Consider the following 245,273-nt stretch of genomic DNA (forward strand, 5'->3'; position numbering starts at 1 on the left):
GACAGTTTGTAAGGTGACTCTCATTTTCATTTGTACTACGGGTCTGTTCAGGATAAGCCAGGAAATGCTCCATTCACGTACAAGCTAGTCATCGTGCGTACAAAACAGCCAAGTTGCTTTTCCTTTCTTTTATTTCTGTGTATACATACTTGCTTGTTAATCTTTCTCTCCATATAAGAAATTTTGCTGATGCAGTACAATCCGTGTAACTGCTTTTTTGGAAGTGTGCTTTAAGCATAACGACGACATTTGGTTCAGTGGTTAACGTATGAACTTTAAACCACCGCGTTTGGTTCGATTCCTGGTAATAACAAAATAATAGCATAACAGGACACAAAGCTCTCTCATCATCTTGTAGGTAAAGAAAATCGACCAATGAAACAAATGTACAATACATCTGACACATCCCCCACCAAGGGAACATAATATACAGTCTTTATGAAGGGAATAAGCTACTTTTGGTCATAAAACGAATCTTGAAGACACAATAGAGTTTAAGTATATAGGAAGAAAACGGCGATGGAAAGTAAATTTTATAAAATGAAAAAGAAATAAAATGATAGTCGTGTATAATGTACATATTATATAGTTGATAGTGTAGTATACAGCTAAGCTAGTGCTTCGGCCTTCGCCATATACCAAACTACATGTAATCTATTCATGTAATAAAATACCATTCATCTTATTTTGCGTGTAAGAGTTACAAATATCAAGACTTTCGTACAAACTTTCAAGCTTGTACAGAATGTAATGCTAGTAAGATACGATAGGAAATATGATATAAAAATATCTGTAACAAACATTGAGATATACATATGGAGACGACACCGCCTACATCACTTATGTTCCGCTCAACATACGCCATATGGCGTAACTGCATGCTCATTTTTTATTTGTTTTAAAGTGAAACGCATCAAATATGCCTTAATGCCACAAATAATACGGAAAAGTGCAAAGGAATAACTTTCATCGGTAAGTACCTAACTAGATAATAATTTTTAAAACTAAGAGCAAAAAAATGGCGCACAGATTTTGTTCGTGGTGTCTCCTCCATACGTAGTAATATTATCTCAATGGTAACAAATATACATTTATCCTCAGGTTAGATAAATGCTATAGTGATATTTGGAGATTTAGCTGACGGATTTCTTATTGTGAATTTGTAGGTGAAAATACAAGGAATTGCTTAGCTTGTCAGAATTACAAGAAGACGGAGTATACGGGAGATAAAAGGCTCCCGAGAGAACACACATGATTGCCTTTACATCTACGTTAGGTGCTTATACCTATGCAAGACACTTCATAAATAAATAATAACTTTTTTATTATAATAGTATAACAATACATAAAACAACATATATCGAGTGGATGAAAAACCGAGGATATAAATTATTTGTATACCAGGCTGTTTCCTAGAGATTTAATAAAAAAAATCCTGTTTAACTAGTGGTTCAGTTTCAGCGAAAACAAAATTACTTTGAATTTAAATAAATCATCGTTTAATAATATAAATAGGTATGCTTTTATAAATAATGATAATTCTGAAATTTCAAACTGCTAGAGATAGATCGTGTACATTTTATATGAAGATTTCTTTCTCGCGAGCTTTACCCTTTACGATTCAAATCCTAACTACAATCCATCTGTTCTATAAAATAATTTTGTCCCTAGTGCCTGTAAAAATTGAACTTTTCCAGTTTTTGTCATGTTTGTTGGTACTTAGTTGCATGACGTTATTATCGAATTATTTTGTTACTTCAAAAGACAAGGAAAATAATATAAAAGCTTTAGTTTTTGTTAGAAAAATATTATATATAAAACTGGAGAACGGTCAAAATTACAACAATTTCAGCAAATAACACGACAAGCACGTTTCCAAGACACTGCGATGTGGTTTGTAGTTACTAGTTACACGTAGCCGAGTGCTCGTTTGCATTGACAAGCGCCAAGATTCGATACACGTCTGTAAAATATTGGTATTATATTGTAGAATATTCTAGAACATTTCTTTGTTGTAACTATGATATTCTATGCTTTACATTCCCTACATGATACAAATACAACTATTTTTATGGCTCTTTCTCAGTATTTAATGGTAATTCTATAGTCTTAAATATTGGTAAGTATGATGATTGGTAGAAATTTCTGGAACATTTGCATCACAGAACTCGAAGCTATTCAATAACTCTATACATTTCTCTCAAGTATTTTATGGCATTCTCTTGCAGAGCAATGAAGTGTAAATCGTATACGAGTTAAATGGCCTAAGGCACTGTAAGAATTGATCGGTAAATCACTTAGGGGTATATCAATGAACCCCTATGTCTCGGAAGCAATAGATTGGTTAGACGTGGAAGAGAAATCTAACCAAATACGTTCGAGCTTTTAAAACTATGTCTTCTCTAACTTAATACTGAACGATAGAATCAACAAGTTTTAAAGATTTGAATTCAGCTCACACAAATAACTAATATATTATTTTCGTATCTTAAAGAAGGCATTAAACTCAGCTTTGTTGTCATGATATAATCTAAGCTAAAACTTAAATTTAGTGACATTTCTAAATCCGTAATAAATTATAGTTGTAACTTTTGTTCAGATTAAAAATTTTATTTATTGCTCGCACACGATTCCTAACTACCTTCTCCGTTTTATTTATTCTATACTTGCTTATGACATTATGTGCTTGTGATGGATTCTATAGGTACCTACAGTCTTTTACAACAATAGCCTTTTCTTTGTATGAGAAGTCGTGAAGTTTTCTGTTTGAAATTCGTCCTATATTGAGCAAAAATTTCGATACTATTTATAAGATTAACACTTGTGCTACATTAAAGCGCGTCACACACGGTGAAGATACTATAATATTTTATCTTAACAAATGACCTGAAATTTTGTGGGTCATTTGTAACAGGATGGTGGTTCTACAGGGGTCTTAGTACGCAATGACAAAAAGAAAAATGATGGTCAGAACGCTGATACCGGATACCTTAAGATACTGTAATATAAAATATTACAGTATCTTAAGATAAAATATTATAGTATCTTCACCGTGTGTGACGCGCTTGTGTTTATGTGTCACTACATAACATCTATAGACATATCCCACCTGCCCCTTTTCTTGCTCTACCATAAAAGCGCTGTAAACATTTTTTAACTATTTTTTCCTCATTTATTATCCATAGAGTTATAATCATAGAAAACTTAATTATTATTTAGATTTCTATGGTTATAATGCATCACAATAAAACGTGGTAAAACGTATTCAGGCTAGCTATTAGCAAATATAAGGTTCGCAAGTTGATGGATGAGATGGCCACGTCGCATTAAGATGATCTATAGTATAAATATTTTTTTCAAATTCAAAAATTAATTTAAACATGTACATGGTAAACATAATTCTACATTTTTGTTTTATAATTTCGATAATTTGGGTTTCAAATATAGCAAATCTCTATACATTGTCATTTGTACGTATATTTTTATTGATAAAAAATATTTTAGAGATGCCAATAACAATTTGTTTAACGTTGAGTGCTCTATGTTTTTATAATCGCAAGATTACTCGTGTTTTTGCCAAAACATTTCTTCGATCGAGCTGGTTTGTTTACGTTTTATGCAGTTTATTTATCTACAGACTAAATGTATTTGTGTGGCTTAAATTTATTTAAAAAAAACATAAACTCAATGCCATTGACGACTGGATTGAGTGATTTTACTACCAGCACTGTTATTGTACCAACCCATAATTTTCCTTTCGTTTTGGATTTATTCGCAATAAAGTTTACTTTTCATTCAATCCGTCATAGAAACACTGGATTTTCTCATTGTATTTATCCAACGAATGTGACACGTGGAAACTTGAGCCTTTATTAAGGAATAACAAGGATTATATTTTACTTTAATTCTCATAGACATTGAAAAGCTATGTGATGAAATATTATTACGTATGTTATGATGTGAAAAACGAATTTAATAATAATTAATTATGGTTAGGGAGCCAGGTGCAAATTTGGTTAACTATTTCCTCTCAAGAGATAATTCGTCAGACGCATGAGAGTATAGTATTATAAAGCCTCGTGAACGTCAGCTGGCGCTCGGTTGGGGGGGTGAGCGGTTGTAGCCTCCCACGCACATAGGAAAAAAAATACATTCATTCATTCATTTCCTCTCAGCTAAAAATTTGTCAAATTGTATCTAACCCAATATCTCAACGAAAAAAAATAGTCAGCTGGTTACAACATGGTGTATTATACGTCAGCTGGTGTCTCGAACATGAAAGTTAAATTTAAAGAAAAATTTATTTTCCGTTATTTCCTCTCAAACAAAAATTTACCTGATGATAGCTTATATGTAACTGTGGATAAATATATATGTCAGCTGGCTGTATCTTGGTGGAAAAACCGTCAGCTGATACGGGAGGCTACAACCGCTCTTCCCCCCAACCGAGCTCCAGCTGACGTTCACGAGGCTTCATAATACTATACTTTGATGCATTTTACTAATTACCGCTTGAGAGGAACTTGGTCATAAAATCTGCTGCTGGCTCCCGGACCATTAACATTTTATATTCGACAAAATTCAAAAGAGCATGTATGCCCAGCACACGTGTCAGAAGTGAAACTTCTTTGGCAAAATTCAAAGATAAAATCGTCGCATTACTCTATGACGTGACGGTATTGCCATGACGCGACATTGAAATTTGACTCTCAACGCAAGAATTTTCACTTCAAAAATAGACATTATACCTTCTAACTAAATATATTTTTATATAAAGGGTAAAAGTAATTGCATTGAAATAAGTTTCTTAGCAACGATTTGAAAGGTTCAAATAGATTTCTTTTATTATTTATAGTTTTCCTTATCGCTACTAGATATGGCTTTTTCGTGTTCTCTTGAAATCCCCTACTTGCGTAATGTTATAGGTGGTTGAGCTGTAACAATAAATAGTGTGTGGAGTAGAGTGGAGTAGAGATAAATCTCTAAAGAGATTTAGAGGATTTTCTTAAAAGCGTATAATTTTCTAATATTGCGAAAAGCTTGATGTGCTTATTATAAAAATTAAAAACTGAACGATTATTGAAAAAAAAATGCATTTTATATGATTAAAGATGTAAGGTAGATAGATAGAGCCATACTTTAATATAAAATGGCTGATGGGTAATGGGAACTGGAATGGGTAATATATACATACAATAAATAATAAAACATACATCGTTTGAAACAGAGCTAAAAACACACGTTAAGACAGACTACAAGATTGATTCCGTTTATTTTAAAAGAGTCGGTTACATACTTAAACATTTAGGTAGAGCTACTATACCTAAGCGTGTTAAAAAATACATAGCGAGTAATCTATACTAATATTATAAAGCTGAAGAGTTTGTTTGTTTGTTTGTTTGAACGCGCTAATCTCGGGAACTACTGGTCCGATTTAAAAAATTCTTTCGGTTTTAGATAGCTCATTTATCGAGGAAGGCTATAGGCTATATATCATCACGCTACGACCAACAGGAGAGGAGCCACGGGGGTGAAACCGCGCGGAGCGGCTAGTAACTAATAACCACGATACCACATCCAAAACTTACCTAGCACTCATAACATTATACAATATCGGGTTGACCGTCGCGGACACGTAGTACAATGCGCCAGCTACGTTGAATAGATGTTCATTGATCACGTGGAACTGTGGCAGGCTGTACCCGTAGATGTAGAACAGGCGTTGGACGTGGAACGGTGTCCAGCACACGAAGAACGCTATTACCACGGCCACTGGTGAAATAAGGAATTATTAACAACGCTTTGCTAATGAAATATTTAAAATACATGGTTAAAAAAACAGTAACACACACACACGCACACACATAGATGGATATGGATTATTCAGTAGAATTAATAAAATGTTCCTTTATTAAATCATAAATCAAAATACGGTACTAAGAGGTCATTTTGTAAAAAATTGGATACATTTAGAGCGTGGGTCACGCTCACTGCAAACTTTGCGAAACGTCGGTATAAATAGTGCATAAATCGTTTTTAAAATCCGTTAAAATATGGATTTAACTTTTTTATATAATATTCGGGTAAAACCAAACATAAGAAAATACTATATTCAATATAAATAATATGTTAGCTTAATTATAATATAATGTCAATGATATTTTTTACTAGCGGTCCGCCCCGGCTTCGCCCGTGGTACATATTTACGTTTTCTCTACATAAAAACCATCCTCGTACTTCAAGGAATATAATAAAAAAAGAATTATCGAAATCGGTTCATCCGTTCTCGAGTTATGCGCTTACCAACACATTTTGCGATTCATTTTTATATATAAGATTATACTTACGTTTATATAATTATACAGAAAACGTGTACGAAATTTTGATATATAAGTTAAGTCTCTCGATCTTACATTATTTATGTACCTACATACTTGAGATAAAATAATTATAAGTTTCAAAGTCAGAGTTAGGTTTAAAGTACGAGCTGTGAAGATCAATTATATCTATGTATACTTATTTTAATCTCGAATTATGATTAACTTACAATACAAGAGAACATAGTGAAAATGATTTCAACACGAAAAATAATCTTCTAAATATACTGAAAGTTACATATAATAAAAAAACTTGCGTGGATTAACACAAATTTCACACAAATAAACAGCGGTTAAAGATATTTTAAAAGAGAAAATACATTTTTTAGAGTTTTCATATAAAGTTTAGTACATTTATCAAAATTAAACACTAAACTAAACCATTAATCTAAATAGTGATTAGGTCCATTGAATCTTTTGTACACGCTAGGAAAATTAATAAGGTTTTCACAATATTTGGCAATAAGTGGACATATACCTGCATAGGCAGTAGGCTAGAAGCTGTAGTCTCTATTTGTATCTGAAACTAGCGGTCCGCCCCAGCTTCGCCCGTGGTACATGTTTACGTTTTCTCTACATAAGAACCATCATCGTACTTTAAGGAATATAATAAAAAAAGAATTATCGAAATCGGTTCAGCCGTTCTCGAGTTATGCGCTTACCAACACATTTTGCGATTCATTTTTATATCAAAAAATCAAAATCAAAAATCAAAAATATTTATTCTGTAACAAATAGTATTACAATTTAACAGTCATTGCGACATCCTTTTAAGCAATTAAATGCTATAATATATAATATATAAGAAGATATGCAATTTATTTACTTGAACATTATTTATTCATTTGTGTAATGCTTATATCTGAATGTTCATCGTTCATATATGTGCGCAATCCAGAACAAAGCAATTTTCAGACCACTAACATCGTGTTTCGATTGAAACATCTAATAAATTGAATTTATATGAGCCTTAAGAGCGGTATTATGTAAATAAGAATCTAAAGATTTAGGAAATTTATTCATAGTGTTATTTAAAGCGACCCATCGATCACTTACTTGAGAGTAATCACGGACAGGTAAAAGCTATACATAAATAAGGCAAAGATCTTGCCCTTAATTTTATAAAACCTATTTTCTATATTAATTTTCAGATTGAGCACAACAAGTACAACTTCTGTCTTTATTATCAAAGCCTATAATATTGATTTAAAATACTGTAGTTCAAACGTACCAAATAAATTAATATCCGTGAGAAGACTGACTTGAAATTATAAAACAAATTGAAAAACAATAAAAATAATTCATATCTACTTATTCATTTACTTACACATCATTCATATATAGTAGGTTAGATTAGGTTAGGTCTTACCTATAAATTTGAAATAAGTCGACTGAAACTTTTTGATTAAGCCCCGACATTGATAAGAATTTTCTATTTCACCAAGTTCATTAATTTAACCTTCATTTCGAATTCCTTAATGAAAATTTGCCAAGAACTAAGGCAAAGGTATGTTGTCAACTTTCTCCTTGATTTATTTGACAAAGTTAATACATAATATGGAACCCAGTGCTTGAATTTTCAACAGGTTTTCTACTTCGTTGAGTAAAGCAAATTCTTTATTAATTAACCAAAGTAATTTCAAGAAAGCTCCAAATTGAGATTGATTGTTTAGGTATTTAATAGATATTAACTGTGCTATTAATGAAACCATTACGTTGATTGAATATTGGATATTAAACTTTATGAGACTATATTTTTACTTCTTTCCTATTTTGCTTTATAATGATTTCAAGATTATTACAATTGCAAACATTACAATTCTAAGTCACTAAAACATTATTTTTTTATACTACTATAACATCTACATTCATTTATTTTACATTAGAATAACAGTAAAAACCAACCTAGATTTTATACAAGCCCTACATGACTTAGGCAAATCACATTATTAGGGTCCTAATTTAAAGACCGGCCGCATGATGTAAGAGGGATCTGACCCTAACGAGACATGAAAGTAAAGCTAATCGAGGTCTTCACATTGTTGTAGTAGGTTAGGGACAGGAAAATGGGAAAGTTACTACTTACTAATGATGAACGAACTTCTGTTTATGGTATGAGACAGCCTAATGGTTTCAAAGCTTGTGTTTATCTTTTGGCTGTGTGGTTCTGTTCTTTGATGGTTTTCTGCCATCGACCATACTATAGAAGTATAGGCTAAGACCCCTGTTACGGGCATACTTTGATAATATATAAATATGATATTTTAATTGATCATCTTTTCTTCATGATTACGTTAGCTACGTAAGTTTATAGTATGAGTGATATAAGCTTTCTTGCCTTGACAGACTGAGAATTATAATAATATTGTTAAGAGATTGTTGTTTGACCTGGGACGGAACGAAGATCTGTCGTTTCACGGATAAATTTTTACCTATATACCAAAGGGGCGGTTATGCAGATAAAATACGAGCGTTGAAAGTCGTAAAAATGTGTGCTATTTCGAGATAATATTTGCATACCTAAGTTCAGGTGAATTCTTCGTAAAGTTTTGCGTGATAAAAATACAAAGAAGTTCATATTCAAACTTTTAGATTTATGTCTAGAAATAAATACAAGAAACGGGATGGAATCATCACTACATAGTATAAAACAAAGTCGCTTTCCCTGTCCCTATGTCCCTATGTCCCTTTGTACGCTTAAATCTTTGAAACTACGCAACTGATTTTGATGCGGTTTTTTTTAATAGATAGAGTGATTCAAGAGGAAGGTTTATATGTATAGTAACATCCATTAAATTGTGGAGTAGTACTGTTATTTTTGAGGTTTCTAATGTGATGTCGTAAAAAATTCCATTTTTTCCGCTTATATTGCAAACGCAGGCTGAACCCTACGAGTTTTATCAAAATAATGTACTAAGTATTATACACATTGAAAAGGCCTACAGAAAAGTCCGCGATGGTATATGTCTATCTCTTATGGATAACCCACAATAACTTTTTTTTGTCATTTACTTTTTACGACAAATAATAGCTAATTTTCGATGCGATTTTAACCAATACAGCATTAATCCTTAACCAATTAAATAACTTGAATACATTGTTCATTTAATATAGATCTATATGGCCCTTTACACCGTATGATTTAAGTGAATATTTTCGAAGATATTACAGATTTAAAAATTGCGGGACGTAGCGTTTGCGGCGGTACCGGCGCGGGTCAAACACAAGCGGCGCGGGCGCGGGCGTGCCATAAGCGCACCTCTTGAATCTGTTTTGCACCACGTCCTTCTTATACATTTTGTATGAAAGAATTTTGGAAAGGCGTCGAGACGGCACGCCACGGTTGTGCCGCGCCTTATACCCGTGCGAAGCCGGAGCGGGCCGCTATGTTTTTATATACAACGTTTACAGTTTTTCTGTAGTGTATTTAGTATCCGCATTGCACCCGTGCGAAGCCGGGGCGGGTCGCTAGTTATTTATATTTATAATAGATTTTGTAGGTATATATGACGTATGTAGGTATTAATTAAAGTCATCTATATCTAAGTAGTATTGATATAACAAAATAAATGCGTCGCGCAAGAACAGTTTCAATGGGTGTGTTTTCATAAATTTATAGTTTATAGTAATTACTTTGAAAGCTATTTAATAATTATACCTAACAAAATCAAAAAGAACGTTTAGTACCATCTAAAACTACTTTTATTTTCACTTATCGTTTAAAACGTCAACGTTAAAAGAAATCATTTTAAGGTGATGAATTAATTTTTCTAACATTTACGGCCCTTTTCAAACCATCGTAATTTTTATATTATTAAAGTTGTCGTGATGAAAATTCTTGACAAGAAAGTTCAATAGTAACACAATGCGTCTACCGTTTTAGAAACATAATTCCATGATATTTTCTCGATAGAAAAAAAATACAAAGTTCTCATTGTTATTTTTTTATAATCTCTGGCATCTTCAAAATAACAAACGTAAAGTTACGACTTTTTGGATATTAACTATAAAATATACAACCTATACGTCTACCGATTTAGAATTTTGAAATATGCGATGGTTTTGAAATAAACAAGAAATACTTGAAATTAGCGCGCGACCAGCCAATATAGCGAGAGCCGCCCTGTACCTTCCTACCCCGATCGCTGCACGAGTCATTCCCGCTACGGCCGTCACACGGGGAACTTGTGTCGCTCGCGCAATCGTAAAAAAGGGTGACAACACGATAAGACAAAATGAGACAAATGGGGACAACAAAGAAAATAAGAAGAAGAAACATAAAGGTTGGAGAAAAAAGAATGCTTACAATTGGAACAAATTAATGAAGAAGTTGGTTTTATTTTAAATTTGATGATAATTGTATTATAGACGATGTTTGATATGTACCCCTGTTTTAAGTACATAACGAATGTGTAAGATTTTTTTCATTTATAGCATAGATAATCTTTTCAGAAATCCGGAATCCAGAAGGAAAATAAACCCACTGATTGTTCACAATGTGAACCCACTCCTTCGTAAGTACCTTTATTCAGTCAAAAATGTATGTTATCAACGTTCTACTGGTTTTATCGCATGATTCCATTTTTAGCAAAAAGCAACAAAGTGCAAAGAAATAAAAAATCATGGTGAACTTAGTGGAAGTATGGCGGACGTGATATGGAACAGGAGCTCATTGGAGTAGTATCATATTTAAAAAAAATACGAAAAAATTTCAAGAATTACATTTCTTGGTAGGTGGTAGATAAGTATGTTGTATAAAGAATTTGATGTTGATATTTATTTCATTTATACTTACTACACCTGTGCGGGAAATTGCTTAGTACTAAAACAGGTTTATATTCATATTTACATAGTAATGTGAGTTTTAATTTCGAAAAATTTTGTGTAAGTATATTAAATTGAGTTCCTGGGTGATCTGGAAACACAATTGGGCCCGGAAGATGGCGCTGCAGTCACTCCTCCTAATCACATGAACCGATTTGGATGAATATTTGTGTGCACATTTCATTGTTGTGGGATGATTGGTTGATTCGTTTTCACATTAGCTAATATTATGTATTTTTGTTGTAAACTTAATTTAATGTTTATAAAACATTATTATTGGTATAAATAAGCCAGTGTTCGTCTCACATTGCTGTACCTGCCTACCTACCCTACCAGGGCCTAACTTTGTTCTGGCTATTTTATTTTGATTATTTGTAATGAATAATTACAATTATAATAGAGTGCAAAAAATAAATACATGCGTCAATATATTTTGTGTTTTTTTTTAAACAATTTTTCTATTTAAAAAAATATCATTCCGACCGCGGCTTTGCCCGCTTGGAATTAGGTTATATCGTGAATCCTGTTTTATCCCACAGAAGTGTTCAGTTCGGATAAAGAGTATCCTATGTGTAAATCCAGGCAATTAGCTATATTTTATCAAAATTGGTAATGTAGTCTTGACGTGATTAAGTAACAACTAACAAAAAAATATACAAATTAACATCCAAAGTTTCGCATCAGTTTTACTGTATTAGTGATATCTTCCACTCTTGACTTTGACTGAGAAGAATTAGGGTTTATAACTTCTTTCAGAAATAGTACCTTTCATTTCTGGGCATGATGTAATATCTACGTCAGCATCAAATTCTATCTAAATCAATTCAGTAGTCCGCGTTATTGATTACCATTTCATTTTTTCAGAGTAACAATATTTTTTGTTATTTTAAAGATTATTTATAACCTGTATTATTTTGTAATAAAGTAAACATTACGAAATAATAATAATTATTAATAATGTCTAAGTAGTTGTTGGAAAGAAGATTATTTGTTTATAAGCAAGAAAATAAAACCAATAAATCAACAATTGAATAAATATTATAACTGTATGACGACTCCATACATGTTTGTCCCGAGTCGGCCAGCGGCAGCGCGGCGAGTTTGCAAGAATGACTTCGCGCACACCCGCGTTCGCGATAGCGAGCTATTAGACTCCGCCCGCCAAGCAGTGGATTTTTTTTTGTGTATCGTCTTAATATATAAAACTCAAAGGTGACTGATAATATAGTGATCTATCAACGCACAGCCAAAAGCACTGGACGTATCGTGCTGTTTGGCATGCAGGTAGATGTCATAACGTACGAAAGGATTTTAGAAAATTCATCCCCCAAGGGGATCAAATAGGGGATGAAAGTTTGTACCTTGAACATTTATCTTTTCCACGCAGGCGAAGCTGCGGGCAACAGCTAGTATTTAATATGTTTCATAATAATACCGTACGTAATTTAAACTAATGTTCTGAATACCTCTTTCCCCGGAAATCCGAAACCTCCGTAACCCTCCGTAATTGTAGCCAGGGCATTATAGTCCTAAACACAAAACCTATCCTTTACCCATTGCCTTGCCCTTAAAGTGTTTCAGAAACTTGTTCAATGTATTACATATATTAGTGTTGTGGTTGTTTTTTGGGCAACGTTTTTGATGAATAAGCATCATAATATAAACTTTGGAATAACTGAGTCATAATTTGAATTGTGTGACAGTAAACAATTAGGCAGAAAACATTCATATAATATCTTGATCTATGGATAATGTAAATGCGTTGAAAATTCAATCTAGATTCCCTTAGTGTCTAAACTCTAAAGAATAGAAGTAATAAATATATCAATTACTACTAACTCCAGCCTTCAGTGTCACACGCATATTACCCTGCTAAAAAGAAGGATATGCTTATCCAGATTTATGTTAATCTTATCCCGATCTCATTGAGATCCGATAATATGTTATTTTTGCGTGAAAACCAAATACGCAAATATCCCTCCATCCATCCTCATAAGCTTTAGAGCTCATACATCAGGATATTTATATTATATACAATAAATGCTAGTATTATTTAACCCAAAACATGCTGACATATTATTTGAATATACAAAACATTATATTTTCGGGTCATTCCACTTGGTGCGTAATGCGTTGTCAACAAAATTTAAATCTTGCAAAAAATGCTACATACATAATATCCTGTTGTTTATTATTACATGGTACCAAATAATGTATTTTTGTCCGTTTTAATAAAGTCAGGGTTCGGTTCAATATGGAATATATTTTTCGCCAGAAAGCATGAATCTTTAGCAATACAATTTTACTATGTATATAGTAGTTATCTCCCTTTAGTAATGAGCAAAGAGAAAAAGTATGTACTATTCAGTAGGTATATGAAATTTATTCAATCAAAAAATTTTATATATGTGGTTAGAAATAAGTGGAATACTAGAAAAAAAAAACAGACTGTATCGCAAAACAATGATGTCTAGACATCTGCCTCATTAAGGAAGTCTGTAGGTATATTACCGAAGCTACTGGCTTCGGTAATATATACTTACAAAACTCTTGACTTGTAGCAAAGTATGGGTACCGGATATATAGTCAGAACAATGTCTGAACATAAAAGTACAGTTGCTATTTATTTTGTGCTACCTACATATATTTATAGGATAAACATGTTATCGATTTGATTTTTTATAGTGTGTAGAGACGTACTCCATAACATTTAGACAAAGTGCCAAATATGAATATTCTTAACTAAACCATACATTTTAATTAACAAATATAATAGTAGGTATACTTATCGGTACCTACCTATAACATAATATACCTAATCAACATAAAATATATTCGTGTAAACTTTTACAAGATTTTTTTTAAACTACCACCCGACTACATCGATTCTAAGCAATAATATAATTTGCAATCGAAAAGATAGGTAGGTTTAAGCAATCATATTTTTACATAGTTGAAAAGTTCTTGATACAAATCTGCAAAAACAAAACCACAACCTTGAATATTATAATTTCAGTGTATCAAAAAGTTTCTTTTGATATAAGCCACTATAAACAATGTTATTTGTGGATCAGTTTCGTTTAAACATGTAAAAGTTTACATTCGCTCTGTTATGAGAATTACATAACATTTTCATTTACCTTGATGTAATACTTATTCATTGAAATGTGAATTATTTATACTCTTACCTACTCAATTACATTTTAAAGCAAATGTAGTAGGTACATATGAATAAATCGTCTGAAAAGTAAAATATAGATAGATACAAAACATTTTCTCGTAATCATTTAAAGATAAAGTTCCAAAGGAACTCACACAAATGCATGTGCATTAATGTGGTCATGCATTTGTGTGTTTGAGTTCAAATGTCTATTATCTGATACCGCTATCTTTTGAACTCCATTCCGTTAATATAGCTAAACACTAATTTATTATATCAGCTATATAAATTTCACTTTTATTCGAAAAGCAAGGAATAAATACACCTCTAAGAACAAAAAGCTAAGAAACAAATACATACCTAACATTCTGATAATGGCTTTCCTGGATTTCGCCTGCCGCGTCTCTCCGTGGATCTGACCGTTCAGTAGACCCTTGCTCTTTCTATTCACCCGTGTTGACCTATTACATCAGAAAATTAAATATTAAATAAAAAGGGAAATAAAATTGTGGACTACTATTATGTAATTTTATTGATAACATTATAAATAGTACCTAAGTAAGTTAATTAAACAATGGATTAGTATTATTATAAATTACGTACTCCAAGGACATTGAAAAACTGTTTACCACCGTATGTAATAGATTCAGTTTAGATTAACACATTTTATATACACTATTAGATACAGACTAGGTTTTCATATTTAATAGCAATAATTATGTAACACACACAATATTTCTAGATGTCCAAAGATCCCAAATAACAGTACCTCATCTGTTATCTATTTAATATTTATCTCAACGAAGATAGCTCATTTTCGCAGCCACTGTGTACCAACCTTCAGACAAAGTACACATGCGACCCTAACTCTCTTTAACTTGCTAAATGTCAATAACAAACTGCCGAGCTCCACAGGGCAGGCCTTTATTTACCTCGGAATGAGTTTTATCGGAGAGTTGGTACATTAAAAAGCTAACTAACTATGCTTTTACCTGATGTGGTGACCAGAAATTAATTAAAGCAAGTTGCTTAGTTAAAAACGTATAATAAATAATTATGTTCCGCCTGTTACTATAAATGTGAAAGTAGCATTGTCTTTTTGGCGATGTCTCTGTCTGTCTCTTCTATACGCCTAAACCACTGAACCGATTGAGTAAATTTGATACAAATATAGCTTGAAACTTGAGAAAGTACATAAGACTAATACAGTAAATAAGGTACATATCCCGGGAACGGAAACTAAACGAGTTTTTCTGTGAATACGTGGGCGGAAAGATCTATTTAGTGCCGTAGGTAAGAACTGTAACAAAATATTCGTATTTAAAATTAGGAATTTTTCATCGAGAGACGGGTAATTTGACTACAAAAGGAGCATTGTTTGCTGCATCGCAGTCTGCAGTGTCACAATTATACAATAATAATACTTCGACAATAAAACATCCAAAAAATACTTAAATCGAGAGACGAGAAAATCTCTTGTCAGTTTAATTGGGTAATAAAAAAATATTCATTATGCTGATTGGTTTTAACGTCAATTCGATTCGGCAATTGAGTCGTTAATTAACCAATCAATCTAATTCACTTGTCTTAAATGAATCGTCTCAAAATGTTTTAGCGCTAATGTGTAATGGCAATGAGGGTTCAATTGAATTGTAATTAAGGTTACATTGAAGGATAATTGATGAGTGTCGTTGCTACCTGGGGTCGTGAACAAACGTATGAAATTAATAAACATTTTGTCATCATGAAAATGTATTTAATTTTACATCAAATAAATGGTATATTCTTTATCGATTAAACGGTACAAAAATTTTTTGAAAACATGTTCATAAGATTTCAAAACATGTTCATAAGTTTAAAAAGCTACCAAAACTTGGGGACTTTTAATTTCAAAACCATCTTTTAGAATTAATTACTACGACAATTGCCATACTTATTACATATTGTGAGGTATTTTACGCCTCTTTTATAGTGCAAATTAACTTCCTAAATTTCCATTAGAGCGTGAGCGTATCGCAATTTGATTTTACAGCCGATAATACTTCTACGTACATAATGGTATTTAAACTTTAATTCAGTTACTGAGCAAGCAAATTGCTTCAATCTATCTAATGTGTTATGACATAATAAGTATTCAAACGCGCGATGAACGCAATTTCATGAAAATATAATAAAACTAAAGGTCCGCCCCAGCTTCGCCTGTGGTACATATTTCGCAATAAAAGGTAGCCTATGTCCTTTCTCGGGTATCAAAATATCTCCATACCAAATTTCATGCAAATTGGTTCAGTAGTTTAGGCGTGATTGAGTAACAGACAGACAGACAGAGTTACTTTCGCATTTATAATATTAGTATGGATTTATGTTCCTTGCATTAGATATATTATCTACAATAAAAAGAACAAATCATTCGTTTCCTATTTGCATATTAATTTGTTTCTACTTAATGGATGTTGAAAAAATGACATGATATTTACCAATAAACTACGTATACAATATTCCCATCGCCTAGAGCATTCTACAACTCATTTCACTCCAGAAATATCTTTCCAAACTCTTGATATTCTATCGATTTCAAGAAAGTATTTATGTGAGTGAACAATTACAAGTAAATAAAGAATTACCTTATATGACATCCCATTGTAACATACAAGCATAGGATGAGAATGGCTGGCACGAAAAAGAAGAATATACTGCTTAATTCTAGAAGGGGTGATGACGCCATCAGCGCGCAGAACGCTGAATCCAGAGATATGTTGCCGGAATCTATAGAAGGTAAAATATTATTATTTGTAACTAACATATATACTTATATTTTTTCATTACAAGCAAAGAAGACGTTGGTTCCTTCTTTGTTCTAAACATATCAATTAAAAAAAGTCATTAAAGATTTGCAAGAATTAAATGTATACCTACGGTGTAAATCTATATATGAATAACAACTATCACAGTTATGAAAACATAAAATGCGCTGTAACAATTAGATAAAAACATAATTTTCCTTAAAATAATATAAGTAGATTTCTATTCTCTACTCTGAAGGTTCTACCGATCTGATATTATTTATGGATTAAGGATAAATCCTGCCTGAAATAAGATAAGGTACATAATGTATGGAATGATAGTAATATACATCATATTCAATCTTCGGACTAAAATATTAATTATCTGTCTTGCATTATTCATATTTCAGGCTTGTACTTATTCACAAACCACACGAAAAACACTTATATATTATGTTAATAAAATTAGACGAAATGGCACAAATCGATTTCAATATTGCAAAAGCTAACATCAAGCGCTCTATATAAATTAGTTAAATATTGAATTAATATTATGTTTGCGAACGTTAATGTTCAGCTTATGTTGATTTTGCTCACGACGTTGTATTGAGCTGGTTTCTATTTCATATCAATTTAGTTATTATGGTAATATAATTTTCATTATCTTTATATTATTAGTTGCTTAGTTTTTACAATCAATAGATAATGCTGGACCATATTTATTAGTTTTAATGTTTTACTACCTAACTATCTCTTCCGCATTGCTCCTAATAGTCTTAGTGTGATGATATATAGCTTAAATAGCCTTCCTCGATAAATGGACTATCTAACAGTGAAATAATTTTTGAAATCGGACACGTGGTTCCTGAGATTAGCGCGTTCAAGTAAACAAACAAAGCATTAAATTATTTTTATCAATAATAATTATTTTAAGCATTAAAATATTTTTATCAATAATAATTATTAATTAAATTCCAATTTAATGGCATTCATATGAAAATAACAGGATAACTGGACCATAGTTAGGGTTTTTATCTGTTTTAATTGTTTTTAAAAACGTGCTTAGTCCAGCATCCACAGGTATTAAGTCGTATATTCTCAAAACCCGTGAAAGCTCTGGCAAAAAATAGAGATTTATTTCATTTAATTTCGTTATTGTTGAAACATTTAGAAAAATTGAAAGCTTATTTCAGATTAAAGTAAATCATACATATTTAATTGGGATATTTTCATCTGCTTACTGTCGTTACTAGTAGCAACATGTATAGGTACATATATTATTAAAAGAAGACCGTATTTTTAAACGTGAGATATTGTTAATTTTACATTTCTAAAAGCCTTGATTACAAAAACTGAAGTAATAAATGTGGAACCTTCTAATTTCGGCGTTTTTACTGATTTTTGTGCAAATGTTATTGAATTAAGGTAAAAAAATCACGTGAATTTATCGGCTTGCAGGTTAACGTTAAATGAATCCATGATTGATGAGTAAAAGGGAAATTAATTCCGATAAAATTGATTTAGCGCCGTTTGCTGTGTGGTGTGTCAACTTTATGATATTTTAAATAAGCTTTTGTTTATGACATTGGTAAACGCTGGTAAACGTTTCATATACCGTTAGGTAGCCAATTTTCCAGATTTGTTTTTACAGCCGTCGCATGGTTACTTTGAAAAATCCTCAGTTTAATAAATAAAGATAAAAAAAAAATAAAAGCACTTTATTTTATCAATTGTCATTTAGACCATGTCATTCAGATATAAGATTAAATGTACATTATTATTATAGAAGGTGGCGAACAAATCAAAATCAGAATACTTTATTTACATGCCCTATTTACAACATCATGTAGCTGAAAAACAAAAAAGAAATAGGTACCTACCTACATAATTTAATAAAAGTTTCTCGTACTGTCTGTTATAGTTAATTTACATACATCAAACAAGCACAACTATCTCCTGAACTTAGTTTTCAACTAACCTACGTCATAAATGTGTGGGAACTGGAAACACACAGAATATCTATAAGTACTAATATTATAAAGCTGAAGAGATTGCTTGTTTGTTTGAACGCGCTAATCTCAGAAACTACTGGTTCAATTTGAAAAAATATTTCAGTGTTAGATAGCCCATTTATCGAGGAAGGCTATAGGGTTATCATTACGCTAAGCCCAACAGGAGCGGAGCCACGCGGTTGAAACCGCGAAGAGCAACTGCTCTTCACTAACTAGTCACTGTATAAAACAAAGTCACTTTCCGCGTCTATTTGTCTGCTTAGGTCTTTAAAACTACGTAAGGGATTTTGATGACTTTTTTTTATAGAGGAGATTTTAGGAAGGTTATTAGTATATATTTTTTTGACGTGACAACGTCTTAAAATTCGATAGAGCCAGCTGCACGCACGAAAAAACATGACTCATGCGGCATTACCTCGCTCTGAGGCGTTCCATGTAGGCTTGAAGTGCGAGCGAGAGCGCGGAACGAGCGACAAAGAAACACAATCGGACGTTGTCACGTTCAACTATCGTCAGTAAACCGACTTTACAGACAACCAATTTTTTTCTACAAAACGGGCGAAGCTGCGTGCGGAAAGTTAGTAACAACATAATGTTTGATTCACATCTTACTTGGCGGATAGTCCCTGTAACTAATATCGGAGTAAACAGCAAACGGTGACGCACAGACAAACGCAACCACCCATAGCACTAGGATGATCCTTGAAGCCCTTGTCAGTCCTGCCATGGCGTACAGGTGCAAGGGATGACATATAGCGAGATAGCGCTCCAGTGTGAACGCAGATATCGTCAGAACGGACACGTAGGTTGCTCTGAAAAGGAAACGCATATAGAGTCGGAATCAAGACAAAATGGAAAACAATTCAAAAGCCTAGAAAGTTTAAAATACTAAGAGTGCCTGATAGATTCTTGTATCACAAAACAATCTAATATGCACCTTTTTTAACAACAGTCATTTCTTTTTATTATACGATCTAGGAAAGCCACTTAATTGATATTAATTCATTTATTCAATATCTATGTCTGCGTCAATTAAACAGGCTAACTTGCAAAACTGAAACCTTGGCCATATATTATGTTGTGAAGGCCTATGTATGCATAACGCTTTAGCAGTGATATCTTAACCTTATGAGAAGGAATCTAATGTATCTATTGTAGAAATCAGTAATCGTGCTCAAGCATAATTAACTGAGAAATTCATGGAATGACGCAGCGTCTTATTATTCCTGCTCTCTCAGACTGAACAAATGTTCAAAACGAAAATGCAATTATCCCTAATTTAGTTAAAATGCACCCGCTATTTCGACTTTGTGCGACTTATCTGCTATTCAAATTACAAACTTGAAGTTGGCGAATTCAAATAAGATTTTAATAGAACTTTGGCCACTTGAACTTTCAAAAAATTGGCTATTTATAAAAAAATTTAAAGTATTCATGAATGAATAAGTTTTGAGTATGAATCCGTATCACAAATTATGATAAAGAGATTGATCATTTCATAAAATTGTTATACCTATGTCATAAAATCTAAATGGACAAAGTTGATCGTGATGTATTGGCAGTTAGTAAACCTAGTACTTATAAAAAATGGAGCCACACATATCGAAAAGGGCTCGTTAAAACATTCAAGGTTAGGATCCTAAATTAAACAATTGGGATCCCTACGATAAGCTAATAAATTCGCATATATATGAGGATCTAACTGTATGACTAGTTATTAAGTCTAAGTATTTAAAACGATTCATGAAATTCAGAGATAAACGTCCTATTCAAGCAAAGTCGATTTTCAATTTCTCTTTCGCTTCCTAGTGGTCAAATCATGGTTTTAATCTTCTTTTCTTCGTGAAGTAACTAATACAAATCGCTACCCTTTATGAAGGTAACAGAAGTACTAGTAATTGTACAAGGTTCTGTAAAGCAAAACGCAATTCACAAACACTATTATTTTAAAATCAATATTATAATTTTGATTGTATCTTGTATTTGTGGCCTGTGATTATCATGTTCGACTATACCTACTGGATAACATAGTAGCAAGTAATTATGCCAATAATTATAATAAATTTATCGATAATTGTCACAAATTATATGAAAATAGAATTCTATTCGGTACACCCACTGAAATTACACCTACGCAGCTTGTAAATTGTCATCAAATTCAATTAACACATTCAATTAGGTATACCACAACTGACGATACACAAAAAAAAAATCCACTGCTTGGCGGGCGGAGTCTAATAGCTCGCTATCGCGAACGCGGGTGTGCGCGAAGTCATTCTTGCAAACTCGCCGCGCTGCCGCTGGCCGACTCGGGACAAACATGTATGGAGTCGTCATACAGTTATAATATTGTCATACATTTATTTAATTGTTGATTTATTGGTTTTATTTTCTTGCTTATAAACAAATAATCTTCTTTTTAACAACTACTTAGACATTATTAATAATTATTATCATTTCGTAATGTTTACTTTATTACAAAATAATACAGGTTATAAATAATCTTTAAAATAACAAAAAATATTGTTACTCTGAAAAAATGAAATGGTACTCAATAACGCGGACTACTGAATTGATTTAGATAGATTTTGATGCTGACGTAGATATTACATCATGCCCAGAAATGAAAGGTACTATTTCTGAAAGAAGTTATAAACCCTAATTCTTCTCAGTCAAAGTCAAGAGTGGAAGATATCACTAATACAGTAAAACTGATGCGAAACTTTGGATGTAAATTTGTATATTTTTTTGTTAGTTGTTACTTAATCACGTCAAGACTACATTACCAATTTTGATAAAATATAGCTAATTGCCTGGATTTACACATAGGATACTTTTTATCCGAACTGAACACTTCTGTGGGAAAAAACAGGATTCACGATATAACCTAATTCCACGCGGGCAAAGCCGCGGTCGGAATGATATTTTTTAAAATAAAAAAATTGTTTAAAAAAAAACACAAAATATATTGACGCATGTATTTATTTTTTGCACTCTATTATAATTGTAATTATTCATTACAAATAATTAAAATAAAATAGCCAGAACAAAGTTAGGCCCTGGTAGGGTAGGTAGGCAGGTACAGCAATGTGAGACGAACACTGGCTTATTTATACCAATAATAATGTATTATAAACATTAAATTAAGTTTACAACAAAAATACATAATATTAGCTAATGTGAAAACGAATCAACCAATCATCCCACAACAATGAAATGTGCACACAAATATTCATCCAAATCGGTTCATGTGATTAGGAGGAGTGACTGCAGCGCCATCTTCCGGGCCCAATTGTGTTTCCAGATCACCCAGGAACTCAATTTAATATACCTACTTACACAAAATTTTTCGAAATGAAAACTCACATTACTATGTAAATATGAATATAAACCTGTTTTAGTACTAAGCAATTTCCCGCACAGGTGTAGTAAGTATAAATGAAATAAATATCAACATCAAATTCTTTATACAACATACTTATCTACCACCTACTAAGAAATGTAATTCTTGAATTTTTTCGTATTTTTTTAAATATAATACTACTCCAATGAGCTCCTGTTCCATATTACGGCCACCATACTTCCACTAAGTTCACCATGATTTTTTATTTCTTTGCACTTTGTTGCTTTTTGCTAAAAATGGAATCATGCGATAAAACCAGTAGAGCGTTGATAACATACATTTTTGACTGAATAAAGGTACTTACGAAGGAGTGGGTTCACATTGTGAACAATCAGTGGGTTTATTTTCCTTCTGGATTCCGGATTTCTGAAAAGATTATCTATGTTATAAATGAAAAAAATCTTACACATTCGTTATGTACTTAAAACAGGGGTACATATCAAACATCGTCTATAATACAATTATCATCAAATTTTGAAATAAAACCAACTTACTTCATTAATTTGTTCCAATTGAAAGCATTCTTTTTCCTCCAACCTTTATGTTTCTTCTTCTTATTTTCTTTATTGTCCCCATTTGTCTCATTTTGTCTAATTGAGTTGTCACCCTTTTTTACGATGGCGCGAGCGACACAAGTTCCCCGTGTGACGGCCGTAGCGGGAATGACTCGTGCAGCGATCGGGGTAGGAAGGTACAGGGCGGCTCTCGCTATATTGGCTGGTCGCGCGCTAATTTCAAGTATTTCTTGTTTATTTCAAAACCATCGCATATTTCAAAATTCTAAATCGGTAGACGTATAGGTTGTATGTTTTATAGTTAATATCCAAAAAGTCGTAACTTTACGTTTGTTATTTTGAAGATGCCAGAGATTAAAAAAAAATAACAATGAGAACTTTGTATTTTTTTTCTATCGAGAAAATATCATGGAATCATGTTTCTAAAACGGTAGACGTATTGTGTTACTATTGAACTTTCTTGTCAAGAATTTTCATCACGACAACTTTAATAATATAAAAATTACGAAGGTTTAAAAAGGGCCGTAAATGTTAGAAAAATTAATTCATCACCTTAAGCATTCCTTTAATAATGCCGGCGTTAAAAATGTCAGAAGTTGAAATAATTATCTATTTAGTCATTATAGAGGTGGTACCTGATGTTAAGGGGATATAAATCAGTAAATTATGGATTTATTTTTCTAAAATGATGATGAATCTAAAAATTATAGACCTGCAAGGCTGACTCTTAGAAAGTTATAGGATCATTAGTCATTTTAATAGTTTATCTTGATGATCGTAACAAATAAGAATATTTTCTTTAAGCTTTCTCTAGAAAGATAATAATGTACCTACATATAACAATATCATGACTCAGCAGTTAGTGTCCCTAATTATTGAGCCAGGTGTGCTCGATCCCAACTGTTTCATAAATATAATGTACTAGCGGTCCGCCCCGGCTTCGCCCGTGGTACATATTTACGTTTTCTCTAAATCATCCTCGTTCTTCAAGGAATATAATAAAAAAAGAATTATCGAAATCGGTTCAGCCGTTCTCGAGTTATGCGCTTACCAACACATTTTGCGATTCATTTTTTTTATATATAAGAAGATTGAATATTGTGTTTTTTCTTGCGGTGTTCATATAACAAGCATAATATTATACAGTAGAGTAAATAGACAGTTATTTGCAATTGTATACAAAGCTTTGCTTTGAAAATCGCTTTTTTGCGTTGTGTGCAATTTTAAATAATATATTTATCCCTAAAACATTTATTACGATATCATTTATTATAACAGAGCCAGAAAGCTAAAAATATCTAAAAAACAGTAAAATTAGAAACCGTTTATACATAGGTTTTGCTAGGCCCACAAATACCGAAAAATCTGATTTCTTCTTTATTATGTATTTGTATGAATATCGAAATTATAACACATTTATTTATTCTGAATTTTACGAACTTTTTGCTTTATTTGAGACCCAAAACGATTTGCAGGAATGCTATTTTGTTTTCTTACTTCAATACAATTGGGAATTGGTAACGCCAATATAATTAAAATAGTAAATGTAGAAATTAAACGTTTATTGTTTGTGGTGTGTTCCTTCATCCTTCCCTACATACGAGCACAACCAATCATCGCGTGGTCTCTAACCACGTGACACGTCCAATAAGACGTGAACGCGACGTTCGTGTCGCTGAAGTCAGTCGGGTTCGCTCCGTGCCTTCGCGAGGTTCGGGACTCGGCCACCGCCGGAGAGCTTCCACGAGGCTCTCTAGATCATCAGGCATTGTGCCCTTGTAACATCACCGGGGTATCCTGTGCCCCGGCCCTTGGTCGCGCTCACCGCCGCGTGTGTGTTTGTGTGGAGTGTGGGACTGGACGCCGTTCTTGCCCGCCGCGAGCTGGAGGATCCTGACCGCGTGGCGGCGCGTGTGTTCTGGACGCTACTCCCTCCGACGAGGTACGTGCCGTGTGTATCCTGTCTATCCCTCTTTGCTAACACCACGTAGATCTGAATACAGTCCACTTTCATATCGAAGAATATATTTACGTATATTTTATATTGGCGCGACCATTGAGTGGTCCTTCGAGCCGGATAGTAACCATTGTTTGGTCATTCCGTATAAATACCTGATGATTCCACCGCCCTTGTTAGGATACTCATTGTGTAGGACCTAATAAGCGATTAGTAGTATCTTCAATGCGAAATACTATTTAATATACCGCATATAATAGAACGACAATGCGTCTTCTACTATTCATATAAAATATATTTTAAACCCGCCCTTATTAGGATACTCATTGTAGGCCCTAATAAGCGATTTAATAGTACATTCATTGTGAAATAACTATAATATACCGCATAGATCGACATTGCGTCATCTATTATTTTTTGCTTAAAATATATTTTATTCCGCCCGTAACATTAAGTTACGCGTATATTATTATTAAAATAGTTAATTAAAACTATATTCATATCGTTTATCCGCAGTTATAACGCTAAAATCATTATAAATCGAACATATTTCATCATATTTATTTATCCGCTACCCGCGCTCGAAATTTATAACGTTATCTAGGTCATTCCGCGTCCCGCGATCCGCTGTTATAATCCGACCATATTGAAAATTCAAACTCGGTTCATATTACGCTTGCGTCGCTGACCTACTTTATTTAGTCGTATTACTTGTTATTGTAACTTGTATTGTAACATTCTCTGTTCGAATATATACTTTTGTTATTAAAAATGCCGCCTAAGAAAATGACTAAGTTACCTGATAGTGACGCTTCGGATGTTAATGATTCGGAAGATATAAATGATTCGCAGTTATCCATGTTATTAGCTAAACGCGAAATTATATTCGAAATGGTGCAACAAATGTATGATTTGTCTTTAAACGTTCATAACAACGCCTCGCTAATGGAAAGTTTCCTTGACGAGTCCGCGCAGATAGAATCATTACGTGAAAGATTTGAAAAGTGTTTAGACGAATACAATACTCGCTTATTATTATTAACACCTACCGCGAAACCTGATTATAAAAGCCTCGTTGCATTCGAGTCTTTATATAGCAGAGTTATAAGAATTAAATCGCAATATTCGCAACCAAGTCCGTCACACGGAGATATTAATAATTTGCATGAAAATAGGCCTAAATTACCGCCTATCGAATTAGTACCATTTTCGGGTGATATTCGCTTATTTCCGCTGTTTCTTTCGAATTTTGAATCAATTGTTCACAACAATCCCGGCCTTACAGATGCCGAGCGTTTATATTATTTACTAGGTAAATTAACGGGGAAGGCCACAACTGTTATAGCTGGTATAACCCCCTCCGCTGAAAATTATAATTTAATTTTACAAACTTTAAAAAATAAATATGATGATAAACGTATGTTAGTTTCCGCGTATTTAAATCAAATGTTTGATTTTAAACCTTTGCTTTCTCCGTCCGCAACAAACTTTGATTTATTTACTGATAACTTTATTAGCGCAGTGCGCGCCTTACAGAATATAAAGTTAGATAATATTACAGATTTAATGATTGTTCATATCGCGTTGAAGAAGTTAGACTCAGATACTGTTCGCGCTTTCGAGACTAAGTTTGGTAGTGAAATGCCTACTTTTGATAATTTAGTTCAATTTATTCAAACTCGTGCGAAGGTATTAGAACGCATTCATCCTTCCACAAATTCGGGAATAAATAAACCGCCTCGAAAGAATAATTATAACCGCAGTTTAAATAATACTTCTTCCGCACCGCCTAAGACGTATCAGTCTTACGTAACAACCGCTGATTCCGCATATAGTTGTCTTTGTACAAATATTACACATCAACATTTATTTAAATGTTCGAGTTTTCATAAAATGAGTCCGCAGGAACGTCTGAAATACGTAAAGGATAGAAACGCGTGTATAAATTGTCTCAGTATTAAACACCGAGTTTCTAGTTGTTCGTCTAATTCTAATTGCCGCATTTGTAAATTAAAACATCATACGATGTTACATTTGAAACGCGAATCGTCCATTCCCGCGCCTGCGTCTCACCCCCCGCCGCGCAGCACACCGCCGTTGCCTGCGCCGTCCGCGTCGGGCGAGTGCGTCCGCTCCGACATTGCGCTATGTACCGCTAGCTATACAGCTGATACTGATAACGCATTTCAATGCAACGCGCCCGCGAATAAACAATGTACTATTTTATTATCAACCGCTGAAGTCGTAGCTTATAATTGTAAAGGCGAACGGCTTGTTATTCGCGCGCTTTTAGATTCCGCTTCGCAAAGTCACTTCATTACGAATGAATGTTGTGAACGTTTAGGTATTAAACCGCAGAAAACCGAACGTACTATTATTAAGGGGTTCGGTGGTTCAGAAAAAATTATAAATAGTAATTCCGTAAATATAAAATTTTATTCGCGTCTTGACAACAACATATCTTTTAATATTTCACCGCTAGTTGTTGATCATGTTACGGATTTATTACCTACCGCTGTTATAGACACTTCTGTCTTATCGCATATTTCGCATTTACCGCTCGCAGATGAGAGTTTTGGTACGCCAAATAAAATCGATTTATTAATCGGTGCTTCTCTGTTCCCTCATCTGCTTCTCCCCGACGTAGTTCATGCATCTCGTGACTCGTCGGCGCCCGCTGCATTGCGCACGGTGTTAGGCTATGTAATAATGGGTTCAGTACCCACCATACCTAACATACATAAACCGCCCTTGACGTGTTGTCACGTTCAAGAGACCGCCGCTATTGACTCATTAGTCAGGCGTTTCTGGGAGCTCGAGGAGCTTCCTACCGCACCGCCCGTTCAACATCCCGATGATGTTGAATGTGAAGAATATTATAAATTAACTACAACCCGCGATCCCGTGAGTGGTAGATATATTGTTTCGCTTCCATTTAAGGATGATTTCTACACTCTCGGTGACTCATTTAATATTGCCCGCAAGCGTTTCATGTGCCTCGAAAGAAAGCTACAGGCTTCACCTAAATTAAGGTTGGCATATGATGACGTCATAAAAGATTATCTAACGAAAAATTATATTTCACCCGCGCCTCCGTATGATCCGCGTGACCCTACACCTATTTATATTATACCGCATCACGCTGTTCTGCGCGAGGATAAATCGTCGACTAAGCTGCGCATGGTTTTAGATGCTAGCATGCCAACTTCTGGAAGCCAGCGTTCGTTGAATGACCTTCTGCATGTTGGGCCGAATTTACAAGGCAATTTGTTTACAATAATTTTAGGTTTTCGTCTCCACGCGATTGCCATGACCGCCGATTGCCGCCAACAGTTTCTGCAGATATTCGTGCGTGAGTTTGATCGTCGTTTTCAATGTTTTTTATATCGTTTCAGCCCGCAGGATCCGCTGCTTCTTTATCAATTTAATCGAGTTTGCTTCGGCATCAAGTCTAGTCCTTATCATGCACTGCGCACGGTAAGACAGCTCGTAGAAGATGACGGCGCGAGATATCCGCTCGCGAGTGGCATTGCGTCTTCCTCGTTGTATATGGATGATATCGCCTTCTCTATTCCCACGGAATGTGAAGCAGTTTCCGCGTCGCAGCAGCTCATCGATTTGTTTAGGGGAGCTCAGTGGGATCTTATTAAGTGGAACAGTAATAGTAAAAATGTGTTAGATAATCTTCCCGCTTCGCACAAACTTTTACCCTCCGCGGTGGAGTTTGATAAGACCGTGCAACATAAATTACTTGGTCTGCATTGGTCTACCGTTGTTGATTGTTTTTATTTTAAAATTACCGCTCCCGCCGATGTGATGTGCAATAAGCACTCCATTTTGTCAATTGCCGCCCGTCTGTGGGACATGATGGGCTTCGTTGCTCCCACAGTCGTGTATAACATCCCATCAAATAATTTCTACCATGTTTCTGGTATTGAAAATCCCGCTGACGTTCTTTCGCGTGGCATTGCGCCACAAAATCTCGTACCGCACCCTCTGTGGTTCCACGGACCCCAGTGGGCTCGTTCGGACCCATCTGAATGGCCTCTTAGGAGTCTCGATGGTGAATCTATTGCAGACATTCCCGAACGAAAATTATTAGCGCACGCTGTGTGCCCGCCTATAAAGCATTGCGCTTTATACGATACCGCCCTTCGCGTCTCGGCGCGTCGTGTATTTTATATTTATAGGTTCCTTATATTATTAACCCGTCGCGGTGCTATGATGACCGTAGAGGAACCTAATTTCGCTGAGAATAAAATTATTCCCGCCCTGCAAAATAAATATTTTGCAGAGGAGTATTATAATATACTCTTTTATAAATTTTATTCGCAGGCTCTCAACCGCTTGAGGCCTTTTATTCGCAACAGACTTATCCTCATCGGACGTCTAAGCGATTCCGCCCTGGAATATGCACATAAGCATCCAGTGATATTACCGCGCAATGATCACATGATTGTTATGATCGTTGACTATTATCATATTAAATATATGAATATTATAACGCATTTGTTTGTAGTTATTTTAATAACCGCGCTTTTATTAGCTTTACCCGCACCTCAAGTCAAATCTGATCACGTCAGTTTGCTTGATAGGTTCTCGCTACTGGACAAGTTAGTTCAGTCGTTTTGGAAACGTTGGAGATTGGAATACTTACACGGTTTGCAGGTTAGGCAGAAATGGAATACGCCTTCGACACCTATTACTCCTGGAACGGTCGTGGTTGTAATAAATGATAATGCACCGCCCCTAACCTGGTCTTTAGCCGTCGTAGAGAAGGTACATCCTTCAAAGGACGACGTCGCGCGCGTTTGTACAGTTAGAACCGCCAAGGGAACTTACCTTCGCCCGGTCGTTCGTTTATGTCCGCTTCCAAGACAATAGTTATACCGCATTAGTATATTACCGCAGTTAGTTAAGTTTAATTTTAAGTTTTGCACCGCTTTCGTTTATAATTTCTTAGTTATAATACCGCCGTGACTTTAGGAATTTTTTATACCCCGCTCGCTTTACGCGATCCTAGAGTCATAGAATTTGTTAGTTGTAATACCGCCGTGACTTTAGGAATTTATATATCCCGCTCGCATTACGCGATCCTAGAGTCATAGAATTTGTTAGTTATATTTCCGCCGTGACTTTTAGGATTTTTTATTATCCCGCTCGCATTTTGCGCTCCTAGAGCCATAGAACTTGTTATAAAATTTATATTACCGCCGTGGCTCTTAGGACTTTATTAACCCGCGCGCATTATGCGATCCTAGAGTCATAGTTTTTCGCTGTATCTTATGATTGGTTTTAAATGGTGACCCATTTAGGGCGGGTGGATATGGTAACGCCAATATAATTAAAATAGTAAATGTAGAAATTAAACGTTTATTGTTTGTGGTGTGTTCCTTCATCCTTCCCTACATACGAGCACAACCAATCATCGCGTGGTCTCTAACCACGTGACACGTCCAATAAGACGTGAACGCGACGTTCGTGTCGCTGAAGTCAGTCGGGTTCGCTCCGTGCCTTCGCGAGGTTCGGGACTCGGCCACCGCCGGAGAGCTTCCACGAGGCTCTCTAGATCATCAGGCATTGTGCCCTTGTAACATCACCGGGGTATCCTGTGCCCCGGCCCTTGGTCGCGCTCACCGCCGCGTGTGTGTTTGTGTGGAGTGTGGGACTGGACGCCGTTCTTGCCCGCCGCGAGCTGGAGGATCCTGACCGCGTGGCGGCGCGTGTGTTCTGGACGCTACTCCCTCCGACGAGGTACGTGCCGTGTGTATCCTGTCTATCCCTCTTTGCTAACACCACGTAGATCTGAATACAGTCCACTTTCATATCGAAGAATATATTTACGTATATTTTATATTGGCGCGACCAGGAATTAATGGGATGATGAGTTTCGACATGATCTTGAATTGAAGAAGATAAAAATATTCAGAACTTTATTTTATATTTTTCTATTCTCACTTGCAAATTTTCAAATTTTGTACGTAAGTATACCTAACTATAAAGTATGTACTTAGTTATGTATTTTTAAATTTATCATAAAGATCTAAAAAGCCGGAATGTTAAAGATCATTAAAAACAGAATTCACCAACTTGTGATCTTTGGACGGTTTCTTTGCTCAAAATATAAGAATTAGGGCGAAGAAATCGCCAACTGCCATAATGCTAAATTACTGTATTATTTAAATTAAATAACGACCTCCATTTAATACCACTGATGATAATAGACCTCCCAAGTTACGAGACGTTTAGATAATATAAAAAAAATTCTCTACATTTTTTAAACATCTTTTTTTACCAATCTAAAAACAACATACAAGGAAAAGTGATTATTTAAGCAAAGTGTACTTAACAGTGACGATATTAGTAAAATAAAAGGAGTATTCTCTGTAGCTTTGACTAATAAATTTGTACAAAATAAACGCTTAAACAAAAACTTACGCTTCTGATATTAAAGCTCGGAGCTTGCAGAAAACCAGGCCCAAACTGTATGGGTATTGGTGCCAGTAGACTGTTAAATCGTTGGGTAAACCTTAAACAAAAGAGAACATAATATTATTTATTAATAATTTAAAAAAATCTTTATCAGAGATGGAATTTCGAGAAAATTTTACTTTCAGGAGTAGAAGAGAACTGTTATTAGCACAAATAACTGCGCTATAATATGCCTATTGTCTTGTTTTGTCTTAACAATAATTCATCGTTTAATTCTTTAAATTTAATTATCACAGATTCATTTATTTTTGTATATTCTATATTAATCTCTTACTAAACAATAATATTGTAACTAAACGATTATTTAAATTACCGAAAAAGGGAATAGAAAATCCAGAACTGAATAGGTACACGAAATTAGCAATAGTACCTAAATTTGTAAAATTGTAAACAAACATGATGCACATAGTCGTGTCATCGTCTGAATTTATATGTATAAACATCCGCTGCTATTGATGCGTGGTTAAAAGCTGTAACAAGGTAGGTATAACAAATACCTACGCTTTTTGATTTATGAATTTCGAAAATAATATCGGCAGTTCCTGTATTCTATTGTCATTATCGTTACCTATAATACTATATTACTTGCTCTGTGGTTACCAAAAATAACACGAGTAAAAAAGTCCAACCTAACCTAACTATATCCAGACATACCAATCATATCATAAAATCGCTACGTTGCGACGTAAAATAAAGACAAATAAACACACTTTCCAATTTTGTAATACTACTAATATTCACCATCATCGTAAGTATCATTTTAGCTTTGTTCAGGAGTTTGAATTTAGATTTAATACTGAGCGTTGAAAAGAAACAATCAAATAATAAAAATTGCGTGTTTATTTGGTACGAAATATTGTTTCTATGTAGATTCATTAACACAAGCTTCGACAGCTGTTGTTTTCCACAGTCCAAATCACGCGGCGCCAATTTTTTCACCTTTTTTTTTCGTTTTTTCACACAGATATGTATAAATAATGTGGTTCAATGTTATTGACGAAAATAGAACCCGTTTCTTATGTTCCAGTTATTATACGAACTTATTTTTTATACTCTTTTGTACACACTACAAAATGGAAAAAATAATTTTATTAACAAAATAGCATGTAGACTAGTTCTATAAAAACAGACATACAATAATAGCCATAAGCCATTTATTTCTAAAAAGGTATTGGATTATTTGTAAATCGTTCACGATTTCTCGCAAATCGTAGAATAGATGAAACTATTTGTTTCTACGACATTGGTAACTTTATAGGATTTAGGATATAGGTTTAGCTTTCTGCCGAACTGTGGCTGAACTGACTAAATTCACCTTCAGAAAATTCATGAAAATATCCTTTAATATTTCTTCTCATGAAAATCAAACTAATTCTCTTTGTAAAATTAAAACCTATCCACACAAATTTCATCAAATAAAAATTATCATAAAAATGCAGTTAAAACAAATCCATATTATAAAATCCATCCAACCACTACTTTGTTCATTGCTCTTAAAAAACAATAGTACAAATATTCCGTAGTCATTCATAAGATGGAACAAGTGGGCTTAAATAGTTTTCCAAGCCTCTCACCCTTCACACTATAAATATCCTTTATCTTTACAAAGCTAAAGGCGCAAAAGAGAACTTTCCGACCTATCTGTCGCCAAACGCATATAAATAGTCCCTAAAGTTTGAACTTTGTCCAACAACGTCTCAAAGGATCGCTTAAAGCGAGATAAGATTACACTTCCGGCTATTTGTACTACATTAATAGTTTCCTCATGAATAGATACGTCTTTAAATGTCAGCCCATACTTCAAATAGCTGCAATTGTTAGTATTTTCCTAAAGAAAGGTCAGCAGAAATCTCTATAAAGAAAACTAGAATAGACGGTTTCTTTACGAGGCCTAGCCTAAGGCATTGACGTCAAATAAAATGCAAATGTTGCTGTGTAGGCGTATAAAGAAAACTTCTTATTGGAATGTAACACATACCGTTCTGAACTTTTAGCACATTATCGTAGTTTCGTACAAGATTATGTTAAAAAAAACCGTAAAAATCAAACCCAATTATTTGTAAGGAAAACGATCTTGTGTAAATCTTATACTCTCTGTACACAAAGTATACAGAACGTTGACGTGACGAGAAACATAAATTTGTTTTGTTTTAGCTGAAATTTGCTCTGCTAAGTGGAATTTCGCAATGATTAATTTAAAACTGATATAAAATTTAATGGAGTTACAGTACAATAATAACGAAAAGCTCAGTTAAAACTGAATTAACCGGAAACAAAAGTGAGCCTTTTAAGTCCATTGGCTACTAACGAATCAGAATAAAAATATTGGTATAAGTAGGAATTAAAAAAAATGTTATGAAATACATATACTAAAAAAACCTAAATTCATAGATTAGTTAACAGCTTCTCAAATTAAAATCTTTTTTATTTCTTGTGTGTTATAAATATACAGTCAAAAATCTTACAACTGTATAAACGATTAAACTATAATAATAAATCAGTCAACTTTTGAAATTCATGTTTCTCGAGGTTGTCGACTTTTGCAAGATGGAGCTTTGAAATTCATTTTCGTTGTATTTAGAAATAGTAAAATAATTAAAATGTTTTCTCGATATTTTAAATATGAAGCTTCAAAGAATTCCTGCGATAATAAAGTTAAACGACGTTTTTAGTCAATTAATCAAATCAAATTAAAATCGAGAAAATTAAACAGCTATTTATTATTTTTATTAAAGATTTCTTTAATGGACATGTTATTTCTATAAAACCACATAACTTCTTTGATTCTTTACCTTGATGTTCCCTTAGGATTGGTGAAAATTTCTCAAGTGAAGGTAGACCGCTAATAGGTCAGCAAATATTTCCTCCGAGAACGACCTTCCTTGTGGAATGCTTTTATGGCTAAAAGTTCTGTAACAATACTTATGCAGTATACCACAGATAATATAATATACTTACATATACATACAGTAGGTACCTACTTTTATTTGTTCACCAATAATACAATATGCTTATTATTACTTGAGAATTTCGCTTTTCGATTCATAAATACTAAACTTTATAATATTATAACCCTATTTGCTCATTCATTCAACGATATCATCCAAAATATGCAAGCCGCCATAGATTATTAGATTTATGGATAAATGTTACTACGACGAGGAAGCAGAACAGATAGGTACCTATATATTATAATCTAATAGTATACGTAGCAGGCTATTATCGAAGAAACTTAACTTAAAAATGTTGGAACCGGTTCAAAAATTTATATGGAAAACGTATTACGGGGGATAATGTGAAATATACCCAAGGGACGCTGGCGTAAAGTTAGCGAGATGAGATTCCAAACCGTGCCTTCCGCCTTGCCGACCGTCGTCCAAAACTGGCCTCACTAACCCACCTCTGAATTTAATCATGACAGTCGAATTTGTTCTGTTTCTGTAATCTGTTGTGGTGTTTAGAGACACTCACAAAGTATATTACATAGGTAGGTAGACAGAGTAACACAGAGAACTTATTATTATTAAAAGTACCTTATTATGTTTGGGAACGGGCAAATTACCTATGTATCGGTTTTAACATTTAATTTTTCTCAAGTAAGTACTCAATAAATTACGAACTTACTTCATATTAGAAGTCCCTTTTGTTTTACAAACATAACCTACGTTTCTATATTATAATATGCGACAGAATAATGAACTTTCATAGAACAGAATGGAATGATAGATGCAGGATTACGAAAACTAGTGGTCTATTTAGAACGCTATCTTCCCGGACAGATGCTATTATATTTAGATTGCATAAATATTTACCGTAACCCTAGTTAGTGTGTGTATCAGTACGTAGCCCTTGCCCAGACGTATAAGTTGGCATCAACCAGTAAATAAATTTGTTCTTGGTAACACAGCGAAAATGTTTGATATTAGTTGTTGCTACAGGGATTGCGTTATGGGTAGATATTATATATTACACTATAATTAGTACTCATACTTACTCAGTAATATTTGTAGGATTTATATACTTAAAAAAAATACGAAAAATGAAGGGATAATATTATAATGCGATGTTTGTTCGTCTTTCTTTCACATCCCAAGGCGATTTGATGGTATGATAATCGTGAAGATAGCAAGAAGCAGATGTGAAAATAACCTTACAGCTTGCTTTGCTCTAGCTACAATAATTTTACGAATAAATAACTAGTCCTTAGCTTTTATAAAATTCAGCCAGTGAGTTTACTATAGTGTTCTTAAATCTTTTTAGGGGAGTGTATTGTATACTTTTACCATTTATACTTAATACCTTTATTTATACTCTCACTTTATCAAAAACTTTTTTATTGCAAAACTTCCAACACGAAAACAATCCGTGGTTTAATTTTATAGGTTTTTCGATCCTTGTAAGTGCTTTTTGGTAGTTTGACACGCAATGTCTTCGCATTTATTTATTTTTTTATATTATTTTTCCAATTAACTCCCCGTATATTGAAACTTAAGTATTTTAGCATTTACGATGTACATCCAATTTGTGGCGCAAATCTTTTTTCGTATAGTCGGTACAATGAGGTATAATTTCATAAACATTTTTTTTAAATCTATTTTGATTGGATGAAATAAAATCGTGTAAAGTATAGAAAGAAAAAATTCAATTCCAACGTATAGTGCATTAGAGCATTACCAAAATATCAGTCTAGTTTTACAAGTATATACGTACTTTAGGTACCTACTACGTAGATCATGAAATCTGATGAGGCTTAAAACTCAACTTATTCAATAAAACTACCCATTCAAATATATTGCACCATAAAAATAGAATAATAAAGTATGAATGCCAGCCACGATTCGAATTGGGGTAAAGTGGTCGCCACTCGTCGTTACACATTATGATCTTTCTCTTGAAGTTTTCCATTAGGAAGAACGATATCATGTTTTATTATTATTTTATTCAGTTAATCCTCTCCTCCTAATGAAAATCCATGGTTGGATGGCTGATTTACAGATATTATTAACGTCTGGATTAGTGCATGAGTTGATTTAATACCATTCCATCATCATAATGTAATACCATTTGAGGCGTACTTATTCTCTTACAGTACCTATACTTTCTTATAAGTTACAGTTACAAGTAGATACAGCTATATTTATTATTTTTTAAGAGAAGCTACGTTAAAGCGCGTCACACACGGTGAAGATACTATAATATTTTATCTTAAGATACTGTTATATTTTATATTACAGTATCTTAACGCATCCGGTATCAGCGTTCGGACCATCATTTTTCTTTTTGTCATTGCGTACTAAGACTCCTGTAGAACCGCCGTCCTGTTACAAATGACCCACAAAATTTCGCGTCATTTGTAACAGGATGGCGGTTCTACAGGAGGATATTATAGTATCTTCACCGTGTGTGACGCGCTTTATAATAAAAAACAAAACAGATCAATTGTAATGCGTACTGTACCCTCCAAGGTTGTAGGTATTATTTAAAATAATTACGAACAAAAAATAAATCAGTTGTTGGAAGTTAAGGGTTTCAGGTTATTGGCAGGTACCTACATGTATGCCTTTCGTGGTAATAAAAGCTAGGTAATACGGTATAGATTTTTCGATGTAAACGCGTCAGGTCATTCGGAAAGTGACTAATGGATGCCATTTATCAATCTCCTTACTTGGAAGAATTAGAAACTAATGACGGCAGATTTGTTAGACCTCTAGCGCAGAAATTATATTTTGCTCTAATATAATAAGAAAAATATAAGAATAAGCGCTCATATCTTGTAGAGGATTTAAAATGACCGCTGAAAAATTGCCTGAGTCTACTTTACCAATCCACAAGTGTGCGAAGTCTGCTTGAGTAATAAAAATAATAAATAATTTGGAAAATCCAAAAGTGCACGCTTCATAATTTTTTTTTAATAAATATTTATTAATTATTATTTTTGTTTATTTAATAACAATTAAACCACATCGAATCAGACCCTGAAAAATGAAAGGGTTCTATTCCTGAGCATACTCAAGCGTAAGAGAAAAAAAAGACTCGATTAGTAAAGTATTTCGGTCGCTATCGTGTTAACAAGAAAAAGGATCCGCACATACAGACACACGGACGTCCAAGACAGAACTTTTTTAAACTGTTTTTTAACTAGTTTAAATAACAAAAATGACATCAAAAATATCATGAACGTTAAAAATAGTGTTTTTTCTTAATATGTGTGTGTATGTATTATCTTACAAGTGCAATGTATGATACATAAAGACATTTTAAGTTTGAAAAATCAGATGTTTTGCGCGAAGTGACAGTAGTACCCACCTCAACGCTTCGCTTATGAGGCGTGCAATAGTGTTTTAAATTTGTAGGTATCACGTTATTTCAAAAAAAGTTTCTTATTGTATCATACTGAATTATTATTAAGATGTTAAAAGATTAAAAGATTTAACGGACTCAGAAAAAGGAGAAAAACATTTTTATCAATTTAGAATTCATCTTATGAATGTTAACTTTGATGTTCGTCAAGATAAACAGATCAAAATAAAACACAACACGTACAAGACATTCACCTTTTATGTTTAGCATATTATGTAAAAATTCTTTAGAATTCCTTTAATATATCCGTATTAATATAAATGGATAACAAGGACAAAGAACGATTTCCTTCAGAGCATTACAATAGGAATTCTTCATTCTTGGACTAATCCTAAACAGAAAAATGTGATAAAATGGAGAAAGAAATTCTCGTTTTTCACGTAATTCCGAAGATCCGTGCTATGTTGTCTAAATAAGAAAATAAATTGACGTATTTTGAGATGTAGGCGTTCAAAAGTGGAATTTGACAGGGAGCTAATAAAACAATATAAATCAAGGGAACCACTACGTGACTTAATTTTTCATAATTTTATTTTTATATCTAAAGTCTAAACTAGCGGTCCGCCCCGGCTTCGCCCGTGGTACATATGAAAAATAGATGTTGGCCGATTCTCAGACTTACCCGATATGTACAGAAAATTTCATGAGAATCGGTCCACCCGTTTCGGAGGAGTAGGTATGCAGACTAACATTGTGACACGAGAATTTTATATATAAAGATATAGCTTGATATTATACACTGTTCCATAATTTTAATGCATAAACATTGTCCTTAAAATACCTACGTAAATAAGTCATTTATCTCCTTAACTAGGAGACAATGTCGCATTATCTATAAGCTTATATCAAATAGCGTTATCGTTATTGAAACGACAACGATACCCAATTTATAGCTAACTCCATACTTCAAATAACGAGAAGTTTCCGAAACAAAACGCAAATCGAGCAAAATAATAACGATGTTTCGATGGTTTTCAAAGAGAAATTATGTAGGAAGTCAGAAGTGGCATGTAAGAGGATCATACATTATTATAATGTATTCTTAGCAATAATTTGGGTAACAACATGCCTTATTAGATAAACAATTTCGTTCTTTTGTATATAGAGATAAATATTTCATACGTTTCCATTGTTAAAATGCGTAAAAAATATACTCAAATGAACAAATAATATTGTATTAAAACATTGAAGAAATGATTCCCTCTTCTTAATTAAATTTGATGTTTATACCAAGTAAAAATATTAGAATTAGAGACAAGAAGACCGGTAAACATTTTGAAACTTACATGTTAATTTCGCCAAGCACTATAAAAGAGTTATAAAATTAAATAAACTCTTCCATTTCCAGCGAGACACAATTTCTTGGCAACTATTGGAACTCGTGGAAAGATGTACCCCACGTACCCTGTATAGCATACATAATACCGTAAAGAAATTAAAGACTTTTAAGGGATTTTAAACGCGATTTATTCATTATACACTATTATCTGTATATCACACATACTATTATCTCAGTTTACTAGTTAATATAAAAAATAAAATTAACAGTTCTAGTTCATGTAAACATACTTGTTTATCAATTAATTTCATAGTTCTCTACAAGAACAATGACCACGACAATACATGCGTACAAAATATTGTATCTATAAGTAAATATTATTCAAATTCTATACTTTATTAAAACCAGGACAGAGATTTATGTAAATTTCTACAAAAAAACATGCTTGTTCTGTTGTAAAAGGCCTATTGACTATTTATCTTGCATAAATAGAAAAATCAATGCGACCCCTCGTTTAAATATATTTTTACGAATGTCTCATGAATGAAATATTCTTAAGGAAATGTTTTAGAATGTTATTTCAGGCAGCAACTTCAGTCCTGCGACATCCGCTTCAAAGATACTTGAGTCAATTAAACCTCCAAGGGAATAAAATAAGGGATGAAAGTTTGTGCCATGAAGATTTATTTTGATTACGCGGACAGAGCTGCAGGCAACAGCATGTCTATGATAAAAATGAAATATTTCTCATAACGAAATGATTTTTCTTTATCTTTTTCTCGTTGGAAATGCAGTCGCCTTACAAAGATAGGTTTCAGGAATAAAATGGAATAAATTAAGAGGAAAGAAAGAATTTAATTATATTACAAACTAGCTAACGTCCTCATCTTTATCCGCGTTAAATAAGACATTTTGCTGGCTCTTTTACTTTCTTTTAAATAAATTCACTAACTATGCTTGTTCGTGTATACATATATTTAAATGCATAGTCCGAATTTAATAAAGAAAACTTGTTCTCGTTCATTTACAAACAAATAAAGACGAGATATAATACTATTGCTACACTATGAATTTAAATATTGGAAGTTTGAACCCAATTTGAACCTCTCCTTTCAACAAATAACTATAAAAAATTCTAAAGCAAGAACATTACCTAGTTTCATCTACATTCATACTATGAAGAGCAAAGGTTTTTTGCGTATTGTATAGAGATAAATCATAAACTATAATACTTAAACTATTTTGAATAATTGATTACAGATAACCCCCTTTTCAGGTTATTGCACTTTTGCCTATTGTACCTATAGAAAAATATGTTGCCATGTGAAATATATTGGTAAAAACGCTACGGTATCTTTTTAGCATTTGATACATTATATATTTGGCGATAACAAAGGACACAAAACTTATCTCTGGCCACTCCAAACTCATTAAGGGATTTTAGATAATATGGGATCGCTGCCATTGTTCCAAAATTTAACAGCTAATTATGTGCTCCGTATTTAATCGCCCTTATTATATTGGTATAACAGTATCTTCTAACATTACGTCATTGTTTATTTGTAGACATTATTTTAGTAATCAAATTATACTAAAATATTTGTGATACTTTTGTAAGGGCCGATTTTTCAATCCTTATTCATATTCGAATATCGTATTAAACGACAATTTCAAAAATCTGGCATGGATGGATGGCATCTGTATATTATTGTGTAAATAATGTTGGACGGATAAGATTATCCAAAAATTGAAAAATCGGCCCTAAATGTAATTGATAGTAACTTAGTTATGTATTTTAAGAATTAAAAAACACAAGCCTCAATAAAGCATTGATCAGTCTAAAAATTCAAATGAAAATCACAAACAAGAAAAAGAGTCCACGCCAATGAAAGTTCCACCACACACTATCTAACTAACACATTGTTACAAGTTACGTGCTTTTTACAACTTTTGGCGCCAATTAATAAATTTGCGTCGTAAAGCACTCCCGGAGTTGCCAATTTTAAATTACACCGAGTGCTTTAATTATGAAACTGTCAAAATTTAAGTCGACGTATTTGACAAGGGTTTTGGTTGTTTTTGGCAGTCAATAAATATTTGGATAGCCCTTTGAGTGATAACATCTTTGACCTTTATCTTACGAAAGACATTCTACATACTATTATGTTATCTGTGAATGTAAAATTATTACTAAAAATTATTTTTGAAATTGGTCTGAAATGGCGACCTGTGACAGGGTCCAAGGTCCAGACACGCCGCAGAGCGTTTTATAAATAGATGAGAAATATATAAATGTCCTCGATTGAAAGCAAACCTATCTGTTAGATCCTAGATAAATTGACATACGGGTTAGGATGATACCTATAAAAGAAACCGTTGGAACGCAATCCAGGGAAATGAACGTTCGGTTATGGTTATTCTTGTATGGTCATCCCAAATAATGTTTTCTATTTGGACTAGATTTGTGACGAAAATGTGTTTGGTTTGGGGAACATTTATATGATTTGGTAAATTAATTTATGTGCAAAGCAATGAAAGGAATATGTTTTGATAATATAACCATTATATTTGGAATTAAAGATTTTTCCAATATCTGACGGTTTACCACGAATGAATTTCCACACAGATTGTCCATTTTTTGCGAAACTGTGCGAAATGCAAATGTTATGGCAACACATAAAGGCTAGATTGGTAAATTTTGTGTATCTAGAGCTGTTGCTGTGAATATTTTTCATCTGTATTTTTTAACAAGGACCGAATAACTTTACGTGTATGTATGTATATTTATATTTATATTTATCTGTAATTAAAATAAATGATAACAAATATGTTGTTTATTTTATTAATTGCCCAATTTGCTTGTTCAGCGATTCAGAATAGCTAAGTTCAATAAGAATAGCTAATTTTGTAGACGTAGTAACACTTAACTTTGATTTGTTTGAAAATAATATATTTTTCACAAATCTTAAATCAACTTAATTAGACACTTTGATATACATTCTCAATGTAGTACAAACAATTCAACTGAAATATATGAAATATATTATAATTTATAATTAGTTTTTATTATAAATTATTAAAAGAAATATGACTAGGTAGGTGCTAAACACCAGTCTGGTTGGTTATTAATCTCAAAAACCAATCACTAAACTGAAATAATCATGTTATATTGACCTGACATGTTATATTACAGTGCCTATTATGTAATTTAATGTAATTTAAACTATCCTTTGCATATAAAATATTATTTAATAAACAATTAATTTCCATTATAAGCAATTTATTGCACTATAAAGCATAAAGTTGTACATTCAATTTAATTACCAGATAGCAAAATTCTGAACGTCTAATAACGATGTCTAAGTTCAAGACTCAAGTACCGATAAATCACAAAGTGGCACTCTAAAAACAACAAAGTTTTCATTTCGTCAGCAGTTTTAATACTACAAAATTAAATTCAGAGAGTTTAAGGAAACATATACATTAATTAAAAGCTTTTACAGAATCCGCTTTTACATTAAAAAGTTTATAAAAACAATCAGAAATTCAGAACATCTTTAAACTTGGCTGGCTTTATGCAAGTGTAGCCGTGGTAAAAGCTAATATTGCAAAATAAAACAATATTTTCTTTCAGTTTTATCGTATGAAAATAAGTTTTACAAAATAAATTACCACAAATTAAGTAACAAGGTACCTATTTGCATTTCTGTAAAGTTAAAATTAACACAGGCCGATTACGTAGGTACTCTGTATTCACGAAACAATGATAGTATGTAAGCTAAGATCTTCATTAATTTGACATATATAAGTAAATTAAAAATTATTATTTCCCAAAAAATTAAAACAAATTCAAGTCTATAATATAAAAATGAATCGCAAAATGTGTTGGTAAGCGCATAACTCGAGAACGGCTAACCCGACTTCGTTAATTATTTTTTTTTTTAATATTCCTTGAATTACGAGGATGGTTCTAAGAGGAGAGTAAACGTAAGCAAGTACCACAGGGGAAGCTGGAAAAACGTTAGTTGTAAAATAGATTCACCTAATCGAAAGTTGGATAACAAACAACCACAAAAAATATGATCGAATTGAGAACCTCCCTTTTAATCAGTTAAAAAGCTTTCTACGAACATTAATTGTTCAAGTATGTATACTGTTTAGAAGAACCTTCCACTTAACGATTATGTCTTAATTCTGAACTTATTATTATAACAACAGCACTTCGAAAACTTCTAATGTAGTCACAGCCGTCGTAACGAAGGAAATTTTAATTAAAAGTCGGTTCTCTAACCGCCCTATTATCTAAATGGTTATTTTTTAAATTGATCTAATTATTAAATTTTATACAACCGGTACATAAGACAAAACCTAACACTCCTCCTATACCAAATATCCTACAGATGTACGCATAATACATCTGCCCCTTACCCCATATGGGAACACGGGACTTCACTTTTACTTTTTTTATACCTATCTACTACATAATTAATAATATATCGTTTATGAAATACGCTTCCACAAAGTTCACAAAATTTATTTAATGTTATGTTGTTTTATTGTGATTTATATTTTGATTAGGTTTGATTTGGGTAAAGTTAAAAAATGTTGAGTTTAGTTTGTTTTATATTTCATAGGTAGGTATATACCTTATTATTTCGTAGCAAAAGCCGTACAGATATTATATAGGTATGTGAATTCTTTTCTTTTTTTTTTGTTTCCTAAAAATATTTAAACGGTTAAAACTTAAAATAAAATAAGTTAAGGCGTAGGTTGATATTTAGGTACGTAACATTTGTAGTGGTCATATACATACCTATATTATTTTCAAGTATGTGTTTTCATGATTACAAAAGGGAATATGGAACATGCTATTTACAAACATAACGAGAGTAATTTGAGTATCAAAATTTGTATATTGGCTCATATTAATACGAAATTCACACAACTGACAGTCCCGAAAAGTTACATGATGTTTGATTACAAAAGAAAATTTACATGTAGGTACCTAAGTATGTCACGAGTTTTAATGGAACACGAAATTACATGATGTTACATTAGCTTGCGGAAGTTCTAATAAGGTGTATACCTACCTTTTTGGTTTTGTGGTTATATCGATGACTTTAACGAGGTTTGCAGTTCGATTATATTTTTAACACGTTCACTGCGGCATGTCCAGTATCGGGCCATCAGCGACTACACCACAGTGCGGCGCCCAAAATCGCAGTTTTCACCGTGGTGCGGCGAGGTTTTTTATATGTTAATCAATGACTAGAAAAGAGACAAATATATTTTTGTGATCACAGTTTGAAGTAGGACTCAATTTCGTTTAAAAATCGTATGGCAAAATATTGGACACACGCATAGAAAAGAAACCGTTTCTTTTGTGTGCGGCATGTCAAATATTTTGCCATGGACAAGCACCTCATGCCGCACTGTACTGCGAGCGCGCCGCGTGTCAATCTCGCATAGTGATGTACCAGGACCGCACGCGTCGTTATCAAATTTTTAAATGACAATGATACCTTAGAGGCTTTAGTTTTTTTACTTTCTTTTATTTCGTAGCATAAATGCAAAAATGTGATGACAGTTGTGAAAATAATATAAAACATTAAAACAAAAGTTACTGAACAATTTCCCGATAGTACTCTATCAAGTACCTTGTTTTATATGTGTTTTTTTTTTGTATCGACGATCTCGTTATCTGTTAACAAACAGACTGAAATATACAAAATTGATTTATATCGATATCGATGTTTTATTTTACAGTGTTTCCCATCGCTATTACTGTAAACATGCCGTATCAACGCAGTGCGGGATGGCAAATAATTTTTTATTTTTCACAAAATCAGGGGTTTACATTTTCCCTCATATCTTTTAAACTATTGAGTCAAACTAAAAGCTATTTATGCGGTATATACAAGACTATATATACTATTATCCGAAAAAAAAATTTTGAAATATCTTGAAATTTCATGAAATTATTAACCTTCAAAGTCAGTAGGTGCGATGTGATAAAAATGGCTCATGACGCACAGTGGTGAACTTGCCGATGTGAAGTATTGAAGACATGCCGCAACAACGATAAGTTTGGCATTTTAGGTGCCGCAGTGAACGTGTTAATGATTATATTTCTGTCCTCTACATTTGTGTAAGTGTTGGTGTGTATATATCAGTATACTTAGAACCATATAATTCCATAAACATACAACTACAAAGTAGTTCTCTTGAAATGTACCTATGTTCAATTAAATATGTGGGCAGACTTGTCCATGATCAAGTTACGGGTTATGTGTAGGTATTTTGCTTTGAAAATCACTCACCAGTCACCTGTAAAATTAGATGTAGTTCATCTATACCCGTCCAATAGTTACGCGACAGAGTAACAAATACCTATATACATCTTAAAAAAACTTTCGCGTTTATAAAATGATAAGGATTACATGACAATATTGGCAAAGCAATAAATTGGAATACTTTTAATAAAGCCCGTGCGAACGACGGATGAAATATGTAGGATATTGGAAAAACGATACATCGATCCTGCTTCGAAAAACTCTTTGATTTTCGTAATTTCAAATGGTACGCCCGCTTTGGCCTAAAATTCGGCCTCGCTATGTTCTGCGCGGACGTTACGAAAAATACCCCTATTTATTTCTAGGCCCATAACGTAGGTATACATAGACAAACTTTTCATAAATTGCGTGGACTATCCTTAGAGAGACTTTAAACAGAATGAGTAAAATAAATTGGACTTTCGTGGCGAGTGAATGGCCAGTAAGTGGCTGGAGTTACTGGCCAATCCAAGGCGTCTCTCAACGCTCTAAGCTTGCCAAACAATATTTTTCTATTGTTTCACTTTTTTATACATACTACAAAATATATTAGTGTTGTCACTGAATGATACCGAAGTACAATAAGTTTACCTACCTATATTTATGCATGCAGGTAGGTTAGATTTATGTGTACAATTTGTTACTTTTTGAAGATAGGAATACAATTTAAGTAGGTAGTCTAGGCAGTTGAAGCATAAAAATATTCATCGGAAAAGTCATGTAGGGTGATAGCAAAGTATCATTTACTTTGCTATCACCCTACTACTACTAGAACAAAACTCACTCAGAAAAAAAATTCTAACGAAAATTCATGAGTCGCTAGTCGAGTCGCATTTAAAAAATTGAGCAGATGTGAGCTTTTTTGCAGTTTGCGTGGAATCAATTCATTTTAACGGAAACTTCCTTAGTACAGATACTAGTATAGTATTATTTTGTCTGAGGTACTGGTAGTATAATACTGTAGTAGGTACGTGGCTTCACTTGCGTTTAATCCAAAAAAAGAATACAAACCCGAAAGATAATCTATTTCTATCAAATTTCAAACAGATCCGATTTATTTTGTATTTTAAAAGAGTACCTAAGTATGTATGTTACATTTATCTAGGAGTAAAAAAGTTCAACAGAGTAATAGATACAAAATAAATCTTCCTCACAAACTACAAAGGAAATGGAAACTTCAGAAATGACACTTCAGGGAGCACAAAACTATTAATCTTCAACCAGATTGTGTTATTAACGAGAATATAATTGCATTTTAAGTAGTTTTATTGTGATAAATAACTGGTAAAATGAAAGCTATCTTGTAGATATTATATAGTAGATATATAGATGTAGATCTTGCCATATTCATACAATTTTTTTTATAATTAAACTTATTGGAATATAAATAGTATAGAAAATAGGGTCTAATAAAGAGAAATTGCATACCTATTCTGGACAATGACACCTAGGTTGTTAATTCATAATGATTATTAATATTTATAATTTATATGTATATTTACTTAGGTATAAATAAATAACTATTAATTTAATATATTGCACTCACATACCTAGAAATACTTTTATTTTAAAAATGAGACTGAGTCAGTAGCAAGACTGAGTGATATCAACCACAAATTTGTTATTCCGAATTTCTTAAAACTCTGAAATGGCGCATAAAATTTGGAATGTTTGTAAAGCATAAAAAAAATGTTCGTGATTCATGCAAAATACTTACCGAACAACAACAAAAGAAGATCGCTTACAGCCAAACTAAACAGATAATAATTTGTAGCCGTGTGCAAGCCGGGGTTCCGTATAATCACTACGCACACACACACATTACCAATAACTCCAGTTAAAAAAATAACCACTAACACGAAACTAATAGGGATTATTTCTTTTAATGGCAGCCGACGTGACCCCATTATCCACCATAACATTTCTTCCTCGCTACAATCAAAGTTCGACAAATTATTGCAACGATTATAAAAGTCTTCGTACGTTTCATTTTGGCGGAGGAAAACTTGCGAATCCATTTTTAAATAAGTTTACATTTGTTTTTAATTACGAATGGTCACGAGTTTTTGAAATTCGAATCTCATTTCAACTTTTTTTGCGTTTGGAAATTGCCAGAAATACAACTGAAAAATATATTTTTATTATTAAATTGTTTTTATTTATTTAATAACATTGAATTCACTACGATAGTAAGAATATAATGTGTTGGTATACAGACGTCCTCACCGCACAGATTAACCGCGTACACTGCTATTGAAAGCTGAAAATTTCATTGAGAAACGCAGCAGCGGTGTAAAAGCGTAGAAAACTTTTATACTCAAATACAATAGGTACATTGTTCTCATAGTACTGTACATCTCTATTAGGTAGAGCTGAGCGAAACGTATAAATATAGCACAGAAATATAGAGTATATTTAAAGTTTCAAATTTCAATAATATTTCAAAACTGAATAATCTGGTAATTTTCTTTATTATTTTCAATTTGGACGTATTTACCATTGATGACGATGATGAATACCTGATTAAATTTTAACGAGAAACCTACATTGTAAAGAGTTTATAAGTATTTTTGTACGATGATAAAAACTGCTTAGAATTTCAAGATGAAATTTTGTTAAAAATAAACATAACTTTATAACCCAGCTTCTTCAGGCTTAATCTATCACAATAATACATATTTCATGATTTAGGAAGAACTATAATAAAAATTCATTGTAACAGGAAGAATCCGCTCACAACGCGTACACAACAAGTTGAAAGTTCAGAAGCCTGTCCCTATTTGACTACAGTGCTACAATTATGCTAATATGACCTTTATTGTCCCGAATTCAAACACCTGGTTTACATAATCACTGTTTTTGTTAGTTCAGCTCTTTTGTAGATAATCGCTATAAACTCTTATCAGCTATAGCTGTATGTTTAAAAAACAATGGTACAAATGACAACAAGCTGTTAAATAAAGAAAATGATGTTTTGAGATGTTTGGTTTTTGAAACTGAAATTTATAAATTAGATTTTTCTAAAAGGATTTAGTCAAACTAATTTATATTTATTATTAAATTTAAAAATCTCAAAACAGTGTTTTAAAGATAGTAAACAAATTCAATTTTCACTTGACTAAAGACTTAACTACAACTTTAAGGTTAAAGTTAAAAAAGTTACCTAAGTAGATAGGTAATTACTATGAGTTTCCACAGGAATACAAATATCTCTCTCAATACCACCTTATAGCGATAATAATTTATTTTATTTTATAAAATTATGCAAAAATAAATTGGAATGAAGTATTGATAGGTATGCAATGGCGTCCCTAGTAGGTACCTAATTTTGGATAATAGTCATGGGTAATAACTAATAATGTTGAATTTAACCATTATTCTTTATATTCCTTTCTATATAATAAAACTATCTCAAACGTTATTTTTATTAGGAATCCATTGTCATTCAGTGGATTTTTCCTTTTTCTTCTTTTATCCCTTCATTCCATTAACATTGTATTGGATGAAAAATATTCACTAACGAATTCTTGTATAAGTAAAATAAAAATATGTATTTATGAGGAATAAAAATAGTTTGGCACAAAATGCTACTAGGATTTGGCAAGTTTCTAGTTCAGAGACCCCGCGGGTAGACGTGGATAAACCGCGTTAGACAAACTTTACTCATTTGAAAGTATATTAAACAATTTTGATACTAGACCAAAAGTTCAAGAATATAATATTATTGCCGTGTTTGATTAGCTTATCCATCATCTATACTTATCTTTAATTAATATTATAAAGCTGAAGAATTTGTTTTTTTTGTTTGTTTGAACGCGCTAATCTCAGGAAGTACTGGTCCGATTTGAAAAATTCTTTCGGTGTTAGATAGCCCATTTATCGTGGAAGGCTATAGGCTATAATATACCATTACGCTAAGACAAACCGCGAAGCGCAGCTAGTCACTGATATATTTGAATGTTGTTAAACACTGGTGTTTCTCAAATCAAAAATATTGCGAATTTCATGCAGCTTATTATTTTAAACTGGAAAAATATTCCATTCTTTTATTAGAGAATAAACCTTAAATAAATTGGCTGGCGTTTTAACTTTTAATAAAGAAGGTAACAACCAAGAGTTGAAAATTCACAAGCTCAAATAAAATGGTGAAAATATCTCACGGCATCTGAAATAAGTATGAACTGTGTGCGTTCCCTATAATCCTCAATATGGCGATATTCACTACAAATGGGATATAAAATATAATAAAAAAGAGCATTAGTACGTAAACGTATGTTAGTACCTAATTATTTAATACCTCCGTACTCCGTATATTCGAAAGAAATAGTAAAGAAATATCCTAGATAACTAAATGGTTTCATTTCTGTAGCCGTAAATTCTTTATAAAATATAATAAAAAAGAGCATTAGTACGTAAACTTATGTTAGTACCTTACCTCCGTACTCCGTATATTCGAAAGAAGATTATCCTAGATAAGCAAATGGTTTCATTTCTGTAGCCGTAGATTCTTTATAAAAGATATGATAACGTTGAGAGATTCCAATTCAATATCGAGGAATTTCCACTAATAAGATTATTAAAGAAATAAATTTGATCCTCTCCATAACTTGATCCGTATCTAATTTCAACAAGTCAACGACACAGGTCTTCATTGGTTCCTGTCATAACAGATATTTTCCCAAGCTTTGAACAGCTTCAAGTTTAAGTAATTACTTACCCAATTTACTTACTTTCAAGAACGAAAGACGAAGTAAAGATTTGTAAGATTTTTACCTTATTAGTTACTTACCCGTCTTTATATTAAACCAATATTTATTTTCATAATTTAACTCAATGTTAATGTTGAATAAACTTATGGAAGTTTAGCTTTTGTTGGTTTTCTTTTATTAAACGTAAAATACTTAAATTTAGAAGAAGCTATTAAGCAGAGCAGGATTATTATCTTAATATAGCTGCTTATAAAATGCCAATACCAATAGATAAAATATTGAAAAATCGGTGAGTTATAGAAAAATCTATTTTCGTCCATTCATCGATATTATATTTGAAATCATAACCTCCAGCAGCGTATTTCCACCTCCCACATACAAATCTATTCCGCTGAAATAAAATATCATAGTTACACCCAGCTTTATACAAACTAATCTTATTAAGAATTCATAATAACTTGGCTTTAAAGTTGAAGAAAGTATACATTGTAAGTTTAATTAATTTGGAGCTTCGATATACCTTTTTAAACTAATAATTAATATCTGCTTAAAATTATATTCAATAATAAGTTTGTTTTAAGACGATACACAAAAAAAAATCCACTGCTTGGCGGGCGGAGTCTAATAGCTCGCTATCGCGAACGCGGGTGTGCCGTGTGCGCGAAGTCATTCTTGCAAACTCGCCGCGCTGCCGCTGGCCGACTCGGGACAAACATGTATGGAGTCGTTATACAGTTATAATATTGTTATACATATATTTAATTGTTGATTTATTGGTTTTATTTTCTTGCTTATAAACAAATAATCTTCTTTTCAACAACTACTTAGACATTATTAATAATTATTATTATTTCGTAATGTTTACTTTATTACAAAATAATACAGGTTATAAATAATCTTTAAAATAACAAAAAATATTGTTACTCTGAAAAAATGAAATGGTACTCAATAACGCGGACTACTGAATGGATTTAGATAGAATTTGATGCTGATGTAGATTACATCATGCCCAGAAATGAAAGGTAATATTTCTGAAAGAAGTAATAAACCCTAATTCTTTCAGTCAAAGTCAAGAGTGGAAGATATCACTAATACAGTAAAACTGATGCGAAACTTTGTATGTTAATTTGTATATTTTTTTGTTAGTTGTTACTTAATCACGTCAAGACTACATTACCAATTTTGATAAAATATAGCTAATTGCCTGGATTTACACATAGGATACTTTTTATCCGAACTGAACACTTCTGTAGGATAAGACAGGATTCACGATATAATCTAATTCCACGCGGGCAAAGCCGCGGCCGGAATGATATTTTTTTAAATAAAACAATTGTTTAAAAAAAACACAAAATATATTGACGCATGTATTTATTTTTTGCACTCTATTATAATTGTAATTATTCATTACAAATAATCAAAATAAAATAGCCAGAACAAAGTTAGGCCCTGGTAGGGTAGGTAGGCAGGTACAGCAATGTGAGACGAACACTGGCTTATTTATACCAATAATAATATATTATAAACATTAAATTAAGTTTACTTTCTAACAACAAAAATACATAATATTAGCTAATGTGAAAGCGAATCAACCAATCATCCCACAAAAATGAAATGTGCACACAAATATTCATCCAAATCGGTTCATGTCATTAGGAGGAGTGACTGCAGCGCCATCTTCCGGGCCCAATTGTGTTTCCAGATCACCCAGGAACTCAATTTAATATACTTACACAAATTTTTTCGAAATGAAAACTCACATTACTATGTAAATATGAATATAAACCTGTTTTATTACTAAGCAATTTCCCGCACAGGTGTAGTAAGTATAAATGAAATAAATATCAACATCAAATTCTTTATACAACATACTTATCTACCACCTTCTAAGAAATGTAATTCTTGAAATTATTTCGTATTTTTTTTAAATATAATACTACTCCAATGAGCTCCTGTTCCATATTAGGTCCACCATACTTCCACTAAGTTCACCATGATTTTTTATTTCTTTGCACTTTGTTGCTTTTTGCTAAAAATGGAATCATGCGATAAAACCCAGTAGAGCTTTGATAACATACATTTTTGACTGAATAAAGGTACTTACGAAGGAGTGGGTTCACATTGTGAACAATCAGTGGGTTTATTTTCCTTCTGGATTCCGGATTTCTGAACAGATTATTTATGCTATAAATGAAAAAATCTTACACATTCGTTATGTACTTAAAACAGGGGTACATATCAAACATCGTCTATAATACAATTATCATCAAATTTAAAATTAAACCAACTTACTTCATTAATTTGTTCCAATTGTAAGCATTCTTTTTCCTCCAACCTTTATGTTTCTTCTTCTTATTTTCTTTATTGTCACCATTTGTCTCATTTTGTCTTATCGTGTTGTCACCCTATGATACGATTGCGCGAGCGACACAAGTTCCCCGTGTGACGGCCGTAGCGGGAATGACTCGTGCAGCGATCGGGGTAGGAAGGTACAGGGCGGCTCTCGCTATATTGGCTGGTCGCGCGCTAATTTCAAGTATTTCTTGTTTATTTCAAAACCATCGCATATTTCAAAATTCTAACACGGTAGACGTATAGGTTGTATATTTTATAGTTAATATCCAAAAAGTCGTAACTTTACGTTTGTTATTTTGAAGATGCCAGAGATTAAAAAAAAATAACAATGATAACTTTGTATTTTTTTTCTATCGAGAAAATATCATGGAATCATGTTTCTAAAACGGTAGACGTATTGTGTTACTATTGAACTTTCTTGTCAAGAATTTTCATCACGACAACTTTAATAATATAAAAATTACGAAGGTTTGAAAAGGGCCGTAAATGTTAGAAAAATTAATTCATCACCTTAAGCGTCACCTTAACCCAACAGTAGTCGCGTATATAAAGTGACGTGTGAGGTTACGGTCGTGGTCTTCAAGGGTATACCATTTTTAAAACATGAAAAATTATACACAAATAAATTAAAATGTCTGTTTATTTACTTATAAATCATCATTACTATGTATTTTCTATTTAAAATAATCAACAAAACATAAAACCATATCTTTTATGATTAGAAATACAACTACAACAAAAAATACCTCTTTTTCGGTCGTAATATCACAGAATTCACATTATACAGGGTGTAATCGTTAAGTGTGCACAGGCGATTTTTCCGTAAGTATTACAGATAACAAAAAACTTTAAACTGATATCGAAAGTACTTAACCTAATGAGTAAAATGGCCGTAATAAATTTTTATAAATAAATCGAGAAATATCAAAAAAAATATCTTTAAACCCTCCCATACATTAAAATGAAATATGAATATTCCATATACATTTAATATGTGTGTTCCGGATTTTAGCTTTCTTTTTCTTTTTTTAGTTTTCTGCTTTAATTACTTCGCAAATTTGAAGTGACGTTTTCCACGTTTTTCCGCACATTTTCACGCATTTTACGGATATTTTCCGGACATTTTCCGGACATTTCCCAGGGATTTTCCAGGCATTTGCACGCATTTTCCGGACATTTTCACGCATTTTCCGGGTATTTTCCAGATATTTTCCAGGCACTTTCTGGACATTTCCCTGGCATAGCCTGTAAATGTCTGGAAAATGTCCGGAAATTCCCCGGGAAATGCTAGGAAAATCCCCGGAAAATGCCTGGGAAATTTCCGGATAATAACCGGAAAATGTCTTGAAAATATCCGGAAAATGCGTGGAAATTTCCGGAAAATCCCTGGAAAATATCCGGAAAATGCGTGAAAATGTCCGGGAAAAACCGGAAAATGCGTGAAAATCCCCGGACAATGCCTGGGAAATTCCCGGAAAATGCCTGGGAAATGCTCGGAAAAGTCTGGAAAATATCCGGAAAATGCGTGGTAATTTCCGGAAAAACCCTGGAAAATGTCTGGAAAATATCCGGAAAATGCGTGAAAATGTCCGGAAAATATCCGGAAAATGCGTGAAAATGTCCGGAAAATGCGTGAAAATGTCCGGGAGGAGCGTGGAAAATGCCTGGAAAATCCCCTAAAAATGCCAGGGAAATGTCCGGAAATGTCTTGAAAACATCCGGAAAATCCCCGGGAAATGCTCGGAAAAGTCTGGAAATATCCGGAAAATGCGTGGAATTTTCCAATGGCTCCCTATCCGCTTCCGTCGGTACGCTCACATGCTGCATTTATTGTACGGTGTTTTATTTGATCCTAAGACTCCCTCCTATCTTAAAGAAAATTTTAAATATCTGAACGAACATAGTATCACTCTCCGTTCCTCTAATCTTCTAACTTTAAGCATTCCTCCTCACCGGTCTAACTTCTTCCACTCCTCCTTTACTATCACTGCCATTAATCTCTGGAATTCGTTACCCGAAGAGATAAGACGTGCTGAATCGATTTTCATTTTCAAAAATAAAGTTAAAAAACATTATTTAACACTGTCTCAAGCTCGCTGTTAATTTTGCTACTTACGTGCTCATATGTATACGTATGTATGTACATTGTATTTATGTGTGTATTTATTATATGTATGTATATATTATTATGTATTTATTTTATTTATCCACGATATCTGTTTACATATATGAATTTATTAGTATATATATAAATGTTTATTAATATATGTATAAGCCACGAGGAAAAAATATTTGTAGTACATATTATTACAATAAAATCTTTAATTTTTAATTTATTATGCTGTATGCACCACTGTCCACCATACTCAGCATTTGTCCTAGTCAATTGGGTTGCCTGGCAGAGATCGCTGTCAGCGATAAGGCCGCCCTCTTTACATTGATATAAGTTATTATGTGTTTTAAATTGTCCTATATGGTGTACAATAAATTATTTTTCATTCATTCATTCATTCATTCATTAATGAAATCTAGTTTGAAATTACTTTGTACTTTTAATTCAAAGCACTCTATAGTTTTCTTTAAATAAGTTGCTTAGGGCTTATTTTATCTTTAGGCTATGGCATAAATTAGAGATATATGGATTCTGCTATTGTTAATATCTCTCAAGGTCTAATACTTATTAAAAAATGGAAAGAAATAAAACACAAATTATTTTATCACATATATTAGGTATAGCTTTATAATAATCAATTATAATATATTATGTTAAACAAAAGCTTTCTTTAGTAAATAAACATTGTTTTAACCTTAAATTGAAAACAAGAAACAAAACAAAAAAACAAGATATATCCTCCTAATTAATTTACAATTACAACTTACTTATTAGAAGCATTTTGGGTCTTATTTGAAATCGATTTAAAAATGATGCCATACGGTTAAATAAAACACTAGTCACTACAAAAAAAATAATAAAAAACGCAACTATCTGGCAAACTACATATATACTTTAATTAAAAAAACCGTATTAATATACCTTATATGTCTATAATAATAAGTTTATAGAGTGATAACAATAATTATTATATAAACAATCGTATTAAATTTAGTGTTTTTACTTATTAGTAAAAGTAAAACTAATGCGCTATTTACATCAAGCGTTTGGTTTAGTCATTAGTGAATCCATGTTACTTCATAAAAAAATGATATAATGGTACAATGTAAGTAAATTTAATGCTATCCTTATTGACTATTTGAGGTGGATTGCCATAGGTTGTAGTAGTAATTTAATGGAATATTTTACTGTATTTATCATTTTGTTGTTTAATTTTACATAACATAAAACATGTTAACAATTAGTTTCATCACATCAACGTAATAATCGATCATCAGCCTATAGACGTTCCCACTGCTGTTACACAGGCCTCTTAGGAGGGTATGGGCCATTATCCACCATGCTGGCCAAGGCTGGGCAAGGTTGACAGATGTCAGTCAAGTCATTGAACGTTTGATTCTTCGACATATCGTCAGTGAAGTTCTAACAGTGCGTAAGTCAGTTTTTGCCCGGTAAAACATTTTGATGTCATTGGATGAAGAAGCGCCGCGCGCATTTTTTCAACCAATGAGAAAGGAGATAGCTAGCCAATAGCGCTTCATATTTCGTTAAAACTGACACCACGTAAGTAAACCTGAATGGCCAACACGGCGTAAGTCAGTCAGTCGCATACAAATTCATAACCTGCAAAGTGCTGTGTGATATTTATTCCTACAAAAGGTAATTATTTGCATTATTTAGAGGATTAATTGCTATAACCTTGTTTTCTATTTACTCTTTAAGCTATGTATCATAAAATTATTTTAATTGGTTTGTTATTATTCAATGAAAAGTCGCTTAATTGAGAATTGTTTGACTTACGCAGTGTTTCGATATGAGTTACGTAGTGTTGTTATAACTTTTATTTTGTTTTAGCTCTGAAAAAATATGGATTCTACGAGTGATAGTGAAAATGAAGAAGTTTTGGAGTTATGTAAACAGTTAAAGATTAAAGTTCCTTTGAAAAAACAGAAGCTAAGAAATGTATCATTATCGGAGTTGGAAAATATAGATTTAAATAACTTGCCTGTTCAAATCCTACCTGAATTTGCATCTGTTTGTAACGCTTCGGTATTATTAAATCAAGAATTATCGCAAGAACCAGTGACACTTGCAGCTGACACAGAAGACGTTGTTCAACATTATGTTGAAGCATTGTCACAAGACACAGTTCCACCTTCATGTGAAGAACTGCCACAAAATATAGTGCTACAAGACCCAGCTACACATTTGGATGTACCACTGTCTCTGGAGACAACTCCATATTCAGTTGAGGAGCAGCCATCTGTGTCAACGGCTACTACAAATCCTTCTTTTATGTTAGAGAAGCAACCATCGGATGATGAATATGGAGATTTAAATTCTAATAGAAAAAGAAGCATTAAGGGGTTTGGAGACTCTAAGAAATGGGACAAATCTAGAACAAAATTGAAACGTATGAAAGGAGAAGAATATGTAGGATATCGTAGAGATAAGAAGGTTGTCGGAAATGAGAAATTTAAAGTACTTCATGATGTACCTCGTCCTGCACGTGAAATGGGTCCTAGGTGCACCTCTAAATTTTGTACAAAGTCTAAGGTCCGCGGTTGTTCAAACTTGACTGACGATGAAAGGCAAAATATATTTTCCAAGTTCTGGAAAGATATGACATGGGAGCAAAGGAAACAGTATGTTGTATCTAACGTCTTGATTTGCGAGAAAAAACAAATTAAAAATACAATAAGTTCTAGGAGGACTGATAGTAAACAATACTTTCTGAATACATCAATTGGGCGAATTCAAGTTTGTATGCAGACATTTTTAAAAACTTTAGGCTTGAAGGAGTCTACTGTAAGATGCTGGGTGGCTTCTTCGGAGCATGGAATAGCAAAAACATCTAATAATGACGTTAATGAAGAAGACCGTATTATCAAGAAAGATGACATGGCTTTTCTTAAACAGTTTTTTGCTTTGTTGCCTAAAATGCCATCGCATTATTGCAGAGCGAATACATCAAAGCAATATTTAGAGCCGATAATTGAAGATAAAACCACGCTATACAAATTATACGCCATGGAGTGTCAAAAAGTTGAAAGAGCCGCTCTGAGTCGTTGGACACTTTGCAGAGTTTTTGATGAGCTAAACCTGAGCCTGTTTACACCCAAAAAAGATCAATGCGACACTTGTTGTTCACACAAAGTGGGAAATATAACTGACGATATATATAACGCCCATATACGTTCAAAAGACTTGGCCAGAGATCAAAAAGAAAAGGATAAAGATAGAGCTAAGAAATTTGGGGATGTACACGTTTTCACGCATGACCTACAAGCTGTCAAGTTGTGTCCTCAATTACAAGCTAGTGCTCTTTATTATAAAACCAAACTCTGTGTACATAATTTCACGATGTACAATCTAGCAACCAAAGATGTCTACTGCTATTGGTTCGACGAAACTAACGCTGGTCTAACTGCTTCCGTATTTATTTCATGTATCATACACATACTGAGAAGAACTTTAGAGGATAAATGTGTTCCTATCATTCTTTATTCTGATGGCTGTACGGCACAAAATAGGAATGTATTTCTTGCTAATGCACTTTTGCAACTAGCTATAGAAAAAAATGTAGTGATCGAACAAAAGATCCTCGAAAAGGGCCATACACAGATGGAGTGTGACGCAGTGCATAGTTCAATCGAGCAGAAAACTAAAAATAAGGAGATCTTCCTGCCCTCTCAGTATGCAGCACTCTCCAAGGAGGCTAGACCTAAGCAGCCTTACATAGTTGAGTATCTGAGCTACGAGTTTTTCGATGACTACACTCAAAAAACTACTTTTATTTACGACTCTATTCGTCCAGGTCGAACGACCAATGACCCTACAGTTACAGATTTGAAAGTTCTGCAGTATAACCCTGACGGAATAATTAAGTACAAATTAAGCTTTGATGCAGAGTATCAAGAGTTGCCTCGCGGTAGAACTCGACGAAGAATGTTAATGTTTCCTGAAAACCTACCTAGCAAACCAAAGCTTTATCAAAGTGCAATAAAAATTGCTGAAAGCAAATGGCGTCATTTACAAGAATTGAAAGCCGTTATTCCTTTCGACTGCCACAGTTATTACGACTCTCTACCTCATTAATAATTACTTGGATCTCTTTTATTTTAATTGTTAACAAAGCCTGAATACTTTGATTTATTTGTTAAGGTAGGTATAAGCAAAAATAGTACTCTATTTATCTACTACCTCGAACTTTTGATTTGACTGATTTAAAGATACTAAAATGTGTAGGTATTACTTTGTTTAAAAAATATAAGTTTTTAATAATTACATACTAATTTTTTTAAAGAAAAACTGGTGATTAAAAGTTACTTACTAAGTATATGGTTTTGTTATGTTACTTGTGAAATTTATATGATTGATGTTTGTTCCATTAAAATAAAAAAATAAAAATCGATGGCAGTTTTTATAAATAACCTACTCTGCTTTAGAAACATAACGTATGTCCAAGCAATTTTTAATCAACACCGCAGAAGTCACGTTAAAATCTTAATAATATTATTTTATTCATATAAAACTTGTTTTATATCATTAATAAACTAATTTTAAATACTTTTCCGAATTATGTATACCTTAAATGTAGCTAACTTAAATTTTACGTAGTTATTTTGCTCTCCTGTAAAACAGTCATTTTTGACTTTCGCACTGTTAGAACTTCACTGACGATATCAGTTTCCTCACGATGTTTTCCTTCACCGTTTAATAGTTATATCATGGAGTTTTATGTTATAAATTTATTCGCCTGATATTATATTACTTACATCGTTCGTACAAGATTAAATATCAAATAATTAAGGAATAATTTTTTCATCTGTCCAACTGTAAAACAAACCAAAATGGTAAATACAATAAAATATATAGATAAATAAAATTAAGTATCAAAGGAAACTTGTTTTAACTATTCCAAAGCGTCTTAGTGAATATGAAAGTAAGAGATAGAGGTTAGATGTTTAAAGTATAAGCTTTCCAAGATTTTTCGTCTTTTAAGTCACAAGTCAGTTGTATAAAATAAAATTAAAAAAATACAGCCTTCCGTGTTATGGATAACTATTCTACAACAAGAAATAAATTCTACATACTTAAAATAACGAAGAAGTAAAAGCATTATTTTTTAGTTACTTTAGGTAGACATGTCTTATTTTTTACTCTGTGTGCAAACATTTACTCTGAGTCGATATTACGATATACATCCAAGTAATTTTTTGTCTGATTAGGACTATGCATTTCAATCACGCAAAATTTAATTGATCTTTAACTGCTTTTGACTTAAAATCTCGACATCCTAACAGCTATAACCTTATATCTACATAAACTACAAAAAAAAAACACAAAATATAAACACATCTATACATTTCGATAGACCATCAAGGCGGATTGCCGACAAAAACCGTTGTTTAACAAATTACTCTAAAGACTATTGTCCACAAAAAATAACTTGTGGGTGCAAATAAAATAGAATTATATTAGATATTCTAAATTTTTAAACACATATAGGTACATCAAATACAATGTATAAAAAAACTGTATAGGTAGTTGTTACTTGATATTATCTTTATAGAAACAAAAAAAAATCCAACAAACCAAAAATAATTAAAATCCGTTCATCCATCATTGTTTTGTGTAATTTCTGAAGCAATTCGTCAAACTATTTTTAGTGAAACATTGATAGTTTGCAAAAAACATAAAAATGGAAACAAAAAATGCTATTTTATTTACACCCATTTTTGTTAAAAATCAACTTAAAAACTAATAATTGAACGCAGGAAGTACGAAATCTCATAAAAATAAACTTCAACTAAATATAATTGCAACAAATAGGTAAAAAATACACTATTCCACACATATTAATATGCTTACAATAGAAACATACTATACTATATTTACCGAATATACGAAATTCCGTCAGGCGGAATCCGAACCGGCGCCCTTCGTCTAAGTTATTATCTAAAAGCAATATTCAGAGACCTCTATATTTACAGAATCTCTTACTTTTTATTTTGAATAAACTACGAAATTGTGATCATCCCTCATTTTTTTTAATCCTTAAATACTAAAACATCAACTACAAAATTGTCTGTGTATAGTTGTATAATAAAAAAAAACAAAGATTTTGAACCCATTGCAACAAAAAATAAACTCTATTAGCAAAAACCAACACCGAAATGGATAATCTATTAATTAAAAGTATAATAAAAAATAAATTCGAATATTCAACAAAGGGCGACCTACCTCATAAAACGTGTTTATAGTATCTCTACAACTGTTTACTTTCGCTCTCAAATTATATTTAACATGAGAACGAACGATACAAAACATTTCAGTTATAATAAAAACACGTTTATTGGTTGGTAAATGAAAAATAAGGGCTAAAATAATATAAAGAGAATCCTAACGTTAAATTTTTAATACTATTTTAAGCTTATATGAATCATATAATGATTTCATAGATAATATTGATTGGAATATTGTTTTTTCTAAACTATGATACAAAAAGACCTATCCAAATACAAGCGGAGATAAATCCAGCAAACCAAAAGTCGTTAAAATCTGTTCTTGAGTGGCGTAACTTAAAATATAATAATAAAAAAGTAGTTCAAAAAATCATCTTCAAATCTAAAAAATATTCGAGAACTTAATGAAGTATTTAGATTTGGATGATACTACTATCCATTAAAAGTTAATTTTTAAAAGTTTATTCCATTTTCATGTTGAAGATTACTTATGAACGACCCTTTTTTATATACTTAATTATTTAATATAGTGTAATTCTTGATTACATACTTAAACCTAATTGGCGGTACTTGGCGTGGAGCAGCGAATATTTGATTCGCAATAATATATGTACAAAAAAAATTTAATTGTTAAAAAAATATCTACACACTACTACCATAACTACTACCATAGTATAAAGAGAACAAGTAGGCCGACTCCCGGCATATAGGAGCGCACGGTACCTAAATTCGCGAGGCGTAGGGTTGTCACTTGTCACATTGATATTGATATTTTAAATAATTGTATAAACAAACACCGACCGCACACAGCCAGAGGCGGCTCGTGACAAAATTTTATGGGTGTTCACTTGAAATAAAACACTGAAAATACATGGTGTAAAGCAGTACAATTTATTAAAAAAATTACTTATAAAGGAAATGCATACGTCGTTCTTTTTGGTGTGCAAAAATATCTATAACTTTTTTGTGAAAATCAGATATCTGATTAATCAGTCGTTTTTCTATTGATATCATGCACAATGCTTTTAAACGGTGCTGTGAGTCACAGCAATGGCGCGCCCCTCACGAGACCGGTCCATGGGAAGAAACCCAGCGGCGTTGTGTGCGTGCGTCAAGCTTGCGTACAAACGGCGCGATGTACCTTTGTTCGAAGATAACCTACTTGTTCTCTTTATACTATGTTACTACTTCTACTACTACTATTTTTGTTCTTAAAACTAATGTTCAAGGCCGAATCACCTCTAAATACAATCGCTTGTTTAAAAAACTACCATTGTATCACTTACTTGACGAGTAGCTATGTCATTTTTAATGACGTACTATATCCTATTTCTACGTTTTTTTTATATCATACAAAACCTTCACTAAAAGGTAAAAATACTATAATATTAATAAACAACTTATTAAATATCGAGCCGAAAGCTCTTAAAATAACTAAATCTATTACCATGTTTAGAGTCGCCATATTCAATATATGTACAATCCTTAACACCTTATAGCTAGATTATAATAATAATTAATAATACATATACCTACCAATTATTAAATTTAACATTTCAAAAATATATGGTAATATAATATGTAATAACAAACTCTGATATAAATACAATGGGAAGATATATTAAGACGAATATGAAATTAAACAAAAAAAATTACAATTCGAAAAACATTTGATACAAAATTTTCAACACAAACAAAGGTATAATGTAAAGAAAATAGTAATTGTCAGCAAAAAAAACAAAACTATAATTTTAATACAAAAAAAAACAAAAAACTAAAAAGAGTAATCAATCCATTAGTAAGGTAAAAGGTTTCATTTATTCTTGCTTCAAAACACCAATTTCTTGAAGCAATGCTTCTATACCTTCAGGCATGCGCCCTTGGTCCAACTCTAAGTTCCATTTGTAATACTGAAAATATAAAAAAATACTGTGAATTAAAAAATAAAATATGTTTTATTTTTAACTTCCACTTTGTAACGTTTTGAAATTATATTTTCATATTTTTTGTTATTACATGCTTTGTACGATTGCGATAAAGATAACATTGCAGTAGACAACGGAAGCGCACCTGGCGACTATGTCATTTGGTGACGTCATATTACACTTAACGTGTAACTATGACGTCACACCATTATGTCTGATCGTTGCCAACATCGACATAACCTCGTGGGTAGTTGACAAGAACAATTGTGCGAAATTATCACTTTCACAATGCCATAGAAAAATGAAATGTCTGATTTCAAGAATCAATATCTAGTTACTCTTAATTGAAATATAACGCAATAGCAGTTAATTGAACGCAAATGTGGTCTGATCGAAATGATTAATTAGTCATAAGTCATTAGAACAAGCCGCAAGTTCACCACAGGACTGTAACGGCAAAACAGTAAACACAATAACGTATCATATTCATCATTAATCAAGGAATGCAGTCAAAATTAAACTCTATTAACGAGACTAAGAAGAGACTCGATGAAAACTTTCTTATTCCGAAAGATGTTGATTATTGAACGCGCTTATCTCGGGAACTACTGTTCCGATTTCAAAAATTCTTTCGGTGTTAGATAGCCCATTCATGAAGGAAGGCTATAGGCTTCATCACGCTAAGATCAACAGGAGCGGAGTACTGCGGGTGAAATCCCGTAGCACAGCTATTTATTTAATAATTTAAATAAGAAATACCTTATCCAACTCCTTCCTCAGTGCGAGCACAGATCTCTCGCGGTCGGCGACAAGCTCCTCCAGATATTGGTAGCGGAGCTTCTTGCGCGCACGGCATTCGCGCGCCGACTGACGGCTGCGTTCTGGAATCGTGTGTAACGTCATGTCAAACTACCCACTTTTTTAATATTTTATGTTTATGCTATTTATTACTTATTAGTCAGTAAGTGTAAATAATTTGAAAATAAGATTTCATTATAAGATAATTTAATATTCCTAAACTTCATATCCTTAAAGCTTTTTTATGCAAATCTAAATCCAACTCAAATCTTACAACAAATCTGTACACTATTCATTCTACTTAATATAATGCAGTTGTAACTGAGATTTCTTCATAATAAATTATTTATTAGTTCCTTTAAATATCTAGTAACAGAGCGCCTCTATTGTATGCGTTGTAGCCGAGATAATATCATGAGTTAGATCTCAGATAAACACATAAAAAGCAGAACTGATTTGCATTGTACAAAGCACAGAACTTTACCTTGAAGCATCGACAATGATCTTTACATTATCATACATTAACCTTTTTTTTATAAGGCATCGCTAACGACGATCTCGCCTGATGAAAACAAGGTTACAGGAGCTGTAACCTTAGAACTGATCGCGCTTTCCTAAGACGTACATACTACATTCAATCGAACGTACGATCGATTCAACATACGTACGGTATGTTCGTTCAATCATCTCTTGAATCCACCCAGAATTTACTCGTCGGGGAACATAAAAGCATGTTCCAGTGCCTCGCTATTAAAAAAAAACAAAAGTCTTCCCATACTAACCCAATTTCGCCTTCATGTCCTGCTTGTCGAGTTGCGACTTCCTGCCGGGCCTGCGGCCGCGCTTGCCCCCCTCTCGCCTCTCGCCCCCGTCAGCGCCGGACGCGCCCGTCGACACGTACGCACCGCCCAGCGATTCCTGCACGACTGACTTGTTTAGTACTTGTTGGTGTGACTAGATGGCGCTGATGCATATCGTCATACATTGCTAAATTATAATATTTGAGCGTTTTCAAAAAAAAGTGTACCATGGCTGAATTTATGGATAAATTTTAAATGTTGCATTTTTAATAAAATTTTGATTTAGAAATTTTAAATATACATCATAGTAAGTGAAATTATATTTAATTGCTTGCAGATTAATTTGTTTTACGAGAAATCATCAAAATAAATTGGGACTGTGAAAAAAAGTCTCAGTTTTGCGACAGTCATCAATGCTCATATAACTATTAACTACGAAGAAAGACGCAAAATATTTTGATTGTGTTACGAAGATTATAACATACATTATTTAAAAAATAGAAAATTGAAGTCGACAAATAATTATAATTCCTATTAAACTAGCTTTAAGTTCTGTTTTGCCACAGCTGATGCCAAAGTAGCCGTTACTTTTACGATACTTAATACATTTCGATTAAAATCGGCAAAGTGATTATTTTATTTCGGAACAGTTAAACCATTTTCAATATTGAAATCAAATTATTTGTGTCCCTTATAATAAAAAAATGTAAAAACTAAAATTTTTCTTGTCGCAAAACGGGGGACTGTCGCAAAACCGATAGACCATTTTTTATAAGGCTAGGTTTATATTGAATCCAATTAACATGGTTAAAATAAAACCGAGAATACGTTTACAAAAATTTTATTTTAGTCTCATAAAAAAAATACACCAACACACAGTTTGACACAGTATCAATTTTAGGGTAAAACTCAGAGTTACACTACCTACACCTTTTAACTTTCCATACATGTATCACATATTATGTATTCAGGGTATACCTGCTGACCAACGCATTCATTGCAATACCATTTTTTGCAAATTATACGTATGTCCTTTTTGGTCCCGAGATTAGTGAAACCTAAAAATATGAAAAAATTATAAAAATTATGAAGAATATTACAATGACAATCTAGACTTGGCTTTATGCTGCAGTTTTGCGACTTTTCTTGTCAGCCTATAGGTCACGAAGCAAAATGTTGCAAAACTGACGTGACGTTTTCTTTTCAGTTTTTAGTCAAAATTATATTCTGACGAAAAAATGTGCCTACACTGATTATCAAATGTAAATAACGGTTAATGAATATATTGCTCATCTTCTGAAAGTATTTAAACGATGTTTACTTACCTGTATCAAGTAATAATATGTCTCAAACCAGACAGTAGAAATTGCAACGGCCGTTGCACTCACAAAACACGTCTGTTTTACTCGAACTGTATTTGAAAATAAGCTTTTTTAAATTGGCGGACGGTGAAAGTAAACGATAATTTTGCCATTTATAAAATTCAAATAGTAATCTAAAATTTGTAAGTGGCATTATTAGCCGTGATAAACCCGACATGTCCGGTCGGTACCACTTTTTAAGATATTTTTGGAAATCAAATTGCTTTTAAACGATTATAAGGCCTTAATTATGAACTACATGCGACGATTCGCAAATAAATGTACTTTTAGACGACACTAAAACTTATGGTACCTTGGTATAAAACTTTTTAGAATCGCTTCTCTAACATCGAAGAACTTGGATGGGGACACGCCAAAAACTGACACTTTAGTTTTAAAAATGATTATTTAAAAAATAGTACGCAATTTTTCCGTGAATTAATTGTTTGCATTTATCAAATTATGATGTATTTAATACTTTTCAAGCATTAAAATAATTAGCCATCATATAAATTTTACTTGTTATTCGACTTGAAACACAGGGGACAGGCCGAAAGTGAGGGGTACACTTTCTTTTGAAAACGCTCATTTAACGTTGTAAATATATATACCTAATAGATTCAAATCGTATACGAATAAACGCGAATGTTTGAAATATTATGTATATGTATTGGTAAAATGTCCAATATGCATTAATGGGATTATAGTAATTGTCATATGTTACCTAATTAATAACTGACCGCACCCACGAAAACAAATTACCTTATAATACAGTTAAGTAATTCAGTTATTATCATTTAAATGAATACAATAGGCATCTAATTTCACGAACATTAGATTAACATTTATGATAATGTTAATATTAACATATTAAGTATTAACTATTAAGTAACTAAGTTGGATAGATTTTTTTATTATTTTTTTTTATTGTAGATTTATTTTTATTTATTACTGATGTCTTTCTTTTTTTATTACATTATTGCAGTAACAATAAGTCATTAAATATCAAATTATCAATAAATAATAAAAAGGTATGCCGATTGTAATGTTATGTTGTTAAAAACAAAGATAAAAAGTTACTGAAACTTAAACTCATCTAAAACCTACTTATTTCTAAGTATCCATGTACTTTTACGGAAGTTTATAATTGACTAGATAGGTAGGTAATTGTTTTCAACATCCTTAATTGTATACAAAATGTACTGATTCGCCTCAATTAATTCCTATACTTATCAGAAAATAGCTTGAGCTACATTTCTTTCATAACTACAAACTACAATATATTATAATAATTTTAGAATAACAATTCTCTAAACATATGACCTTAATGGTATCCCAACCTCAATCACGTTTAAAAAATCTATTATCTACCTACTGAGAAACTGCGCAATTTCTAGATATTTGCGCACACGCAGTTTTTATGTGGATCACAATAGAGTGTTATAAAAACTCGACCTAAAGGCAGTCCTTATCATTTCCATTGAGTACACTCAATGTTTACTTGCATGATAATGGTCTTACAGGAAAATTTCTGAGCGCACAACATAACAACAGGAATATTGATATACATATGGATTACTATAGTTTCTCAAATTTAAGTAACTATACGTATAAATAGTATAATAAATTATTCCCACATAACGTTGATGAATCGAATCATTGTATTCCTTGGGTAATTCATTTTATTAATTGCATTATGATCATTAAATTGAACATTGAAATCTTTTCTTTGATTTCAATTGCCATTATAGGTAATTACTGTTGGCGGAACGTAATTTTAAATAAGAAAATTTAGTTTCAATTATAATACCTAAATATGAATTAGGTATTACCTACATATTGTAATAAAATTTGAACATAATATAATAATTACTTCAATTCCCAATGGAGTAATGGCGTTACAGACGCACATTGACTAATCCTTCTCGAAATCTCCATTTTCACAAATACCACGATCTACATTCAACGCAGCGCTGACAAAAGCATTGACACACGTAAACAATGTTGTATATTATGAACTCATATGGAAGTCGTAAAATCGTCAATATCATCATAATGGGCAGCGCTGTGCGAATAGAGGCAATCACGATAGTGTAGAGGGCCTAAATGTTTCTGATCGTAGATCTTTATTCATAATCGCTGTTGTGGAGGCAAACATCGACGATTAATTGTTGGGCCAACGCTGCCCATTGTGAAGAGGGCACATAATATCTATCGAGACGAGAGAATCCTTGCTAAGGCATTGTTCCTATCAACGGAACAATGAACTTCGTTGCTCGCTAATCGCAAGTACGTCGCAATAACTTTGCAACGCAATTTATACTTAATTCGATAAAATCGAGTATGCTACTTAATTGAATTGCAATAATTACTTATGCCGTCTCAGGAGTGGTTAAATTTGAAAATATATCGATATTATACTTAAAATATATTATGAACAAGTCTATCTGCGGATGCTTAAAATATAATATGTAAATTATCGACGACGCGGTTGGCGCAGTGGTAAAGTAACTGCCTACTGAGCCGACGGTCCCGGGTTCGATCCCCGGTCAGGGCAAATATTTGTGTGATGAACTCAATTATTTGTTCTTGGGTCTGGGTGTTACTATCTATATATGTATTTATTAAATATTATATTTATCGTCGCCTAGTACCCACAACACAAGCCTTAATTGAGCTTATTGTGGGACTAGGTCGATTTGTGTAATAATGTCCTATAATATTTATTTATTTATTTATAAGTCATGAATCGGATATCCAAATCTGTACAGATGATTTTAAGTAGGTAGGTCTTGTTATTTTAAAATACTTGTGTAATACTTGTAGTACTATCTAAATCTATTAGCATTGGCAAAATGACACAGCCAAGATGAAATCCTATACTCAGTCCTTCATGGTGTTTGAATTTCGTTATCTATTACTGTTATACGTTACATAGAGAAAAGAGAAAACTAAGAATACCTACCTAACTATATAATATGTCAGCTTTTTCCCATTCTCTTAAATTGTCCCCTATTTTTTATTGCAATAACTAACAGAAAGCCACTTGACTAGGGGGGCAGTTCTAAATACATAACTGCACTTTTAGGCGGATGAGCAATGTGTGTTTTAGTAACCTTTTAGTGCCTACATACAAAAACTGGTATTTTCTCATTCTAATTATTGTTAAAGCGCATTAGTTACACTGTACACAATATGTCCTCCATTGTGAAAAATAGCGTGACGTCATCATTTAAAAAGAGAAGTCACTGCGTAGGCAGTTCTGTTGCAGCGTAAATTCTCATTATATTATGTACTGTATCAAAGTAGTTTTGCCTTATAGACTAAGGTATACATACCTATGTTATTAATGCATTTTTGTGTAGTTCACTACAATAAATGCGTTTTAACAATACTTGCATAAATTGCATCCGTTCAGAAAATGAGCCCTATCAATATTAATTTCACCTGTCTGAAAATAGAGGCGCGCGCAGTCCCCCCGATGATACCTAGATTTCCTTGGTATAGAATATACCTAGTATTCATATTATGCGTTGGAACAAATCAATATGCATCCTGATTCCTGGACGCACGCAGGCCCGATAAATGCACGATACCTACAAATAGAATTTTATTTTTGTGCCCGAAAATATAGAAGTAGATTCTTTGCATTGGTCTTTCGAAGATTAAAAATGTAGTAGTAGATAAATAAACGTAAAGGATGCTTTGTATATATTTTTTTTTATCTCATTCGCGTTGAATGCAAAAACAAATTAATTCAAAAGCCTATTTATAAAGCATATAACTAAATGAATAAGTTAATAAATTGTCCGTATCGGACCTACCTCAAGTTCGAATTATTATCAGTGACTTGCATACTGCGCATAAAGTTCTCAAAGCGCCTTGCGATGATTTTACGCAATAATATTTTAAAGTATAAAAAAGGAAAAAAAATTATACGTTTAAATTATTAGCGTATACAAACAAATGATACATGCACCAATGAAATAATCGAATAACAAATACGCAATTCTCGTGTAACTCAGTTAGCAACAAAAGACCGGCAACCAAACTGCGTCGTTCGCGTCGACCTATCATTTTGTACGGCGTAGTAACTGTCGATGGCATACCTTAAATGCATCGTACTTGACATGATTTACGTCGCTAAGAACGATTCTTTAATTGCTAACTTGTTTACCATTAGATTTAATGAGGTACTTCTCACAAGAATCTTGTTAGAAATAAATAAATAAAACTTACGGTGTCTATCAGAACCGCGCCGCGACCGACTGAGAGACTGCCTCGACACACACTGACAGCCGACAGCGACGCGCTGGCCGTTGCGCAAAGCGAACGACCGCTACGTTTTATTTTTCGAAAAAAAAAAAGACTTCGAAACAGCCACCGCTTATGGGAAAACGAAACTTAGTTACATTAAGCATAAAGTAAGAATAAAACTGAATGCAAAGTAGTACGCTGCCAACGTAGTGTCGCAATGTATTGTACTCTCCCCACTTTGAATCAGACTGACCTTATCGTCTGGTTGCACTCGGTAACAACTGCATACATAGCTGCGAACAACTAAGTTATGTCGCAGTTACATTGCAAAATTTTGGGCGTATTTTGTGTGGACAATGTTTGAGAACCACATTACTTTCATTTCTCCATTGAATGCATAGCAACATTGCACTTATTTACATAACTGTTAAACTACAATGTAATAATTGATTGGAATTGTTATTTTGTGTGCATTTATCATTGAATGTTTGTTTTTTTTTTTGTAATAAATGATTCATTGTTTTTTAAACATACGTTATCAGTTTTAAGCACGCGTATATCAGCCATATCATAGTGGATTTAGGCATTTATCTTAACAATTTTGTGTGGAACGTCAACAATTACATAGATACTTAATATATTTTGTAAACATGTTCGTTTTAAAATCCGGTGGTCAAAACAATGCGAATACGCATACAAAACAGTTTTTAGGTGAAATAATATGATAATATACATAATATTAAATAGTTTTTACCTTAAAGCACTGGTTATAAGATAGGTATTCACATGGGCGTAGCTAGCCATGGGCACAGGGTGGGGCAAAAAAAAAACCGGCCAAGTGCGAGTCGGAGTCGCGCACCGAGGGCTCCGAATAAACCTACTTTTTATTATGTTGTAACTCTAAAATGTATGTCTTAGCAATTTTTCCTTTATCTGTGCTATAAGACATTGCTTTTAACCAAATTTCAAGACTCTGTGTTCACGGGAAGTAGGTACAATGTAGGTTTTGATTCCCTTGCGAATGTCGAAATTTGCGATAATTTGCAGCATAATTTTATCTTTTGATTGCGTTGGCTTATAAGTTTGATTTTTTCACAGCTTTAAGAGACCGTAGACTTGAGTATTCGATATAAATTTCAGTTTTATAACTCTACGCGTTCCTGAGAAAAAGTGTGTTGACAGACAAACCGACAGGCAGACTTTGTTGTGCGTCTGTCTGTCTAAAAATACCTTTTTTTCAAGAACACGTGGCGGTATCAAGCTGCAATAATAATGAATAAATCAAAACAAACAAAAGATACCTACAGCCGTTTATGTTGCAAATTTCATCCCTATATTATATAGTTTATCTGTCTAATACAATAATATGATTCCTTGTTACCATAAAATATAGGTCTATGTAAATAGAAAAATAAACAATTTTAAATAACTCAGTAAATAAAGCAAAACCTTGCACTTCCGATTTCATGTTTGTTTTAGGTTAATGCGGTCACTTATTGACCATAAAAACACAAAATGCAGACAGATGACAGATCCAGGTGGAGCTTTGCTCGCAATCTTATAGTTTTTGACCGATATCTCGAAAACTATCCACTTTAGGGCAAAAGTTGCTTAGACTTTTTTGTAGAAAGTAAAATTTCGCATATTTTATACCATGTCAATTTTTTTGTAAAACTTACAATTTACGGTTTATGGCCTATTTGATGAACCGGTCGATCGTTAATATATTGGATTAATGAATAAAATGCATGTATGTACATAGTTTTTAGGTCACTTAACACTTTATTCTCTACAAGTTTTGTTTGAAATTTTTTTCTAGTGCCCATATCTTTTGAGTTGTTCCACGTATAATGTAGAAATGCTGAGGCTCGGCGGGTGACGTGGCAGGCCAAAAGCTTTTTTACGGATGTAATAAAAACGAAGAAGAAATTTCCAATGCAAGTAGATTTTCACTTTTTCCGAAACGGCAAAATTTTTTATTTTTTTTTTTACTTATACAAAATTTTTAATACATTTTTTTAAATATTTTCCTTTATTCTTGCATCCGAATATAAAATAACTACTCAATATTATTTAGAATATATACGAAATATATACTTACGAAACATACATAGGTACCTTGAAATTTACTATTTATTGCCAAACGTTAAATAACTCAAAAAGGATTAGAAAAAAAAGTTTCAAATAAAGTAATCTTAATAAATAGATAATGCATATGTATAATATATTAATGCCTTTGCATTTCATTGATAAATCCAATATTTAAAGAGTTACTTGCCAAAGATGATTAACCGGCTCATTAAATAGGCCATAAATCGTAAACGGAAAGTTTTACATAAAGTTTACAAAGTATAAAAGGTGTAAAATTTTACTACCTACAAAAAATTCCCAATATTTAATGGATAGTTTCCGAGATATCGGCCAAAAACTTTTATGTAAGATTGCGAACGTAGCTCCACCTGGATCTGTCAGCATTTTGTGCTTTTATGGTCAGTAACTTATCCTAAAACAAAAGTGAAATTGGATGGGAAATTTAGTGCGAATTTGGCTAAATTAAAACAGCTTTGAATGGGGTAACAGTACTACACTACTTTTTCTGGCACCAAAAGTGGTTTAAATCATGTAACATAGAAGCGCAAACTTTTTGTTTAGATAGCATTTTTTTTTGTGTCGACTGACAACTTTCGAGTGAGAATTTTTTAACGGATATTAAGTTTTGTAGTCAGTACCTAGATAATTACGTTTCTTTAGATTTGGTTAGATACCTTCCAGATCAGAGCCAGGGTGGGGCAGGTGCCCCACCCTGCCCCACCGTGGCTACGCCCATGGGTATTCATCGTTTAGAATTGTTTATTTATTCGGTAGATCAAGAAATATGTATTGTGAACTTTTGAAACAGAAATTTTAAACTTATAAAATTAATTTCGTACGCACGTAACGTGATATTATAATTAGGTAAATAATAAAATAAAATATATTAATAATAATATTACTGCCCAGCCATCCGTTGTTCTACCTTACTCTTATCACTTAAGGGTATGAAATAGATGTTGTCCGGTTCTCAGACCTACACGATATTATGCACACAAAATTTCATGAGCATCGGTCAAGTCGTTTCGGAGGAACGAACACCGTGACACGAGAATTTTTATCCCGATATTTTGGCGAGCGGGGTCACAGCTCACGATGTTACAAGTCTTGAAGGTAATACATACAAAAAATGGTGTGTGAACTACCGCACTACTTACATATCCATCAAATGACATTATGTCCAAGTGCCCTGAGTAACGCACACAAATGACAAAAGTCTATAAATGTAATATTTCCATTCATCATCATCATCAGCCCATTATGTTCCCACTGCTGGGACAAGGACCTCCCGTAAGGAATCAGGCCATAATCTACCACGTTGACCAAGTGCACCCGCACTGGCGGATGTTTCAATTACAGATTATTAAATAGTTTGATTTCAAAAGACTAATAACACAAATATGCACCAATCATTGAAAATTGAGGCAATGTCGCGGTTTTTTAACCGTTCCTAGTGTTATAGTGTGTGCGTTTTGCGGTTTAGCGGTTCACCAATTGGGGAAAAACAAAAAGGTAGGGGTTTTACTAGTTTCATTATTAAGTTTGTGTATAGATGGCGCTGTTACCACTATTTTTAATGGTTTTTTTATTTATTTTTTTGGTCATATTTATTGTGACGGTGGTAAAATCTTGCTTCTAGCATATTAAGTAATGTATGAAACTAGACATTACAATCCAATACAAATTTAAATATTATAACAATATAATAACTTTAGCAATGTTTACAAGCAGAACTTCATATGCTTTTTTAATACCATTCCGATGCCATTCTAAATTGAATGACTTGCTGAATCCCAAATAAAGTTTACCAAAAAGGCATTTTCTTACTAGACTAATTGAATATGAACAATGAACTTATAGAATCTGAAGTTAATTAGTATATTAATATAATGCCATCTAGTGATCAAGTCTAAAACTATCAACATTGCAATTACTAAATATAGCGTCAGATCTATCTACTAGTCTGCAGTCATGGGCGTAGCCACGGTGGGGCAGGGTGGGGCACTTGCCCCACCCTGGCTCTGACCTGGAAGGTACCTAACCAAATCTAAAAAACGTAATTATCTTGGTACTGACTACAAAACTTAATATCCGTTAAAAAATTCTCACTCGAAAGTTGTCAGTCGACACAAAAAAAATGCGATCTAAACAAAAAGCTTGCGCTTCTATGTTACATGATTTAAACCACTTTTGGTGCCAGAAAAAGTAGTGTAGTACTGTTACCCCATTCAAAGCTGTTTTTATTTAGCCAAATTCGCACTAAATTTCTCATCCAATTTCACTTTTGTTTTAGGATAAGTTACTGACCATAAAAGCACAAAATGCTGACAGATCCAGGTGGAGCTACGCTCGCAATCTTACATAAAAGTTTTTGGCCGATATCTCGGAAACTATCCATTTTAAGGCAAAAAATATTGGGAATTTTTTGTAGGTAGTAAAATTTTACATCTTTTATACCTTGTAAACTTTTTGTAAAACTTTCCGTTTACGATTTATTGCCTATTTAATGAACTGGTTAATCATCTTTGGCAAGTAACTCTTTAAAATATATTGGATTAATCAATGAAATTCATAGGCATTAATCTTCTTATATATAAAAATGAATCGCAAAATGTGTTGGTAAGCGCATAACTCGAGAACGGCTGAACCGATTTGGATAATTCTTTTTTTATTATATTCCTTAAAGTACGAGGATGGTTTTTATGTAGAGAAAACGAAAATATGTACCACGGGCGAAGCCGGGGCGGACCGCTAGTATATTATACATATGCATTATCCATTTATTAAGATTACTTTATTTGAAATTCTTTTTCCAATGCTTTTTGAGTTATTTAACGTTTTGCGATAAATAGTAAATTTCAAGGTACCTATGTATGTTTCGTAAATATTTCATACAACTAAATAATATTGAGTAGTTATTTTATATTCGGATGCAAGAATAAAATAAAGGAAAATATTTTAAAAAATGTATTAAAAATTTTCTATAAGTAAAAAAAAAATCAAAAATTTTGCCGTTTCGGAAACGGTGAAAATCCACTTGCATTGGAAATTTCTTCTTCGTTTTTATTACATCCGTAAAAAAACTTTTGGCCTGCCACGTCACCCGCCGAGCGGCGGCATTTCTACATTATACGTAGAACAACTCAAAAAATATGGGCACTAGAAAAAAAATTTCAAACAAAACTTGTAGAGAATAAAGTGACCTAAAAACTATATACATACATGCATTTTATTCATTAATCCAATATTTTAACGATCAACCGGTTCATCAAATAGGCCATAAACCGTAAATAGTAAGTTTTACACAAAAATTTACATGGTATAAAATATGCGAAATTTTACTTTCTACAAAAAAGTCTAAGCAACTTTTGCCCTAAAGTGGATAGTTTTCGAGATATCGGTCAAAAACTATACGATTGCGAGCAAAGCTCCACCTGGATCTGTCTGCTTTTTCTGTATTTATGGTCAATAAGTGACCATTAACCTAAAACAAACATGAAATCGGAAGTGCAAGGTTTTGCTTTATTTACTGAGTTATTTAAAATGGTTTATTTTTCTATTTACTTATGGTAAAAAGGAATCATATTACTGTATTAGACAGATAAAAAAAAAATAATATAGGGATGAAATTTGCAACATTAACGGCTGTAGGTATCTTTTGTTTGTTTTGATTTATTCATTATTATTTCAGCTTGATACCGCCACGTGTTCTTGAAAAAAAAGGTATTTTTAGACAGACAGACGAGACGCACAACAAAGTCTGCCTGTCGGTTTGTCTGTCAACACACTTTTTCTCAGGAACGCGTAGAGTTATCAAGCTGAAATTTATATCGAATACTCAAGTCTACGGTCTCTTAAAGCTGTGAAAAAATCAAACTTATAATCCAACGCAATCAAAAGATACAGCCATTTTATGCTGCAAATTATCGCAAATTTCGACATTCGCAAGGGAATCAAAACCTACATTGTACTTCCCGTGAACACAGAGTCTTGAAATTTGGTTAAAAGCAATGTCTTATAGCACAGATAAAGGAAAAATTGCTAAAACATACATTTTAGAGTTACAACATAATAAAAAGTAGGTTTGTTCGGAGCCCTCGGTGCGCGACTCCGACTCGCACTTGGCCGGTTTTTTTTTTGCCCCACCCTGTGCCCATGGCTAGCTACGCCCATGTCTGCAGTTTACATTAATTACTAACAATAACTGAAACAAGTTATGTATTTCGGATAGGACAATATTATATGCCTAACTGGTGACCCACTGCTTAATAGGAGTTGAATTTTTAAGCTATTGCATAGCTTTTTAATTCACAGACTTTGATCGCGGCGGCCGAATGTAAAAATTCCGAAACGAAAAAATCAGAAAACCTAACACCTTCCACTCCAACCGGCACAGTAATGCGATGCTATGCAATAGCATTACCGCGGCAGTCCTCGAGTGCCATACATACAGGGTGTCCCAAAAAGTAGTGATGAACGGAAGCTGGGAGGTAGAGGACCAAGAGGGCTATCCGAATCACCCCCATGTGTGTTATGCGATTTTTCGTATTTTCGGAGTTATTACATTTTTTTCAATTTTTCATCTATCGCCCAGTACGATGAGATTTTTATTTATGGTGACGTGAATTATTGCGCTAGATGCTTGATTTTTTTTGTGTGCTAAGCTGAAAGATAGGCCAATTCAGTATGGTAACATTTACTATCGTTAGATCTTTGAATGGAATAAAAAAAACAATTAAATGCCAAGAAAGATAAAATTACCCAGTATGTTCATAACTTCAAGGGCCCATAAAAAAATAAAATCACATAAAAAAGGTTTTCCATTTTGCTTTTAAAAACTTGCTCTATCGATCAGGTAGCTACCCTAAAAATTTCATTTTATTATTCTGAAGGCTTCAATCAAAAAATTGAAATCTTAATGTGGTAAGTGCAAAATTTTTATTAACATGATGATCATTAAAACCAATAAATAGGTGTTTAATTACCAGAATTTTTTTAAAATAGCCCCGCTGTTGCTCAATGCAAGTGCGACATCACCGTAAAAAGTTGTCTTTTTAATGTCTGAATGTTCTTTTATCATTTTTAATGGTTTCTTCTGCTACTATGAATTTCCGGGTTATTTCGTCCAAATTGGGGCATTCTCTCAAGTAGCCGAGGTCTTTTTAGTATCCCCATTGAAACAATTCAATGGGGTTTAGGTCGAGGGACCGTGGAGGCCAGGCTTTAAGGTAGGCGTCACCGGCGCATGCGCAGGCTGCTACGACCAATCCATCTTTCAGGGTATTTTTGCCCTTTAGCCTGGCCTCCATGGTCTCCGGACATAAACCCTATTGAATTTTTTCTGTGGGGATACTACAAAGACGAGAGACTGCCACAATTTGGACGAAATAACCCGGAAATTCATAATAGCAGAAGAAACCATTAAAAATGATTAAAGAACATTCAGACATTAAAAAGACAACTTTTTACGGTGATGTCGCACTTGCATTGAGCAACAGCGGGGCTATTTTAAAAAAAATCTGGTAATTAAACACCTATTTATTGGTTTTAATGATCATCATGTTAATAAAAATTTTGCACTTACCACATTAAGATTTCAATTTTTCGATTGAAGCCTTCAGAATAATAAAATGAAATTTTTAGGGTAGCTACCTGATCGATAGAGCAAGTTTTTAAAAGCCAAATGGAAAACCTTTTTTATGTGATTTTATTTTTTTATGGGCCCTTGAAGTTATGAACATACTGGGTAATTTTATCTTTCTTGGCATTTAATTGTTTTTTTTATTCCATTCAAAGATCTAACGATAGTAAATGTTACCATACTGAATTGGCCTATCTTTCAGCTTAGCACACAAAAAAAATCAAGCATCTAGCGCAATAATTCACGTCACCATAAATAAAAATCTCATCGTACTCGGCGATAGATGAAAAATTGAAAAAAATTTAATAACTCCGAAAATACGAAAAATCGCATAACACACATGGGGGTGATTCGGATAGCCCTCTAAGTCCTCTACCTCCCAGCTTCAGTATATCACTACTTTTTGGGACACCCTGTATATATTTTCAACAAGATTTGCCATAAGTTTGTCTAAATTAAATTAAATGAAGTTCAAATATACATAATATATTGTTGGTAAAGGTTTTAGACACTCAACTAGTGGAGAAATTATTATATCACAAAATTTATAACAATATAATGATTATTCTATAAGTACATATCTAGGGCATGCACCCGGGTTTACCCGGTTCCGAAAAACCCGGGTAAACCCGGGTTTTTTGATGATCTTGAGAACCGGGTCTGAATAGTATGAAACCCGGTTCTCCCGGTTCCGACCAAAATATTAAAATATGAAGTATTATTTATATTTTGCTGCATTATTTTAACAAATTTATTGTATCTGGCAACGTCAGACTCACGTGCATCGCGAATTTTCGTGCCACGCCTCAAGCGTGGCTCTGATTAGTTGTCTAACCTTAGATGCTATAAGTTTCCTACGGTTGTATTAACTACCAAAAAAAAATAGGCTTCGAAAATGACAAAAATTAGGCTACAGAAATATTTTTATTAGATTTGTCGTGAATTTGAAAAGCTGTTGATTTTACTGTTTCATATAATGATCCAGTCATGTTTTTTTTGGTATCAAGCTGAAATTTATATCGAATACTCAAGTCTTCGGTCCCTTTTATGTGAAAAAGTCAAACAAAAACACAAGCCAACGCATGAAAAGATACAGCCGTAAATGCTGAAAATTTTCGCAAATTTCGACATCCGCATGGGACTCAAAACCTACAGCTGTGTACTTTTCATGAACACAGAGCCTTTAAATTTGGTAAAAGTAATGTCTTATAACACAGATAAAGGAAAAATTGCTAGAAACATAAATTTTAAAGTTTCAACATTATAAAAAATAGGTTTGTTTGGAGCCCTCGGAGCACGAGTCCGACTCGCACTTGGCCGGTTTTTTGCTTTACAGTTTGCAGTTAATGAATAAGGTTTAAGTTTATTTTATGTGCTATTATGATAACAAGGTACTTTACAAGACTGATAAATAAAGAGAAGTATTGAAATTTTGTTTCTTTATTAATTTAATAAAATAAGACACAAGCCGCGTAAAATAAAAGGCCCATCAGGTACTTTTACAGTTACTTTTGTTTAATTTCATATTTTTTTCCGAAGTATTATAAAAGAACCGGGTAACCCGGTTCTACCCGGTTCTCAGCTCGATTTGGAACCGGGTTTCAGAAACTTGGAACCGGACTCGGTTCTGCATGCCCTATACATATCTCAAGGGCATATTATAGAAAAATGTAATAAAATTTTCTTTTTAGCATACTTAATTTAAATGCTGTTAATAGTAAAATAAACCTACAAATTTTAAGTTTGTAGTAGTAACTTGTATTCTCAAGGTTGTAACTCTGTTTCCTACTCTAACAAGGACATTATTATCATTAACAAAAATGTGAATTAATAATAATTATTGTATGCTATTTAGTAATAGTAAAACATGTACCATAATTTTGATCTTAATATCTTTTTATGTACCATGTTTTTATGCAATAAATGAATAATTAATATTTAAAATCAAAATTATCCTTTTTACTTATAAGTATCTATAAAATCTTTAGGACTTTAGAGGAGTTAGGTAAATTTGTTATCAAAAACCAGATAAAGAAATTAGAACAGTTGCAATATAATGGCATTCACTTAGCACAAAGTTATTATCATATTATTAGCTTTATTTCCTAATAATCGGATCTATTTATCTTTAAACTACATATTATAGCTAATAATAAAAAATATAGAAGTATTAAATGACATAAAACACTTCTGTTACGAAATTCTTTTTAATCAAATGTATTTGAATGCATCTTTACTCTTTAGCATAAGCATGGTAGAATCTATGTTATACGATACGATACAAATTACAATAATAAATTTGGTCATAACTGCGTATGACGAAACTATTGTGCAATAGAAATTGTACAAAATTATTTATCAATAACAATGTTACATTCCACACCAGGAAGTTATTGATACGAACATATGGACGACTTTTTTTCTATGACTTACATAAAAATATTTACATCCTCTATTGGCCTACGTCTTACCAAACCGACAATAATAGTAACGCAAACAAAAATATCGACAAAGAAAATGGGTGACTTACATTTTGGGATTCCTCTTCCAGTACAGCCATCGTCTCAAAATCAATATTCATTTTGAATGAAATATTTCTCAATTGGTATAAGAAAAACAAATCACCAAATTGTTCAATTGGTATATTAAAATGAATTTATTAATAATTTCGTACGTATTGTTTACAAACTCGCAAGGTCACTTGACATATTGATATTATTTTACTAACGTCACTTGACGTCACAGACTATGTATTGATCCCATCTAGATAATTTTATTACCCTTGTTTTGTTCTATTATCTATGAATTTAAATATATATTATGTGATTAGATTTTAAATTGTAATATTTTAATTATTCTCTACAATTCCCTAAAATTTCTGTAGTAGATTGCGAAAGCAACGGATTAAAATACGTAGCACGAGTTTTTAATAAATTATTTATTATCTACGTATTTCAAACTCAGGCTTAATTATATTATCTGTGATCGTTGAGTTTGACGTTTACAAAAGTTGCCATATAAAATATGTTTACGTCAAATTTATTCGACCTCATAATTTTTTCTGTGATAAAGGCTGGCTGTACCTAGTTTTTTATAACTGTACGTGTGATGTGGTCTTAGAAAAATTGATAAACCTAATTAAAAAACACTGCATGTTAGAATGTTGATTGTGTGTATGGTTCAAAGAGTGGTGAAAATTTATTTTGAACATTTTAGACAGTAAGTTCAGTGTCATTGAAAGATCACGATGCGTATCGGTTTTGTGTTATATTGGTGCGTATTTGCTCTTCATCTGTGTAAAGCGGATGATGGGGAGCGGACAGAATCGAAGGATACAGGCCGAAGGATGCATTGGGGCCCTGTATCGAGAAGTAGTTCATTTATGAGCGACTCCGCGGCTGCAGCGTCAAACGAACTCAGTGAGTATTCTGTTACATAGTGCAATCATTAACACCTGTTAGCGTCCTTCACGCCGGGCAATAGATTTATTGTAGTGTTTAATTTAGTCATTAGAATTAAATCCGTATTGACGTTATATTATAGCTCGATTTGTAAACCATCAAACGTTGACATTAGAAACATCTGTTTACCTTATCTAGTTCTACCAGAATGTTCTCAGTATACCATGGAGGTCTTTTTTGTTGTTTACTAATTGTTAAAAATTATTTTAATTCTTTACAATTAGTAAACATATAACTATTTCTTAAATCCCATTTCAAATGATGGATATAACTAGTAGGCATACTTTATTTAATGTGCAATAGGGAATTAAATAATAAAGAAAACAACAAAACATTAAAATTTACAATAGGGATATAAAAACTTCGAATAAATAGTGTTTGGAACTTTTCATTTATTTATTATGTTGAATAAAACATTTTTCTCAAGTATAAATTTAATTTTAAGAATTATTTGTTAATTTATGTTCCACCCTTGCTCATGTAATTAATCTCAGAAATTTTAAATAAAAAAACTCTTTAACAAATAGGTACATACAGTACAAGTTATAATAATACACTACTTTACTTGTAATATTTACATCAAAAAATGTCATGTTTCCTTTGTGTGTTGATAATTATTACAAAATTCTTGCCAAATTTAACAAAAACGCTAGAGATTATAATAAGATTCATATGGGCAGATATGTATAAATTTTTGTAGAATATTGTGTAGAAACACTTAAAATGTTGTTTTTTTACTTCACTCAATATTTGACATAAAATTTATGTTATTACAGTAGAGTGTTTCTATTTTAAACAGTTGATCAAACTCTGTTGTTTTTTATCCGTATTTAGAACAAAAGATACTTGGTAACTTTGCTCATTAAAGTCCAAAAATAATAAAAGACTTTTGTTCACTTTTAATGAGAGTTAAATAACTCGACTTCCTATAAAATAAAACTCTGCCCTAAATCACTAATAACAAGGTTCATTTTACGAAAAAAAACCTTTAGTTAACTAGGCCAAATCTCTTAAACTTGTTGTCAGCGACATGTAAAAAACCCTGAGAGAAACAATGAAATTATGTATTCTAAATGTTAATGGTGGAAAATCATGAGTCAGGGTCAAAGAGACAATAATGTTACACAGCATCCCAATTATTCTAATGATTCACAAAAACCATTGTTTCAATGAACATGAAATAAGTTTATTTTTATCTCATACTCAACACTTTTATTTTGTAGAGTATTAAATAAGTGCCTGTGAATAGTTATTTTTTTAAACACTATCAGAATGTTAATGTTAGATTTATTTTATTGAAGTGTGAGTAAATTCTGACCGCCTCCTTGGTACAGTGGTTGACGTGTGAGCGTAATATCGAGGGGTCCTGGGTTCGATTCCCGGTGGAGAAGAAGAAAAAAAATGTCTCGGTCTGGTAGGACACAGAAGGCTGCTAATGCATCTGCCCCTTGCCCCACTAGGGGAGGTAGGACTTCACTTATGAGTAGATTCTATTTAACTTATTCTGGCTAATTATAGATATATAATAACAGAGCATGACCATGATCTTAGGTACATATGCTTATAAATCACTTGCCCTTGAAGAAAATATTTATAAAAACGACAGGGAAATCATTTGCTCAATATTCTTCAATGAACAGTTGTATATCAATAGAAACATGTGACTAGAGAAATCTGTTAAAAGTCCCCTGTAAATTTTTGCCCTATAAAATTCATACTAATATTAAAAAGAAAATGATAAGCTTGATCACTGAACTTCAAAGTATGTTGAGAAATATGGATAGGCACCATTTATAAACAGTGGTATTTATAGGTGCTAAATGCCGGTTCCATAAACAGCCATTTGAACTGTTATAAATATAAACTAGACTACATACTGTAACAATAATAATTATTAAAGAATAGAATCACCCTACATTTGATTATTGACAATTTAATTAGCGGCTGAAGTCGGTCGTCGTAGCCTATTACTAGATAATCGGGCACCCGATGGGCTCGAGACGGTGTTTTAATTACCTGAAGGAATTTTCATTGCCACAAACGATAGGCACCGTGATTTGCATCAGGAACTAAAATACGCGGCGACAACGCGTGACAAAATCGCTTTTCAGCATATCACGTGTTACAATTCGATCGTCTGGATTCGGTGACGGAAATAGTTGCGATCAGACCGCGTCTAACAGATCGCTGTACGAAATGATTGCGGACTTGATTCATGCTTCTTGAATGGGATGTTCTGATTGAAGAAGTCTCTCTAGTTGAAGAGACGGAGGACAGTTCACGTGGCTCAAAAATTGCTGAATGCCTTAAGGAGACTCACCGTTTATTGTTTTAAACATTTTTAAGTAACCGAAAAGGATGAAACTGTGTCATCAAGCTATAGCTTACGATAAAATATTTCGCAATTCAAAATAAGGACTCAGGAACAAAATCATATATGTATGTTTCCACTGTCTGATAATGTAAAGATTTGACACCTATATTATCATTGAATCCACCTGAAAAACTGATTATCTAATCTAAATTATCTATATTCTATCCTAATTTAAAGTCACATTGACGTTTGGAAATTTACCATTTAAAAATTTAAGCCACTATGAAACGCCGCTCGTGCATTTAAAAGCAGGTAATGAATTACGAAAAGTTAATGTTTTCAGTTTTCACGCCAATACTTATTATACTGCAATATAGCATATAGCTATCTGTCTATTACTTATCTATAACTCACATACATCGTGACTCATAACAACGTCTAGCGATACGTGAAGTGGACCTTGTGATTTTGGCGGTTTATCGTCGATATACATTACTTTGTGCTCTTGTGAGGTTAACGCCAAGGAGGTTGTGACCGGTTTTCATACGAGAACTCAGATAAAATTACTCTAAAGTACACAAGTTCATATTGAAAAGATCAATGTGAATTGTGTATTCAGAGAACTGACTGAAGTCTGCTTCGATGATGGACAAAAACTGAATTGTTTTTTGTTGTAGTTCAAAATCTAGATTGCTAAGGAAAATATCAAATGTTGTTGATAAATAGATTTTTACAAGTACAGGATCATAAAGATGCCAAGCTTTGTGAGATTGAAGATAAATGCCACTTAAATTCGAGTGTTTTGTGTTTATGTTCTTACAACTTGGCTTTCAATCGTATAACTATCTAAGGGATTATCATTCTAATCACGTAACACACAGAGGACAAATTGCCTTGAAGAAGAACACTATTATCGAAATCGCAAAAAACATCGTGCATCCAATTTGGCCTCCGGTTTTCCCTCGTTCGGAGCCAAACTTCCAAAGACAAATGTGCATAGAATGAAATATGTTTTCCTTATCACAAGTTAAATGCTAACATAATATTGACGTATTAAAGCTTCATGTGGATTGTGGAATCTGGATTACGCGCAAACAAATGTGTTATCGGTAAAGCATGTCAATATTTGCAAAGCGCGTGCATCACTAGATAATTTTTCGAGGAATCGATTCCGTAAGCGTTCTTAATTTTTTACGAAGATCCGGCATCGCAATAATGACTTTAAGACGATACACAAAAAAAAATCCACTGCTTGGCGGGCGCAGTCTAATAGCTCGCTATCGCGAACGCGGGTGTGCGCGAAGTCATTCTTGCAAACTCGCCGCGCTGCCGCTGGCCGACTCGGGACAAACATGTATGGAGTCGTCATACAGTTATAATATTGTTATACATTTATTTAATTGTTGATTCATTGGTTTTATTTTCTTGCTTATAAACAAATAATCTTCTTTTTAACAACTACTTAGACATTATTAATAATTATTAATTATTATTATTTCGTAATGTTTACTTTATTACAAAAACTTTGGAAAACTTTGGATGTTAATTTGTATATTTTTTTGTTAGTTGTTACTTAATCACGTCAAGACTACATTACCAATTTTGATAAAATATAGCTAATTGCCTGGATTTACACATAGGATACTTTTTATCCGAACTGAACACTTCTGTGGGATAAAACAGGATTCACGATATAACCTAATTCCACGCGGGCAAAGCCGCGGTTGGAATGATATTTTTTTAAATAAAAAAATTGTTTAAAAAAAACACAAAATATATTGACGCATGTATTTATTTTTTGCACTCTATTATAATTGTAATTATTCATTACAAATAATCAAAATAAAATAGCCAGAACAAAGTTAGGCCCTGGTAGGGTAGGTAGGCAGGTACAGCAATGTGAGACAAACACTGGCTTATTTATACCAATAATAATGTTTACTTTCTAACAACAAAAATACATAATATTAGCTAATGTGAAAACGAATCAACCAATCATCCCACAACAATGAAATGTGCACACAAATATTCATCCAAATCGGTTCATGTGATTAGGAGGAGTGACTGCAGCGCCATCTTCCGGGCCCAATTGTGTTTCCAGATCACCCAGGAACTCAATTTAATATACTTACACAAAATTTTTCGAAATGAAAACTCACATTACTATGTAAATATGAATATAAACCTGTTTTATTACTAAGCAATTTCCCGCACAGGTGTAGTAAGTATAAATGAAATAAATATCAACATCAAATTCTTTATACAACATACTTATCTATCACCTACTAAGAAATGTAATTCTTGAAATTTTTTCGTATTTTTTTAAATATAATACTACTCCAATGAGCTCCTGTTCCATATTACATCCACCATACTTCCACTAAGTTCACCATGATTTTTTTATTTCTTTGCACTTTGTTGCTTTTTGCTAAAAATGGAATCATGCGATAAAACCAGTAGAGCGTTGATAACATACATTTTTGACTGAATAAAGGTACTTACGAAGGAGTGGGTTCACATTGTGAACAATCAGTGGGTTTATTTTCCTTCTGGATTCCGGATTTCTGAAAAGATTATCTATGCTATAAATGAAAAAACCTTACACATTCGTTATGTACTTAAAACAGGGGTACATATCAAACATCGTCTATAATACAATTATCATCAAATTTAAAATAAAACCAACTTACTTCATTAATTTGTTCCAATTGTAAGCATTCTTTTTCCTCCAACCTTTATGTTTCTTCTTCTTATTTTCTTTATTGTCCCCATTTGTCTCATTTTGTCTTATCGTGTTGTCACCCTTTTTTACGATTGCGCGAGCGACACAAGTTCCCCGTGTGACGGCCGTAGCGGGAATGACTCGTGCAGCGATCGGGGTAGGAAGGTACAGGGCGGCTCTCGATATACTGGCTGGTCGCGCGCTAATTTCAAGTATTTGTTGTTTATTTCAAAACCATCGCATATTTCAAAATTCTAAATCGGTAGACGTATAGGTTGTATATTTTATAGTTAATATCCAAAAAGTCGTAACTTTACGTTTGTTATTTTGAAGATGCCAGAGATTAAAAAAAAATAACAATGAGAACTTTGTATTTTTTTTCTATCGAGAAAATATCATGGAATCATGTTTCTAAAACGGTAGACGTATTGTGTTACTATTGAACTTTCTTGTCAAGAATTTTCATCACAACAATTTTAATAATATAAAAATTACGAAGGTTTAAAAAGGGCCGTAAATGTTAGAAAAATTAATTCATCACCTTAACAGCAAAGTTCAGCGACACGCGCGGCGTCAGACTTCTAGTTGGTGTATAAAATCGGCCCCAGTAGATTATATTTTATTCAACTTATTAATTATTGAGCTCTGTAATTCATATGTTAAAGTGGATTCAAATAAAATATGTATTGAGAAAGAATTCAGCGAAAATAATTTAATGTTATTGTACCTATCTGTTTCATACAATTTTTATATTGTAACGTGAGTATCAAGGTGCAGTATAAAAAACCCAGTTATAAATTATTTAAGTTAATTTACTCTGAACATTATACTGAACAATAATGAAGGCAATATGTGGCTTGTGAGCCTTGATCTACATTTTATTGTAGTTCTCGATAAGTCGTCCCTTTATTGCTTCCTCTGTTCTTTTATTCTATACTTTATTTTGTACACAACTAGTCAACTTTTAAACCAGAATGATATTTAAGATCATCAGACACTAACTCAGCGTATGCGCTGTTTCATAACGACCTCCAATAGTCAAATCAAAAACAGAACAATAACAAATAAACATCGATAACAATTACATCGCATCCAATATAGGGAAGTATAAATTAAAAACGTAGACGATTCGCGACACACGTAAACAGGCAGGCAGAGACGTTTGGCACGCAACGCGCGCCGAAATATTGTTCCCATGCCTAAATTAGTACCATTTAGTACTTTACAATGCACCTGAATTAACACGCTCCTACAGATTAGTCACGGATAATGCGGAATATTTAGATAATAAGATATTAAGATATTGCCATTCCTATGTCATTAGTGCAGGAGTCGGAAATTTTCTCGCAATGATAGAAGGTTGGGCTGATCATATTAAGCTCGTTGGCTTCACTACTTCTTTAAATGAACCGGAGTAGGTATATTATGTGCTGTAGACTGTAGAGTATGTATATGGTAAAGTGAAGCTTTATTCTAGGAAATATATACATAATTTTATTCTCAAACATGATCGTAACATCAAGTAGGTATCTAAAACAAGTATACCCTGATACAGAGCTCAAATTTTCTGAACTCTAAACAAACAAGGCATTTAATTTTAATAATCATCGTTTATAGACTTTCCCATCTCAATTAATGATGTGATGTGAAGGTTAAGGAAACACTGTAATTACATTAAATAGCACATAACGCTCCGTAATATGTAACATGCAGTTTCATTGCTATGCCACCACATGTTGCGCGAACTGGTTTATAAGGTCGCAACGATCTGATAAATTTTAAACGCTTACCAATATACTTCCATGTCTATTTTTAGAATCGTTTGTATGTTCTTTTCATGGCATTGTATCTATTTTTATTGTAACAAGTTCGATTTATAAATAGGCAGGATTCAGTGAAGTAAAAAATTGAATGAAATAGTGACCGAAATTTAGTGAGAATGTTAAATTTATCATAGCACAACTTCTAAATTAAAAGTGGCCCTGTTTAATGGTATAATTCCGCTGAAAGAAGAAGTTAATAAATGAAGTTGTTCTTAAATACAATAGGACTAATCTATACGTCCTTGCCGCACCGATAACACGCAATATATTGTTATCCTTGTGTGTGTATGGGTATAATGTGCGATTGTTAGCTCTATATCTTGGTAAGGCTGTGTATGCATTGTCAATGTTTGCGAATGCCATGGCCCCATGAATGAAGCCTAGGTTTTTATGTCCCATAAAACTACGCTAGAGTAACCGGATTGGAGGCGTTCAATGATAAAAACGGCCTTTCCTTAGCATTCGTTATAATCTTATTTGCACGTTTGCCGTTTTTTTTAGTGCATTGTCCATTTTGATGTGTTTTAAATTGCAGTCTAGAGAATGAAGTATGAAAAGGAGGGCTCAGCGAAATCCTTGAATCAGGGGAATAATAATTGATTGTGTACATAATATGTGACCATCTCGTCCATCTAATACTTTTTCATGGTTTCTTAATACGACCTATTAATTTTTCCACCGGTTATTACAAAAAGATACATGGGTGCTGGAGCTTGGAAAATTCATAAAATTAAATAGATTACCACATCATCATCACCAAGAACACAATGTAAATGGGTAACACCACAGTAACACGCATTAATGACACATGAGCCAACATCAATTCTACACAGCAATTCGTATTCCATCTTTCAGTTACAAGTTCCAAACATTAATTGATCCCAATAATGCAGAGTTAAGTGGCCGGGTATGGTATGGCGTTATTGCGCTATTGCCATACTTTTGTTTTCTACTTTGATTAATTGCTCAATTGTTGTATTGCCTGTAGTGAAATAGTTACGTTGCATGTTTCATTTAATGTCCTTTTTAGTAGGTGTCAATTGAAATGAATGGTGTCGATAATTTTGGAATTCTTCTCCTAATTAAGAATTGATGAAAACATCTAATTCGTCTGCTAATTAAGAACTGAAGAAAATATCCAATGAGTTGTGGTCTATGTTCAATTTCTTTGCCTTCGTAGCATATTCTCGTATGTGACTTCGTAGCATATGCTCTAAAATACATACTGGGTTATCAAAGTATTTAAGATTTCATGAAAACCCCTTCATCAATCTATGAGTCTCCCACTTTTAATTAAAACCATCCCAATTCAATTAAAACCATCGCTTTACAGAACAGTGGAACACGGACTGCAAAATTGCTCTGTTGTGATTGTTTTTGAGTCCATTTTGTTTATTGATACAAGTTTGAAGTGTTCATCATCATCATCATTTTACGTAAATTATTTAACTTGTGATTTGATACCACGTACATAACTAATTGGTGATAAATATTTGCAAACAAAATTTATACGTTGAATGATGAATCAGAATAAATTCAGTTGTTAACTTACAGAATATTATTGTGGAATGAATAATACTCTGAATTTTACAGGAATTATGGCGCTTTTCCTTATTCCTATCAGTCGTATATAACCAGTGTTGTGAAGCAGTTTAAAGTGATTGAATTTTAAATCCGAATGTTTTAAAATTTAAGATTTTAGTGATAATATGCGGTTTAAAGAATATCAATCTGAAACTAATTTTAAACGTGTGATTTACTTAATTTCTATAGTTATTGGTTTAACAATTTGTAAGTATGTACCTACATAAAAACCTTTGTTGCTACCCAGATAATTTTTTTCATTAGTTACGGGAAGTTATTTTTGTATGTAAGGAATATACTCCAAAAATGCTCTATTGTTGTAAAAAAAAAAATACTTGACCAATTGGAAATTTACCTCTTTACTAAGGCAATTTTTAATCTCTGATCAATCCCCGGGCAAGCAGCAAGTACCTATATTTTAAATGATATCTGTAAATGTTTTCCATACTATTAGCATTGCAGAATTATATGCTAATAATATTTGCACTAAGTATAGAATGAATATCAAACTGATTTGAAAACTTCTTTGTAGCAGTGACTACGGATCGATAGAATGTTCTAGAAGTGATTGGAAAAGTGTAACAAATCGGCTGGAAACACTTGATTGGAAACAATTAGTAACTATGCGTTTAAGAGTACGTGGAAAATGGAAATGTATAAAACAATGAGATCCGTGAACACGTGCGCGGCGATTGTCTGATTTGATATGCTAACGTGAATAATATTGGATGTTTTCAAATGGAACTAGAAATGTGATGTCGTATAAGCTTTTGTAGTGATAGAATTAATAGCAGAATCAGGATCGTTTGTAGAATTGCAGGTATATAGGTTTATTATGTAGTCAGTTTAAACATGGTCATCGTCATGATTTAAAAGGTTTTGAAATTGAATATGAGTTAGCTGTTAAGTTGAAGGTCGGTGGTTAAACCAAATTGGGAGTAGTCAACTATGAAAGTGTTTGTTTTGTTGCTTCCTCGTTCTCTGTTTTATGAATCGCAATTTCAGTAATGATAGAATGAAGCGATATGATTGGTGCTTTACAAACATTCCTCGCTACACATCCTCGCATATGATTGGTGGCAACTTAAATGTTTGTCTTTTCTATTTTTGGTAATTCAAAAGCCGGATAATTTACATATGATAGCGAGCGAGTAATATTTCAGTTTATTTTATTTTGAATGGCTAACAGCTAAGGACTTTTCAGGTTAAGGTGTCGGATTGGTTTGAATTACAATTCCGTATAGACCTATTAGGCTGGGGTAGAAGCCTTTAAAAATAATGAAAAGATAAAAAAAATCGCAGTCGGATGAAACCCATTAGAAAAGGAGGGGAATATGATAAAAATGTAAGGAAAAATAAATTACGGTCAATCCGAGTTCGGGAAGTGGGAGGGGGGAGCTTTTAAGAGAAAAAAATGGTCTCTCTCGATTTCCGACAAAACTACAAGTCCTACGGAAAAAAGTTCAATGGCAAAGTTGTAGGTAATAAAAGGATCTACAACTTTTGTATTCACAATTTTTTCACATAACCTCAAAATTTAGGTGAAAAATTCAAAAAACCCAGTTTTTGGTTTTTTATTTTTATCTACTTCAAAATTTATTGCTTTTCTACGAAATTTGGTGAAAACTTACTTTATTATGTCCCAAATACACTGTAATTTATTTGATTGAAAATATTTATTTTTTCGCCTTATTTTGAATTAATACCAAAAAAACAACCTAATTTTCAATCGAAAAGTCACCCGTCAAAATATCAGCTTTTTTCAAAAACTTGGGGTGCCTTTTATTCATTAAAATCTCTACTTTCATATCGTGTAAAAAAAATAAACACCACCATAGTAAATGTTCTCAGGAAATGCATACAAACAGTGTGATAATGAGCTTTTACTAAATCAGGCACACTTCTCGAACTCTATATCTTCTCTTGTATCGGCTTTTCGGTAATATTTCAAAAGAAAAATAATTATCTGTTCTAAGTTTAATATTTTACAGCATATTCAAAAGCAAAATGATGTCGATATAAACATTTCAGGTAGTTCGAGAAGTGTGCCTGATTTAGTAAAAGCTAATTTTCACACTGTTTGTATGCATTTCCTGAGAACATTTACTATGGTGGTGTTTATTTTTTTTACACCATATGAAAGTAGAGATTTCAATGAATAAAAGGCACCCCAAGTTTTTGAAAAAAGCTGATATTTTGACGGGTGACTTTTCGATTGAAAATTAGGTTGTTTTTTTGGTATTAATTCAAAATAAGGCGAAAAAATAAATATTTTCAATCAAATAAATTACAGTGTATTTGGGACATAATAAAGTAAGTTTTCACCAAATTTCGTAGAAAAGCAATAAATTTTGAAGTAGATAAAAATAAAAAACCAAAAACTGGGTTTTTTGAATTTTTCACCTAAATTTTGAGGTTATGTGAAAAAATTGTGAATACAAAAGTTGTAGATCCTTTTATTACCTACAACTTTGCCATTGAACTTTTTTCCGTAGGACTTGTAGTTTTGTCGGAAATCGAGAGAAACCATTTTTTTCTCTTAAAAGCTCCCCCCTCCCTCTTCCCGAACTCGGATTGACCGTAATTTATTTTTCCTTACATTTTTATCATATTCCCCTCCTTTTCTAATGGGTTTCATCCGACTGCGATTTTTTTTATCTTTTCATTATTTTTAAAGGCTTCTACCCCAGCCTAATAGGTCTATATATATAGGTCTAGTCTATATATAGGGCAACATTTTATATTGTACATATTTACATGTGTTAATGAAACGACAAATGCACAAACGTTGACATGTAAGTATTTTACTTGGTATAATGTTAAAAGAGAATTGCTAATCTGCACTTTGTGCGCTATTTAGTATGTAATTCTAATTCTAATTTTCATAATATGTTTACATATTATTCGACACAACATTGCAGAATAAGAATTTATATGTGCCTGTACAAGTTATTGTTCTGTTATAAAAATATTGGGGTACCGGTCAAATGTGGCTACTTGACCACATTTTTTTACTTTTTCTTAGCTAACTTATTTATATTAAACTTTTATTAACATTTTATGATTTGTTCATGTCATGAATGATTTCATCATTCACTTTTACTAGGTATTTCTTTAAAATATATTGAATCTGACATTATTTACAAATAAACGTAATACAGGTCAAGTTGACACTGATGTGGTATCTTGACCTTGCACATCAGTTTTCATAGGTAGATGCTTAACATTCTTGTTTTAGGCTAAGTTGCTATTACTTTTTAATTCTTCGACTTTTTAAATATTGCAGCCCGAAGCTTTACAATAAACTGTTAGGCTCTGGCTACCTGGTCAAGTTGCCACGGGATTTGTAATGATTTCATACAAAGCATTACATGTCGGATAGGGTTGTCACAAACAAGACACAAATTTTAATGAACTATTTATTTATTAAACTAAATTTAATACATATGTATATGTATATTACTTAATACTTATAGGTATTTATTAATAGATAAGGAAACATTTATTTTTCATTAGAAATATGCTAAATCGTTGTCATCAAAGAGAGTATAAGTATCTAGATTGTCCGAAATTTGCAGCAAATTTATTGATTTTACTATGCAAAACTCGAAACAGATAAAAAAAGGAAAAAATGCAGTCACGTTATTTTTTGTGTCAACCCTAGGCGTCGGTCAAGTTGCCACGCAGCGGTCAATGGCAACTTGACCTAACCTGAGGCATCAATGCCCAAGCAAATATTTCGACAGATGAGCCTAAAATTGGATAGTTCCCACTGTAAAACCAATCTCTAGGGTTTATTACACAACATATCAAAACTGTACTCACCTGAGATGTGCAGTTTAAGCTCTACAAACATAATAATACTGACACCGGCAAAAGATCCTTAGTTACAGTCACACTTCGATACGTTATATTGCGAGAACCAACAGCGTTACCGCTTTAAAATTAAAATATGTTGCCTATTAATATTTTAAGAACCTACCAACATCGATACGTTAGGTCAATTTGCTTTCAATTCTACAAAATTTGATATTTTGTTGTTAAACGGAAGGTGTGGTCAAGTTGCCAAGTAAAGGTCAAGTAGCCACATTTGACGGTAATTAGATACCTACCTACACTTGGGGAAAAAAGCAGTGCTGGTTCAGTAGACAGTATAAACCAGGCGGGGTGTGCAGGAAAGAAATTTGTTTTTCAATTCATCTGCGCATGTTGATAACATCACAACTGCTCGAACGGTGAATGAAAACAAAGTGAGGCAACCGACATGTCGAAGAATCAAAATGAAGATGATGATGACACTTGGGAAAAAATATTTCGTAAAAGAAAAGATAAAACATAAAGTTTTAGCTCTTGTTTTGAAATTAAATCCTATTTGCAAAGATTAAAGCTAAGGAAATTTTCATTATCAAAGTTTACTTGACCCAAATTAGTGCCAAAACTTTAAAATAATGTGATGAATGAGACATACAATCTCATTCCATCCTTCCCACAACAAGAGACAATTTCTAGTATTGAGTCACAACAATGTTATAATTATTATTGTGTGTAATTTTAGAAAAGGGTGGTATTTATAAATATAGATATGATCTGATCATGATGAAATTATTTGTACTATGAATACTATTCCTTATTACAAATAGCATAGAATGCGTTGTCCTGATTTTGGTCATTTTGTCCATTATCTCTGATAAAAGTTCAAGAAACATCCGTATCTCTAGTATCATATCATTCATATCCCACAGTGTAGGCAATAGGCATCCGCTTTGTCGGCACACAGCGGATGCTAAGAGCACTAATTGATGCCGAGATGTGATTTATCCTCCGCCCGCGCTGAGTGAACGCAAACGGTGCGTAAATTACTTTTATCGGTTAACTTGCTGAAATACAGAATAAATACGACGTTTTTGACGCAAACGAAATAGAGTGCCGCTCAAATATTCCATTAAATAATTCATTATTGCGCCATTTGCGTGGTGATTTCGTAGTTTAAGGATACCTAAATGTGTCTAAGTAACCCGTAAAATATGTTAATGGAATGAAGAAATCTTTGTCATGTAATGATGGAATATTTCGTAAGAGATAAGTCCATATGATATATTGTGTACTTAAATATGTTTTTGAAGGTATGACGAGTAGTTTTTCCTGTCGGTGACTAGTATTGTAATAAAAATTTTAGAGTATGTACCTACTTACTTACAGTTTTTTCTAGTTATTTACTTATTTACCAAATGGGATTATCTGATTCTTAAAATAGACACTATTCAAACATGCTATACTAGATACATAATTTATCATTACTTATTCATAAATTCTATTTAGATTAGCTTCCTTCCTGTTGACGTCTCATCCAATGCATACAAGCATACTATAAACTATTTAATAAAGTACTATTAAATGTAAAACTAAAGAAGTATTAAATCAATGTGTGAATGAAAAATTTAAAACACCATACCAAAACTTTAAAACACCGTAGACGGTAGTTATCACTACATAGTATAAAACAAAGTCGCTTTCTCTGTCCCTATGTATGCTTAAATCTTTAAAACTACGCAACGGATTTTGATGCGGTTTTTTTAATAGATAGAGTGATTCAAGAGTAAGGTTTGTGTATATAACCTAATAATTTATTAGGTTTTAGACAAAGCGGGCGAAGCCGCGGGCGATAAGCTAGTAGGATATATTTTAAAAACTTAATGAAAAGAAGGTAAGAAGGAAGAAGGTAGAAGGCAAAAATAAAATTCCATTTTCATTCAGGTCCCTATCATATGGGTTTTATAATATTTAACATACCAACAATTATTGTTTTTGCCCTTACCTTTACCTAAAATCATAGGGCATAATTTAAATATTTGTGGGTAGATACGTACCAACAACATAATATTGTCAAAAGCAATTAAACTGCAATAACGGCTCTCCTTTTCATAATTTAGGTTAATTTATAAAACCGATAGCTTAAAACATTTTCCGTGTTTTAAAATTAGTATAGCAAAGCATAGATAAAACCGTAAACAACCGTTTGACCGATAACGCTATCAGTAGTGTGTGCAATTTATCATAATGCAATGCTCTGTTCTTTTTATTTCCCTGTATTATATACCAGTGTTTGTAATTTGAATACGAAATAATTATTTCGGTGAAATGGCGATAGTGCCTGATAAGTGATAAGCATTATTTATGATTTCTATTTTGAAACTTTGCAATAGTTATAAATTATAATGCAATTATTTTAAAACGTTCGTCACATAAGGATCAAACGTTTTAAGGATAACACAATGATTGAAACGGTTAGTTGTTTTTAAAATATGTAATAGATTAATAGTTTGATAAGATGTTATTTATCCCAAAGTATCTCAATACTTCAATAGGACATCAAATCAAACAATGTTTTTTATTTATAAATCGATCTTAATACATGAAACATGCATTTATGCCCTTATCATTCTGCGACAACATACGTATTGAAATTTATACAGAAAAATCATGGCATCGTTGTTGTTTATTAACTTAAACCTAAAAGTTTTTCAAATCTAAAACTTCAAACATTATATTCATCAATTGTATGGCTAAAAGATTCAATGAAACTCGAGCTGCTTTAATAATATTAATTAAATAGAACCTGGCCTTAAATGGTTACTAGGTAACTAGGTTAAGCCTATTTGAGACAAGTGAAGCCTTAATGTTGTAGTCATCGTTTTGATAAGAGATAAAAGTTATCAGCAAAGTGGGGATCGTGATTGCCGTGATAGTATGCGGATAATATCATGAAAGACAAGTGTCTGTTTCGGATAAATAAAAAAATAACGTTTGTACATGCCCGCGTGAAGTGAGGATGATTGGAAATTGTTAATCTTATTATCACGCGGTAAAGTATGTCCCGCAGTTCCGTCCAAAGCAACGCGATGGAACACATAGTGGGGTTTTAGTCACTAGGATACTCTCATAACCCTACGGCTCCTTCCCCGGAAGGCGTCGGTATTTATGCAAGATTTTGCTCATTAAAAACAATAGTCTTGATAACTAGTATGGGATTTTATTTTTATTTGCATAATAAATCACAAATTGCTTCATTACAACGGACAATAAAGTATAAACATCATTTGATTAACTACTACATTCAGCTCTAATAGGCTTATTATTGTGAACGATAAACAAGAAATTTCACAATGTAAGTTACTTGTTTATATTCAAAAGATAAACCACGTCTCTAATATAATATGTTTGTACGTGTCTTTAGCGGGAATCCACGGTATTTAAATACAAAGAGCAATGACACTGCATCATAATTGTTACACGTCATGATAAATATAGAACACTGAATTAAAAGAGATAATGAAGCGACGAATGAAAAATAAACATTTTTCAGATTTCGGCTCTCATTTGTAGAAATAACTTTTATTATTATTTATTATATTAAAAAAAATAAAGCATATAAATTATAGATAATTTTGATACAATTCTATTGAAAATACCTATGTAGGTACCTACCAACGTATCTACCTATTTAAATACATACATAGTTTACGTATTTTGACAATCAAACTCATTCGACTATCTACACTTTCAGTATTGCTGGAGGCGTGCCACAACGAGCCCTCCTGCCTCCAGGACCACGCGGGGTTGGAGGCGATCACGCAGCTCCACCGGCAGCTCGACGACGATGCGAACGGCAACGTCGATCTTAGTGAGAGTGATGATGTGAGTTTATGATTTTGTTGTGTGGTTACTCTCTAGCAAGAATATAGCTATAGCATCCTTGCGGAAGAATAGCATCGGTGCTTGTCCACCAATAATGCGCGAGGATGTGTAGCGAGGAATGTAAAGGACCAATCATATCGTTTCATTTAGTTTTAAGCGTTTGAAGCGATACTATTGGTTATTTACAAACATATTCCACGCTACACATCCTCGCACATTATTGGTAGAAAAGAACCCTTATACGATAAGTTGTAACTTCTACTATTCTCGATCTTACACAGTGTAAATTCTATAGCCGCTTTATATAAGACAAAAATTAAAATTTTCTTATTCACCGATTATTGACGATGGAAACGTCAATGACTGTCTCTCTCCTCCTCAATGACTCTTAGTTTATTTAAAAAAATACAAGAATATCAAATGATTTCTTACTTGCTGATCTTGTATGGTAATTTAGATGCTTTTTTGAGTTTTTCAAATGACTCAACTAAACCCCTCGAATACTCGTTACTCATAGCTTTTTATTTTCGGTGAATGCGTATTATACTTAATAACAATCACACTTTGGGCGAGCCGTTTCGAACTTTACATATTATCATGTTTTATTTCCAACATTGTACTGACCTACTAGTTAAAATATCACTGGAAACACGCATTGTTCATCAATAAAATGGCACGATTTCAAAGAAAGCATTGGTTTTATAAAACAAACAGTGTAGGTACGTGTTATTGTCGAGATTCCGGCGAAATAGTATGAATACGCCAAAATGGGTTCACTATCTTTACGATTTGTGGAAACAGTTAAACGTGTGCTGAGTTTTTGTGTGGGACTGTCGATAAATAAATTAAATGATATGCGCAATAGCAATAGTGCAAAATTACGTAGGTGTGCGCGGCTGTGTTCTATGGAAATAATATGGTGTCTTTATACTTTCGTTTTATTGGTATGTCATACTGTACAACTTTTTAAAACTCCTCTCACCTAAATATGTTTTGTTGGCTCTGGCATGCTACATCGAAAGAACAAATTATCGTGGTCTTGGACTGAAAATATACAAGTATATATATATACGTGATAATGTGAGAGTAACCTATATTTCTTTTTATTTGAGTTTGTAATAATTATCAGATTTTTTTAAACAAATAGTGCTAAGTATATCTTACCTTTTTGCAGCACCCAAACTCTTTATTCTAGTAAGGGGGCTTAATAATTATTATTTTTATACATGGCTTACTTATTTATTACGGTATTGTTCCATTATTGTATACATAATTATAGTGTCATATAAATTTATGGCTCTAGATTATTATTATCATGACGATGCATTACATAATTTCCTATACGATTATTTAACAATAGCCTATAAATATTGTCCTTCCAATATCTCAGAAATAATCCTTAATTTTTTACAGTTTCTTTTAAGTAATAATTCTCAATTGTTTGCAGTTTCTCCGTGAAGAGTTGCAATACGACAGTGGCTATGAGAAGCGGCAGCGGGCCTTCCACCACAACGATGATATGCACATATCCGTCAAAGAACTGTGGGAGGCGTGGCTGCGATCTGAGGTGAGGATATACCATCCTTAGAATCATAATGCCCTGGTACTTTTTGAAACTGTTGCAATACGACTGTGGCTACGAGAATCGGTAGTGGGCCTTCCACCACAACGGCACATTTGTGGGAGGCGTAGCCGCGATCTGAGGTGAGGATATACCATCCTTAGAGTCATATTGCCCTGGTACTTTTTTATACAAGTTGGCAATTAACGAAAAACTAGCTAATGATGAGAGATAATGTATTTTGCGAATATGTGCACAGCGCACCAACATAGAGTATTTACCAACTATTTCTTGACGTTAAAATTAGTGCTGGACCCTATTCGTGTAGGGATCTCTTGATATTTATTAAATATGCCAAGCACTTAGCTAATAGGGCAGTCGATATTTGCAAACAGTTACTGTTTAAGTAGTGGCTTATCTTAACAACTAACACATATGTATTTGATTACTGAAACGTAATATTTTTCAAATCTATTGACTAGTCACAAGTTTTAAGGTATATTATCCATTGAGGCTAGATTTCTCTCTTACACAAAGTATATAAATTATAAATAGCAAATTTAGTACATTGATCAAACTTTAGCTTAGCTCAAAGGCTTGGTCAATACATGATGCAGCATTTCTAAACTATACATACTGTAATCATAATATAGTTTAGAAATAAAGGTTTTTATTAAATATTATTATTTTCAACAGGTGCATAACTGGACGGTAGAGCAAACAGTCGAATGGCTGTCGGAATCAGTAGATCTGCCACAGTATAAGGCTCTTTTCCTGCAGCATCGCGTCACTGGTGCAACATTGCCAAGGTAAAATCACCCTTAATGTATAGTAATAAAGTTCAAATTCAATTTAAAATCTAATCTATTAGGTTTTTATAGTCGTTTGTACATAATATAACTTTATTATCATCGTTAAAGTTTGTTTCATGTTTATAGTTCGCACAATGTAACTTTAAAATTTGAACAATGTAATAAACACCTAATACTGCCAAAAAGGTTAATAATACGCCATCTATCGAACTTTTACTAAATAAATTGCTGGTTACATTGTAATTAAACAACGTAATCTAGATGGCGCTTTAACAACGTAATCTAGATGGCGCTTTAACTACTTATATAATATTTATTATGAGTATGCGGCTTTAATATTGCTTCTTTCTTAGGTTCGATAGAGAATAATCAATCAATTAATAGGTTTATAAAGCGCTGAGTATATTGTTTTCCTAAATAGAATGCTAAAATAGACAAGTTAGAGCATTATGCTCAGTGGCTTTGGTATTTAGGTGGAAATTTAAACTATAATTTTTAAATGCTATAAAACTACAAATTAAAAATATTGATTTTGAATTCTTTATCCATTTATATTGCAGCAAAATTTAATATTTCTTTTTGATAAATTTTTAAGAGTAAAAAAAATTCAATCACGAAGCGGCATTCGACACTGCGTCTTTCGCCATATGCGATCGTCTTTTTTTCTATTATTTAAAAAAATATATTTATGAAGCAATTGAATGCTAAAAAAACTATAATTTCACTATAATTCAACAGACTAGCGGTGAACAATATGCAGTACCTGAGCAACGTGCTGGGAATAAAGGACCCCATACACAAGCAGAAGCTCGCTCTAAAGGCGATGGACGTCGTGCTCTTCGGACCCCCTAAAGGTAGGGACAGTTTATACTGGGGTACCGATAAGTAGGTTTTATATACACCTTCTGGGTCTAAGGTTCGATTCCCGGTGGAGACGAGGAAAAAATGTGTCTCGGTTTGGCAGGACACAGAAAGCTGATCACCTATTTGTCCCTAAAGAAAATCTATCAGTGAAACGGATGTATGCATAATGCACGTGTAATATTGAAAATAACCGCTTTTTACTAAATGCATATGGATCATATGGATGCATATTGTATAATGGTTCATAATTACCAAAATAATAAATTTTTTGGCTGTCTGTCTGTTTGTTCCGGCTAATCTTTGGAACTTCTGGACCGATATTGACGGGACTTTCTCGAACAGATAGCCGGTGTAATAAGGAGTAACTCCTCCTTTTATTAACCGACTTCAAAAAAAAGGAGGAGGTTATCAATTCGGCCGGTATGTTTTTTTTTTTTTTATGTATGTACACCGATTACTCCGTGGTTTCTGGACCGATTTACGTGATTCTTTTTTTGTTCGATGCGGGATGGTGTCGAATTGGTCCCATAAAAATTTTATTCGGATAGGCCCAGTAGTTTTTATTTTATGAGCATTTTTGTCTGTATTTGTAAATGTTGCAAGTGAAAGTTTGAAGTCGGTTGTTTTTAACGCAGTTATTGACTTGTTGTTTTATACACATTTAATGCTGGAATTAAATTACATTTGTGGAAAGAAATTTAAGTATATGGATAATCTCTTACGGAGTTATTTATTTTTGTATTTTAACAAATGAAAAAATAAGTATTCAGAGTTTAGTATTTATAATCCAAACAATGCACACAATTTGAAGATAACTTCAATGACAGAGAGAAAACCTTTTTCTTTTAATTGATAGAGAATTAATAATATTTTAAACACTATTAGTATCTAGCTGTACGCTCCGGCTTCGATCGTAATTTTTCCAACTACCCAAAAATCTTATCTAAAGTTACATCATTAGATATATAAAAAAGTTTAAACGAAATATATTTAGCAAAACATCATTCGTTCACATTTTTATTCGGATCAGTGTAGCGTGCAATTGTATTTACAATTGCGCTATTATTGTCCAAAGTACATACAGTTTAGATTATTTTTTTATAGTTCGACCTTTTTATGATGGGTATTTCATATTGAACAAACAACATTTTTTATTTAAATAACAGTACGTATCTGCGTAGGCGAGAAATCGTCGGATACGTGATGTCTTAATAGTAAATGTCTGTGAAAAAAGTGACAATTGAAAATTAATACACAAATTAAACTAAACAATATTGTTAAACAATATAGTATAGTAAGAACTATACTCTCCTGTAATTCTAGCCGTCCTCAATTCTGTAACGCTTAGCTTCCATAAATCCTATAGAAAAATTAAAATCCTCAGACAAAAGTTGTTCTGACTGCAAAAAATTCGTCATTTACAAGCACACTAACGTATTTTGCATATAGGTAATAATTAAATATTCCAAAACAATGCTAAGCTAATGTTAGTGTTTTTAAACGCGTGTAGGTTTTCCATAACTCGCCATTTCTTTAGGAATTCATTTGTTTCATCAAAATTGATCCACTATAATTGCGTATTGTAAGTGCTAAACTACTAACGAAAACTCATTGTCATATGCTAACATGTCATTGTTAAGTATTATTATGTCATATTTATAGTAGGTTCACCATGCGTTCATGATTTTGTGGTACTTATTTTTTTATATTCACAAATAAATTATGAGTAACGATTTAAAATAGAAACAAGAGGAGTAGTCTTTTTTATAATTTTTAAATATTTATAACAATATTCAAACATTTAAAACAATATTTTTAGTTTTGCAGTAATATTAGATTTTTTGTTATGTGATCCAGAGTCATTCGTACTTCCATATTAATTTCATTCTCATAACATAAACTTTTTCATAACGTAAATTAATTTGGTTGAGAGCTGATTTATACCCTTTCTCATATTATGGTACCCTTAAATCGACATACGCTTATATTTCTAACATAACTTGAAGGACTCAATAAGAGATTGATCTAACAACATTCTATGAACAACGCGTTCATAGAATGTTGTTATAGACCGGGAGATACTGACACAAAATTTCGAGTCATTTGTAACAGGATGGCGGTTCTACAGGGGTCTTAGTACGCAATGACAAAAAGAAAAATGATGGTGTGAACGCTGGTACCGGTGGGTTAGTCGCGTGGGCGTTAGTCGAACTCGTCGGAAAAATAGCGAAAGTCAAACGATTTGTAACACAAAAATTTAAGAATTTACCGATAGCCCATAAAAAAGAAGTAGGCGGTAGTGTCATGCCATACTTTTCCGGTATGACTTACAGCCCGCCATACCGACGCGAATGTGTTGATTTAAAAAAAACAATTATTCAACCATTTGTACCAAGCTAACTTTTGCACAGGTAACCATCGTCGTGCAGCCATTTACGAAAATCGCCATGCCATACTTTTCGGACGATTCCAAATGGTCGCCATACCGCCGAAAATCTGCAAAATTTTTTTATTTCGCCTATCTTTTTGTACCAGTATTGCATTTGGCTTTTTGGAGAGTATTTGATAAAATGTGACCATTATTATATTTGCCATACTTCTAGTAGGGGGAAAAAGTGCTGTCATACTTGAAAAATAAATTTATTATTAATTTATATAAGTGAAGATTTCCAACACCTAGATCTTTGAAATTTTGTATTTATATTCGTTGATCCTCAAACTTACAGGAAAAATAAGTGCCATACTGTTACAAATCGTTTGACTTTCGCTATTTTCCGATGAGTTCGACTAACGCCCACGCAACTAAGCCACCGGTACCAGCGTTCACACCATCATTTTTCTTTTTGTCATTGCGTACTAAGAACCCTGTAGAACCGCCATCCTGTTACAAATGACTCGAAATTTTGTGTCAGTATCTCCCGGTCTATTACTTCATTCTTCAATCAGATAAAACTAGTATGCAGAAAAAAACAAGTCCGCAAACAATCATGGCTCCACTAATCATTACACAACACAAACGGTTCACTCGATCGCAAAGCGCCGCCGCTAACAGCCCATACAGTGCGGCACGACCTTGTGCGCGGTTAACTGTCGACGCGTGGCAAAGAATATGTCATAAATAATTATATAGAACCGACACTGAAATCAAAATCGAGCAGCTGAAACCGGTGTTTGTTTATAAGTGCGAATAGATCACGCACACATATACATGCGAGTTACATCTGTTTGTGTTTGTGTAAAACAATATTTGACAGCTTTTTGTGCGCGTTGCAGTTTTGTTTTGAGTGCGAATAGTTCACGCACACAGTTACATCTGTGAAGAGTCTATGTGAATCACGAAATTTAACATAAATGTATGGAATTTTTTAAGTGTTGTGTGCGTTTTTGGGTTGGTTTCGGCAATACGTGACGGCACTGGTGATAATGTTATGTTTGACACGCTGTGCCGCCTGAGTTTGCTCGCAGTTGATCATTTGGTGCAAGCGCGGTTTTATCTAGAAGGTAATTTGTTTTTAGCGGCCTATTTAGTGTTGCTAGCTTGAATGTATGCAGGTTCTATATTATGTTGAAACTTGGCAAATCGGTATGTAAAATTTAACCCAAATATCTTTAGTCTATCTGTTTTATATTATATGAGAAACATTTGAACATTTGCGATATTGAATCGAACATTTGAACGTTTGCGTTTGCTGCACGAAGTGATTTGAAGATTTTTATATTTTTTTATGTCAGAAAAGTGAATATAAACTAAATTTCCAAATACGTGTTAGCAATATAAAAACAACGCATTGTTGTAAGTATTTTTACATTTTCTAAGTTATCGTAATTAAATACATATAATTGAACGTAGGTAAGAACAATAATGTAAGTACATATAATTGTACAGGGTAATCCCCTTAAACGTTATCTTGTGTATTTACTCACAATCCTTCAAATATAATTGATAATATTGCAAACAAATAATACTAAGGTACAATAACTTCAATAAAAATCTACAGAGGCAATACGTGTTAGATAGACTTTTTATAGACGGATTTCAATTTAAAATTGAAATAATGAATAGGATAACCAGGTCAGATAGTCGAAGCATTAGATAAAGATTTTTCACATATTTTATCATAATTACAATTACGGTTAACCATGGTCGTTATAGTCAGTCATTTCATAATGACTGAATTAATTAAACCTTTGCAAAGGAATTAATGTATAAGGTTTCACAGTTGTAAAAAGTGTGTGATAATAAAATATATAATATGCTCTTAATTTAATATTATTGAAACTCTATATATATCTAAAAATATATAGTTTCAATAAACTGGATCAGGTGTAAGATGTGGTAACATCGAAAAAATAATAAAATACGTTAGTTTAAGATACATGGATACTTAGGTAATGCATTTGTTCTTTCAATATAATAATCTGATTGCTATTATTGATAGCAACAATTTTTTATTGTCAACGTTATGTTTCTTCATTGCTACTGTTTAGATTTTAAGGATTGTTCTAACAGTTTTATCGAACTAAATTAAAACCAATGAAATAAATTCTTTACAAATTTGAACTCTAGTTTATTCGTGCTACCTTTGAACACCTACACAACTTATTATTATTAGCGACAGGTCGTTAATGTTACAATGGTCGAGTCACGGCATTCAGTGTTTGAGTTTTCCGTGTTTAGTTTATTAGAACAAAAGTTTGTCATCTGCTTTTTATATAATATTGAAAATTACGTGATAGATATAATACAAGTACGAGAAAAAAAAATTTATAAAGATTCTGCCATCTTTGCAATTAAGTTAAATGTAATTTGTTTTGTAATTTAATTAAAATTGTAATTTAATTTATAACAGTTTAAACGAAATGAATGGTAACAGTATGACTAAAGCTTTGTTGAAGAACCTTCGAAACCATGGTATTTCTGTGTCTCCTCTGATATTAACTTGCTAATTTGCAAGTAGGTAAGATAAATGTAAAAACCGTAATCAACTCATTACGAATGAGATACGATCATTGCCTTGCAATAAAGTTTAAGTTTATATTATTTTTCTGGTCATTTTAGATACTACGAAATAATGTGATCATTAAGTTATTCTTACACCTCTTGAAATCATGCCTCTTCATCATTTTTAACATTAAGTATTTTATATAATGTCAAATTATATATACTGCCAAATCACGTTTATGTCCATGACAAATATACACTTTATAGCGATATAATTGTATTCTGCACTAAAAAACTAAGTTTTGAAAAGACATCTATTTTTAGACGTCTAATTGACTGAGTATGGACTGGACTTACCTGCATAGCTGAAACTTGCATGTTATGTAATTCCTCTTCCGTTCGGACAACGTTCGCGAGTAGACGTGTGTATAAGCAGTTTCTGTATTTCGTAAAAATCAAATTTCAAAGTTAATTATTTAAACACAAATAATAGGATAGCATACGAGCAAGAAGTTCAACGGTGATTGTGAAGTTGTTAAGGTGAAAACCTCTCGCTACTTATGTGCTCGTAGTACGACGGAACTACGTTTACGTGCATATTCTTGATTTGCTAAATGAATGAGATCGCCTGCTGATGGTTCTCTTGCTGCCGAAGATAATTAATGAAAAGGTATGAATGAACGATTAAAACCATAATAATTAATTTTTATAATCACATGTTTGCGGCATTCAACCTCCTACGGACTTATGATATCCTGGTACCTGAACCGACGACGCCTTACAGATATTATTAGCAAATGTGTGAGAAATCATAAGTGTGTTTTATTTTTGTTAAAACACACACATGAAATTATTATAAGAATAAAAAAAATAAAAATTTTACATCAGTTAACCTCCTGATTGTTCATGTCATCTTGGTAGTGAGATCCAACTATATGGCTGGAAAGGAAAAAAACTAGTGTGCTGAATGAAACAATCATACTGGGTAAATTTCCACTTTTTTATAACGCCTATTGACTTGTGTTACCCTAGTACTACAATTTGATACATTCACAAAAAAATGCCACTAAAACGTAGCCCACCAACTAAAAAAGCATTAACTGCATCTCCTAGCTTAGACAAATCTGCCTCGGATTCTCGCATCAATGAGTTGGCTGATAACAGCTCACAGTCAAGTTTTATTACTCAAAGATTGAAACGTGGAAGGGAGGATGACTTAAGCACCGAATTAAATAAATTAAAAGAGGAATTTATGGCTATGTTTTCTTCATTTATGGCTTCACAACAGTCGGAGCTTCAATCCATCAATGCGACTATTAAAGAGATACAGCAATCAAATAATAACATCGATAGCTCCATAGCTATTCTTACTAGTCAGAACGAGGAGTATAAACGAAAAATACAAGAAATGGAGATTCAAGCCAAAAGGGATAAAGAATACATTACTTTGCTTGAAGAAAAAGTCGAAGATTTACAGAGGGATAATCTGAAACGAAATATTGAATTTAAAAATGTACCCGCGTTAACTAATGAAACAAAGGAAGATTTAATTAACATGACTTTACAACTCTCTAAAAACATCGACTGTAAAATCGAAAAATCCGATATTAAGGACATTTACAGAGTACGATCTAATAATCGCAATAACGATTCTAATAAAAATTCTCGTATAATTATCGAACTAACTTCCACCATGTTGAAACGGGATGTTTTGAGGATGACAAAATCGTTCAATATTAGAAATAAAAGCAAACTTCAAGCAAAGCACTTGGGCTTTACGTCAAATGAAGATACTCCTATTTTTGTTACCGAACATTTAACCCCTAAAGGTGCCCGGCTTTTCTTTTTGGCAAGGGATCTCACTAAATCTAAGAACTTCAAATTTTGTTGGACATCGTTTGGTCGGGTCTTTGTGAGGAAGGACGAAACTTCTCCAATTATTGTTATAAAAAATGAGTCTCAAGTCCACCACCTCCTGCAGCAAGTGTCCCAAGCATGACTAGTTGGCAGGATTCTCTTTTATTTACTTATGTTTCTATCTTTTGTTTCTTGTATTAATTATTATAATATATTAAGCGAACAAGTCTATGATGTGCTAGTTGTATTCTATATAACTATTGTAACTTTTTCCACTAGCTCATCAGTAAATTCTATTTTGTATACTTTAATGTTAGAATATTACACACAACTCACTACTCATACTCTAAATCTAAACCTCATACCACTCACACATAAACACACTTACATATTAAATACAGATATACACCTCTATTACACTCTAGAACGCCTCTATCTATATATTGTTTTCTTGATTGCTATTAATTTGCTTTCATTCAAATCAATGATTGCTCATAGTAAATTACGTTGTCATACTTACGTTGATCTCGATATAAACCTACTCATAGTACTAATTAATGTTAAACTGTATTATCTATTGATAACCTCGCCACTGAACATTCTATTACATTTGATTTTTAAAAACCTAAGTCGTTATGTAAATTCTAAAAAAAGAAATTTATTATGCAATATTGATACCTTTACTTTGCACAATTACTTTTATAATGGATAAAGTTGATTCATTAAATACAATTACAGAATTGGATCAGACTGAATTTTTTACGCAAGTAAGTTGTGATATTCAGGATTTGGAAAAAAACATACGCATTAAAAAAAATGACCTGACTATAATATGTCAAAACATAAGAAGCATTTATCGTAATATAAATGATTTCCTAGTAACAATGTCGCTTCTGAATTTTGACTGTGATGTATTAGTCCTGACGGAATGTAGACTGGACAAAGATAAACCTATACCTCAAATACCTAATTATGTTGCTTTGGAATCAACCAAATATTTTAACCAAAATGATGGTGTTGTAATTTACGCTAAATCTCATCTTAAACCAGAATTAAAAGAAGTTAAACTTCAACATGCCTCATGCATACAATTAATGATTACTGATTTTACCTTATTGGGAATTTATCGGTCTCCATCGATTCAAAATGCGTCGGCTTTCATTGAGTCCCTAAATGATTACTTGGAAACTATAAAATCATCTAACATAATTATCACCGGAGACATTAATATTAATCTTATCCAGAGTGCTAACGAACAAACATATGACCGGAATAATAAAAATTTTTATTTAAATATGCTAGCTACTCATGGCCTAGTAGCTGGCCATAAGCTACCCACAGGGAATCCAGCTGCTTAGACCACATCATATTGAAAGTAAACAAGGAAGTGTTTCTTGCTAATATTGCCGTATTGAATACTACCGTAACTGATCATTTATCTGTATTTTTGAGTGTCTCAAAAATTATTATAATTCAAGAATAAATAAAAAAAATGTTGAATATATTGACTACGACGACGCTTATAATAGACTTCTTAATAAAAATTTAAAATCATTGCTTTTTTGTGATGATCCTAATATAGTAACAGAACGTCTAATAAAGTACCTTACAGAATCATTAGAAGAAAGTAAAATTACTAAACATCTTCCAAGGAACCAACGTACTGTCAAGCCTTGGATAACAAAGGGCATTCTTAGATGTATCCGAAACAGAAACAAAATGCAGCTTCAACTTCGATCTGATCCACACAATGAAATTTTGAAACTTACCTTTAGACGATATAGAAATCACTGTAACAACTTGATAAAAAAATTAAAACGTAAATATGATAGACAATTACTTGCAAAATCCGCTAAGAATTCGAAGAAATTATGGAAATCTATTAAAGAAATAACTCACTTTAAGACAAATAAATCGCATTGTAAAGACCTACTTAACTTAGAACAAACGTCTACTGATTCTCTTAACTCTGTGAATTACTTTTTTGCGAATATTGGTAAAACTCTGGCAGATGATCTTTTGAATAATCCTCCATCCGTCTCTCCAGATAATAACAGTTTTAGCTTGCCTGCTCAGCCTAGCTCATCCTTTGTACTTTTAGAAACAGACCCTGGCGAAGTTATAAGTGTAGTTATGTCTCTTAAATCTGACAGTGCCCCTGGCTGGGACAACATACCAACAAAATTTTTGAAATTATGTATAACTGCTATTGCCCCTCATATTAGCCATCTTGCAAACTTGTGTTTCAGGCAGGGCGTCTTTCCACTATTCTTAAAAAAATCAATTGTTACCCCCGTGCACAAGGGTGGGGATAGGGACGATATCAATAATTATCGGCCAATCTCAGTTTTACCTGCTTTATCTAAAGTTATTGAGAGACTCTTAAATAATAGATTGTTAAACTTCTTTGAAAAAAACTGTATACTCTCGAATTCACAGTACGGATTTAGACATGGGTTATCCACTGAAGATGCAGTTTTGGCTCTCACATCTTCAATCATAGACCAACTTGACCTAGGAAATAAGTGTTTAACTGTCTTTATGGACCTAAAAAAGGCCTTCGATACCGTCTCTTTTCCCACTCTTGTTCACAATTTAGAGCGTGTAGGAATTCGGGGAACACCTCTTAAATTGTTAACGGATTATTTATTAAACCGCACCCAAAGAGTTAAAATTGATAATCAAGTGAGTCGGGATATGGACATTACTTTTGGTGTACCCCAGGGTAGTGTCCTTGGCCCGACTCTGTTTCTAATTTACATTAACGATCTTACTAACCTTCCTATTGATGGTGGTAAAATCATTTCGTACGCAGATGACACCGCTATAGTGTTTTCTGGGCGCTCATGGAATATGGTGTACTCAATTGCTCAACTGGGTCTCTCAAAGATTTATGATTGGCTTAAATTGAATCTACTTACATTAAACATTAAAAAAACGAATTATATTTGTTTCTCAATTAACAATAGAACTCAACCTAATAATAACTTTTCTTTAAAACTTCATGAATGTAATAATATAAATAACTTGAATTGTAATTGTAATTTAATTGAAAAAGTTTCCTTTACTAAATATTTAGGCATAATCTTAGATTATCGCCTCTCTTGGTATTGCCATCTAGACTATATTAATGAAAGAACCCGAAAATTTATATGGATTTTTAAAATGTTAAGACATATAACCACTCCTGAACTCATTAACCAAATTTATAAATCTCTTGTGCAATCTGTAATTAACTATTGTATCCCTATATGGGGTGGAGCAAATAAAACTAAACTCTTGGATGTGGAACGTGGCCATCGTTGTCTACTTAAAGTGATGTACTTTAAACCGCGAAGGTTTTCAACCTCGGAACTATATAAAATCTGCGATGTTCTAACAGTTAGACAGTTGTACATTCTTTTGGTTACTACTAAAATTCGTAAAATGGCTCCTTTTGACAAATCAACTGAAAATAGAAGGAGAAAGAAAGACGTTTTTAACACTATATGTACTAAAACAGTTTTTGCTAAACACCAATTTAAAGCAAGGTCCATCTACCTCTATAATCGTCTTAATAATATTTTGGATATTCATAGACTTAATCATCGTGATTTTAAAAAAACAGTTATTCATTATTTAAAAACACTTTCCTATGAGGATACTGAGGCGCTTTTACACTACATTATATAATATTCTGTAATAGCTTAAACATACCCAAACACACACACACACACACACACACACTCACACACACGAACGCACGCACACACACACACGCACACACACACACACACACACACACACACTCACTCACTCACTTATACACATACATCTGCACACGTATTATATTTGTAAACTTTAGTTAAGGAAGAGCGGGTCCTCCTGACACAGGTTTTTGTAAACTTACTAGGAGGACTCATCCACTTTCTGTTTTTGAAAATTGTGTGTATGAAATAAATATATTTTTCATTTTTCATTTTTCATTTTCATGTAATTATACTCTATATTCTGCTTTGTATTTTTGTAATGAATTCATTGCATTTCAAAATTTTTTTTGCTGCAGTCAGGAGAAATGTATTTCCTCGCCTAGTATACTCCTTACCTTACTTTAGATGAGACGATGAGATAGACAATCTATACTATGTATAACATTTTAAAGCTGAAGAGTTTGTTTGAACGCGCTAATCTTGGGAACTGCTGGTCCGATTTGAAAAATTCTTTCAATGTTAGATAGCCCATTTATCGAGGAAGGCTATAGGCTATATGATAAATATATCATCACGCTTAGATCAACAGGAGCGGAGAAATACGGGTTAAACCGCGGAGCACTGCTAGTTAGGGTTATGGCTGGTTCACACTTTGATTAGTGCGAGTGCAGGTGATGAGTAGTACTACGTGTGGACAGCGACTGTTTAGTGCGAGTGTTTAGTAGGCTGTGTAGTAAAGTGAATAGAAGCGTGTTCTATTTTTTTGCGAGTGGACTGCGAGTAGCCACGTCCCGCGCGCCCTCCCTTCCCCCTCACTCGCAGCGTGCCTGCACTCGCACTAATCACCTGCACTCGCAGTCAATTGGACACTACTCGCACTACACACCTGCACTCGCACTAATCACCTGCACTCGCAGTCAATTGGACACTACTCGCACTACACACCTGCACTCGCACTAATCACCTGCACTCACACTAATCAAAGTGTGAACCAGCCATTAGGGATAAGAGGAAGATTTTAGGATTTTAACGATTCTTTTAGTTCATTTTTAGTTCTAAAGTAAACTTTGATATATATGCGTATAGATAAATATCACAAAGGTTTGGTTTAACAAAAGCTGCACTAATCGTATCTAGTATCGTTTTGTTACAATTGTCGTGAGAAATAAAATATGATGCGTGACTAATTAAAAGTAATCTAAGGCATGTGATTCGTTTATTAGCGGCAGGGACTAGGGAGTGATTCAGGCGGTAATATAAGAATTTATCGTCATAAAAATTAATATTATATTTATTGAATACGTAAAACTATAATTCTTTGCAGACAACACAGAAAATCCCTGCGTCAGTATATCAAAATAGGCGAATAGAAAACGCATGAAATAATAATAATGTTTCAATAATTTTGGTATTATAGTTTTGAATTTCATATTTTGCTTAAACGGTTCGCAGTGATGGAAATTAAAAAAAGGTATTGTTTAGTTGGAAGATATACCTCCAACATAAGCTTTCATTAAATGAAAGACAGCAGGAATAACTAACTTATCAATTTATCATCTGTTTAAATTTAAATAGAAATTAATTATTTCGTTATAAACTTGATTAACCAGTTGCAGTGTGCTGAATATTACGTGGTTCCGTTTTGATGACTTTACTGACGCTTATTAGTTGACAGAGTAGACAGATGACTGTTTTGACGCTTATTAGTTTTGCTGCATACAATAGGTGGTTTTCCAAGTAATTTATACATTTAATGAATTTTATAAAGCTTTTCTGTATACGTTTTCATATTTGATGCTGATACTGATTTGATTGTATAATATAATTATCACGAAAGCACATAGCCAACGCACCGCATGCGAAATAACGAATATTATCGACAACATTATGATATCGAAAGGTTTAATTGGACCAATTTATTTATTATTATTTATTTTTTTGATAGTAGTACTATACGTGATATCTTATATGTACTATCATAGTACATATAAGATATCATGTATATTACTGTAATAACATAAATAAATTGAGTTAAATTGTAACATACAAACGAAATATTAATTATTTCCTCTTATAATATGTATTACTTATTACTCATTCATTCATTCATTCATTCATTCATTCATTCATTCATTCATTCATTCATACTTAAAATTACCTGTGTAAACGCTACAGAAACTTGTGTAAAGCAATCTCGACCATTATCGAAATTTTTACGAAGTGCATTAGTTGCTAAGTTCACAATTTGAGCATGGTGATAGGCAGGCCTTTGCTAAGGGTATAAGAATTTCACAGTTGTAAATAGTGTGTGATAACAAAATATATAATATGCTCTTAATTTAATAGGTATTATTGAAACCTTAGATTACAAAATAGAAGACAGATGGAGCGTTGCCGAACTAAACCGAATAATTTATCGTCATTTCCATAAAGCTATGTGTGCTGTCATTTCGCCGTTGCACTGTACGTACACGGTGCTTCTGTGTGCGTGTTATGTTACCAGATAATGAAAAATTTCCCAAATTTTTGCCCGACTACGGAAGAAAGAGGGTTATGTTTTTCGAGTGTAGGTATGTATGTATAATATTTCTTTGACACGCCCTGCAGTATAAACTGTTGGATCGATTTTGAGTTGTGACTTGTGAGGTGTCATTGCAATCATCTGAATTATGAAGGTAGCTGTGGTGGTAGTGACGTAGGCTACATAAATTATTAGCAGTCATGTTTTAATTTTTATTTTAATATAAATTCGGGTTTTTGATATTATTTTATAATATTGTAAAAATTATTTTATCACCTATCTAGGTATCTACTAAAGTTATACATGGACAAAATAATTTTATTCAATTTTTATTAAATAAATTACATTAATTACATTAAAAAAAGTTTTTATTTTTCAAAACATATGAATGCGAATAGCAGTAGTTTTTAGTCGAGAATGCGGGACATTTTATTTTCATCATATCCATCATGTGTTCACATGAATTAAATCGCAAGCGAAAACGACGTTTTTTATAAAAGTAACAAAAAAATGTATAATGCTTTTTAAAATAATCTAATAATGACCATGAACTTTTATTGCACTATACAAATAATCACATTCACGATTGAAAAATCCAACAGCACTACCCCGAATATCTTTTAACCATTTTACCCCTAAAAATGGCAAATTCATTTTCAAAATACTGGCAGCATACGTTGAAGTTTTGAATTCCTTCGTATTTGTAAAATTATTATTTGTATACAAAATTAAATAAGCCAAATAATCTACAGAAAATCTGTAAAACGATGTTTTATCTTTTTGTTTGTTTTCGGGAACAAGTTTTACAGCGTTTTAATATCACAAGACAGCATTTTTTTACTAAAATATCAAACCCCTTTTGACGTATTGCATGACACTAGAATCGCTATAGCACTAGCGGAGGAACGTATTCGTTTTTGATTTCGTATTTTCTTTGACAAGGACGATGAATGATTGACATGCTCCATCTGTATTTTATTTTGTAATCTAAGATTGAAACTATATATCTAAAAATATATAGTTTCAATAAACTAGGCCAGGTTTAAGATGTCGTCACAGAATACATAATAGTAGCTAAACGCTATAGAACGGACACTCTCCACCTTCCGCCAAAATTTAACATAAATAAATAAATAAATGGTGTATAAGATTATATGTGCACTAAATGCGTCAAGCCCACTACATTTACAGTGACGTACATTGAAATACCCCGTGACTTTCAGAAGGCAGTCGATGGAAGGACTGGCTCCTCGCGTCGCTGCTGCTGTGTGCGGTGGTGGGCGGCTGGGCGGCGCTGCGTGCGGGCCGCGCGAGCCGCGACCAGGTGCAGCGTATGCTGCGGGACATGGAGCAGCTAAGGAAGGCGGAAATGGCGCTCGATGATATGCAGAAGGAGCTTGAGAAGGCGAGGCTGGAACAGGTCAGTCGGTTAGAGGAGATGAGCACTATTCTGGTGTATGGTGGAGCAGCTGTCAGTCGCTTGTTAGGGGTAATAGCGCATGCTGCGGGACATGGAGCAGCTGCGGAAGGCGGAGATGGCGCTCGATGATATGCAGAAGGAGCTTGAGAAGGCGAGGCTGGAACAGGTCAGTCGGTTAGAGGAGATGAGCACTGTATGTTCTGGTGTGTGGTGGTACAGCTGTCAGTCGCTTGTTAGGGGTGATATTCTGTTGTCTGTTATACAGCTCGGCTATTTTAACGTAATTCGTCGTTTTAAAGTGACATGTTTATTATATCATCTTCAAAATTTTTCGTCTGTGTGTTGCACATATAGTTTTCAATAATGTGAAAAAACAATACTTTTTATGTTAACATACCTATAAGTATTTTTTTCTTGTAGGAAAATGCTACAAAGGAAAAGCAGCATTTGGAAAAGACACTAAGAGAAGCGGGAGATACACCTCTATTGAACTCCACCTCGTCGGATCTCGAAGTATCGCAGCTGAAAGGTGAAATTGAAGTAAGTTCATCGTCATCTATTATAATAGAATTTCAGAAAGTTATGATGTATCAGTCTTGTATTTTATTGGAACGAATTAAATGTCTAATTCGTTCACGAGCTTCATTCGGTTCGTTTCTATGATATTTAGTGGCATGGCGACAGACGCGGGTTGGAATCCCGCTTTGTGATCGATGATTTTTTCTATTCTTTAAAAATTTCTCACATGGAAATATAGCAAAATGTTTTGCCGCGCAGATGTTACGCGCGGAGCTGCGGCGTGCAGAAGGTGAACTGGAGGACCGGTGCTGGGCGCCGCCCGCCGGCCTGCAGCAGTGGCTGCAGCTCACACACGAGGTGGAGAACCGCTCCTACCTGCGCAAGAAGCAGCAGGCCGACGTGCAGCTGCAGCAGGCGCGCGACGCGGTGAGTGTGTCCCTGCAGCAGTGCAGCAGCTCACACACGAGGTGGAGAACCGCTCCTACCTGCGCAAGAAGCAGCAGGCCGACGTGCAGCTGCAGCAGGCGCGCGACGCGGTGAGTGTGTCCCTGCAGCAGTGCAGCAGCTCACACACGAGGTGGAGAACCGCTCCTACCTGCGCAAGAAGCAGCAGGCCGACGTGCAGCTGCAGCAGGCGCGCGACGCGGTGAGTGTGTCCCTGCAGCAGTGCAGCAGCTCACACACGAGGTGGAGAACCGCTCCTACCTGCGCAAGAAGCAGCAGGCCGACGTGCAGCTGCAGCAGGCGCGCGACGCGGTGAGTGTGTCCCTGCAGCAGTGCAGCAGCTCACACACGAGGTGGAGAACCGCTCCTACCTGCGCAAGAAGCAGCAGGCCGACGTGCAGCTGCAGCAGGCGCGCGACGCGGTGAGTGTGTCCCTGCAGCAGTGGCTGCAGCTCACACACGAGGTGGAGAACCGCTCCTACCTGCGCAAGAAGCAGCAGGCCGACGTGCAGCTGCAGCAGGCGCGCGACGCGGTGAGTGTGTCCCTGCAGCAGTGCAGCAGCTCACACACGAGGTGGAGAACCGCTCCTACCTGCGCAAGAAGCAGCAGGCCGACGTGCAGCTGCAGCAGGCGCGCGACGCGGTGAGTGTGTCCCTGCAGCAGTGCAGCAGCTCACACACGAGGTGGAGAACCGCTCCTACCTGCGCAAGAAGCAGCAGGCCGACGTGCAGCTGCAGCAGGCGCGCGACGCGGTGAGTGTGTCCCTGCAGCAGTGGCTGCAGCTCACACACGAGGTGGAGAACCGCTCCTACCTGCGCAAGAAGCAGCAGGCCGACGTGCAGCTGCAGCAGGCGCGCGACGCGGTGAGTGTGTCCCTGCAGCAGTGCAGCAGCTCACACACGAGGTGGAGAACCGCTCCTACCTGCGCAAGAAGCAGCAGGCCGACGTGCAGCTGCAGCAGGCGCGCGACGCGGTGAGTGTGTCCCTGCAGCAGTGCAGCAGCTCACACACGAGGTGGAGAACCGCTCCTACCTGCGCAAGAAGCAGCAGGCCGACGTGCAGCTGCAGCAGGCGCGCGACGCGGTGAGTGTGTCCCTGCAGCAGTGGCTGCAGCTCACACACGAGGTGGAGAACCGCTCCTACCTGCGCAAGAAGCAGCAGGCCGACGTGCAGCTGCAGCAGGCGCGCGACGCGGTGAGTGTGTCCCTGCAGCAGTGCAGCAGCTCACACACGAGGTGGAGAACCGCTCCTACCTGCGCAAGAAGCAGCAGGCCGACGTGCAGCTGCAGCAGGCGCGCGACGCGGTGAGTGTGTCCCTGCAGCAGTGCAGCAGCTCACACACGAGGTGGAGAACCGCTCCTACCTGCGCAAGAAGCAGCAGGCCGACGTGCAGCTGCAGCAGGCGCGCGACGCGGTGAGTGTGTCCCTGCAGCAGTGCAGCAGCTCACACACGAGGTGGAGAACCGCTCCTACCTGCGCAAGAAGCAGCAGGCCGACGTGCAGCTGCAGCAGGCGCGCGACGCGGTGAGTGTGTCCCTGCAGCAGTGCAGCAGCTCACACACGAGGTGGAGAACCGCTCCTACCTGCGCAAGAAGCAGCAGGCCGACGTGCAGCTGCAGCAGGCGCGCGACGCGGTGAGTGTGTCCCTGCAGCAGTGCAGCAGCTCACACACGAGGTGGAGAACCGCTCCTACCTGCGCAAGAAGCAGCAGGCCGACGTGCAGCTGCAGCAGGCGCGCGACGCGGTGAGTGTGTCCCTGCAGCAGTGCAGCAGCTCACGTATTTTTTAGCTGTTGATTAACTGGAAGGGCTACTACATCTTTACGCGGACGCGTAGGTGAACGATGTTCATCCTGGTAGTGACATGCGCAGGCGTCCCTCCTTGATGGGGATCGCGGACGCAGCTCGCGATGCAGCCGGTTGATAATGTGGAATAGGGGTTGAAACGTGTAGCCGCCAGTTAGTGTGACTTTCAGCCGCCCCTGGGTGGTGGTTACGGGTGGGTTGCATTCAAACAGCTTGTCGTGTTTTGCTATCGCAAAATTCATAATGTTAGTTGGTAATTTAGACGTAAAGCAGAAAAAGAAATTGATTGGTCTTGCAGTTTGACATTAGGTTTTTTTTATTAATTAATAAAGTTTTTCTGATCTAGTTTTTGCAACACTGCCAATATTGACAACAACAGGATCACTTTTTTAATTAGTGACTCAAAAGTGCACAGTTTTCACTTTCTATGTGTTATTAATAATTGATACATAGTAACCTTACCTAACGACCACATTTTTGATACCACAACAACCATTTTATCGTATATATTTCATTATTCCAGTGTGACAAACTCCGCAAGAAGCGGTCGAGTCTGGTGGGCGCGTTTGTGTCCACGCACGGCAAGTCCATCGACGACGTGGACCGGTCCATCGTGGAGGCCAGGACCGCGCTCAACGAAGTCACGCAGGAGTTGCAGGTAAATAAATATATATAAAAACTTAATTATAGCTAAAGTCCGGACGCGAACTAGGAAGAATTTCGTACATCAACCTGTTATTACCTGTCACTGTCTCTCCCGCGTAAATATAATGCTCGCTTAGATGCAATGACCGCCGTCCTCAGGGATTGTACACCTTTAACCTGAGAGCGTAAGGTTTGTTCTTGATTGCATGTGGTTTCTTTATTGACCTTGAATCACGACAAAACGTATCGTATAATATATCGTGGTTATTGAAAAAAATTTAATGTAACTGTATTGTAAATGAATAAAGGACATTTATTTAATAAGTTAGTAAAAAACATTTTGTCCTCTAAATATTTCATATAAACTGCACTTCATTCAAAAATGTTTGTGACCACTGTCAATAGGTAAAGAGGTACGAAATTCTTCCTGCTCCGCGACTGAACTTTATATGTTAACAACCATATGTGGCAGTGAGTAACTTGACAAGCCAATTCAGTGTAACGTGATAAGGTATTGTTACTACTTTTATACCGCCGAGGATTGTCGTTTGTCTATACAAATATTATAAAGAGGAAAGGTTTGATTTTTTGTTTGTTTGTTTGTATGAATTGAATAGGCTCCGAAACTACTTGGCAGATTTGAAAAATTCTTTCACTGTTGGAAAGCTACATCATTTCTGAGTGACATAGGCTAGGTTTTATCCCGGAAATCCCACGGGAACGGGAACTATGCGGGTTTTTTTTTTGAAAACGCGGGCGAAGCCGCAGGCGGAATGCTAGTATCCAATAAACACGCTGCCATATAACATTTATTTCATCGTCGATTTGTTTAAAATAGCCCTATTACAAATTGTAATATAGCACCATATACAGTCTTTTACTATTCCCCCATCGTGCCAAAGTTTTATCGAAAGCTGGATGAAGATTTAGTATCAGAGGCAGCTGCGTTATATATTGAAACACAAAGTAATCCTAATCCTTAATCGTGCAATTAAGGACTATCCCAACAGATATACATTAAAAAAGCAAAAAAAGTCTCTGGATCCAGAGGTGGCGCGAACACCCTGTGATAAAGGGTGCCTTTAAAAAAAACAGATATACATTTAGAAATAACATAAATTCATTCAAATCTTATACATATAAGGGCCGATTTTTCAATGCTTGGATAAAACTTATCCGTCCAATAAAGTATTACACGATAATATTAAGATGTCACGTAACACGGTAGTTTTATACATTAGTCGACGAATAAGTTTTATCCAAACATTGCATAATCGGTCCTAAATCTAATTTGAAATGATTTTCAGGAACGAATGCATCGCTGGAAGCAAATCGAGAGACTCTGCGGATTCAATATAATCAACAACAACGGCCTACAATTCCTCGAAAGCACCCTATACCGTACCGCTAACGGCCGACAGCCAAACAGAGGTAAATATTTTTTATTTATTATTAATAATATATTATTTATTTTTTTGTTGACAGCAAGATTTAGATGGTTTAAAAGTTCTCATTTCCTTTGAAACGCACACTATGAGGCGGCGGTGACAGCTTTGGAAACCGAGGTAACCATAGTAACGTGTTTTGGTTCTTCACATTCGAATTGTTGTTGTTGTTACCACCTTACCACCTTATTACCACCACTTACACTACCAGAATCACTTTCTTTCTTATAAAAAAAAAAAAACTATAAATAATTCTAAAAACTGTACTAAATAATCTTTGTCTATTAATAAATTTGATCATTACTATAATTAGATTTATGTAAAAAAAAAACTGTAATCAGCTTATTTACTGGCTGATCCGACAGACGTTGTCCTGTTTCGCGCAAATTGTCAAATCAGTGAAATTTATATCGCCGTTATGTTTTTGCATTTTATTAACTTTTGGCGTAAATTTCTTGAGTTTTTGTATTAAAAGAACCTTTTCCTGACAATAAACACACACATCAAAATGAGAATTACCGAACGCTGTGACAAAGTGAAATAGGGATTCATTTATATATATAGAGATTTATCATTATTACAAATGAAAATATGTACCAATTTGCAGGCCGTATAAGCAGTTCGCAAGATGACCTGAGCGTCGGAGACGACGCGTCGATCTGCGGCTCCGGTAAGTTGGACGAAGTGTTTCTGTACCACGAACACAGCGACTGAATACACAACCAGACCCAATAATAATTATAAGTAAAAACGTATAAAATCAATTCGAAGGGGATATAACTCCTCCCCCAAATCATATTCGGCAAATAGAAAAGGTCATAAAAATAAAAATGTTCGCTTATAAAGCAGACTGCTTCCATTTGTTGTATAATCAGCGAAATAAAATTGTGTATTATGGCAATAAAGTCTAATTTACGTCCAGATATTTGTGACGCAGACTGCGATCACGCCCGCATGTTAAATGTGGCTAATTGGCCATATTTCACTTAAGCTGTCTCTTTGTCACTCACGATAGTTGAAACATATCTTTGAAGTCTAATCGCGTGTGCGTTAGTGTGCCTTTTTTGAACATCGAATGTAGTGTTTCAAACTTTTTTACTTATAATATCATTGATATGGCCAGAGTTACTTGAATTCGGCTGTCGAATTTGGGAAAATACCAAATATATGAGAAATATAGTCATTAAATTGTGCCTTCCAACGTTCGAACGTTGGGTTCAAGGGATTTTTCTTAGTGTACCCTTAATTTGAAGAAAAAAAATCGTATCAAATTTTGATTGGAATGTTATGTACGTTTTAAAGGTGTTGTGAACTTTGAAAGGGGTAATGTTATGCCGGGTCCAGACTGGTGAAACGTAACATGCAATGTAACATGCAATGAAAGAATTCACCGTCCACATTGCTGCAATGTATCATGAAAGGTAACACACATTGTAACAATTTCTCATAGTTTGGACGTCTTGCGCGCGCGAATTGTGCATTACACGCGCATGCTACGAGCATTACAAGCCGCGCGCGGAGCGATCCGAAATTTGTCGGTTTTTCGACGAACACAAAGGGGCGCGTTGTGTGCGCGGAGCAGCCAATGTGGACGGTCGTTTGAGAACGCAACGAACATGGAGGACGAGACTGCGTGGAATGAGCAAAAGAAAGGGTCTTCGGCGTGTTTTCATGAGTTGATGTATTATTAATAATGAAGTACTGATAATCGTCATAGCAAGAACGTGGTCTTCGGACTCCATGCTTCGTGTGATCTACCGGTTTGACGCGCACGAAAAAAACGTGTATCGAAGGGCCGCGCCGTGCTCGCGGCAGAATGGCGGAAACAGACGAACGCGGGATGTTCGTAGTGAATGCGCGTTATGAGCGCGCTATGCGTCCACACCAGCAGCGAACATGCAATGAAAGGCAGAATGTTACATTGCATGTTACGTTTCACCAGTCTGGACCCGGCATTATGCGTTTAAAAAATAAATTTTTCGATCGCTTGTTTATTTCCATATTTTTACAAGCTATTAATTTATTAGTGTACTACTACTACTTTGACTCTTCGTAAAATGAAATTTATTTTTAATTGACATGTATTGGGTATTTTCCTTTCCGCAAATTTATGTACAAATTAAATTTTAAAATTATATTTCAACCGACCTGCTTATAGTTTTTCTGACTGATAGCACATATGTAACATCAAAAAAAAATTATTTAGAAATTGGTGTACTTTTTAGCAAAGGAGCCTCTAAATCCTGAGATCTTGTGACAATATTAAATTATTATTTTTTTGGTAGTAAATTAATATATTGGTTATGTTCAGTATTTAGGTATTCAAAATATTTGTTTTTTAAATTATATGACAATGTAACATACATTTAATATAGGAAAAGTACGTAACCTATTAATCGTTGTTTATTTTTTTAAATTAATTTTAAATTTAACACTATTTTTCGACTCTTTGATTCAAAAGAGAGGCTCAAACTCGGTTGTAAGAAATCAAAAAGACAATGTTTGTATCGTAACTCTTATAATTTTTAACAATACAAATAATTTAAAATAAAACTACTAGTTTTCTAACAATAGTTCTCGAATAATTTTAACGTGACTAAGCTTTTTCTATTAAAAGTTCCTCGTAAGATCTGAAAGATATAATTTATGTGATAAAATACAATGATCATTTTTTTATCATTATCTATACAAAATGGGCTTCCCAAAAAACGGATTGTTCAATGTTAAATGAAAAAAAAATATCAAAAAAAGTGAAAAAAATACTTATTTTTTATAGAAAAAAATTAATACCTATATTTAAAATTGTTATCACTAATTAGGGGTATTTATAAATAAATTTTAATTAAGTTTATACGAATAGACAGCTTGAAGCTTACATTAAAAGATATTTAAATTTAATGCTATGCCCTATTTATTTAATTAGTTTAAGTCACTTATGTATATGTGTATATTTTTTTCTTTGTTTTGAATAAATATTTTTTATGGATTTGTATATATCACAATCGGTAGGAAGCTTTCAGGCTTATGTTTTTAAAAGCATGTATGAGATAATAGATTAATTTTAGTATTTAGTAGTATAGAGGTTTATTTCTTTGGGTGTGGGTTTTAATTGCATGTGTGTACTCTATATTAATTTTAATATACCTAATTTAATTGTAATATAATATAACCTATTAACCAATTAAATAATATTAGACGGACTTCTGCAATATATTTTCTATCGGTATATTCCAGAGAATTGTCGACTTTATGCCATTAAGCTTAAGAACAATTTTTCATATCGAGAATAATTTAATCATCCCAACAATTATTTCAAAAACTATAGATATGTTGCGTTCATATCAATTTACAATCTGTTCCGAGAAATCTAGAACTTTTATGACAAGACAAGACACGCATCCTTATCGCTCTCGTGTCAAAACTATATCGCTATCTCTTTTTATCATATTGAGTATAGACGTATTTGAGTTTTCACAACGCACACGCTTTTAACGTATCTATTCCTTGTTTTATATAAGATTATTGCGACCCACCAAACATTAATTGAACATTGATTATATGGGAATTGAGATTTTTCCGATTGCGTAAAATTTAAATTTTTCGTTTTTAAATTGGGTGGCAAAACATAATTGTTATGCATGTAATCGTATCATTCAAATAATGTCTGTTGTCTAAATTGTTACATCTGAAAACTTACCGATAATCCTATTTATATTAAAGCTTTCACATATTCGGCTGCTTTTCCACCAATCATATGCGAGGATGTATAGCGAGGAATTTGTTTGTAAATAACCAATCATATCGCTTCATTTAGTTTGAAGTATGAAGCGATGCTATTGATCATTTACAAACACATACCTCGCTACACATCATCGCACATTATTGGTGGAAAAACATCCTCAAAATGTGTCTCAGAGTACTTAACAGTACTTAATATAATTGTGATTATTTGTCTTCTTAATATGACATCTAATTGAACAATCGAGACTTTAAAGAAAATAAACTAATTTCCAAAATTTAACACATAACATTGCATTGTTTATAATGTAACAAATAAACGCTATCTGCTTACAAAATATAGGTAACTAACAATACTTAACTAGGTATGCTTGCTTTCAAAGGATATATTTAGAACTTGATAGAAGTTGGGCTGAAAATTTTCTCCCAAAGAATGTCTTCCAAATTTCGGTATCCCTTTGCACGTTTGAAAGCTTTTGACGATTGTGATGTTTGTTTTATTTCGCAAATACCTAGTTACCCTTAGTGTTGCAAGACTTTTCCCCTTTTAGTTGCTTTGCTATGGCAACACTGCTGTATAAAGGTAAGATTTTTTATGCATTGATTATTTATTTCTGTTTGCTTTTACTGGGGCTTTAATATTTCATACATGCTTTTAAAATATCGTTACGTTGTTCATTATTTTTTTTATTGTCACTGAAATTATTGTATTATTGATACATTATTAATATATGTAACAGTCAAGGTGTCAACAAAATTATATTTATATATTTATAGAAATTATAATATATTTTTAAAGTTGAAATCACAATCAAGACGAGTTAAAAAAAAGGTTTTAAGGTAATTTACAAGAATTCACAAACTAATCATTTAATTTGATTCAACGAAAAGGAACATTGTAAAAATCATCCCTTAAAACTAACATTGCCGTACCATCAATAGAATTATTATTTATATAAAAAGTTGAATAAAAAATGCTTTATTTAAATATGTTTAAATTTATAGTAACGGATAACTTCGGGTGGAAGGAAGACTCTTCAGGTAGCGAGGCGGACGCACCACACTATCCCTTGGACCTAAGACTTGCGGAAGCAAGGTATAATAGCATTCACTCTTTGCACTCTTTGCATGATTTGAGGATAATTTGTAATTAATTAAGATAATTCGTTGGTAAAGTAGGTATTGGGTTGTGATTTATTGTGTATATGTTTGTTTGGATGGCATACGCAAACAAAAAGCGATCTCTTTTCTGGTGATTTCGGTGGGTTATAGCTTCGGGGGTGTTAAGCTTAATTTTAATGTTACTTTTTGAATTGATAAGATCGTAAAAGCTAATTTGTTTATGGGATGGGATTCTATCAAAAGGAAAATACAAAATAGACATAGCCTTTAATTATAGTTTTATGACAGGTGTGAATGCATAAACATATATGACTATTTTGAAACACATATAAAGCAGCCTATCATGCCAATCTCTATTGCAAATCATTGACATACATCCATCATTCTTTATTATACTTAATAAGTGTTTTCTCAAACTATTATATTCTTTAATAATCGCAGGCTACAATTAGAAGAGCGTCTAGCGCAAGAAGCGCGCGAGAGACGCATGGACGAAAGAAGAGAAGACAGAAAAGAAGATAGGAGAATAGCGGAAGAGTGTAAGAGAGGGTCTTACAGTGACGTCAGGAAGAGTCCCACGGAGGACCGGAGGAAGGAGCCTGTACACTTTATATTGGGAGGAGATAAGTTAGTAGAACTTACGTACTGTGGATTTGCTACTAACGAACTAATGTACTAACCTTTTATTTGTAGAATCGAACCACTAATTGTGATAAAGGCAAAGAAAAGGAATTGGCCTGATTGTAAAATTTTAATGGTTTTACCTAATAAATAGTTCAATGTTTTGTATTTTATTTTTCTTGTCACATTTGTTGATGTTACATAAAAAATATTATACCTTCTATTCTTTGTATTTTATGAACAGTATACTTGTGACTAACAAATGTTGTTTTTTTTTAGATATTAAGATGCGTCTTTAAATATCTAAATAAAGTCTAAAATTTATTTAACAAGACATAACTAATTAGAAAATACATCGTTTATACAAGTGTTAACAAATTACTATACGATAATCTTTTGTTCAGTTTATTATTAAATAAAGACGATACACATATTATGTACATAGAACTCGTATGTTTCTATTCCATTCCATGAAGTAGATAGAATAAATAGCACTATTTAATTATTTTCACACACCACACACGTAATCTCTATGTTTAAAAATAAATCCCTATTTCCTTCGGTCATGACATCACGCGTGATCGCCTGAGACTATTTAGAAAAATGTTTAAGAAATTTGTGCCAAAATTTATAAAACTTAACAAGTTCTTGCAATATTCGACGGTTTGTGTGAAGATAAACGTCTGTCGATGCAGCTAGTAATATAAATAAATAATTTATTTCACTTAAAACATTCCTAAGATAGTAAGAACTGTTTTTCAGGAGCCTGTGTCTTCCAATTACAGTTGCACGACACGAAAAAAAAATCAGAGACAATTTAAATAAAATCAATATGTATTTTTCAGCGTGAACTGGACGGGCGAGGACCTAACACGTGCGGCGCACTCGCAGTCTCAGCCGCAACTGCGCGCCGCGGCCCGCACCGCCCCCCTCCCCCCGCCGCGCCGGCCCCTCTCCGCCATCGCGCGCTCCCGCAGCACGGACATCGTCCCCCACACCCTCAACCCCGCGAACCCCGTCAACCCCGCCAACCTCGACGACCCCCGCGCGCCCCGCCCGTTCACGCGACAAAAACCCGTGCCTGAACACGCGGAACACTCAAACACGCCGGAGGAGGAGTCTACAGACTCGTCGCTGATGGAGGACGAAGCGGTCGCCAAGCCAAGGAAGCGTCGCATCAACCTGCCGTTCGGTAAGAAGGCGAAGACGCCCGCGTGACGCAGTCCCGCTTGGACCCGGCTCTTTCCTCCCGGTAGGTAGGCATCGGTAGTCGATTTTCCGAGTCTTCCGCGATGATTGTAATAAAACGTCGTTGTAAATTTGAATGTTTCGCCTTAATTTTTGAGAATTTTTAGACTACCGATCCGGGCTCACGATTTCGACTGAGTGCGCCTGAACCCGCTTAATCCGCGAGACTGTCGAATGTCGAATTGTATAATATCGTTTATTGTATGATGTGTCTCGTCGACGCAGATGTGTAGCGCGTTTTTAGATAATTGATATTATTTTAGTGTACTTATTGTGGTATCGATCGCTCCCGTTGATTTTTCGCGCCGTATCGCCCCTGGACTTTAAATGGCGTGATTTTTCATTGTAGAAGCGCGTCAATCCACGTTTTAAATGAAATCAATATATTTTCCTACTTAGAGTATAATTTTAATGAATTTATCTTTCTTGTTTATGAAAACTTTTGTAAATTTTGATCCATTTTGTGTGTAATCGTTTTAAGTTGGAATGTTTGTTTCGATTTCCATGTTTATTTATTTATTAAATAAAATAGAAAATATTTCAAAAAAATTCTAAATTATTTTGAGTATTGCCAAGTTTTAAAATGTTCGGTTTTTCTTTTTTATTCTCGTTTTTTCTTCTTCAGGGTTTTAAATATTTTGACGGTAAAGCTTTTGTTGACTTATCATAATTAATTTTGACAATAACTTATTGACTTTTAAAACTTTTTTGCAAAATGTAGAAATCTTTGCAATGCATTGAGGTAGTCATTATTTTTTTTATATAAATATACTTGAGGAGGTATATTATTATTATTACATTAAAATTTGATGCAATGGCAATACTTATTTATTTAACAATCCTTATTCCTTATTTATTAAATATTATGAGTATAAGTGGAAGAAGACTAGATAATTAAATGTAATCATGTTTATCTTGTGAGAACCATTCCTTGCGTCTGAAAAAAAAAATAACAATTATAATAGATTTGTGCCCTTTTATTTTTGTATTAAATATTTAGTTTTTAATAATGACTTAACTTGCCTTTGAGTGTTTTTGAAAGGAAAGGTTCTTAAAAGACGGATATGTGTCAGTGTGATGTAATGATGGTTGTGTGTAGGGTTGCCAGTCTGAGTTTTCCCCACATTTGTGTAGTACGACTAATGTATTAAACGGATTATTATGATCTGTAAGTTGATTTAATTAGTTTGTAAACTTTGATTTCGATGTATTTCACCGGCAACCCTACTTTCAAAGCCTTTAATGTAGAAAATTTCACACCTTTACATATTTTACCCAAAAACTATCAATTCACGGTATTGCAATAATTTAAATATGTATAATGAAATATTCAGTGCAATATTTATTTCGACCATCGCGTATATTCTCAACAAAAGGTCGTGAAATTTAGTCTAATTTTAATAACAGTTCAATATCGCATCATTCCCTTGTTTTTGTAGTATGATAGCGATATCGCCCGGTAGCTGAGTAGATTAATTTTAAGAAATTTGGTGCTAAACAAACATTAGTAGACTGAAAACCGCGAATGGCTCAAGTCGCTCTTATTGTTGATGTTCCTGACGCCGTGACGCCAACTGAAAAGTATTCAGTATTTTGATGATTTTTGTATTGGAAGTAAATATAATGCTTGTTATATGGCCACATTGTGAAGTCCTGTACTTAATTTTGTATATTTTATTCAATAGTACAATCAAAAGCCATACTTATACGTCGTTTTCAGTTTCTGTTTCTTTATTGGAACTCCGCCATCGAGCAATGTCACAAAGTGCGCAATTACCAGCATAGCAATAATTTATATACAAATGAAATTAATCAATGAAATTGTTAATTTATAGACTCAGATCTGATGTAATAAAAAGACAAATCGTGATAAGTTGTTACTTCTTTTAAAGAGTTAATAAATTGGTACTAAAATGAAGTTTGTTTTTCTTTTTTACCTATACCTTTACCCAATTTAATGAATGAAAAGCAAATAGCTTACTTGAGAAAATAAAATTAGCTATACGAATAACAGACAATAGATTCCATAATATAAAATTATTTTAAAATAGTATTTTTTTATATAATAAAATCCACACATTTAGGCCCTGCGCAGACGGCACACTTTTTGTGCGATCGGTCGCGGATTTTTCACAGACTCAACGCACACGACGCACATCTTCGATCATTTTGTCGGCAGAGCTGTAGGGACGTAGACGCTATGGAAATCGTGTAAAGTGTGCGCCGTCTGCGTTAGCGCGCGTTGAAGCAAACGTTCAATTCTTTTCACACACTTTTGTGCGGAGCGGCGCGGTGCGGTCTGCCCGAATTACACGGATTTTTTGTGCGCCGGACTTTTTGCGCGTCGTGTGCGTTACTGCATATAATTTCATAGGTTCTATTTTCACAGACTAAAAAGTGCGTCACGGATAGTCTGTCGTCTGCGCATGGCCTTACAGTAATAATTTATCTTATGAATGGGTCCGGATTAATAGTAGAGGAGCAAGAAGGGATTTTGGTATTTACTCGAGCGCGACAAATATAAGAGACTGTTTCTTACCTATTGATGATTACTTCCAGACAGAATGAGCAGTTAATATTTGCGGGTGCGCTCAGGGCACTAGAAAATTTGAAAAATCCATCATTTCTTCCACTTGTATAGTAATTAACTGCCCCATATCTTAATTTCACGCGCTCGATGTATATTATTTTCATTTTTCACTTTCTTTAGTCATTAAATTACCACTTAAATCATCAGATCAATGTAATAATTATCGTGGTATTTAATGGGTATTTATTATCATTAGGCATCGTGGGCTCCGTTCTAATTGCAATAATATCATATTTTTCGAAAATCTTTCAGGAAGTTTTATTTATTTTTAAGAATAAAGGAATGTTTCCATTCGGCAAAATTGTCTATCTCCAGTTAGTACTTTTGCAATACCCGTACAGAATTTCTAGCTAGCTTTCTTACCGCAAGTTGGCGGTTTAACCTAACTAATATAGGTGTTCACACGCTACATGCTACATGATGCCCCAAATGCATACGCAACTTACTGGCGTGTTTTATGACTTTCTTTTCGCCAGAAATAAAACCTAGGTTTAATTTAAGAGGATTATATGAGAAAGCAACAACAAAAACAATCAGGGTCAAACCGTAAGCACAGATTAGAGAATAGTTATACTTCGTAAGTAAGCGAGCCGAGATAATGAGTTTGCTATTGCGTTTTTCGCAGGCGTTATAATTAAAATAAATCTTGACTGGAAATATTATCACAGTATTAAGGTGCACTCACACACATCAGTCACCGTCAAGTCACCGATGACTGATCGGTGACGGTTTGTGTACGTATCCACAAACACCAGTCACCGTCATGTTGTCCGTCAGTCACGTCGCCGGTTTGACTGAATCATTGAACACATACATCAGGTTAGTCAGTGATTAGACGTGTGTCACGCTAGAGAACATGTAGCAATTGACGGTAGCACGACGCTGGCTGAACTGAGACGTGACGGCACCGGGTGAGTGGGGATAAAAGTATGATACATGTATGGAAAGATTATTTGACGTGCCTGACCGGTGACGTCACTGATAGATTTCGTGCCGGCGACTGTCGTGTGGGAACAGAGTCATACTAGAACTATTGATACATATTTTTTTTTAATCCTGTCCGGTGACGTGCCGTGACGGTGACTGATGTGTGTGAGTGCACCCTTACAATTAGGAAATAATATTGTAATACTGTGATATTATGTATCATAATGTTCTTTTTTATTTATGTAGACAAAATAAAGTTTATTGGGTGATTATTATTACTTTACTTAGGTATTGAATGGTTTTACTCTGTAGTTTTACTATCACTACATAGTAAAAATCGATTTCCCTGTCCCTATGTCCCTATGTCCTTATGTCCCTATGTCCCTTTGTACGCTTAAATCTTTGAAACTACGCAACGGATTTTGATGCGGTTTTTTTTAATAGATAGAGTGATTCAAGAGGAAGGTTTATAAGTATAATAACATCCATTAAATAGTGGAGAAGTACTGTTATTTTTGAGGTTTCTAAAGTGATGTCGTAAAAAATTACATTTTTTCCGCTTAACATTGCAAACGCAGGCTGAACCCTACGAGTTTTATCAAAATAATGTACTAAGTATTATACACATTGAAAAGGTCTATAGAAAAGTCCGCTATGGTATATGTCTATCTCTTATGGATAACCCACAATAACATTTTTTTGTCATTTACTTTTTACGAAAAATAATGGCTAATTTTCGATGCGATTTTAACCAATACAGCATTAATCCTTAACCAATTAAATACCTTGAATACATTGTTCGTTTAATATAGATCTATATGGCCCTTTACACCGTATGATTTAAGTGAATATTTTCGAAGATATTACAGATTTAAAAATTGCGGGACGTAGCGTTTGCGGCGGTACCGGCCGGCCGCCAGGCTATCTATACGAAGTCGGAGCGGGCCGCTATGTTTTTATATACAACGTTCACAGTTTTTCTGTAGTGTATTTAGTATCAGCATTGCACCCGTGCGAAGCCGGGGCGGGTCGCTAGTTAAGTAATAAAAACCGAATCGAGTTAAAAACTAAAAATATAAAAGATTGCTATTGCTTTCAGGCATTACTTTAAAATATGATATGGAAATACGTATGTAATTTAAAATATGGAAATACGTTTATTTTATTGATAAAATGGGAATAAGGGTCGCATCTTATCGAATAACAAGTGATCAGTCTGCAATATTAGGACTTTGCAGACTGATCAACTGTTTCCAAAACGAGAAACAACAACAAAATATTTTTGTCGTTGCTCACCGCGGAGATCGAAATTGCAACTGCCCTTATACTTGTTAAATATTATGTAAAAGATTCCTTATAATACGACCAGTAATTATTTTGATCTAATAAACAAAACTAATAATTTTTTACTTATTTTATTAATATTAACTAGCTTTCCTTCCATCGGTTGTTTTTCCCATGGGAATAAGATATTTTTAATGAGATTTTTTATTTTTGGAAAATATAAATTCAATGATAAAAAGTAATAGCAATCTTATATTTAGGTTCTCTACAAATTACCTTTTCTGGCGAAAAGAAAATAAAAATTGTGCCAGCAATGTATGGCCAAAGTTGCATTGACATTCAAGGTCTCGCTCTCGCGGCACTGGACTCAGTCTATTGTAATCATAGAGGATCTATCACTCAGTAAAAAAATCAAATTGATGGTTGAAATAAAACACTAAAGTTGTTAAAATTTAATTTATTTAAAAATGTTGTGTACAAATACCCTAATAGCTGACCGGTGTATGCAGTACATATGCAACTTGCACACACGTACTAGGCCTTGGCTCGTCTCAAAAACTAACCGCCTTTGTTAAGGCAAGCGTACAATTGATCACAATTATACAACTAGTACAGTCTTAAAGACAGTTAAAAGTATCGAACAGCTGTTCACAACAAAATACAGCCGATTTTAACTACTATCACATAATAAAAGATGGTCTCGCTTGTTGTTATGAGCATATAAAAATAACTAAGGGCATACTTAAGCATGTTAATTTACCGTTTACGGAATCTGCGTTTTACACGCGTCTATCTATGGAATATTATATAGATTCGCATAAAACAATATTTCAACAAACATGTGCAGTATTTAAAAAAAATGTTGACGTATCCATGTCTAAAAGCACCTCTCAATTTTTAACCAAACAGACATTCAATGAAAGGCGGATAATTATAGACTAGTATATACAGTACGGATAGGAATGTCTACAAAGACTTTACATATAATGATGGCTATATTTAGGGACTACACAACATTAGGCAGTGGTTCGACCGAATATCACACCAACCAGAATACTGCAAATATAAACAATTTTAAAAATAACGTATCAATTTATTTAACTAGTTCGCCTTAAATGTAAGTTATTTAACGTTATTAGTTATTACATAGAATGTGTAATAACACAACTCAAACGCAAGCCGTGCTTTTCTCCTATCATAATATGAAGGTAATACGTACATAATTTTTATGCATAATTAAATTTTATCCTGACAATAAAACAGTGTCAGATCTAAGGATAATATTTACATCGTTAGACACGTTATCGAAACGGCACTCATTACGAGCGCAATTAATTTGAAACCCTTTACAAATTACAAGTGTTATTTCGACTTTTATTTACAAAATAACACAGAATCACATCAGTGTCCGAGCCTAAACGTGATACGAAATTTCTTTGGATGCGGGGCTTGTTATAGAGGGTGAGGTTTCGCCTGGCGGGTTGTGCAGGGCGCGGGGCCCCGAGGGGCAGGGTCCCGGGGACCCGAGTGGGCAGGGTCCCGGGTCCCCGAAGGGGCAGGGTCCGGGGGCCCGGCTACTGCTGCTTGCAGCCGGCAACGTCCGCGTTCGGGTCCGCTTCCCCATCCTCATCTTCGTCGTCCTCCTCATCCTCCTCCTCCTCCTAGTTGCCAAGCGGAAATGCACGACTTTTATAATCATGTCGCTGAGATTTTAGTTTTCTCAAATAACCAGTTTATTCAAATTGCTCCTACTGGTACCACATGAGTAAATAAAATTTAGAGACAAAGATAGATTCGACGATCACGCGAATCGGTTGCATTACTACAAGCACACGGCACGTGTGTACCATCGGGTAAATGTCATTACTTTTCGTGCATCTCTGTACATTTTATCTACTCATGCTCTGGTAATCCAGTGTATGAAAATTGATATGACTATTAAATTTTGTATTGTATGAATAAGCTCATATGAATGAGGACAAACAGAATTTGAAGTCAATCTTAATGCAGCTTAACAGTTAACATCAGACAAGTGCTTTTCATATTATGTTGTGGAACATACAGTAAAAAAAATATGATCATGTAAAAAACCAACAAAATTGCTGCTTTTAAATAAAAAAGAAACCTAAAAAAAAAATATTATTCTACAACCATCTGTTTGCCGTTTAACTATAGCATGCAAAATAAGGATCAAAATAAATAAAACACACTTTAAAAAGCTTATAATTTTAATGTCATCAGTACGTCATCATGCTAGAACATAAAAGCCATAACCGATACAACTAGCTGCTGAAATATTCGTAGTAGAATATATATTTATACGCTAACATCTTCGTTACATAAATAAAAACATAACTATTCTAAATACATCTCCAAGAGACAGATCACAGACGAACGTTACAGATGTAAAATGCTTTTGGCACAGAGATTCGTTAACATCGACATATTTTAAACTCGAACTTGGAATGACGGAAACTTTAAATTTCATCGCACAACATAAATAGCCTTAGAGAATAATAATAATAACACAAGAAATTTAAAAGTACATAAGCGATACGTTAATTTCTTAAACAAAATACACTCCATTACAATAATCATTCATGTATAATAATAATAAATAAAAACGAGAATTGTATAACTAACTAGAAATGCAATATAGGTATCGTAACAGACTAACTAGTGACATGCATATAAGGCACCGCACCGGACGTGTAAACCTATCTAAAACATATTTATCTGTGGGCTGATAAACCACGCATAGACGAGTCGCTCGGTACCACGCGAGCGAACTTTACACGATCCGTCGAACATTGCGAGCATGTGCTCGGAGCGCTCCGAACACGCGAGTAAATAAATGGTACAGAGACAAAGCATCTAACAACGTGCAAAATTCGTACCTATTTTTGTAAAGTTGTTACAAATTTACTATTAATTTCTAATTATTGCTTTCGAGGCTTGAATGGATACCTTATTTTTAAAGTATTATTAATACACACAGTGCAATAAACGATTTAGAAAAGACCGCTTTTCCATATTATATAAAAAATCTTGACAACAACCGTGACATCGTCACCTGGCCACCGTCAGAGCCTAAACATAAGTGTTTGTATCGCGAAATTTGACTTTCAAATTGCGTCATCTAGCGAGCACGCACACGTGTCACGCGCCCGCAGTAAATTCGCGCGCTAGTAAGCTTTGTCTCCGCTCGTATTTGGTACAATTTAGTGATATGAAAGGCACGAGAGCGAGGGGGGGGGGCTATATAAAGGGGCTATATAAAGTTCTGGCGGCAGTCGTCGTCGGAGCCGTCCTCCGCGTCGGAGACCTCCTCCTCACCGGAGCTCTCCTCAGAGTCCGTTTCCTCCTGAAAGCAAACACACCGCTGTTGGTCCGCGGCCCGGCGCTTCAACACGGTTATGCTATGCCGTGTGTTCGATACGACCGACGCTAATGTAGTCGTAGCTTTACTATAAGCTTTCGCTAATACGATACTGTTAAAAAAAATGTATGCGTGTACTAGAGTACACACGTAAGAAGTGAAACTTCTTTATGACCTTAAAAATGTCACGAGTATGGCGTAACGCAAAAATGCCACGCGTACGGCGTAACGCAATAATAATAGTTTAAAAAACTAAAAAACACGCTTTTTATAGAAAACCGAACTAAAAAATAGAAAATTTTTATCAAATTAGTGTATTGTCATCGGTCCTCAATAAATCTACAAAGTTTGAACGAAATCTGGCCGTTTAAAGTGGGTCAAAATCGCGCCCAAAGAAGTCGGTTACAAACATACAGGTGAAGCTAATATAAAGCGTGTAAAAATGTCACGCGTACGGCGTAACGCAAAAATGTTACACAAAATTTTTGTTCAACCCCGATAAAGAAGTTTCACTTCAAAAAGCGACAATGGAACGATAGGATACATTTAAAAAATGTATAATACGTATCTGAGAACGATAAAAATATATATTGACGGACAATACACATATCGACATGCAAATCTAAATAAAATAGATGTAAATATCGAATTACCGCATAGCATAACCGACAACGGCAGGCCTATAGCTCCATCTGGTGGGGAAAGCCTAGCTAAACTGAAAATATCATCTACCGTGCAAGCTAAATCGAAGCCAACAGATGGCTGTAGAAGTTCACATACAATTACTATGGAAAATAAAAGCAGCATTTTTGTGTTGTGTTTATATGTGTATATTTGCTTTGAATAATTAATATGTGTAAATTAAAAATGAGAAAAATTATTGATAAAGAATGTTCATATTTAATTTTCAATTCTATATACATATTATGTATTATAAAATCGTAGGAAAGTCAAAAATGCAGACTAATAATACTTTTTAAATAATACTTGGGTTGTAAACTTGTAATCTTCAATAGATACTGTAACCAAATATGAATTTTTAGAATTTTTGTCTAGATGTCTGTATGCATGTCTGGGCTAAACTACACGCTCAAACTCTTGTGCTTGACTGTCCCCAAGTATCAATGTGTATCTGCCTATGTGTGTGTGTATGACGTGTGTATGTGTGTGTATGACGTGTGTATGTGTGCGTATGACGTGTGGTGTGTGTGTGTATGACGTGTGGTGTGTGTATGTGTGCACGCACGAACCTCCTCCTCGAAGTCGTCGTCGTCCTCGAGCCCCTCGCCGGTGTAGAGCAGCACGGCGCGCGACACCACGCGCTCGCGGATGTAGTGCCCCGTTTGGAAGTCGAGCGCCAAAAGCGTCTGGAATTGGGACATTATTATTATTTATTATTATTAATAGAATATATTATATGATTTTTTTACTATTTTGAACACACGAAAATCAAACTGCACTAAGTCCATAGTATGTATTATAAGTGTGTGTTAGATGACTGCAAGAGATATGCTGGAAAACAACTTTTTGTGACATTGTATTCTGAAATGATGTTTTTTTTAAGAAATTTTTCCTTTACCATATTTTTATGAGTTTAAGTGTAGTATGGGGTACCATTTTTTTTAAGGGGCAGATGCATTATGCATACATTTGTTTCACGATCTATGGACAAGTAGGTGATCAGCCTTCTGTATCCTGCCAGACAGAGAAATTTTTTTTCTTTAACTCCACTGGGGATCGAACCAAGACCCGTTGGTTCTACGCTCACGCATCAACCACTGTACCAAGGGGGTGATCAGTAGAATTATATTTTATTTTTTGGATTTATATGCAACGAGGCAATCTGTGTTTAAAACAATTGGCCCCTATATTGTTTGAGAAACTTCTCAGAAGAAAATGTTTAGATCAAATTATGTAACTATCAATTACCTCTGTATTTGCATCGACCGTGGAGTCAGGGTCCTCAGACTTGGTAGCGAAGAAATTGAAAAACGAGTCGGTGGGCACAGTCTTCTTGACCGTGCGAACAGAGCCGCGCGACTTGTGCTTCTGTTTCTTCTTTATCGTCTTGATCGTTACGTTCTTGCCCGCTTTCCAGTCTATTTCACAACCCTGAACAATTCTTTTTTTATTAAAATAATAATAGAAAATAAAAAATGTGTACGTGTACTAGTGTACACACGTAAGTGAAACTTCTTTATGACCTTATTTTTCAAAAAATAATTTACTATATGCAACTTTACAGAAATACGTCGAATCACGCGTGGTAGGGATAAGAAAAAGATGGCGCGTAACGGAAAAATGTTAAACTAAATTTTTTTCCAACCTCGATAAAGAAGTTTCACTTCAATAAGTTTAAAATGTTAGAACCAACTAAGAGTACATTTTTAAGTGTACCAAATAATAAGGTAGTCATGAATTTATTATATTGTCCTTGATAATATTACAAAATTTGAATTACATCTGACCATTAAAGTAGGTCATATTATTTGAGTTCAAGAGTTTGTTACGGGTTACATACAAAGCAAAGGGAAGCTAATATAAGCATGTTAAAAATCATCACAATCTTGTATCCCTGTAAAATATTAACATATTTCTTACCTTGCAGGCATAGATCTCGGGACCCTCGAACTTCAGGGGGTCGTCTTCGTCAGGGATCAATTTCATGGAGTACTGCTTTGTGAGGATTGTGTTTGTGAAGTATTCATTGGGCGCAAAGTGGAACTCCAATGTGAAACCCAATGTGTCGTCATGCATTTGCACTGTACATAACATTAAAAAAATTAAATAAATACAATAAAAGAAACATTCCAACAAGTTGTTATGATCAGGTTTTCGATCCAAAATTAGAGTGAAATTTATTTAGTATACCTATTCATTTTTAGTTTTACATAATATTATAATGAAAAATAATAAGTTTGAAAAATAAAAATTTGCATATATATATTTTGATTTCATTTTACTCAATAATATTCACTCTCCTTACCCTTAATATCTTGTAGACATCTAAGTATTGGTTCATCATGCTCCTGCACCATGTCACCCAGCATGATCACATTCTTGAATATAGTAAGGTAGAAATCTGGGATGCCCTTAACATTAGCGTCCATGTCCTCAGCAGGTCTGAAAATGGGGGACATATGTTACATATTGTCGGTAAATAAATTATTTATTTTGTTGCAATCAATATAGCCTCAGTTGGTGATGCATGTTAGTGATCTATCACGGCATTCAGATCTTGGTGTGTATAAGTCATCATGTCAAAAAATAATATTAAATTTTACATTCAATATTGTATTAACCCATTGAGCCCCGAACGGCCAGATCCGGCCATGACACAATAGATTTTCTATTGTGTCTGTGATTACGGGGCCTGATGGATTAAGCACTTTTAATCTTTGTTGAGCAGATATCTATTAGCTCAAATATTACAGCATTATTATAAACATGGCATTATTTTGCTTTTTAAACTTTTAATAAGTATCAACATACTCTTTAGCTTTGATCTCCGGTGTTTCCTTGTCAGTGAGCGCCGTACTCTGGACAGCTTCAGCGAGGTTCTCCTCCAAATCATCATGCCAGGGTATATGACACTCTTCATCAGTAGGCTCGTATGTACCGTTCACTACTTGCGCTCGCTGCAAGTTACAACTTGTTATAGAAATGTGTAGTGATGGAATAACAGGGAATGGTAGATAATAAAAGCCTCAGTTGGTGATGCATGTTTGTGATCTATCATGGCATTCAGATCTTGGTGTGTAATAGTCATCATGTTAATTTCAATATCAATTTTATTTTCAAAAAATTTTAGTATCTAATATACTTTAATTATAAGTTTGAAAACTTTTGCTTAATATTTATAAATGGTCATACAGCAAAACATTTTGTTTATCAGTTCATTAAAAAATTCAGTTCTATATAAATAGATAGAAGTAAAAATTACCTTTTCAAATAGTGGCTCATACAATTTTGCGTATTTACATTCGAGCTCATGCACCTCAGCGTAGAACTTTGACTCTATCTCAATGAACTCCTTTTGAAGGACCCTCAACGCGTTGATACGCCGGCGCACTTTGGGCGAAAGTGCGACCATGTTTTTAAAAGCCATACTAAGACAAATAAAGAATTTATTTAAAAACAGAAAAAAGAACATAACATAAAAAAATTACAAGCTAATATACTAAATATTATTAGGAGATTGCAACTAATAAGAGGTTACAATGTTACATCTTTAAAAAAATAAAATCAAACAAAATCATCATGAAAATTTTTATAAATTCTTTTATTCAATGTAAAAACTACATTAACTCTTTTCCTAAACTACAAACTAGGCCAATGTTTTAAATACAGCAGGCCTAATTATAACTGATGTTAACAGTTTTATGACTTTACTCTGGAAATTTATTACTGTACCAACATCACATGTCTAAGATTTTTAAATTCCATTCTACAGTGTCTATTGCAGATTGGTATAAATTAAACATTGATAGACTGTTGTTCTTTAAAAGGATTAACATTTTCACAAAATGTCTTTGTAATAACATTGTACATAGGTATATATGTTGTGATAAGTAGAAAGATGTACAATGTCTGAAGGACACTTGAGTAATCTACTTTTTAAAGAAAACTGGTGCTTTGGTGGAAAATTTGTGATATGATGCATGACCAATACCTCCTTAAGAGATCTAGGTAGCATTTAATTTTTTGATGTTTCTGATCCAGCTAATTGCTTGAATCAGTTGTTCTAATAATAGCATAGCTCCTTCATTAAAAGGTGGCCTTAATACCTTACTTTTTGCCTAGCCAATAAACTCAAAATTAGATCATCGATATAGCAATATTAGGAATAAATGAATAAAAAAGTTCCACCTAACCACTTTTAATGTTAAAAAACTCAGACCAACAAAAAATAATTTCAATACAGTATAAGAAATCATTGAACAGATTATAACAAGCAAATAACATGATGTAAATGGAGCATAAAATGAGTCACAAGTTCATTGAACTGTAATCAAAAGATCCTTGTTCTATAAAAACTGAAACACCTCATGTAAAAGAAGTTTTTAGGAAACACATTTAACATACAAAATTATTAAACAATGTATTAGTACATGCGTGTACTTAACCTTATCAAAAACAGCTTATCAATGTTGCCTCATGTTCCTACACTACACGTGCAACATTTGACACAATTTGGCGAGAAATCGTGAAAAAAATTAAGCTGAATTTATTTAAGTAATGCTCCTCTTTAGAAGTAAATAACAAAAACAACATGTATTTCTTTAAATTGAGTACCTACCTTGTGAACATGTTGGTTAAATTTTGAAAAGCCTTGTCGTCTCCTAAAATAGCGTCTTCTTGTCCAGATTCGTTTTCGGATGAAGACGTCCGACCACTTCGTGTTTTTTTACTTTGTTTCACGGAACCCATATTTTATCTAAAAAACACAAAAGAACATAGTATGAAATAACTTCGCGCCACGTTTATTTCCAATTACCGGCTTCGAGTAAAATAACTGCTAAAAATTAAATTTATTCACAAATAGTCCTTGCTCTAAAACACATTTGAAAGCGGTACCTGAAAGGGGTCTGAAAACGGAAACAAATTACTTTTTTCACTCAAACTTAATGCGCAGTTACATTATAAACCGCTTTGGTAGTCGACCACATGGTCTACCTGTCTCTCGATATTAATTGAGGATCAAGTAACACAGCTATTTAATATTTTATAATGCCTTTATTATTCTATTTATTAAATTTTAAGTTTGATTGGGTAAGCCAACAATGAACTGACGGTTAAGATAAAATTTACTAAATTTTAAACTTACCTTTCTGCCGATCAGACTTGTATGAAAAGAAAGATGGCGGCGCAATGCCGAAACGAGTATGAATGCAATTTATTGAAAGGCATTTTATGGCAACACAATCGTTTCCGGTTATTATCTATGGATTCAAAAGCGTAATGAGTTCGTAGGTACTTCTTAAATTATATTTTGTTTTTTAGAAATCATGATAGGTACAATTATTATCCATATAATCTTAAAGAAAAATATAATCTTTATATTATTACAAGCACATGATGTGAAATGTTGTATGACCACTTTATGACTCCTTTATAAAGCTATGTCTACATGTATGAAATATTTTTCAATAAATATACACTATTAACTATACAATTACTAGGTACTTTAAATACTTCAAAATCATACTCTAATGCAATATATACTCTAAGGTCCTACTATAATACCTCTTTCTAATATGATTATTTGCGCGACGTGAGCCTTCCACCTTCGAAGTTCGGGGTACCGTAGTTTGTTTAAGACAAATTAGAAACATGCAACAAATATTATATTTGCTAATAATAAAATAATCATAAGGCAACAAGTAAATAAACGAAAATAAGAGCACGGAAAGACAGTTTTTTCGCTTTGAACGATCTCTACCACGACCGTGAATACTGAATACATAATTTATATACCTAGTCTTGTCCCTATTAAAAAATCTACACCAGATACCTAGCTTAATTCAAATAAAAAAATCTGGACTGAAGTCTGAATCAAAGCATCGACCCTGGACCGTTGAGCCAAACATTTGTTCGACCCAATATCAATTACTCACAGGCCACAGCACAGCTTACTAACTTAATAATTGGAAATGTAAATGGTTTCTTTTGTCCTTCTTACACCTTTCTAAATTTAGTGGTCACTTAAGGAATTTATGTTTGAAATACATTACAGTAGCAATGATCTAAGGTAGCAATAAATAAATTTACGTGTCGTGGCGTGTCGTTACGCGCCAGGAGTACATCGATTTTAAAAATTTTATACATTATCTGTAGTATTATTTATGCTATGTCAATCATTCGTTCACGATTCGTTCGTTTTTTTTTTTTTTTTTTTTCTGTTATGGCAAGAAGCTAAAACTATTTGCCAGTGTCAAGTAAAAGGTAGGGAATCCATACACGGGAAAATATGATAGTACGATATTTTTCAAGGTGATCAGAAGAGTTAGGCCAAAATTAATACAAGTTACATTATAATATTACATATTATTTACATAAACTAAATAGATTAAATAGAAACTAAAAAACATTACAATTTGACGTTATTCTTAAATATAAAAGTAGATATATTATTATAATATTTTTTAGGATACATAAATAGATATATGACATACGAGTAGGAAGAGGAACATTTGAAGAAATTAATGAATTATAAAAGGAAGAATGATCGTATAAAGAGCAAGAGAAAAATATGTTGTCTATATTTCCCTCATCCTCTCCACACTCGCAAACTTCACTATATAATACGCCTATTCTGATTTCTGGCTAAATGACTAGGAATACACATATGTCCTATTCTCATGCGACTTATTGTAGATATAACTAATTTATTTGCTTCAACACCAACAAACCAAGGTTTTATGGGGATTACCGGTTGAATTCTATAGTAATTCCTTCCCTTATGCTGTATCTGTCCACCGTAGACCATATTCCACGCTTCAAAGCACGGACATATATCAAGATAGACTAAGCGAGTGTATGTACTTCCCGTGTCCAAACTACGATTATGAAACTTACTTGACGCTGGCCTACACTCAGTCCGCGCTTGCAGTTCGCCAAGGAAAGACGTGAAGCTGAATAAAGTAAAATGCCGAATTACGCCGTTATAAACTGTAGAAACTCCACAGCTGTGAGTGGCCGAGTTAGCAGAGATGTTTCCTTCCACCGGTAAGTAATTTTCTAATCAGAATATGCACTATTTATTTTAAAATCAAATAAAGAATATCTGTGGAAAACGATCGTGACAAACACGGATACCAAATCATACGAAATGATTCGGAATACATTGCGGCTTTTACTTGGCACGGTAAAGATCGCGTCGTATGATAACAAGCAATGAATAGCGTCTTCTCATTTTTCTGTTCTCATTTTTCTGTCCAATTTTGTGGTTAGTGATGTTCATTTGATGCAACAGTTCTCGATTCTAATCGATTTTATAATCGAACAGAAAAATGATAATTTGAAGGAGCAATTTTTCAGAAAAAAAGGCATAGATTTTTTTTTGTCATTTAATACGACTTGACCTAGAACTTTTAAGTATTTTAATACAAAGGTACTAAAAATAAATATTATGACATGGACGCCATTAGTTAAAGTGTCATCTTGGGAGTTTTTTAAGAAAACTCCTTATTGCTAAGACTATGTTTGTTTTTTCAGTTTTCCAAGTAACCCGAACATAAAAGGAAAATGGATCGATGCAACGGGACATAAAGATTGATTGATTGACAGTTTCATTACTTTCTTTCGATGGCCTCTCTAGTACGTAGTACATGGTAACTCAATGGGCATATGTAAGAAAAAGCTAAAACACATTAGTTTACTTGTTAGAATATTAAAAGGTTTATAACTTTATTTTATCATCCCTCTGTCTATGGTAATTATCATTTTTCTGTCTTGAATCGATTTAGTAATCGATTACGATTCATTTATTTGACTACCTCTTAGACATAGATCTAGTTTGATCTGATTTCTTTCGATTTACTTCGATGGGATAGGACGATACTAGAATCGCCGCGCGAGTGGCGGCCTAATCGATTTAGCGTAAAATGAAACTAACATCACTAAAAAGCGCTCGTGACGTCATAACGCGTCAAGGTCAGTACAAAAAATATGACACGCTTGGTTTTCATACAGATCGCGGTACTTGCGTTGTCTACTTATATATACATGTCTGTGCTTCAAAGAGAAATCGTTTCGGTAATGTTAAGAGATCATGAGAGTAGTTAATGTATGGATACATATTACATATCTCTACACTGCACTGCATCCTTGGCCAAGCTATCAGCCCTATCATTTCCGTGGATATATAAATTGAAATGATTGAAATATTTTTAAAACTAATGCCAACACTATTTACATATTTATTATTGTGCGCTGGTAATATTAGACGCATGGACGTATAAAAAAAGACGGACGGTATATCGCCTAAACATTGAGTGAAGCCTAGTAATGGCGGCGAAACATCCATGTGTGTGTGCCATGTTGCCATGGCAACAGCTGTGTTGATGACAATGGCGGCTGTATTTTTTTCTATAAATTTTGCCGTAATTATTTTGTCATTAAAACATAAAAAAAATAACTTGCTTCCCTGTGGAATGTAATCCCTTGTGTTTTGTTATTTAAAATTGTACTGTTGCGACACCATTTAACCACGCAAGATGGCATTTTAAATATTTTTTGTGAAACAGTGACGCAGTTAATCAGTCGGTAGTTCACGACGTAATGGCGGCCGACTAGCTTACTATGGTGAGAGTGTGTGCGTGTTTATTGTCTTTACACGATCGCTAGCTTACTATGGTAGCTTCACGTTGTTTGTCCGTAATATGGCGTCCGTCTTTTTTTATACGTCCATGATTAGACGTTTAAATTGTCATCACGAATACAAACATAAATCATAATATCACAGAGTACATTGCATAATATCCTGGAATTCGGATGAAGAGATTTGGTTATAACCAAGTCCATAGAGTAATATAATATATACGGCCAAATCTCATTTAGAGCAATAAAAAAGGATTGTGCTTATGTGAATTAGATATGACTTTTTAGGTATCACGCTTCTGCAGTTCCACTGTATTATTTTGGAATCCATGATTACTAAATAAACTATCAATTACTTTATGTTAATTACCCGACTTATGTTAAATGTTGGTATTTTTGCACTTAGCTTATTTAATTCTAAATTTTTATTTTTAATAAAATCATTAGCATCCTTTGGCGTTGAAAATGCTACAATACAACGATTTCTCCCTATTTTTTTAACACTACCAGATACTATATTTTTAATATTGTTATTTTTTAAAAATCGACCAAAAGTAATGGGATGCAATGTTGTTCCATCGCCAGGTGTTGACTCTATACGCTGAACATGAACAATATAAGGGAAGGAGTCAGTAGATAGGTATTCTGAACGTAAATTTGGTAAAGCCGATTGTTCATTCATATTATTATTATCATTCTTATAGGACTCATCAAAAGTAACATCAGAATTGGACTTTTTATTAGGCTCAGTGCTATCACTGTCCTGTTTCCTTAGCCTGCGTTTTTTAGGAGTGCTTTCCACCCAACAATTTTTTAATGCAAAATCGTTTTCACATTCTATACTTGGAACCGTAATGTAACTAGCTACTTCAGGACCAAGTTGGAAACTTGGTCCTGAAGCTATAGGGTCGGGAGGATCGTTCATCGATCAGCCCGCCAAAATTTAAGTGCAAAAATTTTTTTACATACTATAAATCAGAATAAAATAGACTTACCAATAAAAAAACTACTAACTACACTAATTTACAAGTTCATATATAAGAAACAAAAGATATATACAAAGCCAAACTCAATTGAACATTAATTTAAATTTTTTTCAAATTAAATTTCAAAAATTACACCCGGCTCGTTCGAAGATTCCCGCGCTTTTTCCGATTCGTTCGTTGTCAAATCACTGAAACTGTTTCTGACTTCTGTTTGTACTTGTCTGGTCGATGGTGACTTTGTAGAGTATATTTGTTCTGTGCTTTGTAGCGTTGTGTTTTTAAAATGTTATATAGAATGACAAAATGAAATATTCTTCTATTTTATGATACTACTAGAACTGTTACTAGATTAAGATTTTTAAGATGCCACCAACGGTTCAAACTAATGAGCCTGAAAGGGAAAAGCGACCTCAGCGCACAGGTGAAAGAAGGTTAGTTCATTCTATGTTTATTTCATTCTATGTTTATTTCTAAAATGTTTACAATTATTGTTGCAATAACTAATAGATGATTATTATTATAGGTCGGAACTCGTAACTCGCATAAAGTATTGTAATACGCTTCCCGATATCCCTTTCGATCTAAAATTTATTACGTATCCATTTCCTTCGACACGATTTATTCAATACAATCCTACGTCATTAGAGAAGAATTATCGTTATGAAGTACTGACGGAGCACGATTTGGGTGTCCACATTGACTTGATTAATCGCGATATATATCAAGGGGATGGAAATGCGATACTAGACCCGGCGGACGAGAAGCTTCTGGAAGACGATGTGCTTACACCACAGGATTCTAAACGGTCTCGGCATCATGCTAAGAATGTGTCGTGGCTGCGACGTTCTGAGTATATCTCTACAGAACAGACAAGATTTCAGCCTCAATCTATGGAAAAGGTAATGAATATGCTAATATAGTTACAAACTTTTATTCACATCAATAGGATTGTTTTTTTAGCCAATTACCCATAACATTTATTATATTTGGTGTTTTGAAAGTTTGAAAATTATTGTGTGTGAGGACTTGGGTTGTTGAGGAAGTGATTATGAGGAAGAGGAGGAGGAAGAGGAATTTTCACACACAAATTTAGGGGATGCGGATGAGGAAGAGGATATTTTTTTGAGGAAGAGGATGCGGATGAGGAAGCGGAAGAGGAAGCGGATGAGGATGAGGATGATAGGAAATTATAATCAAAATTAAAAAACAAAAACTTTTAAAATTAAAACAAAAGCCATTCTCCTGTCTGTACATATTGATGTTTTAGGGTTAGGGTGACAAATCAACATCGAGCTATGCTGCGCTGTACTGCGCTGTGCTGTGCTGTGTTTCTTAAGCTACGTTTTTTTAACAATTAAACGATGCTGCGCTGTACTGCGCTGTGCTGTGCTGTGTTTCTTAAGCTACGTTTTTTAACCTTCCTATACTCGCGCGTTGGTCTGTGAGACCGACGAAACACATTTTCGTAATTATTTTTATGCAGGTAAATCCTGTGAAGTCGAGTTCCTTGCTAGTTTCCGGATTTGGGGCTAACTTCATTTTAGTGCAGGTCGCGGCGTAGTCGGCAGAAGTTCACGTGTCATAGCATTTGGCGCCAATCGGTCCATGAGACCGACGCGAGTATAGGTGCAAGTTTTTGTGTAAGTATTAATATTATATATTTTGTACATTTATATATTTTTTAAGACTTTGAATACTTTATGAAGTATGTATAGTAAAATATATGTATGAATGTTGCTCTAAATTACATTTTGACCAATTTTTTAGGCCATACTTCATGTCAAAATGAACGATGATCAAATCAGATTGTTGCTGGAAGAATCAAGTTCTGTTTCTGCTATGAAGACGAAAATGACAGTGAGGTGGAAGACAACGTGGAGATACAAGAAGAGACATACGAAACCGAGCAAGACGATGACAATGAAGAGATATCTGAAGTTCCCGTGATTTTTACTTGGGAAAAGATGGACAGACAAGGCTCAAAACTAAGCCAAACATAGATAAATATGTGCTTTGATATGTTTATTATTATTACTTAGAAGTTTATTTTGTTTTGAAAAAGAAGTTCTGTTTTTAAAGTGAAACTTTTATTACATCGTCTCAAACTTTTTGGTCTGTGCAGCGCATGTCGCGTATTATTATTTTTTAAATTATTAAAAAAAATATATTATGTGATGTAACTAAAAATTTACGGTTTTCGTAATTTTTCCTTTATCTATGCTATAAGACGTTGCTTCGCACCCTGTAGGTTTTGATTCCCTTGCAAGTGTCGAAAATTTGCGGCATAAACGGCTGTATCTTTTGATTGCGTTGGCTTAGAAGTTTGATTTTTTCACAGCTTCAAGGGACAGTAGACCTGAGTAATTGATATAAATTTCAGCTTCAAACCTCCACGCGTTCCTGAGAAAAAGGCTCTTGACAGACGGACGGACGGACAGACGGACAACAAAGTGATCCTATAAGGGTTCCGTTTTTTCCTTTTGAGGTACGGAACCCTAAAAAAAAACTGCATCAAATCCGTTGCGTAGTTTCAAAGATTTAAGCGTACAAAGGGACATAGGGACAGAGAAAGCGACTTTGTTTTATACTATGTAGTGATAAGCTCGACACAGCGCAGCGTGGCACAGCTCCATAAAAACATAGCACAGTTCGACACAGCGCGGCTCAGCATGGCGGGTAGCGCGCCTCGCTCGAGACTGCTGCGTTTTTAAACAGAGCGTAGCCTCACACAGCGCAGCACAGCATGGTTTGTTTGTATCCTCATTAAAATATAAGACGAGCGAGTTGACCAAACACAGCACAGCGCAGCATAGCTCGATGTTGATTTGTCACCCCTAAACGATGCTGCGCTGTACTGCGCTGTGATGTGCTGTGTTTCTTAAGCTATGTTTTTTAACAATCTAGCTCAGTATAAAGTAATCAGCAGCTCGTGTAGTCGTTTATCTCGTCAAATATGACCCTATTTTCAAAAAAACGTAAACATTACGACATAGTTGACTCCGATGAAGATGAAAGTGAAGAAGAAGCGGATATGGATATTTTATGTGTTATTTTGTCGTTAAAAGAGTCCAGTCTAATGTCCAGTCCAGAATAATGTCCTATAATATTTATTTATTATTATTTATTTATTGCCACTGAAGACGATTTTTTTTTAATATTTGCGAATGACTAAAAATCATTTTAATTATTATTAACTAGCGACCCGCCCCGGCTTCGCACGAGTGCAATGCTGATACTAAATACACTACAGAAAAACTGTGAACGTTGTACAATATAAAAACATAGCGGCCCGCTCCGGCTTCGCACGGGTATAAAATATATAGCCGGGCGGCCGGCCGGTACCGCCGCAAACGCTACGTCCCGCAATTTTTAAATCTGTTATATGGTCTTCGAAAATATTCACTTAAATCATACGGTGTAAAGGGCCATATAGATCTATATTAAATGAACAATGTATTCAAGGTATTTAATTGGTTAAGGATTAATGCTGTATTGGTTAAAATCGCTTCGAAAATTAGCCATTATTTGTCGTAAAAAGTAAATGACAAAATTAAGTTATTGTGGGTTATCCATAAGAGATAGACATATACCATCGCGGACTTTTCTGTAGACCTTTTCAATGTGTATAAATACTTAGTACATTATTTTGATAAAACTCGTAGGGTTCAGCCTGCGTTTGCAATGTAAGCGGAATAAATGTAATTTTTTACGACATCACATTAGAAACCTCAAAAATAACAGTACTTCTCCACTATTTAATGGATGTTATTATACCTTATTATACATATAAACCTTCCTCTTGAATCACTCTATCTATTAAAAAAAAACTGCATCAAAATCCGTTGCGTAGTTTCAAAGATTTAAGCGTGCAAAGGGACATAGGGACAGAGAAAGCGACTTTGTTTTATACTATGTAGTGATAAGCTCGACACAGCGCAGCATGGCAGAGCTCCATAAAAACATAGCACAGTTCGGCACAGCGCGGCTCAGCATGGCGGGTAGCGCGCCTCGCTCGAGACTGCTGCGTTTTTAAACAGAGCGTAGCCTCACACAGCGCAGCACAGCATGGTTTGTTTGTATCCTCATTAAAATATTAGACGAGCGAGTTGACCAAACACAGCACAGCGCAGTACAGCGCAGCACAGCTCGATGTTGATTTGTCACCCTTAGGGGGAGGTTAGCTCGCCCGATCGCGAATTTACAAAGCCTCTAAGTACTATACTATTTGAGTCACGAGCCGGACTCAGATGAGCTTTTGTTTATGCATATTACTCGAAAAAACCTATCTCATCTCAGTGCCAGAAGCGACATTAGGCGATTTCCACAAAAAAATACTAACTGGTAGATATATATTATGTAAGCTTAAACAACTTGTTTTTTTTTTAATTTAAAATGACTTGACATTCGATTCATCATTTTGATATCTTTGGTAAAATATGTTTCTTCTGAGTATGAGAGAAAATGTTATATTATTATGTTTAGAGATAAGTGTTAGGCGCAGATATAAATATGGCGGTAAGACTCTACTCTTGTTCGTTAGTAGAGTCCGACTCGTAACTCAAATACCTAGTGCACACTAAAAGTTTTGCGTTGCGGGCCACCCATAAATGTTTGAATTTTGAATGTTATATTTTTTTAACATATGAAGTCTCATTAGTTGTAGAAAAAAAAATTGGGCGGGAAGCACTTGTCAATTGTTTTTTATCTCAAGTTGAAGTTCGTTATCCGTAGCAAAAATGGAACTAGCACGAAAGAATTTTAGGGCGGTGATTTTTTACGATTTTAAAAGTTCGCTTTCTCCGAAAGCTTGCACTGCTCGCCTTTAAAATACTTTCTGGAGGGAAGCACCTTAGTTGAGGACTGTAAGGCATTGATATGCTGAATTTCATCGCGGCCATGTTTCTCTCCATGATGACATTCGTGAAGGTCAACCCTGAACTGCGATCACGGAGGAAAATATGGCTACCGTCAGACGACTAATTTAAGAAATTTGTCATATCACTTATTAGGAGATTCGGGGACATTTGGGGATTGGTATGAGCCAAATTCAGAAAATTTTACATGAACATTTCAAAATTAGGAAGCTTGGTTGCCAGTGGATTGCTCACAAACTCACTCCAGAACAAAAACGACATCGAGTAGATTGGTGTAAAGAAATGCTATTAAAATACAATCACGGACATTCTAATGCTGTGGATAATATCGTAACAGGATATGAAACATGAATATATTGTTATATTCCAGAAAGAAATCACCAATATTCTTTGGGGGTGTTTGAAAGTGACAGGAAACCAACAAAATTAAGGCAGGCGAGAAGGGTCGACAAACAAATGATTGCGTTTTTTTTCTCCAAGACGGGTTCTGTCTGCACTATACCACTTGAGCTACAAAATACTGTTAATGCTGAGTCGTACACCACTATTTGTTTGCCCAATGTCTTAGAAAAAATGAGGGAAAAGCGACCTAGAGGTCGCATCCTGTTGCACCATGACAGTGCTCCGGCGCACACCGCGACCAAAACAAAGTCATTTTTCGCTAATGAAAACATAGAGCACGTGACCCATGCCGCACGCAGTCCTGACCTAGCATCGTACAATTTCTTCGGTTTCCCAAAAATCTAAGATTCAATGAGTGGTTCGACATTTACGTGGCCAGAAGAGGCCGTGATTGCTTTCAAACAGCACGCAGAAAACATACCCTCGGACCAATGGTCCTCATGTCTCCAGAAATTGTTTGAACGTATGAAAAAGTGTTTTAAATGTAACGGGGAATACTTTAAAAAGTAGTAAATATAATATTACTCAAATAAATTGTTTTATTTATGAGTTACGCAAAACTTTCAGTGTGGCCCACGTACATACATATATTAGTTTAAATAGGCTTTGTAAATTCGCCGCCCGATCGGATCAGCATCCTCATAAATTTCCTCTAAATTTTGAGGAAGCGATAGCGGAAGAGGATTTTTTTATTTTCATTTTTGAGGATGCGGTAACGGTAGAGGAACCCAAAATATTGCGGAACTTCCGCATTATGAGGAAGCGGAAGAGGAATCCTCAACAACCCTAGTGAGGACCAATAATATTAACATTATCATTATTATTTCCAGGTGGAGGCCAAGGTCGGTTACAATGTTAAGAAAATATTCAGCGAAGAAACACTATACATGGACAGAGAGAGTCAAATCAAAGCCATTGAAAAGACGTTTGAGGACAACAAGAAACCTATAGAGAAGCACTACAGCAAACCTGGTGTTACTCCAGTGGAGGTGATGTCTATATTCCCCGACTTTGACATGTGGAAGTATCCTTGTGCGCAGGTCATATTCGATTCAGACCCAGCGCCGGCTGATAAGAATATTGCTGGACAGATTGAAGCTATGTCGCAGGCTATGATTCGGTGAGATTTTTTTTATTTATTTTGTAATTTGGATAACACTTTTATTAAAAGGAAAAGAAAATAACAAATGTTGTTGTTGGTTTTGTTCTTTACTAATAATTGTGATTGGAAAGAGGTTGAATAGCCATTTTTTTTCCCATTAGGATGTACAGATTTATAGTCTTTAAGATCTCAATTCCTATTAAGCCTAAATATGAGAAAAAAATATTATTAGTGCATGGAAAATGTGTTTTAAAAAGATATTTAGCAAGTTTACGGTACTCCTACTTTTATTAAATTTTCTGCTAGGTAAATTTAACCTATTAATTGATTGCTGCTGTGGTTACCTGCTCAGAAATGTTCCACTTTCGGCTTAACCAATAATAATTAAATTCCAGAGGTGTGATGGACGAAAGTGGAGAGCAGTTTGTGGCATATTGTCTTCCCACCGAGGACACGATACAGAAACGGCGACGCGATATCACTGAAGGCATACCGTACATGGACGGTGATACATATGAATATAAGATGGCTAGGGAATACAATTGGAACGTTAAAAGTAAAGCCTCTAAGGGTTATGAGGAGAATTACTTCCTGGTGAGAATTAATTTGATTTTCCTATTTTAGTGTTTTAAATTGAAACACATTTCTTATACATATTTTCATAACAATTGATTTTTGTTAGTCAAACCTATGCCAATAAGTTAACATAACATTAATCTTATATTCTATACATTTAATTTTTATAAACTTTTCCTAAATACTAAAAATATGTTGAGAACTTAAACTGTGTGTTCAAATTATTTTAGTCATTGAATTCGTTAATTATTTTTGAAGTGAAAACTTCTTTAGCGGCGTTGAGCACTTTTTCTGTAATGGGTATAAAATCTTAAACTCGATCGCGTCAGGACACGTGACCTGATCGAAAAAGCGTAAGACGGATACCATTCCAAAATACCAAACATGCTCAACGTTAATAATCAAGTTTTCACTTCTGCCGGCACTCCCGGAGTGCAACCAGTCTTTTTTTTATAATATAATATTCCTTGAACTATCATGGAGAGAAAACTTAATCAATAAACAGGTGGTCCGCAATCACTGCATATACTACAACGAGTTGGAGACACGTGTGCGTCTGTCCAAACGTCGCGCTAGGGCCGGGGCGGCTGCGCAGGCGCTCACGAGACTAGTTGTCACTCACCGACCGCTTAGCGCAGCGGAGCATCGCATGCTCAGGCTTAGGGAGAAACAGTTGGAGCCCGCACAGGTGATATATTATGAAGTTGTTGACGTGACAACGTCTTATAATTCGATAGAGCCGGCTGCACGCACGAAAAAACATGACTCATGCGGCGTTACCTCGCTCTGAGGCGTTCTTAAGGCTTGAAGTGCAAGCGAGAGCGCGGAACGAGCGAACGAAGCACAATCGGACGTTGTCACGTTCAACTATCGTCAGTAAACCGACTTAACAGACGACCAATTTTTTTGCCTAAAATAATGAACCTAACAAGGGTACCATTATTGAAAATTACGATCTAGCCTTATACTATATGCTAATAGTACGGGAGCTAGCAACGTTTGAAATATGTACAAGAATTATAGTATAGTTGGTTTTATGATATACTGTCCCTCTTGCTCTTTAGGATAGAGGCCGGTAAATGTAACTTAATTTGCTAGTTGTAGTATATCTAAGAAGTAAGAACGTGTCCATTCACTTTCCTTAATGTCTCTATTAAGGCGAAGACACTTCGTTCATGTGTTCTTTATGTAAGAGAGTATTTTGAAGTGAAACTCTTTCAGCACGAAAATTTTAAAATTTGAGTCATGGCAATACCGTCACGTCATGGAGCAAGGCGTTGATTTTGGTATCTTTGAATATTACCAAATTTATTACCTATCTTTGGATCTTGCTAAAGAAGTTTCACTTCTGACACGTGTGCTTGGCTCGTTTTATTATTTATAATTTTTCTCACTTGCAGGAGGAAGACGAAGAAGAAGAAGAGGAGGATGAGGATGAAGAAGAGGAGAAACAAGAACAGAATGGGGAAAAAGAGAGGTAATATACAAAAAAATGTTGTGTGGTTTTATGAAACCACCAAGTGAAACTGTTCGAACGGTTCCGAACACTGCTTTGTGTAGCGCATGTCGCGTGACGATCGGCTGCGATACACACGACATGCGCTACACAGACCAGTTTGAGATGATGTAATAAAAGTTTCACTTTAAAATTGATTGCTGCACAATTGACTGTTAATTCATGAATTTGCATATTTGTCATAACAGAACTTTATGATCTCACCTCATAATGTTTAATTCAATAAAATTGTTATAAATAATGATTTTCAAATCAATTATTTTTTTTTAATGGCAATGTTGCTTTGTATATAATTATGTTACCATAATGTTTACATATTTTCAGATCACGCTCTCGATCTAAATCCGGTTCCAAATCACCGCAAGGATCGGAGAAATCGAATAGATCGCGGTCAGGGTCTCGCGAGAGGTCCAAGTCTAGGTCCAGGTCCAAGTCGAGGTCCAGGTCCAAGTCTAGGTCCAGGTCCAAGTCAAAGTCCAAATCTAGAAGTCGGTCGAGGTCCGCGTCTGGCTCGCGTAAATCCAGATCTGGCTCTGCACAGTCTGGATCTGCGAGGTATGTTATTTTTTTATATTAATTAGGTTATAGAGAGATATAAGTAGGATGAAGTATTTTTTTATTTATGTTTGGATTGTACATTAGTAAGTTCTATTCAAGTTTAATACCAGGGTGCACCTTTCATCCACGCGTTCGCGATAAAATGTAGCAGCCCTTCTGGCAAACATCAAGACACCACACAAAAAAAATGCATGATTTGGAAATTCTGTATGAGTATATATTAATTTTATTTGTGGATTGTATTTTCTTCGTCATCATCAGCAAAACAAAAATACGTCACGTAATTTATGGACGCCCACTAATGATAAGAATTTATTAGTGCTATAATATTGTAATAACAACACCTATATTTATTCATTCTGGCAAATAAATATAATTTGAATTTGAATTATAGGTCGGCGGCATCCCGGTCCCGCTCCGGTTCGCGTTCGTCCCGCGCGTCTTCGCGTTCGTCCCGCAGCGGGAAGGGGTCTAGGGCCAGCTCTAAGGCTAGTGATAAGGTAATGTAATCGTACATTTATGTACATTTAAATTTTAAAATAACATGAATTTGTTGAATGATTTTTAGTTTAAAAGATATATATAAGTTGAAGTCATTCAAATATAACTATTTCAACTTTCAACTGTTAATTATGAAAAATACAAATACAAATGAAATTTCTTTAGGTAGGTTGAGAGTAAAATTTCAAGGTCGCGTTATGGCAATACCGTCAACTCATGGAGTAAGGCGACGATTTTGGTATGTTTGAATCAGGAAGTTTTACTTATGACACGTGTGCTCGGCACACACGCTCTTTATTTTATTTGATCAAAGCAGGAAGGAAATTAACGATATATTTTTATTTCATCTTATAGATTGGCACATGTTTCACAGCTAATTTATGATTTTACGGGTGTCATCGTTATTTAAGTTTAACTTTTTTACATTGCAGGGTTCAAAAGCGTCATCGAAAGCAAGTTCCCGCGCGTCATCACGCGCGTCTTCCAAAGGAAGTTCGAAACGCTCCTCACGTGCGAGCTCAAGGAAACGTTCGAGCGCTTCGGAACGTTCTAGAAGCCGATCGGCGAGTGCTTCTAGACATGTGAGTTTTTGTATGCGGACGCGGTTCTACCGAATACCCGCGGCCCCGTCAATAAAGCGGCACGGCGGAACACAGTGGAGTTTAGTCGGTAGGACCACTCAGCAGGGTGAGTCCGACATAACCCAGGGCTCTTTCTCCGAGTGCCCTGGGTATGCCTAAATGCATTCTCCACTATAAAAAAAATGTGAGTTTTTGTTGATGTACCACATTTAGGGTGCTTCACCAGGGATGTACTATGCTATTCTACGATAATGTAATAGCCATGCTATGAAACTATGTGACAACATTTTTTGCTCTAACTAAGTTTTAAAAATTATTATCTAGTTAGGTACTTACCGATGAAAAGTTATGTTAGTCACTTTTCCGTATTATTTGTGCAATATCGTAACACACACGAAGGCATATTTGATGCGTTTCACTTTAAAAATAAATAAAAAATGAGCGTGCAGTTAAGCCATATGGCTTATGTTGAGCGGAACATAAGTGATGTAGGCGGTGTCGTCTCCATATGTATATCTCAATGATGCTACGCTATATATACGCGAGTAAGATGCACATCTCGAGCTATGCGATGTATCGATATGCACATTGCACAAAGCAGGCATCCATAGCGCACACCCTTCAGTATAAAAAACATACCTTACCTGAGACTATCATAATTCTTGTTTTCTATTAGAGAGACAGAGAAACGCGCACGCAATACGGCTTACAACTATAGCAAAAAATGTCATTAAAACTTGGTCTTAATTCCGTCTAACCTCATTTCAATTATTAAAATGTATTTTAATTCATTTTCAGGGATCTCGAAGTGGTTCAGCATCGAGTGCCTCATCACGACACAGTGGCTCGGATTGAATTTCATAATTATTTATATATATTTTACCTAGTAATAAACATATTGGCGACATCAATTATGTTTTATTTTTAAATCCCTTTAATCTATGAGAAAGCACATTAATTAAAGTGCGTGATAGGACTTTCAACATAAATTATTTCGCACATGAGACTTACGATGAACGTCTTCTAGATAAACCATTAAATTAAAACTATATAATATGGTGTTTCTCTTATAAATATAACATCATCACATCGGACACATGGGATAAATAAAAACCAAAATTATGATAGCGATATTTTATTAGTGCATTTCATTTATCAGTGTTATATTTTAGCTAAAATAATACATTAAATCCTTGATCCCAACGATTGCAAGGTTTTGTTAAAAATACGTTACGTAATTTTGATTATAAAAAAAGAGTATAAACATTGTGCCTCCAGTTTTGATCATTATCACTTCGGCTATTGTAATAAACAAACTTGTAAATAGCTTTTATTTATTATGTTTAGCTTAATATGAATATTAGATTAATAATTTATATAATGTAAAAAGAGTCAACTCATAGAACGGATTTAGTTGATTAGATCATTAGAAAATAATAATGGGACATGCAGTCCCTAATAAATGCGGATAACAATAATATATTATTTTCTGAAATCCAGAAAGAATACCAAATGTAAATAGGCAATTTATTAAAAAAAAACTGTCACCAATTAATTAATATTCCAATTATTTTAAGCCAATACAATTTGTATGGAATGCATAAACAGTGACTTGATTCACTGTTGAAATATAGTCTTCATACAACTTTAAAAAAAAGTTAAAGTAGGACTTATGTAAAAAAAAGATTTTTCGTTATGAAAATCAACAACAGTAAAGAATACATTCATTCGTGTTTGTGTGTGTTTTTTTTAATAATTTCTTTAGGTATTGTATCTATAATGAAATTAAATGTTCATGAACAGGTTCTAGAATTAACATTTTCTAGTTATAAGTAGATATTTTCTAGGCGGCTATATTTCCAATTATCTATTTGATTGTTAACGTTAATATCTTATTATTAGGTGTATAAAATGTATAAAAAATTTCAGGGCTATAAAAATGATTCTTTTTGCTAAAATTTGTCGTAATATTTTACGTTTCGTTTCCTAAACTTCTGAGTTCTTTATTTAATTTCATTTTTGAATCACATTATATATTGCTAGTTATAAACTAAATACTATGATTGTAAATATTTGAATCTATTGGAGCGCTATAACATTGCATGTAGAAATTCAAAGCACAGTATTACCATTATTTCCTACAGTAGTGCGACGAATGTACTTGTGCAGAGAAACGGAGGGGAACTGGCGGGGGTCGGGCGACGCGGGCCGCGTAAAGCAAACACGCTTAGTTTGCTTTACCTAGCGCGAAAGGATGACGCAGTCGTATTTTTTGTGTAATAATTTTATTATACATAGGTACTTACATATTCTATTATGGCGCGCACAAACTGTTCGGTTTACGGATGTAAATCTACATTGAAATCCCAGAAGGAAACAATATTTCAGAAAGATTGTATTAATTGTATCTGTTGAATTAAAATCAAATCTATGTATATAATATGTTGTACTCATTATTTTCTAATCAGATTGTACATCCCAATGCGAATGCATTACTTAGTTAAATGTTATAATATACAATTAAGAACATCCAAAAATAAAGTGTCCACGTAAATAATATTTAGCAGTGCAATATCTGTAATTATATATTTATGAACAAATAATTACATCAGATTTAATAATCGCAATTATTTTGAATGTACATATGAATAAAGATTTCATCATAATATTAATAATCACAATTGTTTTATTTCCCATTTGTTGCAACCCTAGCGTATTTTCGTGTGGCAGCGTCATTACCTACGCTGGCGGCGGCATCGCGCGACATCAAAGGCGATTCCTTACTGTAGGAAATAATGGTAATACTGTGTTCAAAGTCTATTAAATTCTTTACTAAAAAGTAAAAACATGTGTAGTTGTTAGTTGTTACAACAGTAACCAAATATTTAAATAGGTAATACATTCAAAATACATTGCTAGTTAATAAAAAGGGCCTTTTCAACGCAGGCATATTTGCTTAATTCTTACACAGTTCTGCAGCGATAATTTCCAAATAATGATTAGTGAACACGGCTTTATTATGCATTACATATCGTAGCAAAGTCCCGGAGACATTTGTCAGTTCTTTAGTGAATGCAGAGAGACCGACTGGAATCTGTCTAGACCCACCCGCACAGACTAGAATTACTTTTAGGAACTCTAGAACCCGTTGACCTGAAAAGAAATTAATATATTATTAGAAATTAAAGACTGAGGGATTTTAAACGCTATTTATTCATACATTATTAAGCCTTCCGTTTTCCCATGACTATCTATATTAATATTATAAAGCTGAATTGTTTGTTTGAACGCGCAAATCTCAGGAACTACTGGTCCGATTTGAAAAATTCTACTGGTGTTAGATAGCCCATTTATCGAGGAAGGTTATAGGCTATATACCATTACACTAAGACCAACAGGAACGGAGCCACGCGGGTGAAATCGCGAAGCGCAGCTAGTAATAATAAACCGCGTTTAAAATCCATTAAAGTCTTAATTTCTAAACATGTAAATTGTAATAATCGTGTAAAATCAAACACAAGTAAAAACTAAATATATTATCAGTCAATGGTATGTAATAACATATATTGTAATAACATGCATATGCATAGAAATTAATAATGAATATACTATATAGTTGCAAAATCTAAGTTACGTAAATGTCCTTCGATTCTCAAAGCACTGAGTGGATATATCCATTTTGTACTGTTTATCTGTTAATTTTAATCATTTTATTGTTCTAAAAATCTGTATTTATATGTTAACGGTACAAATAAATGGTTTTTTCTTTTATTCTTTCAAAATAAATCAATACTCACGAACAATCTGCCTAACTCTATGCTCCGGATCTCCCAGAGATATAATTTGAGTGCGAATCAACTCTTTAGTCTCTGACGTGAGAGGATCTTGGCCCATAGTGTCCAATAGTTGCTCCGTCATTAGTATAACTTCTTCCGCGACTGATGGCAACACTGCTTTTAGCTCGCTGCAATAACAAATTTGTTAATAAAAGAATTATCTAAGGTTTTAAATTGTTCTATTTTATGAAATCAAATTTGTATGCAATACTCAATATCTAATAATATTATATTATTATTTTTATTTAATATCATATGAATATGTGAAATAAATCTGTGAAAATTTTTCTAGAAAACTAGTATCGAAAGTGAATCTAAAAACATGCTTATAAAATTATTGTATCGTCACTTGACAAATGCACAAACTTTGAATTATATCTGTTCATTTAAAGTGGGTCAAAATCGAGTCTATTAAGCTAAAAAAAAATTGGTTGTCTGTAAAGTCGGTTTACTGACGATAGTTGAACGTGACAACGGCCGATTTTGCTTCTTTGTCGCTCGTTCCGCGCTCTTGCTTGCACTTCAAGCATTACGGAACGCCTCAGAGCGAGGTAACGCCGCATGAGTCATGTTTTTTCGTGCGTGCAGCCGGCTCTATCGAATTATAAGACGTTGTCACGTCAAAAACTCACACATCATTAGACGCATTATCCATGATGATATCTATCTTGTCTTTGAGCTGTTGTTTGTATTGCGCGTTCGGATCGTTGCCGCACGACGGGCTGACCAATAGCAGTGAGGCGACGCAAATGAGACGGTATACTTGCAAGCCCAGTTCTACGAATCGTGGCTTGTCTAGCGAGAGGGTCTGAAATTTAAATATACTATGAGATTAATTTTTCCATATACTATGAGATTAATTTTTCTATATTTAGTTTTATAGCTACTAAATGAAAATCCATACTAATTACTAATATTATAAATTGCGAAAGTAACTCTGCCTGTCTGTCTGTTACTCAATCACGCCATAACTACTTTGGTATAGAAATTTGGTATAGAGATATTTTGATACCCGAGAAAGGACATAGGCTACTTTTTACCCCGGGAAATAGGATAGGTTTTATCCCGGAAATCCCACGGGAACGGGAACTATGCGGGTTTTTTTTGACTGCGCGGGCGAAGCTGCGGGTGGAAAGCTTTATAAATGAGAAATTTATCAATATAAATCACGAGTTTGGTCGCTCCGGCTAATGACGCGGGTTCGAATACGGTTTCGTGATCGAAATTTCTATTCATTGTAATTTTTTTTATAACCATTCTAGAATCGGAAGTAAATTTAATTGTTTGGTTTTGGATTTCTTTTCAGTAATTTCAATTCAATTTTCGCAAGATTCTTTCATAAATCAAATTTAATAAGGTTTTTTTGCTTGCTTTTAAATTAGTACTAAAATTTTCTCCTGTAACCACACTACCCATCGAATGAAAATCGAGACAGAAGCGGCGACGGAATATTTTAAATATGCGTAGGCATAATTACCGATTAAAACTACGTATAATATGTCATAGTCAAAAATAATGAACAAAGTCGATAAAAAACTGGTTATTATATTAATTTTTGATACATTCAACAACATTCAAAGTGCAAAATATATCTATAACTTATTTAAGAATGTCGCAATAATACCTCAGGATAATCCTTAGACTCGTCCCACTCAAGTAGTTCCAAATACGCCTTAGCCAAGGTTTGGGCTGTAACATTTCTGATGATGTTCTGATCACTGACAGGTAAGCTAAGCCCAGTCTTATCAATGTGCCGTTGTATCCATTCTTTCGTGTGCTGTAGACCATCTGGAATTGTAAATATTTATACTTTTTGCATTTTTTTTGACGTGACAACGTCTTATAATTCGATACAGCCGGCTGCACGCACGAAAAAACATGACTCAAAACATGACGGCGTTACCTCGCGCACTGATGCGTTCCGTAAGGCTTGAAGTGCAAGCGAGAGCGCGGAACGAGCGACAAAGAAGCGCAATCGGACGTTGTCACGTTCAACTATCGTCAGTAAACCGACTTTACAGACAACCAATTTTTTTTATTCTTTAGGGGCTGTATCTTATTAAAAATAATCTGTGAATGTAATAATATGTTTACATTTTTCATAACAATGAAAAGATGTCAATAAAAAAGTCTATATATTTTTTTTATTTGTATTTATTCCATAGATATTAACCTGTAACACAGTTTTTAACTAACAGGCATTAGTTTCTCGAATTATAATATTATTGATATCATTTTAAATTTTTGAATATATATTTTTTTATTTATTCGAATATTTATATTAAAAAAAAATTACTTACCCTCCGAAACTTTAAGCATTTCGTCAAACTTATTCCTTTCATATTGTACACTCTCCTTTTGTACATGAGGTCGAATCATCGCTATAAGTGTGTTGGCTAAGTCTAGCTTCAGTACTTCTAAAGTTTCTAATATTGCACGGAAGATATCAACCTGAAATCACATACTTTTATTATAAGAAAGCTGTTTAAGTCTAAGAAAGAACGTGTGCCGAGCACATGTGTCAGAAGTGAAACTTAATTGGCAAGATTTAAAGATACCAAAATCGTCGCCTTAATCCATGACGTGACGGCATTGCCATGGCGCGACCTTGAAATTATACTCTCAATAAAAATGTATACAAAATCGTTGTGTGCTATTTATAATAAATATTTTACAATAAGTAGGATTGAACAAAGAACTTTGATTTAATAATAATTATCAGCTACATTTTAATCAAATGCTTTTTAAAACAATCGTAATACTATTATAAAGGCGAAAGTTTGTATGGATGTGTGGATGTGTGGATGTATGGATGTATGGATGTATGGATGTTTGTTACTCTTTCACGTGAAAACTACTGAACCGATTACAATGAAATTTAGCACACATATAGAGGGTAACTTGGATTAACACATAGGATAGGTTTTATCCCGGAAATCCCACGGGAACGGGAACTATGCGGGTTTTCCTTTGAAAATGCGGGCGAAGCCGCGGGCGGAAATCTAGTATGTCATAAATTAAGAAAATCAATTTTTGATAATTTTTATACGAATAGAAATAAAATAATTTGATCCTGAGGCGGGATTCGAACACGCGTCTATCTACCATTCAGTTTTAATCCCGCCTCATGATAGAATTTTTTCCGTTCCATAAAAAATATCATTTATAACGCATTTGTATGCTTTAAAACTAAACATAAAATCTTTTTCCCAACTATTCTTTAATAACTATTCCATATAAATATAAATATTTCTTACTGTATCAGTCAACTGTGTTATATTCTGTATCATCTCATCCCTCGCTGGTGCCGCGAGTTTGGCCATCAGATCTATCACGAAAGTCGCATACTTCTGGAAGTCGAGGCTGTTATTCTCCGCTTGCTGCTTGATGAAGTCACCGTCTAACACTTCTTCAATCATTTCCTTGATGCGCGTGTGTCTTGGCAACAGTATTGCGAATAGACCCTGAAAATAAATGAAATTAAGTGATTCTTTATCCTACTGATCTTATAAATGTGAAAGTTTGAGCTTGACCAATCATTTTGCACTCAATAGGCTTGATAAAGTATTGTAAAAAGGTGGCTTGCAAACTATACTTAATAATAGAAAGCTGAAGAGTATGTTTGTTTAAACAGACTAATCTCAGGATCTACTGGACCGATTTAAAATCTTTTACCACTAGATATGTACACAAATGCTATTTATGGGTAAAGCTTGGGTGGACCTCTTGTATATATTTTTTTATTATTATTCTAGTGCTGCGATTGCATTATGTTAAATGGCTTTAAAATCTAAAATAAAACAAATTGTTTAGTTAATTTATTGAATTCGGAGTAAAATAGAGGTTATAAGAGTCAACGACATTCCATTTAAGGAGAGGAACCTTTTTTTGTCATAATCATAAAATCGTAAGTGGTGACTTTGAGTATGTAAATATTCCTTTGTTAAAAATTATCAGTGTAAAACAATATGCAGCCTTCCTTCAGATAGATAAAGACATTATTTTTTTTTCCCTGTCACCTGTAAGAACTAAGAATGTAGTAAAATTTAAATTTTATTAAATGTTAACATTCTTTGTTTAGTAACAAAGGAGTGAACAAATAAATACCTGTTTAACATCTTCAAGCAGTATAAGAGCTTGCTTGTATTCTGGTGGATCTGCGTTAAGCTGCTCTCGGAGTATATCAAAATATGCTCTGTGCATTGTTTCCTTCACCAACTTCTGATAGCTATATTTGACAAAATAAAGTTTCTGTAATTTCTATTAATCATGTCTGTTGAAATCAAGGAATATTATACACTTTGGTAAATAGTTAGTTTAAATATTTGATTAGTTTAATTTTTTATATTATACTACTTATTACAAATATTAACTAGAATGACTTGTCTAGAATACCGTGTGTTAACTATTTACACTATAGAGAAGCTAATGCAGTATTAATTGTGAAGCTCACTAAAACAAATTTATACTATAGTAGAACTATTTCAGACAACTTTTCTAAAGTTAGCTAGGTACATAAAATATATCAATTTAACTACCTATTATCCGGAGGTTCAAAAGGTTCCAGCTTGAAGTCTTGGTCCACAGCAATCTCATGAGCGAGTGCCATGTTTTGCATGCCGTGGGCAGCTTTCATAATGTCCTCCAAAGTGACGAACTTAGGAGGAGAAGCACCAGTTATTGTTGAGCCTCGGACTCGAAATTGGAGGGGTTCACTTGCAAAGTAGCTGTAAATAAATTTATACTTTTGTACAATTTTGTAAAATTATAGTTTTTATCCAGGAAATTATTCCTCTTTTATTTTTCTGGAAAATTATTGTGTTTGGTGATTGAAGGTTTTGAGTTTGATGAAATTTAAATAGGGATACCATAATTCATATTTCTAATTTGATCCTTTCAAGGAGAAAAAATTTATAATAAATTTTATAAAATATCTATGAACAGGCATTATAAGATAATAAACGATACCCAATTAAATAAATATTGAACTGTAATAATAAAAGGGAAAATGATTATTACTTGGTTAACTAATCTTATTGTGTGATTAGATTCAACACAAGTCTTTGTTACATAGATTATTATGAACAAAGAAAAACCGTTGCATTTATTAATAATAATTACTAAAGTATGACATTACCTTGGTCCTGTGGGTATAGGCCGTGAAGGAATTCGCATATTTTGGTCATTTTTCTCTCCGTCTTGGGAACTCGAACCACTAGCTTTCTCTCGATCGCTCATCTTGGAATCTTTGTCTTAACTGACCGTAAGTTGAACCAGGAACAAAATATAAACCCTTTCAACCCATATAAGGTACGTTACATGAACTCACGACTTCAAAATCTCATATCATCTTGCAACTTAATCACCTTGAGTCATAAGAATACATAACCTAATACACGATTGGTATTGTGATAAAAAAATATTTTAAGTCGCTACACTATCGCTGTAGAGACAATAAAAAGTATTTCAAGGCTTTACTTGTATTTTTATTTACGATTTTTCTAGTTTTTCTCGTTGTTTTCGTTTACTTGTCAATTTTATGCATCTGTCAAAAGTCATAACAGCTGTCTATTGTCTAAAAATGAACGCAAAAAACTAAAAAGTCATAGATGAAAATGTGTCATCTATTTTAAGCAATGAAGAATAGATGTAGATTGTAGGCACACTATTATGCACCTTTAATCTGGATTTACCTGTTCAATTAGGTAATAATTCTCTACGCCGAATATCTGCGTAGTCCCTCTATTGGGTGGAGACGTTAACAAAGAGAAAAAGAAGAGAGGGTAGTAAATAGTAAAGTAGTAGTAATAGGAATTTCGCAAACCTTGGCAAGACCTTAAGATATTAGTTCTGGAATTAATTTCATAATTTTTAATTTTATCTATAGTGGTATTTTATAGGAAGATAAATAGCGGTACCTACAAATTCAAATGACAAGCATAATCTGAACATTTTTAACTACCCTAGTGCGGTCGTGCCCTACATAACCGAAAATATATTTCTCCGCCATGAAGACGGAAACAGATTTTTATGATCAAGTTCTTTCCTCATTAAAATCACCGTAGAAACGTTAACGTTACGTTAGTTTAACAATTTGCATAATTCAAATGATAAAAAAAAAACAATAAATTTCACAAAGACAATAGGTATATTTTTATTTCTCATAGGTACCTACAAAGAATTTATCATAACTCCCGTTTCAAAGAATCGTTTTAAAGAAATTGGCTAGCCGGAGTCAAGAAGAAGGCAATCTAACTTTTTCACAGACAGAACTAGCAACTAATTTACGTACGTAAACTGAGTGCCGTCGGAGTGGATTACTTGGTACGTATTCCATTTTGAACTGAAAATATTTACAGTCGCCTCCTTTGCAGAGATAATTTATTTTCTCACTGCCGTTCTGGATTGGGGTGAACTACTACGTAAGTTTTATCGTTTTATATTTGAATTCTGTGATCGTATTGGTATTTTTTTTATCGGTAATCTTGATAAATAAAGGATTGAATATAATGTGGTATCGCTTAAAATGCGAATTCCTTATAAATTACTGTTCCTATTCAGGGAGCTGCGCTGGGTAGACCATATTATCTACTAAATTTTGTTTTTTAAAAAATTTACCCTTAAATATTATGACATTTTATAACATAATATTAATTAAGACCAAATTACATACATGAACCTTCAGTGGTTCTCAGAAGTCGTAGCTAATGAGGCTCCGGTTGTAGCCATAAAATTATACAGATATTGATAATATGGAAATTGGATGTCTTAGTCTGTTCGTGAGTATTGTTTTTGTTACATCCCGTACGTATTTGCATTTCAAGTGCTTGATAAAGCTAATTAATTGATGCTGCTTGCCATCCGATCTTACTAGAATTGTAATTTTAGCAATTTTATCGTCCTTCACCGATCTGATAACCAGATGAGACGTATTTTTTATTAAATATTTTTTATAAACAAATATGCTTGCCTATCGAAAAGTGGTCATGGCTATTTTTGATTAAATTAACTTTTATCGATTTTCATCACCTTCATACTTTTGATAACCAAATGAAATTTATTTGACTGATAGTTTTTGATACACAGAATATGCCTAGCACAGATGCCTAGGTATGCTTTTTTTTCACCTATTATAGTAGTAATATATTATTATGTCGATACATTTTTTTTTATAAAATTGAACTTTTTTATATCACAGTGTCGAAATATAATCTATGTTTGATTATCTAATGCATTTTCGTACGGGCACGCATCGGCACCGTGGCTTAGTTGGTTAAAGCGCCTGTCTAGTAAACAGGAGATCGTGAGTTCGAATCTCGCCGGCGCCTATACTTTTATATTGAATTTTGTTTTTATATTTTTTTCATTTGCTTTATTACATTTTCTTTTTAGTTGGGTAAGTATAAAATTTTCATAATGAATAATTATAACAAGGTTTTTCCTGTATAAGATTTTTGTGTATAATGTAGTAAAAAATATGAAACCTACCTATGCATTTTTTCGTCGATTTCGCTATTAGCATAGTTTTGTGGGACGAAACACATCAATTTCCAAGACATTGGGCACAAAATTATTCATGACCTTGAAATCATTCAAGTTCTTTACCTACTTCTTAATTATTATTCTTAATATACTATTATAAAGGCGAAAGTTTGTATGGATGTATGGATGTTTGTTACTCTTTCACGTAAAAACTACTGAATGGATTTGAATGAAACTTTACCACAATATAGCTTATACATCAGAATAACACATAGGATAGGTTTTATCCCGGAAATCCCACGGGAACGGGAACTATGCGAGTTTTTCTTTGAAAACGCGGGCGAAGCCGCGGGTGGAAAGCTAGTTATATCATAATAATATTTAAAAATAACATAATAGGTAGGGTACTCTAAAAATGAATGAAATCGACATGAAATTAAATATTTATTGCAATTCAACAAAACCATCTGCAACGTAAAAACAAAGAAATATAAACCAATTCGAAATTCAAATTGCTTCAAAAACACGACCAAGCAACTTAAATTAACTCGCAATGGTAACATTATGAAATAATTCTTTCAAAGTTTAGAAAACTGTTAATATTCCCCGCGAATCGCGCAGGGTAATTTTCTGTCTCAACTCTTAACTTTACGAAACTGCGTCTTAGGTAAACAGCCGCCCCCATTAAACATTTTCCCAAGAACCAACCGCGCTTCATAGTTTTAAATTAACATTCTACCGTTTGAAAACATTTTCGTATTTGGAATTCGAAAATGTTATAACTGAAATTTCCTTAGCATTTTATTAAAAAAAAACATTTTGTTTAAAGAATATGGGAAAATAAGTTTTAGGCGGACTTTTCAGTTCTTTGGCAGTACCTTTTGAGCTAACAATACAGAAACAAAGTAGCAAAAGTTTAAGGTAAAAATGTAAAGCGTATATTATATTCCATACAATTTCATCGTTTAAATATCATATAAGAACTTAAATCGAATAGAATAAATAAAGTAGTACCTAGGTTAACAACTTAAATCGAATGGACTATAAAGTATTTTACTTCACCAGGGATACGTTATTTCGAGAGATCGTGAGTCGTGACAGAGGCAATTACCACAGATTACTAATACAGAGTTCTATTCTGGAATCCAATAAAAAAGAAAAATGTTGAGTTCTGAGTACTCTTTGTTAAAATAGAAAGTTAGAAACGTACGAACAGCGTTTATTTAGAAATACCTAATACCTATTGGTTTTTTTTTCATAATTTCAGATTTTATTTTTTATTAATAAAACTAACTAAAAAATATACCCAACATAGTATTGGTTATGTATGTAGGAAAGGCATGTATTTATAATTTTTTATACTAATATGAAAAGGTCTCTCCAGATCACGTGCGAAGTCCATGTCGTGACAGACTTATAATTTATAAATTTATCTATTTAATAAGAAAGAAATTAATATATGTAGATATATGTATAAATAATAATAAGGTATATATAAAAAAGATCGTTACCTAGTTTAAAATTTACTGCTTTTATAACCTCTCTTCATCTATCAAGAGTAAAACTTAATAGTTCGTTGCAAGTACATCCGTTAGTACAATTTAAAAGCCTCTCAACTCTGAGGGATTATTAAAAATGGAGTGGGATTACGATTGCGAACAGTTTCAACGGCTTTCCGATAGTTGAACCGACTTCGACTTACTGACTTACCGACTTACCGCTAAATAGTTAAGTGTATCGACGCCTTTAGTTCTCAACTTTTGTAAGCTTGATATTTCCGAACTGTGGATGCTACGATTATCACAATTATATTAGGTATGTTGTAGGTTTTATTTTCCGTAAAATACGAGTGGTACCTACCAACTTCTCAATATATTATATATACTTAATAAAAGATAATGTTCTAACCAAACTCCAAAGATCATGAATGTCTTGTTTTAAGCGTAGAAAAATAGTAACGCTTTCAATAAATTACTATCCTCATCAATATTTACTAATATACATTGATAGAAATAAAAAGTTTTAGCCGGCTTGCATTAAAATACATAATAATGAAGAAGTAGAACTTAGGTAATTAATCAATTCTGGAACCTCGAAATACTTTCTTCCTAGTAGATTTATTTAATACATGTGAGCGTAATAATTACATAAAACAGGATTTAAAGTTAAATTAACACGGGTCCCGGGGTGTCGACGATATCCAATGAATGCGATGTTTTATCATACATTTTAATCTGTTAAAATAATTTAAAGTTTTAATCCATGTTTGTGGAATGGATGTGATCCGGCCGCTTGTTCACTCGCTTAATTTATTCTTTTTGTTTTGCTTTTTATACGATAATTGTAATAATATAGTTGACTGCAACTGTTTTTTATAGCTTATGTGAATCAATTTAATGTATATAAATCTTAAATGCATGCATTTAATTGAAAATGTAGAGATTTTAATGCAAACAGTCTTGTAAAGGAACATAATGGTTATTTTCATTAAAATAAGTACATAATTATGAAATCATAATAAATAAGGACGAAGACAGAAAAAAATAAGGGCAAAGTTTATTTTTAGGGTAATTAAAAAAAACTATTAAGTGTTAAATAAGTAGTATAAATTTAACATGCAGGCGTATTTATTTATAACGTTTGAATAGAACACAGGTTCTAAATTTAACCACATACATTTCTGTTTAACCGTACGATTTTATTTTAGTTATGTATTATGTTATTTTAACTATGATTCGTACTATTTTAGATTTAAAAAGATACTTACTTGAAGTAAATCAATTAATGTTATTTTGTTTACATTTTTACATCACGATTTTTACATATAGTTTTACCTAGATACTGTATACTAATAACTTATTTCGTCTACAAACTGTTTGATAAACTACAAAACCAATTTGTTAGAAACCGCACAATGCGCTTGATATTTCGGATTCCACCATTTTCTGAAGCTGCTATACGAATACTGCTGGATCAACCGTGCTGGGTTGTTCATCAGCTCACAAAGAGCACACCCATCCAACCCTGAGGATTTGCTGATGATGTAGTGGTTCTTCCACCTGAAGAAGTCGTAGTATAGCTCCCTATTTCTTATTACGTTGTACATGGCTTCCGCAATTTGAGAGGAAGTTTTTTTGTAGGTATCGATGTAGGAGCCGGGTGGTAGGTATCTAGAAATATATTTAATTGATAAAATTAAAGGAAAACAGATGAGTTTATGGAACTAACATTTATGGGAAAATTATTATTTAATACCTGACATAATTAGCTCCACCATACACAATCGGCACAGCGTTATTATTATACGCATAAAGAACTATATCCGTGATATAATCCGGCGATAAAGAATCCTCAAGAGCTAGATAGAAATAGTACGTCTTCTTGACTCTCCAGAAGCATCCGTGCATAGTTTTTCTCTTACATTGTTTGACACTACACGCTCCAAACACGTCAACTGTTAAATTAAATCTGCTTAATTCCTTCTGCAGTTCTTTCACTAATATTTCCCGTTTGCTCCTACTGTGGCACTCGTCAAGGAATATGACAGCGGCTTTAGATTTTGTCTGTAATTGGGATTTTAGTTTCGCATCGATGGGTTTCATGTTGGTGTTCCAGTGAAAATGGCTGCCCAGTTCTTCGTATTGCAAATTGTGAACTGTTATGAATTTGTACGGTATCGTTGAGTCGTATCTGGAAATATATTTTTGTTCCAACAATTTTGTATCTTTATAGCTCTATATTTTATACTAGCTGTGCCCCGCGGTTTCACCCGCATCGCTCAGCTCCTGTTGGTTTTAGGGTGATGATATTGTAAGAAATAAGAAAGCGAGAGAGGGTTAAATATTAGTTTGAATGTAATAAGAATGTACTGCGATTCTACACAGCTACCTAATTGATGTAGGTAGTTGATAACAAAACGCAGCTAGTCAACGACTATTAGTAAAGTGAGGGTAGTTGGGTCGAACGTCGTATAAACAGCGTTCGAGCCCCTAGGCACGATTCGTACGAATGCGCCACGAGTCAAAGGAAAGCGGCAATTTATAGTATTCGACAGCTAAGCATGTTCGGACAGGAAACAGTGACAACTATATTGACAACTATTTATCCACAAAAATATTAAATCAAAAGTCACGTCTAACAATATATATTCTACAACCTTCCTCGATAAATGGGCTATCTAACACCGAAATAATTTTTCAAATCGGACCAGTAGTTCCTGAGATTAGCGCGGCCTGAGATATTAAACAAACAAACTCTTCAGCTTTATAATATTTGTATAGATAATTAGCGGTCCGCCCCGGCTTCGCCCGTGGTACATATTTACGTTTTCTCTACATAAAAACCATCCTCGTACTTCAAGGAATATAATAAAAAAAGAATTATCGAAATCGGTTCAGCCGTTCTCAAGTTATGCTCTTACCACCACATTTTGCGATTCATTTTTATATATAAGATTATAGATAGCATACATTGCACTATATAAGATGTAAAGCTATATGGATACGTATTACGCAACTGTGCACTTTATGTTATACTGTACTGACTGTATAATATTTTGATTCGATCGCTACGCGTAGCTGACATGAATATTGTGTATTATGGTATATAAATTTATCATTTATTTTATAGAATTTAAGAATAGGTACCTGATATGTTCTTAAACCTACATGCGTGGTAGTGGTATGAAAATGGAGTGATTAAATGCTAAATTAATAAACGAACTCAGTCTACTCTTCTTAAAAACTGAATTAGCAGCTACTCTGAAACATCTATTCTAATATTAATAAAAAATAATATAAAACTCACTTATATGTCCACGTCCAGTTAAAAAAGTTATCATAGATCGAATCACAAACAGGGTAATTATGAGCGGAACTATTTGCCACAAAAACATATTTTTGATTATTACTTCTGATATATGGCAACACTTGTGTGTCTTGGCTCACATCTTGCAAATTAAAAAGTATTAAATCAAAATATCTCAAATCACCAAAGAGGCTTTTGTTTTTCGTTAAAAAGCAGTTGAAGTAATTGCATTTTCGTTTGATAAAATATGATTGTCCATTGCTTTCCAAATCTTGAATATCAGTCCAAATTAATATGTGTTTCATATCGGGTACAAAACGAGTTATTTCATTAATTTTTGGTAATTTGCGTGATGTTTGTTTTGTTATTATGTATGCGAAGGCCGTGAGTAGAATTAGATGCGAAATGATTTTAAAATACCTTTGATTTCTAAGTAAATTCATCTTCAAATTTTATCTTATTTATTAGTTTCAAATTAGAATGAGTCTGATTTAATACGGTCGTAATTCGGAACGAGCACGATACACTTATAATTAGTCTGATAGGATAATGGCGGTAAGACTGCAAGCTACAGGTAAGCTTATATTTACAAACATGTATATTGTTACAGATTCTCGAAGAAACACAATAAGAGTTACTACGTCAAATCTTTTGTCCTTATTTCTGCTATAATTATTTATATAATATCTTGGTCAACTGTATCATGACGACAGGAAACCCACACGTGTATTCTCCGTACGATAAATATATTTATCGGTCATTGATTTATCATTTGAATGTATATTTTTTGTTAAAATCGATAATTTAGGTTCAGCGTATTTTTTTAAAATTATAGACTGGATTGAATTAGTAAGCATTCACTTACATGAATTCGTTGTTACAAACATAGGTACTATTCGTTCTCATAAACATACATTTTGTTTATTTTATATTAACGTTGTTAATGTTTTAAATTACTGTAAGGAATTGAATCGTTTGGTATTTTACACATAAGTTAACTTTTTATTAACCATACTAAAGTACCTAATAAATGGCGCGAGAAAATTTGATTTCATTTGTCACGGGAAACTGACATTTTTTTCAAAATGGCGTCGCACATGGCATTGTGCACATGATGTGGGTCCCGGACGGACGGTCCCGTACAAAATTGTACAAGTTTTTTGAATGGACGATTGCCGTTGTTACAGAAATCATTTTGATGGGCGCTTTTCAAATTGTATTTTTGTCGCGATTGTGATGTGGATAACGAGGGACCGGGCGTTTATTGCTACGCGTTTTTTTGGGGAATTGTTTTATAATGAATTGTAAATGTGGGTTTTTACAATTGCTTTATAAATATTAGGAAAGGCTGAAAAAATAAAAAAAAATAAAATCTTGTTCTGTAATATACTTAATTTGTAAATTTTAAATCTAATCTAATATATATTATAAAGGCGAAAGTTTGTAAGGATGTATGGATGTATGGATGTATGGATGTATGGATGTTTGTTACTCTTTCACGTAAAAACTACTGAACCGATTACAATGAAATTTAGCACACATATAGAGGGTAACTTGGATTAACACATAGGATAGGTTTTATCCCGGAAATCCCACGGGAACGGGAACTATGCGGGTTTTCCTTTGAAAACGCGGGCGAAGCCGCGGGCGGAAATCTAGTATAAAATATAGTTAAAATGAATTAAACAATGCTAAACAAGAATAAATACTGAGAGATTTCAAACAGACTAATTAACGACGTATTTAAAAGCATCTAAGTTTAATTTTACGAGTTTCAATGAGTTATAAGGGAGATTAGTAACTGAAAGCGAAAGTCAACCACGTACACAATCTCAAAATGGAACTGAAGAAAAAGTCATTCCAATGCCGTGTAAATAAAAAACATTTTCGTATGCAGTGCGAGGGAATGTTTCAGAATTAATACGACGCTGCTTCAGTATTCAGTGGACGACGGTGATTTTCCAATGAGCGAGCTGCTGCGAATGCAAACGCGATGTCTTCACTGTACCCTTGGAGGACTTATTCTGGGAATTAACGAGATTTTTTGGATGTTTTGTTGACTTTGGGAACTTGGGAATTGTTTGGTTTAGAGCATTAGTTTAGTGTTTTTGTAATGTAAATTGTAACAATGCGCGGGTTTTAACGATTGACTCAATTTTTTTTATATATTGCAAGTCGGAAAACTTTTTATTACATTTTATTTTATTACGTTTAAATGTAGATAAGTATATATTATATAACTTAAGTGTAAACTACTAATACAGTTTCATACGCATGTTTACCTACACAGATCATCATATATACTATATAAAACATTCAAAACCATCGCATTTGTAGCAGCTCGTAGAGGTTATCGTCATTCATCAAGACATTTTCTTAACGTAGTAGGTATACTAAGGTAGAAATATAATAGATGCATATAGTTAATAGATGCTTAATTAATTTAAGTATTTATCCACCAAAGACAAAACTCTGTCGTACTATTACCACAGACAATATAATAATATACTATAGTATGTTCCTAGGGCAGGCGGAAATTCGTACAATGACCTAACAGGGGTAACCAACCTGTTGGTAACCTGAGAACATTATTAAAGGGTGAAAGTGAAAATCTTTATTTCAGTAACCTACATTACATAACACTTTGACTTTGACTTGATTATATCTAACTAACTTTGCAGTAAGCTGTAGGTATGACACAATTTGCAACAAAAAAAAATGTTAGACCACTTCTGCTCTTAGGTTCTAACTTCTAAGTGTTTTATAATAAAAATAATAATAAATATTTTAGTAACATCTTATGAAATTAGTGAATTATTTACTTTTAGTAAATAATTCACAGTTAAAACAAGTAGTCAAAACAAGTTTGTTATCTCTGAACGACCGCGTCGCTCACCTCACCTTGTACCATGAAAAGCGGTACGCTGCGTAAACGATAAAGTAGTGTATGAAGAGCGATAGGTATAGTTTTATTTTGTGATAACATACCTAATACTTCGTGTCATTGTACGAATTTCCGCCTGCTCTAGGAATATACTATAGTACTGTTACTAAAATTCCTAGCATCATAAACTCATCTCCCAGAATAACACTCCCGCCTAGGTAGCGGAGTCGTCTTGCTAATGAGATTCTTTGGCTCGCGGTTTGCATTTAAGATCAGATTCGCGCACATTGTACCACTGAACTCCTTCCCTAGTAATGAGATTCGTTTAGTTCGCGAATTCGAAAATAATCCATTTATCGGATAAACTGGGTTCGCGCGAATGTTTTTGGTTACTTTTCTGAGGATTTATCTTTGATGTTTAGATACAAAACAAAGTATTATGTGCACAGTTAATTAAGAATTAAACTGAACACAGCTTTAGCGTCATTAGAATGGTTAATAATATTATCTTCTTATAAATATGTTTGTTATAATGGGAAATAGATGTCATTTTAATAGAATAAAGAGTACACACGTAAGAAGTGAAACTTCTTTATGACCTTATAAATGTCACCTTATTATGTAAGTCACTTCCTACATAGAATTTGTAACAAATAGTACATTCAATATTAACAAAACTGTAGAAATGTCCTTCAATATTATTTCATAGTGCTCCATATAAGTGTACCATTTAAAATATGAGTCGCATAAAAGGAAAATAAATTGTAAGGCAAAGACGTTACAATATCACAAAATGTTAGAAGTATGCAAAAAATCCTTTTATTGAAACTAGCGAGGTTGTTATCCATTATGTATTAGGCATGGAGTGGCGTCTCCATTGTTACAGGAAATTGTTTATAGAATAAATAAAAAAGAGTCTTTATCTACATTGTTTTGAATTTTCTATATGAAATACGTAATGAATTTTGTTTAAAATAAATTAATTTAAAGAACGTTGTGAGTTTATTAACACTTTTATAGTTATTACTTATGTGTATTGTTATTTTTGTGAGCCTGAATACCTATTTATAGGTACTGTAAAAATATAACGTACGTAGTAGTCAATTTCTTCATAATAATTATTTGAAAGAAAGAAAGAAAAAACATTTAATCATTTAATATTTAGTAGTACCTAGAGGCTAGATGCCAGAAATTCATTTATATAATAACTAGCGATCCGCCCCGGCTTCGCCCGTGGTACATATGAAAAATAGATGTTGGCCGATTCTCAGACTTACCCGATATGCACAGAAAATTTCATGAGAATCGGTCCACCCGTTTCGGAGGAGTATGCAGACTGACATTGTGACACGAGAATTTTATATATAAGATTATTTTAATGTTCCAGATATGTAGACATGTTTTGTTATTTATTATCAATAAAATAAAATAGCAAATAAAGCATGAACAAATTGCCAAAAGTATTTAATAGCCTATTACAAGTGATGCACCCAGGTCACAAGTGTCTGTACGTAAAATGTCGTGTCGCCTCTCACAACGAACACGTGCAGCAATAATGTGAACATATCTGCAATTTTCAGTTTTTGCCCGTCTACCTTGTCCCCGGGGGCCCACTGTCTATGACACATGCGTGGGCCGGAATTCGGAATGGTCCCCTTGAATACATTAGCTCATCCCATATGAAATGTCGCCTTTTTGTCATCGTACGTGCGATGTGATAGTTTTTATGTTTACATGCTTATAAGGATGAGGTCCTCGATGATTGAGTTGACTTATTCCATATTCGTTTCGGTTGAATAATGGATGATTAAGTGAAATTCCATGTGAGTTTGGGGCAGATGATATCAAAAAATGATATTTTGCTGAAGACATATATTTTAACAGAAAGTAACCCTATCTATGCGTCTAATAAGCCAGGCAATAATCCAAAGAGATAAAACTTGAACGAATTTTCTATACACGCAGTTAACAACAATTCACTTCGAAAGCTCTGTACGGCTCTATTTGCCTACATCAAGATTATCAAAAAGCGCCGAAATATCATAACATAAGCTGAGCTATTCAAAATTAATATTAGCTACGAAATGTGACATATACCGACACATATACAATACCTGTCCGCGCTTTGTCGGCGAAATATGCAATTTCGCGGCGGCAGCTATTCGCGTTATTTCTACTTATATTACAGTTATTGAATGTTATAATTTCCTCACATAGTTCCCGTAACCAACTATTTAAACTGTATCGTAATTGATTTACGTAGCGGTTGTCTAAAGTTTGATGCTCGGAGTGCTGTTATCGAAGATTTTAATGGCGCATACTCGCGGCTGGTGGAAGATTGAAAAGTTTGTATCTTTGTTTATATGTGTGTTATGTTCAGTTATTTGTATCACATATTTTATATACTATTTGAAGGGAATCATGTTAATGTAGTGACAGGATTTTTTATTACTATTCTGGGATTTACAGATATACAAATGTATTAACAATTATGACGTTGATTATATTAAACCTTTGCAGGCTTTTAACGAATAGTTTTACTAATATAATATGATACCTATTGAGTATTGTGTGATATCAAATTAAAACTTTGAGACTCTATGTACATGTGAAAGCTAGGTACTTTAATTAATGTAGGTAACTAATCATTTAATAATAAATAGTAAGTATTATGTTATTTTATCATTGTATATACGTTTACAATATGAAAATAGAAATAGTTTTGTCTCTTGTACCTTCTCTTGATTAAATATAAGAAACTAGCGGTCCGCCCCGGCTTCGCCCGTGGTACCTACATGTTTAAACTATCCTATTTCTCAAGTTGAATCGAACTGCACATGGTGTGCGAATTTTATTATAATCGGTTAAGTGATTTAGGAGTCCATTGAGGACAAACATTGTGACACAAGATTTATATATATTAAGATAATTGCTTACCTATTTTTATAATCCATTTAAATAATCGTCTCTTTTACAAATATCAAATTAAATTCAAGCAAATACAGAACACGTAAAGCATTCCCGTTAATTAGTTGGAACAAGCAGACCCAATTGGTAAGCACGGATGGCTTTACAAATTTAGCTGTTACCAATTATTATACTGTATATAATGAATGTGTGGAAATCTGCAAATGGGATAATGAAATAACTATTAATCGTATTTTGTGTTTGCAATGGTGTTAATGGTTTAATGGGATTGTAGTTTAGGAATATTTTGCAGAGGTTTTTGGTGTTTGTATTAATACTGCTTAAGGACACTTTATATTATTTTTTTTACTTGGGAAACATATGTTTCTAACAAGTAAAAGATCACATATACAGGAGTTTCCATATTTATTTGGTTTTTAAAATTACTAATTTTCTGAAACTGTGTCCATTACACAACGGTAAACAGAACTAAACAACAGCGCAACAAAAACACAATCAATAGCGAATCACATATTACTGTCGACACGGCGTGACCATCCATCACTCGAGAACTAACTTGTCAGATTGGAGGGCGATCACTCAGCTCCTCCATTAAGCTGAGACTATTCTTCAATCGGGAACCGTGCTCATTGTTGGTTGCGACACGATTGTGCGCACCGTTGTTTTCGTGTTGAAGTTGAAGAAAGTGGCAGACAATTTTTTGATATTTCGTTTTATTGCATTAAATTTTTTTAAGAATAGAAAAACTTCTCAGACACCTATTATCTGAATTTACGTGAAATAAGCATAACACGCTAAAATTAACTACCATAATTATTTATAGTATAAATATTTGTATTAAGAGACCAGAAGACACCTCATATCAAGTTAATTTTGTCTACCTACCATTTATGTTATGATATATACGTACACTATTACATTTGATCCATTAGATCGTATGTCTAAACGTTGTAAGCTTATTGAAAGTTGCAGCCCATATACAAAGCACCATTAACACACAGACATACAAAACGACAAAGTACAAGCGTCGTACATCACTGGAAGCGGGATACAAAAATAGACGATACGACAATTAATCACGTACGGACAATGGAGACGCGCCTCGCAGATGAAGATGGATCGTGGCAACCGTGGTCACCCGGCCGAGGTTGTATGTACAAGCCTTTGTTTTTCACTTTATTTATATGTACTCATGATAGTAGAGTGTATAGTTTTATACTCAGTGTAGTGTTATACTCAAGATATTCGTAGTAATGTTTAAAGTGCAAATTTTTGGAAAAGCTCAAGTGATTTCAGAATTGAATGCAATCATATACTTTTGACTGATTTTTATTATTTTTTTTACGAGTGTTCAATTTTTGTTTAAAATAAAATATTTGTAAACTTTTAACTGTTGAAAATCTATTGATGTGATTTATATTTAAATTATATGAAAGTCCTTGCAAAAGTTTCAGTATTAGTTATACTTATTATGGTTCAGTTTTCAGTCTCGCATATAATTTTGTACACATATCGTTTTTCATGTTTGGCCAACGTTTAAGAGCTATCGTAAATAAAGTACAGTATGAAACTCAAAATGTCCGCACAAAGTATCTCGTCATTAGGTATGCCAGTACAGTAATGGCCGCAATTTTTCCTCATAAAACATAAATTCCTCTTACAACTTTGAGTGATCTTTCTAAGGTTGTACGTTATTTTACGGCGAAACTTTGGATATAGCCGTGCACCAATTTGGCCATCGTAATGCCCATACAGAGTATAGTACTGTGATGAAGTGTCTTATATTTATGTTTCAGAGGAAAAACTCGTATGTTAGAAACTTTTCATCTATATATATTCTATATATAGATGAAAAGTTATATATATATAGTATATATATATAGTAGGGAATCAGAAAACGTTCACATAATAATTACTCTTTGTATTACCTACTGTTTCTGTTTTTCAAAATGCGTATTACTTTAAAAGAAACGCATAAACGTAGTTTTGACTTCTTTCAAAATACACAAATAAAATTATTCACGAATACACAAAAACGGTTTAATAGTTGCGTAGCTGTAGCTTGCTACGACTTCTAGAAGCCCTACGCTACACGTCTACTTGTGGTAAAGCAGAAAGCTAAGCATGCTTTATCTAAATAATTATTATGATAGAAATAAAATAAATTAAATATTAAATAGACATAAATATTGCAGAGAAGAGTTATGTAATAAATATTTTCTTTTTTTATATCAATATTTTCAACATTCTTCGCTTCACTTTTATTCCCTTTGTACTAAAACCACAGAATATATAATAGTACCTACTACGTATTAAAACCACAAAATAAAAGTTTAAAATATTGACTTCTCCACTACAAAATATCAAAAATAATTTTCAAACCATATTTTGCAACTAAAATATCAGAAAAAATATTGTTTTAGTTCTTTGGTAGCGGAGTCTGAACGTAAAGTATCAGTTCTAGTGGGTACTTATTAAGGCTTGGATGGGCTCTTCATAACTCCTGATTTGGTTCCCGTAATGGGGTTTGTTCGATGTTTCGATACACGACGCTCTTAACTGCGCTGGCCGACGATGCTCTGATGAAATTACTTGCGGACGAGCACTAAATAGGCTCCATGGACCATAGACTATAACGTTATAAGTTTGTAAATGGAACGAGTTTGCGCGGGAATTTGCTTTCGAACTTTTTATCGCTTCTAGGCATATTTAAGGTTATGTACGTATTTATTGCTTATATAATAAATTTACCTTATATTTTCATATTGTACGTGCTACATAAGCATTATTGTAATAGATTTACATAATTGACTTTTAAGCAAGTCTCTATTACCTATTGTTTTACGCAATGAGATAATCCAGACATAAGTACTTAATTCTTAAATTAATATTTGTTTAGATTGGCATTCTTTACATATTATAAGATACTCACTATATCTCAATACAAAATTAACACAAACGAGAAATACAGCATACTAACTACTAAGCTCTGTTTATCTTCCTGTAAAATAGTGCAATTTAAAATGGAGATAAAAACAATTCAGGCAACGGGACGCGAAGAACAGAGGGCGTCATTGCGACGGCATATCAATAAGCTGATTATACAGTGATTTGCATCGGGAGGGACTGGATTTACATGTCAAAACGTTAACTTCAGACATGGCCTGTTTACAAGCGAAACTACGTCCTTTTGTTTTATGTATGCCGATTGTTCCGGATCTGGCGATTATCTCTGATTGTTGGAGTTTTAATTTGGTTTTAATTTCATTCTGGTTGTTAACAAGCTCAGAAGACTTGACTTGGTGAATTATTTACGTCTACGTTAATCATTTAGGAAATGCAAGAATATTCTATAATTGATATAATATCTTAAGCATGAATCCTGTATTACAATTCTATTTTAGACAGACGATTAAAATTAATTCAATTTTTAAAAAGGCGGAACAATATAAATAAGATTGTTTTGCAGGATTTTTCCGGATGATGAGCATAATTTTAAAAAGTTTACAAGCGGCGTTTAAATATAAATGCTATAAAAATAATAAAACAAAATATAATACTTCGAATAGTCAAACAGTAGCGGGTCAAACGTTTACCGAATGCTGATCGAGGTAACTTTAACGTCTCTTTATAAAATAAAACGTTTAAAATTTCCACCAAGTTTCACAGAGGATTCCAGTTTGTAACTTCAACACTGCGGAGGCTTAGCGGGACTGAGCGAACTTTATTCAATAGGTTTAGAGACTATTAGATGTTAATGTGTGTTTCATAATGCTCTATACGTATACTGTATAGCTGTTTAATACATGTTAACGCGCGAAAGTTTATGCTGTACAGTGTAGGCAATATACAAATTATATTATACACTAGCGGTCCGCCCCGGCTTCGCCCGTGGTACATGTTTACGTTTTCTCTACATAAGAACCATCCTCGTACTTCGAGGAATATAATAAAAAAAGAATTATCGAAATCGGTTCAGCCGTTCTCGAGTTATGCGCTTACCAACACATTTTGCGATTCATTTTTTTATATATAAGATTAGTGGTAAATGTAAGAAATATGTAATGACGATTCAAAAGTGCTTCTAGAAGAAGTCTAATTTAATAAATAAATTGAGTTTGAGTTTGAATTTCCCTTTCCTCTATTTCTATTATCCCTTTTGGTGGTGATTAAAAAAAAAAACTCGAACTTTGTATCCATAAAATTATATCTGAATTAAATACAGCCAGTTTTACAGCGTTTTATTGTTTATCAATGATAGACGATAAGTTCTTAGGAATGAGTAGAATGACTTGTTCGTTTTTAGGAATTTAAATAAAAAATAATATAGCAAATAATTGCATTTAAAATTGTTACCGCAAAACCTTATATTATCAAATAGACACGAAATGATCAGTTATATCGGAAACCCCAACCGTATTATGCACTCAATATTCTGTAACGAATTCTCCAAATATTTTTCGCTGCATTGTAAGCGACTTTCCCTGCTAAGCATTCTGTCTGTTACGCCTGTGACACTATCGAAGCTTGCAATGTATTTGTCAATTTTATTGGGACCGACTTTGGCTTTATGTTTTATGTTGTATTGCTTTTGAGTTCTTTTAAACAGGCAGGTTCTTTTAACAGAAATGGTTAATAATGAGGAATGAGGATGCAATATTATGACGATGCATTTGTCAACTAATTATTAATATTTATGACAAATAGTACCTGATTAAAAAAACAGTTAAACGGTAGACATATTTTTACCCGACGAAATAAAAATGTGTAATCACTTAATGTAGGTAGTTAATAATTGCAAAATATTTTATTGGACAATGTTTTGTATTTAGCATTTAATAAAATATTGTAGGTATTTAATTTATCATCCAGTTAAAATTTAGGAAACCGTTTAAAACAAATAACAATAAGAAGAGAAATAAAGGAAAGTTCTTAATTATATTGATGAGCCAAATAGAATATAAAATTCTAAATGTGGCAACAAAGAGTAAAGGTAAGAACAAACTAATCCACACAGGAAGTACATAACCCATAGCATACACGAGTAATTCAATAGTTTCATGCATTCGAGAGGCGATTATAATAATTCAACAGAACACTATCTGTCTGCAGAGCCATTAAGCTAACTTAAGTGATATGAACTAGTGACGAATGTACGTCAACCACGGATGTATGGATTAATGTTAGGAGCCATTGATTTCATTGTTTATCTGTGTATGTGACGTAAGATATTAGGGACGCAAAATAGGTAAAGAAAATTAGCAATTTGAGATGTAAAAAGGGATTTAATATGTGATTTTTGAATAGGCTGTTGAGTAAGTGTCGATTGTAAAATGAAAAGCGTATGAAACTAAAATAAACATCTCATGAGAAGTTATTTTTCATATTATACAACACAATGTTTTAGACACAATATGTAACCAAGAAAAATTGATAATAGCGTATCAATATAGAATTTTACTTGAGTTGACACACAGACTCCAAAGTACTTTACTAGATATAAAAAAATTGATAGAAATATTACTCATTCCTTCAGGAATCATGTCTCTTAATTATTTCCCAAACCCAGTCGAAAAGGATATACCATTATAAGTACCATATTATGTACGATTAATCTATTACAAAGTTGGCACCGCACGAGAAACTACGAATGTACGGCAAACCTAATTAACCACAGAATCTATCGATCCGCAAGAAACTTTTAGGCACAAAAGAAACTAAACAAATAGAGCCGATAGGGGTCAACTATAAACTTTCTGCGTATTTATCTAACGAACAAGGGATATGGGATGTGGTCCGTGGTATCTTTTAGGTCACTTCATTATATTAACTTTATAACCTTTGTTATTCGATTGTTAAATGGTATTGTAAAATACAATATTTCTTGTTATGTAAATTTTTAAAGAATAGAAAAAAATCGAACACGAGACCATACCCGCCGTCTTAAGGAATATAAAAATTTGATCACGAGTTGGGATCGAACCGCGTTTTCATACGTTCAAACTTCAAACATGCGTTTTCTGCCATTCCGTGAAGACGCCTGACCAACTCGGCCATCCGTGATCCCGATATTTATAAAGCATTTCAGTGCCATAAAACCAAAATATCAAATTCAATATTTCAATTTATCGTGATTAGGTAGGTGATGAACTGCAAGGGTGGCTGCAGTGACCATAGCAACGGGGTCAATGTTGACTTCGCTTTCTTTACATATGCGCAGCCACCACTGTATTTTTTTTCTCTAGTACCAGAGTATAAAAATATTACACACATTTGAAAAGAAAGTACTTACATATATTCCATATATCAAATGCTTCTAGTTCCATTACATGCTCACATTACATGTTCCATCACAGCTCTGTAAAATAGCACTTTATACATGATCTAAAAAATAAACCTGGCACTCTCATGATTTATAAGGGAATATATACAATTTGCTATTCACATTATGTCCTCATAAATAGATCAACGAAAAAAGCGCAGACACGCCACTGAACGCAGAAGCGTATATTATGCCTCTTAAAAGCTTGTCACTCCAACACTATTTGTCATATGCTAAGTGATTTCCGCGGTACACGTATTTGTTGAATCACTGCCTCACTGCGGAGATATGTATCCCAGCAAAAGGATCAATGTCACTTGAGTAAATTTGCTACTTCTGTTTGTGTAGTTTTTTGTGACAAAATTGAGTATAACGTACGATATAGTTTGAAAAAATAATACAATTTATTATACTTACTTGAAAATATTTTTTCTCGCTTTGTTTAGTGAATGTCTTTAAACTATAAAGTTTTAACGTGCACAAACTATTGCCGTTTGGGCCACATTATATTGTTTAAAAACTTAAATTTAAATATTTTAAAAATACACGGCAACCCCACCAAAATAACACTTTTCATGCTTAAACTTATAAAATACAAGTAAATCCAGGGACTTCAGTGCAATGTTTAACTTTGAACAGGCATTTGCATTCAGATTTCACCGTCAATTAAGTTTGGATGGCTTCTCAAATATCACGTATGTTGTGTTGAGTTATGGTAATGGCCAAGTTACATTAACGTACTCCAAACCGTTTGCTATTGAATCACACAATATATTATTTATCTGTGACAGTGTTGTAAAGTACGTGTTCTAGAAATATAGATCACTATCTAGACTCTAGATAGACTCTAGATTCTAGAGCGATGCATTGTTTTCTTAATAGTTTAAAATTATAACCTACAAGCGGTCCGCCCCGGCTTCGCCCGTGGTACATATTTCGCAATAAAAGGTAGCCTTGTTCTTCCTCAGGGTCTAAAGATTATCTTTGCAAAATTCATCAAAATCGGTCCAGTAGTTTATGCGTGAAAACCATACATACATACATACAAACCTTTCCTCTTTATAATATTAGTATAGATGGCAGTTCATGTCTGAAATATTCTCATACCTTAAAAAGACAACGAGAGTTGGGAGCGTCTACTCGTACTTGTGTCTTTCGTAGGGTCGTTATTAAATTTTCATAAAATATTTATATGTTATTTAGTGTTATATACTTACAATCAGGTACAAAATATCTGAAAGATAACAGTTTGCTACAGCAGACAAGCAGCAAACATAATTTTATTTGGGTAAAGCCTAACCTGGCTTACTTGTGCTTTTTTACAAAAAGGTAACCGTTACTGTAACGATAATGTGCCTAAAGAAGCAATACGTGCTACAACGATATAGCTTGTTCCAAATATCAACGGTGTGTATTACAGTTTACAAAACTAAATATTTAAAAGTTTAAAATATTTAAAATATTTAAGAGTGCAGTTTAAAAATGCCACTACATCCCATATTGGATCAGAATTTTACAGTAGAGGAAAAATTACAAATTCACAACAGTGTGGTTAGGAGATTAGGGCCGATCCGCACTGTGCAAAGTTTTAAGCCGCGTACACACAGACCGAATGACGTAAGCCTTAGTGCTTATTCATTGGACTACACTTATAGTGGACAATCCTATTGTGCTAATTATATTGTTCTATGTGGCTTTGTGACTGTCCTGTCGATGATTGGATGTGTAGGATTTTAGGTGAAGAATGATTATCAAGGTTGGGAGTAATTGATGAATGATAATAATTATAGTATGCCAATTTTTTATGAAGATTGTATATTCAATGTTGGTATTAAAGTACTGTTGTATCCGCATGAGAACCGCCTTAAGAATTACTTAAGAAATCATATACCTAAGTATTCATTTTTAAAAGTGAAATATGAACTGTGTTTCTTTGTGAGTTAGGCTAGTATTTCATGTTTGTCTTTCTGGTTGATTTCTAAAGATGATGCAGGTTATTCGTCTACCTGTTGTATTCTGCTAGATTAAAACTTATGTATTTAGTATTTCCAGGTCCTGTATCTTCTATGTTCCCAATTTAACGAGGAAACCTATTATTATGAATAAGAAAAGCGGTATCAGTAGTAGGTGTAAGATTAGTGGTCGCGGAAGAATTCCAACCAATACCCGCGGCCCCATCATTAAGCGGCTCGACGGAACACAGTGGGGTTTTAGTAGGTAAGAATCCGACATAACCCACGGCTCCTTGCCCGGGGGAAGTGGGTATCTTAGTAAGATTTCCCCACTATAAAAAAAAGGTGTAAGATTAGTAGTAACAATAGCAGCAGTAGTAGTAGTGGAGTAGCGATCGTAACTAACTACCTACTATCTATACAATATACATAATACATATATTTAACATAAATATAGCTCATTACAATAACATTATCATTATAAAATAACTCTGATAATATTCGAAGGATATTGGAAGTGCATTTGCGAGACAATTTTTTCAAGTTAACGGTTACATTGGCGGACTGCCAGGATCCCCAGAGATTGCTATTTGCTACAATTTCAAATATTATTTCTGCGAATTCGATAAATGTCATAATGAATTTATCGTCGTGGGTGTAACGACTTGTCTAGAATAATTTTAATTGTCATGGATACTAATTATGAACAAATGAACTTCACGTTTTATTTTATAATTATATGCATTCATAGTTATGTAAATCTTGCAGGAAATAAATTTAATATTTTGAAGTGAAACTTCTTTAGAGAGTAAAATTGCAAGGTTGCGTCATGACAATGCCGTCACGTCATTGAGTAAGGGGACGATTTTGGTATCTTTGAATCTTACCAAAGAAGTTTCACACATGTGTTCGGCACACACGCTCTATTTTTTAGATATTAAACAAGGGGAAATTGAAAGTTTTATAGGTCTACGAAAACTTTTCTTGTTTTGATAGTTCTCGGTATAAGACAGATAGGTCATGTATATCTAATTTGTAAGACAGGATTGCGTGAACCTAGTTAGTTAATCTTATATTATATAAAAATGAATCGCAAAATGTGTTGGTAAGCGCATAACTCGAGAACGGCTGAACCGATTTCGATAATTCTTTTTTCATTATATTCCTTGAAGTACGAGGATGGTTTTTATGTAGAGAAAACGTAAATTTGTACCACGGGCGAAGCCGGGGCGGACCGCTAGTTATCAAATAAACGAAATCCAAACGCACGAGATATTAACGCTATCTTAATATCTAATTATAATATTCCCGGTTTAAATCCACGTAATAGATTCGCATTGCAATTAGAAATGCGGCGCTTGCCAAACCAAGTTCTTGACTTGATTATGCGAGAGTGAAGCAAACTTCTTTAAAAGGATTACGGGAATTCTTCGACAAAAATTAATTAGCGAAGCGGGGACTTCAGGTGAATTGCTAAGTGTGTTTTTTCGGGTTTGGAATGTCAGTTACTTTATGAGCAGACTGAAACTTTATGTGTGTTTTATTTTTTTAAAACAATTATGGCTTATGTATGTATGTATGTGTGTTATAGGTTATGTAATTTCTATGTTGGCAGAATACATACTCAGTGGGAATTGTAATACCATTCAAGAAGACGGTTTTTATGGATATTCTAATGTGAGTATTTATTTCAATGCCATTCCATTAAATGTCTACGTTATTTTTTATTTTGATCTCCTAAAGTCGATCGATCAATTAGTTGGATGATATTGTTAAAAAAGTCCTACAAGAATATTACGGATACGTAGTATATTATTATTAGTCTTTTATTACGGCAATAAACAATATCCTGCAACTTTTTATCATTCAAAGATTAATTAATAACTTGAAAAGTTGAAATTCGATGACCTTGCACGATTTCTAAATATTCCTTTAATAAAAAGCCAAATTGAAGCTCAAATTCAAATAACGCCATAAAAGTTATTCTCGTAATTATAATGGATCATTGTACACTAATAACCTTAATTAAACCTAATATTTTAATTGCTAGGGACCCGAAATAGGGGAATATTTTCATAATAACGAAATTATTGTATCTTTACTTTCAGGATATAATTACATATTATATTATGTTTAATGTTATTATTAGTATACAATAACTTCATTAATGTGTTTATATTAATTAGTATCTAAAATATTCATTACTGTGATTTTTGCTTATTGTCTAAATTTGAGACTTGTATCTCGTAAAATTATTAAATACTATCTTACAACAAAAGCAAAAAACATTGAACAATTGAATTTACAACATGAGTTCATAATAAAGTTTTTTTATTTCACGTCAAAAAGTTTCAGTACAAAAGTATGCAAATTGTTCAGTTTTGCATAATACTGAGAAGATTGCAGACTTAAGCAAAAGCATATGACACTGCCTGTTAATGAGACTGGTTTAATATGTATTATAATAGACCTTCTCTGAAGAGCCTTGTACGGCCTCTAATTAATTTAAAACGCACCTAATTAAATTGGTAAATATCATATTTTGCAATATTTTTTGTTATTTTCAGTAGGTAATAAATAGAATAGGTACGATGTGCTATACCTACCTTGAATACGAATTTGTAGAAGAACACATTTATTTATTTATTTATTTATTTATACATCTTTGACTTACAGTACAAAACATACCAAAACGCACAAAGATAACAATTATTATAAGAAAATAATGAATATAATTTTTCAATAGCCAAACAAGTTAATTTAAAAAGTACATACAGTTTACATAGATTTAAGCTTGAATAAGGTTTAGTATTAAAGTCTAAATAGCATATTTAAAAGTCCTTACTTGTTATCTGTATATTATCCTACCAGAGGATTTGATTCAAATTATAGTTAACTACGTTATATAAAACTGACAAATAGGACATTGCTTGAAATAGGTCTATAAATATCAACGCGTAAGTACGCTAGTTCATATTATGACATTATTCGTGCTTAAAAACTATTTACGGATCAAGTTTTCAAATTATATAAAACAAAAGTACTGCTGCAATATTTATTTTACTTTCAATTGTTTTTCAGCTGGAATCAGTCCCAAAGATGGATCCTGGGGTTGATTGGTGGACCAAGTAGGGGGCCCCACCCGCCTCTGGCCTGCACTTTAGGATTTTCCTCTGCTTTTTCAGCACCTGCGTCGCGACTGCCGATTCTTGGTTAAAGTAGTATATTCCTTATTATGTCTGCAGCTATAAATGAAGATTTTGAGGTTTTAAGAAGAGCTTTATTTAAAATAGCAGTAGTAGGGATAGATCATAGATATATGAGAATTATACCGGGTGTAATCGTTAAGTGTGCACAGGCGATTATTTCGTAACGATTACAGATACCTATCAAAAAACTTTAAACTGATATCGAAAGTACATTACCTAATGAGTAAAATCACAATAATAACTTTTTACTACTAGGTACATCAATACCAGTCTATCCAAATATAAATAAATGATATTAATTCAATAATAAATTATATCCGTAAATAAATTATATTCTGTGCAATAAATTATCTGTACATTCATTATAAATAATAAGAAGTTTTAAAATAAAATATATTACACCACTAGAAACTTACTTGTTAAAGGTAGAGTCTGTACAATCCCTCGTGGAATATCTTCATTTTGGATAAGAATGAGATCGGGTGGTGGTCGAAGACCACATCTACTGCATTCAGGGCAAAATCCATCCCGCGATGCGGGGGACGTAGGTACCCCATTTTCTGGTCTGGAGAGAGCAGCCGGTAAAATCTGAAATTCGTGTCACAGATAATTTTATAATACTATACTCTGTGTTATTTTACAGCGCCATCTAGTGTTAGTGAAAAGCTGTGAAATTGATATCTGGTAAATCCTTTCCTTAGGTACTATGTACTATCTTCACTGATATGATAAATGAGAATGTGTATTTATTTGTCTTTCGCGTTGCAACGGAGAAATTTCATGGCATGATTTTTGCTTCTGGAGATAGGGCGATGGAACATGTCACATCATCATCATCATCATCATCATCAGCCCATATATGTTCCCACTGCTGGGACACGGGCCTCCTATGATATCCAGGCCATAATCCACCACGCTGGCCAAGTGCGGGTTGGCGGATGACACATATCGTCGAACTTTTGATTCTTCGACATGTCGGTTTCCTAACGATGTTTTCCTTCACCGTTCGAGCAGTGGTGATGTTACAACATGCGCAGATAAATTGAAAAATCATTTTATTTCCTGCGCGCTCGCCCGGTCTCGGTCTATCGATTCGAAGTCCGAGGTCTCACCACTGAGCCACCACTGCACATGTCATTCACATGGCGATTACCTTTGACCACGTGAGTGAAATCGCGGCAAACTTTTTAAGACTTAAGGGAATAAAAAAAATAGATAACGATTAATTCATAGACAATCTATTCAAAAAACAATTTAAGGGGAATAATTTGTAATTAAAAATAGGTAATTTTACAGTACATACCAGAGCGATACAGAAGAGTGCCAACATCGTAGTATATTTGTATCTTAATTAAATATATAAGCAACATTTCTCTTTTTATACAGTACATTTAGCTATGGTACACCATAACGAATGGTTCATACGTGAAAATAACTGTTAACGGTTATTATTTTCATGTTTTTTTTACATAAACACTAATTAGTGTTTTGCCGAGAATCATACACCGAATATTTATATTTAGTTTATTTGCCTCAAAACTGATAAGGGTTTATTTGCCTCAATACGCTATAATGAGATATGAAAGTAAAAATGTTACCAAAAATATATTTTCACACATTATGAACTCATCAATGTTTAAAGATTATGTAACAAGTTTTTCATATCTTAGGAAATATCTGCCACCTTGGAGCATTATACTAAGATTATACTAGCTGCGCTCCGCGGTTTCACCAATGTGGCTCCGCTCTTGTTGGTCATAGCGTGATGATCTATAGCCTATAAACCTTCCTCAATGAATGGGCTATCTAACACTGAAAGAATTTTTCAAATCGGACCAGTAGTTCCTGAGATTAGCCCGTTCAAACAAACAAAAAATTAACTCTTCTGCTTCATAATATTAGTATAGACTAAAGATAGTATAGATAATCACAGTGGTACTAGAAGATCCAATCCAAGCTTTATAAGCAATCGAACTTTTAAAACGCTTTTTATTGATTCTAGTTGAAGACTAGTTAAATTCCTTTGGTAGCCTAGGTCTTTTTTTATTCTTACTTTTTTTAAAGGGGTTTTGTCAACAATTGACAATGTCACCCCCGTAAAAGCAAATACATAACACGATATTAGCATACATAATAAAAATTAACTACTACCACCTAAATATAGTTTTATCAACATCTTTGCTTCACGAGAAAGAGGAAAAGCCAAGATGCAAAGGTCTTTTTATTTTTTTTGTTTATGAAATGAAACAAGTGAATAATAGTACTATTTATTAAGATCAATTAATGCTATCGTTTCTCAATTCCTCGTTATTCCATCGACGTGCCATGAGATCCCCAACCATCTATACCAATGGTGAATTGTTTTAACCAATCATGGTTAACTAAATCTGATACTTTAGCACCACGGTGGTGTTCCTTTGTGTTGGAAAATAAGTTCTTGGGATAATTTTCTGCGCCTATAAATGTATATTAATATAAATTATTATTTTTATTTCCATAAAAAGTAAACTAGGTTGTTACTAGTTAGAACAATCTCGACATTAATTGTAATGACTATATAAAAATTGTATGGTTTACTAGACTGGGATTTCCAATAATAATAAGAAAAAGTTCCTGGTTTTACCCTAGAATATAATTGTTTCCGTAAAAAATAAAAAATAAAAATAAACAGAGCTATTAAAATGGTTACCGACTTGGTCTTTAAGCAAACACATTATTTTTTTATTTCATCAAATATTTTTATAGCTTGTGATTGAAGTTTCTCAAATTGGATAAATATTATTAGGGCTTACTTGCAACCGCCAACAGCGTTTTCAATGGTATATTTGTGTTTTTCAATATCAATCCATTCCATTTGTTTGAATTGCCCAAAACATGTTTCGTAAGGGGCCACTGTGCGCCAATGTTCACCAACGCTACATTACCATTTTTACCAGTTATGACAGCGTATCTTGGTGGAATTTTGTTTTCAATATTATCGATTTTACGTACTCTTGCAAATTTATAGTCAATTTCGTCATCTTCCTTGTCGGGAATTAGAATTACATCTGGATTATCTGTGATACTGTGTAGTGCTTTTGCACATGGTTTCTCTTGTTGTGGTAATGATAGGATAGCTGGTAAGATCTGAAATCGCAATCGTGAATTATTAGATTTTAGATATATGTAATTTTAAATCGAATTTAACTGTGAGTTATAAGAAAATTGTTCGATTAAATGGTATCCTATTTAAATGGAATGATAAGTATTTTAATATTATATTTTTTAAATAAGTAAGTAATAATATACACTATATAAATAATATTATATACTATGAAAATTATCTATAATATAGAATATAATATTACGTACCAATACAATTAATGAAAGCGTCAACATTGTATTGTTCAATCACAAATTGGTTAATCATTTCTCACTTTTTATACCCAGGATAAATTATCCATGGATTAGGACTACTATATCGAATCGTACTTTTGTGTTAATAAATGCTTGACCGGTAATTATTTTCGTGTTTTGATTAAAAAAAAAGTATTTACGTCTAAGATTTCAATTACACTAACAAGGTTTGTAATTTTATTATTTGTTTAATTCTTTCTCGAACGGTTTATTCGACTTTGAGAGATGTTAGCTCATCTTTTACACGGTGTAAAAGTGAAGTCCCATGTCCCCTAGTGGGGTAAGGGGCAGATGCATTATACATTTGTTTCACTGATCGATTTTCTTTAGGGACAAGTAGATAAGCCTTCTGTGTCCTGCCAAGACCGAGACATTTTTTTTCTTCGTCTCCACCGGGAATCGAACCCAGGATCCCTCGGTTCTACGCTCACGCGTCAACCACTGTACCAAGAAGGCGGTCAGTTGAATACGGTAGGTATGTAATATTTATCTACCTGATATCCTTGAAATTGTATAAAGGATTTACAAAATAACATTTATGTATATCGCTTGCATTCGTCCCATTAACCCAATTTAGTATTATCATATTCTTGGATAGCTGATGTTAAAAAAACACCAATGATGACTGATATGTTCTTGAAAAATTAGTGCGTCGTAGAAAATTAGAACTGTTAAATATAATAATAATATTTAATTTATTCATTGAAACATCATTGTTAGTATCAAACAATATTCTTATAGTTAACTGTTGATAATTAACTAAAACATATATACCACAATAATTGCCTAGTTAACTAAACATTTTTCAATGGCCATTAAATTCTGTCCACAAATCACCGGCACTTGAACAATTTTATTTAGAGTGGACGATATTCCCTGCGACCGGCAGCGTGGTCCATTTTTTCCTGGCCAAATGTAAATTAAATGATGAATAGATATGCGCGCCAGTGCGTTTTGCGGCTAAAAACCGCCCAGTCAACCATTAATTCGTGATATTTTTTCGCTTTGTTATCCTTGTTTTTCGATATCTTTCGTTTTGTTGGGAATGCTTTTTTGTTCTGTCTGCCGATTTCATTATGTGCTTTACAATGCTCTGAACGCTTTTCACCTGTGGTTTATTTTTCAGGAATTTACTTCAGTTTTAGAAATCTTAAAGGTGTAGATTGGATTGTTTTAAATATTTATGTGACAAATGAAAACATGTTTAGATGTTAGTAAAAATATGTAATGACGTAAAAAATATAATTTATTTTTAAATCTGAGATTTGAATTAAATTGAAGGCCTGCGTTAGATGATAGTTCTGAATAATATTGATAATTCTAATTACTCAATAAATCAATTAGGATAAAATAGTTTTTGTAGCTCTGAATTTGAGCAGTTTTGCCTGCTCTTTAGATAAACGATGACCCTTGAGTAATATATTATGCTGGTTCGGATATAATAATCGGAATGCCATAAATACAAGACCCGTGTCATAATAAAGGGTCGCTCCATTTAATCCTTAATGTATTTATTGTTCACACCTGTGTTCTTATTTTTAAGTAGGTTAATTATGACAAGATGTCAGCTAAACCATAATGGATCTTAATTGTAGAGTCTTAAAGTATGTTGTTGTTTGCGTAAAAATAGAATCTCATATAGGTGTACAAATAGTAATATCTCTGTTTTTGGACGGCGTGAATATAATATATAGTAACGTAGAATTTAATAACGATTCTTTCTGTGTGTAAAAATAATTAATATTATATAAAAAATCATATTTTTTTTACAAGATTTTATAAATGAAGTTCCTTATAATAATAGATAGCTGTTGACGACGAAAGAAGAAGACAATTAAACTTGCGCGTATAAAGTTCATTGATTAAAATTACAGAGTGCGGTTTGGTACAGTTGATTTTTAGTGAGGGAGTGTCCTGCTCAGCGGTTGCGTGGCGAGTCGAAGTAGTAGAGGACAGTGGGGTCAATCCGCGGCCAATCGCACGGCGCCGCGACGTGACGACGCGATGACGCAGTCGCAACGCTCCGTTCCGCACGATTTTGTTGCGGCAACATGCTCCCGGCCTTGGAACGTGCTGGTTCCAACGAACTGTCGACCACGAAGCGAAGAATCAGCTATCTGGTGAAGGAAGCGGACAAATTTTAGTGAACGCCCGACGCACGATGCCGTCTGCAGTACGAATGTCGGCCACTCGTGCTACTCCATCCTTCCCCGGATATGTCGCGTGGATGCGCCCCAAGCTCCACTTCAACGGCGGCAATCGGTCGTCCTTAATGAGAACGAGCGTGTTCTCCCTGAGCTCCCCCTTGTGCTGGTGCCATCTGGTTCGCGTTTGCATCTCGGAGACATACTCTTTGGACCAACGATTCCAAAAGTGCTGGCGTATTTGTTCCACCCTCTGGAACCTCGGGAGACGAAGCTCAGGCACGTCGTATAGCAGCTCAGCCGTTACAGGTGCAGTCAGCGGACGACCAACCAGGAAATGTGCAGGGCTAAGTGGAAGGAAATCATTGGGATCTGTGGAAAGATGGGTCAAAGGACGGGAGTTCAGGACAGCTTCAACCTGGGTCAATACTGTGCTAAACTCCTCGAACGTTAGATGTGCGTTACCTACTACACGTTTGAGATGGTGCTTGCAGCTTTTTACTCCAGCTTCCCACAATCCCCCGAAATGACTAGCGTAAAAAGGTATCATTTTAAAATTAATATTTTGCGAAGTTGCATATGCTTTAATTTCATCAGAACAGGTAGCTAAAAATTTTTTGAACTCATTCATGAGACCGACAAAATTCTTCCCATTGTCAGAAAAGATAGTCACGGGTTTACCTCGCCGCGATATAAAACGTTTCAAAGCTAATAGATATGAATCCGACGATAGATCGCTAACAAGTTCCAAGTGAACCGCGCGTGTAACAAAACATATAAATAAGCATATGTACGATTTTTGTAACTTAGCACCTCTGCCTTTACGATTCAACGTGAACACTGGGCCAGCGTAGTCGACACCACAACGTATAAACGGATAACCTGGGTCCAGACGCTCCTGCGGTAGATTCCCCATTATAGGCGCGACCGTAGTCGGTTGCAGTCGTGCGCAGCGCATGCACGAATGTACCACCTTCCTACCGAGGTTTCTGCCGCCGACCGGCCACCACATCTCTCTGAGCGTAAACAGTAGAAGCTGTGGCCCGGCGTGGAGTAAACGTTCATGCTCGAACCGAAAAAGCAAAAGTGAAAAATGATGATTAGCTGCGATTAAAATAGGAAATTTTTTATTAAAACTAAAATTTGGCGAATTTTGAATACGCCCACCTACACGAATTAAATTATTATTTGCGTCAAAAAATACATTTAATTTAGAAATTTGATTGTAGCCTGATATATTCGTTATATTTTTATTATTTTTAAGCGCATAGTAAATATCGGGAAACGATTCCTGTTGACTCAACTTTGCTAACGTTAATTCAGCACGATTTAATTCCTCGACTGATAATAAACCTGTCCACTTATTAGTTTTATTTCGCGCGTTATTAATAAAACGTAATACATAAGCAGCTGCGCGTTTAAGTCTATTATATTGTGAAAATCGAGAAAAAATAATTAAATTATCGTTTAAATTATTACTTATGTGACAACAAATATTTGTAGATTTAATTTCCGGCAAATCTGAATTAATTAATTTGGAATGTTTTAATTCGGGCAATTCAAAATGTACATTATGTAAAAATAACGGACCCTCCCACCATAAAGATGAGGAGCTAAGCGCTTCTAGACTTTGCCCGCGTGAGACTAAATCGGCTGGATTATCCTTGCCTGCGACGTGACGCCATGGATGTTCCTTGGTCAGCTCGTGAATCTCTGCCGTCCTATTTTGAACATAAGGTTTTAATAAATTAATAGGCATACCTAACCAACCTAAAACGATAGTTGAATCTGTCCAAAATACAATTTTATCAAAATTTGAACGCAGTGATCCAATAAGCTTATAATATAATCGTGCACCTAACAACGCACCACACAACTCTAATCTAGGTATAGTTGTAGGTTTAGTCGGCGCGATCTTACCCTTCGAACATATCAAGCGCACTGTGACATCAGCTGTTGCATTGATCGTACGAGCGTATGCGCAAGCTCCGTACGCGACCTGTGAAGCATCGGTAAATATATGTAGTTCGGTTCGCACTGGATCAATGCACATAACGTGACGCGGTATTCGTAAACTACTAAGAAAAGATAATCCATTTATAAATTTATCCCATATTTGCGAAATTTCGTTAGGAACCGATTCATCCCACGTCAATTTTAACAACCAACATCTTTGTAATAAATGCTTTGCGATAGTAATAAACGGACTTAATAATCCTAGCGGATCGTATATTTGTGAAGCGCACGATAAAATAATACGTTTTGTCACTACTTCACTCTTTTGTATAATTTGCGTGAAATAATAAATATAATCATCGAGACTATTCCATCCGATACCTAAAGTTTTATTGTTACAAGTTTTATGTAAACATAGATCGTGCGTTTGCCATTCATTAACGCTAGGCGTAATTAAATTTAAATTATGACTAAAAATCCATTTTCGTAATTTAATACAAGCTGACTCTAAAAGACTACTAGTTTCTTTACAAATATTTTCTAATTCGGATATAGAATTCGATGAAACTATGAGATCGTCAACGTAAAAACAATTATTAATAGTATCGGCTACATACGGAATATTCGAGTGTTTGGCTAATTCCTTTAAACACCTACAACTTAGATACGGGGCGGATGCCGTTCCGTACGTCACGGTGTTGAGTCGGTACACCCTCAGCGGCTCTGAGGGATCATCCTGCCACAAGATCAGCTGCAGGTCACGCTGATCTTCAGCAATATTCAATTGCCTGTAAAATTTTTCAATGTCAGCGCATGCAACATACCTATTCTCGCGAAAACGTAATAAAATAGAAATCAAGTCACCTTGAATAGCAGGTCCAATCATTTGTATGTCGTTTAATGATACGCCGGAACTAGACTTCATACTCGCATCAAAAACTACGCGTAATTTAGTTGTGGTGGCGTGCTCCCTAAACACACCATGATGCGGTAGGAAATAGTGCGGATTCCCATACGTATTGACGAGACTCATATGACCTAAAATAATATACTCCTGTATAAAATCAGAATACATCTTTTTATAATTAGTATTTTGCTGAAGACGTTTCTCTAACGCGTAAAAACGACGTTCAGCTTGTGCGCGTGTATTACCTAATAACTCAGGTGATTGTTTCAACGGAATTGAAACACAGAAACGACCATCGGAAAGTCGACGTGTTGTGCGAATAAAATGTTCCTCACAAGCAATATTATCTTCGCTCGATAATTGCTGTAATTTATTGCTAGGCGCGGATAATTCTTCTAATTCCCAGAAATTCCTAACTAACTTATCGAGTGAATCATCTTCCGTGGATAATGTCGAATAATTACAATTAATATGTGATAATTTTTTATTACTAGTATACGGAAAAGATTTAATTGCACCTGACACTATCCAACCTAATTTGGTGTTTTGAAGGAAAGGACCACTTTTCAGGCGCATTTTTCCTTCAGTTATTAATTCCCAAAATAAATCAGCACCGATCAGTAAATCAACAGGTTGACTTTCGTAAAAATTGGGATCAGCTAACAATAAATTGTGAGGAATATTAAATTGATTTAAATTAACCGTGGTTGTAGGCAATTTTGATGTAATTTGGGGCAAAATCAAACATTGAAAACGGGCAGTGAAGCTCCCGTCGCGCGATTTAATTTCAATGTTACAAGATTGCGAACATTGCGTAATAGAATTACCTACACCGTGAATATGTTGAGTGGACTGTAATATTCGTATATTTAATTTATTTGCAAATGATTGCGTTATAAAGGATCGCTCGCTTCCGCTATCTAGAACTGCGCGTGCGCAATAATACTCACCCGATTCATTATATACTTCAACTATCGCCGTAGACAATATGACAATTTGTTGCGAAGAATTGTCATCCTTTGTATGCATAACGGTTTGTGCGTGATTATTACATTGAAGTTGCATGTGTGCGTTATCTACTGAAACCACTGAAACGGGATGCGTATTAGTAAGCGAGGGGTGCTCGTACGTAGTTAACGTCACTGTATTTTGTTTAATTGGTGATAATTTAATTGCATCACAAAGTAAACTATTGTGCTTTTGTTCACACTTTCTACACGGACCAAAAAGACAAGTATCAACTAAATGACCTGGGCGCATACAATTAATGCATAAGTTTTTATCATTTATGAAATTAACCCTATGTTGCGGAGATAAGTCGAGAAACTTCTGGCATGAATACAGCTGATGCCTTTCGCTACATAGCAAACATGACTTGTAATGGCTGCGCGACTTATTGGATTGCGATTTAGATTGTTTGTTATCCGAAACTATGTTGCAATGAATTTTGGATGATGAATTTTTATTTTGGTAAGTAGAAAATTTATTTGAGTTATTTGAAATACTAGGTTTATTGTGATTTACGGATAGTGTAGTTAATAAATCGGCTTTTTCTTTAATGAATTCTAATAAATCGTTTAGTTTAATAATTTTGTCCTTATGTAATTTATAAAATGTGTTTTTAAATTGTTCCCACTCGCGTTCAGTGGTAGGATCTAACTTTGAAACTACGATATAAATAATCAAAGTGTCCCAGTATTCCGTGGGTTCTCCTAAGATTTTAAGAATACGTAAATTTTTTAAAACTGTATCAATTAAATTGTGTAATTGAATAGCCGATTCTCTTGAGACGTTTTGAAGTGAAAATATTGCCTTAATGTGACTTTGCACTATCAATCGCGTGTTATTAAAACGGTGTAATAAAAGCTCCCATGCAACCATATAATTTTCGGATGAAAATTCTACGTTTTCTATAACGATTTTGGCATCGCCTTTTAAACTCGCCTTTAAATAATGGAATTTTTGAACCGGTGGTATTGTTTTCGAATTGTGAATTAAGGATGAAAACGTATCGCGAAATTCTACCCAGTGTTCATGTGAACCGTCAAAGCTAGGTACAGAAATAGTCGGTAATTTTACTGAATCGTTATTAAAATTGTTACAGGTCGTATGGTCGTGCGCTAAGGAACAGTCAATGGATTTATTAACAGATCTATCCTCGGAATTATCTGGGTTTACCATGCAGTCCAGCATCGCCAGGACAACATAATATTCCCTTTCAAACTCTACGCGTGATTCTATGAGTTTATCCGTTTCTGACTCCGGGACAAGATCTTCGATTTTACTTTGTACTTGGTTGAAATCGTTCATTAAACTTTGTGCACCTGGTATACGTAATTTTAGTTCTGCCCTTTGATGTGTATCAAGATCCACGTTTTCAAATGACGAAACATATTTCTTAAAATTCGTTAACCTACATTTGATTAACCCCCTTTTTTTTCTCAAATCCTTAAGCTCCTTTTGCTCAGAAAGAGACATAATGACTGAAGTAAAAAGCTACAAGTACTTACGTGCCACGTGAAGCAGATTCTTCGGTAGCGTAAAAGCACGTGAGGAGGCAAGCAACACCGAAAGCTCTGGAATATACAAAGCACAGTATCACTCAGATGAAGCTTTACAGGGTTGGATAAATTAGCTGGCCGTCTTACCAAACTGCACTGTAATTTTGCGACTTCCTTGCCGATTGCGTCTCCAAAATCCAGGATGTGATCCGGTGTCGAAGGTCCAGAAATGTTGACGACGAAAGAAGAAGACAATTAAACTTGCGCGTATAAAGTTCATTGATTAAAATTACAGAGTGCGGTTTGGTACAGTTGATTTTTAGTGAGGGAGTGTCCTGCTCAGCGGTTGCGTGGCGAGTCGAAGTAGTAGAGGACAGTGGGGTCAATCCGCGGCCAATCGCACGGCGCCGCGACGTGACGACGCGATGACGCAGTCGCAACGCTCCGTTCCGCACGATTTTGTTGCGGCAACAATAGCAAACAAACCGTTACATAAAACTGCTTCACAAAAAAATCGCAAAGCCGTAAAAATGTTGTATAGGATAACGTCTCATAGTCTTTTAGGATATAAAAGTAAGTTAGAAAAGGGACAAGAAAAAGGCGGGAAAGTGGATGAGTCAGATAAAACCGATCTGCTGAATAGCATTCTTTGGAATTGTGGGAATCTAACGGTACACATTTATCTTTTAGCTTCGATTGGATAAAATTTGAGTTTTCTTGAAAATCGGATCAGATTGGTACGTGTTTGGTACGTTGTACGGAACGGGAACTATGCGAGTTTTTCTTTGAAAACGCGGGCGAAGCCGCGGGCGGAAATCTAGTATAATTTAAAAAAGAAGGTTTTGAATTATATTTATTAAAATTATAGCTACAAGCTAAAATAACTAAAAAAGTTACAAATTTTTGTTCATTTTCATTTTGAAAATGAAGGAAAATAATCCTTTTTTATTTTCTTATAGAGTTAAAGCGCATCAATCAAATATTTAATATTCATATTAAACAAAACAAATATATTAGTCTTCAGGCTAAAATAAAATATAATATATTTGTTTTACAGCAATAAATTAAGTAATATAAGTTCACCATAATTATTATTAACAACGTGTTCGCAAAATAAATTTTATACTTCCAGAAAACCATAAACAAGAGAGCATTCAAAGACGACAGCTGCCATCTTTAGTTCTTTGTGCCTTTGTAGAAATTGGCTTCACTAGGAAGACGCGTTGTGCCTTAGTTTGGACAAATAATGTTTTGAAGCGTTTGTATAATATGGAACTGGTAGATATTTAGCACAATTTGTGTTTAAAATTTTGCTCGAGAAAATTGCACCTACAGTTCTTCAGTAGAGATCTTACAGCATTGTTTTAATTTAAATTCATATTATCTTTGTAATGACGTCAGAGGTGAAAAGTGTTGTATTAGTTGTTGCACCGATTTTCAAAATTTTCTCAAAAATTCCAATTTGCCATAGACTATTTTAGAAAACTTACGTAGAGTTTGAACTTTAAAAATTTATTGATAGATCATGAAACACAAGCAAGCAAAGCCGCGGGATAAAAGATAGTAAATAAGAATACAGTAAACGAGTTAGGAGTCAGAACTTGCCTCGTTCGGTCAATTATGTATTTACAAGTTACTTGTCCAAACTTAACTTACCAGTTGTTGTTATTAAATTTTCTTCGAGAATGTTCTTTCATGATTTATTATAAGCACTATTTGTTGTGTTAAACTTTATCTAGAAATCGTGTGTTTTAAAGTTCTTCGTTAAATGTTAATGATGAAATAATATACATATGGAGTCTTTTATCGATGTCATTGTACCCTAAACTAATTAATAATTATTGTCATTTTTTAACATTGAAATGTTATAATTATGAATCACCTTTTTATAGGCTACTAGCGGCCCGCCCCGGCTTCGCCCGTGGTACATATGAAAAATAGATGTTGGCCGATTCTCAGACTTACCCGATATGCACAGAAAATTTCATGAGAATCGGTCCACCCGTTTCGGAGGAGTATGCAGACTAACATTGTGACACGAGAATTTTATATATAAGATGTATATTTATCATTCGAACTTTTAATCAGAAATATGACATACTAGCTTTCTGTCCACGGCCCGCCCGCGTTTTAAAGAAAAACCCACATAGTTCCCATGGGATTTCCGGGATAAAACCTATGTGTTAATCCAAGTTACCCTCTATATGTGAGCTTAATTTCATTGTAGTCGGTTCAGTAGTATTTGCGTGAAAGAGTAACAAACACACACATACACATCCTCACAAACTTTCGCATTTATAATATTAGTAAGTAGGAATTATTACTAGGATAGAATTGTTATTTCGATTTATTTTAGTTTGACAGAAAATGATAAAAAATAAATTTCTTATTCATTCCAGACTCACAACAGATACAAATTTTAATACAAGCAAATATCAGCTAAGAAAGCTATTATTAAAATAATAATAAATATTAAATTTACTACTTTAAAACTCGGTAGAAAGTTAATGTTACATTTTATGCATTGACTTAGTTGTAAAGCCCTAAAGAGCCATTTATAGTATCTAGTACAAGGCCTGAATATTTATGAAAATGAACTGCAAGCAGATCTGCGGGAATAAACTAGTAGTTTATAAGAAAACCCATTATTTATACAGCGCGCTTACATTTGCAGTTAAGATAAGGCTTATAGTACGAGAGCTCATGAAATTCAGTAAATGAAACAAATATTGTATTGCCGGTTTTGGTATTTTTGAAAGAAATGCAGATTAATTTAAATAATAATAAACTTAAACATGGGTATTTTTGTGCAACTTTCTTCTAGCTATTCGGTATAAAGGACTTCCTGTTAAACATCATTTTACACGCATAAAAACTTTAAACCTTATTAATATAACAATAGTATACGTATGTACTAAGAGCGTTATTGAGTAATGCTTTATAATAAGTCGTTACATGATGATACTTGTATATCAAGATGTTATGGTACAATTTATCATACCGAAGTCTTTAATCAAAGAGAGTACAAAGTTGTTCCAAAGAGAACTCTGTAACCAAAAATGTCATCAGCTCTCACACTACAGTGTAAGCGCTTATCGAGACAGCTAAGTTTATGCAGTTTACTTACAGCTAAACGCGCCGTTGGTGTTAACATGTCATAGTGTTAACTGTATACTTGTGGATAGTTTTTGTTGATATTATACCAATACTAAATCCAGTATAAACCAGATTCTAGTTACGGTATGTAATGATTTAATACTGTAAGCTACGTACAATTGTATAATTTTAACTTTACGTTCTAATAGCTTAAATATTATGTAATAATCATATACCTATGCAAAAAGGGTTCGACATTCAGATTTTATCTATTTATAATCTGTTTCGCGATTAATTACAGAACATGACAAAAAAAAGAAAAAAAAAGAATGCTTGCTTTGGATTTCCTCTAAGCATACTTATGGTACTACTTTGTACAAAAAATATATATTATCTCTCTTGTACTACAAAACCATTGCATTTAAATACGAATACTTTCAATATAAAGTTTGGGAAACGTCTCTGAATCTAGTACCCATATGCAGACAGCGCTAAGAAAACTAATTAGCAAGTTTTCGAGTTTCATCTCTAATTTTTGTTCATACCGGATCGAGTTTCTAGCACTTTTGTTTTTGAAGGCATTACAGATTTAATTCGGATTATTAATTATAACGTCTGTTAACTTTTCTGATTTATTACTGAATATTTTAATTATTGTAGCAATATGAAGTTTGTATTCATCTAAACGAATGTCAAATTCTACAAGGTATTTTTATAATTTTCAAAGAATGTTAGGCGATGTTATGTTTTAGCTGTTATGTATAATGATAATATGATGTAAGATGGAGGTAGCAGGAATATTGATACAATTATTTTTAACCATAGACAAATATTATATTCGTCCATGTTTTTAACCCACAACATTAATTTGTTATAATCTTGGAATAACGGAACGTAGTATTATAATAGCAGATTTTTGACTCGTAATAAATTTAATTTGGGAATATAATTGTATTTGTGTAACATAATAATGAAAAAACTATTTTCCAAGAATAATTAATTTATGTGTACGTTTGGGTAGGTGCACAATATATTATTTGTAAATGTACATTTTAATGTAATTTTGACAGAAAAGATCTAAAGGAAAAATAGCAAGGAGCACTAACTTTTGTATACCACTTTTACAAATGAGTGTCTTTTTGCATAAGCAACCTTAAAATATATAGAATACAATACTTTATAATTATAAAATCAAAACTTCATTATATAAAAGAGAAATAAACACGTTTGGGATTGAAATTAATTTGGAAAAGTGTGGACATACCTCACATTTTATTTTACAGTAAATAATAGCTTTGTCGTGAGATCGTAGCATAGTAGCGTAGATTCTCTTTATACTATGATCGTAGCGTGCCTGCCACCGACCTCATAAGAAAGCTAAGGCATGTCCATGTTGTTTTTTAAATACAGAGTTGTTGATTTGTTGAAAATGATGAAATGAAATCCTGACAACTCATAAATACAAGTGTTTATTTTTCAGTACAGAAATACGACGTAGGTATCTGGTATATAAGTAATATATTATAGTCCAAGCAGAAAAAAAAGAGCGTGTGTGCCGAGTATACGTGTCAGAAGTGAAGCTTCTTTGGCAATATTCAAAGATTTCAAAATCGTTCTCTATGACGTGATGGTATTGCGATGACGCGATCTTGAAATTTTACTCTCAACGCGGCTAGAAATTTCACTTCAAATATATACAATCTTCATCACGATTCACGACTTATATTATTAGATACACGTCTTGATCAGACTTTCTATCAAGGAGCTTGAAACACGTATATTTCCTATACTGCGAATGCTAACAGTAAACAAACTCTTTTATATAAAATAAGGGAAAATAATAAAATGAAACAGAATATTATAGGATATCCACACGTCTTCATCAGACTTCCTAACAAGGAGCTTGAACACGTTAAGTTAAAGTTTTCCTGACTGTATTTGCGACTAATGATGTATGTCAACGTATTCGCATATTTCACTGCATTTCAACTTAACATTCGCAAACTTTCAAATGAAGTTACGTCTAAGAAAATATAAGTTTATTCTGCTTTCGTTTGCAGTTAAGCGACTTCATTAAACTAAAAATATCCAAGTTCCCGTCAACGAGGATTTAAGTTACTTAATTTACTGTTAAGCGTCGTGGCTTTCATTTAAACATGTATAATTTGTGTTTTACTACGATTTCTTATATCGTTAAGTGGAAACTTTAATAATCAATATTAAATTAGAATAGGTTAACTAATAGTCTGTTACAAGCAAGATTACCGTTTCTGGCTTCTAGGCCTTCTCATTGTTTTCTTTTGTATATATGTAATCGATCTGTATTTTAAGTACCTAAGGGATTTTGTTGCAATGGGGATGCCATGACCACTTGTTTAAAAGCCCATAAATAAATTTAAAAAAAAAGATTACCGTGAAAGCACTTTTTATTAGGGATATATTTACATTACACATTCACAATTAAAACTATATTTAACCAAGATTTTTATTGCATATATAGAGCTGATTTCAATTTATGTAAAGACATTTAACATCTCAAATTAATATCAGCCATAAATTGAAATCAGCTCTATATAATTCGATAAATATTCAAATATTCTACCCGTTTCTAATAAATCCATTAAATGGTCAGCGTTTTTAAGTATAAAAAGTAAAATCAATGGCGATGACGGGGTTTTAATTGCAATTATTCCGTTTGAGGCTTGAATATTATGAACCCTTAACGAGCGGTCCAAGGGGATTCCCAGATTTGAACCGTTTATTGAAGTCTTTCGATAGTTAGTGTCGAATTGAATTTCATAGAACGGATTTTAATCCCTCGAAACGGTAACAATCTAGGTTAGATTTTAATATCGTATAAATTTGAATGTGGAATCTTTTGTCTGATCTCGTGTTAAATCTAGATGATGGATTATATTTAATATCCACAGATAATTAATACCTATAGATAATCGAATTCTAAGCTTTAAAATATCTTCTCTAATTACATATTATATTATCACTAGATTTCCGCCCGCGGCTTCGCCCGCGTTTTCAAAGGAAACCCCGCATAGGTCCCGTTCCCGTGGGATTTCCGGGATAAAACCTATCCTATGTGTTAATCCAAGTTAACCTCTATATGTGTGCTAAATTTCATTGTAATCGGTTCAGTAGTATTTGCGTGAAAGAGTAACAAACATCCATACATCCATACTTACAAACTTTCGCCTTTATAATAGTAGTAGGATGGAGCGGACATAATGATCAGGAGCATAAGTTAAATTTTTTTGAATATCATATTTTGAATATTTTAGTTACCTTTTGGTAACAAGATTTGACCGGCTGATAACTTGAATTTGCCTATTGTTTCTAAATGATTCGTTTTTTTAAGAGTTCTATAAAAATTAAAAACAAAGCTTCTTCCACAATTATTTATTCTTAATATCAACGAAATGGTGTTCATTTTTACACAACTCCTTATATGATGGGTTCCACCATTGTCTAAACTTGTGTATGGATTTGAAATCATTTTCCCGTGAATGCAGAAGCTCGCAGAGGGAACACACGTCAGCGATAACTGGAGACTCCTTGTAAGTGTAGTGATTGTGCCACCTGTAGATAGTTTAAATAAAATAAAATAAATAATAATTTTATTTCCTTCCACAATATATTATATTTAAGTTACAGTTACACGTACATAGTTTAACATAGTTAAAAATTATAGTGTAGGCACAGAATACTTAATAGTAGTCAGCGCAAGTGTCTATTATAAAAACTCAGATTAAATCTCTCCTTTTGCACGCCTCATAAGCGAAGCGTTGAGGTGGGTACTACTGTCACTTCGCGAAAAACATCTGATTTTTCAAACTTAAAATGTCTTTATGTATCATACATTGCACTTGTAAGATAATACATACACACACATATTAAGAAAAAACACTATTTTTAACGTTCATGATATTTTTGATGTCATTTTTGTTATTTAAACTAGTTAAAAAACAGTTTAAAAAAGTTCTGTCTTGGACGTCCGTGTGTCTGTATGTGCGGATCCTTTTTCTTGTTAACACGATAGCGACCGAAATACTTTACTAATCGAGTCTTTTTTTTTCTCTTACGCTTGAGTATGCTCAGGAATAGAACCCTTTCATTTTTCAGGGTCTGATTCGATGTGGTTTAATTGTTATTAAATAAACAAAAATAATAATTAATAAATATTTATTAAAAAAAAATTATGGGGCGTGCACTTTTGGATTTTCCAAATTATTTGTAATATATGTTGGACGTATAATTATAATACTGTAATGTGAGACCTTGATTCTAACTTTTCAGAGTTTCTCAATTCTATAAACTATATTTGAGAACTATGTGTCAGAATTATGATCAAAATAATGTGTAGAAGTTTTCATTGTATCTAGCAAATTCTTAAAAACTAATTATCACGATTTTACATCAAATTACTTTAAAATTGAAAAAGTTTCAATATACGTAATGCACAGTTCAATATTTAACCAACCCGTTACCTGAAATAGTCTTCATACACATTTCGGTTGTGTATTGCTTCAACTATAAGGTTCGCTATTTCATCAGAATTCAATTTCCCTGCATCAATATAGGAAGATGGCGGAAGAAACCTGCAACATGCCTTATTATAATCAGGGTATCAGAATACGTATCATATGCAGTTGCGATCGAAAAGTAGGTACACTTCATTTGAAAAAGTTACTGAATATCAGCAAGATATGAGCAGTTTCAATTTCATTTTGAAGTTTTCTGTCTCGAAGGATGACTTGAACAAATATATATTGATATCTAGCGGTCCCCCCGGCTTCGCCCGTGGTACATATTTACGTTTTCTCTACATATAAACCATCCTCGTACTTCAAGGAATATAATAAAAAAAGAATTATCGAAATCGGTTCAGCCGTTCTCGAGTTATGCGCTTACCAACACATTTTGCGATTCATTTTTATATGTAAGAAGAAGAAGAAAGATAAACATACCTAATTATATGTCCGACTCATAAATATAGACACTAATTAAACATTTTTAGTTCACCATTATAACAATTTTTATCTGCAATGTTTGTTGATTTGGAAGAGTTTGTAATTGGAAATATTTTGTTCTATTTGCTGCTTTATTTTTTAATTGTTAATATTTCAGTGTTCTACGAAATTCTAATTTAGAATATATTCCTATTAATTTGTTATTAACAACATTATAATATCTATTATTCCATCAGTTTATTCGGTTAAAATATAATATTTCTCTGAAATAGTGTAGTGTTTCTCTGAGTGCTATTGTTTAATTGTTGAATGAACAATATGTGAGAACATGTATATGTGAAAAACGAATATCAATTATCCACTTTCCATTTATGCCACAATACCCTTTATGATATTTCGATACAATGGTATACAAACCCATATTTTATCTCTTTGGTGTGAAATGAAAGTGAAATTTGAATCATTTAAGTCATGTTTTTGCAACTGATTTGCATGATGCTTATATATTTAAAGTGAATCATATCGATTTATAATCTATTTTTATAAAAATGTTTAATTATTGCATAATATATTGATGTTAAATCAATATAATATTATGTAGGTTGTAGATGATAAATGTTTTGGGGCATTCAGGGCAGATGTTATACAATAAAGTTTACAGAAACTGTCTTACTTGAAAAAATGATTACTGGAATAGTGACAGTGCAGGACAAAGCTATTTTAATTTTTTTAACAATACTTTAAAAATTTTAATAACATCGTACCTTGAATAATCAGCACCACCATACACAATAGGTACAGTATAATGCAACAGTGGATATAAAATCTTCCCAGTAACATAGTCTTCAGCCATAGAATTTTCAAACGCCAAATAAAAGAAGTAATCCTTCTGTAGCAAATTGAGACAATCTTCAATCCGATCTCTGGGACACGTCTTATTACCACACCAGCCGAATACATCCAACTTTAAATTATATTTGGATAGTGATACCGCTATATCATTGGCAACCTTTTGACGGGCTTTTGCATAACAATTTGTTACGAACCACGCGACTGCCTTCTTTTTCTTCAACAACTTTTTCTTCACGAAATCAGGTGTAGGATCCATATGTTCTACCCATGTCAAATTTACTTTTGGACCTATCACAGTGTTGTTTTTATCCACAATGGTAATGTAAGTCCATTGTATATCTGAATTCAGTTTGTAAGTCCATGTCAGGTTGTAATAGTTCTCGAAGTAATCATCGCATATTGGATAGTTTCCGGCGGATTCTGATGCAGTGAAAATATACCTTGAAACAAAATTATATTTATTCGATCAAAGCTGGCTCTTTTGGCAAAACTTCTTCACACGCATGTACAACTAGTGTTTCATTTTAAAGAAAGTATTTAGTTCATCTATGAGCCAATTACAGCAGGTTCAAAAAGAGATGCCAAAGTATATGTATAAATATTAAAATATGCCTCAAACGTACCTTTGATGCGGAGCTCTCACTGATGGATGATCTTCCCAATTATTTTCCACATCAAAAAGTATAGCATCATAATACCTCAGATCCAATAGAAGACTCTTATCATTTGTTAGAAAACAATTATATTGAGTACAGTTGTGGTCTAAAAATGCCTTTTGCCCGTTCTTAAATATTACAGAACTGTAATGCGAATACGCCTGCGTCCATTTTAAAATGTATTTAAAATCCGTTGGTAGCCTATTCGGCTTTGTAAAATTTAAAAACATCATCGGTAATTTGCTTTTATTCTTTTTAATATCTCGGTGTATCTTTTTCAATGTTCCTGGAGTTCTTATAAAATATTTTAATTCCAAACCGTCTTCTTGCGAATTGAAACAGTGAAGATAGAGATGAAATACAAGAGCGCTATATGCACTTAATAACATTGCACGTATTATCTTAGACATGTTACTAGTGACGAAAAGTACAAAATGCACGAAATATTTACTAACAGCCAAGAAAATCACAACACGTTTTGTTTTTAAAACATGGTGCCGTTTCAAAGAAGAATCTGCAGTCGCATGATTAAATTCCAAAAACGTTATTAAAACCATTACACAGTTTCATTCCTCATATGCAAATTTAACACATGCCAAAGGATGGAAAACATGTACGAAATTATACTAAATAGAAAATTAAATATGAAAATCTGTTTTACACGCTCAGCCGCGTTGTGTCGTGCGCTTCTCATGGCCAACCATATGCAAATGATGAAAAATAGACGAGTGCTGCCCTCTCGCGTTTCAGGCAAAGCTTATTTTAGTTTTAAATTGTTTTACGGAAACGGCTTTTGTAAGTATTATTAATCTCGGATGAAATGAGTTTGTGCTAAAAATTTTGTCTGTGAGCGGCGGGTTAGCTCGCCGATTAAAAAACCATCGTACAACTTTTGGTGGAAACGTTTAAACGTCGAATTAAATTTTGTATTTGAACTATGTTTTACTTTTACTAGGGATTACTTCATAGCACAATATGTGATGTACAGCATAATGCTTTTAAATGTATGCAATGCCTTTGCAAATGTATCTACTATCAATATTGTTTTGTAAATATTTGAATATCTACCAGTAGTTCCACGTTTCGCCAAGAATATTCATTACAAGGCGGCCGTACATCGTCCTAATCCCTACCCCGAAATTGTCGGCAAACTTTTTTCGTCTAAAAAGCAAACCTCTGAATATTAGCAAAAAGTCATTAAAAGTAAGGGCGATGTTCATCACCCCGGCGAAACCTCAAAGTCGGTATTAAAGCCTCGAGTAGGACCTAAGTTATAAAAGTTCATTCATTTAACGCTTCACGCGTTCGGAGCGGCTGCCGACTGAATTTCAAATTATATCGTATACGATATTCTCTTTTATCTGTGGTCGAGACGTTATGTAGTCTGTGCGGGAAGCGGGAAATCTTTTACTGTTATGGCTTCGGGGAACTAGTGTCGTTTTGCAGGTCATGTATTGAATACTATTGTATTTGGAAATGGTACTAATAGAAAAACAACGAAAAATAATGTTGCAATGTCATGGATGCGTATTTTTTTTATCTTTTATCATAGTAGGCATGGGTTTAATGCTAACCTAAATATAGCCAATAGCCATATGTATAATTTTTTCATGTCGTATGTCATATTATGAAACTGTTCAATAGACCTACATATACGTAAAACATGTTTCAGAATTTGAAGAGCTTTTGTTTCCATTTCTCAGCTCTAATCTCTCTCAGCAGCTCTATCAAAATCATCTAATATATTTTGATAAAGCATAATTTATGTGTATTTTATTTCAGTTTATTACCTTACGAAGTAATGTACATACTCGACAATTAATTGATTGTATTCATAATTTCCCGCGTTGTTAATCTCGCTACAAAAATATCTTGTTCCGCAATTTAAGTTGAAATCCGAACTCTTTTGGAGTTAACAGTTCGGTTTCTGCGCCATCGGCCGCCTTTATCCTATTAGTGATAATGAAATCCAACAATTCGTCGGTTTAATTTCATTTCCATGTTAACCCTTGCAAGTTTTTCATTGTTTTGAACATTTTAAGCCGATCTATTGTGGTCTGAGCTTTGAATTCTCAATGGGGCTTAAGATTTTGTTTGGGAACCCTTAAAAAGTTAAGTTATTACTTTTATTTTTAGTTTTTTTTTCAATGCTATTCGTAATTGAGTTATTAACATTGGGTACATTCATGATTTGATGAATTGAATATGTTTCCTTCAGTTTGAAATATCCTTCTCAGAACTCTTGTTGTGGTTGAACACTTATTTTTAACTAGCTTTCCGCCCGCGGCTTCACCCGCGCAGTCAAAGAAAAACCCGCATAGTTCCCGTTCCCGTGGGATTTCCGGGATAAAACCTATCCTATGTCCCGGGGTAAAAAGTAACCCATGTCCTTTCTCGGGTATCAAAATATCTCTATACCAAATTTCTTGCAAATTGGTTCAGTAGTTAAGGCGTGATTGAGTAACAGACAGACAGAGTTACTTTCGCATTTATAATATTAGCACAGATTAGAGAATAGTTACTTCGTAAATTAGTATGGATTTGGAAAAGTTGAGTATGTGTCTGTGGATACTAGAGCATAATTCGCTCGAAGCCCTTATCAAGAAGAATATTCTCGTCCATTGTAGATTATTTAAAACAATAAGATAGACGGTAAATATTATTATGCTAATTTAAATACCCAAGTACTATGAACTCGCATACCTAATAGAACTACCAACCTATATTTTCGGTACTTCAATGTAAGTATTTCAAACTTCTGCCATCGTATTCTTATAAAATAAAAATCGAGCACATTTTTTATAAAGACTTCTTAGAGATTCTGAATAAAAATTATCACCTCCTGTCCCTAGTCAGCGGGTTTAACTTCATTTTAATAAAAATGAACGGCACTGAAAAACTCCCGCCAATGTCTCGGAACTCAACTAGATTTTAAGGGGATTTCAAAGGCGTAGACGTTGGAATGCTAATAAATAATACGTATAGGTTGAATCAATTTGTTATGTTATGTTTGAAAAATAATTATAACAGTTAGTGCGAATACGCTATTGTTAAATGAAGTTTATGATGAATTAGTAGTTATAAAATAAGAAGATATGAAATACTAAAATCCAATTCGTATGAGTTAATACGATCTTCATAACGATCGAACGATACGAATTTTACAAAAATAATAAATAGTTGTTATTTGAACAAATAACAGGTAATTGCAGTATTCAGTAAATTAAATTCGTTCAGGGTACAATAAACGAAGGAATCAATTTAAAAAAAAATATTTTACAACTAGCGGTCCGCCCCAGCTTCGCCCGTGGTACATATTTACGTTTTCTCTACATAAAAACCATCCTCGTACTTCAAGGAATATAATAGAAAAGAATTATCGAAATCGGTTCAGCCGTTCACACGTGATGCCATGACAACGCGAAACGGGTGCACCGTGCAGACCCGCCGCCTTTTTATAGCTCCCGCCGCGAAGCGCGTCGAACGCGGCAACTGATACACAAAAATAATCCTTATGGCATGATTCTGTATTCACGCGCGATGACTTATAGCGTATTTCATGTATAACTTTGGTGTTTCTACACCGATTTACATGATTCTTTTACTATAACCTGCCCAGGAGTATGAAGAATAATTGTGCCAAATTTGGTTAAAATCCGTCGGGTAGTTTTTGTTTCTATAACGAATATACAGACAGACAGACAGACAGACAGACAGACAGACAAAAATTTTACTGATTGCATTTTTGGCATCAGTAGCGATCCCTTATCACCCCTTCATAGTTTTTTTTTTAATATATTTCATGTACAGAATTGGCCTCTCTACAGATTTATTATAAGTATAGATAAGCAACCTTTTTTTCTACCCTTCTATGAAATTCCCTTACCAGTCCGACATCGTCGTCGGCTTTTTTTGTGAAAACTGAAAATTCAGCATTTTATTGGATTGGTGTTTTTTAGCACTGTGATGAGTTTGATTTAATTTTTTTGCGTATTTTTTCTTCTGTCGGCTTGGATTCTTTTTTACAGGCCTATAAAATATTGTCAAAACATATTTTGAAAACTTTTTAATGGGGATCTGTACACTGTAGCGTTGTTTTATATCTTTTGACATGGATCGAGATGACTTGAAAAAATAAAACGGAAATATTTATTTTTGCAGAAAATATTTCTCGTATTATTAATGTATCAAATATTACCGCACTAACTTTTGCAGCAGCTTTGGTTTCTTCCATAGAATGATATAATTTTCGGTGCAAAACAGTTGCCCATAATTTTTATATTTAGATTAATTCGGCACACTGACGTTAAAGAGTTAGGTACAATAATTAATGTCGTCCCGTCGAAAAACACAAGTTTAACTGTATATACTGTGACTTCATCATATTCAAACTTTAGTGTATTCAGAATAAATTCGCTAAATGCGAATAAAACTCAACGAAAACTTAAATAACCTAGTTAGTCGCAAAAACTGTGATAAAAATATTTTTACAGCGCGTCTCATCCGGCGCTCCAGACATCTTATTGCATAAAGAGTAATATAGCTATTGTCGTCATACAATCTTTTCAGTTGTAGGTAATTTGTTTTAAAACTTTTGTATACTCTTGAATGAATGAATGAATGAATGAGAACTTTATTGTACACACCAAATTACAGACATTACATAAAATAGAATACACATAAATTGCACAATGGGCGACCTTATGGCTACAGAGCCATCTCTTCCAGGTAACCCAACCAAGGAAAGCAAAGACAAAAACAACGAATACAGGTAGGTGGTGTATACTGAAGCACTGAAGCAATAAAAAAGATAAAAAATAAATAAATATAAATAAATCTCTTGGTAGCATTGAGAAAAAAAAATGTATTTTGTTTTTTGATAATTGGCATAATTGTCATTTTGTTTATTTGAATTTAACTTAACCTTCACAAATAGGTCATACAAAGCAAAGAAAAGAAAAATAATACATCTACTATCCTTGATGCGAAATCTATTTTAAAACCAACGCATAAATTTGCATAAAAATCTTCAACTTGAAGATCGAATTTATGCAAAACTATAAAAAAAAAAATACTTCCACACACGATAGCTTTTGTTTTTCACGATCTCTCAATGTTTCCCGACAAAAAATAAGGATAAACAAGTTAAAAAATTGGCAGCAACCCAAAAAATTAATTGTGTCCCCGTTAATAGTGTTCAATGGTCGTTGTTGTAATTAGTGCAATCTGTGTGAATCACGTTTTCGCTCGAGTACTTGCTCGTGTGAAGCACCCTTAGTACTTGTAATTGGGAGCCGTTATGACCTTTGTCATTTTCTAATTTAATTTGAATTTTGGCGCTATTGGTGTTTAAAAAATGTAAATAATATACTAAAATGACATTCATAAAAACATACCTATATTCATTATACACTACATACCGTATATTTTGTGATATTGTAATTTATCTTTAAATAAGTGAAGGTAACTATATGTTTCATAAAATGTCTCAAGAAAAATAAAGCGAAAACTTCAGAATACCACATACCATACACATGGCATGTGGTATTTTGTGTGTGGCACATTTTTTTTTGAAAGTAGGTACTGAAAATATTTGTAGGCTAAATTTTATAGAAAAGCTTTACTTGGTTGATAACATCCAGTTACATATAGGTATTATCAAAATAAATAAAACACAACATTTTTAAATAAACAATTTATTTACAACCCGAAAACCCTGATCACGCCATTTTCAAAATGTATACGACAGCACCCGTCTGAAAGTATCAAAGATATTTTTAAAAGTCCTCACTCTAGCGGCCGGGAAAAGCACATCTAAAACGCCCTTATGTTGATGTCTTATTGGTATAACTTTAGAAGTTTCTGCTTCTTCAGTAGTCGTCGTAGAAGATAGGTATTTCTCCTCATTTAAGGAAGAGTTCGGTATAGTAGGCGGTGGGGTTAACCGCGGTATTTTCAACACTCGCGGATGGAACTCCACGTATTGTGTAGGAATGTTTAGGTTCAATTCTTCGTTCTCTCTTTCTCTTTCTGCTAGTAATGTGTTGGTGTAGATATCTTGAAAGTTGACGGTTGAGGGAGCGTATTGGTTGTAAACGCCGGTGTATGTTGTGACGTCATCCTCTGTTGATTCGCCGGTAGTTAAAATCTGAAAAAAATATGTTAAATATTCTCAATGGTTATGAAAAAATATATTAAAGAAGATATCTTTAATTATTTTTGTCGTGGTGAAAAATTGTATTTTAAATCTCAAAGGAAATTGGAAATAAAAAAAAGAAGAGATCGCTTTTCCGTTGTTTTCTAAATCCTATGATTTGTTTTAATTGGGTTGATACTTGATGTAGTCAATAAGACGGAAAATATATTATATTTAATTTTATGTTATATTTATGGTTTGGCGTATGCCGTAAATAAATAAATTATACTGTAAGTATTATGTATGGCCGGTCTCACAACTTCTCACTATGGAAAAATAACATATGGAAAACACCACAAGCGTTCTTCACAGTAATGTGGGTGATTTATTATTGTTTTGAAGAAATACTACAATTATAAATATACGCTAAAGCTACCTACGTTTATACGCCTTTGACCTATTTTAGCGTAGTTCACACTAAGTTCTACAATTTATAATTAATGAGCTTATATTCCAAAACAGGATTTCATTCGCAAATATACATTTGATTTAAATTGGAAAAGTTTTTAATACTTTATCTGATATTCTTTTAATGTAGGTTGTAATAATGTACACTATATTAGGCACAAAGGAAATTTTCTAACAATAAAATACAGTTCGTAGGTAACTAACTCTATTAAACGGTTTTTCTTCTAATTGTGTGTTGTTGATTTGCCATTCAAACATTTTCTTAAGCATAATCGAAGTTAAATGAAACAAAAACTAAACATCACTTTTTCTTTTTACACATATCTAGAAATAAAAGAATCAACCACATACTGAATTTGATATTTTTGATTTAATGGCATTCAAATGCTTTATAAATATAAATTTATAAACAATAGAACCACATGTTACCAAATTTAAAATCAGTGAATGAAAAAACACAAACGTTTTTCTAATCTGATTTTCATTTGATAGTGTTGATAACGTAGCATTTAGTTAGCAACCCAAAATACAGTCGCATTTAACCAATTAGGCGCCAAACATAACCGACGAATTATATTGTGAAGATAAGATCTCCGATACCTTTCTTTATACCTAATCTGATTATCTTTAGTTTAGTAGAGTTAAGAAAATCACAAAACATACTCACAATAAAGCAATTCGTCACCAAAAACAAGGATCGTGTCCACATCTTGACATGCACACCGAATCAAAGCCAAAACCTCTCTGACCGCCATCATTATTCATTCATGAGATGTGAACTTTTGTTTTACTTACAATATCCATATGTTTACTCAAATATCAATAGAATGGTATAAACATTTCATTGTCTTAGATCAATGTATTGAACCGTGAGTTCTGTGAGAATTCAATTGTTAGATTGAGAAAAACGGATTGAATATTTTTAAAACGATTTGCAATATTGTATCTATGTACCGTGACAAAGTTTCAATATTCGTTTATAGAGCTATATTTTGTATGCCAAAGCAGTACCTAAGTCTTATCAAACTCGGAATAATGGATTGCTCCATCACTTAATTTAACGTTAAATTGCATGAAGATCGGTTCAGCGATGGAAAGTATAACCATACAGACAAACAGACAACTCTACTCTTACTCTAACTCTACTGTACTTTTTATAGTTCCACTAATAAATTGAGTAACTGTATCTGTCCCGCACCTTCAATAGTATAAAAAACTATACAAACAGCTTTCAGCGTATAGTAATATATTCAATACAACACGAGCAATAAAATCCGTTCCAATAAAAACCTGTATCCGACGAGTTCTCTAAGAATATCCGAAATTAAGAATACAGCACTCTCGCCTGTACAAAGCGTTTACTCGCCCGGGAATCGAATCCCGGACCACTTGAGACGGTGCAGGGTGAATGTAAGGTAAAATCGTATTTGCTTCTGAATAAAAGCCGAGACAAACACGCAGACTACCCGCATGCTGCGATATGAAATGCGCGGGTCCGTTGTATCAATTTTGGTGATTTTTATTTTTCTGAAGTTTTTTTAAGGATTATAAATGTGTGATTGTGTTGGGGTATTGGTAAATGGTTTCATAAAAAGCACCAAGGGTGTAAAATGTGGTTCAATTGATTCTTCTTTGTGAATTTTAATGACCATTTTTTTCGGATATAATAATATTATTTTTTTATTGTTAAGTTTTTAAGAATTGTAATAATTTCCTGAATAAATGATTAATAAATGAATAATGTTTTTTTATAACATTTATACATGAGACAGTTCATCTAGATAATATGATAAGGCAGCAGTGACCGGAAAATTAATTAGTAACCCAGTAATTTTTACGACTATTAAATTACTAAGTTCATTTTTTTTTATAGAATACCATACCCAATTACGCTAAGTATTACTAACATAAGTCATAGATAAGACATACTTCAGTCATTTAAGTTTTTCTCGTGACGTGATACAACGGACACGCTTCTCCGGTACGCTCCGTAAGGACGCTTATGATGCGGTGTTGCAGTTTATTTAATTTCCTCAAAGGCATTACGTGGAAAAAGCATGTTTTCGAGTGCCTCCCGCTTCCGTACTCTCACTCACCTCGTCTTTTGCGTCGGCACTTTATCTTGTAAAAAATATTCCAGAAAATTCGACGGGAGTTTGCAATTTTGCGCGGGAAACATTCTAATTTTTGTTGTTCTTGGTGAGTTCTGTTTACAAGGATGCATGTTATTTTCGTAAAATGTTTTTGCTCATTATCAGATATTGGTTGTAAAATACCTATGTTTCCTTTGTATTCTGGATGGTGAGCTAATATCAATGCTGTTTAAATTAATAAATCGTTACGTAATAATTTTTATTTGATTTTAGTATTATAAATATAGTCCTGATAAAATAACTGTTAAGAATGCTAAGACAACGTATATTTTTCACCTTAAATCAAATAAATTGTTTCCCTGCTCTATTAGAGATTATATATTATAGATACTCCTAAATCTTCTACGCCTTAATAGTTTATATGCATTTAGAGCACCATGATTGTTCGAGATGTTTCCATAGATCAGAATAGGCAATAAACAATCAGTGGTTTGCTCAAGCTGGGCGAGGTGCACTAATCTATTCAGAAGACACCTTTGTTCTAACCGCAGCAAGGCTTATTGCATACGGGGCGGATTTGCGACTTATCTATATACTAACTACTAAGTACTAACTATATTATAGTGTAGTGATTTATAGATGTTTGCTGATTGATTATTATTTGCGAAAGTGTGTAATATAACTTTTTGATAATATGTTGATTAATGTGTTGGTTTTACTATCTATCCTTCGATAAAAATATGCACTTTTACATTTTGGAATACTGCATAGAGTTAAAATGTGTTTGCAAACAATATGAAAATCAGAATGACAAATTATGAGACTGAAAAATTAACGCTATTGCACCTACTTTTCTATTAATTGTCGATTAGTATTTAATATTTGTAATTATTTTGTTGAAGTATGTAGTCAATAGTTATTCAGTATTTGAAAGTCAAAATTACATGTAGAGCCTTTTATATTTTGTTTGTCGAAGTAAAAAAAACATTACTATTAATTGAATATGATATCTTTGATACGGAAAAATAACTATATAACTACGAATGAGTCTTGAGCTTTAAGAGGTGGCCGACTAGGTCTTTAAAATTATTCGACTAAAGATCTTTAATCACGTCGAAGAGATTTTGATACCGTCTATACTCTAAGGTCTGTCTTAATGTCTCAAAATGTCCCTAAAGGCAAACCCACACTGTATCTATAATATGTGTGTCGATAATAGTATAAGTGCCCAAAAAGTTAGTGTGTGTGCAACCTTAAAGTGTAATATGTCGCAAAATGTAGTGTTCGGTTCGGTTTTGCAACGCTGATGCAGATTACAATAGACTAATCAAATTGATATATTAATAGTTACTGACAAAAGCCACAATTCAGTTGTATTATGGTACTATCTATCATTGCAAGAACTATAAAAATAAATTGTGAAATTACCTCTAATATAATTGTTAAAGCGTGAGGTTTTTTCGTTACGGAATTTCTGGATTCGGTCCCCGCGCTCAAGGCCCGCGATAGAAGCTATGCAATAGCTTAAAAAGAAAACAAACTTTTAAAACAGATAAACATAAATCAATTAATTACCGTCGTCCTTATCAGTTACAAAAGCATTATGAAGTTTGTACCAAGAGTAAGAAGATAAACTATGATTTTACATGTTCTACTGTATATAGGTACTTATTTTATGATATTTCTGTATTTACACTATATCAATTGTCTGTCATATTTCATATGCTATAGCACTATGTTCAGAGCGGCTTTCATAGTCAAGATCACAATAGGAGCTATGCATCAAGTAGATAGTTTACGGCTTGTATAGCTCTGATCTTGTAGGTCTGGTCTATCGATCAAAGTTTAGTGCAAGCCAAGCTCAAATAATAGTAGGAAAATGTATGTAAATAGAACGCCGATAAGGTTGACACTAATTGTGTAATGTGTAGATATGCGTGGTGTTGAAGTTAGGAACATTGAAGATCCTGAAAGACAAAGAAACACATATTTATGTATAATGGCATAAAAGAGTCAAATAAACAAACACGTTCGTTTACATTTACCACGATTCACCATCTCGTTAGTAAATAACGTATTCATGATCCTAGTTGGGTTTTAGTTAAAATAGTATCAACTAGTAACTTCAACTTACTGTACCGACTAATCTTTTGAAATGGTGAATGTGGTGCAAGGTAACATTAAAAATTGTTATTACAAAACATACTACAACCTTTAGAAGATCGTAATTCATGATACCACCTGAAAGATCTCATTCCAAAGGTAAGGCCGCCCCGGGTAAATTTTTTCTTGTCTTAAAATTAGTATGCATATTTTTCATTCATTCATCATCATGTTTAATATTTATGTGATAAACTTATTATTACGTACGTCAAACTTTCATGAAATAGTAAAAAGCTGATTATTATATTCATAGTTTTGCATGTAATAAACAAACTCTTCACCCTTTGAACTTTGTCTGCCGATGTTTAAATCATATTAATTACTGTTGAAGTAATTAACGCTTTTACAGAATTCGTTAAAAACTAGAGTCGCCTCGCCGCGGAGTCGGGCTTTGGGATCGTGTTATGCACGAAGATAAATAAGATTTTATAATTAACTAGCTTTCCGCCCGAGGCTTCGCCCGCTCAGTCAAAGAAAAACCCGCATAGTTCCCGTTCCCGTGGGATTTCCGGAATTGCGTCATTTTCCCGGGATAAAAAGTAGCCTATGTCCTTTCTCGGGTATCAAAATATTTCCATACCAAATTTCATGAAAATTGGTTCAGTAGTTTAGGCGTGATTGAGTAACAGACAGACAGACAGAGTTACTTTCGCATTTATAATATTAGTATGGATAATGATAAAATATAATATGTTGGAAATATAAAAGGTTTATTTACTTACTTTATTCGATCCAATTCAGAAAATAATTAATTTATATGCACATAGGTGTGAAAATAACTTTAATTAAACGTCATTTCGCTGTTTTGGCTACCTGTTTTGTGGTTTTATTTTTCACAACGTTACCATAAAATATAAAATAAATTTAGTAAATAAAGTGTTTTCATTATTGAAAAATTATCTAGAATTCAATCAAAATAAAGTATTATTATTACATTGCGACAATAATCTGTAGGTATATATTTAATTTAATTATCGTTTGTAATTTTATTATTTCCCAGTTAGCGCTATTTCACTATTAAATAACGCCATCCACAGGGGAATGCGGCACCATCTTGCACTAATTGGTCCAGGACTCCTGTGCGAAGATGCTCAGACGATTTATGGCATTCTTACACACTTACATATTGTGTGCTTTAAGTTTTTAGACATTAACATTAATTTGGATTTAGTTATTTTCTATATAAATAATAATATAATAAAAATGCATCGCCAAATGTGTTGCTAAGCTATGTCGAGAATAGCACAACAAATTCGCTTTTTTTTAACGTGATTGTTAAGGTTCTTATGGAGAGAAATCACGAAAAAGGAGCAATAAGGTAGAACAATGTCTAACGGGGCAGCTAGTAGTAAAAAAAATAAGGTATTTATTACAATTACATTAATCCACGTGAACTGAAAACGATCAGGTTTAAAAGGCTGTTGAAAAAAGTTGGAATGATGGATGGCTCTATGCTTGTTTATTTTCTACTAGCGGTCCGCCCCGGCTTCGCCCGTGGAACATATTTACGTTTTCTCTACATAAGAACCATCCTCGTACTTCAAGGAATATAATAGAAAAGAATTATCGAAATCGGTTCAGCCGTTCACATGTGATGCCGTGACAACGCGAAACGGGTGCAGACCCGCCGCCTTTTTATAGCTCCCGCCGCGAAGCGCGTCGAACGCGGCAACTGATACACAAAAATAATCCTTATGGCATGATTCTGTATTCTCGCGCGATGACTTATAGCGTATTTCATGTATAACTTTGGTGTTTCTACACCGATTTACATGATTCTTTTACTATAACCTGCCCAGGAGTATGAAGAATAATTGTGCCAAATTTGGTTAAAATCCGTCGTGTAGTTTCTGTTTCTATAGCGAATATACAGACAGACAGACAGACAGACAGACAGACAGACAAAAATTTTACTGATTGCATTTTTGGCATCAGTAGCGATCCCTTATCACCCCTTCATAGTTTTTTTTTAAATATATTTCATGTACAGAATTGGCCTCTCTACAGATTTATTATAAGTATAGATTACCTACCAAAAACGTGATAATATGTCGTTTATGATGTCTATAGCTGGGTCCACACCGGCCGATCCAGTGATCCCGCGATCCGCGATCCAGGATCGCGGAGCATGGATCGTGGATCATGTTAGGCCGATCCACTTTAAAAACTTGCGATCCAAAATATGCGCTCCAAGTGATCCTAAGGCGATCCGTGATTCAGCCAGTCTAACTCTTGTACGATATGGAGTCACACGTACAACGGCGGCATCTTGCCGTTGCAGCAGTAACTTTTATTATACTGAAATGTTTGTGCAAAAAATAAAAAAAAAGAAATCGACGGTTTTGGGTGAAACAACTTTACAAAAATCGATTGGAATCTGGGACTCATCTGTACGCAGAGTTAGTTTCAGATGAAGTGGAACACAATTTTGCAAGAATGAATGCTATTCAATTTGAAATATTCGACTTTCTGAGATGTCCATGGAGAGGTGGATCGCGCGATCCAAAACAACCGTCCACACCGCGCGCATCACGCAACTGAGGCACCTTTGAAGCGGGTACAAAAACCGCCCGCTAACGGATCGCACGAGGTAGGGATCGCGCGCGGCAAAACGCGTGCATGGATCGCGCGCGGCACGTCCACACCGCCCGCATCTTTGGATCGCGCGCCTGCCGCGCGCGATCGGATCGCGGTGGATCGGCCGGTGTGGACCCAGCTATAGACCTTGATTCTACTATGATCTATTTATATAGATTTAAACACTCAATTAATAGTAGCTTTACTTTATTTCATTACTATAAAAAAGTCAAAGTCCTTTGAAAAAACTTTAACTATTTTAACCGTCGTACGTTTTCTAATTGACATATGGATCCGACTACTTTTTTCGTATTACTAGTTTCTAGCAACGATTTGTTCTCAACTACTAATTGGCCATTTGTGAGGAATCACGGTCCTTTATAATTCTTATTTCCAGCAATAGTTGATTGATATTGAACGTAAGGCACCATCACTACACAGAATAAAAATGTCGCTTTTCGTCCTCGTGTGTCTATATTCAAAGATCTGTACAATTGAGTATTTGAATAATAAAAAAATATTGATTTTTTTATGTATTTTAAAACTTTATTATTAATAATATTGATATTTAATGCAAAAAACTCCAAAAAAATATTTTTCAATTAATTATAAGCAACTAAAAATTGATGAATTTTAAATTAAAGTCACGTGACTATAAACACGCCATGACTGGTCACCATAGATGTGACGTCAAAATGTTATAGTTGTATACGATTTTCTATCAACTGCAATGAGTGAAAACTAACATTATGACTTCACACGCGTTCGGGTGACGCTTCGGGAGTTGTCGGTGTGTTTTCGGTACTGGATTCAAAGACTAATTTTTATTTTGAAATAACTTTTGAATTATTCAAAAAAAAATTTTAAAAAATAGTTTTGTTATAAAACTAATATATAATCTTTCCATTTAGCACAAAAAAATTTTTTATTCAAATACCCAATTACGCAACAGGATTTGGATTTTTTAATGGATAGAGTGATTCAAGGGGAAAGTTTAAGTACCTTAGATATAATTTATTAGGTTTTAGTAGAAGCGGACGAAGCCGCGGTCGGAAAGCTTCACCGGATAGAAGCAAGTATTTCTATTATAGCCTGTGCTATTCAAATTCAATAGTTTCCGCGTGAAAGAGTAACATACATACATCCATCTTCACAAACTTCCTTACAATATTAGTAAGATAAGATTTAGTAGAATAGTGAACTATCATAGGTTATAAAGCATATCAGCATATGTCCTCATAATGCTTGTAATCTGGAACTCCGGGGAATGCATTACCGGCGTAGCGCCTTCGTTTGCCCGCTCCGTGATTATTTTGATAGTAATAATAGTAGAGAATGTGAGATAGAGCTGATTTATTGCTTGTTATATGTAATAAGGTTATTTCTAGAAGAAAATAGAAGTTTAAGTAGTTCTATTTAAGTATATGATATGTATTACTAGTTGCTTCATTACGCTACGGTCTTTTTCAGGGCTGATTTTCAGGATTAAATGAATGGATGTGAATAAACATTATCTATATAATAAAAATGAATAGCCAATATATTTCTAAGTGAATCTCGACGTGATTCGAACAATTCGGATGTTTTTAACGTTTTTGTTAGGGCGCAAACAAGGTTCTTATGAAATCTAGAAAAAAACAGGAAAAAGGGTATGACAGGAAAATGGGCAGCTAGTTTATGATATTTTATAAAATCTTTACTTATAAACAATTTTCTTCCAACCTTATTCAAAAGCTCTAGATATATTAATTGTACAATTCCTTAGATATGAAGCAAAAATATGAAGCGTACCTATATTCTACATGCAAGTTTCAAGTCCGTTGGCCCGTGCTCAAGCCGCTGCAAGAAAATTAGACTTTTAAACTTGGGAACTTCGATTTTATCGCATTTCTTCCCAGTTGGGAATTCTTCAAGTCTCAGGTGGATTACATGTTCATTACTTTATGGTTGAATTATATTTAAGGATCTGTTTTATAATGTTGGCTTTTTTAATATACCTACATCGCTTTTTTGGGATAATTTTCGAGACTAGTAATATTAGTGTGGTCATTTTATATTATGTTGTTTCGAGTCGTCCTTTGAAATCTGCATTTAAACCAGAATTAGGCAGGATAGTACCTAATAATAAGTTACATACAGTTATTCTATTAGTATCCGAAGGCTTATTAGGTAGTTGTTTCTTAGAACATTAATTAATTATTATTGCTAAGGTAGACAAAGTATTGCGTGCGGTAAGACGTTAAGCATACAAACTTCTTCATCAACTTTCGTTTATTCATACATAATACACAAACCTTAGATGAAGGATTGGTCTCCGCGCGCGCGCTACGACTAGATACCGCCCCACCTAAAAACAATAGCTCTGCGAGTGCGGCAACTCATTTCTGTAGTGTGTGTTAGGCAATTTGTAAACACGCTAGTGTGTGTGAAGAATTGGGCTGCCAGCTACATAAATTTTACCTAATAAATGGGAAATCTGGCATCTTGGAAAGAAGTTTGAAAAATATTTTTTTTCATCCTGACCTGGCCGGGAATCGAATCCATGAACATGCCACTCAAATCCACTTGCGACGCTACTATACTATAGTCACAAAGGTTGTTTAAAAGTAAAAAAGCGGAAATAAAAAAAAACATATTATATGAGTCAGTTAAACATGGTTAAACAGAAATAAATTATTGTTATTATACTTTTTTATACATGTGTTAGTAATAGTATTAAAAATCAAATTATTGCTAAAAGATTTCCTCAACCACGTGTATTTTTTGGATATGCAGTACGGCAACACTGTATGGCGTCGTATTTTCGTAGAAAAAATTTTCGATGTAAAGGAGAAATTTCGATTAATACGAAACTTTAGTTATGGTACGTGATCCTAGTGTCTTTCTTATTTTTTGTTGTATTATTTTTAAATAGTTTTATGACACAAATAGGCATTTTACTTCAGATTTTGTTCAAAATCTTTATAAACTATCGGTTCGCCCTCTCCACACAATGCATGTGACACGACTGGCTTGGGTACGCCGAATTCGGCGTACTAAAAGTTGCCGCATTATTCAAGTACGCCGGCGGTATCTAGTCGTAGCGCGCGCGCGGAGACCAATCCATAATCTAAGACACAAACACATTGTCAAATCTATAGTTTCAGTCTTGTTTTCATAATAATTGGGATATAGGTATATCGGAATGCAATTTTATCACCCAATTATGAAATACTAGCTTTCCGCCTGCGGCTTCGCCCGCATTTAAAAAAAAAACCCGCATAGTTCCCGTTCCCGTGGGATTTCCGGGATAAAACCTAGCCTATGTCACTCAGAAATGATGTAGCTTTCCAACAGTGAAAGAATTTTTCAAATCTGCCAAGTAGTTTCGGAGCCTATTCAATTCATACAAACAAACAAACAAACAAAAAATCAAACCTTTCCTCTTTATAATATTTGTATAGATGAACCTCATTAATTATTCCACTTTATTTTTCCTACTTTTGAATATTTCCGTAATGGCGGACACAAAATGGACTATTTTGTGTCCGCCATTGCGAATTTTAATGCGTTTTAAAACAATATGAAATGGAACGATAAAATAATTATATACATTTTAAAAATTAATAGACCAATAAATAACGCGTGAACTCATCGAAAACTCGGATTGCCAATTTATTATAAACGGAAAAATAAAAACGGATACATCAACCGGAATGTCGTTTGTTTTAACTTTTTAATGTATTTCTGATTGTCATATTAGCGTATCCGATTGTGTTCAGTTTCTGTATTAGACTAGAGTAGATAATTTTTGAAACAAAAAAAAATCGCAGTCGGATGAAACCCATTAGAAAAGGAGGGGAATATGATAAAAATGTAAGGAAAAATAAATTACGGTCAATCCGAGTTCGGGAAGCGGGAGGGGGGAGCTTTAAAGAGAAAAAAATGGTTTCTCTCGATTTCCGACAAAACTACAAGTCCTATAGAAAAAAGTTCAATGGCAAAGTTGTAGGTAATTAAAAGTTCTACAACTTTTGTATTCACAATTTTTTCACATTACCTAAAAATTTAGGTGAAAAATTAAAAAAACCAAGTTTTTGGTCTTTTATTTCTATCTACTTCAAAATTTATTTTTTTTCTACGAAATTTGGTGGACACTTACTTTATTATGTCCTAAATACACTGTAATTTATTTGATTGATAATATTTATTTTTTCGCCTTATTTTGAATTAATACCAAAAAAACAACCTAATTTTCAATCGAAAAGTCACCCGTCAAAATATCAGCTTTTTTCAAAAACTTGGGGTGCCTTTTATTCATTGAAATCTCTACTTTCATATGGTGTAAAAAAAAATAAACACCACCATAGTAAATGTTCTCAGGAAATGCATACAAACAGTGTGAAAAATAGCTTTTACTAAATCAGGCACACTTCTCGAACTACCTGAAATGTTTTTATCGACATCATTTTGCTTTTGAATATGCTGTAAAATATTAAACTTAGAACAGATAATTATTTTTCTTTTGAAATATTACCGAAAAGCCGATACAAGAGAAGATATAGAGTTCAAGAAGTGTGCCTGATTTAGTAAAAGCTAATTTTCAGACTGTTTGTATGCATTTCCTGAGAACATTTACTATGGTGGTGTTTTTTTTTTTACACCATATGAAAGTAGAGATTTCAATGAATAAAAGGCACCCCAAGTTTTTGAAAAAAAGCTGATATTTTGACGGGTGACTTTTCGATTGAAAATTAGGTTGTTTTTTTGGTATTAATTCAAAATAAGGCGAAAAAATAAATATTTTCAATCAAATAAATTACAGTGTATTTGGGACATAATAAAGTAAGTTTCCACCAAATTTCGTAGAAAAAAAATAAATTTTGAAGTAGATAGAAATAAAAGACCAAAAACTTGGTTTTTTGAATTTTTCACCTAAATTTTTAGGTTATGTGAAAAATTGTGAATACAAAAGTTGTAGAACTTTTAATTACCTACAACTTTGCCATTGAACTTTTTTCTATAGGACTTGTAGTTTTGTCGGAAATCGAGAGAAACCATTTTTTTCTCTATAAAGCTCCCCCCTCCCGCTTCCCGAACTCGGATTGACCGTAATTTATTTTTCCTTACATTTTTATCATATTCCCCTCCTTTTCTAATGGGTTTCATCCGACTGCGATTTTTTTTATCTTTTCATTATTTTCAAAGGCTTCTACCCCAGTGTAATATTGATCTAGAAAAGAAGATAATATAGCATACATTAATATGTTTTATAATTTAGTTACAGTCTTTTCATGGAATTAGTGAAGATGAGAAATAATAAATATACGGCCCGGCCCGGCTTCGCCCGTGATACATATATAGCATACATATCACGAACATATCCAATGGTGAAAGAATTTTTCAAATCGGACCAGTAGTTTCTGAGATAAGCTTGTTCAAACAAACAAACTCTTCAGCTTTATAATATTAGTATAGATGATATCTTAGCGATATTTTGAATAATAACTATGAACAGCTTAGCTCCCAAACTAAAATTCCTTACCATATTATACATGTAAATTACGCGGAATTCAATACCGCACGTAACATTCCAATAGGCATATACAGTTCACTGACATTACGTAGTTCATTAGTCAAATGAGATAATTACCGTCAAGACGGCACCTGCGGTCTCGGGTGAGTCTGAGGGATTTGTGGTATCCACTTAATACATGAATTAACATTTATTTATCCAGTCATATTAATGCTAACACCTAGAATTAACTGGATACTAATTAAGAATTGATATGTATTATTAAGAATGGATATGTATTATAGAAGGAGTGGTGGCTCAGTGGTGAGACCTCGGACTTCAAATTGATAAGTCTGGGCTCCGAGAACAGGCGAGCGTGCATGAAATAATTTGATTTTCACATCATGAGGAAACCGACATTTCGAAGAATCAACAGTTCCACGACATATGTTATCAGCCAACCCGCACTTGGCCAGCGTGGTGGATTATGGCCTGTACCCTCATAGGAGGCCCGTGTCCCAGCAGTGGGAACGTATATGGGCTGATGATGATGATTGATACAAGACAATGCACACAATGCACACAGATGATTGATACACATACGCAACACATGTAGACACTGATAAATTTCTTGACTTTATTCCTTGTTTGCTAGAACTGCTTGTTTTCAGAAACATTTTAAATCTTACCTTGATTCTATAATTAAAGAAGACGAGTGTTCTCTATCTACTAGAGAACTCAGTAGATAAACTATTTAAATACAAACATGGAGATTACATTAAAGTAAGAAGGTAACACGTTTATTTACTACCAGTAAACGTTGTAAAATGGAGATGTCTTTGCAAAAGGTAGGTTTACAATTTGGATCCGATGAATCGATAGCCGAATATTTGGAGCGACCACAGCGGCGGTATTCGTCGCAGGCACTCAGTGTATTTAAGGCATTTGCATAGCATACCTATGGTATCCCAATAGCATATCGTTTACTTAAAACCCTGTAATATTGCTTGATAAATTTTCATGCTATTTACTGTAAAATGTTTCTGCATTGTTTCGATCTTCTTCAGAACTTTAGTTTATATTTATACAAGCTTTCCCGGCAAATGTTGTACTAAGTTAAAGTTAAGTTCCTAAGCCTTATTCTTATCGCTTAGGGCTAATATAGATTTTATATCATCCTCAGATCAACCCAATAGGCATACAAAATTTCATGAGAATGTCGGTCATGCCGTTTCGGAGGAGTTTTACTAAAAACACCGCGATACGAGAATTTTATATGTTAGACATCTATTGGTCCTATCATATTTTTATCAGACACATCAGCAAAGCAACACATAATATACTTAAAAATAATAAATAATAATATTTCTTAAAAATTTAAGAGCATCTTTTCTCCTAATATGAGTGCTAGAAACTTCCATTAAATCACTCTATTTGAGTTGCAATCGTTTGTCGGTTAAAAACTATTTTCGAATTTTCGCATTTTGTTGTTTCATACCCAAAATTTTAATTTTATGTAAATATCGTTTTAAAGAAGATATTATATATATACCTATTATATATTTACGATCACGTGTTATCATCTACGAATAATTTTTTTTTGCATACACAGTTTATAGAATAAATCACAAAACGTAACCGAAGTGTTGCCAGCACAAAAGGCTGTCGTCAACGGAACGTAAAACGTTATAATTGAAAATAATTCCAATTTTATTTATATCGGATATTGGAAACCGACGGCAAGTCCGAATGCTGCGAAATGATAAGAGAAGTTTAATTTATTTTACACGAATATTTTATTTGTAAGGGCTGTTGTGTGCCGGATAAAGTATTGAAAAGGATTCACTTTTAAATGTATTTTAAGTTTTGTAAATGCATGTCTTTGAAATTGTCGCAAGGTAAGGGAGTTTTTCAATACAGTTTACCAGAAAAATGTTAATTAAATCTTATATTGTTAAGGATGCTTTTTTAAAAGAGTACTAGTAGTATATGAATTTAATTTAAAGGATAGGAAACTTTTTTGACTGTCTGACGAGTTATTTTTTATGTTGATTTACTGAATAAAATATATATTACGTCGTCGTCACTTAAACTTTCTATAAAAGCATAACCTTAAAGCATCTACTACCATTCGTAAAATTTACCAAAAGTTGATTTCTTACCATTTCATATAATTCAATTACAGAGTTGAACCAAATAAAAAATTCTTAGAAGTTCCCGTATTTTCTCATAAAAGACGTTACATTTAATAAAATATGCCTTCAACACGTAGTTGTCACGTAAAGGGGTATATTTTTATGGAATACGTAATTTTGTTTGACTTCATACGCGATGTCCATATTTGCCGAAGTCTTCACGTTCTACATGCAAAAGTGTAATAAGTATCCACTATCAGACGTCACGATAATAATCTACACTAATATTATAAAGCTGAAGAGTTTGTGAACACGCTAATCTCAGGAAGAGATAGATCATTTATCAAGGAAGGCTATATGGTATATCATCACGCTAAGACTAACAGGAGAGGAGCCACGCGGGTGAAACCGTGGGGCGCAGCTAGTTAATTATAACCGAAATAAGTATGTACAGATACGTACTTATTACGATTAAATTTCAAAGCATTAAGCTTTACATTGAATTAGAAATTACTTAAAGAAAACAGCTGATTAATATTTTATTCTATGAAAATATTGTTCACTCGATAAGATAATAAAATAAAACAAATTAAGTAAATACAATAACGAATTTATCAAAATAAAAGGAAAACAGGACATTTTTTTACAGTTTATACAAATTTGCATTTCCTCTCCCTTTAACACCAAGAAAGTATAATATTAAGTTTTCCCCACAGGTTTTCCCCCTTCGAAAATAATATTATTAGTTTGTACTACATATACTTACATTTTTTTTGTACGATAAAGTATTATAAATAAATAAATATTAATAATTTTTCCGACAATGGAAACAAATACTACTCGTAACGAAACAGGTCTAAGCAAATAGAGGGAAACATCGAATGATAGAAAATTTCTCTCAAGTGCTTTTTGAAGACAGACCGTGAACAGGCGACCTCTAAGGGCAGACATCTACAACTAAAACTTACGATTGCAACTCAAATAAAGTGATTTAATGGAAGTTTCTAGCACTCTTATTTGGGAAAAGAAGCACGCAAATGAAATATTTTTATAAAATATTTTTTATTTTTTGTCTTTAAACTGTAGAAATGCGTCAAAAGTGAAACTTTTTGGCAAGATTCAAAGATACCAAAATCGTCGCCTTACTCCATCACGTGACGGTATTGCCATGACGTGATCTTGAAATTTTACTCTCAACGCGCCTAAAAAGTTTCACTTCAATATTAAATGAATTAGCTTGATACAACAGTATGTTTATTTAGAATGCCGAGAGCAATATTTACAAATACAGCCGACAAAGTATGCATTGTAATAAATCAATAAAGCATAGAAGACAACTACGTTCGTCAATTACTCAAAATGTATCTACCAGTGAGGACAGAAAAAATTGCAAAACTATTTTTCCTCATCAGTTGTGCGGGTCTGTTTTTCTATTCACTATTAGCGTTTTATACATTCCACAGTGCGTACTCAAGTTTAACAACATTAATGAACTTTCAAAACAACTTTGTACATAAATCAAGCAAAAATAACAAAATTGTCGAAGACTATCCGAAAAACGATATGCTGCATATTCTTTTATGGACTGTTTTAAACGACTCAGGAATTTCTATTAATGAAGGACAGGATCTTCTTGAAGAACATCAGTGCACGTATACAAATTGCTATGTTACGACTAATAAAAATCTTCTAAACGGAGACATCACGCAGTTCGATGCAATAGTTTACAATATATCATCAATTTCTAATTGGAACAAGGATCTAGCGAAAACAAGGTCTCGTTACCAAAAAATTGTATTCTATAGCGTTCAATCGTCAGAGGAGTATCCCTTGTGTAATGTTTTTACTGATGACTATTTTAATTTAACTTGGACGTATAAACTAGATTCTGACATTGTGAGTCCGTTCTTTGAAGTTAAAGATTTACAAGGCAATGTTGTGGCTCCGAGAGAAAATGTAAAATGGGATAATTCATCGCAAAATATAACTGATAGCGTAAAGGAACAATTACGGAGAAAAAGTAGAGCTATGATGTGGATTGTTGATGTTTGTGATACAAGCAATTCCAGACTTGAACTTGCCAAGCAAATGCAAGCACTGTTTAGAAAGAACTTTCTAGATTTCGATATATATGGATGCGACATGCTTGAATGTCCCGATGCTGTATGTCATAGAATTATGGACATGTATTATTTCTACTTCGTGGCTGAAGACAGCAATGCTGTAGATTACGTCACAGCAGAAGTCCTCAAAGCTTATAATAATTACGCTGTGCCGGTTGTATACGGAGGTGCTGATTATACAAAGTAAGGAACTTTCAAACATATATCTAGTTTTTTTCATTTCTGTCGTTAGTAAGTAGCTAAATCCATACTAATATTATAAATGCGAAAGTAACTCTGTCTGTCTGTCTGTTACTCAATCACGCCTAAACTACTGAACCAATTTGCATGAAATTTGGTATGGAGATATTTTGATACCCGAGAAAGGACATAGGCTACCTTTTATTGCGAAATATGTACCACGGGCGAAGCCGGGGCGGACCTCTAGTAGTTCATAATTGCTCTTGCATCTTAGCTCTAAATATGGTGATATCCTTTCTGGTGACTCCCTTGTAAAATTATCTGTCATGTTTTTTTCAAGCATGTGAACGATTAACATATTATCATTAATAATAAACTTTATTACAGATTCCTTCCCACCGGTTCCTACATCAATCTCAACTCCAAGTCTTTGGATGGTATTGTCGCTTTACTAGAATACATAATGAAGAACCCTGAAGTATATTACACCTACCATAGATGGAGAAATAATTACACGATTAAAAAAACAAAACCGCTAAAAGGTATCTGTGAACTATGCGCCAAATTGAACGAATGGAGAGGGACCAAAATAAAGAAAAGTTTAAGAAATTGGTGGTATAATAAGCCTCTCTTTAACCGATGTGTTCCTGGTGGAGCAGAATCATTTTCGGAAGTGTTTTCTTATCTTAACCGTTCTAGACATAAACTTTAATTTTAAAAATACTTTTAGGCTTAGCAATGTACATAATATTTTGATACGTCAATACTGATGTCTCTATTTTTTACTGATTGGTTTTTAATAGTAATGTATTTAATTTGGAATTTTTAATAATGATTCTAATTACAAACAAATGAATTGCAAAATTAAAATATAACTGATTTTTGTTCACCGTTTGTGTGAATACAAAAAAATCGAATAGCTAATTTACTGATGGTCATAAATAAATACTTTGTATGAAGATTATGTTTTTACTGAGCACCTTTATTCCACATTTTGGTGAAAATATTTTCTATTTGCGAACTTTGGTATTATAAAGAAAGACGCGACCTTTAAAGCTAATTCAAAAGACGTTTACCCCTTTAAAGGTCAATTTAAACGTAATAAAAAGATTTCGCTACATAAAACTAAAGCAAACATGCTTTATGGTCATAATAAAAAAAGTATGATTTTTTAGCGATTAAATCGGAGTTCTATAAAATTACAAATAAACTGCTTATTGCTATGACATAATAACATGCAGGCATCGTAGAAATATAAAGAGAAACCTGATTGATTGAATAGATATTTATTTATTTCACCCGTAGTATAAAAATGTATAAAAACTATAATGAAAATATTAATTACATAGATAAATTATCCCATATGAATAGATTGACAAGATTTTACCAATTATCGTTTCTACCTCTTTTTTATTTTATTCTCATTTTTAGCATTTTTTCGTACTTTGTCTTACATTGTGTATGATTAAGGTATACTTTACATTTTCAAAAAGTAAGTCAGTAGACTTGAAAATTGCTGATCGGGCAAATTGCAAATTGCGCCTCTACTCGATGTAAGGTGCTTCATTTTGCGCTCTAGAATATTCATTAAAAGTTCTTAGCGTATACTTAAACATAAGTACAGGTAGAAAAGTGAAATATATACTTATAGTGTCATTTTTCGTTGGATAAATATATCAATTGGCTGGCAATATATCAAATGAGTATTTTCAAGCATATTTTGTACAGATTTGTAAGTCCTTTTTCAACTATTCTGTATGTATTTTCACGTTTTGAATATGATGCTTAAAATATAATTATTATCATGTTTTAGTAAGGTGGCTTGTGGCTAGTATGGCTATCAGCTCTAGCTAGAGTAGTTGATATCTTATTTCAGGCTATGAGTGTCGTTTTTCTATGAAGAATTGACATGTAAATGTGCGTTGGTTTGCAATATAATAAATAAAACAAAGTTTTAGGTGAGAATATTATCAATTACTATAATTTAATAACTTCTAGTTATTATCTCGAACCAGAAATTAAATAAGGGAGTAGGTATATATAAATTATAATAAATAATAATAAATAATATGTAGGTATACTTACTACATTTTTGATTCAGGTTAACAATGTTTAAAGTATTTACACCATCAAAATTAGGAAATAAACATAACTTTCAGTTGAGTAGCGTCTGCAAGTCAAGTGTTGATCTGGTTAGCATATTGTCGAGATGCCCGCTCGCATATTCATCAGCCTTTGTTTCTGACCCTACTTTCCCCTCTTCGCTATGCAAATGGACTCATTCTAGTTCGACTATAATTTGAGTATTGAATTTGGTACTTTTTGTTTTTTGTTAACGATAAACGAGATAAATTTTACATCATTCATCATTTTTATTACTTATATAAAATACCTGAAACATAATACGTTAATTTGTTCTCTATATTAACACAAGAAACTATGACTGTATAAACTAGAATATTATATATTAGATTTTTGGTTTAACCAATCGATGCATCAGAGAAATAGAGCTAGGCTTTACGGAGAAGTAAAGCTTAACGCTGAAGCATCAATTACTTACAGTTAAGTAAGCAGTTTCTATTTTCATGTCAGTATAAAACGTATAATAGTGTTTTCTGAAGAGGGCAATTTAGGGGCTATCAAGAAAAGGATGAATGGATACCTTCTAGGGAAGTGTGCTCCATTTTAGACCACATCCTAGCTTACCAGTCAAGAGCTTTCTAATCGCAAGATAAAAAAAAATGTATTGAGCATAAAGAAGGCGGAAGGATATGTAACATATTTCGTAAAACCCGTTTGTTTGTTACAAAATAAAACCACTATCGTATTCATCGCCTCGACGCGTTAATTTAAAATACATGTGCAATTCTTAAAACAATTAAATTGGGAACGATTTTATTCCAACACGGAGAGCTTACAAAGGTATTGTAAACTACAATCAAAGCCCGCAATTGGATTGTGAGATACCAATATATGGCAGCTGATAGGTGTTAACGAACCACGCACCTGCGAGTTGCATTGTACTGTAGATCTTACTACTGAATCTCACAGATAACTCATATATTCCGTTCGAGTTTGGGGCTTGGAATGTGAAATTAATGGGGCAGCGGATAGCTTTTACGAGCACGTACGTTGTTGTTACGTAGGTTGTACTTGTGCTTAAGCCATGTTTTTTATAAAGTATCGTTTTTTAGAAGAATGTAGAATAGAAACAATAATATTGGTGTCATTGGCTTTGCTAATTGTTTACTTTGTTAATAAAATTGTTTCATGGATTGTTAGTGTTACTAAAATATTAACCAACCTTCTAATTACAAAGTACTAGTTTTATAAGCAATTTCTAAGCATTTACATTGCACTTAAGGAGTACTATTATATAGATATTTATGTGAATGAGGAATTCTGAGTGATTGACTTGAAGGATATTTGTACTTACTTATCTAAGCATTAGTATGATTAAAACCTGCATGAAATAGGTCAAAGCAATCAATCAATTTAAATGAAAATCCTTTAAGAATTATTCTTCGTAGAGAACACTTAGTAGGAGGTGTTGGAATAATTGCGTATAGTTTCAGAATACGCACCTGAGCCACAGTGCGGTTGGACATACTACAATACTGCATTTACATTTAGTTATTACTGGTTATTGTCGCACGTAAATAATTCTACTTACTATTAAGTACTGAGAGATTATTTGCTTTGGAATTTCTATCGTTTTTGAAGGATTAGGTATAAACATGGTTATTTCAATCATTTAATATACGATATGGTTCGTTTAGTTTCTTAAACATATCAAATTGTATCATTATCATTCCCTATCTAATTGTGTAAACGGCTCATTTTGGATTCAGCTTTTTCAGAAATAGCCTCTGATTTTAGCACTGCATAGGTAATAATCCTAAAACAAATTAAGTTGATTCCATTTGAAGTAAATATTTAACATTGTATGCGAAGATAATTATGGGTGAATCGAGAGGAATTTAATATGATGTCTAGCTCGGGAAAGAACAATGAATGTTGCGAGATATAAATAACCCGAGAATTATCATATTTTTGTACAACAAAAATTATTAAATAAAAATATTATATAAGTATACTATAATATAGTGTCTATAGTAAATATAAGATATTATCTTATATTTACTATAGACACATTGGAGCAAATTGTAATTTTAATCCAATTTTTATTGTGGAACTTTAAATACTTTGAGAATAACAAGACACGTTTAGTTTTATTCAATTACCCAAGACACATTTAGCATAAAATTAATTACAAAATGTATGGTTCGTAGGCATCATGCCAAATAGTAACTTGACATTTCAAATTCAAATAATCAAGAGCTTTTTCACGTCATTACTATTTATTTTCTTTATTTTTTATGTTTTTCAAACCCTAGGTACTGTGTAGTGATGTAACTATGTACTTAGACCTTACTTCATACGATCTTTTTTTATAGTGAGCTCTTCACGAGAACTCTTACATTATGTAGGCTTAAACTATGTACATAGTTTTTGTATAAGTTTAAATATTTATACCTACAAAAACAAAATTCCGTTGTCATATAATGTAATTGAAAAAAGATAAAGTTAAATGGAACTACCAAAATTTACATTAGAAAAAGCGGAACATTTTAAGGCAGTGATTCCAGCCCATCCATTGTTTTGTGTTGACAGGTGTAAATAATTGATTGCACCCGCGAGTCCTATCGGTAGAGTTGGTGCGAAAATATTTTAATAGACGGCTTTTGTAATGATAACGTATTCGATTTTAATTGTATTTAGCGTTTGTGGTTTGATGAAGGATGAAGGTTGATGATCAGGTTGTTTATGTTACAAGATTGTAAATTATCTTCTTTCAAATTGATCTTTCTTATTTACGACTAATAACTTGAATCATCTATATATATAAAAATGAAACCCGTTTTCAAGGAAAACGGCATCACGCGTGAACGGGTGGACCGATTTCGATAATTCTTTTTTTATTATATTCCTTGAAGTACGAGGATGGTTCTTATGGAGAGAAAACGTAAATATATACCACGGGCGAAGCCGGGGCGGACCGCTAGTTATAAATAAGTTTAAATCCGAAACGTGTGATATTTTTTAACAATTACGTTTACTTTCGTTTTATTAAATTATCATGAACCTCTAAAACAATGATATCACAGTAGAAGACCTGTTAGTACTTTTGACTTAAGCAGAACTACTGAATCTCAAGGATCATTTAACGAATAACCTTCATATGGATATTCTTAAGATACATTTCCACACTAAGGCTACGATTTCTTCAGAGTTCTGACATATAATAACAAAGATCTCAATACGCAATAGATTGATGATCTATCAACGCATTGTCAGAAAGATATGAAAAGTATTCAATAATAAATCCGAGTCAAGACGTCGATCACAGATGCGGCGAAAACTTGATACGGGCCCTTTTAATGCGAATTTCAATAAGAAGGGACTTTACGATAACGAAAAGAAAACTGTCTATCATTCCGGGGTTGTTATTGATGCTGCTAAATAGATTGATACTATTCTTATAGGGTGGCGTGTTATATGTTAGCTTTTGAAAGGAATTCCTTAAGGAGTTTAGGGTTTATGTTGCAATTAATGGTTATATTCATTCTATTTTTATTTATATTAAACTAGCAATCCGCCCGCGACTTCGCGAGCTTTTTCTAAAACATAATAAATTATATTATTCTAAAACCTTCATCTTGAATTACTGTCTATTAAAAAAAATCGCATCATAATCCGTTGCGTAGTTTTTTGGAAATACGGACAGAGAAAGCGACTTTGTTTTATACTATGTAGTGCTATCAACGATTGGTTAAATCTTATATTCTCTCTGAAACAATTCTCACCTGCTGTTTCACTGTTTCTGTCGTGATGAAAGATACACACGACAAATGTAATACCAAATCTATCATTATATTATTTCAATATTATACTTCAATACATGGGTAGAATAATATAACGGACATTCTTTGAAGACCCAATGCTTGATTGTGTTTATTAAGAAAATTGATTAAATTGCATTCTTTGACAATGTTCTTTATAATCCGGATCCCACCAAGTTCTGAATTTCGAGTAAGTTTTTGGAGCAGTTAAATTATTTCGTTCATTCAATTTTGTGCATAATTCACACATATTCGACCTTTGTCTTGCCATATAGTAGTAGTGATTCTTCCAATCAAAGAAATATTCATACGTTGATGGTTTCTTGATTAAGAAGTCAATAATTGCACCGAGTTTCTTCATGTCAAATGATTGGGCGTTGATGTATGAGCCAGGGGGCAAAAATCTTCAAAAAAAAGTTTAAAGTTGAATTAAAAGAAATACTGAATGAATGAACTGAAAAGTTTTCATTTGAACATTCCGTCAACTGTAAATTTTATCAAAAAATATAATGAATTAATCTTTTACCTGTTAAAATTCGAACCTCCCATTACTATCGGTATGGCGATTTGATTCATTGCTTTAACCATTCTTTCCGTAACATAATCTACAGCAAACGTTTCTTCTATAACTATTTGAAAAAAATATTCTTTTTCAATTAAACTATGGCATCCCTTTTTACTTCTTTTAGGACACTTTTTATCACCACATGGCCCGAATACATCTAGCGTATAATTATAGAATTTCAGTTCTTTTTTTAATTCTTTTATGAACTCTTCGTGCTTAACTTTTAATCTACATTTTGTTATAATCCATGCTACCGCCTTGGTTTTATTGCGCATTTTGCTTTTAAATTTATCGGTGTGATCCATTTTCCTCGTCCAGTTAAGATTGATCTTGGGACCAACTATTTTGTTATTTACATCATAAATATTAAAAAAAGGATGCACTATATCTGAATTGAGTTTGTAAGTCCAAGTCCAATTGAAAAAGTCGTCAAATACTTTGTTACAAACAGGATACGTTTCCGAAGAATCTAAAGAGTTGAATATGTATAATTGTTCAGGAGATCTTGTTATATTTACTTCGTTTGCTACAAAACTAACGACATTTCGTCCTTTAAAAACTACCGCATCAAAATTTCTATGGTCTTCCTTTAATAAATTCTCATCGTAAGAAATGTAGCAATTAATATGTGCGCACTTTTGTTTGATAAAAACTTTCTGTCCCTGCATTACCCTTTGTTTATCGTTGGTGTGATAGCCTATTCCATATTTTTTGGGGCTCCAAATTAAAATATACTTTAAGTCCGTGGGATATCGTATACTTTGCCGTTGAAGCATTTGATATAGATTTTTGCTTACCAAGTAATTAGTGAATGAACAGATTACGAGGGCAGCGAAGAAAAAGGCCAGATAAACAGTCAATTTCCTCATTGTTTTCCTGCACGGGCTGATAAATACCATTTCCCTGACGTAATACATTGTTACAATATTTTTGAGAACCTTTATGATTTTCATTACCCAACTGTTGATTTCAATAACTCGTCGTGTACTGAATTAAAATGTTTTGATTCGATTGTTCGTCCGATTTGTTTCCAGTATTTGAATTCTTTGTGGAAAAATGTTGATTTGTTTACCTCCCTTGTTTACTATTTGCTTGTCGCTCGGGGCAAATTTTATTAGAGAACAAGCTCGTTAGTTTCGTTGGTTTAGTGTCTTATTATACTGAGTGAAGTAGTTTATTTGAGCAACGGATATGTAGTTGGTTTTTGATATTCGACGTTAAAAAAGAGTAAGAAATAAGAGACTAAAATAATAAGATTGGATAATAAAGAAAAATCGAAGAATTAAGCTGTTTTTGCAACATAATGTTGTTCGTAAGTGCAGATAAGAATGGATTAAATATTTACATCAGAATACTCATTCTATAATTGTACGAATAATTAATTTTAATTTGAATACTTGAATATTGAAAACTTCATAATATTTTGCAGATGCTGTTAATATTGTTTAAATATTTAAAACTTTTAATATGTTTTATGAATTTTTACGTAGAGCACTGATCTTCATTTTATAGTACATGACTTATAAATCAAATAATTATAATACAAATAATTAAATAGAACCTTATTAATGCCCCACCACAGACAACAGGAGTGTCGGAGTTCGTTTGTAATTTATGTGTTTCATTTCGCAATATAAAGTAGCGAGTTTAACCAACTGTCGTATGAAAAACTCGTTTTCATGTCCAACATTAAATTTATTACGAAAAATACACACAAAGTTATATGCAACTGTGCTCATTTTGAAATTTTCGATGTTATATAGTAGAAAAGTTGGTTGGAACATCAATACTTACAGAGCCAGAATTTTGTTTGTGGCCTCCATACGGATACAAAGATATAGCGCTTTTATAATTTTATTTCAAAGAAAGCACTTTTTTACTATACAATAGCATAATGAATAAATATAAGCCATTACCCAATTATGATTCTCAGCTTCCTACAAATATTTTCCTGAAAAAAAAAAGCGTTTACCAAACACACACTGAAAGTATCGTTTATTTCAGATCAAAATAATAATCGTGGTAAACATAAAACAAAGATATAAACCAATTAGAATACACGTATTTAAATCCGAAATCTAATACAAGATTTGACTGAAATTATTTACCTTTTTAGTGACTTCCTTATTCAGTAGGAAAAGTCTTTTTATCAGATTTTTTTTATTGTCATTAAATAACATACAGCATCAAATTAACTTCGTTTATTTTGAATCCATGGCTGAATTAACGAAACGACAATCGAGCCCGATCATAACAGATTGTTTTGTTTATGTCGTGAATTAAACGCAGGCTTGCTTATTTTCTGTTGTTACTCAAATTGTCGACACTTGAGTACAGATTAGCTTCGTTACCCGCGGCGCGGCGGAGTCTACCTGCGATAGTGAGGGGTGATGTTTTGGTGAAATATCGATAACAAGGGGAGAGTTTGGTAAGAAATCACGATGTAGAGAGCGCTCTGATAGATTGAGATGTTACACGATCTACGCTCTTCTTAAATGTCTATAAGTAAAATATATCTGCGAGTCGAATTTGATTTCGCGTGAAAGTACTCTTTAAAACAACCATCCATATATCAATCTTACTAATGTTCACTTTTATATTATTAGTAGGATAACACTTACTTAAAAAATACATCTTCATGCATATAAACAATGAAAAAATGCAACTAACATTGTATCTTGAAAAAATACTGCTCCTGTTACAATGACTTATCCGCTTTGGCAATTCATTGTATTATAGGTATTCTAAAGTTTGCTACAAACGATTGATGAGGCAACAATTTAAATACAGCACATTTAAATATAATTTAACACTCACACATTTATTTATTTATCCACTATAAATTTTCATCGACATATTCCCACCCTTACCTTTCGCGTGGTCGCGCTCGGAAGCTCGCGGAATAATGATTTCTTTGAATCCCGTTTCGAGTGCTCACCATTACGGGCCGAGATACGTTTCTGCTGTACTTAGTAGCGATGCCATTTCTAATTGTTTTACTTTATTTGGGAGTTGCTTGTGTGATGTTATGTGTCTTTGTGTTTAAGCTTTAGTGTTTATGTCGATTGTATCTTGATGTTTTCTTGTGTATACATATAGAGATGGTCCTATAGAGATAGTCAATAACAAGTCAATAACAAGTATGCTGTATGACCATAGAGGTAGAGCTGGACGAGGGGTCAACGGAAGTTTCAAATGGAGACTAAAATAGCTGATTCTGGTATAGCAGGCTTATAAAATCAAAATCAAATCCCCTCTTTGTACGTTAAAAATTGGCCAGTGAAACGGATGTAAAATGCATAAAAACTAAACCCAACATAGGGATACGTGTATTCATATTCGTCATTGTCTTTATATTCGCGAGAGAAGGCGCGAAAATGATGTTTTATAAAAAAAACTCACTTGTAACCAATTACTTATTAATAAAAAACTAGTCTGGTAGTTCTAACTAGAAGAAGTGTACATGAAAATGATAGATAAAAGAGTTCAATCTTTTACATTTAACAATTACTTATCAATACTGTCTTATGCCAAATCAACAATTTGACAAAAATTGCAGCGTATTTTCCCCATCGATCGCCCCGATCAAAAGGCACCAGAATCCTTTGAGTTTTATCTCGCGTCTAAATCAACTGAAACACAAAGGTGTAGACGGACTCAATCAATTCGGAACTGTATAAAGAAGAAAAAGTGCCCAAAACTGGACTGTCACGGGTCCAATTCCATTTCGGTGAGTGAAACCGCATCGGTAAGGTAGCGGCTTGTGGGGAGCGGAGCGACTAACATATTTTTCTATTCTATAATAATTTTTGTCATAACTGTATAATAAAATTAAAATAAACAGTAGGTATTTGGTATTATCAAGTATTGTTTTAGCCTTTAGTTTGTAAACTAAACTAGTTTGTAAACTTGTAATGCTTTGTGTGTTGAAGGTATGAAAAGCAAAAACGATTTTACATCAATCATACAGTAAAGATTCGATTATATCTTTCATTCATTCATGTCTCAGTGTGTGTATTTAGTAATTAATTTATTTTATTTTTCTTTTCAATTTTCAGATCTGCTGCACACTGCCTGACTTCAAATCTTTTTTTCTCTACCTTCTACTAGGCGTCGAGCGCTCTACATTACGAGATCGACGCGAATTCGCCCTAACTGCGCACTGAACCTATGGAGATATTCCTATTTACTAACGCAAATATAAATATTAATATATTCCGCTGAAAACCCACCACTATACCCGCACCCAACGCCCGCACTCGCAAGTGTAAATCACAGCAAACAGCGGGCCCGCTCACGGCGTCACCAGTTTAGTCGTTTTCAGTGATTTAACACGTAATTAGTGGTTAGGGAGGTATTCTGCCACGCTCTGCCGCCCTAATAGATGTTAAGATTCGAATTACGCGGTTTTTACATGTGTGACCCTGATTGATGTCTGTGTACCCAATGAAATAGGTTTAAAATATTATGTGGACATTGTTAAGTGGAACTATGGAAAATGTTTTAGTACCTATCTAATTAAAGTTAATAAGTAGTATGTATGTTTATTGTTTTTATTGAATGCTATGTGTGAGTATGCAGTAGAGCGAAGAAGTAAAGTTAAATATTTAACTTAACTCATAATCGCTTGTTTAGAAAAATAACTTTATTTTTAATACACACTGAAAAATTCAATTACAGCGAGATATTTGGTAGGTCTTGTAAATCTACTATATATTGGAAACAAACACACAAAGCACAAAGCTTCTTGTTAATTTATAATGTGTTCGAAGATAATTTTACTCACATGAAATTTTATGTACAAAATACAAATATAACATCTATATTTTGATAATTTTTATTTCAAAATGCTTCCTTTACTATTGAGTAAGTATAGGTATAAAAGGTAAGTAAACAAGATTGATCCATTTCAAGTGAAATAAACACAATAATCATATTGTTCCGAGAATGTTTTCTAATGGCCGTATTATGGAAAAGTTATCAACCTTTGACCTTTCAACCAAAATATATTATGATTAGGTATAGGTCATCTTTTAGATCGATTTAGAATTTAAAGTACCTATACATACTGTATACTATATTTAGTTTATAATGTTTTACATAATATATTTTATTTTCTGACTTTTGAATGCTTAAGTACCTATTATTACCTTGTTAAAAGAATGAATGATATCTTATGAATCATATAGCTAAGAAAACATAATAATCTTATATTAATAATAATTTAGACATAGTTTATATTATCACCTAGGAATGTCCCTTAGTGTAGGTATTAATTATTCACTTTAACTAAATTATGAATATAAAAATGTATGATAGGTAATGAAATAAATTTTCACATGCTTTGAAGAGCTGACTGTAATATAATATAAATATTATAAAGGCGAAAGTTTGTATGGATGTATGGATGTATGGATGTTTGTTACTCTTTCACGTAAAAACTACTGAACCGATTACAATGAAATTTAGCACACATATATTAGAGGGTAACTTGGATTAACACATAGGATAGGTTTTATCCCGGAAATCTCACGGGAACGGGAACTATGCGGGTTTTCCTTTGAAAACGCGGGCGATGCCGCGGGCGGAAATCTAGTATAATATAAATTTTGATCTTGATGTGTTTCTATATTTATAAACTTCAATATTTCGTATTCATAGTACTCAAGAGACGTTTGATCATCTATTTGGCACATTGCTATAAGCTTAGAATCTAAGTGTCTGGGTTCGAATCCCAGTCAAAACTAAAGTCTTAAAAATGTAAATGTTTGACAAATCACATAGAGCTGATTACTTACCTACTTGTTAAAAAAGAAAATTAAATAGCATCTGATCTAAAAGTTACGAGGATCTGAGATATATTTAAAATTAAATTTTATGTTATGAATGTAGAAAAAGTAAATACATCGAATACAGACTTGATAATTTCATTGAATCTTGGCGTCGCGCCCAAGTGCTTTCTATCGACGGTACGGTAAGAAAATAAGGCGCGGGTTTTATCTTATGTATAAATGATAAAATTATCTTCATGTTACAGTAGAATCATAGAGATTGTAACGTGAATCGTGATGTTAGTCAATGTATACTTGCCCCGACACATACCATTATGAAAAATTATAATGTACTATAAAAAATTACCTAAATGTTTTCGAATGGATAGTTTAGAAACGGCTCAAAGGATAATAGCTATAACGTAACATTATATTGTATTGCCTAAATCAACTTAAACAAAAATAGAATTTTGAGACATAAAAATATGTATATTGAAATTATGCTGACGGTACA

At 33.5% G+C, this 245,273-nt stretch overlaps 14 protein-coding genes, 4 long non-coding RNA genes and 1 other non-coding gene across 21 annotated transcripts; 7 read left to right on the forward strand and 12 right to left on the reverse strand.

Moving 5' to 3' along the window:
* Nucleotides 1-5,584: 5,584 nt before the first annotated feature.
* Nucleotides 5,585-47,512, reverse strand: LOC149897219 (neuropeptides capa receptor-like). Its single transcript, XM_090116694.1, has 6 exons — nt 47,212-47,512; nt 31,470-31,560; nt 19,769-19,968; nt 16,986-17,127; nt 14,722-14,822; nt 5,585-5,772 (listed from the first exon to the last, which is right to left on the reverse strand). The coding sequence occupies exons 1-6, from the start codon at nt 47,510-47,512 to the stop codon at nt 5,585-5,587; spliced, it is 1,023 nt and encodes a 340-aa protein (XP_089972820.1).
* Nucleotides 21,896-23,073, reverse strand: LOC149897220 (uncharacterized). The gene is made up of 3 exons (XR_016458244.1): nt 23,054-23,073; nt 22,864-22,925; nt 21,896-22,789 (listed from the first exon to the last, which is right to left on the reverse strand). It is a non-coding gene; the product is annotated as an uncharacterized LOC149897220 (long non-coding RNA).
* On the forward strand, nt 25,454-26,992 carry LOC149897221 (uncharacterized). The gene is made up of 2 exons (XM_090117011.1): nt 25,454-26,840; nt 26,987-26,992. The coding sequence occupies exons 1-2, from the start codon at nt 25,803-25,805 to the stop codon at nt 26,990-26,992; spliced, it is 1,044 nt and encodes a 347-aa protein (XP_089973137.1). The 5' UTR covers nt 25,454-25,802.
* On the forward strand, nt 27,020-30,835 carry LOC149897222 (uncharacterized). The gene has a single exon (XM_090116903.1). It carries the CDS (start codon nt 27,057-27,059, stop codon nt 29,913-29,915), a length of 2,859 nt encoding a protein of 952 aa, XP_089973029.1. The 5' UTR covers nt 27,020-27,056; the 3' UTR covers nt 29,916-30,835.
* Nucleotides 47,513-51,559: 4,047 nt separating the features above from the next.
* LOC149897223 (uncharacterized) lies at nt 51,560-53,041 on the reverse strand. Of its 2 annotated transcripts, none has more exons than XR_016458252.1 (3): nt 52,496-53,041; nt 52,308-52,369; nt 51,560-52,232 (listed from the first exon to the last, which is right to left on the reverse strand). It is a non-coding gene; the product is annotated as an uncharacterized LOC149897223 (long non-coding RNA). The 2 variants fall into 2 exon arrangements; XR_016458253.1 differs by having other exon boundaries at nt 52,308-52,387.
* An 8,746-nt stretch (nt 53,042-61,787) lies between these two features.
* REPTOR-BP (REPTOR-binding partner) lies at nt 61,788-80,507 on the reverse strand. Its single transcript, XM_090116806.1, has 4 exons — nt 80,323-80,507; nt 64,425-64,560; nt 63,604-63,725; nt 61,788-62,829 (listed from the first exon to the last, which is right to left on the reverse strand). Exons 1-4 carry the CDS (start codon nt 80,371-80,373, stop codon nt 62,737-62,739), a joined length of 402 nt encoding a protein of 133 aa, XP_089972932.1. The 5' UTR covers nt 80,374-80,507; the 3' UTR covers nt 61,788-62,736.
* Nucleotides 80,508-80,835: 328 nt separating this feature from the next.
* Nucleotides 80,836-128,563, forward strand: Stim (stromal interaction molecule). The gene is made up of 14 exons (XM_090116583.1): nt 80,836-81,211; nt 97,261-97,391; nt 98,839-98,958; nt 99,649-99,761; nt 100,503-100,618; nt 114,861-115,057; nt 115,478-115,597; nt 115,835-116,002; nt 118,350-118,484; nt 119,779-119,902; nt 120,524-120,586; nt 124,660-124,750; nt 125,218-125,403; nt 126,243-128,563. Exons 1-14 carry the CDS (start codon nt 81,040-81,042, stop codon nt 126,613-126,615), a joined length of 2,109 nt encoding a protein of 702 aa, XP_089972709.1. The 5' UTR covers nt 80,836-81,039; the 3' UTR covers nt 126,616-128,563.
* On the reverse strand, nt 85,518-86,443 carry LOC149897226 (uncharacterized). Its single transcript, XR_016458236.1, has 3 exons — nt 86,258-86,443; nt 86,070-86,131; nt 85,518-85,995 (listed from the first exon to the last, which is right to left on the reverse strand). It is a non-coding gene; the product is annotated as an uncharacterized LOC149897226 (long non-coding RNA).
* On the forward strand, nt 106,573-108,752 carry LOC149897227 (uncharacterized). The gene has a single exon (XM_090116889.1). It carries the CDS (start codon nt 106,631-106,633, stop codon nt 107,567-107,569), a length of 939 nt encoding a protein of 312 aa, XP_089973015.1. The 5' UTR covers nt 106,573-106,630; the 3' UTR covers nt 107,570-108,752.
* A 3,325-nt stretch (nt 128,564-131,888) lies between the features above and the next one.
* LOC149897228 (nucleosome assembly protein 1-like 1) lies at nt 131,889-140,753 on the reverse strand. Of its 2 annotated transcripts, none has more exons than XM_090116603.1 (9): nt 140,653-140,753; nt 140,125-140,262; nt 138,769-138,934; nt 138,318-138,463; nt 137,812-137,948; nt 137,427-137,587; nt 136,755-136,937; nt 136,076-136,192; nt 131,889-133,107 (listed from the first exon to the last, which is right to left on the reverse strand). In XM_090116603.1, the coding sequence occupies exons 2-9, from the start codon at nt 140,253-140,255 to the stop codon at nt 133,021-133,023; spliced, it is 1,128 nt and encodes a 375-aa protein (XP_089972729.1). In that variant the 5' UTR covers nt 140,256-140,262; nt 140,653-140,753; the 3' UTR covers nt 131,889-133,020. The 2 variants fall into 2 exon arrangements, with proteins under 2 accessions (XP_089972729.1, XP_089972728.1); XM_090116602.1 differs by lacking the exon at nt 131,889-133,107 and adding an exon at nt 133,657-134,810.
* A 4,644-nt stretch (nt 140,754-145,397) lies between these two features.
* atms (RNA polymerase II-associated factor 1-like protein antimeros) lies at nt 145,398-156,153 on the forward strand. The gene is made up of 10 exons (XM_090116791.1): nt 145,398-145,563; nt 145,656-146,031; nt 151,239-151,528; nt 151,906-152,104; nt 152,592-152,774; nt 153,487-153,563; nt 153,927-154,157; nt 154,555-154,660; nt 155,093-155,242; nt 156,041-156,153. Exons 1-10 carry the CDS (start codon nt 145,496-145,498, stop codon nt 156,095-156,097), a joined length of 1,737 nt encoding a protein of 578 aa, XP_089972917.1. The 5' UTR covers nt 145,398-145,495; the 3' UTR covers nt 156,098-156,153.
* A 2,031-nt stretch (nt 156,154-158,184) lies between these two features.
* LOC149897230 (T-complex protein 11-like protein 1) lies at nt 158,185-164,624 on the reverse strand. The gene is made up of 9 exons (XM_090116778.1): nt 164,216-164,624; nt 163,617-163,805; nt 163,186-163,306; nt 162,336-162,542; nt 161,379-161,529; nt 160,703-160,866; nt 159,711-159,886; nt 159,040-159,206; nt 158,185-158,395 (listed from the first exon to the last, which is right to left on the reverse strand). Exons 1-9 carry the CDS (start codon nt 164,314-164,316, stop codon nt 158,199-158,201), a joined length of 1,473 nt encoding a protein of 490 aa, XP_089972904.1. The 5' UTR covers nt 164,317-164,624; the 3' UTR covers nt 158,185-158,198.
* A 1,708-nt stretch (nt 164,625-166,332) lies between these two features.
* TRNAT-AGU (transfer RNA threonine (anticodon AGU)) lies at nt 166,333-166,406 on the forward strand. Its single transcript has one exon. It is a non-coding gene; the product is annotated as a tRNA-Thr (tRNA).
* A 3,038-nt stretch (nt 166,407-169,444) lies between these two features.
* Nucleotides 169,445-171,809, reverse strand: LOC149897232 (lewis-type alpha-(1,3)-fucosyltransferase-like). The gene is made up of 3 exons (XM_090116793.1): nt 171,367-171,809; nt 169,816-170,250; nt 169,445-169,730 (listed from the first exon to the last, which is right to left on the reverse strand). The coding sequence occupies exons 1-3, from the start codon at nt 171,807-171,809 to the stop codon at nt 169,445-169,447; spliced, it is 1,164 nt and encodes a 387-aa protein (XP_089972919.1).
* A 16,697-nt stretch (nt 171,810-188,506) lies between these two features.
* Nucleotides 188,507-189,997, reverse strand: LOC149897233 (uncharacterized). The gene is made up of 3 exons (XR_016458203.1): nt 189,965-189,997; nt 189,078-189,249; nt 188,507-188,697 (listed from the first exon to the last, which is right to left on the reverse strand). It is a non-coding gene; the product is annotated as an uncharacterized LOC149897233 (long non-coding RNA).
* Nucleotides 189,998-190,968: 971 nt separating this feature from the next.
* LOC149897234 (uncharacterized) lies at nt 190,969-192,039 on the reverse strand. Its single transcript, XM_090116718.1, has 3 exons — nt 192,013-192,039; nt 191,454-191,787; nt 190,969-191,117 (listed from the first exon to the last, which is right to left on the reverse strand). Exons 1-3 carry the CDS (start codon nt 192,037-192,039, stop codon nt 190,969-190,971), a joined length of 510 nt encoding a protein of 169 aa, XP_089972844.1.
* Nucleotides 192,040-206,068: 14,029 nt separating this feature from the next.
* LOC149897235 (lewis-type alpha-(1,3)-fucosyltransferase-like) lies at nt 206,069-208,751 on the reverse strand. Its single transcript, XM_090116562.1, has 3 exons — nt 208,408-208,751; nt 207,161-207,271; nt 206,069-206,252 (listed from the first exon to the last, which is right to left on the reverse strand). The coding sequence occupies exons 1-3, from the start codon at nt 208,749-208,751 to the stop codon at nt 206,069-206,071; spliced, it is 639 nt and encodes a 212-aa protein (XP_089972688.1).
* Nucleotides 208,752-214,882: 6,131 nt separating this feature from the next.
* Nucleotides 214,883-216,495, reverse strand: LOC149897236 (uncharacterized). The gene is made up of 2 exons (XM_090116651.1): nt 216,423-216,495; nt 214,883-215,299 (listed from the first exon to the last, which is right to left on the reverse strand). The coding sequence occupies exons 1-2, from the start codon at nt 216,462-216,464 to the stop codon at nt 214,883-214,885; spliced, it is 459 nt and encodes a 152-aa protein (XP_089972777.1). The 5' UTR covers nt 216,465-216,495.
* Nucleotides 216,496-232,245: 15,750 nt separating this feature from the next.
* On the forward strand, nt 232,246-233,232 carry LOC149897237 (lewis-type alpha-(1,3)-fucosyltransferase-like). Its single transcript, XM_090116812.1, has 2 exons — nt 232,246-232,523; nt 232,908-233,232. The coding sequence occupies exons 1-2, from the start codon at nt 232,246-232,248 to the stop codon at nt 233,230-233,232; spliced, it is 603 nt and encodes a 200-aa protein (XP_089972938.1).
* The last annotated feature ends 12,041 nt before the right edge of the window (nt 233,233-245,273 follow it).

This window comes from Colias eurytheme, chromosome 26 (assembly GCF_061535395.1).
Source record: "Colias eurytheme isolate Ceu_HAF_F1 chromosome 26, ilColEury1 Martin Lab GWU primary, whole genome shotgun sequence".
NCBI lineage: Eukaryota > Metazoa > Arthropoda > Insecta > Lepidoptera > Pieridae > Colias > Colias eurytheme.

Bases quoted from the DNA above. Each gene is read 5' to 3' on its own strand.
- LOC149897227 (XM_090116889.1), top strand. From the start codon at position 106,631: ATGCCACTAAAACGTAGCCCACCAACTAAAAAAGCATTAACTGCATCT.
- LOC149897219 (XM_090116694.1), bottom strand. From the start codon at position 47,512: ATGGATTCGCAAGTTTTCCTCCGCCAAAATGAAACGTACGAAGACTTT. The intron at 14,823-16,985 runs GTAATTCTTTAT...CTGATGTAATAG, and splicing joins ACAATGGGATGTCATATAAG to GTCAACACGGGTGAATAGAA. The intron at 5,773-14,721 runs GTATGTATTTGT...TTATTTCACCAG, and splicing joins AGCCATTATCAGAATGTTAG to TGGCCGTGGTAATAGCGTTC.
- LOC149897228 (XM_090116602.1), bottom strand. From the start codon at position 140,255: ATGGGTTCCGTGAAACAAAGTAAAAAAACACGAAGTGGTCGGACGTCT. The intron at 137,949-138,317 runs GTATGTTGATAC...CCCCATTTTCAG, and splicing joins CCGGAGATCAAAGCTAAAGA to ACCTGCTGAGGACATGGACG. The intron at 134,811-136,075 runs GTTCGTGCGTGC...GTTTGCTTTCAG, and splicing joins ACGACGACTTCGAGGAGGAG to GAGGAAACGGACTCTGAGGA.
- LOC149897222 (XM_090116903.1), top strand. From the start codon at position 27,057: ATGTTACATTTGAAACGCGAATCGTCCATTCCCGCGCCTGCGTCTCAC.
- atms (XM_090116791.1), top strand. From the start codon at position 145,496: ATGCCACCAACGGTTCAAACTAATGAGCCTGAAAGGGAAAAGCGACCT. The intron at 146,032-151,238 runs GTAATGAATATG...TATTATTTCCAG, and splicing joins AGCCTCAATCTATGGAAAAG to GTGGAGGCCAAGGTCGGTTA. The intron at 152,105-152,591 runs GTGAGAATTAAT...ATCAATAAACAG, and splicing joins ATGAGGAGAATTACTTCCTG to GTGGTCCGCAATCACTGCAT.
- LOC149897236 (XM_090116651.1), bottom strand. From the start codon at position 216,464: ATGTGGACACGATCCTTGTTTTTGGTGACGAATTGCTTTATT. The intron at 215,300-216,422 runs GTGAGTATGTTT...TATTTTTTTCAG, and splicing joins TGGTGACGAATTGCTTTATT to ATTTTAACTACCGGCGAATC.
- LOC149897221 (XM_090117011.1), top strand. From the start codon at position 25,803: ATGCCGCCTAAGAAAATGACTAAGTTACCTGATAGTGACGCTTCGGAT.
- LOC149897230 (XM_090116778.1), bottom strand. From the start codon at position 164,316: ATGAGCGATCGAGAGAAAGCTAGTGGTTCGAGTTCCCAAGACGGAGAG. The intron at 159,887-160,702 runs GTATTATTGCGA...TTTAAATTTCAG, and splicing joins AGTCTAAGGATTATCCTGAG to ACCCTCTCGCTAGACAAGCC. The intron at 159,207-159,710 runs GTGAGTTTTTGA...TTGTTATTGCAG, and splicing joins GATAATGCGTCTAATGATGT to CGAGCTAAAAGCAGTGTTGC.
- REPTOR-BP (XM_090116806.1), bottom strand. From the start codon at position 80,373: ATGAATATTGATTTTGAGACGATGGCTGTACTGGAAGAGGAATCCCAA. The intron at 64,561-80,322 runs GTAAGTCACCCA...TCAGTCGTGCAG, and splicing joins TGGAAGAGGAATCCCAAAAT to GAATCGCTGGGCGGTGCGTA. The intron at 63,726-64,424 runs GTTAGTATGGGA...ACACGATTCCAG, and splicing joins GGACATGAAGGCGAAATTGG to AACGCAGCCGTCAGTCGGCG.
- LOC149897235 (XM_090116562.1), bottom strand. From the start codon at position 208,751: ATGGATCCTACACCTGATTTCGTGAAGAAAAAGTTGTTGAAGAAAAAG. The intron at 207,272-208,407 runs GTACGATGTTAT...GGCATGTTGCAG, and splicing joins GGTGGTGCTGATTATTCAAG to GTTTCTTCCGCCATCTTCCT. The intron at 206,253-207,160 runs GTAACGGGTTGG...AACTATCTACAG, and splicing joins GTGTATGAAGACTATTTCAG to GTGGCACAATCACTACACTT.
- Stim (XM_090116583.1), top strand. From the start codon at position 81,040: ATGCGTATCGGTTTTGTGTTATATTGGTGCGTATTTGCTCTTCATCTG. The intron at 120,587-124,659 runs GTAAGTTGGACG...TTAAATTTATAG, and splicing joins CGCGTCGATCTGCGGCTCCG to TAACGGATAACTTCGGGTGG. The intron at 125,404-126,242 runs GTTAGTAGAACT...TGTATTTTTCAG, and splicing joins TTTATATTGGGAGGAGATAA to CGTGAACTGGACGGGCGAGG.
- LOC149897234 (XM_090116718.1), bottom strand. From the start codon at position 192,039: ATGTTGACGCTTTCATTAATTGTATTG. The intron at 191,788-192,012 runs GTACGTAATATT...TTGCGATTTCAG, and splicing joins CGCTTTCATTAATTGTATTG to ATCTTACCAGCTATCCTATC. The intron at 191,118-191,453 runs GTAAGCCCTAAT...ATACATTTATAG, and splicing joins AACGCTGTTGGCGGTTGCAA to GCGCAGAAAATTATCCCAAG.
- LOC149897237 (XM_090116812.1), top strand. From the start codon at position 232,246: ATGATGTGGATTGTTGATGTTTGTGATACAAGCAATTCCAGACTTGAA. The intron at 232,524-232,907 runs GTAAGGAACTTT...ACTTTATTACAG, and splicing joins GGAGGTGCTGATTATACAAA to ATTCCTTCCCACCGGTTCCT.
- LOC149897232 (XM_090116793.1), bottom strand. From the start codon at position 171,809: ATGAATTTACTTAGAAATCAAAGGTATTTTAAAATCATTTCGCATCTA. The intron at 170,251-171,366 runs GTGAGTTTTATA...ATATATTTCCAG, and splicing joins AACTGGACGTGGACATATAA to ATACGACTCAACGATACCGT. The intron at 169,731-169,815 runs GTATTAAATAAT...ATATATTTCTAG, and splicing joins GGTGGAGCTAATTATGTCAG to ATACCTACCACCCGGCTCCT.